A 280269-nucleotide genomic window follows, 5' to 3' on the forward strand; every position below is an offset into this window, starting at 1 on the left:
ATACAGAAACTGCTCACTGATTATGCTGAGTAATGGCTGCTGCACAGTTCACATTAAACATTGTTATAACTTTGATAAGCTTTAATACAAATACACTTTTTCAATAAGAGAAAACTGCATTAGAGTTCTGTAGGTTATCACATGACATACAGCAAATCTCATTTTTTCTTTCAGGTTCTTCCAAAAATTTTGGTAGGTTGGTGGGCTCACCAGGGCTGTACATTTTGTATCTCCTCTTACATTAATGTATAGCAGAATTTTATTATAGGACATGCACATGAACCCAAAACTGAAACTAAGAGGCACCATTGCAAACTGCAATTCTTCCTATTCTTGGGCATTCTTTAATTTTTGACCCAGGATCAAGGTTTGAGTCTGTATTATCAAAGATAATATTTCATAAACTAATAAACAAAAAAGAAGCTGAAATCAAAATTGTGTATCTGAAAGCATATGTTGCATATGTTAAGAGACCTTAGGGAACCTCCCCTCTATTAATAGACATATTTGCTGATAAGTGTGGGGTAAGTAGCATGCTGGTAATTTCAGAATTGCTGTTCACTAAATATGTGCTGCATGCTATTAGTTTCAAAATGAAAGTCTACTAGTAACCATTCCCAATCTGGGACAGTCAGTACATTAATAACAACACACATTTGGAAAGACTGATGGGAACACAGGCTTCACACCTGCTTCTTGTTTTATTTTAAGAGAGACACACCATCCCACCCCATATTTAATTTTAGCTTCAATAGCTTGCTTTTGTATCAGGCTCACCAGTGGGGAATTTCTGCTTCCCATTCTCTATGTGGAGACTTTAAAGTTTGCTCTTCCTGAAAATGAATTATTTCTGGTAACACAGATTTGATTTTGCTACATCTACAGACTCCTCTCTTTCTGAACCTGATTTTTCAAATAGCTCCTGCCTTGGCTGCCCTGCCGTGTGTTGCTCTGCTCTCCAGCAGGAGAGAACATTTGTTAACTTGCAGGTGTCTGTTTTTGTACACTGCATTTCCACTGGCATACCCTCAAATCCTGTGTGCCCAGGTGTGCATATTCCTACATGATGGGCACACTGGAAGCATATAAAACAGACTGCACATTGCATTTCCTATATTTATGTAAATTTAGTATTTATTTCCTGAACAATGGCTCTTCCAAGTCTAATCAAAATAGATTTTCCTAGGAAAAAATGCTTTTTTCTTGGGAATTTGCAAATCTTTTTCTAAACAGCTGGAGCTTGAGCTATACAGCCTGTCCAGGTAAGCATTGAATCAGACAGCATGTAGCTACGAACTTAATTTCATTTCCCATAGATTCTATCAGTCTTCCCTTCTTTCTCTTTTCCTCCTCCAGGCTAGCTGGCTCTCGCCGCGTCCGTGTTTTCACTGCTGGTTTCTGTAACTTCTCTTGTCGGAGCGGTTACCTGGGGGCGCCGCTCCGCTCCGCTCCGCTCCCCGGCACTGACCGCGCTTCTGCAGCCCCGCCCTGCTCGGGCCCGCGATCCCAGCCTGGTGTGCGTTATTTGTGCCATCTCAAATATTTCACTCCAGTGTGCTTGTTAATTTTAGATTATTCTATTCAATTTTTGTCTTTTTTTCACTTCTAGCAGTTACGCGTTCGCCTTTTCCCCCAATTAGCTTCTAAGGGGGTTTTGTTTGTTTGTTTTTGGGCTTTTGCTTGTTTTTAAGTTTTAACTTTAAAGACCACGCGACAATTCGAGCTGCTTTTCCAGTTCCTCGTCGGGTTTTCCACCTTTTTTTAAATTCCTTTTGTTTTTCCCCGTTTACTTTTCCTCTTTTCCTCTCTTCCTGCCCGCCTTTTCCCCTCGTCCCCCCTCTCCCGTCTCGGCCCCTCCGGGCCGGCCCCGCCTCGCCCCAACCTCGGGGGCCGCTTTCCTCCTGGCAACAAGTGACGCGCGCGGGGCGGCCAATGGGGCGGCGCGGGAGCGGCGGGCGCGGCGCTGGGCACGGCGGGCGGGCGGGCAGCGCGGCCGCTCCGCGCAGCCTGCGCGCCGCGGGACGGGCACCATGGCGGGCGCCGGGCGCTGCCTGCGCGCCTGCGGCCTCGCCTGGCTCCTGCTGTGCTGCGCGGCCCGCCGGGACCCCGCAGGTGAGCCCGGCCGAAGGGGGAGGCGGAGCGCGGGCGCGCTGCGGGAGCGGAGGGTCCTGGAGCGGGCGGGGTGACGGGCCTTCCCCACGGCCGCTCCTTCGGGCGCTGCGCTCGGTGCTAAAGTCCAGCTGGGAAACTTAGAAGGTTTCCAACCTGGGGAACTTCGAAGGAGAAGCGAAAAAGGCAGGAAAAAGCCCCGGAGCTCCCTCCCGGACCGGGGCCGAGGCGAAAGCCGCGGCTGCCACGTTCCGGTGCCCGCGGGCCGGGGCCGCCCGGGCCGGGCCTTGGCCTTTGCCCCGGGAGCTCGGGCACAGGAACCGGCCGAGCCCGGGCAGCTCCGGGCGGCGCGCCCCGCCGCCGCTGTGCTCGCTGTGAGACACGGCAGGCTCGCTTTCCCGGCAGGAAACAGGTGGAAAAGTTTCACGGTGAGCAATTTCTTGTAAACCAGAGCCGCTAGGCTGGCCCGGGATTCCGGGAAACAAGTTGAGCTCTTCGCTAAGTTGCACCTCCTGTTTTTTATATCCTATGATAGTAAAGGCTCAGGTTGGTAGCTGAACATGTCACTAAAACTTCATGGCCGGAGCATTGAACTAGAGTAATTATTAATAAATGACTGCACTGAGAGATTTGGTGAGACAGCATCAGCAGTTTTTCCAGGGAAGTTTTAAAAAGTGGTTTTCCATTTTGTATCAGCATGAGGGTTGTGGAGGTAGAAGTGAAAGAAGATGTGAGAAGAGGCTAAAATCTTGTAACAAGAAATGAAAAAGAGGAAGACAGTCATGAGGGAAGAATAAAAGGCAAAAGCAGATACAGCGCTGAAAAAGCGCAGGGTTAAAGAATACCACAAAAGCAGGGGTGGTTGTTAAAATGTCTTCTTTAATAGGAGGAAAGGGACTGTTGGTGAATTGTGCTACTTAAAAAAATTCACTGTCGTCAGTGGGTGACTTAGAGATTCTTCTTTATGGTGTGATCAGCTAGGTGCTATTTAAATACTGTTTTGGCACTTACACAGTGGAAAATTCATGGATATACTGGGAAGTAGTGGTAAAATACACTGCATAACATCAGTGAATAGTTTCCTTCCTGTTCATCCAAACCTATTAGTAAGTCATAACAGAAAAACACAGTAGGAATGTGATTGACAGTGCATTACTATTAAATACAAAATGCTACTCAGCAGATTCCTTATTTAAGCAGCAGAATAATAGCCTTGTGGGTCTGGGACAGCCAAGGTCCATTTCAGCCTGATTAGTGAAGGTTCTATACTGTGGAGCCATCTTTATTGTGGCATAGAAATAGTTTCAGGGATTTTTTCATGGTTCTCTTAAACCCATTGCTCCTTGTCAGAGGTGTTCTTACACTGACAGAGGTGTTAACTTGTGTTAGTTGGGTGATTCATATCATTTTTAAACGGTATACTATGCTTTATCAACTTTAATCTTTCTCTTTAATCACAAATTGCGTCAGAACTGAAAATGAAACTCATCAAAACCGAAAATGAAACTAGGGTCGCTACGTAATTTTAAAAATTATACTCCTAATCTGTTGTGGGCTTTCTTTGGTGGGATACTTATTCTAAAACTTTCTCCTAACAGCAGTGCCAGTTAACTTAGTAGTACTGCAGTTGCACCCACAAACTGGTTCAAATGTAAACATCTCATGCTGGGTATCGTACATGATAAACAGTTTTTTAAAAAGTGCTTTGTAAGTGACGATTATGATTAATTCTATTTTATGGTGTCTGTTGTGTTTGTTACTGTGTTTGCATGTAGGCATGAAGACAAGATTCTTTACCCAGTAAGCCTACAAATTAATCAGGGGCTGGTGCAATCATCTTATGTTAAGTATCGGGGAAGAATTCTTATCACTAGAATTGGACTTAGAAGTCTCATTTTGTCTCTTCTTATTTTATAAAGACTTGGAAAGAGCTCTTTTCACCCAGAAGTTAAGACTCACTAAAGAGCAGGAAAATGCACTGAATGTGGCTTCTACAAAAGAGGTGGTTTAACATACGAGCAGCAGTTATGGTACTTTTCTGGAAACATTTCTCAGAATGTGATTGCCCTTTTAAAAATGAGCTTCCTGTTAAAGTGATACTGATTCATAGCCATATGTTTGTTCTTATACAGGCAATGATGCTTTCACCATTCGCCATGACAAACAGAACAAGTGCATACAAGTTAAAAACTCACGGATAGTCATAGATGACTGCAGGGACACAAGGGAAGCGTTATGGAAATGGGTATCCCAGAATCGCCTCTTTCACTTGGGGTCCAAGCAGTGCCTGGGACTTGATATATTCACCAAATCGCTGTCTCGCCTGAAAATGGTCGATTGTAACTCAGAATTAATGCTGTGGTGGCGATGTGCTGATGCTGCCATCATTGGTGCATCTCAGTACAAAGTGACTGTCAAGAATAACTATGTGACTGCAAGCATAAACGCAACAGACCAGTGGAAGAGCAACAATTCCTCCAGTGATATATGTCGGTATCCCTACCATGGTAAGTAAGTTTGCACTTTGGAGAAGTTTTATTTGTTAAGGGCTTTTTGAATATGTCTGTGCCAATAAGTTCTTAAAATCAGATATGTGAAAAGGCTGATCAGTAAAGTGATAGAATGTTGTGCTGTAGAGAGAGAAACCTTAAAGTTTTTAAATAAAAAGTAACAGAGCAACTGCAGAAGCTGTGTTACTGAGTGGCTTTCTTAGCCGGTTTAAATCCCTCCTGCCCCATATTTCAGTGCAAACCGTTTTAATTATGAAATACCAACCACCTTCTCTCAAAAATGACATGTCTTCCTCACCATGATGGGAATTTTTCCTGTTAGCAGGGTTGGAGGATGTTTTCTTTGCTGGTAGGTTATACAGTTAAATTCAGAGCAAGCTGCCAACTCACAGCCTGCTGGACTGTGAGCTTTGCTATGGTAGTGTGTGCACTTGCCATGGAAGCCAGTCGTGTCTGAAATCTCATGCTTGTTGCAAGAAGTAGTGAAAATGTGCTTTACCTTTTCCCAGTTCTGTTTGTGTTGATTGTTAAGAGTCCTTGTTCTGTAGGACTCTGCAAAGCACCTGGATTTCAATAGGATGATGAGTTTATCCATAACTTGCCAGCGAAACGCAAGTTTCTGCTGTTTCTCAGAAGAAAAAGTACAGAAAAATATTTCTCAATGTATATTGTTTTCAGTTCTGGCATTGCTGTATGTTATCTGTAACAAGAAAATAGGGTATTTTAAGACCACAAGTTTTGCATGCATTTAGGTTAACTGTGTCTGTACAAGCAGTAACACTGATTTGCTCTACTTTTCCATGTCTAAGCAAGGGGGATGTATTTACTTTTTTATTTTACTTTTTTCCTGCAGAAGTTTATACCAAAGATGGCAACTCTTATGGTAAACCCTGTGAGTTCCCCTTTCTGTATAACAAGGAGTGGCATCATGACTGCATTCAGGATGAAACGCACACAGGAGGGAAATGGTGTGCCACTTCTGAAGATTATTCTCGTGACGGAAAGTGGGGAATCTGCTTACAGCCAGGCACGTCGGGTTTCTAAATAGACATCCTGAAAGCATTCTGTCACTTCTCTGGTGTACAACTCCACCTTTGTGTGGCTGTTCAGCTGTGTAAAAGCTTTTCCATTGCAGCGTTGGCTTACACTGCAAGTGTTTGTGATGACCAATATAAAAATCTGTAGACCCTCAATGTATTATATTCAAAAGCTTTTCTTTTGAAACTTTCATAATGTTTCTGTATAATTGTAGTTACAAGTACCTTCTGCTTCCTTTAAACAGAGGATGGTTGTCATGATATCTGGGAACATGATCCAGGATCTGAAAATTGCTACCAATTCAATACACAGTCTGCTCTTTCTTGGAAGGAAGCTTATATTTCATGTCAAAGGCAAGGAGGAGATTTACTTAGCATCCAAAATGCATCTGAATTAAGTTACATACAAGGTAGGTGTAATTATTCACATAGGAATATTGGGAAATCTTTATAAAGTGGAGGCAGCACTTTAATTTCTGTCCCAAATCTCAGGGTTAAGAGTTGATTGTACTTTTAAATATTTTGGCTTTCATTTGTGTCACAAAACTAAGCTACTAATCTCATTTTAAAGAGTTATTTAAATTTATATGTATGATTTCATTATAGCAGTTAGGTGTTGTTCATATTGTTATTGAGGAATGTCCCCAAAATCTTAAATACAGGCCAGAGTGACAGTTGGTGTTTTAGCAGCGTGTTACTCTCCTGGTATGAAATTGTCCTCCCTGATGTTCAGTCTTGACCTGGAGAAATTATCCAAGGGACTTTGGGACCATAAAACCAAAGGAGAAACATCTGAGGACATTGGGAGGGAATCCACATTGTGTGGATTAATTCCTCCTCAGTTCAAGAAAGTTTCCATGTCCAATTATAGTAGCAATCTTTCTTTCCTGAAATGCATGCCATTTCCAAATGCATTTTTAATTTAAAGAGACCAATAAAGGATGAGGATTTTATACTAATTTTTTTCTTAAAAAAAAAAAAAATCTCTAGGCAAGGATGACATTGCCGAGATCTTCTGGATTGGCTTAAATCAACTGGATGTTTCTGGAGGTTGGCAGTGGTCAGATCACAAGCCTTTGAATTTTCTCAACTGGCATCCAGGTACTGATATTTCTGGTGGTATGGAAAATATTCTCAACAGTAGTTAGTATTACTTTTTTTCCCAACTCATTCCATTTTCAGAAGCATCTTTTCTTCCTTGCCAGTGAATCTTTCTGTTCTCATTTTATTACAGCTGATTAGGTTAATAAATTTCTAAAAAGGTAAAACTTAAATAGTATTTTTAGTAAAGTATCCACAGCTTTCTTAGTTGCTAAATTTCTCCTCCCACTGACAGAATGACACAGATTTCCCTCAAATATTGTGATTGTTTGTGTTCACACACAACTGATGTTACCTAGAAGTTTAACTTGGGTTTTTAAACTTCAAGGTCACCTACATTTATTTCAAGGTGAAGATGAAAAGAAGTATAAAACCTTTGAGAAACCTTTTTTAATTACTCTAAGGATGCTAGTAAGATTAGTGAGCCTATTTGGAATTTTCAGAATGAATTTGTAATGTTCTCACAAATATTTCATGAATCTATGTGTATGTGAAAACCCAGAGTAATAGTCATCAGGAATACTGAAGCTAAGGTTGTTCTGTCATGCAAGCTGAATTTGATCTTTTTTAAGTGGAATTCCTTTTTTCTTTTGGTTTCTAGAATAGTGCTGCAACTGAAATTCTGTGAAAAGTTGAGAAGTGGTTTCTGTTACTTGTTTGATAGCTTCACTAAGAAATTTTTGTGGGGTTTTCCAAATGTACTCTGTCTTTTGGAAAGGTTAAGAACTTTGCTGCTTGTACTATTAACTGCAGCTTCTGGAACTGTGACTGTTCTGTAGGACTGTATTGCAGAGCTAGAGGCCAGACTATCCTAAGATATAATGGCATAATGCAGTCATGGCAGACATGTTCATGTCTACCCCCTTGTGAAAGTACTTGCTGGTGCCTTACAGGAACTTTGATACCTGCAAGTTGAGCCTGTTACTTTTCCTTTCACTTTACCCCTCTGAAAGGATGCTGGTCCTGTCCCACTGTTCTCTTTCATGGAGAACTGAGATTTACCCTGAGCCTTTTTTCTGTGAGCCTGAACAAACCCAGTACAGGGGGAGCTGAGGTGCTCTGTGTAGGTCGCAGCTTGGGTTTGCACTGAGGCTCAAAGAAAAAGAAAGTAAAAAAGTTTCATTAGAAAGGAACTCCAAGGGAAGCTGAAGACTGCAAAAAAGAGTTATTCTCTGTGCTGTTTCAAATCTGGGGCCTTGTCTAAGGTTTTTGTTAAGGTAAAGGTTATGGTTATCATTGAGAGAAAGTGCAGAACTGTTTGGAGTGAGGGTGGAATGGGACTGCCAAAGGAAACGGAGGGCTGCAAAAATGGCTCTCCCCTGAGATATTTCTAGTCTGGGAAAGTGCTCAGCCAAGGGTTTCTTGTATTGTAAATAGAACATTCCTCCTGGTTCTATGATTAAACATTGGAAAAGAAGTCAAGATTCCTTGGTTCTGAAACTTTCTGTCTTACAAAAAATATTTTATGGGACCTGTGTTTGGACAGCTGCCCTCAGCTGATGCAGATTATGTTCTTCAAATGCAAGGTGCTGTACTATCCAAAGAGTTTTGTTCTTGTATTGAAAACCAGTAGTAAAAAGAAGCAATCACTGCCTTGCTGCTTGGTAACTTGTACTGTTATGTTTTTATTTGTTCCTGCCTATAGATATGCAGAGTTTATCACCACTGGATGGGACGAGTTGTGTGGTGATGAATGCTGCTTCAGGTCAGTGGCAGAGTTACCACTGTGGGACTCAGCTTCCATATGCTTGCAAGAAGTCACTCAATGAAGTTTCAAGCATTCCAGGTAGGACAGTGTGCATTTTTGAGTTTTTTATGTTAATAGGAGTATAATGTTCACTTATGGAGTCTTTCTTTTCCCTCCCAAGCCTTTTCAGGCATCTCTGCCAAAACATTTTCACAACAGCTTTGTGTTTCTTAGCAGAGCAGAAGCAAACTCTGTTGCTTCAGTGTCAAGATGATGCATCATAAACAGTTTTCATTTTTTGCAGCTTGCTCATTCACACATAATGCATTTTGCAGCAGTCCTGCCCTTTTCATCACATTTTCCTCCATGGCTTGTGCCTTATTTCATGTATTACTGGAAGTCTGGAACTGGCAGTTGCATCCCAAACCTTTCCATCTTTGCTTTAAGCCTGTTTCTCTCGCTCTTGGTGTGTATTGACATAAAATGGGACTTACCTGGGTCTTGCATCAAACTCTGTTGAATTCAAATATAAGTAGTCAAATAACCTTACTGTCCTCTGAAACCAGGCCAAGCAATGAAAATCAGAGTGCAAGAGTTGGTAGTTTGCTCAGTGTGCAATCTTTACTGGACATATAGCAGCTCTTACAAGATAACAATTCCTTTTTCCCAACCTACACACACAGAGGCCTTCAGTGTTTTAGTGTCCAGCCCTGACATGTAACTGTTTCTATGCTTTTGGCCATTTAACTACCCCTGAATGTCCAACCTGTCCCATGTCCACGATTTCTTCTTCTGAGTGTGCTTTGGTCTTACCCAGTTCCCAGGGCTCCAGTTTGCAGGGCTCTCCTGCAAAAACTTTTACTAAAAGGTAATTGTCCTTGAATGGCAGGGAAGATTAGAGGGTAAGAGGTGTGCAGTGTCTCTGGCTAAGGCATGTTCTCTCCAGTTCCCCCTGGAGAGGTTTGAACATTTGAAGAAGAAATGGTAATCAGTTTAAATTTAACTGAACCGGTTCAAATTTTGCAGTGATGCTCTGAAAGGTAGTTGTCAGTTAACAATTCTTGTCTGTTCTGTGGCTCCTCAGTGGGGTATGTAGAGTTACTACCGGTGTGTTTATATAGTGTTTTATTCATTAAAAACCAAAATACCTGTGGTTGGAATATTTTATAGTGTGTTCTGAACCAGAAAGGCTATTAGTATATTACCTTTTCAGCATCCATTAAAACTAGTTAGAATTCTTGAATATCTTGAGAAGAAAAAATATTTAAATAATATTTTAAAATTTAATATTTAAAAATATTTTAAAAATATTTAAAACCAAGCATTTGCTGAGTTGTGTGCTTCTTTCCTGCAATAAATCAACTTGATTTGTCTTCAGTAGCTTTTGAAGTCTTGATTACATTTACTTTTGAACCTTTCACTTACACTAAAACCAGTTTAATGTAATGCAGTCCTGCTTTTTGCTTTCACTCCCACTAACTTCTTTCTCCTTCTACCTACTTCATGGCTCCAAAATACTGAGTTCTCCTAATGCTGCATTGAAGTGTATTTGTTTGACTGAGTTGTAACCCTTTCTTACATGAGCCCTGAAGAGATGTGAACACATTCTGATTGCTGCCTTCTGGCTATTTTCAAGGTGCTGCTGACATTAAAGCCAACCCCTTGCACTAGGCAATGTAAAACTAAAGCCTCTAATTCAATTTCTTCTCTTCATTATTAGAGTTTTGGAGACACTTGGATACTCGCTGTGATCCCGGCTGGCTCCCCCACGATGGCTTTTGCTACATGCTGATAAACAACGAGGCACCTTGGAGTACAGCAGATGAGTTGTGCAAAGCAAATAAGAGTAACCTCATCAGCATTCACTCTTTAGCAGATGTTGAACTGGTTGTTACAAAACTTCATAATGGTAAGCTGGGGTAGTTGCAAAGGTCAAGCCCAAGTGCTGCATAGCGTATGGTTGTCATAACAGCTGGCTTTTAAGTGTGGGTGTTAATGCTGAGCTTGTACTCAGGCTAGTTTTGAATGTTGCTGTGCAGATCCATGCCCACTGTGTTAGGACTTGTTCTGGTTCAGTCTATTAATTTATTTACTGGGCTAACCTACTTCTAGTTTTTTTAATACTTTGTGTTTAATTTGCTCTTTCAAAGAGAGTAGTAGATAGTTGGGTCAATATTTTGACTGCTGAGTCACTGAACTAATAGAGAGTATCCGTAGTGTTTGCTGTTATATCTTTGCCTACACTCTAAATTTGGTTGAGGGGTTTTTCGCTTGTGTGTTTGTTATTTCTATTTGTTTGTGGTTGTGTTTTTTCCTGTTTGTTCCTGCTCTGTGAAACTTACTGATAGTCATGAATATAAGTTAAGAAACAAGATGACAAACATACCTTATGGTTGTGTCAAATACCTTTTCTCACTGTAAGAAAAATAATATCACTATGCTGCTTATAACACATTGCTTTCCTATTAGTTTGAATATTATATTGAAATGACAATGTTGTCCTAATTTTAAATTACAGATACTGAAGAGGAGATGTGGATGGGTCTCAAGAATGATGATGTGCCAACCTTGTTCAAATGGTCAGATCGCTCACCTGTGGTGTTTACCTACTGGGATCAGAATGAACCAAAAGTTCCCTTTAATAGCACTCCTAACTGTGTGTCATATTCAGGCAAGGTAGGAATACCTTGAGTGTTGAGTTGGGTTGTTGGTTTGTATTTTTTCATCATAGTAGAGGCAACATTGCTGTGTGTGAAAGTCAAGGAGGGGGATAAAGCAGAAAGCTGATCTATTTCTGGAATAATCTTTAAAATATGTTTTTCTACAAGCAAATTTCTTAAAATTATTTAACTAGAACTTTGTAACTGTGTACTGCAAAGAATGGAAGAAGTGACTCTCAGAGACAGCCACATTGTTGGCCAGACAGTTGACCTTGTCACTCTATATTTTGGGTTATTCTTGCATGTCTGTGGCAGAAAGGTAGGAAGAAAGGGAAATCTGGGTTCAGTCATCTCCCAGACCAATTTGAGTTACCCAGTCTGAGGATGGAATATTCTAAAAAGGGTGTTGGTGAAGGAAGGAGGTCACTAAGAGTGAGAAGCAGGCTGTATCCCATCCTGCAGATCCATTGGAAAAGTGGAGCATGCATTTACCTGCTGTGTCATCAGCCTGGCACTGGAGCTGCACTCAGCTTCTCTGAGCTGAGCACACCTCCTGCACCCATGCCCTTCCTGGTTTAAGAGAGCTGGCACCACCCTGGCTTTTTCTTTCCTTTTTGGATGTGATCGAGAATCCTCCCATCTCCTTGTGTGTCAGCTTTCTCTCTCCCTTCCAAACATGTACCTGTGCATATAATCCAGGACATCCCACCCAATATCTATACTAGAAGCATTTTGTCTTTCTAGCCAATGGAAACAGCCCCTGCAAACATAGAAATTGAAAGGTTGTTAGAATTTAAAATACTTTTTTTCCTTTCACTCTCACAGCTGGGACAGTGGAGGGTCAAATCCTGTGAAGAAAAATTGAAATATGTTTGCAAGAAAAAAGGAGAGATTTTGAATGAAACAAAATCAGATGAAAATTGTTCTTTGGAAGAGGTAATAGGAAGCCTCTATGTCTTTTATTGTCATTTGGCTCAGATACCTGCTTGAAATCACTTGCTTCCTCTACTTCCATTTCTTTCCTGTCTGTTCAGTAAAGTCTGTGAAACATTTTATCTGAAAAAGGATGTTTATATAGCATAAACCAAATTTTACATTCTCCTAAGCAGGCTCTGCTTGTATTATCAATCTCTTTTTTTGTTGATGCAAGTATTATGAGCTTGGACCCAGGAGAGGTTATTTATTTAAAATAAATTGATTTTATTGGAAATGTTATTGATAACACCATTTGTTCTGTTGCTTTTGCTCAAATTATGTTTTAAAATTTAGGATAAACACTTTGCAACATAAAGATATGCAGAGATTGTTGACTGAGATTAGGTTTGTTATACTTCACTGGCTCATTTTTGTTCTATGACTCGAATACAGGTGGAGGCTTTTTGGTTTTTTGTTTGTTTTTTATTACATTATTACATCTTATGGCTTAAATAAAGCTTTTGTCTTTTAAATAGCCTGGGATGGTATTCCCAGCTACTTCAGAGTTATTTGGTTCAGTTTTGTGTGGCATATTGCTTGCAACAGGAAAGATGTTTACCTCTTATCTTTCTTTCTACATGACCTTTTTACTCTGTCTTCAGAGACTTACAGCACATAGAGTTCTGGCTTTCTGTGCTGTTCAGACATTGCTAGGTTAGAAAAGACTTAACACATTAATATTTCTTGAAATTTCAATGTAAATACGGGGAGAAATTTTGTAAGTTCACGCATTTTCAGTATCAAGTATTTTTCTCAGAAGTAAAGGAACAGTGGTGTATGCCTTCCTGTATTCTTGTGTTTGAACCCTGGCGTTGGTGGAACAGCATGAAAACTCCTATTGTCTTGAATAGGACTGGGCTGTTTCCCTTGTGTTTCTTTCTGTAAATGCACATAGTGGTCAGAAGACTTTGCCCAGGCAAGCTAAAACAGTGGTGTATTTTATTCCTGTGGCTGCATTATTTTTTACAACTGTGAATCTGAGAGTTGATGATAGTGGACTTTGTGTGTGACACAGTGCATTTCTTTCTTCTATGTACTGTGCCAGCTTGTGGGCACCAGCCAGTGCTGGCAATGATTTATTTTCTTCTGTAGGTACTGCCTAAATTAGGTTGTTTTGTATAAATGTGTTTTTTGTTCACTAACCAGGGATGGGAGAGACATGGAAACTACTGTTACAGGATTGATAAAATGGAAGTTTCATTTGGAGCCCAGTGCAATCTTACAGTGATGAACAGGTAAAGCACATTTGTAATTTATGAGCAGGTTTAACATCATAATCCTGGAGATAAAATCAGAGATTAAAACTGCTGTATGATAACTAATGGTTTATAAAGAAAAAGTAGAGGGAGAATTGCTTTTGCCAAGACCTAGAAAGCCGCGTTTTCCATGGTGTGACAATGGTTAACCTAGAATGTGAAACCTGCTTGGAAGTACGAGAATCCCTAGGCTGCTGACCCCATGTTGAGTATGGGACTGCCTGGATGAGTGCTTGAACTGACTCATGTAATAGTCCTGGTTTTTTAATTGTGTCAGTAGTTTGGTATCATTAAAATGCTGACTCCGATTAATCTCTGAATTTTCAGATTTGAACAAGAATTTATTAACAGCCTAATTAGAAAGCACACCAAAGTTGAAGAAAAGTACTTCTGGACCGGTTTGCAGGATATTAGCCAGTCAGGAATATATTCCTGGGGTACAGTGAATGGGAAAACACCTGAAGCTGTGACATACACTAACTGGAATTCCATGCAACCAGGTAAATTTGAAAGCTAAAAAATACATAAAAATACTGTCCTTTTACATTGAGCAAGCACTGGAGTACCATGTTACAGAACTCCAGGCATGCAGTTAATGCAGTAATTCACAATTATGTCAGGGTTTCTTTTGAAAACCAGCCAATGATTTTAAATGTGGTTTTGGTGGCTTTAATTTTAGAGTTTTCGGGAGGATGTGTGGCCATGTCCAGTGGAAATTCTCTTGGAAAGTGGGAAACTAAGGATTGTAAAACCACTAAAGCGTTTTCTGTGTGCAAAAAATATATTGGGAAGCCCAGGGAGCCAGAAGTGCTCCCAAAACCAACTGATCCCTGTCCCCCTGGGTGGCACAATGGATCCGGCCTTGCCTGCTACAAGGTAAAATGTTATTCCTGTTTGATATTAGTTGCTCATTACTGTCTTGGAGGAAGTGAGTGATCAGTTGCCATTTTGTGGGCATAACTGCTCTGGAGGGCATTTTAGAGGTGCTCCTCACGAGGAGAGGGAATTGGTGTTGATTCAGATTGACTGCAGTAGTGAGAACAAGCAGCTGTGCTGTTTAGCTAAACAAATTTGTATTTAGAAATGCAGATTTTTCCCCTCCTATTAAGAATTAAGTTAAAACTGAGGCTGTTCAGTGGATTATTTATTCATTGTTTTTCAACTCAGCGTCTGCAATGACCTGTTTCTTGTAAACAGCTCATGTAACAAAGTGGGGAAAACCAGCTTGAATAACAAGGGTGTGGGCAAGCATCCCGAAGGGATCGGTGTGTGCTGCTGTGCAGCGTGGCTGTCCCATGGCTGATGGACATCACAGCTGGTCCTGGCAGAGTCTCCACAACTGTTGTTGCCCAAATGCAGCATGTCTGTGCAGAGAGATCCAGCTGATGGGAATTGTCTTGGACTGAAACCAAGGGGATCAAGTGGATGCGTTAGCTGAGGTGTATGGGCCAAACTTGTACCTCAGATGCGTTTAGGTAGCCAAGGGTGTGCCAAAGAGCTTTCTTCACAGGCAGCACTGGAACTTGGTTTCAGTGAACATTAGGCTTTGTAGTTCACCATAAATTTGAAAGGACAACATCCCTTGAAACTTATAGCTTGACTTGCAGTCATGGAATGAGCAGGCTGGTGGTTTCTAAAATCTTTCTGGTAAAGAAAAACAGAGAAAGTGTGTCATGTGGAATATGTTGTGTTTGAAACAAATTTTGTCAGCTAAAGTTCAGAGTCTGGCTGTTGTCAAACAAACTGAAAGAAAAATTGTTACGAAGTCAAGTTCTTTCCCTGTGGAAATACCAGTTATTAAATCTTAGGTGTCCATATTTTAGTAGAACAGGATTGTTTTAAAAATACTGCCTGGTGTCATTTTCTGCTCTGACATTTGGCTGTTGTGAAGTTCTTCCACAGTGAAAGAGTGCTGCGAACCAGGACCTGGGAAGAGGCAGAAAGGTTCTGTGAAGCCCTTGGAGGCCATCTGCCTAGTTTTAGCAACTCAGAAGAAATCAAGGCACTTCATTCTATCTTGAGAAAAATGATCAGGTAACAAACAAGTCATGTTCTAAAATCTTGATTCTGCAGTGGATCACAAATGCTGCTTCTGACCCCAAATGGCAATATTAGATAGTGTGTGACAGCTGTGTTTCCCACAGAACAGCTAGATGTGGCATTTGAACTGCCTTGCTGGGAAATGTCAAGGGAGTACAGCTTGGGCAAATACTTCACATTGCTAGGGGCAGCACAGGAAGAGAAATTTATGTAATGGAAGATGCTCAAAGCAACTCTTAAGTCTGTTGTTATAATGTATTTTTCCTTCTGTGTGTTGAATTTTGGCACAGCTAGATGGTAAATGTACCATTCTTTACTAGTACATTCTTTAGAGATGAGTTATTATTTCAGTTTTTCAGATACGTCTCATTTTTATTCATGAAATGTGTCCTGACTAAACTGGGTGCTAACTTTTGAAAATGTGAATAATGTTGTGTCCAGCAATCTGGTTGGCACAGATCCTGTTTGGCATAGCTGCACTAACACTATATGGGCATTAGATGGGTGTGCTGAGTGTTCTGGTATCAACAGATTAAATGCTAAATAATTTATGAGTTTGAAGCTTTAGTTTTAATCAAATGAACTGTCACTGCAAAGCTTTATTAGGCATGGGTGTGATGTCAAATCCTTGTGTAATATGTTTTTTTTGATTGACAGTCTGTTTTTTCAGAACTTTTGCCTGCTTAAACTCAAATGCTGCCAGTTATGTGATGCAAATTTTTTCATCAACAAACTAAATCAGGATTATTGCAGAAGCTGTCAGCATACAACACTGTGATTAAATTTTTAAATCTGATGACTGAAGAGATGCCTTCTTGAGAAACCAGTGAACTTTTTTTAGAAGTGCACGAGTCATGAAAATTACTCAGTGTTTATGTTAATAAGAGACAAAGGCAAACTTGTATGCTCTATATATAGATAGTTTAGCTTGTGTAAAAGCCACTTGTGATTCCTTTGCTAAACTGGCTGAAGTCCCACAATAAAAATCAGTGCACAAAATATTTCTAGATGTAGACCTTATTAGATGGTTATGCAACTAGGAATTCTGTTTTAGTGCACCTAATCTACTATGAAATGTGACTAGAGAAGTAACATTTTATTTTCCTACAAGTACTTGGAACTACTATTCAGCTTGCAGAACTGTCTGAGGTATTAATTATATTTTCTGTTAGAAGTTTAAAGGTGGAGACTTCTATCTTTCGAGGTAGTCAGTTGACACACAATGCTTCTGCATTTCCCATAATTCAGAAATTTTGAACTTAGTCTGAAAGATAAGTCCCAGTATTTCAATATTATTTCAGCAGAACTTAAAATGAAGGGCAATATATGGAGCCTGGTAGAAATTGACTCTGCAGTCAGTGTTGCAGTAACTGCTTATATAAAATACAACTGAAAACAGTATTTTCATCTGGGCTAACCCCTTTTTCAGCACTTCAGAACATTCTGAACTGAAATACTACATAGTAGATATTGCCTGAGGTATTTTGAATAATGTTTGTTTAGATAGCATGATGAATTGTTGAAGATAGTTATGCTTTTAAATTACTCAGAGGTGTTGATTACATAAAATATTTTGGAGGTCAAATGTCAAAGGTAGTTAATCTAAAAATCAAGCTCCTTTGAGGTAGGAAACCATGTGAATTATTTCACCAAGGACAAATACTTTAGCTAACTGGAAGAAATCATGCTAAGGTGATATTAGATGTGACTTAGCAGCTGGAGTGTGCTGGCATGCAGTTTTTTGTATTTTCTGTATTTACTCAGTGCAAACTCCAACCTGAAGCATTCATTCAGTGCATTCATTTCAGCTTGGGGAAGGAGCCACACCTCAACTCTCTTGGTTTCAGGTTTTTTCCCCCTTGCACAGTTCTCTGGTGACTCACTGAGAATTGTTTGTTTTTAAATGTTAGCAAGAGTCATTTTGGTTCACCAGGAAAAGGGCAGCTTGCCTAGTCCATTCTGTTCTTTACTCAGATTCCACCTTAGAGTCAAGTAAGAGCCAAGATTGCTCCAGCCAAGTCAGGCTATTGCCATTAGAAAGGAAAATAAAATTTGCCTGGCAGCCTTCCTCTGTCTAGAAGAAATAGGAGATAACCCCTTTTGGCTTCAAGTGACATGATACAGGTAGACTAGATTTGGTTCAGTTATTTCCATTGCTTTTGGACTGTGTTTGTGAGCATTCTTCATCTTACAGCTGGCAGCAATGCTGGACACAGGAGGAAAAATAACTTGGACTGGTTAGAAGTAACATTTCAGTGAGGATGCCTTACTGGAAAAAAATCCAGGTTGCCATTTCTATGAAAAGCTCTGCAGCTATAATTGGTTTTAATCTAGAAAACCTCACAAACACTTGAGTTGAAAGAAAAAAATCACCGTAACAGAATGGCCAAAACAGCAATAAAGCTAAGATGCAAGTTGTAGTAATTGCATTAATTCAGCTTCTCTCTTCTTCCACTCAAAAGCAGGTAATTAGCAGGATGTGATTTAGCTAGTGCAGTAGCCTGTTGCAGCAGGGAAAACAGGCTGGCCAGATGGGCTTCATGCAAAGTTTTAGGTCAGCACCACCTAAGATTAAATAGTGCCTTAAATTGCACCATTAAGGAATTGGCCCAGATATATACCTTACCTCTTGTCAAGAACTAGGTGGACCTACAAGCCCCAAAAACTTCATTTAGGCTCTTAATCTTGTGTTGGAGCTGTCATAAAGGACAGATAAAATAATTTTCTATTCTGGCAATTAGAATATGGTCAGAAAAATTACAGGTTTATAGTCTCTTCCCAATGTGCTGTACTTCTTTCCTACTGTAGTAGTGTGACTTTTATGGATGTTTAGCTCTGTGTAAAAGAAAAACTACCAGTATCCTGCAGTTATTGCTAGAGTTTTAGGGTCTTTCAGTGTCAATCATTGTGGAGTCCATTGTAAAGCATGAATTGTATGTATGTTTTAGTTTAAAACTCAGAATACTTTAGGTTTTTAGAGACAGTTCCAGGCGTGCAGCTCAAAGAATACCCTGTCACTGATAAATCCATTTGGATATCAGTCGACAGAATGAATTTTAAATGCTTTGCAATGAGGAGACAGATACTTGAAACACAAGCAAATTCCTTGCTGCAAGCTTGATTGCAATAGAGGGTCTTAATTCATCTTTGTCTTAAATAGTTGGTAGAATTATTTCCTGTGATGAGATGACAGTATAATTTCAGAAGGTTATCAGAAGATTTTACTGAAGCTTAAAAGTACTGTCAAGTATAGTGTAGCGGTTAATAAATTACTCATAGTCATGTCTGAACAATTCCAAAAGAGGTACATTAATGTGTAAGAGCCCAGTCAGCTGAAAATATTGTTCTGTTTGCAGGCTAGTAATTGTAAATTGGGAGATAAGCTGAGAAATTCTTGACCTGGCACACTTTGTGTTTTTAATTTATTTATTATATGATAACCAAATACAAATTGAAGAAGTTTGAAAAAATGCTCTAGAGCCTCAGGTAATTACTGCAAATCATTTTGAAATGAGTGTCTCAGATTTTCTTTCTAGTATATATTCCTGTGTGGTGATCAACTGCTTAAACTTCACTAAGTCTATGGGTGACAATTAGGAAGGGAGGTTTGCTTCTTAATTGGAAGAACAACTACAGAAATATAAAGTCCTAAAGGCAAATAGCCAAAAGTCACTTAGGTTCTTGTCAGCTGTGAATGTTTGGCTCACAGTTTTTCCTCTGCAGTCAGATGGGGCATTTAGGCTCTTTAAAGGCTCCTTAGTTGTATCATTGAAAGACTAAAGATTGATCAGTATGATAAAATCACCCTAGAGTGATCACACTGTCTCACCAATGTCAGAAAACTATTCCTGGAGTTGAGAACAAAGAACAAAAAAAATAGATGTGTTGACAGCTGATAGTTTTCTTCCTAAAGGAAACTTTACCAAGTAAAGTACTTTGCCCTTCTTGGATTTCTCATATTTAGCTCACATGTCCTTGGTTAAGCTGGTTTTTGGTGCTGTACCATCAGTATTTTCAGATGGTTCAGAGTCTTTGTAGTAATACATGTGGAAAGCTAGTGGCAAAGCCTGTTTCTGAGTCCACCCCTCCAGGTAATAGAGTAATTTTCATAAATTTTCCAAGTTGTATCTTCAAATCACTGAGTTTGTCAGCACTACCCTCTGGGGAGCCTTTTACAAACTCTGACCTCTGCTGGTCAGATGTCTCTGTCCAGTTTTGAACTTAAATTTATTTTTGAGTCGTGGTTCCCTCAGATGTAATGTTCTTTTTGTTCAAATCGCTCATCTTCTTGCAGGTTTAGTCTCCTAAAATATTATAAATAATAATTTTATCCTTTCCCAGTCTTTCCTTGGGAAGACTAGACAAGAAAATCCTTAAACCTTGTTAATAGCCTGAAGTCTTAATTTCCTCAAGTGTCCTGTGTTCCTTCTCTGTGTTTGGTGCATCCTGATGGGACAGTACTCCTGATACAGCCCTGCAGGAGCCCTGTAATGTGGTATCAGTGCTTTACTGTTGCTGCCAGACCACCTTGATGAGAGTGCCTTTCCCACAGCTCTTCTGCAGTAGGCTTCATGTAGTCTGTGATTTCATAGAAAACTCATGGTCTTTCTCCCCTCTGCTGCTTCCAACTGATACTGTCATTTAGAGAAGTGTCTGTTGACTTTCTTGGGCTATGCATTGAATTGCAGTGAGTTGTAAAGTTCAGTACCCTGCACAAAATTGAATCATTGAGAATTTGCAGTTGGACTAACACCTTTAACTTTGTTAGAGCCTCTTCAGATTCATAAGCAAAAGAGTATAGTGAAGAATCTTACTGCAGATTTGAGTATTTACATTGCAAACCTGTTTATTTCAGGTAATTTTGTATCTTGGAAATACTAAATTTTAGATTTAAGTATCTGTTGCTTTTGAAAAATTAGGAGGGAAAATATAGGAAAAAAACAGTTCTGGATGGACTAAAATTTCTACTGCCACTTGTTCATGCAACCATTGCAGTCAGTGGTGTTAGGTGCTGATTTATGTCTACACCTCATTTATGCATAATTGAAATATGTTTAGTGTGTTTATACCACTTACACAGTTAAGGGAAATATTCCAGTTCTTTGAATAGAAGCTTTTGTGTTGTTTGAGGAAGAGTGTATTTATGCTGATAGTATTTGAGAGATAGCCCAAGGTGGACAAGAGAAAGGGGAACAGACCATGTGATTCTGGAAGAAAAGTGTAGAAAAGAGACCATTATGTCAAATGACAACTGATGAGGTGGTGATGCAGCCCACAGAGAAATTACCTGATTTAGTTAGTTTTCTTTTGGACAGAACAGGTCCTAGTCCTTGTGTCTACTTTCTTTTTGAACTCCTACAGCTTGCAATAGTAAAACGTTGATGTTGCTGCTTGGTCGTAAATGCCATGCTGTAGGTCAGTCTTCCTGTTAAATGAGCTGAACCATATGCTTAGCATAAGATTGTATCCTGTTTATTTACAGCAATGACAGATGGGTGTGGATTGGAATGAATAAGAGGAGTCCTGATTCTTTGGGAACCTGGCAATGGAGTGATAACAAACCTGTAAGTTTTAATCACGGAGTGTCATATACTGATTTGTTTCAACTAGGACTGAAATGAAAGTAAATTGATAAATATTTTAATTAAAATATTTCAGGTCTTTCAACTGATTAATAATTCAGAAGTAGATTGTGTACCTAAGAGCTGCCATCCAAGCAGATTTCCAATTAAAAACATATCTTTGACAAGGTTAACCAGATTTCTATCTCCATTATATAAAAATAATTTCAGATATAATAACAGAAAAAAAAATAACAGAAATATAGTTGTAAACATCCAAGAGCTAGCGGAGAGAACGAGGTGTCTTCATGCCACAATAGAAGGGAGGGTTTATCAGTTCATTTGGTTGTTATGTCAGACTTTTCCAAAAATGTCTTCCTTAGTGTAATTGTTTTAATTGTCTGAAATTGTGAATTCTTCCCCTACCCCCCAAAAAAGCAGACTCAAAACTGAAGGAGTAACTGCCAGTCAACACATATTTTCATAGTAATAAACATAATGGGACCCCAGGTTTGAATGGTTATTTCTTGGGATTGCCACAGCCAAGTGTCAAATGCTGATTCTTTCACCCTCTGTCCATCATCCTGTAGGTAACCAGTGTTGTTATGCCACTCGACTATCTGGAAGATGAGTATGACACAAGAGACTGTGCTGCATTAAAGGTTAGTTTCAGGGTTTTTAATAATCTGTGTTTTTACTTGGAAATACTTGGAAAAAATGCTTTTTCCAGTTGTATACTGAATTTAGGTTTAGATGTTTTCTTAGTATAGTGAAGAAGTTGTATCAATCCTTTATCAATCTACACCTATTATAAACTTTCCCTTAATCAAATATTTTTTAATGAGCCAAGTACTATGCTAATGATAACCTTTCATAGGACTTCTTTTGAACCTTTTTAATTACAAATTATTTCAGTGACATTATTATTTCAGATGCTATTCTGTATTGCATAATGCCATACTATGGATCTCCTGTATATTACATATAATTCTTAAGGATATGTCATGGAGTATAAAACAAAAAAACCCTACCAGAGAGCCCTACCAGTCAATTTTAAAAATCTGTAGTAGCTTTTCTTAACTACAGATTAAGAAAAAGTTTGAAACCTGAAGAAGGGGAAGGCAATAGCCAGGGCAGAGCATGTGTTTGTGTTTACTGTGTGTATTTCCTTGTTTACTTGTGAAATAGACTGTATGTGCTCTGTTGGTTTCTAATTTCAAATGTCAGACCTCAGCTTGATTCCTGATTAAGCTCTTCAATACTTAATTTAGTCTTGATGGCATGAGTTTTAAAATAGCCTTTAATTTTAATGAAGTATCATCTGACTTTTGCAGTACCTATCATCACTTTTAACCTAAATAGAATCACCTCTGCTTTTAGGATTTACTGGGGGAAAGGATAATTGCATCCCTTTCCTTCTCTTCACAGCCATTTCCCTCATTTGCTTCTCCTGTGTTCATGATCCCAGATAGAGAAGCTGGTCAGCATCGGGCTCCTAGAATTTTAGACAAAGGAGAGCACTTTGAAGGGAATACTGTGAACATAGTAACTTTCCTCTCCTCCCTGCTAGTTATAGACATGTTATTTCAATAAATGATAAAAAATTCTCCTTACTGGAGAGACCAGCAAGAGTGAAGTCTGTTCTTCAGGTTTCATTGTAAGAAATAACGTTAAATAAGAATGATTATTTCTGTGCCAGTTCAGATGATTTCTTCTTTTCAGAGGAATGAGAATCATTTCAGGGCAACAAGTTGTAACAGATAGTTTAATAATAAGCATCAACGAGAAACTGGGCACTACAAAACCCCTAAGAAACATTGTTTTTAGAAAAGGTTTTTAAGACATTTGTACGTAGACTGACTTTAAGCCCTTTACATAATTGCTTCACAGCATTAGTTAACATGGAGAGTTATAGCTGAAGTTATAGCTGTATCTGCTCTTTTATTTGCAAAATAAATTGTGTGACTAACAACACAATTAAATACACCAACTTTGCCAAAGGACCTTTTCAATACAGTTTAATTTTACATTTCAAAGACCTATGCTGTCCTGACTCAGTTCTCTGTTTCTACTTGTGTGCAGACCTCACAGTTTTCACGGAGATCATTTTGGAGAATTTACTTCTATGAAGGCAGGGACCTGGAATTTTACTTCAGGCCTTTTGATTGTGAGGCTAAGCTTGAATGGGTCTGCCAGATAACAAAAGGTAAACTGCAGTTACACCCATTCATTCATATAAAGAGTTTAATACAATGAGTTGTAATTACTGCCCTGTAATAGAAACTTTGCAGACAATATTTTGTTTCCTCTCTGAACTGCTAAGAAATGTCTCACTGATGTCACATACAAGCAGATGTATACTTGGGTCAGAAACTGACCCTGAGGAGGACGCAGTATCACTGCTCTCATGATCTTTCTAGTCTCGTGAAGTAAGAAGTAGTTTCTTGTGTGGTGATATAAGGCACTGAATTGCAGCATTTGTGGACTTGACTTAATCTTTCTGATATTTTTAACTAAATCACCACAAGTATTTTGGGTGTACAGTTGGCTTCAACCTTAGGCAGATTAGCCTCCTCCTGGTAAAACTGGTATACTAGCTCCTCATTGTCAGGAAACAAAGGAGTGGGAATACAAAAGAATAGCATGGCATATCTACACAGATCCAGGTTTTTTTCATGCAGTATGAAATGTAATCCAGTAGGCTTTTACATTTGGGTTGTTGAGTAAAAGATATCTTGGGATGAAACTTTCTTGTTGGGGTGAGATACTGGTAGAAATACTGGTTTGATGCTTCAGAGAGAAAGAGAAAAAAAGAATGATGCATAAGTTGGAGGTATGCAGTACTCCTACTAATTTTTTATCAGCTCATTTTAAACTCTTAAACCTGTGTATAATTTCATTCTCCTTTTTTTTCATCGTGAATACTGAGAAGTATGAGTACAGTAAATTCACGAATACAAGCCGCACGGAATATAAGCCGCACTGCTGGTGTGTTGGCAACATTGTTGCCTTTGTTAATAGATAAGCCGCACCCGGAATATTAGCCGCACTTTAGTTCGCAGTGAACTTTCACAAAATCGTCATTTAGTAACACAATCGCGGGATTGCTGGGGCTTACTGGCTTACTGCCGACCTCGGAAACATTGTTTCCAAGTGAAAAAAGACACACCCTTTATTTACAAGCCGAAAAAGACAGGAACAATAGTGTGGTCATTTTGCGAGCATTCCCAATGGATCCGCGTTGCCTTTAAACAGCCGCTCAGCCGCGCGGGCAGGCAGCTGAGCTCCGAGCAGAGCCACATCTCCGTGCTCCGTGCTGGCACAGGAGCAGCCGTTGTAGCCCTTGCGGCCCGCGGGGGGAGCGGCCCTGTTTTAGCCCTCGCGGCCCGCGGGGGGAGCGCCGCTCTGGCCCTCGCAGCCCGCGGGGGGAGCGCCGCTCTGGCCCTCGCAGCCCGCGGGGGGAGCGGCCCCGTTTTAGCCCTTGCGGCCCGCGGGGGGAGCGGCCCCGTTTTAGCCCTCGCGGCCCGCGGGGGGAGCGCCGCTCTGGCCCTCGCAGCCCGCGGGGGGAGCGGCCCCGTTTTAGCCGTTGCGACTGCGGGGGGAGCGGCCGTTGTAGCCCTCTCCCTGCGGGCTGAGCAGCTCCCCCAGCCCTCTCCCTGCGAGCCGATTGCCCGCTTCATCCCTCTCCCTGCGGGGAGAGAGGCTCCCCCAGCCCTCTCCCTGCGAGCCCAGCCAGCCCCGTAGCCGCACAAGACTGAAAACACTTTAAAAAGTACAGAGAAATATCACACACTTTTATCGAACTGCCGAGGTAACTCACCCCGATAACAACCCCTGCCCCTCAGTAACGCCGCCATCCACAGGCAGGCAATAAGCTGTTCTCTGATTGGTTCATCGTCGGAACAACGGGAAACCATGGATTTCAGACTGTTTTGGCTCGGGACTGGACCAGCATGATACTAGGTAAGGGCAGACATCACATTTTTGTCCATAGATTAGCCGCACCGGAATATTGGCCGCATTTTCGGGTTTCCACCAAAATTTTAGTCTTCTTGCTGCGGCTTGTATTCGTGAAATTACTGTACTAACCATCACTTCTGTTATTGGTGACCACAGTCTTGTTGGAAGGTGACTTTTCCTTTTTTCCTCTGGACAGGTAGCACTCCAAAGACACCAGAGTGGTATATACCAGGTAATTGGATTTCTTTTGTATTTTTTCACTATGTGTGTAGGGTTGTTTATACTCACTATCTTTTCTTAGTTTTTTTGCATTGCTACTGCAATGCTTGTTTCATACAGAAAATGTTATGACTTACAGAATTTGATTTTGAGAGTTCAAAATGCAAAACATTGACTCTTCTTCATGTCAAATTGAGGTCTCTTCATACATTCAGAAAAAGAAAAGATTTGTTTTTCAGAATCAGTTTCTTACTTATGTGGTATTTCTTCTATGTAGATGAAATTGGAATTCATGGAGCCCCGCTTGTGGTTGATGGAGCAGAGCTGTGGTTTGTACCAGATAAAAACCTGAGCTACCAGGAAGCTATTTTCTACTGTCAAAAAAATGATAGTGATTTAGCCTCTATAGAGTCTTACCCCAAACTCAGGACAATACTATCTCAAATAGAAAAGGTAAGGGGGTGTAATTTGTTTTTGCAGTTATTTTCCATTTCAGGGAAATTTACATGCCAAGTTTTCCAATACAAGAAAATGCTAATCCTAATTTCTTTCTTTTTCCTGTTGGCCTCAGTTTTCAATTGTACTTAAAAGGAAAAGATGGGATAAAAGAGAATTATTTTAATGGCAGTCTGGTAAAAGAATTTTTAAATTTAAAAGTAGGTTTAACAACATTTAAAAACCACAAAACTCTGTGAATGGTGAAAAAGTGTCATAGCAGGACCACCATACCAGCATCCCATTGTCTGCAAATATTTCATTAACAATTGTGCTGGTTCTTAATTTTGTGCACAGGACAACATATAGTTTTTCACCTGGTGAGAGGATTTAGTTAGAAATGCATGATGGTCTGATAGGCTTTATTGAAAGGGGTTTGTGTTGTTCATGGCATGAAAGTATGTTCTTGTAAGGCATCTGAGAAAACATGTCAGGTTTCAGTACCTCTGTGACTAGTTTTGTCACATTGCTCTATCTTTGGTAGAGCCAGAAGCTCTTTCTGTGTGGGTTGTAAAATGTTGGGTTTTGTTCTTTTCTTCCACAGTTGTCAAACAGCGAACAGAAGTGGTGGCTGAAGTTTATTGATTATGGCTACAACTATCATTCACCGTATGTAGAAGAATTATGAAATGCTTTATTTTAAGCTTTATTTTGTGCTTTTTAGGAATTGTTAACTAGAGCAGTTAATCCATAGTAATTTTATTGTAACTGAGTTTAGTAATCCATTTCTTGTGTGTGTTACCAAAGCCTCTAGATTTTGGGCTGTTGAGTTTAGGCATCTTAGTCTTGTGTGAGTCCTTGAAATGTGTGATCCTAGTATGTAACGTCTTCCCTTGATCTTTGAAAGGCTTTTACTGGGGTCTTGAGCCGACTTCTGTGTTCTGTTAACATTTGGAGAACTTACCAAAAAAGTCTTGGTCTATTGACTCTGAGGATTGAGGAATACCAAAGAACGGGGAATGGGAAATTGGCTTATGACATCACTCTTCTAGTTAGGTAATGCCAAAGTCTTGGAGGGCTTTTAGTATAGCCTTGTAGAGTTGGGATGACTCACAGAAATCTTGCATCATTCCCTTCTTGGCTACAGAGAGAAGATTGACTGACTTCTTACAAGGAAAGTTCCTCACTTTCCAAAATGCTATAACAATGTACTATTGTGAAAAGAAAACCAAGGCTATTTGCTATTCCCTTCCCTATTGTCCTGACAAAGTGCTGTGATTGCAGCATGGTGATAAATAACCTCATTCTGTACATCTCAACGCAGTTTAATTTGGGCATGGTACATAACTGCTGAACCTACCATGTATTTATTTCTAGCCTAGTTTGTGTGGGGCATCTAGAAACAATAACCCAAATTTTTGTTTGCACTGACACTGTTGCTATCAGGGTTTCTCCATAAAGGTCACATTGAATTGGAGATTAACTCTGAAATATTTATATCCAGTTTACAGTTATTTCCACGCTTCTATGATAGATTACTGAGAGATTGCTGGTATATTTCCAGAAAGAACTGGTATAGAGGTAAGGCTGTTTTTATTTTTTCACCCCCTTTGCTATTGTTGTGTTTATTTGGAAAGAAGAAAAGTAGTAATCACTGTTCAACCCAAACTCTTCTATTAAATGCAAATTGATACCAAATTAGGAGTGAATGGCTTCTTCATGATAATATGATTGACTGTTGAATCATTGTTACTTCCTCATGGGAGAAGCCATAGTAATATTTCTTAATGACCAGAGGCAAGCTTGAATTCAAATGACAATTTTTTGTGATAGATTGTCACTCTTTTTGCAGCAGAAATTAATTAGGTGAAATCTGGTTTTGGTGGCTACCTTTTTGTGTTTGTTACTTATTCTGGCCTCTGAAGTTTGTCTGAGAGCTGTTAGTTAGAGAGGTTGACTCTATACTTGCAAATGTGTACATATCTGGAGACACAAATTCCATTAACTACTGGAGTCATACTGTTAGAGATAGACAAAGTAGTGAAAAAGCCACCTGGCACTTGAACTTATTGCTTCCTTTTTTCAAAACCTTTATCTCGAGGAAAATGTATAATATGTGGAGAACAAAAAGCTCCTCCTGTCTCCTACCATTTCCATTTAAAGCAGGTTTTCCCCATTATTCAGTCGTTTCCTACTGAACTGTTTTTATCTTTGTAAGCCAAAAATTGCTCTAGACTAGGAAGTCAGACCATTTATGGCTGCAGGAGTCATGCAAAGCAGTCCAGGTCAGATGCTATTCATGTAGATGTTAAAGGGTTCCTTTTGGCTTTCTTTGGCATTCAGACATACCCTCTTTGCCAGAATGCAAGTTTAGTCCTTGTATAAAAAATATTTTTTCAGTATTCTATGTTTTCAAGTTCTCTCTGCCTATGTGAAGTGTTAATACTGGAAGTAAGAATGAGACTCTGGATCTTTAGGAATATTGTACTACTGTCAGATATAAATGATTTATACTTGCCTTTTGCTCTGCTGCTGCTTTTAATGCTTTTAGTTGCATGGTAGTTCACTGTGATTGCACCAAAAAGGATTTCCCTTCAGATTGGTCTTTGTCATGCCATAAAGTATGGAGAGCAGATGGAGTGTGATGGGCATTACTATAACTGTTTTTTAAAACTTCTGTTTCTGCAGACTACCCAGTTAACTGTAATGTGAAACTGCCCTTCATTTGTGAAAAAAATAATGCTTCTTTACTAGAGAAACCTGATCCCAGTTACCGCCCAGTCAGAGGAGGTTGCCCTAAAGGCTGGCAGCAGTTCCGGAATAAGGTACAGCAGTAACACAGATTCATCATCCTTGCCTATTCTTCATAGACCAGTACCCTGGAATGCCTTTCTAAGAGAAAGGAGTTAGCCCTTCTCTTGAGAAATAGACTAGAAATGGGCTTTTGAAAACAAAGTGTAGTGATTAAAATAATCTCCTTCCCTTTTGCCCCTTATTCAAGATTGATGGTTTCTTCAATTCAAAGCATTCATCTTTAGGTTGTTTTGCTTTCCCATTGACACACATTTAGGTCCAAGAACATTGATTGTATTGTCTAATCTTGGGCTTCTACTTTGAATGAAGAGAAGGGTTAGAAAGGGAGAGGATGAGGTTTCTGTGACAGAACCATGTTATGTTTCTTCTGGTGTAATCATAGGCACGCATCAAGTTGGCAGACACTGTTTCCTGAGTTGCCTTAATGACTAAACTTAAGAATTAGTGAGCAGCTTTTAAGACTTAACCAACAAGTCAGAAGCCATAGTACTATTAATTATTTCAGTATTACATTTTAAGGCAGTCCACTGAAGTCTTAGTGAGATTCATTCCTGTCATTTGCTCCATTATTCTGCACATGTGCATCAAATCTGCACATTATGTTGTGCCAAGGTTTGCAAAGTTACTTCACATCATTGCAGAATAGACCTTGGAGTTCCATGTCATTTTTCCCCAAAGGTAACATGTTACAAGTTCCTGACCAACACTGCAGAATTCATGTGCGAGTTCTTGTTCCTAAGACAGTACTTGATTCTGATGTAGCAAATAAGAATTACTGAATATGAGTGAGGAGTTAGTTGGGGGATCATTTATTTAGCTACTCTGCTGAACCAAATAAGTGCTTGCAGCTAGTATCAGGTCCCTTGCTTTCTGCAGAAAATAGTTATATGTTATTGCAGGAAATTAGTCATTAGGGTTGGTTTTAGAACCTTTACATATTGATTTATGTCTTAGGTAGAATGGTATGGTAAAAATAATTTTCATTATATTTCTTTTGCAGTGTTTTCTAAAGATGAAACCTGAACATTTAACTTTTAATGCAGCTAATGAAAAGTGTGTAACTTTTGGAGGCTCTCTTCCGTCTGTCTCAGATCAAGCTGACCAAGGTATGGTGGTGAACTGGGGGCACTTTAATATGCAGCTTCTCTTCCAGATTCAGAATAGTTCTGCTTAAGAACTTGAGCATAAATCACAGGAGATCCACAGGCATACTAGGAGCATTCTAAAAATCCAGGACAGGTTAAAAATGTGTTGCCTGTTGTTTGCATCACTGGAAACATAACATAGAAATGCAGTTAGCAGACATTTGAACCAGTTTGAAGAGCAGCTTCTCTGTATGATCTTAACCTGTTACAAAAAGAAAAAGGTTGCAAAACCTTGTACTGAGCGTTGAGTATGAAAGGGTCGTCACTGAATGAAGGTTTGTTTGGCTTTGCAAGCTAAAACATAGCTGAGACTGTAGACTTTGTACTGTGAAAAACCATGGCAGGAGCTGCTTCCAAGAGAAACTCATCTGTGTGTGTGGCAATGAGGTGGCAAATACAATGCCAACTGGAGCACAGGACTCTTTGTTTCTGCTTGTGCCAAGCAGCTTAATGTGTCCAAACTGACCTCCTGTGAACTCTTCAGGATACTGATGAGATAAAAAGCAGGAGGACTGGAAAACAGAACTGTTTCACCTAAATCAATGTCAGTTGGAGAAATGCAGTGAGGAAGAAATGGGTTCACATTGGCTGCAACGATGTTCAGCCATAAACTGCTGAATGATATGGCCGAATTTGAAACTATATTCTTGTGGATAATTAAGAGTTCTCTGAGGGTGTACTTGAAGTAGCTCAGTTGAATTCTACAGTGCCCACAGTGCATATTTTCTTTATAAGCAAATAACCTCTTGCCAAACAAAATACAGTAAGTAGACTAGAGAAGTCAAGCATGTACCTGCAGGCAGCAACTTAATGTTTGGGTTTTTTTACTGCTGTTATTGGGGAGGAATAGGGTTATATACAGGAATATACATGTCTCAGGTCTGCATTTTTTTGTATGCATTTATGTTTGTATGTAGCAGGATCCCTTGTGTGATTTGGTGCATTTGGCATTGTTTGTTTGTTATTGTGTCTTGTTTATTTTATCTTTTGTTTGTGGAGACCACCTATATGGAGAGAAGACACAGTCCTCTTGAAATGCGCTTCTTTCTGTAGTCTGCCTCTGCTCCCCCTGACATGTAAATCTACAACACTACAACAGCTTTGTCTCGTTCAGAAAATAGGCTGTGGCTAGTCTGGCATGTGAGCAATAGCAGAAACATGTCAGCAGTAGCTAATTACATGGCTTCGATTTGTCTTCCTCAACTAATCAAGTTTTGATGCCTGGGGGGTTGCCAAAGCCCAGTGTTTCTTGTCAGAATGCTCACTAAGAGAGGTCTGATTTAAGGTTTACCTGGCTGAATTTTTTTTCAGCTAAATCTGACTTCCTTTGACCTGGCCTGCTTTCTCTGATGGTGGAGTGAACAAACTCTGCCAGAATCCAAAAAATGTTCTCATTTATGGTATGTAAAAAAGAGAGATGGGAGATAAGATTTCCTCCATTAATTCAGAAAGGGAAGCGAGACAATAGAAGGTCTTGCAGGCTTGTGGAAAAGCATCTTCTTAAATTTGTGTGTAATTAGTGGGTAAAGGAGCAGATTAAATCCTCTACCTTTTCCACAGCTCAGAATTTGAAGGACAAATACCAATAGCCTGCTCCTTTCGGATAAAATCAGTATGAAAGGTGTTACCATATGCAAGAAAGGGATGATAAGCATTTGGTAGTCATGAAGGGCTGGAAAAATCAAATTAACACAAACAGGGATTCCATTGTTGTACTTAGGTGAAGTATTCTTTCAGATGTTTACTGCTGTTTTCCAAACCACAATATGTACATTTACTCTTCTGTCCAACAGATTATATAACATCCTTGCTTCCTGGTCTGCCAAAAGATATCTGGATTGGTTTACAGTTCCTGTTCAGTACAAGGGAAAACAAATGGATAGATGAGAGTAGACTGTTGTATAGTAACTTTCACCCACTCCTGACGGGAAGATTGAGGAAAATTCCACTGGATGTAAGTTCTGACTTTTGACTTCTCTTGCCTATTTAGTAATAAAATATGGAATGTTGTGTCAAAAAAACCCCCCATGTAACAGACCAAATTCCCCAGTTAGTCATTTTAATTGGCCAACAGGGTGGCTGACAGTACTGGAGTTCTGTTTACCTTTACTTGGATGACAGCTCCTGAAATGTATTTAGCTTAGGAAAACTTTTTGAGTCCAAGCACCTGGCAGTGTTTGTAAAACAGGTAAGCTGTATTGCAGCACTCCTTTGAAACTTCTTAAACAAGTTCAGACAGCTGGGGTTCTCCCAGACTCATGTTACTTCACCTCTACACAAGTATGTTCATATCTTATTTGAGTCTGATAAGGATATTTCTGTTTCTCAGCTTTTTGATGAAGAATTTAACAATCAATGTGGTGTAATCCTCAATGATCCCAAGTCTCAATATGTTGGAACATGGAATTTCACTGCTTGTGCTGACAGGCACTTCCTGGGTATATGCCAGCGGTCTGTAGGTAAGTCTGAAGAGTCAAAATAAATTGCAGCCATATTTTCAACTTAAGATGCATGTGCCAGGAGACTTTTATGTATGTAAATGACTTCACTTGAAAGGCAAGATTCTTGCAGAGACTGAGTAGGTAAAGTGTAGAGGAGGATCTGGGGCCTGTTTTGTCAGCCGTTCAGAATATTCCCTATTGTTTTTCATAGCCCAGTTCAGGGACAGTCTGTTTTCCTGAGAGACTTTGTGCGGTTTCAGTGGAATCATACTTCAACAGATGGGTCTTTAATGTTCTGTGGGTATAGAGGTCATGTACACTGAGGGATGGAACAAATGAAACCTTTTTCCTTTTCAGAACTGTGGAAGTCAGAAGCCTAGGAAGGAACCTCACAATATTTATATCCTCCTTAAATACATCCGCTGTCTTCTAGTTCTGTGAGAATATAAAGTATCATAGACTCTTAATGTTGAAGTTGGTCTCTCCCCAGAGCAAACTTGAGAGTTGGTGTGAGTGGGATTTTTTAATCTAAGCTAAAAATAATATTCTGATGTACCCATGTGGGTTGGCCTATACCAATTACTGGAATAAGATCAAACACATATAGTTATTATGTGCATTTAATTACTGTTACAAGCTAATGTTCAGCATACCCGCTTCTGAGTAGGTTCCTTTTATATAAATAATCCTTTTAAGTGATGAACATGCTGTCTTCTAAAAAAAATCAAACGCAAAGAAACCTAGGTGTACAGAACGCCCAAGACTACGCCCACCTCCTTCATTCTCAAGTAGGCAGAGATTTCCACCTCCCACCTCCATTTAACATACAAAATCTTTACTCAGTGCCAAATATTCCAGAAATTCTAAGTGTTAAGATTAGAAGTCTGGATTGAAGAGATGTCATAAAAATGTGAAAATTAGACTTTTATGAATTGGAGGTTGACAATGTATCTGTTTATATTAATGTCTTATTAATCAGGAATGACTAAATGGTCAACGTTTCTTTGCCACAGCTGTAGAAGATTTAATGGGAGGTTTTTGGACTGACAGACAATGTGTCCTTCTATGTTCTGGTTTTATACAGGGTTAGGGATCTAAGAATAGTTTGGGTTGAGAGCGACCTCAGCAGGTTGTAGGGACAGTTGTGAGAGAGTCCACATTGTCTAGGGGTTTATCCCCAGGAAAAGGTAATTCAGGTTCATTGGAAATCTTGGCATGATTGTGATTTGCAGAATTTCTTGAGATGATAATCATCAGCAATTTTTTTTTGAACATTTGAACATTTTACTTCTTGCCTTGTTTCCAATTTGGTACCCCTTGATGTGTGATGGCACCCTGGGTTCCATGGTTCTCTTTTGTAGCTGTTTACTAAGTGATAGTATTTGACAGCAGACAGAAACCACTTGAAACAATCTGTTTAAGCCTTGTCAGTTTTCTGATCTATTGAAAGTTGTAAATATCAAATTAATATTGTGTTTCTGTCATCTTGTGTTTTGGAAAATGGCCCTGTCAGCCTATCAATCAGCCATTCATATACTGTTATTTATGGAGCAACGCCTCCCTTCACCACTTGCAAGCCTTTTTCTACTTCAAATATTTTAAATATCAGAAGGGTTCTGCTTTTTGCAGGATGAATTTATTTTTGGTTATGTATAAAGCTTTTGGGATTACCATTTGTGTGCTTAACCTTACCACCCACAGGAGTATTTGCATCGTCTATTAACTGCAGTAGCCATGCATCACTGAGCTGTGTGCCTTCAGGCGTGGTGCTGGTAGCTGCGATAACACTCTGCTCAGAGCACAAACAGTGAATTATATCCCTCCCTATGCAAGCTGAATTTTCTGCAATTAGTTAAGTGGAGGCAAAAACAGTTCTCACTATATTCATGGATGGCAGTAAGGAATTCTGGGTCTGTGCTGTACCAAGATCTGCATAGACAGGTTTTGTGGCTCATTAGATTTGCATAAGCATCAATCCACAGGCTCCACAGAGATAAATGAGTCAGGTTTAGCTGTTGCTATATTACAGCAGAGAGCACTTGCTCTCTTGCATTTGCTCTATAATTGAAGTTATAGAATATGTTTTTAATTCAATAAATTATTTAGCAGTTAGTTAAAAAGATGTGAACTGAAGCTGAGAAGATATTTAATAATACATTGGCTGAAAAGAATTATTTTCTAATATATGTTTTTCTATCTAAGATATCAAAGATGTTTACTTCTAACTATAATTATCAGCATAATCTACTATCCAAGATTTTTTTTCCAAGTGTAACCAAACAGGTTTTTCTGATTGTTACAGAGACATTGGGAGTTTAAAATATATTGCACTATTTAACTACCTAATTACTGGATTTCTCTCTTATGTATAGGAACTACTGATAACCAGACAGAGCAAGTCATTAATGAAACATTGAGCTATCAAGATGTTCAGTACATGTTAATTTTGAAGAATTTGTCCTGGAATGATGCAATGGCTGCTTGCATAAATAACAAGATGCAGCTGGTTAGCATCACAGATCAGTTCCAGCAGGCTTTTCTTGCTGTTCAGGCTGCTCTTCATAATTACCCACTCTGGACTGGACTCTTCAGCAGAGATGTAAGTTTTGTTTTTTCCTCAGACTGTGGCTTAAGGTAATTTTTACAGTTGTGTGGAACAAAACCCAAGTTAGAGAAATGCAATGGCGAATTACTTTTTGGGCTGACTTTTCATTTAGGGATAACCATCTCTGAAATGTATCAGAATAAATGTTTTAAACTTTCAGTTCTCCAAGTTACATATTCTTGAACTTCCCTGGATGAATTGATGATGATGATAAAATTAATTTAAAAGACTGATAATGAAAGGATATATTGTAGGGTGGCAACAACATAGCTTACTGAGTCATCTCTTTTGTTAACAATGAGTGTTGCCATTTAATATCACCACTGTTTACAGTACCACTCTAGAAAGATGACCCAAAAATCTGTTTTGGAAGGGAGAAACTAGAAGAGGCAAAAAGAATTTCAAAATTATTCATTGAATACTTTTGGAGATACATATCTGAAGTTTAGCTTAGATTCTGTTGTTACTTCTTGTTATTTGTGCCTATGTTTTGAGTTTGAGGGAGGCATCTCTGAGACAGGTTAGTGGATTTTTCTTTCTCCCTAAATTTTTTGGTCAAAAAAGTTTTGAAATAGTGCAGGAAGTGATACTTTTTTATCTTTATTAAGTTGGAGGACCTCTTGAAAATCTTTATTGAGGACTGAGAGCTGTTAATGGGATGGCTTGGGTTGCTGACAGGGTTTGGTTTTTTTTGTCGCATAAATCTGGAGATAATTGCAAGAAGAAAGTTAAAATTTTTTTAGAAGTTCCTTAACTACAAAGTATGGTGGCACTCACTCAGCACTGTGGTGTTACGTTCTATTGTCAGTTCTGGGCTACTGAATATTTTAGCAAAGTAGGGGAAAACAGAAATTGGAGTATATACTTTATGGAGAATATTTAAAAATTTTTTAAAGGTTTAATGTTAATGAAAATGGGGAAATCAGACAACCTGTTCTCCCATCTCTTTTGATTTTTTTATCTGTAAGTGAGGATCAAATGATTTGTTTTGGGGCATATAGCTCAGGCATGCACTGGCTCTTCACTATTGCAACACTTCATTATTTGAGCACAATTAAAATGTCACATGAAAGAAAATTATAATGCAACTGGTCAACAGAACTTGTTACTCCAGGCCTGAAATCAGATACAAAAGAAAAATACAAGGTAAATTACACAACAGTAGGGGGATTTCCCAAGGACTTCCAAATGTAAGATTTTTAAAGGATAGCTTGCTGCTTGTATGTGGGTTTTTTCTTCATGCATCCTCCAGGGCAGGAACATGTCTGATATATTAAATTAATTAAGTATTTCATAAAATACTTTCAACTCAGTATGGAGTAACTGAGACTGGACTTTATTCTCAGTTATTACCAGTTTTCCAAGACTGGGAGATTATATCCACCGTTTCTTTTCGGATGCAAATGCTGCAATTTGGACATCCCATTGCTAGGCCTTCCTCCCTAAGTGCAGTAGTGAAACATCCCCTTTGGATAATTTTCCATTCAGCTGATTTGTATTTTTGCAACCGCAGAACTTAAATGCGATATTACCATGGTATAATTTTCTGCACCTTATATTTTTTTTACTATGTAAGCTCATCCCTTTTGTTTAAATAATCCTAGGGTGGAAAACATTATGGCTGGCTGGATGGGAAACATGTGAGTTTTAGTCGCTGGTCTGAAGATGATGAAGACACAAATGAAGAATGTGTGTTTTTGGATACTGATGGCTTCTGGAGAACTTCTGACTGCTCCTCTGAAAATCGAGGTGCTATTTGCTATGCATCAGAAAGTATGTATTCTACCATAGTTTTTATAAAATTTGACTTTTATTATGAAATGTATTCAATTATTCCAGCTTGTAACTTTAAAATTACAGCTTTTTAAAACTTACATTACTTCTCTGAGATTGTTGCATAATAATCTCTCCCACTTGCCTGTGTTAGAAGATTAAAATACCTCTGTACTATTTACATCTTGATATTGAGACCTCCTGAAATCTGTTCAGACATGGAAGCCTTCCACAGGGAGAAGGTACATGACTATATGGAGAATAAAGGTAGAAGTTAGACACTGAATTAACATCATCTGAAGTTCACAAAACCCTTCTAAATATTTACTAATTATAACAAGACAGGGATATAGTAGGATGTGTTTTTTTATTTCCAGGAAAGAGCTATGCTAGTTGTGTATCCGTCAGAAAAGGACTTTTCTGAAACATCATCACAGACTTCTTCCCTATGAGACCATTATGTTTTGTTTGGTTTTATTCTGTGAGGGGACACAAGCTATTGTACATTGTACATCCTGAGTCATAGTAAAGTGTGGTGTTATGACATCATTAACTATTTTGTGCTTTCAAGCCAGGGAACTGCAAGAAGAGTCCTCACTCCTCAAGTATTAGATAAAGCCATAGAACTAAGATCTGTTGCTAGCTGTGAAGCAGCTTATTTGTTACAGTGATCTAGTACTTGCACCAGAAACAATGAGAGCTTTTAGTTAATGACCTACACTTAGCACTTTTATGTAGGGATTTTATTTTTAAACCTGTTTAAAGTAACTGTGAACACTTGCAAGTATCTGCATTCTTTAGTAGAGCTTACTGCTGGTTTTGTTACTTAAGAAACTCACCATTGTGAGGAAACTGAAAACAACACGTTTAAAGGATGACAACTTAATTTGTCTTACATGTTTTTAAGCGGTACCTGAAAGTAGTTTGTGGGGTGCCAGGTCAGGTGGTGTTGTTAGTAATTCACGTACCAATGTTGTCTTTCCTTTTTTTAGAGAAGACTGAAAAAGAACAAGTTACGCAGGTGAAGTGCCCACATAAAATTAAAAATACACCCTGGATATCATTTAGAAACAATTGCTACACTTTCATGATAACAAAAAATAGATGGAGAGAACTGAAGCCTCAAGAAGCTCATCATTTATGCAGGAGCATGAGTAAGTACTTTGTCATACTGCAGGTATTTGTGGACTCAGATCAGCTTGGGGGAGATGAGTGTTAGATCTGAGTCACTGTCTTACAATGACAGACAGGAAAGTGAATGCTGAGAAAGTAATGCAGTGATGTAGCACTGCCTGATGCTGTTTGCCCTTGCACTACCCTGATAAAAAGTGCCAGAGCATGGATGGGAGAGTTTGTGAAGAAAGAGGTGGCTTGAAACTACTGAACTCTGAGATCTCTGAAATAAGGCAAGGTTTTTGTGTTTGGTTGAGGTTTTTGTTACAATATGCCAGTTTTAAATAGTTTGGGTAGTTGTTATACCCTTGACAACATTCTGGCTTTACAGTTACTTTTACTTTGTGGTTCCCTGCTGCCTCCAGCTTTGCTGTGTGGAACAGTTAGGTGAACAAAGTAAATAGACTGAAAAGCACAAAGATGTTTTCTGTCCATCCTGAGTAACATAGAACCTTAGGAACAGCTTTCCTCTTGTATTAAACCTTCAGACATCAATCTTTCCAAAAAACAGTTTTACTTTTTTGTGACTTGATTCAGTCTTTTTCTTAATACTGTTTCTCTACTAGAGCAGTTCAAGCAAATCATGAAAGTTTGCTGGTATTTTTGTGTTCTATGCAGGGAATTTTTACTACATACAACTTGAAGCAACAGTAGGGCCCACAAGATTTCTGGAGCTGAAATCTTTCACTTATCCACAAAACCAGAGATAGTACCGTTGATAATACATTTAAAAATTGGTTTTGCACTGTTCAATTAGTTACGTTATAAAGATCTGGCCTTTACAGATGTTAATCTATTTGTAATAATTGTTAACAGTAATAAAAAAAATATTTATTTTTTAACTTAAAGGTGAATTTGTAAGAATGTAATGTAAAAAAATTTTCAACAGACTCCGAAGCATTTGTTCTGAGTGTTCGAGATGAAGAGGAGAATAACTTTGTTACTGAGCAGCTTCATTCATTCAGCGGCCTGGCTCTGTGGGTCTGGCTGGGTGTGATTTATGATGACAGTGGTAAGATTTAAGGTTTTGGGGTTTATCTTATTAACTGCATCAGAAACAAAATTTGCAGCATTAAGTGCATGTTTCTTGCATATTTCAGTTTATAACTAAAGTCAAAGTGAATGCAAATCTGCAACGATGATTTATATTTGTACTTATCTTCTAGAAGAAAATAATCTGACATGCTCTTTGTTTGAGTGATAATTAGATCCAATACGTTCTGTTTAGTCCAAATTTGATTTCCCTGGAAAGCAGGAATTAAAGTGGCCAGGATGAGTAATGCTGACATATTTAGCATTGCATATGGAACTGATTTAGAGTAACTTGCAGTATCCCAGCATTTTTTCCAAAGTGAATATCTGTTAATATCATCAATATATTCAAAGTTCAATGGTATTTGTAGATATAATGCCAGTGGTTTAATAAATGTGCAATGTTTTCCACAGATAAAATTCTCAAGTGGTATGATGAAACTCATCTGACTTACAATAACTGGAGGCTGGGAAGACCTGTCATTAAGAAGAACAGCTTTTTTGCTGGTGTAAATCTTGATGGGTTTTGGGATATTTATAATTATTCTCAAAGTTGGCATGCTAATCACTACAACATGTACAGTATTCTCGCCTGTAAAATCGAAAGGGGTGAGTAGTATTGGAGTGTTGGATGAGGGTCATAATTTAAATCATGCTGAATAAGGCTTTGGTTTTGCTCCTAGTGGAACACATAGCACAGCTGTCATGAGCATCTGGGGTTATCTGGCCAGTCTGCATCACTGCTGTAATTCTGTGTTGAGAAGTGTTTGCTGTGCTCATCCAGCAGCTGCTGAACTCAGTGTTCCAAGTAGCAAAAGTAAACTTAACTTGATAGATGTGGCTTGTACAAAGCACTTTAATGCCTGAGTTACACTGATATAGGTGGATTTTAGTGCTTTCTGTATTTTCCTAGTAACAGCAAAGCAATGCACAGAGCTTATCTTCTTATTCTTTGAAACAGGGCACCAACAGCACAAACCTCCATTGCCTGACACTATTCCACATGGAAACAGAACATACAGGATCCTTCAGAAAAAATTAACGTGGTATGAGGCATTGAGATTGTGCCAACAAAATAACAGTGATTTAGCAAGCGTACACAGTGAATCAGAACAGTTATTTCTAGAAGATCTTGTCAAACAGGATGGTTATCCTCTGTGGCTTGGGTTGTCAATTCATGATGTAAGTATATACTGTTGGGGACATCAGTAATAGATCTGTAAGTAACATTTTGGACAGGATGCAAAATATTTTCTGATTTTTTTTTCCTGTTCCTTAGTATCTCTTTTCCATGTAGTATATTTTCAACCCTGTGTAATGTGTTGATACTGAATTTTGGTGAATGTAGGCACAATAAGATATTTCTTCCTATTACCTGACAGTTTAAAATAATAGAGCATTCCTTGCAGAACAAGGAAGTGTAATTTGCAGTGCTACCCATAGAGAGTTCAGACTTTATTGCTCTCTGTCCAGTCAAATTTCATTAGCAAATTGAGACAGACAAGGCTTTGTGGAACCTGCTTAGTTGAGGTCAGGACTGGCTCTCAGTAAATTCAGTGTCCATTCTCCCAGGAAGCACAATAGCAGGAGGCAGCTGCAATCATCTTCCTCCTCCGTCTGCTGTTCCCTGGAGCCAAAAGACTGTGACCCTGACCCTGCTCCCCTCCCTAATTGCCAGACCTGGTCATAGTAGTTCATTGGCAGGAGTACTCCTCTGCAGACGTGTGTCATTTCTGTGCATACCTGTGAATGGGTCCCTCACAACTGACTCCTCACTGTCATGGGTTTCCAGGAATGTATCTGAAGTAGGAGCTAGCACTGAAAACCATCCCTGAGCTCCCCAGTTCTACTCACTGAGGCTGTCTAAACGATTTCCAGTTTGCAGGGTATCCACTGATGTTCGTAGCAGGGAAGGCTTAAATGAAACAGCAGGGTGGAACTAAGTAAAATGTTCCACATGGGATGAAACAGGCTCATTGAAGGTTTAAACTTGCGAACATGCTGTCCTTTCTCAGTTCCCACAAATAATGAAAATTTCTATGCTAAGAAAATGCAAACTATGTTGTACGTTTATTTGCTGTGAATTTAGATGAGACCACCTGCTCTTTAATTTATCACTCTACAAGTGACAAATATTGCTACGTGACTTAATTCATGATGGATGACATTTAAAGCACAGTCATATGTGATTTAAAAGTTGTGGGTTTTTTCTTCACTTAGGGAAGTAAAACTAATTTTGAATGGTCGGATGGAAGTGACTTTGACTACTATCCCTGGGAATTGGAAAACTCCAATACTACTGAGAACTGTGTTCTGTTGGATACTAAAGGATTTTGGAACCGTACAAAATGTACAAATGTTGCTGAAGGTGCCATTTGCTATAGCCCTCCAAACAGTAAGTTTTATATTTAAGGTTTTCTACTTTAGAAGTAGAAATGAAGGTTGAAATACTGCACATGGTTCCCTTTTTAAGAAGAGTTTTCTATCAGGAATGATAAAACACTTTTTAATACTTCAGGGAGATAAATCCTCATCATTCCAGTGGTGAAATCAAATCTGGTTGCTTCTTGATCACCTGGGATAAGAATATCAAATGTATGTATCTTTTCTAAATCAAAGTACTTATCAAATTTATATAACAAATGCCAAATTCCACAAAAAAAGCAATAAAAAATTGTTCCTAAGCCTTTAGGATTTGTCTTATGCTCATTTTAAATAAATTTGTACATGACACAAGAAAGAATGTAAGCTAACTGAGTAGTGGTTGTTGGTAGGAGTACTGGCCTGTGTTAATACTTATTAACAGTGTTAATACTTATTAACTCTGTTATTCCAGAGACTGTGCACAAACTGATGCAGCAGAAATAACATCAATTTCTTTGTCTTTGCAGAGAGAAAATTAGAGCCAAAGCAAGCAAGCAGAGCCTCTGGATGCCCACAGAGCCGTGGCTCCCTGCAGTGGGAACAGTACAGGGATCACTGTTATGCCTTTGACATGGCATTCTACAACTTTTCCGTGTATAACGTGGAAGAGGCTAAGAGAATCTGCCAGAAGCTGAGTAGGTTTAGGCTCTTTATCACCTTACAACTTGCAATAAGTCCACTATTTATTAGAAGAAATAAAACCTAACAGCCTAAAATCTTAATGCTGGTTATACTTCAGCTTTGCCATTTTTATGCTCCTTTAGTTTAGGAAAGGCAATAGCAGGCTTTATTTTTGAACACCTGATGAAGATTCTTAATAAAATACTGCAACATGCTACAGATCATTTGGTACACAGGTATCAACAGATAAAATACAGGCAGCCAGTTATAGAAGATTCAGAAATGTAATGCTTACAGTTTGGAGGAAAGCATTTTATCTGCATTGCAGTTAGTGCTGTTGGCAGGGCTTTCTTATTATATCCTTGCCATAGCTGCTTGCTAACCTATCAAATGGTTCAAAGAGCATGTATGTTATAGATAATAAAGCATGTAAAAAACTTAATTTTATGTCAGATTAATGATTTTCTCCCATTGCTGAGCTACTTGGGAAATTGTATGGCAGAGACAGTGTTAATCAATTTCAGGGACAGAAGTTTTAATCACCCTAAGGTAGAAGTCAATGACTGTCATAACTTTCTTTTATGAAATTATGGTGTGATGTAGGACTCACTGTTTAGGATCTTAAAAACCCAACCCTGGATGCAGTTTTCTGTTGAGTCCAGTTTGGTCTGCTAGTTGAAAGAGAAAGCATTTGGCTTATATTTATAATTTATAATTGTAGAGGATGGGTACATTCTGAGCATGCCTCTCTAGCATGCTCTTTCCTCCCTCCTATTCCTTAATTACTGTGCATAAAAAACCTGAGCCACAGCGGGAGGATTGATTTAGAAATTGACTCAGCAAAATGCTGAGCTTTTGTTTAACTGTATTTTTGAAAACCTATTAACTTGGGCAAGACTAGTAATTCTTAACAGGTATATCTCTTGATGTCTTCCATGTGTGTCATCTGCAGCTACAGTAGGTTTACTCACATTTTGTTCTGTATAACCTGTGTAACCTCTGTACATGCTGTATTTTAGGGGATGGGAGGTTCTTGTCTTTATTCTGAAGGTTAGTCTAAGCTAATTTTACAAGCCCAGATCAGCAAATCCTTTCCTGTAGTAATTGTTCCCACAGAAAAAACTCACTGTACCAGCACCGTGAAAAATCATGGAAGTTGCAATTCTGACTGGTTTCCTCTGCCCCTTAGGTCCTTCAGCAACCCTTCTGACTATAGTGGATGCTGAAGAAAATGCATTTGTGAGCACACACATAAAGGAACATGATCTCATCACCAAGAATGTATGGCTTGGCCTGGATCCGAGCTTTAAGGGTAAGAAGTAGCAAGAATGTATGAGCATGAATGTTTCATATTATAAATATAAATGCATAAATCCTCAAATACGAAAGTTCTGTAGTGTTGGTAACCTACAGGAGCTCCTACTTGAGGTTAGACTCAGTAATTTAACATTTTAAAGCGCTTTGGATTTCATTGTAGTTAAGTCTCTTCCTGTTGCACAGTTAGGGTAATCAGGAGTCCCTGAAATTAATTTTTCCCACCTCTGTTATTGCTGTCTAATGTTTGATGCAAGTGCATCAATTGCTAAAGATCTAGAGAAGAGGGGTGACTAAAAGTTGTGTGTTCATATTTAGTCCTTCTAATATATAGGATAGTCAGCCCTTTTCTATTTAGCAATGTAAAGAAATCAATAGATTGTGAATGACGTTGTGTAGCATTATAGAATATTTTGGTTGTCTAGACTAAGTAGTGGTTTTTTTCAACAGGAAAAAAACAGTCTCTCACCTGGCTGGATGGCTCATCAGTTAATTATGTCAACTGGGAGAATAAAACTGCAGAAGCCAATGAAAAATGCAGTGTTATCCTGTCCACAACTGGCATGTGGTCCAAAGTTGACTGTGCACGAAGTCGAAGCAGAGTGGTTTGTAAAGCTCCTCTAGGTAGGGAAACATTATTTTAGCAGAGACTTAATTTTGTAGAGACTGTTTTCAGGCATTTCTGGTTTATTGGATAAAGTCTGTGTTGAAATAATAGAAGTGTAATTCATGAAAGAATCCATCAAGTACCTATGCCTAAGCAAGAGTCTTCTGTTGTTTAGCCATAAAATTTAGAGACAAATTGTCTAGGAATTTATGTCTCCTGGCTCTCACTATCTACTTGATGGGTTAGGAAGAGAACTGAAATGTCCAGAAAGCGTAGAGTAGTTGCTGTTGCTTCTTCCCTCAGGGTATCTGTCATGGGTGAGGTTGTGTAGGTGGAATCAGAAAGAATTCTGCTTGTAAGAGATGCTGAGTAAGCAGGTACTGCACATTGTGTTTTCAGTCTTGGGAAGAGTTTTGGAAATGTCACCCCATAACTCCAAAAAAAGACTCAAGCCTTTACTCCCTCATCCTTGGCTTTGTACACAAAAGCAAGCAGTTAACTGAACATTAAGCAAGCAAGTTCCTGAGAAGCACTGGAATCTTTTGATTTTCTATACATTTTCACTGAAGTCAAAATGCAGGAATAGATTAAACTTTGTGCTGCTAAGGAAGATTTCAAAAAGATCTTTTCAGTCTGATGGGAATATAATTACCTTCCCTTCCAAGAGCCCAGGATCTCATTAGATTTATGACAAACATCTAAATGAGTGCAGTCTTTGGAAGTAGGTTTTTTTGAACTCCAGAGGTCCCTTCCAACCTAAATAGTAGTAAATTAACAACAGAATGATCAAAATTAAGCTAACACATTCCTACATGAATCAACATCTAACTTCCCATGTGATGAAGTCAAGACTATTAATAGGAAGCAGTTTTCCGTGGCTTGAGCTAACTGTACAGTATTAAAGTGTAGCTACCTGAGCATCAACTCTAGGACAAAATATTCCTGCCAAAACTCTTAAATAATAACTCTTCATCTTTTGTTCTGTTTCAGGTTCTAACCATACTGGTGTGGCTGTAGCATTTGCCCTGCTAATTATCTTGGTTTTCATTGCTGGACTGGTATGGTACCTGTACAAAAAGAAGCGTCTTCACTGGAGTGCCTTCTCTTCCGTACGCTATCAAAGAGGGATGAATGATGATGAAACTGATGATATGTTCACAAAAGACAGCTATTGAAAAACTTTCTTCTGATCAATTTAAGCATGAACTTCACTGTGTGAAGCCATAAGAAATGAGCTACTTGATGTTTTATTACTTCTTTTTGGAAAAGTAACAAGGTTAATGAGGGCTAAAATTTGTTTATATACAAGTGCAATTTTTATTCAATTTTATGGTAATTCTTTACATTTGGCCTCAACCTTTTAAGGTGCAAGGTGTTTAGAGTTCTGTTGTATTTTTTAATTTATAGTATTATCTCTCTTTACTGGAATTTTTGATGGAACAAATTAATGCCAGCAGCACTTCATGCAACATCACTTTCATGAATACACTTAAAATTTACTTCTCCCAATGCTCTTATTTATACTAGGATTAAATGCATAATTTTATAGTTACCAATCTATAACTTTATAGGTTAAATATGTCATCTGTCCAAGAAACAAGATAAAATATATGTCTAAGGAAAGACTGAGAATATATGGTAAACAAACTTGTGTACATAAATGCTAAAAATACTTGAGTATTTTTCATAAAACTTGATTTTTGTATGTGATGTGTCACTGTAGCCTTTCCTATGCACTCCAAAGAATGCTATAAAGGGAAAAAGGGAAGACAGAGTTGTATATATTAATTACTCAATGATTTGATGAATTACTGTTCTGAAAAAGTCTTTTGACTTTTTTTAATGCACAGTACAAAGAACAGGTGCATTTATTTTTATGAAGGAGGATATGCCAAAGACCAAATCTGTTCTGCATGTGGTGGCATGAGGTGGTAAATAGGAATACACTGGCCTGGTGTGCTGAGAAGAGTACTACTGATTTCTCTGAAGCAGCATAGCAAGGTCACAGTGTTCAACTGCCTTCTTTTCCTGCATTTTACTTATGTTGATGGCACTTTTCTTTGTTCCTGTTTGCACTATTTTGATAAGGAAGTGTTTATCATTTGTGTTGAGAAGTAGAGAACTCCTTGTAGATACCACTTTGAGCCTGTTAAAAGAGCAGCCGGAAGGGGCGTGGTAAAGGAGCCATTGTGGTAGTTGGCTTATCAAAGAAGTTAGCACTTTTGTTGTTTATTTGGTACTTTGGGCACAATTGTGAACATTTGCTTTTCCTGAGGTAACTTGTAGAAAATGTAGTTACGATGAAAACTCTCGTTCTTTAACTTACCCTGGTATGAGAAGTGTTTGAAGCATTGCAAAGTCTGGTTCCTGGTATCTTCTGGTTTAGCTTATATGCTTAAGTGCTTTGCCAAATGACTTCTAACTTAAAAAAAATGTTGGTTATTGTCATTTTCTAACTACAGTAATAAGTGGGAAAAATTATTTGCAAGTTCCCATGTTTTGAGATTTACTAGTTTTATAACTGTTTATACTCTGAGCATTTTTAGGTGTGAATCTGAAATGGAAAGTGGAAATTAGTAGTAAGATCCTAATTCAACACAAAAGGATATATACTTTTTATTTTAAAATGTATATTTTATTCTTATAAATGATGTAAATAATCTTTTCAGGCCCCATTTCTCATGTTTGTTTCATCACACCCTAGTTGTCTAATCACTGGCAATTCCTTTTTGCATAAGCAGTATGGCATTAGTGCAGGTAATTAACCCACTTCATTTGAAATACACAGGAAGATTAATTCGCAGTATTGTTATTGAAAGAATAAAGTTAAATGAAACACTGAACTGCTTACAGTGGTTTTATTTCCATGGAAGCAGTTATCAGAGTTAAGGTATGGGTCATTAATCACCGGGTAAAAAAGCACAGCACAGGGGCTGTGCCAGTAAGTGTGTGTTACCACTGTAAGAAAACTTTAGAGGTAATACATATCTTTGATGTGTTTAAAAAGAATGCCAGTAATTTTGGTTTTGCAGTGTTATACCCAGCTTTTATCAAGCTGCTTCAGGCTTACACAGGGAACATTCCTCTGTGCCTTTTTTGTTCTAATCAGGGTGTAGTTCGTTAGTACCTTGAGGCCCAAATTAAGGCAGTGTATAAAGGCTCCCTCCATAATGCCTCTTAAAATGTAGCCAAAGTTAAACTACTTCCAGCTAAGTAACACTTGCAGTTAAAGCATGAGATGTATTCTTCTTAAGTGACGTCTGAGCTCTGAATTCCAGACATCCAAAATCTCTGCTGGTCAAAGGGCAGTGTTATTTTTATCTCCCAGTGATGGCTTTGTGTGAGAAACATCCTGTTGTGCAAGATGACTAACAAGGTCATCTGTTTCATAAACATTAATCTTAAAACTGAAGATGATGCACAGGGAAATGGCAACTGAGAAAGCTTTCCCAGGTCCCAGGGCAATGGAGTTGAGAAAGCATCCTAAAATTCCTTCATCCCAGGGCTATCTGCCAGGTGTGGTAGCTTTAGGCAAAAAGTATACAACTTCAGTTCCTCTTCCTGAATTTTGCCCAGACCTTGGAGACTATAGATCTTGGAAAGGTTAATCCACATCTGCCATTACACCAGATAGTGTTTTTATTTTAAAAGTGTTTCGGCATCAGTAACTTAATTGACATAGAAATCAACAAGTCTTTGTGCATGAGCACCCTTTGGGCTTGATGCTTTTGTTGTATTTCTCAGCATTTTCCCTTAAACCAAATGCACCATCTGCTTGTTGCTTTGGACATATGTTATACATGTAAACATTTTTTAAAGGAGTAAGTAAATTTCATGGCCTGCTAGTGTTGTTTTTGGGTTTTTTTTTCAGTGTGGCTGCAAATAAATGAAGATCAAACATTGCAGTTTTTGTTGCTCCAAGTTGGAACTACTATTTGGGCCCTTCATGCATCTGCTGCTGTTGTGTGTATGGAGCACAGTGGGATATATAACACCCAAGTTTCTAAAAGTTAGTCAAGTTCATTCTGTTGTCAAGAAGTACATAAAGTTCTTATTGACCAAATTAAACAGACACTGTACAGTTTTAAAGCAAGACCAATATTAAAGAACTGAGCTTAGGAAAAACAGATTCCTCACTGGAGAGTAAAATTCAGTTGCTACTCTAATGGACCTTTCCCATTTAGTTGTGGAGTTTTATGATGAGAGTTGACAAAGTACTAGAGAGGGAATATTCTGTTAATAGCAAATTAACTTGCAAATGGTGCATAGCATAAATGCCCTTATAAAATACTGTTATCTTGGGTGTATTCTTTATGGCTAAACTACAGCAGTGGTATTTGCACACTGCAAACTTCTGTCCACTCTATTGTAATATCTGTCAGTAACTAAGATCTTTAACAGATTTTTGGGGATAGAGGAGGATACCACATGAGGTTTTTATTGTGATGACACAGTGCTACAACACAGACTCTAAGTCCTTATGGATTTCTCTTTATCAATGCAGAAGGGACTATAATTACAAACAGTACCACAGTTCTTTGTTTGTTTTAGTACTTTTCAGCATAAATAATTTTCTTCAAGGTAATTTTTTAAAAAGTGGGTTCCAGCAATGTAATTATTTCAAAATGTTGCTGAAGTATGGTGGTCTCTTACGCATTTTTTGCTAGAACAAATGAGAACGGAAATCTTTTTCTGCATGCTGTGTCTTAGGACACTCATATGGATAGTAAGAGTACTGCTCCTGCTTTCTATAAAACTTCTCTTTTCAAATGCCATGTGTAATGTTCCCTTTTAGGAGGTTGTTCAGAGCAGGTAATTGTACAAAACCATGGTGCTTACACTCTGTTAAAGCTAACAAGCCTTATATGCATATTTGAATTAAGCTTAAGAAGTAGTGGGTTGAGATGGTTTTGCAAATATGCATGATTGAATGTCATCGCCATTAGCAACTGAACTTTCATTGAAATGTCTTTTTTTTCATAAATATGATCTGGGTGTTTGAAGAGCATCATGTGTTAAGTGAGAGTGTGATTTATAAATACGTGTGGATAATGGGAAGTGACATTTGCCCAAGGCTTGTATCATGAGCTGCTTTGAGGAAAAAGACTGTGTTTTTTGAAATTCCATCTTTTGTTGTCTCCTGCAGACACCGTTCTTCTTTGTACCTCTTCTCTCTCATGCCTGCTTTGCAGCACTGACTATTAAGCCACCAGATGGAGAACGTGCCACCACAGACACAAGATCCAACCAGGCAGCCTCACATCACCACAAGCTGCCAGGAAAGGGGACCAGAAAGCACCACTTGCTCTAGAAAAGCAGCAGCCACAAGGCTGAAACATGTGGGATGAGCACTGCCAGCAGCCCCACAACACTTGCTATGGGCTGCAGGGAAATGGCTGCAACAGCCACTGGGGAGAGCTGGAATATCCTGTAGCAGCAGGACACCACAACCTTGGCAGAGTCGATCTGTCCCTCTCCTGTGCAAGCAAGAAAGCCAAGAACAGCTTTCTGGATCCTGGCCCAAGTACTAATGACACAACAATGGGGAGTTTGCAGTGGGCAACAGCCACTTCTCCCCTCTTCCAGCCCCAAGGGATTCCCTCCACACCTTCTTTAACCCCATTCTCTCTTCCCATGCAGATTCAGTGCATTTGTACCCCACATCAGGCACCTGAATTGCCTTCAACCTCACACTGCAACAGGAGAAAGGAACAAGACAGGTATGTTGCTCTTATTAATGTATGTATTCATGTAGTGACCCTGCAAAAACCATGCCCAGTGTTTAACCCAGTGCAGAGCCATGTGAGTTTGTCTTTTTAGGCTGTCACTGTGATAGTCACTCAGGATTTTTAAGTGTTTGCTTTTACAGGAAGAACATGTTTGTATTGGTAATTCTGAGCCCTCACAGCATTTTGGGGAAGGCCTGAGGGCTGTAAGGGGCCCCAGACAAGTCCCTGGGTGCAGTGTGGGCAGGAGGTAGAGCTGGGCTCTGGAACACCAGAGCTCTGTTCTGTGCCTGGCTGGGCTGCCCAAGCCACTGCTGGATAGCAAATGTCTGGCAGGAACCACCTGCATGCATTTGCTCTGGGTTGCATTCAGACCTAAACAGGGTTGTGGAGTGTGGGTGCTCCATGTGATGGGTTCCTCCCAGCTGGGTGTCACAGCTGTGCTGAGCTGGCACTGGGGTGTCACTGGAAATCCAGCTACCAGCCTCCACCTCCCTGCTGACCCTGGAATGGGACCAAGGTATGTATCAGCTGTGCATTAGGAATCTCTGGTCAAAAATGTAGCCAAAAGCCTGGCAAATTTGCATCCCACTGATTTAGGAGTTCATATTTTGCAGAGGGAACTGGAATTCATGTGTGAGATTTGCTTAAAGGCCCAAGTAGAGCATGTTACTTTGAAGCAAATGCAGAGGGTTATAATAGAACACACAGCCTACATAGCAGAGGCTGTGTGTTTTAAAACCTGGTGCAATAAATGTTTCAAGTTTACAGCCAATAATACTAGACACATGAATTTGTGAAACAACTTACCTGAGGCAATGTCTATGTGTATAAACCATTTTGTGTTTATGGTGTAGGTGCCAATTATAAATTGTCACAAAACTAGTTCATATAAAACAAACTTGAATTAGTTATTACAGAAATACTTGGGTGGGGTCCGAGAGGGACTGCATGTCACACTGACAGGGTCATCAAGCATTTAAAAAGGGAGTCAGAGAAGGCTTTTAGTTGGCCGCCACTTTGGGTTGTTATTCGTGGCTACTACTCAATAAATGCATTTGTCTGTATTGTTCCAGGCATACTGGACCTGCAGCAGTGCATGTTTATTGTCTTTATAGAGATGTATTAATGAAGCAAGTGCAGTCTGAAATTCAACAGCTACCCAGAAAGGAGACTGGCTTGCTGGCAGGAAGCAGAGGCAGTTGCAGCCTCAAATAAAGACCTGGAAAGTCTATGCAAGGGGATAAAGAGGGAGAAAAAGATTATCTGAACAATTGGAAATGATATTGCATAGATAATCTCCAGGGTCCTGAGGCTCTCAGAGCATCTGCCCAAGGTGTACAGGGGAGCATAATGATGGGGATTATGCATCACTGCTTGGACTCCAGACCTGTGTGTGGATTGAGGGAACTTTTGCCTTCTAGTCTGTCTGTGTTGCTGACAGCTCAGCTGCTCCCAGTCCCACTTTACTTCAGTGACACAAGCTCTTAGGTGAGCACCATGGCCAGGCTATACACTTGTGTGGGAAGTGCAAACTGGCAGCTTGTTTGAGCCAGAAGTAATTTTCTGTTATTATTATATCTATATATATATATATATATATATGTATATATATAATAAAAATATTCTGTTATTCTTATTTGGAAGTGCTGAAGAGAAGGTATGGAGCTGATCCTGCAGACTGGGCTTTGGGAGATGATTAATTCCTTGCTCTGCTGTCTCAGAACCAGTGGGACATCTCCCACTGAGCAAAGGTGTAACCCAGCCCCAGAGAGAAAAGCAGAAGTTGGGAAAAAAACTTCCCCCACTGTAGCAGCAAACTATTTTCTACTGACCCCAAAATTTGCTTCTGGGAGGAAGGGCTGTTGTGTCCTCATGCTGATGACGCCTGCTTTTCACTTACAAGTTCCGAGTGTTAAGCTCCGAGTGAACACCTTAAAATGGGCACACAATGCCTGTTAGTGAATACAGCCTGTGCAATCCAATAATTTATTAAATTTTCATCTTGTAAAGCCAGTTACAAATTAAAAAAGACAGAAGAAGGAATTCTGTAATAGAAATGAGCAAAATTACAACAAAGAGTAGTGGAAGTTATTTTTCAAGTGGGTTCAAGCTGCCTGCAGCAAACCCAAGAGCCAGAACACAGAGCTAGTGCAGAGTTAGGACAGGGATAATCAAGCCTAGTCTGATACGTTAGAGGTCGAGCCAGTGTATGCAAAGTGTTGCTTCTCAGGTGGCCTCTGCATTCCTGTTCTCTCTCACCTGTGACCTGGTCATCTCTTCATTCCTTGTGACAAGGGGGTGTTTGTAGGATCCATCAGTGACACTATTTAAGGCAAAACTCCAGTTGAAGGGATGATGCACAGCAGTGGCCACCCTCTTCAGCTGATTGTGTAGCAAGTGCACAGCATGTTTGCACAGGCTGCAGTGCAGTGGAAATGACAGAGGAGCAGGCATTATGTACAGTATTTCTTCTTGTACTGTCACCCTCAAAACTAGTTCTCTGCAACACAGTATTAATGATATGGCACAATTTGATGATGGCTTGGAATGGAACCTGTTGCATACTGACTCATACTTTTCTGTGCAATTTCTGTTTCATAGCTAACAGGCCTTAGCTGCTGCTACTTCAGAAACTGGGGACAGCCAATTTTATATGTGGAAGAAGGCCCACATTACATACAACTCTGCAGTTTCAGTAAGAAACAAAATTGGGTCTTTGCATTTGGGGATCCCAAGTCTTGACAAGGGTCATGGAAAATGGCTCACCACCAGGTCTCTTGTTTGCTAATACAACTAATTTATGATGGGACTAATGCCAAATATTTTTTAAAGAATTAAATAAACTTTTTGATGGCAAGAGACTGAAGATGACTGCCATCTTTCATGAGGAAAAAAAAATCTGCTTCTTCACATTGAAGGTAGCTATAAAAACCTCCAAGCAGCAATTGTTTTGACAAAAAAGCATTGTTTTCAAGTTCTGCCAAGGACTAAGGACCTAGAAGAGACCGGATGGGGATCTGGAGATTTAGTGAGCAGTGTCAACTGAGAGCAGTTCTTGTTAAAAGTTGAGATGGATGAAGGATTTGGCATTTGCTTAATGTAGGACAGAGGAAGTAAAAATCTTGCCTATAACAATTTATCTAGGCACCTATTCACTCAGTAGGAAAGAGGTGGCTTAAAACTAAGTTCAGGGACCCCAGTCATCCTAAAACCCCCCTAAAGAAAGGAGGTTCTTAATGCAAGCAAGCTGCTCACCATAAATCTCCAACCTCCATCTAATACCTGGAGTTTGTGAAGAGCAGCTCTTCTGGAAATGCTACTAAAACCATCTATCTCCCCTCCTGGGCTGTACAGGGGAACAGCAGTCATTATTTTTTATGCAAGAGGCACTGCTTGTAGTGTGCCCAGAATGGCACCTTATGGCCTATTTCAGTGGTGCTAATCCCAGAGGTTTTCTCCAAGACTTAGCAGTTTAACTGAAAGTGCCACTTTTTACAGTCGTGTACCTGTGAACTTTTATTGGAAGGTAAACAACCACCTTGGTGTTTTTATTTGTTTCTTTTTTTAATGCTCTCTCACCTAGGGTTTGACCTCTATGTTGGACCACTTGTCTTCAATTATACAAAAGCTTTTTCTTTTTAAGACCAGGTCAGATTATTAGTACATCCTGAAGAAAAAAAAAAAAAAACCAAACCCACAGTGATTTGTATTTTAGATTTGTTTGCAAAATAAATAAAACAAATATTCTTTTAGCAGACCACGCTGTGAGCACATGATCCCAGATGTTTGCATGTTCAAAATTCTTAAGGAAGCTTAAGTCTGTCTCCTCTCCTGCAGAAATGATCCTTGTAAATTTTTCTGCCAGTATTACAGGTGATAGTGAAAGCAGCAGAGAAGACATGGAGGAGGAGGACGCTTCTGACTTTGCTTCTTTAAGGAACATTGTTCATCAAACAAGCAAGGGGAAAACAAGTTTTGGGTCATTAGTATTTAACAGTTGTAACTGTTTAATGTCTTTGGGCAGAGGTGCAAATCCTATGGTACTGTAGATGTCACTTCAGGTTTTAAATACAGTAGTCAGCTGAATTCTTAAAAAACATCTTTGCTACACGTGTGCTGGCAAGTTGCAAATACACATGACTAAACTAGTGCCAGTTCATCCATATCACCTAGTCCAGATGCTTGCATGACTGTCCACACTGGTGGCTGATTTGACACTGCAGCGTTTCTTCACAATCATGTTGATGTATGCTTTCATGATCTTTATTATCTCGCCCACCTGGGGAGAGAACAGAGCAACACAGCATAAGCACTTTGAAAACCTCACTGCACTGATGCACGCAGGACATTTTGCTGAAAGAGATTCCGGTTCTCCAAAGTCATGACACAATAAATTTTGCATGTTAATACTAAATGTGAACATGACAGTAAGAAGAGAAAGGCTTGACAAGTTTGTGCTCTGCTGCAGCAACATTTTAAATATTTTTAGCTCAAAGAAAAGCAACTTCCTTTCTACAAAATTTTTTTTGAGTTTTTGAAAATCCCCATTCATCTACCAGAAAGGAATGAAAAAAACCAGGCAAACTAAAGAGCACCCAGAACTGGAAACTCTTGATGCACTGGAACACCAATCAACCTCCTTCACTTTCTAACCAGACTATTTTTTTGTTCATCCCTCTATTTTTCCCTTTAGGCTTAAGCTCCCTGTATCTTTTCCCTTGGCTGTATAGTCCATTAGTCAAGAGTTCTTCCAGGGAAACCTGTCTATTCCTTGAAGCTCAACTGAAATGGCTGCGTGCTTTCACGTACCTGTGAGGTTTCAAAAAACATTTCTCTCTCATCCACTGTAATTTTGAAGGTGTTGGGCTGTGGTGCTCCAAAGAAAACAATGTGCTCATACTGGAAAGTTTCTAACGGTTTAGGATCCCCTCGTTTGTAGACAGACACATTCTCTGTGCTGACGCCAAGCCAGAGATCATTGGGGAATCCACCCTCCTTGCACTGCAGAAAGAGAAACATGACCTTTTGCATAAATGCAGTGGAGGATCAAATAATTTTCCATTCAAAAAAAAGTCCTCTGTTTATAGCTCTTATAGGACTCAATGTCCTATAGTTCATACACAAACCAGGGTACTTGCAGAATCTATGCTGGAAGCACTTCTGCTGTGAAGATTCGGAAGTGACATAGCTGTGAATCAAATACTACTTGAGTAATAAATAATTGTAATAGGAGCAGCTCTCATCAGATTTTAAAGTGATGTAGCAAGTCAATATTCCACTTCACATTTTACAGATAATACAGTGAGTGCAAGCAACTTACCACTACAAAATGTATGCATTTTCCAAAATTCCCTTCTGTTACACACAGCTTTATCTGTTCTCCAGACTGATACCTCTCCTCAGCTGTGGTTTTAGAAGTTTATTAATCACTCACCTCAACATCAAAGAGGGTTGACCCATAGCCTGGCCACTCCTTTACAATGGACATGTATTTCACCATGGCCTGATGCTGAGACAGCCCCTGCAGCTTGGTCCATTTCTGTGCTATGCTTGCCCGAGCAGCTGAAAGCTCTTCTTTTACCCACATCTCCATCATCTGCTCCTCTTCCACCTTCTGCTTCTTTACAGACCCTGTCTTGAAGCTCCGCTTCAATGTCCCTTCAAGGAAGCTCGTCCGTCTCCTCTCCAGAGCGTGACTGGTACTGCTGCTGCTCTTGGTTGAGTGCAGGATTTTGGATTTCAGCCTGTTAACTGGGTAGATTCCATCAAGGGTCCAGCTTATTTTGGAATAATCTCCATGAAGATACTGCAGCCGCAGAGCTGCCAGACGCTGCAGAGTGTCCTCTGGCCCAGGAAAATGACCAGCTATGAGGCTTTCATGAGCCTACAAACAAAAAGTTCCCCCAAACTCATTAGAAAGCAAAAGCACACTGTATTCACATCTGGGTCCATGTACAGATTGCTGTTGCACCTGCTGATCCCAGCAGGATACACATAATTCAGGAGGTCAGAGCAGACTTTGTAATAAGTATGTCAAAGTTTGCAAGTGGTTGATATGGGGGGGGAAACATCCCTTCTGCAAGCCTGAACAGGACAGAGATCTTTGAGGGGTTCCTATCCTGTACAGAAGGTCCTACACTGAGGACCTCTTAGGTCTGGAACACATGGGAGAGACCGGAATTGAGGCGATTTGGTTTTGTACTTCACAACAGCTCCTGTGTGAAGATTATATTCAACACCAGTCATACATAATAAATTCAAGATTCTCACCTCAGTTTCATTACATAAAAGCACCTCCCATCCCTTTCTCCTTCACCTGATGTCTCCACCAATCTTCTTGCTTCCCTTTGCCTGTTTTTCTATGAAATCTATTAATGGGGGTTTGCACATCCATCTAATGTCTGGGTAACACCTACTCCCCTGCTGTTACTTCTCTTTGCCAGTTAAAGGTGTGTAGACTGAAAGCCTTGTCAACAGGGAGTCTGGTACAACTGAGGTTCCAAAGAGCGCCATGTGCCCTGACTGTTTTCTAGACATTCTCTAGCTAACAAGGCTTGATGTTCATTTCAAGAAAGGAACCATGGTCTGAGTGATGTACATGCCAAGCATTTGACTATCAGTGAGTTTCAGTCTTCATGAGTGACTGACATTAACACATTCAGTAATTTTCTACAACTATGATTTTCTGAGGCAAGGTCAGTGTTCATTAGAAGTAATACAGATGGGACGAACCACACAGCTCCGGTCAGTTTAGTTTTACATCCCAGCTGCAAGGCTCCTTCATACCAGTGTGATCTCTGATCTTGCCAGCATCACCGTGCTATGGAGTACAGTGACTTAAAAAATAACAGACTATTCAGCAGATAGATATTGTCAACTACATTCTCCTTTCCTTTGCCTGCAGTACTCTTCTAATGCCTCTCTGTTAATCAAAAGAAATTACCCAAAAGATGCTTCATATTTGGTTCTGGTAACACCCCAAGGATGTGCTGTTCTTGCCGGACAGACAGATTTTCCAGTTTTCTTTACATTTATGTTCTGCAAATGTTCTCTTGAATCATTACCCAAATTTCTCTGCCTTCTAAAATTAAAGACCAAGTTAAAAAAATTAATTATCATTAGTGTTTCATTTTTTTTAAGCCTTTGCTAATTTTTCTTGCTTTTGTTCTAATACTCATCTTGCCTAGGAACCTTCAGTCTATCTGTTCAGTAGATTCCAGGCAAAAATCCAACACAGTGAATTCTTCTGCTATAACCAGCATTCCCACTTCTAATGAAAGGTAAACCAGTCTTCTGTATCTTCTTGTGTGCTGTTGCCACACTGGAAACCAAATAATTCTCCCAGAGTTAGCTTACCTGCTCAAACATGAAGGCAAATTCCACACCATCTTTGGGAACATTCTCAATATCCAAGAAGCAATAAAGCTTAAAATAAAGTTGCCACTGCCCTTCCTCCTCATCTTCTTCAGAGCCAGCAAGTCTGTAAAATATATAAGAGAGTAAGAAGGGAAAAAACCATTTAGGAGAAGTACCATGGTACTGGAATATACAAATCACAATCTGAAGGTAACCCTGGATTCTGAAATCCAGTGTTACATCCAACTAGAAATTAAAGGTTTAACGAAACATTCTTTTACCTCTCAAACTTGGCCAAGATATCAGCCACAATCACCCGACTCTCCACAGCACGGTCAACCTGCTGATTATGTTCAAAGAGCGCAAACATGTTCCGGCTGTCCTCCATTGCCAACCCTCGGATCAGCTTTTCAACCACCTGCAAAATCAGACACGTCACACAGTAGGCATCATCCCCCTTTCAGTGAAGAATCAGTACCTCTTCAGGACACCTATTCATACCTCTCCATCACATTTCTCCCTGAATTACCGTGTTTTCAGATTAAAGAATTCTAACCCTAAAAGATCATTCCCTGCAATGAAGTCATTACTTACATTTGATCATCCTTGCTTTTCTTCTCTGAATTTTTCAATTCTCACTATCCTTTTGAGGATGGGGGAATTAGAATTCTACACAAGATACAGGCACGTAATGGATTCAGATGCCATGATGACATTCTCAGTTCCTCTAGTAACAACTCATTTTTTTTTCTATTTAGCATTAATGTTTTCACAGACATGACTACTGCAACCTGGAATCCTGCTTCTGTCCTGCTAATGATTAAATTACTGGTAGACTATGGCTCTCAGAAGGATTCCATTATGAACTGGAAACTCCCCTTGTCCAGAAAACCGTGTTTAGCAAGTTTCAGACAAAAGGCAGAACACCAGAAGTGTTCAAGTGATACTCTATAACCTGGGCACTTGTAGAGTAAGCTGAACTTTGCCCAAAGATATAGCAAAAGAGGTTGCAATTTAAAACAAAAAAGAGAAATTGGAAATAAAGGGGAAAAGGGTGTCCCTTCCACAGACCCACTCTCCAGACACAGGTGTGCCCACATCTGGTTAATCCTACTAAAGCATTACCTCCCCAGCACTGGTGTGGGAGTTGATGGTTATTTTGCAGGAGCCGCCACCATGGCAATACACTGTCGTGGTCATTTCCTCACGGGTGAGAAGAGCCTGTATTTCCTCCTGGGAGGGCACAAACTCCCTTGTCTTTGTTCTCTTCAGGGAATCACTTATGAACTGTGCATACCTGTCTATTTCTGAGTCTGGAAAGAGATCTTTTACCCTAATTGTAAAGAGAAGCAAAAAAAAAACAAAACAAAAAAACAACAACCCATTACACAGTGAACAACACATTACCCTAAAAATTACACTACTGCAAGTAAAGAGTTTGGTAGAGATGCTGATGTCAAATGCAACCACACAAAAACCAAGCTTATTTCCTAAACCATACAATCTGCTTTTACTGGCCATTTGAAAGTCACTTCAGTGGCATTTCTCAGCAATGTATGAAAAAAGCAGTTCAAAGTTTCAGGAGTTTAGTGACAGCTGAAGACAGAAGGATTGACAATCTCAATTTACCAAACTGCGAATAAAAACTATGAAATCAAATGTAAAGTTTTAAAATTTATTCTTAATGGTTTTGTTTTTTGGTTGGTTTTTTTTAATTTGCTGGCTGTGTTTGAGCCACTTTTACAGTATGTTTGAGAATTAAGAAGATAGAAAGCAGATGCCTGTACACTGTTCTCTTCCCTCCAAGACCAGCAGGTCTAAGTATAACATTACTTGCAATTCCGGTGATAAAACAATGAAATGGCTACATGGAGTATCTGCATCTCTTGGACCCAGGCCACGGATGTAGCTATTTGGCATATTGACACAAATATTTTACTCTTTCCTAGCTTGGAAGGAATCAAATAGATTTTACTGATCTCTCTCCTCATTAGGAATGGAGCAAGGTTACACAGCTGCAGATCAGGCCCAGTGCAGACTGCTTTGAAAAGCTGCATTAGATGCTGAAGATGACTTGGGAGGAAATATAAATTATTTAGTTCCCATGAAAATGGGAGATTAACTCAGATTAAAAATACTATTTGCAAGCCTTATGTGGTTAGTTAAACAAATCTTGAAAAATTATAAATTGGATTTACAGTATCTCTCCTTCTTCACAGTATGCTTTTTGCCTGTGCCAGCTGCAATGTAGTACATATTTCCATGAGTATGAAGCCACTGTTCCCACCTTTCCTGCAGATTAATAATGTTTGTATGTACATTAGTAAGCAGCAGGTCATCAGCTGTAAATCCACTGCAACACAATCTCATGGTATTCTATTTGGACAACTTACATTCATTGCACTGCCTTTTGACACAACAGATGGGTGGCAAGGGTCGGGGGGAGTCTGAATACACAGAACAGCTGGTGGTAAGAATTGGGCAAAGGTGGGAGGCTGGAAAACGACAGGAAGATGTTTGCACAGCAAGAGGGTGAGACAGGTAACTACAACAGGCAGTGGAAGATCAGCAGAGTGAAAGGAAACAAGCTGCAAAGGGAAGAGACGTTTACCTTCGGAGGTGGAACTTGAGGTAGCGCAGGATCCCTCTGCTGGGCAGGAAAGTGCAGCTCATACAGGTCATGAGCTGCCAGTGGTGCAGGTTCCCAGTACTGTTGGGATGTGGCATGTGGTTGGTTTGCTTGATGAGCTGACAGTACACTTCATCACGGAGGGGCTTTAAATCATGGCAGGTCTGCAGGATGCCTTGGATAATGGGTATGGGGTCAGACACTGTCTCAATTTCCTGAAGGGAGTTAAAGATCTTCACTGCTTCATCCTGTAAGCTGCTGTAACCCTTCTCTTGTTGCACTGGGGAACAATCACAAAGGTCACAAGAGGTGAGCATCTCCCTCAGTTTCTGGCCCAGCAGCACTACAATCAACTGTACATGGAAAAACAGCAACCTGAGCATTCATGCATATCTTGAACTTAAGTTTATGCTTCCTCTCTCAATGTTTAAATGGAGTTTTAGTTAGAATTTGCCAACATCTGATTTGTCATCACTGCCCAATCCATTTTTGGACACACTGTGCAGAAAAGCAGAGTAATATTTTTAAAGAGAATGAGCATTAAAATCTAGTTCAGGCTTCTTTGTCTGCAACTGAGATACCAGAACGTGGCCACTGAAATCCAGCTTGTATAATTCCAGAATTCTGTGTTGTGCCTGTATTAGCTTTGACTCTGGGCTAACACAGAACCTAAGCGAATTGCTGTACCACAAATGCAATTTATACCTATTGTTCAGATTTAAAATGCTTAGACCAAAACTTCAGGTTTTTGAGCACCTAAATGTCTGGTTTTGAACTGCTCAGACACCTGTGATACCATTCAGATGCAAGCTTGCATTCTCCTTTGCACATCTCTGGGGCTTTGGGTCCTTCTGAATCTCCTGTACAGCCACTGCTTCCCCAGTGGCCATGTATTAACTGTACTGTACAAAGACACAGCTCTAAAAAATAAGTTCCACAGTATAAGTGCTTGCTTTGTATTTTTTTCTGTATTTTAGAATTTATTTTTTCTGTGCTACAATCTGCCACATAATTGGATCCTTGTGTTGTGACAGACCTAATATCCTTTCACTTTCTCCATGACAGTCTCCTGGCCCTAAAAACTTCATTTTGAGGCTGAAGAACCCTGCTCTTTATTTAGTCACTTAATTGTAGCCAAGTTCTTCAGTGCCTTTGATCATCTTTGGGTAGGTTTTTACATCTCCTATATTTTTGATGAGACGTAGAAGGCAAAACTGTATCCTGTACTCAAGATGCAGGTGCACAGCACATATACAGCTGCACAAAGACTTTATTTTTGCTTTTCTAAGCTTTCAAAACCTTCCATTAGCTGTTTTGTTTCTGTACTCACCACTAGAGTTGACATTTTCATAAAGCTACAAATTGATGTTCACTCTCCTAAGCACAGCTACATCACTACCTGTGTGGCAGACTGTTTTTCCCATACACATTGCTTTGATTGAAGTTAATTTCTTAAAAGATTCTGTGGCTCACTCACTCCACATGAGACATTCTTCTATAGTTCCCCACCAGCTTTCAGTTTTAATATGTCAAACAGTCTGTAATCATCAGCAAATCACTTCAGTTTTCTGGTGGTCCATCACTCTAGCTCTTTCATGCTTCTGACACATTTGAAAAAAGTAGTAATTTACTCTGGTTTTACAGCAGTTTCTGTAGAAATACTACCCCACTGCCAGCAGCATGATGTAATCCTGTTGTAGTATTTCCACTGGAGCCACTCACAACCCAGTTGTGGCTAAAGAATGACAGGCTGCATGTCCCCTGGATGGACAATAAAAGTATCTGCCCCCATTTACTTTAAGATTCAGTGTTCCCACACGGTAAGAGGCAGTGGACATGGAACACACTCCACAGAAGAAAGGGAGAGAGAGGAACTGTTCCCTCCCTGAACCCTGTGGGCTACACTGCCCCAAATAGACTGCACCTGACAGAGAGAGCTTACAGGCCCATTTTGTGGTGCTCACTGACCCTCAAAATGTGAGTGGGTTCTGTCTTTTACTTGGGTAAAATACTTACAGTTGACACTGACATCTCCATATGGCAGTGGGAGCAGTGGGGAATGCAAGGGGTGCTGGGTGTAGCGCAAGATGGGATTCCTCCTGTACGTCTGTTCCACTACTTCAAAGTTTGTGCTGTTTTCCTAGAAAAGAAAAAAAAAAAAAAATTATCCTCAAATAGGCACAGTCCTTTGTGGGATGCACTTAAACATTTAGGTTCAAGCTCAATCACCTTTGTCTAAATTTCTGAAGGTGTCTAGGGGGACTAAGTGATCAAAGCATAATCCCTATGTAACAATTACCCTGTAGGTTATTTCTGAAAATTAAACACAAGAATAGCCATCCTGCATCATCCCACAGGTCACCAGGCACACAGTCTTGTCTTCAAGCTTGGCTTGTGTAATATACATATGGCATGATCCCTCTCTCCTGTGCCCTTCAAGCTTTCAACAGTTAATGGTTAATGGACTTTCTGACCACAGATCAGCCATTTTCAGTGTGTAATAATGAACCTGTTCTCAACTTGTCTGGTTGTATTATATATGTTTACAGAATGAACAAGCAAAATGCTCCCTGGTTCAAAATCTGAGCCTGTCTCTACCATACACACTGGATCACATTCTTCTGCATTTTGTCCTATGGTCCTTCCCTAACAATACATAATGTTCCATTTATCCTGGAACCCTAAGCTGAAGTTTTCCAAGATTCTCTACAATCACTCTCAGCTCTTTCTTTCTAAATATGAACTATCTAATTGCATCAAGTTTAGAGTACATCACAAACACATTTCTTCTGAAATTTGCCTTAGTGTGTGTTCTTAAATGATTCTAGGTTTATTTGCCAAAGTTTCTGGCAAGTTCCTTCTCAAAAATTACTCCTGTGGTAAAATTTATGCTATTTTGAAGGACATTAGCTTTCCACCCTTCACTCTGACATTTAACCACACAAACCTAAGGTATGAAGAAAGCTTCAGGGTACATTGAAGTCAGATGGCTGGTAGAAATGGGGTTTTTTTGTGTCCAGAGGATGATTAGGATGGAGCAGAGATTTGCAAATACTCAATAGTGTAATCCTATCTGCAGTTTTTAATTGCATAGAGTTGTAGTCTAGACTTATGTAGATCAGTTAACAAAATAAAATTCATGCCATATTTGATTTTTTTTTTGCTGCACAGTTGTGTAAGTTTCTTTTATTACTCTTTTTAATATTCCCCTTTAGGACAGCAACCCCATTTTTTGCCACATTCTCAGCAATGACTGGGTCAGGCCAGTGGTGGTCTGGCTATTCCCAAGTCATGTGGGAATTAGCAGGATCCACCTACCCTGATGTCCCGAATGAGCTGCTGTGTAGGTGTTTCTATGGGAACTTTGCTGTCAATGACTCCCTGGATGGCAGAGGCCCAGCGCATGGCTTCGTTCAGCAGCTTGGTGTACAGCCTGTAGGAATGCTTCCGCCCATGGACTATGATGTTCCAGTAGCCTGCCGAGAAACAAAGGTGGACACAAAACAGGAAGGTGAAACTGGCTTCTACATTATGTACCTGACTAGAGGTTAGCAAATGTGGCATCCACCTACAAAAAGGGCCAGAAGGAGAATCTGGGGAGCTACAGGTCTGTCAGTCCATCCTCGATACCAGGGAAGGTTATGGAGCAGATCATCTTGGGTGTCAAAGGATAGCAATGGAGCTGGAGCACAAGTCCTGTGAGGAGTGGCTGAGGGAGCTGGGGGTGTTTAGCTTAGAGAAAATAAGGCTCAAGGGGGACCTTATTACTATCTCCAATTACCTGAAAAGAGGATGTAACCAGGTGAGGGTCTGTCCCTTCTCCAAAGTAACAAGCGACAGGACAAGAGGAAAGGGCTGTCAACAGGATGTCCAGGGAAGTGGCTGAATCGCCATCCCCTGAGGCATTTAAAAAATGTGTAGATGTGGCACTTAGGGCTTAGTGGTGGACTTGACAATGTTAGGTTAATGGCTGGACTCGATTATTAAGAGATCATTGATTCTCTTTTTGCCTGTAGCTTGTAGCTGATGAAAAACCCTGGCTGTCCTCATAGCAACATACAGTGTGTCTGGTTAAAATCCACTAAGTAGACATTGACATCCCCATTCCCCAAACAGATTTATCAGTAGGAAAGTCCCAGTTCAGATTTTGGTACAAAGACAGCTTTCTAAGATGCAAATATCATGCAGTGTAACCTGACTACTTGCCTGCCAACCAGGCAGCTCACTTTCACAGACAGCATTTGGACTACACCATCCTGTTTATCACTTGGAAAATGACCACTCTAACACACAGCACCTAGTCAGAATGCCAAATCAACTCTCAGAACTTTTAAAAATGTATGTTTGACAACCTGAGAGAATGTGTCCAGGTGATGGCAATTCTGTCTGCTAAAGGGAGCCCTGGACATCTGTTGATACCAAAAATATGGACACTTCCTTGTGAATGAGCAGAAAACATTTCTTCTCATCTCCTTTACTAAATACTTCCAGTCCTTTTAAAAGGTATCCCAAACAACTCCAGTACAGTAATTTCACGACTATGAGGCGCACCCTTTTGACTAAAATTTTCCCCCGAACCCGGAAGTGCGCCTTATAGTCCGGTGCGCCTTATCTGATGGACAAAGTTCGGAAATTTGCCTACCCGGAAGTGAGAGCTGCGAGCCGTGGGGGGAGCCAGCAGGGCCATGGCTGCCAGGTGGAGGCGGGGCGGAGCCCCAGCAGAAATAGCCCAGCCCCGTGGAGGCGGCATGGAGGGGTGGCAGCCACAGCTCGGCCCCATGGAGGCGACACGGAGGGGCGGTGGGCACAGCCCGGCCCCGGAGAGGCGGCATGGAGTGGTGGCGGGCACGCCCCGGCCCCGCCGGGTGCAGGCGGTCCCGGGGGCCCCAGGCACCCCTCCTGCCGGGTACAGGCGGTCCCAGGGGCCCATGGCTGCCGGGTTGAGGCGGGGCCTCGGCCAGCCACCACACGGGGGAAGCTGGGGGTGGAGCCTCGCTACAAAAAAAACTGCACCTTCTAGTCCGGTGCGCCTTATCTGATCTACAAAGTTGCGAATTTTGCCGAGTCCCGGGGGGTGTGCCCTATAGTCCGGTGTGCCTTATGGTCATGAAATTACTGTACTCAAATAACTAGTTTTCAAGTCTTTTTCTGAGGTTCACAATCTTTGTAGGGGAAATTCGCCTTTTCCTATAACCTGGTTCCCTTCTGAACTCCTCAGGCAAGCAACGGAGGATCATGCCAGATCTCGCCTTCCCAGAACTCTGTCATGTTGCACACAAAGCAAACACAGGCCTTTTTCATCTTTTGTTTCTATTGAGTTGAGTGATGCTGCAACACATGCACTGTACATTCCTTACAGTGTATGGGATGGCTGCTATTTAAGAGGTTACAATGACCCGAGAGACAAATGGAGATCGAGCTACAAGGTGACAGTTCTGGAGATGTACCAATAATTAGTGTCAACTACAGGAAGTCACACCTGTTACCCTGCCTGGGGAACACTGAGATAAGCAGTGACTCTGCTCAGTGAGAAACATCAGCTCTGTGTACCTCTGTCAGGCATGAGGCACTTGTACACTTTGTAAATCTCTCACAGTTTCCATGGGTAGAGATGTTTGCAGCCAGACACAAAGCCTCAAGACTGCTTTCTCAACATGACACACCACTGCAGTCGTGCACCATCCCCTCTTCAGGAGCTGCACACCTGGAGTGCTCTGTACCCCTTTCTCCCTCTCACCTGTATCTTTGAAGACCCTCTCATCAGGCTGCACGACGGAGCAGAGGCTGTTGAGCACGAGCGTGCCGAGCTTGGCAGCCGTGCGCTCCGATGACTTGTAGTAGTCCAGGGCAGTGTTTGTCAGAACAAACCAGCGCTTCTTCATCTTCAGAGAGGACATCTTGTTGCTGCTCTGAACCTCCTTATGAAGCCAGCCTAGCAGAGAATCACAAACACGTCATTACATGCATCTCTTGCTCCCACGTTCAGGACAAATAATTTCACTGCCATTTTATTTGTCGCAAAATAAAGGGAAAAAAAGAGATTAAGAAAATTCAGTACTTCAACATAAAAAAATTACAGCCTGCATTGCTAAGGCTGTCAAAAAGACAATTTTCTACTCAGAGGTGTAAAAAGCAATGTCCACCCACAAGGCAAAATGTTCAAAATATGTGTGACTGAAGCAAGAGGCTCCACATAAAGAGAAGATAGAGATGGACCTTCCTGAATATATATGCGCCTTTGAGACTGCTGTCACACAGACATCTTCTTATGAAGAGCAGAGCATACTCTGCAAAGAATCATTTCTTTTTCTCTTTGACTAATGAACAATAAGAGATAAATGGAACTGCTGCCTTGCATTTAACTATTTTGAAGTTAAGGTACTCAAACTGTTGTCTTATAGTCTCCTTTATATCATTCAATCTCCTTGAACTTTTTATGACTAGGGTTGAAGGCTTTTCCACATTTTGGTGACCCTTTTCTCCTTCTCCTTCTGCCCTGCAACAAGACCTAAGACTCTAAGCTCTTTATTCCTTCACAGACATTTCTGGAAGATATGAGGGCAATTTTCTCATGTACTTGCTTTCTACAGACTGGATCAGGATTGTCTTCATACATGAGCTCAAAATATAGAGGAAATTTAAAAATATTTAAGACAAATGAGTGAATATTTTGCAATATATGTGTGATCCCTACTCATGCTCTGCCATCTTCAACTAGGCTCTGACTAAAGATGTAATTTAAATCTTTTGCTCAACCTCAGAGAATTTTTCTCACCTCACTATGTCTACCATAATCAGGTTAGTTAGTTTAGCTGAGGACAGCAGCAATCCCACAAAGATCTCTCTCCCTCCCTCTCTACATGACAGGTGTCAGAAGGAACTGAGCTGCCAACAAAAGCCACAGTGTCATGTCATAGTCCATCTAAGCCAGCTGCTCCTATCAGCAGCCATGCTCCTTCCTACTCCCTAGTGGCATTTGCTAGACATGTTTAAATAGGCCAGAACTATCATCAGAAAATGAAACATATGAAGCACTATTTTTGCACCTGGCAGGGAATTAGGTAAGAGCCAGGGCTAGCACACATGTGACATGGCAAGCAGCAGGCAGGAAGGTAGAGGGGGGCAGAGAATGATAGTTATTGGGGAGCAGCTAAACCCTGAGTTAGACTGAGTTAGCAACAATCAAATCTCCTTGTCAGATCATAAGCAGAAGATGAGTTTCACATGTAATTGCACGTATTTCCTTTCACCTCTCACAAGGAATTCCTGGCCATCAACCTTGGATTCTCCTTTGGGTTTCTGCAGCAGGGAGATCCAGTGATGCATTTCCTCAGGAGTGTCGCTGTTGCAGTGAATCACACGATTGGCTGTGATGATCACAAAAGAATTTGGTCTGCCAGAGAACAAAAGCATTAAAATTAGTCATAGCCATGCAAATAGCTCACAGTACATCCAAAGTCATGTTTTTTACCTTCCCATAAACAGAAAGACTTTCTGAATACAAAATACAGAGGAGTGCAGAAACACTTAAGATCATCTCTTGTTCAGTTGCTCTGTCAACTGATAAACACAGAGACCAGCTAAATGAAATTAAATATCTTTCAAAAGCTACTTCCAGAGACTAGAAAATATTAATTAGCTAATAAGCAGCTGCAAAATGCCCTTGGTTCGTAAGCAAAGGACTTTGACTGATTGGAATGAGCCAGTGCTTGTACCACTGGGCTGAGCTGGTACAGCCATTCTCCTCGCAGTTATTAAAACCAGTGATAAAACCAGCAAATACAAGTCTCAGTAGGATCAGTTAAAACACGTCGAGTCTGGTTTTAGAAAGGATGAGCTGATCCTGGCAAGACAGAAGAAAAACTGTTGTGTTGCTCCTGGATGACTTTGTCCTTCTTTTGCAACTGTATCTTACCAAAAGAATATTCACAATTGTGTACAGAATCGACGCTTTACAGGAAAATAGAAAAATAGAAGTATGATCAGTTCCAAGAGGACAGACTCATAAAACTTTGAAAGCAAAACCAGATTTTGTGAGAAAACAGAGAAATTGAAAAGTAGAATGCAAGTATGAAGCAAAAGGTTAAAAAATGCATAAACCTGTGGAAGATAAAAATAAGCTGCATAAAAATGTTGAAAATAAGCATTCTCCTCAGAATTTAACATTGCTTCAAACACTGATATTCCAGAAAAGCATACCTCAGCACATAGATAAACAAATCTTGACTGTTCAGCTTACTATTTGCTCCTAGTTTTCACTGGTTCACAGATTAATTATGAGTACAGGCCGCAAACTGCCTAAAATGTTTTCATCAATGAAATCTTAGTTCACTTCTGAAATGCATTTTCTAAACTACAAAAAAGAAAGTCTAGCAACCTGTGTCAGAGCCCAGAGCCCTGTCCCCAAACCACAGAGATAATAACTTAATAGCTAACATTTTACTTCAGCACTGTGGGGAGTATCTTTGCCCTGGTTGAACCTGTTAATACGTGGGGAGTAATTAAATGTTAACATAAAGTGATATGAAATGTCTCATCATCTCTTCTCTGAAACTAACTAAAGGCCTGTGCTCTGCTGCATTGCAAAGATATCAAGAATAATGCAAATTTCTAAATTCATTCATTATTCCACAATGCTGTTTCTTTTCCCTAAATTTACAAGATTACTCAAAACTACTCTGTTGAAAAAATGGAAGTGTTGCTTTTGCTGGATGTATTTGTTCAGTGCTGGTAGTAGATAAAACTATAATTTTCTGGTATTGAGATTATGCTGTTTTCACTTTAAGGAACTGCAGGAGAAATTGACAAAACATATATATGGACTTCATGCCTATGAAGTGACATTGCTTGAAACAAGCTAAAGATTTCAGCTATGCTTATTTGTTTGGAAAAAAGATGTATGAGTTTCAACAAATACAAACCCCAAAAGGAAACCTAGAGCTACCCACAGTTTCTGATTTAAGAGATGGTCAGATTGCTGCACCTACCTATCAGGATTGTCTGAGGCACAAACAGAGTCAATAAGCCCAACATCCAGGGTTCCCTGCAGAGTGAAGAAGACACAGATTGTATTTTAGATTACAGGTGTTCTCCTCTGTGAATGGGATTGGAATTGAAACCATTCCTCTGAATTACAACAGCTTGAGTAGAAATGAACACAGAGAAAGGCTTAAGTGAGTTATCTTTGTTCCCTAAACAGCCAAAGATGTGCAAGGGGCTCCACAGGACTGGAGGAAAAAGTTACAAGTTTCCAGAGAGTATTATGAAATAACCTTATCTATTAGCTCTGTACTGGCAAAACACATAAATACACCGTTCTTCCCAACTGCTATCTTCTGTCTGGAGTAACTGTGACCCAGACTAGTCCCATCCAAAGATACTTTATCTGCATGAGGCAGCCTCCCTGCTCTCCTCCAACAGAAAGAGCTATCTGTGACCAAGCTGAGCAGCCCACAACAAACACCATATTCCCCACTGCCTACCCTCTTCCCTACCAGCTTTGGTGTTTCTTTATAATTACGAATGTCCAACTTTCTTATACTGCTGAAGAAATACAGCACTGCATGTGCTGGAAAAACATGCAGAAACAGTTAAACACAGAGGGCTCCAAGCATGCCCACAGGCTGGTTGCACAGTAACTCACCACAGCATTCTTTGGATTGGCCTGTTCATCCTGCATTTCCCTCAGCTGCTGTGCTGTAGCGCTGTGCACTCGGCTCAGGACATTAAACCAACCGCTGCCAATGAAAACAGAATCAGAGTTAAACTTTCAGTAATGAAACTGCCTCGAGAACATGATCAAGGAACCTGGAATGATGCCACTGGGAAAATTTCTTCATTCACAATTTCCTGAATACTATGTCACAAAATATCTCTTGGGCTGATCATACCAGATTCCAATGTCTTCCTTCCTCCTTATTTATCCATGAAAATTCTGTGCACGTTCTTCAACCCACTGACAGCTGCTCCTGCAAAATCCAGTTTTCCACTTGTTATTCAAGGAACTCTAAGTAGGCAGTGGCTTTACAGGGAGCCCATGTCAGCAGACTGAGAAGAGCATACAGCACTTGTAAAAACCAGAGTTAGTTGGGAATATTCCTGGACTAGAGTCCTAGAGACGCCTGGGAGCCTTCTTGATTAGTCTCTCTCTGATCTGCTAATAAACTTGAAAGTCATATGGCTGGCAATTAATCATGGGTTTGTTTATAAGTGAGTTTGGAGTGAAGTTTTTGTCTGCAAAAGGGTTTCTCTTACAGACATATCTGGAGGCTAATTGCTGCTGCAGAAAAAGCAGATTCTTATCTGCAGCTTCCAGTGAGATCAGCAAACATCCATAATTCATGGAGGATTCTCAAAGTGGATACTCTGCGGAATCTGCTAATCTGCCCTTTGCTACTGCAAGCGTTGGTGCTTTCTTCTTCCTCAGAACACAAACTAATAGGGCATAGACAGAGGCCACATTTGGTTTACACTCAATTTTGCAGTGTTATCTTAGGTCATGTCTACTGCAGTTGTGGAAGTTCTGGGTTAACAAGTTACTGTCCTTCCACTACTGCTCCCTAAACTTGCGCATTTCTTGTCCATGTGGCTGTTCTTCAGTCTATTTCTGTTAAATTGTATCCAAACACCTTCCTCTTTTCTCTTCTTACACCAAAATAATAATAAATCCTAAATAACTTCACAGAATCAGTAGATCACAGAACAGAAGCCTTGGTAAAAGCGGGAAGACAGTAGTGGCTGCGGACAGTAACCTCTTAACTTGACTTTGCATAGCCAGGACAGGTTGTCCAACCTGCCCTTAAACAACTGATTCCCACTGTCTGGCCAGGATGCCAAGGAGGAAGGACATGAGTCACTCATTTGCTTTGCACTGGGAAGATTTTATCAGGTGACACTACAGACTCTGATAAGCTGCAGCCTTTTTTCTGTCTCCTGGATAAAACCCAGCTGCTCTCGCAATCATTTACAGACAACATGAATAGACTTTTTGTTTGATTCAAGATGCCATTAAATAAATAAATCAGCTATTAGATGTTCCAGTTTATATTAAGGTTTGTGTGTCTGCTGAAGTAACCCTTGAATTCAGCATGCTCACAGCCACATGAGAAGCTGGCAGTCCTGTGACTGGCAGACTGAACCACAACTTTGATAGTTGTAACATCAAATCCCCAAAGTAGGTGTGATGCATCCCAGGAAGCACAAAATGACACTCTGGAACAAATCTCCCCTTTTCTCCAGCAAAAGAGAATGATTATGTTTCTTAAACTCTCCCATGAGTAGCTGGGTCAGACCTGCACTGAATGAACAAACCTAACAAAACTCCCTGCTGTACCTGGCATCTTCTGGTGACTCTGCAACAATGTGGTAAACTCTGTCTTCTGTCACAATGTCCAAGGCATTCTCCTTTTCATGAATATCCACAATCTCTCTGGAACACAAGAAAGCACAAGAGCCAAAGCTAAAAATCTTTCACAGGCCTGAATTCCATCTGGTCGATTCTTTCACATCATACCCTTCACCACACAGAAGGGAAATCACTGGTTCAGATGGCTTGTAACTCTAACAGAAACATTAAATTCCGCCAATACACAAGATGTTTAAAAAGATCTGTACAGTTAAAAACCAAAGCTTAAGGCATTACATGGATTTTTCAAGACACCAGCAGACTAAATGGAAGAAGAGATAAAGGGAAGCTGATATGGAGATCTGTTGATGAAGTTGGGTGTGCCATTCTTTTTGGCACTTTACAGGTCTGCATAATGCTAATAGGTGACCAGTCTGTCCTTTCTTACAGCAGGAGCTAAGGAATTGACTATGGCAGCAGAAAGAGCATTCAGGACTCAGGAAAAGGCACAGTACATGCTGCCAAATTCAAATCCCGCTGTGAGCTTCATAATACCTCTGTGAAATGCCTGGAGAAGCCAGAAAACAGATGGAGTCTGGGTAGGAGAGAATGCATGGGGTATGTACTTAATTAGCCCCTCCTGGTCTGGCTCCATCCATGGCTTGGAAACAGCTTCTGCTGGATTATGAAATACAAGACTGGGAAAAGAACTATCAAGTAATTGCAGACTCCCTCCAGAGCAAACCTAGATGCTGTAATTGTCTTTTCCTTCCTTTGTTTCTGATTCTCCAAGCACCATGGGAGACACGCACTCCAGTGAACAGCAGCACTGGACCCTTCATTACTGATTTAGAGTGAATACCAGGGATCAGAGGGATTTATTTTTGCACTCACTTTGCCCTTCTGATATCAATAGTCCCCTTCAGCTTTTCCTCACTATCATTCTCAAAGTACATGAGCTTGGATTCTCGAAGCACAAACCAGCGGCGTTTCCAGTTGCGGCGGGAAAGCGTTGACATTCCTCCGCCTTTTTTGTAGAGCCAGCCTGACTTCAGGGCCTCCTGCTTGGTGCGGAACCACATGAAGGCCTCGTTCTTCAGCACGCACCAGCGCCGCCGCCACGGGTTCATGAGACCTCCTGCAAAAGCGAGGGGGCAACATTTCAGCAGACATGCAACAGGGGCTGTGCCTCCACTCTGATCCTGCTCCTGGGCAGGAGCAGCTGCCACTTCAGTGCTGACATCAAACAAAGGAACTGAAGGAGAGGAACAAAGTTGTGCCTAATTTCAAACAAAAAAACCAGAACAAACTAGTGAAACAAAAGCGAAACAGAGAAATGTATGCACTACTCAAGTAGTTTTGTTCTGAGTTCAGTTTCGTACTGAAAACGAATCGTTTAAGCCCATACCAAGTAGGCACAATTAAGTCTCAGTGGCAAAGACATCTCTGACACCCAGCTCCTATCTCTTTATTTGTCTTTTTAAATAAAAGAAGAAGAAAAAAAGGATAATAAACTGACAACTAAGAGTAAATAAAGATGATGATTCTGGACAAACAGAAGAAGAAAGCAGGTTTCCTGGATCTCATCCATCCATGGTTTTGGCAAAATCCACTTACCTTTCATGTAGAGGTAACTGTGAAAATAGGGTGGCCCTGAGCCATTGAAGATAGTGACTCGTCCATTACAAAACTCTTCATCTGTATCAATGTAAACATCCACCTCCTCTTCACTCTCCAGAAACTAAAGAAAAAGAAGAGATATAGGCTACTTTGGTTCTCCTGGAGGAGTGGAGCAATTAACAGGGTTAGAGAAGTCATACGATCAGAAGGTGCAAAACTACACATAGTCCCTTTGCAAAAAAACACTACGGTAAAAGTAGAGGCTTGACAGCTTATCCATTAATGCCTAAAGCAAGAGCATGGAATTTTCATACCTGAAAGGAGAACAGTGGACATGACTAGAAAGCTCCAGTTCCTTGCAGTAACAAAACTTCCTGTTTCAAGGCAGTGTCCACCTTGCCAAATCTAATTTGATGGGATTAAGAGAGATTTCTTCTTTTTGTAGAAGTTTTCTGATTTTTCTGGCAGAAAGGCCACAATGCCAGACAAGATAGAATGGTGATTTAAGCCCAGCAAGGAAACTACTTGCTTTGGGTTGATTAGGAAATAAAGCACAGTCCAGGAAAAGTGAACTCTAAAAACATCATCAATGTGAATTACTGAAATAATAGTATTGAATTTACTAGTTTCTGTTCTCCAGCTAGATAAAGGCCCTCAGCCATAAGAAAGTACTTCACACACAAAATAATTTCCTTCACCTTAACTACAATTTCCTTTGATTTGCTTTATTAACTTAATACTAATGAAGACAGTTCCTTAGATCTTTTCCTTCCTCAAACACATGTTGATTCTTTTCATTTTCTGTCCTATGACTTTCTTTTATCTCATCCCTGGTCCATTCATTCATTCTCTCCCTTGGCATTAAGTTTCAAAAAGTCTTGGAACAGCAGCTACTGATGGGATCCTGACTCAGCTGTGGTTATCACTTCCTGTGGCTCACACTATGACAAATTATCAGCTGGCTTCTCCATTAGTCTTACTCACTGATGAGCCCAACAAAACCCTCCACTTCTATCTGTGTTTTAAGAAGAATGGCAGAAACCAGCCTAAGCTGTGACAGAATGATTCATGATTTGAAGATTACCTGACTGTGATCTGTAAGTACCTGCTCACAGAGAAGGTATCTTTACTCAAGCAGATCACATAAAAAATTCTGATGGCTGGCAGCTGACATTAGGGAAATGCAAACAAGACAATCATGCAACTTTTCTTAAAAAAGGTCACAATCTGTCATTGGAAAAACATACTGAAGGAAGTAAACTGAGTTCCTAAAAAAAAATTACAGTTAAATTAAATTAATAGTTTTTTAAAAGATATTTTGTAGTTCAAGCATCTCTTCTCAGGGATATCATTTATTGAAGTATTTTTGTGGCTGTCATTGGTCCTCACACATGAACTCCTCACAATCTTGTGTGGGTTTTGACATCCTGTCCTGTAAGGGGATTTATCAGTGCATTATTAAGCAGCTGGCCTGAGAGCACTCAGAAGTCCAGACCCAGTGTGGGATCTAAGCTGAGATGCTGAAGTGCAAGGCCAATAGCCCAGCTTTACCACCCTGTCACTGTCCCTACAGCAGAAATGAAAAGGTCCAGCGATCCTGGCTGTGTGCACTGGGACCCAGCCCAAGCAGCACAGTAATTTCTGCCAGCTTTAGAATAGCTTAACTTGTACATAGCAGCTGAAAAGAAACCCCTTGACTCTGAACAGACCTAGAACAAGAGAAGTTTCAGTGATGGAGACAGATCAAACCCCAGCCTTTCCCATTTCCTCTTGTCATTGCACACTGGAACCTTAGGCCCCTTCTTGTGAAATCTCTCTAAGGCAGAACATACACCTAGAAAACAAAAGTTGTTGCTTTCCTTCCTCCTAAAGGGTGTTCCATTAACATATGGCAATGGAAACAATCTAAAAGAGGTACTAGCTTGTGTGCCAGCAGACACCAGACAATCACAAGCCCTCTGGCCTTCATCCTATCTATGACTCTTCCCTTTTTTTAAAGCTGATTATTGATACAAGAGAGAGTTATATATTACTAACTATACCCAGAGTGAGCAGGCACACAGTAAGAAGGCAAAGATGTTTTAAACACCAACAAAGTCACACTAATGTCCAGAAAGGTGAAGGGAGAGATTCTCACCGAGTCCAGGCTGCCACGGTTGGAGTCCAGGCTGGTACCATGGGAGTGTCTCAGACCCTCCTCATCATTCAGAGGCTCAGCTGAGGCATTACCTGCATCTCCATAGCCATCAAACTCCTCATGGTCATAGTCAGACTCCACATCTGGGGGGGAGGTGTAAATGGGCTCTCCTGCCTCTCCACTGTTACTCCTCTGTGTATCAGAGAAAGTGCTATAAACACTTTCTGCTGGGTCAGATAGGGCTCTCTGCTCCTTGGGGCCAGTGGTTCTTTCCACAGGCAGTCCTGGAGCAGGGGCAACTTCTCCCACTTCCCTCTGGAGATGCAAAAGCTTTGTGTTTGCAACCTCCTTTGAGTAGTTACCACTGTTTCTTGTGCCATGCTGATTTGAGACCACCAGACTGGAAGCTGGCCGTCCTTCATCATCAGCATGGAAACCCTCATCCACTTCTTCTTCAGCCAGTGGTGCCACCAGGCTGCAGTCAATGTTCAGCGTCCCCTCACTAGAAAGCGAGTGTTCTAAGTTCTGCACACTTTCATCCAGATTGCCAAAATCCAGCAGTTCCAAGAATTCCTGGGCAACCCTTGATGCCTCTTTTTCCAACCTCTGTATCTCTTCTTCTCGCTGCCGATAGATTTCACTCCTGGTGTCTTCAGAGATGACAGACATGTGATCCTCTTTCTGTTGCTGCAACTTTTCAATCTCCTTCTCCAGCCTTAAGATCTCCTCCATCTGACGTCTCTCCTCTTCTTGCAGGGGAATATCCACCTCCCCAGTGTTTACTGTTTCCACCTTAAAGAATTTAGAACAGTGTTAAAGCACTTTCTTCAACCGGTCTGTGTTCCTTGCCTAGACCTTTCATTCTTCCTGTCTCCTGTGCTTGCCTTGTACTTACCATCTATAGAAGGATGACTCCAAACATCCTGCAATCATTCATGGTGTAAAAGTTAAAGGTAGAAGTACTGGATCTTCAGGTACCTCCTTTTTCCCAGCAATCTACCTCCATTATAATTCATACAAAGAACTTCACTGCGTTCAGCGAGTTTTTAGAAAAGCCTCTCTATATGCATAGACTACTTCAGAGCTGAAGATTTCTCAGAAATTCATTAACAGGTCTGGAAATTTTATTGTTTCCTGAAATGAGGATCTGACCATCCGAATCTGGGGCTGGAAGGGATATTTGCATGAAGCAGGACTCCAACCACAGTATCCACTCCAACCACAGCCCAACAAAACTCCACCCATAATTTCTTGGCATTCTCTGGCATCACTAAATGGCTGATGCTGCCTGCTGAAGACTCTGTCTTACTCCATTCTCCAGGTTGAAGTAATATGAAATTACTAGCAGATACATGATAACTGGAAGATACTGGTGACTTTCACTGATGTTTAGGATAAAGTCACCCTCCCCTCCATGGAGGATGCTGAAAACATACACGAGAGAACAGATAAACACATGAGAAAAAGTAAAAATAAATTCCAATAGGAGTTCATGCACTTCCTGATAGGACTTATGACAATGCAGTCAATATATTGGCCCATTTAAGCCTTAATCCTTGATTTCTTTAGTTACCCTGTTGCTTTTTCTCTACCTGACTTTTACTTGTGGAGGAATGCATTTCTATGCTTCTAATCTCTCCTGAACAAAGATGGCCTGAAACTGGTATGGGGAAAACCCCAATGAGATACACAGCCATTTCCACACACCTCAGGGTAGGTGGTCTGCTCTTTGGTATGTCAAGTACCAACAATTAGATCAGTTACAAGGGTTTATTTTAGCCATGGCAGCAGTTGGCTGCACTCTCATTTCGGCTGTTATAGGCAACAATCCAGCAAAACAGACTGTGTCACAGTGTAGCACATCACAAGGTTATCTAACAAGCTAAGCAGTAGAGATAAAAATAGGATGCTGCATGTTCAATATAGAAATTTTCAAACAGAACCAATGCAAGCTCATACAAGAGCCTTGAAAAAAGCCCTACCTTGTTACCTCTATGCACCTCTGCCACAGCCCAACACCTGCAGCTTTTGAGTGAACAAAGCCCATTTTTTAAACAGTGTTGCCACAATAACAGTATCGGTAGGCAGGCAAAGTGCAGGCAATGAAGGACTCTTCACAGATATTCACAAGAAAACATGTGAAAAGAACAACTGTTAAACTTACCTGGGCCACCTGCAGTAGTGCATTCAGCTGCTCCTTTTCTCTGTCAAAAAACAAGACATAACAGTCAGAGACAGACCTAGTTCTCTGCGTGAGGTTTTCAGAATTACATGGACACATCATCCCTCCATGGATAAGGTTAAAATGAGGTACTTGCTGTAAGACTGATTTAAAAGCTTTTGCAATTTAGTAAAAATCCAATCCAATGTGGTTGGCATGACCTTTGTGGATGTAACAGATTTTCCACACGCACTTAACTTCCAGATCAATTAGGAAATTGGATTAGTTGGAACATACCAGGAAAGACACTGGAAACAGTGACAGAAAGACAAATCAGACTCATGATAAATGTAAACACAGTCTTTTGAAGAACTGCAAATCTGTGAATATTGAGGTTTTATGTGTGCAATTGACAGATATCAGGAAACTGCATTCATTTTCTAAAAACAGAATTATTGCAATACCAGCATTGAAACTGTGTTTTGCTTTGCTTTTACTGTATTAAAGCCCCAATTCTCATAACTTCTCAGTGGCATGCAAAATCCAGTTTATTAGTGAAGACTGTAAAAGTCAGAGTTTGTTAGTAAACATGAGCAGAGAAAAAAAACTCTCTCACGGTGTTGCAGCTCTACCCAGATCAAAAAGGTTATACTCCAAAGCAAAGCTATCACTATGGCCAGTTTCTCCAGAGCAAGTATGCTACAAGCAACTGAACCAGCAGACAGACAAATGCCAGGGTCACACTTAGGGAGCAGGAATAGGATGCTGCTGGATGGAAGAAAGTTACCACTGCTAGTGGTGACTTTCAAATCTGTAATGCAACCCCTGGGAGAACAGGAGGGCAATGATATTTATTTCCCAGGCCTTGCAGATTTTCTAAACTTCAGCTGCAAGTCACAAAGTCCTTAAAGCTCTCACTCTTGTGCTCACTCTCTCTCTCACAAAAAAAAAAAAATTCCAGGAAATATTTGTAAATGAAAGCAAGATCCAGATGGTTCCAACTCTACTGAAAAATCCCTAGCAGTCATCATGAGTTAAACAGCTACCTTAAATGATAAGAGGGCTCAAAAACACAACCATTTTAAAAAAAAATCACGAATACCACCTATGATCTACATACCAATTCCTGCAACTGTTCCTCCCAGTTTTTAAACCTTTGGTATTTCTTCCTGCTTTCTAGTCATCATCAGCTGATCTACACTCTTCCTGAAAAGTGATACCCAAAACTTGGGACAGCACTCCAACTGAAGGGTACCAAAGCATCACCCCATCTTACAGAAACAATTCTGTTCATAGAGAGCATTTGCTTTCCCCTCTCACACAGCATGACACTGGTGACATACTCAACTCAGCCTCCAGACCTTCCTCCTGCTGTTGAAGTAAGCATTCTCCTCCACTCCCTGAGCATTCGATTATTCCTGACTGTAAATCTGCATTATGTCTGTACCAAAAGTTTTTCAGATCCTTTAACTTGCCAAAATTATCTGAACTGTAATCCTAGGCCAAATGCCTACAGCCTCTCAGCAGATGGTTTTATCTGCAAATTTAAGAAGGATGTTCATATTTCCTCATTCAAATTCTTATGAAAACTGCACAAGTACCACATGCAGCACAGATCATGGAAAAATCCCATTCAAGAGTTCTCTTCTATTTAACAAGAAACTACTATCGTTTATTAATTAAATGCAATAAAATCACAAATCGTAATCTTGCTTCACATACATTTTTCCAAAGCAAATTTCTTTTAGCATCTTAAGAGTATGTCGTAACATATCAAAGGTCTTACCTACCTTATACCTACTCAAAGTCACATTACCTATCCTTTCACGGCTTTTCCCTGTCCACAAGACATGCCATAAGACACCATAGAAGGAAACAGGTAACTCTAATGCTGTTTGTTCTTCAGAAATCTGTATTGGCTGGATTCCTTTATTAAGCATTTACAGCTGTTTGATCATTTGTTTCAGTATCTTCCTGAAACTGAGGTCAGGTTGACTGGTCTACAATTCCCTTATACTTACTTGTCCCACTTTAAAAGGGAGTCATAATTGTTTGGTATTTTCATCCACAATGGAGAAGAAAGAGAATAACTACTGTTTTAAACTGCTTTAGCTAGTTCTTGAAGTACTCAAACATTATTTTCACCATATCCCCATACCCTCTTTATAAATTTGTAATTTGATTTATCTGGGCATTTTCTAACCTTTCATTTCCATGACATGCTCTGAATTCTTGTATATCCTTCCTAATCGTATTTAATATCCAACAGTCAAGCTTTTGAGGAAGATAAAAATAGCATCAAATACCTGATTTTTCTCAATGTTATTATTTTTCTTCCTGTTGAATGTTAGACCAAATTGTTCCATGTCTCCTCTCTGCTAACAGTGTATGCACACTAACTGCATGTCAACTTCTAGTTCATTACAGCTCAAATTGCACCTAGGTCCTTCTGATTTTGTCTCTACGCTTTGGTTGGGGTTTTTTGCTCATTCTCAGTAGATCAGCTGATTTGCAATTTCTATGGACTTTCACCTCATTTTTTACGTCAAATGGATGTTCAGAAGTCAGCCAAGTTGGTCTGCTAGTACTGTCCTGGTTACTCACTCAGATGACATTTAACATTAATTAGAAAATGAAAATAAACTTAGTTTGCTTGATTCCTAGAAACACTGACACTTCCCTGCCGTGATGCTGCGCTGAACACATCTCTCATGGTCTGGGAACTAAAGGGCAAAAACACTCTACAGCCAATAAACTAGACAGGCCCTTCCCTGTATTATAGAATCAAATGCTGAGTTGGAAGGGACCCATCAGGATCATCGAGTCCAGCTCCTGGCCCTGTGCATGGCACCCCAAGAGTCACACATGCACCCAAAAGTATTGTTCAAATGCTTCCTGAACTCAATCAGGCTTGCTGCTGTGGCCACTTCTTTGGGGAGTCTGTTCCAGTGCTGACAACCTTCTTGGTGAGAAACCTTTTCCTGATACTGAATTTAAAGTTTCCCTAACTCAGCTTCCTGCCATTTCCTCGAGTCCTGTCACTGGGCACAAGAGTGAAGAGATCAGAGCCTACTCCTCCTCTTCCCCTTGTGAGAATGCTGAAGACCCCAATGAGGTCTTCCCTCAGTCTCCCCTTCTCAAGGCTGAACTGATCAAGGGACCTCAGTCACTCCTCATATGGCTTCCCCTCCAGACCTTCACCATCCTCACTGCTCTCCTCTGGACACTCTCTAATAGCTTAATGTCTTTTTTATATTCTGATGCCCAAAATTGCATGCAGGACTCAAAGTGAGTGCTTCTAACCTTAGAATTTTCTGATGCTTGCCACACAGTGTAATGAGATCCCCCTTTGGGAAAGTACATAACAAAAGCCTAGAAGAACTACCCCTGGAAAGTGAGACATCACACAATTACATGTTGAAATTTATATAATAATAAACCAGCAGAGACCAGCAGGTGCAGCAAGCAGCAGCACTGACCCCACACCCACCAGCACTTCTCATCTGCCATGAGAACTGCTGGGTAAGCTCCTTCATTCCCATGGGGGTTTCCTGCCATCCTTTTCCCCTTTGTCTCCCGATCACAGGCAACTGCAGAGGCATCAACTTGAGGGGGAGGCCTGATGCCCTTTCCCTTTGACTCCCTATGCACCATCGCCTGTGGCGGGTGCCATCTTGGAAAGGGGCATTTCCACCATTTTGGGTTCGATCGGTTATCAGGGAGCTCGTGAGACTCAGCAGTTTTGTATATAGTGATTACTTACTGTTGTTTTCTGCCTGTTGCAGTTTCACTCGTTAGTAAACTTATTTTTTCACTTATAGCTACTTGTATTCATCCCTTATTGGTGGAAAGGGACTGGTTAAAACAAAGGGGGAGAACTCATTTTAGAATGCTCCCCTATAAATTGCCTAAAACCAAGACCGAACGCAAGATACCATCTTGTACCTTTCCTTCACCTCTTCCTCTTCCTGTTTCCTCCTACGCTCCTCCTCTTCTTGCCATTGTCTTTCCTCTTCCTCTCTTCTGATCTGCTCTTCCTCCTCCTGCCTCCTCCTCTCCTCCGCTTCCTGCTCCCGCCGCCGCTCCTGCAGCAGGTGCTGGTACAGGCCGCGCGCCAGGCGGCCACGCCAGTGCTTCTGCAGCGTCACCGCCGAGGCCTTCAGCCGCAGCAGGCTCTTCTTCCAGAAGTACGCCCGGTAGTTCTTTTGGATTATAACCACACTGGATAGCACCTTCTGGTACTTCTTCCTAAAAAGAGAGCCACACACTTAATGCACCAGGGAGTCATACACACTCTGGATTTCTCATGCCCTTGCATACTGACCACATCCACAGAAAAGTCCTTTTTGGAAAACACAGTCCAGAAGCGACATGATTTTTGTTCCTCTCCTGCCACTCAATACCTATAAATCATATTCATCGCAATCTTCTCCCCCATAAATCTACCACTAGTTTGTTTCAATGGGCACCTACTTCTGTGAAGACTCTCAGATGCTGAGGGAGAGACATTTGGCACATGGAAAGTGAAGGTCCTCTGGCCCAACATCTCCCTGCTTTGCACATGAACACATTCACTGTGCAGTGACTGTAATCATTCAGTATGGATTTATTATGATAGAAACATACAAATGGCCTTACTATATGAGAACAAATATTGCTCCATCTCTTAAGTAGTCAAAAGCAAATTACTCCTGGAAAGTCAAAAAACAGTGCAAAAATAGATTTGGTCACATTAATTTCACATTGTCTGAGAGAAAACACACAGATACTAAAATATTGATGGTTGAATCAAACACTGTAACAGGTTCACATAAACAAATACTTCCACTGCTCAATATTTTGCCTAAACAAGAATCATAGAATATCTTGAGTTGCAAGGGACCCACAAGGATCATCAATGATATCAAGATAAACTTTACAGCACTTCAAGAACATGATAAGACCCCAAAACACAACAGTCATCATTCAGTATTCCTGTAGTCTAGTAAAGTTCCAGAAAGTCAGGTTTTTTTCCTCTGCATTAAAGACTACTTTTATCAAGGACACGAAAAAAAAGTTCCTGGTAGAAGTTTGTACACGATACACAAACTGGGTAAATAACAAGTTACCATTACACAGTAATCTGGATCAATTTGTAAGCTAGTTTCAAACAAACATTAAACAATCCAAAAGAGCCAATCGTAAGGTCTTGTATTGAAGAATCAAAGGCCAAACACAACTGATGTGGGACTATGCTGGGAAGTAGCAAGTCAAAACTGGATTTTTGGGCCCCAGATCATCACACAAAGGCAAACTCCCACTACAATGCTACAGAAAAAATACTACTGGGATTCCTATACTTGTAAGCAGAAATATTGTTTTATTGTTTTACTGTTTTTATCCTGTTCTCTGTGCTAGCACCCCCATTTCAAGAACAGCATTAGACCCTCAAGTGATTTCTGAGGAAGCAAGATTGGAACCAGAAATTTAGGCTTATAGGATGAGAGCAATTGCTCCATGCAGAATCTTATTAAATAGGAAAGCCTAAGGAAAGGCTTTATCTCAGTTAAAGTATCTACATTTCTATTTTTCCAACAGGGGCTGTAAGTTTTAACCAACCTGAAGCTGATATCTATTGAGGTTGAAAATAAGCAGACATTTTTTAAAGTAATTTAATATATTTAGACACCTTAATATCTTGCACTGGGGAAACAATCATTGGTAGTAGTCAAATCAAAATCTTATTTAACCCAAACCACAATGCACAGAGAGAAGTTCTATGGGGTTGTTATACAGGATGTTGGGCCAGCAGGCTACAGTAATCCTCGAGGTCTTACAGTCCTAGAAAGCACACTGAAAACAGCATGATATTCTCACCAACTTCCCAGAGACCTTCTACAACACCCTGAGGAAAAGACACACCTTAAAATCCCTGTCCTGGCAATGAAATTCCCTTCAAATGGCAACAGGGACCCATGCTGACAGCTTGCCACCTCCCTGCACATCAGATACATCTGCCCAGAGATGGATGCTAATAGCAACAGTGTGCTGAGGCCATGCTCTTTTCTGTAAGTATTAAGTCAAAGGGAGGAAGCATAGAGAACAGGAAAGGCAAGAGGTGAAACGAAATAAGTGGTTTTAGGTTAATTACTCCTAGGCTGCAGTCCTCTCATCCCCACTCCTTCTGTCCACCCTGTGTCCTGCACATGGGGTGTGAACAGCTGCACATACACACTCTGCCAAGGCAGACTAAGTGCATCAAAAAGGGTACTCTGACTTTTACAAAATGCATCTGCCAGAAACTCTCTCAAGTGCAACATGTGCCAAGCCCTGCCCAGCTCCAGACCAGCTCTGCCTGCTAATCTGCCAGGCTGAATTGCCCCCTCATTCCTCATGACCACAGCCAAGCTTGCAGATGCCCTTCAGCTGGAATTGCTGCTCACAGGCTGCGAATTTCATTTCCCTTGTTCAAGCTTCCAATCACCCTTCTGCACTGGTCAAAGAAGTTCAACCTGCAGACCAGGTGAAGGGTTGGGAGACCTCCTGACCATGTATCACAGCAGAGAAGGCAGGCAGGCTGCAAGGCTCCAATGATGTATTTGAAATTTATTTAATTATTCTGTCAATGAGCTGTAGTTAGCAGTTATGCCTCCAAGGACTAGAGATCACAGGGTTATGGAGCAATCTGCTACTGTCTTCTTCCGATGAGCAATACAGTCCTGAAGAAAGCAGGGGCACAGCCAGATTCCTACATGGGTCCTGCACTATGTGGTTTTTAGCTGGTGAAGCTGTCACCTGCATCTCAGAGCTCCAGAGATTAGCGACATAAGAATGGGGTCATTTCAATGGGCTTGACTTTCTTGTCTCACATTTTAGTGATCAGAGATACTAGGTTGCATAGGCTGCAGGGAATGAGAGCAAAGAAAATCTGGTTCTCCAGGCTCACAGAACAAGTTCACAAAGGGAGAGAAACCAGTAAAATCCTTCCTTTGCCAGTCTACTTTGCATGAGACCAAATTAATTTAAATACACTTATACTTGTAAAGCTAACAGAAATGGTATCAAGTTTAAGGCAGCACATACTGGTATTCCTGCCTAACTCTGCACAGACCATTCAGCACTTGCCCAGATGAACTGCCTGCTGGACTTTTTTCAGTACAGGTGCAGAGCAACCAGAAACTCTTTTACAGACCCCTTTTCCAGCTCTTCTTTACTCCCTGCTGTCCTCCCCTGTGATGTCCAGTTACCTCCAGCTGCTTGTGAAGACTTACACTCTGGCTGCAGAAGCACAGTTTGTCCTTAAGGATGAGACTCATAACAGCAACATGTGGGATGAGGAATTCAGAAGTGTGGAGGCTGAAGGACCACAAGATTTCTAACCAAGAGAAACATTGCTGCCACACAGTCTCCATCACAGCCCTGCAGGGCAGCAGCTTTCTCACCAGAGACTAAGAAAAGCAGTAATCCGGTATGCCTGCAGTGGTGTTTCCCAGCAAATCAATTTTCCTGTGCTAATCCCAAGCCCTCTCTCCAAATGCTAGGCACAAAGTAAAAGAGCAGAGGCCCTGACACAAAGAACTTGCAATCTCATATACAAACAATAGAGCGAGCTCACTTGTCTTCCTAGAGGGAAATAAATTAATAAAAGCCCCAGAGACCAAATGTGTATTTTGCTGATATTCCACACTGGCAAGGCAGGGTACAATCCTTGCACACATTTCCCAATGCAGAAGGAGCTACCTGGTATAACTGGAGCTCTAAGAAGAGTGCCTGCTGAAAACAGCTCTGCTGGCCAGGGATTTCACCTCCTCACAACCCTGACTGACAGGTGTCTGGAGCAAAGACCAGCCAGGAAAGAGCATCTCACTGGGATTAAGAGTGCATACCACAGCCATTAAGGAGTCAGCTGTCGCACTGACTTCGAGGGGCATAGGAGGGGCAGTTTGTCTGCAGTTGGTTCTCCCAAACCTTCTCTGGTCAGGTGCAAAAGGGAGAGGCAAGAGGAGATTACTGTTGCAGAGCTGGCCAAAAACCAATTCTGAAGATTTAATTAAAAGGAGAGGGAGATCACGAGGCAAACAGGCAGGGCGAGGAAAGAGGGTGAGCAAAGGCAGAACTGCAAGTGAGGAAGAAGCAATTGGCAGGGGGAGCAGAAAACAGAGTTGACAGGCACGAGGAAAAGGAGGGGACCCAAAGCGTAGGTGGGGCCCAGCCAGGAGAGCCCTGAAGGCAAGGAAAAGGTGTCATCAGAGGCAAGCAGAGGGTACAGAAGTCCACAGGAATCCTGCCGAGCAGCGTTGAGGGAGGGTGCAAACGTGCACATAACTGAAAAAGAGGTGCCAGAGGTGCAGGAAGGTTTCATCAGAGCTGATGCTAGCAGGGAGGGCAGATTCTGCAACTCTCCCTTAGAATACAGGAGGGGAAGATGGGACGGATGCTAGGGGACTAGAGAGCAAAGCAGGGTGTCGGGACAACCCAGGCACACGAGCACAGGGAAGGTGGGGCAGCCCCCAGCACTGACCTTGCCATGTAGCCCAAGACGTGGGCCCGGATGACTATTGCTGCTTTCCTCAACTCCTCTTCCCGATCCTTCTCCAGCCTCTGCTCAAGAGCTTCCTTCAGGAAAACCTGACGCCACGGGGAGGAGTTTCAGTAAACACAAAGAGAGGAAAGAAGTCAGTCCCCGGGAGAGCCGGGCGGTCTCATCCCCGGCGAGCGGCGCGGGGAGCGCTCCGTGCCCGGGCTGCGCCGCCGCCCCCGCGCTGCCCCGGGCGCTCCCGCGCTCCGAGCGCCGCCGAAACTTCTGCAGCGCCGCCGCCAAACTCCAGCCCAACCCCCGCCGCCCTCACTCTGTGGTCAAGACTTTAAAGAGAGAGGGAGGGAGCAGAAGAAGGAGGGAAAGAGGAGGGAGGAGGAGAGCCCAAGTTTGCGCCTGTGATTAACTCTTTCCCAGCTGACGGCTTGCCCGGAGCAATCCGGTACCTCCCTGCAGCAGGCACAGGGACCTGCTTGGGTGATTAAATATTTTGCAAAGAAACTCCTCCGCGTTTCAAGGAAAGGGAGGAACTTTTAGATTTCTAGGCTCCAGGAAGTAACCTTAACAGCAATCTTAATGGAAGGCAGGCGGAAAGCCAAAAGCCCGGTCGAGGCACAAAGTTGCTCATACTCTCAGCCCACCGGTGCTGAAGCCCTCCACCGACCTCCCGGAACCCTGGGGCGAGATGCTTCCGTGCTGAAGAGGTTCGAGAGTGGAGCTTGCACCAGGGTCATAAGCTCTCCAATTATTAGTGGCATGTCAGTGTCCAGTATTTTAATTCTCAAACATCTTTCACTACCTGTATTTACAACTTCTGCTCCGTGCTAATGCTTGTGAAGAATGCAGGTGCCATGTAAAAAAAGAACTGAGATACAAGCAAGATAAGGCCATGTTTACAGGAATTGTGCTGATATATCTAAGCAATGTTAAATCAGCTGGCTTGTATTAGGTTAGCTCAGGATTCAGCACAAATTCCTGAAATAAATGCGCTGCTTTTTGAGATGGATTGCAGCCTGCATGGAGGGAGCTCCACGGCTCAGTGGGTACACTGCTAGCAGTACCCAGACTGGCATAAGCTGGTAAGATATGTCCATACAAGCTGCAGTCACAGCAGCAAGTGCCATATGGCCATGCTCGTGTGACCTCCTGCCTGGCATTGGATAAATCCCTGCCAGGGCCAGCAGCAGAACCGGCTGCACTAGGGAAGTGCAGCCCCACTTTTTAAAGCTCTGCCATGTATGCAGGATGTGAACTGATATTCATTAATCTGCAGAACTCAGAACCACATTAATCAGCAGAAACTCCTTACAAATGTACTGGATCCATGAGAGGCCAGAGATTTTGAAGAGTCATTTAGTCCAGTGCTCTGCACAAACTCTCCCCTTTATGTCTCTCTCTACCTTCCCCTCCATCACTGCTTTTGGCCTCATCCCTCAAGGCTCTTCCTTTCCCCTGCAATGACCATTGTGTACTGACACCTCTCCCTGAGTTAGTACCCATTGCCAGTGGCTTTCCTGGACTTGAATTTCTCCTGGGGAGCAGTTTCCATTAAGAAATGAGCTGTTTTGTAATGACTAAGTAACCATGGGTAGCCTGAAAAGAAGCTTCATTATCAAGGTACTGCCAACCATGAAGCTGGCATCCTTCCCTGCAAGTTGTACATCCACTCCCTCTGTCAACTCAACAATCTTTTAAAGATTTCTCTGAGGCAGGGATTGCTCTTTCCATTACATTCCAGAACCAAGCAGCGGTCACCCATTTCAAGAATGCAACCAGCAAAACACTGTCTCGGTCCATTATCTTCATCAAATTGCAAAAATACTCAGGCCATCAGTATTTCCCTAGCAAGCACAGTCTTTGCTGAGCCAGGCCAGTTAAGGCGGGGAAACTTCAGGGCATGCAGAGTTCCATGAGACTCAAGCCTAATCCTATAGGATTATAGGATCTATATATGCTTGAGAGAGGGTTTAATCTCAAAAAGACATAAGAATATCTAGTTATAAACTACTGGCATTTTAAAGCTTTGGAGGTTTTTTAGACGCCACTAGATGACAAAGAAGAATAACATGCATTTCAAGTCCAGAAGTATTTTTGATGCTTTGCGGAAATAAACTGGAAAGTGGCTGTTTCTTTGTCATTACTCATAGTCAATTTCTGAAAACATGAGATCATTTTCATCTGAGAAAAGAATGATTGAACAAAACATACAAGGTTATGTCTATCATTCTGCTCATACTAGACACTGGCCATGTTTCAAACCACAGTGTATCACTACAGTGTTCCTCACACAACCTCAAAGCCTGCATGCACCATCAGTGTGACAGTGAACATGTTAAGGTTTCACAAACATCAGCAGACACAAATGTAACTGCTTGGGCACCCATGTGTTCATAAGTGGGATCATATGATTCTTGGGGACAGCACTGGGAAAAGCAGGAAGTGGGTCACTGTGACCTGGATGCAGGGTACAGCAACCTCCTCCTTCAAACAGGCCCTGCAAACCAGCAGGTTGAAATGTGGAATTTAATGCCTTCAAATAGCAAAGTGTACTGTGTTAAACCACTGTAGGAAATCTGTGTTGTGGGTATGGGCAAGTATGGCAGAAGGCCCAGGTGCACTGAAGAAAGGGTCATGAAAGCTGCTGCTCCATCCCAGCACATCCCCAGTGAAGGCAACAGCACCTTAGCACAATCTCTTTCATCATCATACTGCTTGTTTGCATCCAAGCCCTCAACTCTGCCATACCACCAGATAAAACCTGCATTGCATACATTAATACCTCTTATAAACATTAATTTGACAATTGCCAGCACAGCAGCTGCTCTATTCTTAATGAAAAACACAAAGATCATCCTGCCCTTCCTCCTCCGTTTCCTTTCCCAAGCTTCACAATTCCCTGCACTAATTCACAGAGTCTTTTCCTTCCTCCTCCAAACAATTGCTAGGGATATAATTATCCTTCTATTCATCTTGCAGGAAGTATTCCCCCTTCTATAAGCCTTGCTCTTCACCCACCCCTTATACTTCTTCCTAGGTTACATCCCCATGGGCTTGTCACACCTTTCTCAGTAGCTACTCCTGAGCAAGCTTAGTTCTGGGAACACCAACCTGAGTACCCAGAGCTGCACCTGTAGCAGCAGAAGTGGCAGTAAGGCCATGCAGGGGACTTCCTTTTCAAGACAATGACCTATGCTCTGTTCCCCCTGGCTGGTAGCTTCACTTCATCTTTACCTGAAAGACTCTGGAAAAAATAAGGCTCTTTTCTCCATCCACCCAAGTATTCCAGGCCTGTGTTACCTAGCACCTGCTAGGTGAAACATGAATGCAGACAAAGCAGTGTGTAATCCAAGGCACAACAGCTGGATCCAGACAGCAGGGAGGATACTACCAGGAAGCACCACTGCTCTGCAAGGCCTCGCCTTGGCATCTGCTTTCCTAGGGACAGGCTTTCTGGAGGCACTGTCACAAAGCTGAGTTGCAAAGTGGTCTCCAAGGGAGGAATGAAATGGCTTTGCATGGGAAAGAATGCCAGGCAACTCATTTGAAGAAAGAAATGGCAGGGTAATACACCTTGGAATGATAGCACCTGGGAGCAGCCAGGGGCTGGCCCAGCCATTCAGCATGGCAGCAAGTGTGAAACATGCCAGGACAGCCTTGGAGTGATCCATTCCTTCAACAAATAGAACTGCTCCCCTCCACCAGAACACATATCTCTAATACAAACCATGCCCAATAGAAAGCAACTTCTACAACCAAACAAGATGGCTCAACTGCTTCCCAGCGCCAGTGAATTTCCCTTCTCAGGCATAAAGAATACACAGATTGCCTCTCTTAATAATTTCTTTCTTTCCACAATATTCAGATTCACAGCAACCAGCATCCAAGCAGAGAGATTGCAGTTTACCAAAATGCCACATACAGCTCTTCGGTCAAGTTTTAGTTTACAGGACACAATCATTAAAAAATAAATACATTAGAGTATATCCAGAGTTTTGACAAAATGCACACACATTTTCTTTGCCACAATTACCACCCATATAGGTTTTTTTCCAAATAATTTGTGCAGGTCAAGGAGTGAGTGAAAACAGACAGATGGACTGAGTACTTCATTATGCACAATGGGGACTGAAGAGAAGAGGGACCTGTAGCTTCCAGGGGCTCAAAGTAGCCTGGATTTCCTGCATGTTGTTAGTCTGCTGTAGGCCCTGGACTCCAGCTGTATAGCTTATAAATTTTTGTACTCTAAAAGGTGAGCATGTGCATGTGAGTTTGGTCCTCCATCCTTCCACCCTTGCTGTAGTGCAGCATTCTTCCATCTGTTGTCATGCTAGGAAGAAAGTTCAAACTCTCTGTTTACCAGCTCTAAACACCATTTTCTAAAGCTTTCCAGACAGCTCTGCAACACACACACTCTCCACATAGCCTTTAACACTAAAATGCTGGGAGACTGGCAGTCACCCAAGCAATGTGGATTATCCAGGGACAGGAATGACCAAAATGGTTCCTGGTTCCTGGTGGTTCCTGGTTCCTGGAGACTCCTGATTCCAAAATCAAAGGCAGGGAACACTTTAATCACAGATCAGAAATACAGCTGAATTATAAAATCTTCTTTCTGGAACATCAGTGGAGGCATGGGGAGAAAGAACCCAAAACAACCAAACTCCAGAATAATACATGTCCTTCCCACAGCAATGGCCAGTGGCTTCCTTGATTGCCGCATAGAGCTCATAGCCCAGACTATTAACTGGACTACCACCAGTCCTCAAGGAAGAGGAGAGACAGATCTTGCTCTAATAAATATTTTAGTCTCTCCATTTATTGAGAAATAGTTGTTCAAAGCAACAAATGTCATTATCTGATCTCCTGGACAAATTAAATGTGCATGTTCACTGGAATCACTTCTGGTTTCATTGTGGCACTGGAAATATTCTGAAGTACTTTTCTGAAGGCTTAAGGGCAAAAAATTGCAAGAAGTTCCTTTGATGTACCACCATCTGCTCTAGATACAGACTGCATACCCACTATTGAGAAATGCTGTCTGCATTGGACACCATCCATCTTGGAATATTCTTTGAAGAATTTACTGGAATATGTGGAAAGTTGTGATAGAGACAGCTTCACACTCACAGATTTCTATAGCAATATACCTCAAAATGCTCACATCTATTTCTGCATGAAAATCCAGACTATTCCAGGCAAGAGAGAAGTGTTAAACATTCACTAAAACAGAAGCAAGATCTGAATTACGCAAGTGGGCAGAAGCATTTGGATACCTCTTCACAGAAAACGTATGCTAGCATCTGGGCAAGATGCAAAAGCATCATCTGAGCTTCCCCAATAGAAAGCTGTCATACATCTGGTGATGTAGCTATTCACAGCTTAGATATATACCAAGATTCAGCTCACTGCCTCAGGCAAGAATTTCAGTTAGTCAAGCAGAGTGAAATACCTGGCACAAGAGGCAAGAGTTAATGGCACGCATTACAATTACATAACATGAGACCCATGCTCGTTCCCCTTGAGTCTTTAAATTGGATCAGACACAAAAAAAATCTATCTGGCTTGGTCAATTAGAAGTTTAGATAAAATTTTAAAAAACTGTCTACATAATATGGAAATACTTGAGTTGCTGCAGGTCAGTGGCATAGGCCAGTGTTTGAAAGGATCGTGACTGCAGTGCTTGCAATGTGACCCGATGCAATCACGTCCCCTGCAGCTGAGCAAAGCCACACCCTTCCCCACACTGATGAAGTACCTTGGTTTTACCCAACTGCCATTCTTTCTTGCTGCTGTCATAGGTCTGAAGAAAGCCTGCACATACAGCTTTGCTGTTGTCTGAGAGGCTTGGACCCTTCACAAGCATCTTGTACCTAAGAACAAAACAGAATTTCATCAGATTACAGATGACTGTAACTGCCCACTCCCTCTCTCTTCCCAATCTTTTAATTCCAATTATCTTCCTCCCATTAGTCCTTCTTCCTCTGGGACCTTCCTTCTTCATGTTTGCTTTCCAATTTGGAAATTTCCATCCCCCTGACTTTATCTGTTCCTTTCACAGTGGCAATTATTGTTGCAATCCCACTAAAAGAATACAAACTCAACCGCTTTTTTCAGTAAAGAACAACTGTCTTTTTGAAACATGTGCTTTCATCAGACACAAGTTATTTTGTCCAGTATAGGGGTGGCATTTAGTGCTCCAAGAGACAAAGGAAGCAATGTTTGGTGTCCCTTCTAGCCTTAAACTTCAAAAAATCCTTTTGATGTAGCTCACTCAAAGAAATAATCACTCCTTCCAATATTAATCATCAACTATACTGTCCATTAGAATTTTCTTCAACTGCCTAAAGGTTTTAAGCATGGTATTTTCCTTTTACATATTATGACCAGCTGGGTTTCACAGCATCACACAAGCAAATCTGTGGCAAAGCTACCAAGGAAAAAAAAAGACAAAGAAAAAATGACCATCTGGCTATTTTTCCATTCTGACTTTTAGCCTAAAGGCAAGTCTCCAAAAGGCCTCCCAGATCAATCTATGATATGAGCATTAAGATCATGGTTAGAAAAACATCCCACATATGATCCCCATCAGAAGAAGCAGCTAGAGAGGGAACAGTCATATAGAATTCTATACTTTGGGGCTGTTCAGCATAAAATACAAAGGCAACAATTACCTGCTGAGAAAGTCCTGGAAAAGGCGCCGTACAGGGAAACCTGCTCTCCGAACTTTCACTGTCTCCAGCATCCCCGAGTACCGGAGCTGGTTTAGCACCACATCTGGATTAAAGAGGTTCGGCGCCTAAATAACGATCCAGAATCAAAACCAAATAAGCGAGGTGGTCACAGGCTGTGTATCTGTTTCAATGCATACTTGGGCATGTCAGGTAAAAAGGGGAAAGCAAACTCACAACACTGCATAGTGCAGGATAAGGGACAAAGAGAATTGGGCTGAATCTGGAAGAAAACAAACAATTTCCCGACTGCACTCATAGTCCAACTGTGGTAGGAAAGCAAAGATAAAATGTCTGAACACCTACAGAGTGCAGAACCCTAAGTCAGTTCACCTTGCAGTCTCTCTTTTCAGTTAAACTGGACACAAACTACAGAATTCTTTTCTGGCATAAATCCTAAGCAGCTTGTCCTCTGCCATATCATTCAAAACATGCAAAGAAAGGGATCAGTTCAGAGCTCCCCACCCAATCTAGTCAGCAGCACGTCCTCCTGCCACAGCTCACAGTACAAGCAAGAGCCAGCCTGTCCCTAAGCACTGTGACTTGCTCGTGATGTGTCCACCTCCACTGCTTCAGAGCCAGAGATCTGCAGGAGACAGTGCCTACTGCACAAACCCTTCATAACAGAACTGATTGCTCTACAGGCACTATAAACAGGAGTGATTGCTCCTTCTACCACAGCTCTGGACTCTGCACAAGCCTGGTTAATCCTCCAGGCTTCGTGAGCACTGGAGAGGTGGGAATGGCTCTATAATCTCATATTCAGCATTGCAGCCTTTCCATCTGATTACCAGGAGTAGCATGTGGTTTTTCTCAACTGTAAAATAACTACAATAAAAAGGGAAGGCAGGGAGGAACTGCTCTTATCCTCAGTTTGAGGCACCTGTTAGGCATTTGTGTAAGGGCATGCCTATGCAGGCCTGTGTCACATGCACACGCATGGTTTGGAGACAGACCTACCTTTTCTGTATTTGGTTTGATGCAGCGGATGAAAAATGGGTTGGAAGTACTAAGCGTGGCCATCAGGGAATGGAGAGAATCCTAAGCAAGAGAGATCCAAAGGATCAGTCACTGCAGAAGGGAAAGGGGCTACATTTGATGCAATAAGATCTTCATGCAGCCCTCCCATTCCTAATGTCCTTTGACTCTGCCTACCATAATTTCAATAACCCATGGAATTCCTTCTTGTCCAAGACATACCCACACGGTTTACTCTTAGGATTATTTATATGGCCATCCTTGTTCTTGGAGCTGTATAGCTTTTGTGAGTTAATTTTACAAGTCTCTCAAACTTTACATATAGGAAAACAAAACAGTGAAATGAACAGAAGGTCTGCAGACAATCTAAGTGTGAGATTCACACTTGCAAGGTCCTCCTTGCAATAAGGTTTTATTGGAATTGTCCACTATACCTGTAAAAATGTAGCCTAAAAGGACACGTACACTTAGCTGAAATACCCAACTAAGATGAAAGATCAAAGAAGCTCAAGAACTTCATATACTCAGCAAAGTGGTCTTTTCCTCTGCCACCCTGCTCAGTCTTATCTTCTCGCATTTTATACCAGACAGAAATCCTTGGGGCAGTGGCACTGTCTTTTTTTAGCACTGCAACATTCCTGCACATTTTCAGTGCTGGACACAAAACAAGGATGAATGACTCCTCTTGGCTGCAGGCTTTGCTTTACCCATCTGCTCCTCCCCAGAAGCCTGCTGCTCTCTTGGAAAACATCATACCCTGAACTGGGAACTGACAGTCGGTCTGCGCCTCTGGGTGCCCATCTTCAGTGTCTCTTCACTGCAACGACTGCAGACTCTTTCAAAAAGGTCATAGATGAAGTCCAGCCTAAGGCAGAAGAAAAGAATTAAAGAATACGCAAGACACCTACCACCTGTGAGAAGATGGTTCTTACTGTCAGCTACTGCCCTGTCCCGTTGTGAAACACCTCATTTTTATACCGGCTGTGCCAGAGTGGTTGCAAGAAGCAGTTCAGCAGGGCACTTCAGTGAGGAAATTAATACTTCCCCTGTGGCTGCCCAGATCCCGTGGGCTGCCCTGTATGCCACACTCAGCTGCAAAGCCTGAAGCCCCATCTCACACTTTCAAGCAGGATATTACACAGAGGAAAATCTCCATTCTGCACTGGCTAGGACACCTCCCTTGAGCAAGCAATGTCCCCAGGCAAAACTACCTTGGAGGTATGCCAGCTGGACTGGCATTGTCATGCCTCCCAGACCAGCTCTCATGATTACCCCCCATGACATGATCATGAAATTGGAAGCCCAGCTCTTCTGTGGCCAGAGGAGTTCTAGAGCTGCCCTCTAATGCAGGTCAGTTCTGGTGAATCTTCCACCATTTTGCCACTCCTGAGACATTGGTGTTGGTTCTTAGGAAGCTGCACAAAGCTCTTCAGAGCTGCTTGTGCCAGTTTATTGTCATAGCTGCTTCTGGTTCAGCTTCCCTTCTGGAATGCGGAAAAAGCCCAAGTCCTTCTATTATGCTGGACAATAACAACCACAATTCTGGCCTCAAGCCTCATGTAAAATGTTCCCCAGATGCCACTGTCCAAGTAAGACAACTATGAGCTGCTTATAGTGTTGGCTCCCTCAGGTTATTTCAAAACTTCTCAGTGCACACTCTGCAGCAGCTTCAGAGAAGATGCAGTTCTGAAACACTCTCATCAGGCTGGAGCCCAAAGGCAATACACAGACTGTAGTAAGAGGCACATGGTGGAGTTGCTGCTCAAAGACTCGCAGGATCCTCTGTTATTAAACACCTCCCTCCTACTAGGCCCCACTGCTGTTTCCCAGATCTTGCTCAAGATCAAAATTAGCTCATTTCTCTAAGGCCATGTTGCAGCTCTGGGATATAACATTAGGGCCCATGCCCAGTCCCACAGCAACAGCTCAGCCTGGCTCAAGATAAGATGATTTCCACTAACAAGCAGGCTGGAAAACAAGCAGCCTCTGTACAAAGGCTGGCAACTGACAGCATGGCAAAGAGCATTGACTCATTCAGGGAAAACTTTGCCATTGTTGGTATAGGGAGGTAAGAGGAAAAAGGAAAAGGAAAGGGGGAAGGGAAGGGGGAAAGGGAAAGGAGGAGGGGAAAAAAACAAATTGCCTGGAGGGACATCTGTCATGCTGTTAAAGCTCTTTTTAAAACTAGGTCAACATGAGTCCTGATTAAATCTGTGCCTCATCTGACTTCTCCAGCTCTCCCTTCTTCTATCAGGACACTTCAGCATAAAGAGAAGAATGATTAAGAATGATGCCTGATGCTCTGGCAAAAGCAACTGCTTCCCTTGGTCTGGTTCATTACATGGATGTGGCTCAGTTGTGCCCAACAGATGTGGCCTCCTGACAAGCATACCTGCTGTCTTTCAGCATGTTTAAAATGTCATCACGAAAGGTGTCTCGGTTCTTCTCCAGAAAGCCTCTCACATCATACAGCACCTGCAACACAGTCACAGCCACTAGAGCAGCCGTACAGATCATTAAGCCCTTCCACATTTACATGCCAAGGTACAAGGCCTCCAGCAGAGCTACACACTAACCCTGCCGGCATGTGCCAAGATCTGAATTTCTGGGGTCAAAGAGCTACAGAGTTCTGCAGTTACTGGCAGGAAAGTGGATTTTAGCCATCAGTTAAAAACACAAAAAAACTGTCAAAAACAAGAGCCAAGTGAAACAGCTGCAAAGATCTCCTGGCAGGAGAGGGTGTGTGTGGAAATCCTCTGCAGGTGTGAGGTGCTCTGTTCACTTCAGGAGAGTGAAGAGAATGGCCACCCAGTGCCCCAACTTCCCAGCCACAAGTGCTCAGATTATTTTGGGAGGAGGTTAGCCCTTCTTTAACGTGCAGGTGTCCTCCCTTGACACACCCTCATCTGCTTTGTATCTCTTCACAACAAAGAGCAACATTTAACCTTGAAGGCTCAGGAACCTTTTCCTTTTTGCAACAGGTATTCAGCCTTTCCTCCTCCTCCTCCTCAAAAGTCAAATTTTCCTAGGGACTTTTCCTGAGTTTTGTTGGTTTGTGAATGTCCAAGAAAAGATAACACGAATAACAGAAGGAGTTTATCCCTCAAACAAAAATTACTTGAGAAACTCAAACATCCAAGCTGGAGAATATAGTACTGGTGAGTGACACGCTATTTTAAGTCCATCACACTCACTGTGCTCTGGTACGGGACATTAACTGTGTAGAAACACACAGTTCAGAGACATTCTTGGTGTTTGGAATCCAGAACTGAGGACCTCAAGTCCAGAATATACCAAGCATTTCACAAACACATCATGAACACCTACCTCCCCTGCATAATGTTTTATGCCAAACTGATGGTCTGTCACCCGAGGCTTCACATAATAGGGGTTGCTCTGAAATGAAAGACAAAGAAATTGTCTTATAATGCTGGTATAAAAATAAATAGTCAGTCAGGAAGTCTGCCATGACTATGACAAGGCTGGGATGGGCAAGGACCTTTGCTCTTGCAGAGCCCGACCACATCTGCTGCAGCCACCTGCAGCTCCATTACAAATATGTTACTCAAATTTAAGGTGGAAATATCCAGCCCTTCAAGGCATTTCTCATGTGAGCAAGGCTTGCAGAATCAAGGCTGCGAAGGCATGCCATGGATGAAATGTTAATTCTTGTGTGTCTGACACCTGAGGAGACTGAGCTCCACACAAACCATGTGGTGCAGGACACAGGATCAGGATGCAGGGAAGATGGCAGCTTTGCATAACACCTCCACACCTTTTCTTCATCAAAGGAAATAACATACCAATTTCCTGTCTTCCTCCATATTTTATCTTTCCTTGCACTTCTCTTCCCCTACATTCAGTATTCAGTTTTCCTTTCTCTTTTTCCTCTCTCATTTTCCCCCTCCTTTCTCTGTTCTGTGAAAACCATTTTAACTATTCAAGAGCAGCCACACTGCTCTAGACCAATGATCTATCCAGCTAAATATTCTAACATGGGCTATGTAAGGTAGAGTGCAAACAAAGCAAGTAAATCATACTTTCATCCTAACATTCCCTCAAACTCTAATTATTTCTATGAGGCCTGCCTAACTAGTAACTCCAAATGGATTTCTCTTTGAAATACTTGCTCATTCCACTTGAGCCCATGCAGACTTCTTGCATCTGGAGAGTCCTTTCACAGGGGGCTCTCAACCAACTATCCAGGAAACTAGAGCTATTGGATTTAAGCCTGGCTTTCATTAGTGCCATTAATTTTCTACAGGCCATGTGTGAGTTTTAAACCCATCACACCCACCCAAGCTGTCTTGTCTCCAGCCTGCAGGTCCCTTCAACACAGTTTTCTGTAGCACTGAAGCTGTCCCAGACCTGCTGTTACCAGTTCTGACAGAAGCCCTCCTTGAGTGGAGGGGTCCTGTGGTGTACGTGGTTCAAAGTGAAGGTGATCTCCTGACTGTACAATGCCATAACAATGTTTTCTGCTTTTACTGTTTCCTGGGAGCTTTTACTAACTCTTTTGGGGATTTTTATTACTGCTAAGCCTTGTGCTGGTGTTTCTATGGAACTCCATCACAGCCTCTGTTTGGGTCTCACTCCTCAAGAGCAGCAGCCAGTTTAGGGGCCATCATTTCAAAGGTGAAATGGGACTGTTTTCCTTCAGACACAGCATTTTACATTTATCTACACTGCTTTTAATTTTCATTTTCACTTTACAACACAGTCTCATGAGGCCCCTCTCAGACCAGCCTTGCCCTGTGAGTCAGCAGAAAACCTCAGTGCTTGTAGGAGACAGTGTCTTACAGCCCTCCTGTCATTGAGGTAACTGGGCATTCACATCTGTGAATTCACACAATTGTGAGATCAGAACTACAGGCCTATAGTTGCTACAATATCTTCTAAAAATTAGTATAATTGCCCACCTTCTCAGACAAAAATACTCAGAAAATTTTAAGTAACATGTTGCACGATGCTGTTTGTAATTCAGCTCTTTCATCTTCAAGATATTTTAGCAGTATTTAGCAGGTGGACAGCTTCTGATGCTGATAATTTGTTAGTGCTACTGAAAATTCTTTCATGCTTTTTTTCCTTTTCCCATTGATCCCATTTCATTGTTCTTCCCCTCATACAGTCATCTTTTTCCAACCACAAACTTCCACCCCAAATATGACTGCTACTGGATTTCTCATGTGGATTGGCATCCTGCTTTCCTCTCCCTCTCTTCCAAGCCCTTATATTTCACCCATGCTTACAACACTTTTGGGTCCTTCTTCTATCTTCCCTATTGCTCCTCTCTCCAGTTGTTTCAGAGGTCATATTCTCTTAAATTCCTTAAATTTTCTTAAATTATGCTTTTCCTCCTTAAGACTACAACATTCCACAGAAAATACAGAGAAGAGGGCTTGTTCTCATCAGGCTTCCCAGCAATTCTGGCTGGATGTCTTCCAGTGCTCTTCCAGCCAGCACTAGAGACTTTAACTGCTATAAAAAATGCTTTTGTCTTCAGCAAATGCAAATCCTAGAGCACTCTCCACTGTTCCTCCCTGCACTTATAACTCAGCCTCTTCCATCCCTTGCAAGGGCTCCACATTAACTGCTATTGCCTCAAAGCAGACAGAGGTGACACTATGAACAGCTTAATGAAAAGGCTACTCAATGCACAGAAATCACCAAAATAGCAACCAAAATGTAGTGGGGCATAAAGGAATGCAAAATAATACTGGCAGTCTCATGCTGCTTTACAATAAACCACAGGTACCTTCTTACCAAGGGAACTGCATTCTGGTCTGATTATTTATCTCAGAAAAGAATAGAGAAAAAAATATGTAGACAAATTCAGAAACGAACAGCAGAAAGAGGAGCTTTGGAATGTCTCCATTTGGAGACAAACTGAAGAGTTTGGAACATTTGAGAAAGAAAATTCATAACAAGTGATACATTAAAAATATTCATTAGTTCTATGTTAAGAAATACCAACAACAATTTTAAAAAAAGAATCAGGCATTCTCACATTTCTTGATCTATAAGACCAGGCAAAGCCACAGCAGACTAAACTGAAGGCCGTGATTTAAGCCTAAAGAAAGTAAATATTTCCTTAAACTGTAAGTAGCCAACATAAAGTCATTGCTATTGCTTCTAACTTGAAGTTATGAGTATTACTAGCAGAGTTACAATGCAAATATGAAAAATGAGAATATCGGCATCTATGCCAATTTTTTAAAATTCAGATCAAGGATACAGATTTGTATGTTTTCAGGCTTGGATGAAGCCTGAATTAGAAGACTAGAAATGTATTAGCTGACAATGTTCTTACTAAAGTAGTTAATTATTCTGTAAGTCCATGCTACAGGCTTTAATTTGCTTTGTTTTCAGTCTATTTACTATTTAGAACAAAGTGTTGGCTGTAGCAGAGACAGGGTAAGGGATTGCTACAGTGATCTCGGTGGGGTTTCTGTGTCCCCAGGACAGCTCTCTGACCTGCACGAAAAAGCCGTTCCACTACTGTGTCCAGAGCACAAGAAAGAGGATGAAAGAATTTAATTAATTAGGAACAATAAGAGAGCTTTCATTAAAAGTCATGAGGCAAAAGCTATCCCCAGCCCCAGGAGACAGATTTGACATGCTCTGGAGCAGACTGCTGTGAGTCAGCTGGCAGGACAAACCCACACACACTGTGCAGCCACATCCTGTGCCTGGGGTGCTGCCTCATGTCCCTCGCAGACCAGCAGAACCTGACTCCATCCCATGCTGCAAATTCAAACCTCCTCTGCCTGCAGCCTGTGGAATGCACTCCCCCTCTGCTCTAATGTGCACAGGAGACCATTCTCAGGTTGCTTTACATATTACTGTGGTTCAGTGCTGCCCTATTAAACACTCGCAGGGTCAGGCCTAAGGCATTTTAAATTTCCTGCACAAAGCACATATTTTACATCAACAAAACCTTCACTTTAGGTTTTGAAATGCTGATGGGGCTAACATACTGATCATTTGCCTGCCAGGTTATTTTCTTACTTACCATATGCTGGCTGTGAAGTTTTTCCAGAAGGGTGTTGTCTGTGCCTTTGGGGAATCGACTCTCTTCATTCACCAAAGCCAGTAGACCTAGTTTCTACAGCCAAACAAGAGACAGGCTTTTACAGTCAGCAAAAGCTTTAACTACACAGCACCAAGCCAAGAACTGGAGATCTGAACAGACCATTGAGCAATAACCCTTGAGTTATACCCAGCAAAACTCAAACTGAAAGCAGAATTCTGGACAGTTAATGCATTCAGCAAACAGAACATAAGGGGAGATTATTTATAAAAAACTCACATTAAGGTTTTACTTGAATGCTAATCGCTGGCTAAAACGATGACACCCTTCCTAAGCTTACTCTCAACAATAAGATCTTCTTTCTTGAGCTGAGACTATGGGTAGAAGAGCTCATATTTTTGCTAGGTCACTGTGGGAAGAGGACCTAAACAATTATCTGCTTTTAATACCAGGAAATGCCAGGGAAGATCTCAAGACAATCAGCAGTCCCCTCTGATCCCTAGAAACTGCCACAGGTAACTGCTTACCTTCTCAATAAGGTCCAGGCACTCTGCATTATCCATCCAGTCAATGGCTTCCCAGTTTATCCCTTCCCTGATAATCAAGAACAAATAGAACAAAGTTGTGAAATGAAAGATCTAATGTCCTCAGGTGTAGGAGAGCAGAAGCAACTGAGCCTGGCAGCTGTCCCAGGACTCAAGGTGATTTGCAGGAATTAAGCTTTGCCACGGCTGAGGAAAAAGAATAGAGGACAGCTATTGCACTGCTAACAGAAGGAGATGGAAATAAGAGACAGCCTTTTGTATCCATACCAGTGACTTAGACTGATGCTTTTCTTATAGTCATTGAGCAGGTTTCACATGAATTTTAAGACTGTGCTCTTTTTGTGGGCATCAGCCCACACAGTGGTGATGATGGACAGTTTGCTACACAGCTTCAAGACTCAGCTGCTGACCCACCAATCTGGAAAGCAGGCCTTAATCACATCTGCCAGAAGACGGAACCACAGTTCACAGGTCCACCAGGAGAAGAGACTGGAGAGAGTTTTCAGGGAGAGTTTTGAAGAGGATGACACAGAAAAGCTTTGGCCTGACGTGCAGGGAGGTTGCAGGGTGGCCCTGCGTATTTCAGAACAGGAACTGATGTAGGTGCAGTAGTGCAATAATGTGCTTTGAAAATCACCCATGACGTTCTGTAAATCTGCTGAATGTGTTTTTCCCCCTCACCATCTACTTACACTTCCATAATGCAGGATATGTCTGTTTCCAGAATTCAGAGAAGTCTAGAATTCAGTTAAGAATGCAAGGAAGACTAGAGGTTATGTGTGAAGCCATTTAGTGACATTCTGATACCAACACCTTTCAGGTGGAGATTAACATTTTGAAGATAGTGGAGCTGTTGCCTCCAAATGCTTCAGCCCAGGTTCAAAGCATCAAAATGAGATACATGAATCTACTAACTAAGCCTGAGGAAGCAGAGCTTATATGATGAAAGATGAGTTTTAGGTACATTGCCTTAGAATAATTTGATACGTAGCCAATAAAGAAATCCTCTCATTCCTTCCAAAGTTTAGGCAGAGAACTTAAACTTCTGTGCAACCATCAGGAAAGAATCATTTGTTATGATGGTACCATTTTTAATACAAGATTCCTGCAATGGTGGAACTGGCCTGAGAAGTGAGCACATAAATAGCCTTGCAATTTTGTAATCTTTAGAATTTAATGAATTGCCTATTCAACTGTCTCCCTTTACAAGGCTGCTCTCATTTGCCCTCACTGACCCTACTCAATTCCTTCATTCACAAACATAAAGGCTTCTGTTTCAGAGCAACAACTCAAGTATTTGTCTAGCAGCCTTCTCTAGAAGCAGAAATACTCTAGAACATCACAGGTACTTCACAAAATACAATCCAATATGAAGCCCACAGAAGAGGAAAAAGCTGTGCAGAAAGCCCCAAGCTCAGGAAACAGCCTGATAAAAATTTTGATGAGGAAAAGACTCCTTTTCACAGTACAGGAATCTCTAGGACAGAAAGAGCTGTCAGATATCTCTAATTGTCTATCTTTAGGGAATTTTCTTTTTGCACACCAAGATTCCATCTGCATTACACTACCACTGCCATAGGTAAATCATTACCAAAGTCAGTAATACACCCAGTGACCGTGTACTGTAATGGGTTAAAGCCCAGGAACTTTCCATTCAGCTGAGAGACAGAAGGAAATCTGGAGTTTCTAAACACTAGAATGGAGAATGCTTTTTCCTGGAGACAAGTGACTTATGCTGGCAAAGCACATGGACAATGCTTAACAAGACACAACCATGATCAACGTGGCATTAAGGCCCAGCTGTCACTCCTGGTTCAGTGGTAGGCACTGAGCAGCACAGGAGGAATTATGTCCTTCCTCCTACTACTCATGAAAGCAGTGGGGCCCCACTCCACTGTTTGTCACCTGTTGTACTCCAGCTGCTCCAAGGAGAAGATGTGTTTGTTGAAATATTCCTGGAGTTTCTCATTTGCATAGTTAATGTTAAACTGCTCAAAACGATTCACCTGCAAGAAAAAACATTTATAAAATTTTACATTCTTGTTCCTGAACCCTAAAAGAATCTATACAAGTAACAGGGAAGGTGCCAGGCCTGGAGTAAAGCCAGAGAACATGGTGGTGTCAGGTGGATATGAGGAGGAGTATGGAGAGGTCCAATAGAACAGCTTTTATAGCCCATGCAAGGTTAATTCAGTAAATCTAATTCATAGTAAAGCATGCTAAAGGCAATTATGTTACTGAAAGAAAGAAATAAATCCCCTAACTGATAGATCACTAGACTTTCTCTTCTGTGAAATACCTGAGCAGTCACTCTATGACTGTTAAACATACATCCCACATCAGCTGCAGTGAGAAGCATTACATTCAGGATTCTCCACACAATGCAAAACAGATGTAAACAAACCATCTACATGTAAGACTTGATATTTGTTTCACATACAAATCAAAAATTCAGTATTATCTATCACAGCTGATCTGCTTAGGGCCTGTATCACAAGCAGACCTTGAAAATCAGTCTATATGAATATGGCTGGCAGAAACAGGCAGCTAAATATATCTTTCTGCTTTCAGGGGAAAGGGGCAGGGTAGAAATTCCAAAATGCTCTATGCTATCCTTATCAGGATGCAAACCCACCAAAGTTTCTTCCAATATGCATCAACATCTCCAAAACCAACCCACTCCACAAAAAACAAAATCCTGACCTGAAAGTTCTCGAAGCCAAAGATATCCAGGATGCCCACAGACTTAAAGTTTTCCTTGCCTTTGATCTTTGTATTAATCTTGCTAATGAGCCATGAAAAACACTGGGAATAGAGTGCCATAGAGAGGGAGTCCCTGGAGTCAGCTGCCTGTAAATACAGAGAGGAAAAATGAGTCACAAAGAGATGAGAAGGCATAAGGGCCACACGAATCTCTAGGGGACTTCAGGTTCCTCCACTCCTCTTCAGGTTTCTCAGCTCTGTACTGGCTGTGTAGGGTAGAGTATTTATTTGCAACAAGTTTTCAAACAGCCGGGTCACACATAGATAAACCATAATCTTTGGGTAACTGCGCTTGAGAGGGTGAATGAAGTAACAAAATCAGTGACACTTTTTGGAACAAGTGCTGGGACAGGGAAGGTGGCAAAATACCTCACAACTCAGCCCAGGGCAGTAATTTGTATCATCTGAGCCAAAATCAGCAGTGACAGGCAAGGTATCTCGGTTCAGTACTCCTAGAGGAGCTGTCAAGTGGGTGTCTGCTCAGTTTTCAAAAACTGGTAGGGCAGGATTTAATAGAATGTTCTGTCACCAAGTTACCCTCAAAAATTCCCTGTCCAAAGCACTCCTGCAAACAGCATGATCCTACTGGAATCCAGTTAGGCTGGCCAACAGCCAGGACACATGGCTTGAAACTTTCCTGCAGTTGACCCAACATCCCATGCAGATATCGTAACCAAGTGTCATATGTGGAAAAAATAACTTAAATTTCAATCACTAACAGGCAGTAGATAATTGGGTGTATGTAAGCACATGGATGAACATCCAAAATCAAACTTTTGGTATCTCAAGCAAAAGCCTGCTACCTGATAGCTGCACAAGGAACAGACTGGTTGCATATTTTGATAACACTTGGACAAACAAAAGCGGCACACCTTAAACCTCCAATTAATAAAGAGACATGAGACAGAACCACAGGTTTGGAGTCTGATCATGTGCTGCTCTTCTGCACATACACTACTTAGAATGGGAAACCAGAGGTTAGGGTTCTGGAAAGAAGGTAAAAAATAAGGGTCCCTAACAAGAAGACATGATCTCAGAGGACAGAAAAAGGAGCCAGGAGAGAAGATGGCAAAGACCATGGCTGGAAGAAAGATGCTGGAAGTGGGGAAAGATCCGGGAGATTGGAGACATGGAGATAAATGTCAAGGCATGCCCAAGGACCTTGGCTGGTAGTACCTGAGACTGATAACTGCAGCTGCACAGTATGAACCAGAGAACCTTTTGCCCAACCCTCCTGGACAAGCTCCACTTGTCTAAACTCCCAACTGGGAAAAGAAGTTGACATCTAGAGAATTCCAGAGAACGCAATGCTGAGGGGTGAGCGAGCCAGTACATTAAATAATCAAGCAGGGTGAAAGCTGCAATCTTGTCATTTCATAAATAAACCACAGTAAATAGATGACAGATTATTTTCCCGGTCTTTCCTGTGACACCAGCAGGGCAGTTCCTTCAGCAGCCCAGACCAGCAATGACAGCTTCTAAATGCACCCTTGCCCCCTTTAGTTTTACAACCCTAAATAACATGAGCTCTTTGCTAATGGCACAGGCCAACTTCTTTCTGATCCTTTCCAGTGTCTCACAAACTTCTGAGGCCCAGCCTGCTAGATCCTCCTTTTCACCCAACCATACTGGTCTTTTCCTCCTTTCTCTCCCTAGGTACTATTTCCTCTTCAGCAACTCAGTGTTGACACAGAATAAACTCCCTTCTCCACAGAAAAGAACATTTCAAAGCATGGCCACACATGCCTTTTCTGGATATTTCTTCTCTCCATCAGATGATTTGCCTTATTGGTTGGGACTGATGCCCTCAAGGTCATGCCTCTGTAGTATATCTGGCTACACAGTAAGCTGGACACATATTCCAGGAACAGGATCTCCCCATCCAGCTGTAAGCAAAGACAGTTTCCCCACAATATGGCTCAAATGAGATTCTGAAAGGTGCCTTTCATCCTCCCAGCTTTACCTGCCTTCAGGCCAGTTCATCCATTCAGCCCACTGAAATGTCAAAGCTCAGATGGGTAATGAGCCCATTACATAATGAGAAACCCCCAGCAGTTCTGTCCCCACCACAAGTGGGAATGGGTGGGTGCAGCACTTGGGCTCAGGCAGGAACAGTCTTTACAGGCCCAGGCTCACCTAGTGAAGAAGGCTAAATGGCAGCATCCACTCGCTATCACAATTTTCTTGTGGCATTGGTACTTCACTGGGCTGGAAGCAGTAAGTGTGGGGTTCAATACACACACGTCAGGAATAGCTATACCATCAGGGAAAGCTCTGTTCAGGGAGACTGTAAATCCTGCAGCTGCATACCATTGCTGGGGACTGCATGAAGTGCCTCTGGTATTATCTGTTATCCAACCTTCCACACTGCTAGAGAAAGATGCAGCTTTTTTAGAACAGACAGCTGAGAGGAAAACTGTGGTGCAGAATACTGGGGACATCTACCACAGACTACAGGCTCAAAAATAATTTTCACACAATTTCACTGCAAAGAAAGGTCACAGACTATGCAAAAAAAGGAGACCATTTCTTAAAGGCAAAGCTTAGTTTGTGACATATTAGCAGGTGTGTCCACAGCAAGAAAATAAGCAACTACTCTACCATAATGAGCACTGCTGAGACTTAAGCTTGAACACAGTGCCCAGTTAGGGGCACTCCACTCCTTAAAAGATGTGGGAAAACAGAGACAGAAGACAAAGAGATTTAGAAAATTACTTACAAGGAAGCACTGAAGGAACTGGATTGTTTAGCTTAGAAAAGAGAACACCACATGAAAAACTTCACAGAAGCCAAAGCTTGTAAGGTGGACAGCTGGGATGTCAAAGGTAATCTAAATATGAGGAAAATCTTTTCAACTCCAGACTCCACTGCAGCTAAAGCAGGATACTTAAAGATGCTGTGAAATTCCTTCCATGGGAAATCTGAAGGAAAGTTAGACAGACATCCATCAGAGAGAGTCTAGCAACTCTGGCTTCTCTGCCAATGCAGGCGTTGGATTGATAACCCTCTGCAGTCTGTGCCAGCACATGACTTCCATTACAGATGTTCATTTTGCTACAACATGATGCCTTTTCCATCCTAGTAATAGTACTCCTTGTCTTCCAGTGTCTTGCATTTTATTAATGACAGAGGATTTTCTACAGTTATCTGTGCGTGGACCTAAAACACCAAGAGTGCCCTCAAGTGATCAGCAACACCACAAGAGCTACATATCAGTTTATTCCACTTCCTTTGTGGTTGTATGGATCCAGAAAGAAGCTGCTGTGGGCTAACAGCCTAACATCTGCCAGAAGTGTTGTGGGAACTGTGTGCCAGCTTTTACTTCCCACTAAACACAGCGTAACCTGGGAGTTCTGCAGGTTAAAGCATGCACATGTGCAATCTGATGCACCTTCTGCATGACACAAGTATGACCAGTTCCTGGTGAGTGAAGGTGACTTAAAACCAGTATTGTGCACTGGCATTTGCAAGTGAAATCCCCTGTAAGGCCTGAAAAGCAGAGTCAACACTGGGACCTGAGCTACCAATAAGGGCAAAATAGCTGAGGAAATGGGAGACCCTAGGCTCGAATGGGTGACACAGGAGGAAGACTCAGGGCCTGGAAATGCAGAAGTGGCAAAGTGAAAGCGTACACTAGGACACTTACCTGCTCCACAGTGAGAGGGGAGCTGATCTCTTCCCCACGCAGAATCATGGACCTCTGTGTCAGTACTTCCGAAAGCTGAAAGGTGTCTAAGCCCAGGAGCTCACTGGCAACATTCAGCACTAAAAGGAAGACACACTTTTTTCTCCTGCATGGACATCACTCATAGGGATATTTTTGCAGCTTGGTGAGAAAATCCCAGGGATTTCTACAAAGCAAGTGACTAAATCCCAGCACAAAACACACTCCCCCTTATCTGATTCTCTTGGGCATACCCAAGGCTGCAGGCTCACATACCCATTATGGACCACAGTCAGACACTCATGTCAGTCAGTCTTCCTGCTGACAACAGGAAGGACAAAACCCTATGTAAAACTCAGCACCAGCAAAATACTGCATGAGAAGATATGTTTTTGTAAAAGTACAATGCTGCAGTCTGACCATGGGATTGTCGAACTTGGACTTTAAGAACTGAGGCAATTAAGACTTGATGCACTTGTAATACATATTTATTGCTTCTGTTTTGGGACTCACTTTGCAGACCAGCTCAGATTAGATAAGTGTAATAGAGTGCACACTAGCAACTGCTTCAAATGAAGACGGGGGGAAATCTCTAGCAGGTAGCTTTTGTCTCAAACTCCCTCCTGATCCTATTTCTTCCATTTCTTTCAATGCAAAGGCAAAACTGTGAGGCTGTGGACTCAGTCTGAAAATATCCAGGAGCACAAATGGATTACAGGGCCACAGACCAACTACTGATACCTTGGAGCCATGCATCCTGTGGCAATGCTTTTGTATGGTTGAACTACAGGGAACCTGCCAGTGAAGGTACCACAGACCAGCATAACAGAGGTAAAAAAGAAAAGGGAGAGGGCTTTACTGGGGGCCTCATGAGGTTCTGCATGGTCCACCAAGCTGCTAGGGTCCTACTTACCTGCTTTTGTTGTAACCTGTGCCCCACCAGCTGTCATGAATTCAATGTTTCCCAAATGAAGTGTGCCAGAAAGAAGTTTGAAGATGTCTCTGATTTCTTCAGTGCTGAAGTCAACCACCTTCATGGCAGTCTATGCAAAACCAAACAGCTAATGTTAGCTGTGTGTACAGCCAAATGCAATGCAACCACCACAGCCAGGTCCAGTGTGTGCAAAATGTAAAACTCAGAATTAAAGTCACCATGAGTACAAATGAAACAGGTGCCTCTCTGAGCTATACATTTGTCAATGATCTTTACTGTTTCCCATTCTCTCCTACATTTACTGTATTGCCAGCTAAGGCAGGTGGGCATTTGCCCCATCCTCAGGTTGGACTTTGCTGCCACCATTGACAGTCTGTCACAGGAAGAACATGTTTGTGCCTGTGTGAGGAAATCCTACCCTGGCAGCACAGGTTACAGATGTTACTGGATGGCTTCCACATCCTCGCTTATTTTCTCCCCTGAAGACGGATCCATGTAAGACACTTAATTTACTCTGATCCACATAACCCCCTTAATTCATTCTTAGTGTAGTAGATTTATGCAGCAAGATTTAAAACCAGGCTTTCAGCATTAACTGCTAGATGGTTGGAAAGAGATTATCAGATAATAAGGAAGTATGGCACATTCCCTCTTAGTGCCTGCATGTGAGCCAGAGTTCTTGGGGCATAAATTGGCTTGGAGAGGTAGGACATAGTCTCCATGCATTCACTCTGTCAGTGGGGCACTCTGGGGTTCTAGTTCCCTTCTTTCCTCCAGCATTTCTTCTGCTGAAGAATAAATGCCATATTGCCATTGAAACTTCTGCTGTGCAGGTGTTTCCTTCCCTTAAATCACACCTAACCAGGAGCTACTGAAATCCTAAGCTAACTGCTCATCTTGCCTATCTGGTTTCACCTACATTATTAAAGCCTTCAGGCCAACAAGCATTTATCAAATAAAACATGAATTTGCACATTCATCCTGCTAATCCCTTAAGCTCTGATAAACAGGTGTCTGTTGAATCTCTGCAGTATTTCAGAATAGGTGATTTGCACAGGTGATATAACTTTACTGGAATATTTCTGGAGAACAGTACCTTCAGACCAAACTGTTCCCCTTCTAACGGTCAGTATGAGGTTTCCTGAATCAGGCTATCTAGAAGGCTCCTATGAACCATTATGGGGTGGGGTTCTGCTCCCCCAAATTCTCTATCATTCTGAATCACTATTCATACTGACAGTTTCTCAAATTTCCCCATTTTTTGAGTCTTGTTTTAGCTGAGTTTAGGACTTGTTGAACACCAAATTTTGGCTAAAGGCAAATCAGATCTAGGCCATGCAGCATGTTTAGTCTATGAGACTATGCCCAGAAGTTCAGGAGGAGTTAGTTCATGGACTCACCATGACCTTACTGAACATCTCTACATCATTCAGGTTCTCATCAGTCACACAGCCAGACTGGTTCAAGTAGCGATAGGTCTCTGGCTCACAGAGGGAGAGGCTCTCTGCAACAGAGGAAAAAGAGGCAAGGGAGAGACAACAATTTATTTAGCAACCAGTCTTTTAATCCATAGAAGAGGAGGGTGTGCTGTAACAAAGCTTGCAGATGGTATGCGAAATTATTTAGAACAGTCAAAGCCCAAGCTGCAGAGCCTCAGAAGAATCTCTCAATAGTGAATTGACTCAAGGAAAAAAAAAATAATTCTAGCTCCAAAAGCGTCAGAAAAAGTCTTAACAATATACATATGGTAATGTCCTCTAAATTAGATATCATCACTTGACACAGAGTTCAGAGAGTCACAGTCAGATTTCTGATGACATTAAGTGCTAAGCAGCAGTTAAAAACTGAACATAGGTCACAAAACTAAATGCAAAACCAGAATTAGGTCTCTGTATATCTGTTGTGAAACAGCAACCACATTGTAAACACTATCTGCAGATTTGATCCCCCATTTTGAAAAGAACGTAGGAGAACTAAAAGATCAATGGAGAAAGGAGGCAAGGATGATCAAGAACCAAAACCACATTACAGATGGGGAGGTGAAGCAGCTTGGGACACCAGCTTGGAGAAGTAGATGGGGAGGAATAGCATAGATCTGCTGAAGAAAAGAATCTGTTTTGCATGTTTTCTCTAAGCAATTGATAACAACCATGATCCCCACTATCTTGCTTTGCTTTAGATTGATCTCTAAATCAACCTAAGTAGCCATTCCAGCACCTACCCTCTAAAACTGAAATCTTACTCCCTTCTATTCTGTCAGGCCCAAATCTTCCATCTGATTATCCTAACACACAGAGAACAAAAGCATTAAGAAATTCCCAAGACCCTCAAACCAGAGTACAACTGTAACATGTTCCTGCCTGCGTCCTCCAGAAATGCCATCAGTGTTCAGCAATGCCTGGGACAGATACACACAGATGTTGTTAGGGGGATGCTGCACTACAAAGAGGATTCATCCACAGGCTGCAGCTGCCACTTTCTCTGTGTGCACTCTTCCAGACCCAAGTCTTCCTTCCCCAAGTACAGAGCTATAAACCCTTCGTTCAAACACAAGACATGTTCTGGTTCCAGTACTTCTACTAATCTCTGGTCTTTGTAATTCTTCTCTCTACTATTACCTAGAATGAAGATTTGTTCTAAAAATATGTCTATCAGTCCATCTTTTTAACTCCTTGAAGAGCTCCCACCAGCAACTGAATCAAGACTATTTATCCTTCCTCCAGACAGTTCCATTACCTCATCACTTTGCACAAACTTTTTCCTTCAGCACAGAATGCCTGAAGTCTTTTCTCATAAGGAATTTCTATCATCCTCAGCCTCTTTCTCTGAACTCTCCTTTCTGTTTTCCACATGATCACCATATGGCTGGCCTTCAAGAAGAAGTTACATATCAAGTACCTGAAATATCCATGCTCTAACTGACTTACAGCTGCTTCACGTGTTGGACTGGAAACAGGACAAGAGACACATATCCCAGAAAATGAGATTACCTTTCTGCTCCCCGCTCACACCAGCTAGCAGAGCATAAAAGATGTGGTAATTCCGCTCCCCGGGGTTCTGATGTACCACCCTGTTCTGAAACAAAGAATACAAGAGTAGCCAGCACAAAAAGATCAGACTTGTGGTTGCAAAGGCAAAGAGAGGTCCAGGATATAGGTAAATCTCCAGTGCCAATGCACAAGAGGGGCTTCTTGCTTTTAATGATGGTTTTGTCTAAATAAATTCTACATCAAGATCTTTGTGGCTGTGCAACTGAACACACACGTGAACAAACTGAACTTTGTAAGTTCTGGCCCTGCTCCTCAGTGAATTCCTGACTCCAAAGTAAACTACATCCAATCACAGATGCCTGCATTTGGAATTGTACCCTGTATTCTTCTCTGTGGAGCTGTGTTTCCAGGTGCTTCTCTCTCCCTTTCTCCTCAGTAAACAGTTCTTTCTTGGAGTCTGTCTATAATGCAGAGAGTTTATCAAAAATGGGAGAACAGGCTGTGATAGATACAGAGCAAATATTGCTCCTCTGCCTCTTCCTCAGTTGGGACACATGCAGTAGTAACACCTAAGGAGCTGATGTCTGCACACTGTGGTGGAGACAGCCTCATCCAGGGGGAGATCTGGCACTGCCACACCTCCTATGAGGAGGGAGCTCACCCAGCACTCAGTAGAGGTGATACCTACCTTTTCCAGTAAATCTGAACAACATGTTAAGGAAAAAAAAAGTCCAAGAGACAGAAGCACAGATTTCTTGATGATAGGCAAAAAAGTGTTCTAGACACATTGGGATAAACCCTGCAACAAGCAACAAATCATTAAATAACTTTGGAAAGTAGGTAAAGAGTGATTCTAAACATCAACTTAGATCATCCTCTCTATTCACTGTCCAAGGAGGTATGATTTGCCAAAGAGATATTTAAAAGGGCAGGGTCAGGTAGAGCATAGATAACCTAACAAAAGATGAGTCACATTAGGGACACCTTAGAAAGATTAGAGGCCACTCTTATCTGAAAGTCTGCATTGCACACAGCAAGTGTTGCATCAGTCCTCATTACTCCTGCAAGAGACCACTATCTTAAATCTACTGACAGCACAAAGAGCAGAGGCCAAACAATCCAAGCCTGTCATTTACAACAGTAAATTCATCTGGCTGCTACTGCAATTGGTGTGGTCAGCAGTAGCTTTGAACATACATCAAGAAATGTAACCAGGGCAGCTTTGCCTGCCTCATGGAGACAAAAGATCTGCCAAAGCCTTTGGGAGAGAGGTATCTGGGCATACAGGGAAGGAAGTCATCATGGCACAACACAGACTCTATCCAGTCTTCACTGTCCTTGTCACTGGAACAGACTCCCCACAGAAGTGGTCATGCCACCAAGTTCATCAGGGTACAAGGAGCATCTGGACAACATTCATAACTCATATGATTTCTTTTTAGGTAGTCTTGAGAGGACCAGGGGGTTGGACTTAATGATCCCTAGGGTCCTTCCCAACTTCAGATATTCTGTGATTCTGTGACTCGGGTTCCAAGGTCCACTGAAGATGACAGCCCAGAACAGGGATTCATAATTATCTTCTGCACCCAAATATTGTGCAGAATATATGTCTTCTTAGTTTGGTCTCACTTTTCTCAATCACAAGTTCATTGGCAGAGCTAAGGGAACAATTTTATGTGAGGCAAAAAGGATGCCATCAACCTGGGGGGATCTTCCAAGATAGAAAATTCCAGGGTTTCAAGTATCAAGTGTCAAGATTAACAAAGTCAAAAGTCAAACTATGCCCCTACCTAATACAGTACTGAGACAAAAGGTTCCCAGAGTTAGGTGCTGCAGAGCCACAAAACAAACACTTCTTCTCTCTTTAAGTTGCACATTTGCCCACAGTTGTACATTGACTTTGAAAAACTTTGATGAGCTACAACTACAGTGAGCTCCTCCTCATCTTTGCTGACTCAATCCATTTCTGGTCCATCTTCTGCAAAAAAGGATACAATCAGTTACTCGGCCTCCCTGGATGTGTCCATGTTGGGAGAAGTGCAGCTGGATGAACTTGCCAAAGCGGCTGGAGTTGTTGTTATAAACAGTCTTGGCATTTCCAAAGGCCTCCAGAATGGGGCTGTAGAAACAAGGCAATGAAGATATGATTAGTGATGGGATACCATTAAAACAAAGCGTGTGCCCAGTCTTTTGACATTTGCACACTGTGTCCTGCCATGAGAGATTTATTTGTTACAGCACCAGCCTGGACAAGCGGGAAGAGCTCAAGGGGAAGGAAGGATGGCAAGAGCAATTTAACACGCTGCTAGATAAATTTTAAACCTTTGGGATTGCAGCTAATTAAATCAGTCCCCAGTGTGTATGGGCAGCTGGTGCTCACACTGTCAAGGGCATTCCCCACCAGTGTGACTTCAGGAAATGAAAGGTGGCAAGACCCAGCCAGGTTGTGTCCTCAACACAGCACACCCCAAGAATGCAACTGTGTTTTTTCAAGGATTTTCAGGAGCATCAGATATATACAGCAAACACTCTGTAGCTTTAAGCCACATACTCTATATTCATTCTACCCTTTTTTTCCTTCTGCCTTTGATAAACCATCTCTTAAAATTACAGGCAAACATCTTCAAACTAACAAACAGTAACAAAACAATTTGTTTGGGACTTAAATTTGACACTGGAATGCACAAGCTCTTATTACCTAAATCTTGCTTAGGCTGATATAAGTCACATGGTTTCCAAGTAGAGGGACTATACACACACTGTAGATTTGAAAATTATGTAAGAGAATGACATCATCCACTTCAGGTCAAAAAAAGGTGCAAAAAAAAATCTATCACCAAATGTCAGACCAGCCATAAATTGAAGAATTTTGTCTGCTGGTCACCTTCCCATCTTCAGGGGGGAAAAAAAAGTTAAAATACTTGGTACTTGCTTCACAGAACAGTACACAGGAAAAGCCTAAACCGCTCAAACTGACACATTGAATCCAGGATTAAATATTCATTTCTCAATTAAGCCAATTCTAAAATAATCTGAAGGCTTGACAAGCAAAGAATCACAGGGATGCTACAAGAACAGCCTGTATGTTTTCACATCTAATTTTAAAATACACATAGTTTAAAACAAAAATTATCACTGTTATTACCCTGAGAAATACTGGCTTTTAAACATCTCCACAGATCTACTGTGCAGCCTCACTGAAGACTGGGGCAGATATGGGATTACTCACAAGTTAGTAAATACAGCATAAAAAATAACCCCAACTAACCACAACTAGAGACACTCTGGAGCTTGCGGAAGGCTTCAGGCCCTGTGAGTGTTAGGTAAGGGAGAGCTGTGGTTAAGGAAACACTCAACAACCTTCAAGAAAATCCAGGCAGTATTTTCCTAACATTTCTTGAAACAATTGCTTTGAAGTAACAAGGGCAGAAATTAAAATTCCTCTGTTATAACACACTATAACCATAGAAATGCCAGTTAGAGAAATCTGACTGCACAGATCAGGAAAGTTCCTTGCCCTGGAGAATCTGAATTCCAACACCTACACCTCTGAAACAAGTATGCAAATAAGGACATTGCACAGAAACATCCCACTGAGCACACCACTGCCATGAATCAACAAAATTAATGGGGACAGCCAGAAAAAGGGAGGACAGGGTTATGTTATATGACCACCACAGATGCAGTGAGAGTGCAGGAGCCAGCTAGCCATTTTTTGTGGCTCTAAATCATGTTAAATTATGTAAGGAAAGCACAAGGAAATATCTTTATAGTTCAGTTTGGCAATGGGCTCACACACAAGTGCAAAGTCTATCAGGCTTAGTGGGGGAAATAAGCAGGAGGGTGTCTGAGCAGCTGCAAGGCAGAGGGTGGAGTGAGCTGGTTCAGCTCACAAAGCTGAAGACAAAAAGATTTGAAGACTTGGCGGGGTGAATAGCTGGAAAGGTCTGCTATGCTGTGAGCAGCAGCACCCAACATGGAGAGGAAGCTTCAGAGTGAAGCAAGCAAGAAAAAAAACCTGAAAGTTAGCAGAATTTTTAATGAACTGATGGATATTTTCAAGAAGGAAAAGAGACAAAATTAACAGTGCCAAAGGAGTTTTGAGAGCCTGATTTGTGAGAAATACATCAAGCACAAATGTTCCAACACAAGCAAATGACAGGAAGCTGATGAACGCTTTGTTTGCAATGCTGTCTGAAACTGAGAAAGAATCCAGCATTGTTCCTTGGTATGTGCTGGGAAAGGATGAAAATCCACCATGAGTCAACCTGAGGAGGGCCACAGCCAGAGCAAGTGCAGCTGAACTCCAAACACACAAGGTAGGGTCCATAGGAGTGGCAGCAGCTTCTGGGTCTGTCCAGGCCTTCAGCTTCTTGTCTTCAAAGAGGTGACAAATCAGATTCTCTTGCACTCATATTGCAAGAGTTCATGTAGCACTAAGGATGTCCACAGAACAGGTTGTGATCTCTTACTTCAGCCCAGCTCACAGCTGTGACACCTTGCAGACTCAGGAATCACCCACCCACCATCATAAGCTCTCTGGATCACTGTCAAATTATCACTTAACTGCTAAGAGTGCTTGAGCCTTCTAAGCCGCTTGCCTTAAAGCAGATTTTGCAGATCTTGAGTCATGACTGTACTGCTCTTCAGAGTTTTTTCCAATTTGCCTCCATGCCTGCTAAGATCTGCACACCTGCAAAGAATAAATCGTCTAACAAGTCTCTGGAACACCAGGTCCAAGGGCAGCAGCCCTTCTGCTCAAGGCTGCTCTGCTTATAAGGATCTAAAACCCACAATGCTCTCATAGCTGCCTCCTCTAGAGGTTTCTGCAACTATCATAGGCTCCATCTGGGACTAATCTGCAGCTTCAACCTTGACAGTACCAAACTGCAGAACCCCCAGCAAGGTCCTTCAGTCACAGGCAAGACAGTTTTGTGCTGGGAAATTCTAATGTCATTTATTAAATATGATTCAAAGGACAAAATCCATAAAACAGATGTGTATTTCCTGCCTCTTCCCCAGGCTTACCTAAAGTCAAACACCTACTGTCCTCAATTTCTTAGCTTCAGCTTTTTACCTCAGGTTACACCCCCTCCCTCAAAACTCCCCCAACACAGCAGCACAAGAGCCTGTGGTCACACTCAGGACTGCTTCTCTGTCACTCTTTGTTTCCTCATTTTCTCTGCTTCTTTTCACCTCTTACTGGTTTTCCTCCACCACACTTTGCTTCTTCAGGTTTTCTGGATACTTTTTCCCTTCATCTCCCTGTTCCAGCTTAGGTCACCTGTGGGCCATGGTGCCTCATGGGTTTCCCTGCCCTGGAATGGGTTATGGTCCCTCAGGGGTGTCAGGACCTCTTCTGGCATGAAGCATTTTCCCTGGAGTGTGTCTCCATTTCATCATGCTGCCAGCTTCTCTCTCAAACACATTTGATTCAGGCGCCATGCACTCTACTGCCTGATGCCTCATCAGGGCTTAGGTGGGTGGTGGTTGTTCCCTGGAGCCAACTCCCATGGATGGTTCTCCATGAAACCACTTGCCAGGACAGTAGGAGAGCTGCCAGGGACTCCTGGGGGCAAGACACTGAAATACAGGGAGGCTGGGGGAGAGCAGGAGCTCAGGGAGGAAACCAGGAGTAAGACAGACTCACTGGGAGGACAGCTACAGTCGAGAGCTGGAGCATTAATGCTCCAGGTGCCACACACATCCCACACTGCTGTTGGGAAGAAGCCTAATCCATCCATGGACAGCTGGGAGAGCAGCCAGGGTGAGGCATCCCAGCAGGACCACGACCTTCACATTTCCCTGAAGTGACACCATCCAGCTTGGGATCCTCTCTGCCCAGGTCTGGCTCCATCCATGGCCTGGCTGTGCAGAAGGCAGGGACCCCAAAGGCAGGGACCCCAAAGGCAGGGCCCCCCAAAGGCAGGGCCCCCCAAAGGCAGGGATCCCAAAGGCAGGGACCCCAAAGGCAGGGCCCCCCAAAGGCAGGGACCCCAAAGGCAGGGACCCCCAAAGGCAGGGCCCCCCAAAGGCAGGGACCCCAAAGGCAGGGACCCCCAAAGGCAGGGCCCCCCAAAGGCAGGGATCCCAAAGGCAGGGATCCCAAAGGCAGGGCCCCCCAAAGGCAGGGACCCCAAAGGCAGGGCCCCCCAAAGGCAGGGACCCCAAAGGCAGGGACCCCCAAAGGCAGGGCCCCCCAAAGGCAGGGACCCCAAAGGCAGGGACCCCAAGGGCAGGGACCCCAAACACAGGGCCCCCAAACGCAGGGCCCCCCAAAGGCAGGGCCCCCCAAAGGCAGGGACCCCCAAAGGCAGGGACCCCCAAAGGCAGGGCCCCCAAAGGCAGGGCCCCCCAAAGGCAGGGCCCCCCAAAGGCAGGCAGACTCAGCACTCCAGCTGCCCATGAGGGTGACTGTACCTGCTTTCCAGGATGGCTTCTTCCACGTGAGTGCTCTTCTCACACACAGGGGCCCCGAGGGAGGTCTGGCTCATAGCTGACAGGAATTTCAGGAGCAACTTGGTGCTCTCAGTCTTTCCAGCTCCGCTTTCTCCACTGTTAAGAAAAAATAGACATTTCATTGACAAATCCAGGACAGACAGAGCTGATGACCATCCTACCCGCGGCACAGAAGTGATCTCTAGGAACAAACACGCGACATCCCCACTGTGACAAGCAGGGATCAGGCAAAGGCAGGGAGGATGGTGTGGGTATTCAGGCAGATGTCAGTGCAAATGGAACAGCAGGAGCAAGGCGGGTGACGCAGCCATGGAGTAGCTGGTTCTCCATTTCTAACCTTATCAGAACACACTGGCTGTCATGGCGCTTCCACAAGCAGCAGTAGCACTCGTTAGCGGTGGCGAAGATGTGGGGAGGCAGCTCGCCCAGCCGGTGCTGTCTGTACAGCTCTATGGCATCCACACTGTACAGACCAGGGATGGGCTTGTAGGGATTTACTGATGCCAGGATGGAACCAATGTTTGTCTATGGGGAAAAAACAAAACACAGAAAGGAAATGAAGCAAGCTCCTGGGGGAAAAAAAAATCACAACAAAGCCAGATCCTGAAATAAGTCATGGTGAAGAAGAAAGCCTAAATAAGGACATTGGGCTTCAGCAGAGAGCTCCTCAGTTTGGCAAAGAAGGTCAAACCCCAGAGAAGGAGCTGTACAGCTGGGTATGGATGGGGCACTCTGAATTTTGCTGCTTTACCATATAACATTCTTATCCTGTTGTCTTTGTTAAATTAAGCTTACACAATTTAAAAAGCCATGAAGCCATCTTCATACCCAGCTACTCTGCACTGTGCTTGAAGCTGAATAGCAGAGCCAGCACTGAAAGAGTGTCAGGAGACACCTTCACTGCCCTATCTGCAATCCTAGGTAAAGGAGGCTTGGCAGGGTTCAAGAACCTCCTGAATAGAGCTGGAACACAAACACACACACACACTACACATATGTGCAAAGAACCACTAAAGCATATAATTTTTCTTCTGCTGAAAAAATGCTGTTTGATGCAGCTTAAATCATTTGGTAAACCAAATCAAAATTGACAGCTGAAGATGAAGCTCTGGATTTCAAGTCAAAACATTTTTATGTTTTCTAAACATTTTATTTTGAATTTTTTTTTTTTTAAAACTTCACAGTCCAAAAAAAAAAAAGAGGTAGCAAGATTTAAAATAAAATACCCAGAGCACAGTATTAAATTTCAAATTTATTATTTTATTCAGTCAGAAGGAAATTAATTTTGCTTTTTGGGGCATGACTTTCAGTTCAGCCAACCAGCTCAAATCCAGTTATTCTCAGAGCTGCAGTTCAGAGCAATGGTGCCACCTCTCTCCTAAGGATGGCTCTGTAATATGGTCAACATCCATGCTGCTGCTGTGGTGGCCTCCCTCACAGGGACATCTTGGACTGCTCTACTCAAGGAACACCCATTCTCAGCAGACATGACCCACTAAACACTTAGATTGCTGCAGGAAGTGCCAAACTTTGTGGTCAGGGACAACATCTAACATTACTTTCAAACCAAGAACTAACTACAAGTCACTCAATAGATATAAAAGCATTTGAATGCATCTACTGGGGCAGCTGTAAATTAAACACTTGGTGACAAGGAAGACTTATCAGGTCAAGTGAAATCTGAGGCTATAACAATGCCAAGCTCTGAAGCCAGAAGCCAGACTGATAAGATGCTGTAGTCACCAAAATACTTAAATTTATTTATTAAAGCAACAGTCAGAGATCATTGGGGGGAAAAAAAATCACCTAGGCCAATTTACATTATCAGTATGTACTGATATATCATGGATCAAGTCCTGAGGACCCTCTGGCAGGGACCTTTGTGGGCAGAAGTATAATTCATTGGTAATGAAAGCAATAAGCAAGCACATGATCTTTGGCCAGAGAGAGGAAAGCATTGAGTGAGAAGACATGAACTGGGGAAAAAGCATTGTACAAGCAGCTGAGGAACAGGCATTGCCCAGAGACTACAAGACAGAAATGTTCATTCTAACTCTTCTTCCAGACTTTCACAACATCTTTTCTTCTCAGATGTTTCAGTTTGCATTTTCCACTGTAGTTTCACTAGGAACAGAGCTCCTTTCCAGAGAACTTCTGGAAAGTCCTTTCCAGAACTTCTTCCAGTACACCCATCTCTTTCAAAGGTGTTCCTGGGAAACTTTTCCACCACCCAGTTGCAGTCTCCTCATCACATGCATTCCCTTACAGACAATTTCTATCCATAATTTTTAACAGCAGTAAAACTATGTACATATCAGCTGCTCTATCAGCAAGGTAATTGCCCTCAAAGAACTCTCCAAAGGAGAACAAGCCACATGTGGCAAGCCTACTTTGCAGGACAATAGATCCTACTTGGATGAACAGGCATGGTTTTGTTAAGGACAGCACAAAATGTGCCAGTATGGCCCCTGGCTCATTTCTACCTCACTCACATTATGTTGGGTCTACTTTTATTAAGGAATTTGATTACAGGAATTGTAAGAATGAAGAGGGAAGATGCAGGCTGTTGCTGTGCTCACACAATTTACTTCAACAGTTGGGTAGAGCTTGAATAGTGTCTATCTGGAAAACAAAAGGTGCTGTTGAGCTTGTCAGTATTGCTGTAGTAAATTAATTGTGGGTGACAGACCAGTCTAGATACACTGCTACCTATACTCCCTGATCAGAAAGAATCTTTATGAGCTCATGGTGGGGCTGGTAATTCTACAGTGAGGCATTCTTCCCAGTGCTGAGCACATTACAGAGGTCAGGCCCCTCCATACATCTCCAAAAATTTCAGACCCAAGGTGCACATCTGACATTCGTGCACTGTGCAAAAGCAAAAAAAGGTGTTAAACTTTAACACCTTTATGCATGGATGGAGAAGACACAGAACTAATGCTGAATAAGAGAAGGAATGACACATCAGAGCTAGCTGAAAGGCTTAAGGAGATAGGACTGCTGTGACACTGCTGGTGTTGTGGCATTTCTGGTACAAGGCACAGAATGAAAAGGAAAAGAATCCTGCATCACATTTTAAGGTGTAAGGAAGAAGAAATGGCAGGAATATATCCAAATGTGTCAAAAGCTATACAGACACCTATCATGTGTCAAACATGAAGACAAGAAGAGCAGCAAAGATAAGAGCCACCAAAATAGTGTGTGCACGTGGGTACTGTCACAGGGTCACAAACCTGTGTTGACAGACAAAGGTGTCTACAGCAAAAAAAAAGAAAAAGAGAATTTACAGTCTCCTCTGCATCCAGTGCAGGAGGTGGCTCAGAAACAGGGTCACTTTACTGATAATTTACTGGGATACAGGTGCATATGGTTTGGTTGCCTTGATAACAGTTGCTATGCAACAGATTTACATTTTTTCTGTCATATTCTGAAAAATCTGTGTGCACATAGCATGGACAAGCAAGGTAAGAGTAAAGCAAGGTAAGACAGTCTTAGTAATCTATCTTCCTGGCTCTCTCCAAGTGTCAGCAGAGCACTGCCACCCCAGCAGTTCAGGGATGTCTTGTCCCAGGTGTGCTTCCCTCACAAGTCCCTTTCCTAACACTTGTCTCCTTCCTGAGAGGGAAAACAGGAGATGCTATGAGTATTCATCTGTGCAAGAAGAGCAGAGCAATAAAAAAAAAAAAAAATAACATTTAAAAATAAATTTAAAAATTTAAAAAGTTACAATTGCATGTAAAAGCAGGAGAGTTAGGCAACAGGTTTGCATTCCTAGTTTTGTTAGGCAGTCTCTTGGTCTGTCTGGATCAGGAGGGATACTCAGCAACAACCTGTGTACACTGCACTTTCCAGTCTGCTTGGCCTCATAAAGCATGGAACAGCCATAATGGGGAAGCTGGGGAATGAGAATGGCAGCTCATCAAACATGGATGTCCATGGAGGATACAGAGCTGCACAATTACCACAAAGATCAGAGGTGAACATTCACGTTTTGGAAGTTCCTCCATAGAGGCACCTCTGATAAGGGTAGGATCTCACAGGGATGATGGAGCTGGCAAGGCAGAAAAGCCCCTCCAGTTCCTGTCCTCAAGAGACAAGGATAACATCAGTACTTCACATGCAAAGTGGCAGCCCTGAAGCTAAACAAAAACTGTAAAGCCACAAGGCACGAGCACTTACATAGATGTTACCCTGTTGGTAGCGCTGGTGAAGGTTAAGCAGGATGGCAGCTTCATGCAGATCTCCCAGCATGGACATGTCTTCTACCCCATCAGCGCTGGTCTGGTGCATGGGTAAGACCTTTTCTCTGGAAAGGGTGGCCTTGGGGTACTGGAACACCTGGAAGAATGGGGAGAAGGACAAACTAGCTCATGACACCTGGGCACGTGGTCTGATTTCCTACCAGAAATGTGCACCTTTATACTTTGGCATTGGAAAAGGAAATGAATAAGACACAGAGCTGTTCCCTACTTTTATAATCACCCATTCCTGTTCCCACTTATTTGACCCCTCTGGTCAGAAACTATACAGCATACTCCCTTCTTTTGCTACACGGTCAATCTCTCATTTCCACTACTGATGGGGACAAATCAACACAAGGTTACTTCATTTCCCCTGAACAGGAGCAGGGCACCAGCCTCCAGCTGCTAGGCTAGACAGGTATTACACACAGCACTCATGACTGTGAATAATGATGGCAGCTGCTCCCAAGAGACCAGGAACAGTCTTTCACAAAAAACACAGGTGAGATCATGTCTCTGACCTTGGGGAAGTAGAGGAAAAGTTAATTCACATTCCAGGTTTGGCCTGGCCTTGCACTCTCCACGGAAGCAGCCAGAGAGCATCTGGAAGAGTTTGTCATCTCAAGTGCAAAGAAAAGCAAAGCACATGAGGAGCCAAATAAAGTAGTGACATTCTCTCTGTGTGATGACATGTATGTGTATGATACAGCTTTCAAAATATTTGTACAGTGACACCTATTAACTTCTATCACTGCTCTAGGAAGTACTCATCTTTCTGTGCAGTTGCACTTATCTTGACTCAATTGCTGCATCCTTCTTCCTGCCAGAGCTTTCTTCTCCTCAATAATTCACTCTTCAGTTATCAGGTCATCTCCTTCACCCCCTTTCAACACAGCTGAGATTATCTGACTGTTCCCCCTCCACCACATGCACATCCCAGCCCTCCTTTCCTCCTCCTCAAGCACGATGCTGGCATTTCACAAAAGTTATTTAAGTTGCTTCCCACTCTTGGATTCAGCCATGTGCCATCTCCCACCCAGCATCCAAAGCTGTACTAGATGGTAAGCCCCAAAGAGAGACAGATGGGAGACTTCATATAGGCATCCTGTAGAAGGAAACCGGTCCCACAGTAACCTCTCCAAAGAATCTTGTGCTTTTCCTCCTTTCCTGAGGCTCTGGTCTCTACCTCATTTCCACCCCTGCCTGTCAGCCCTCCTGGGTCCCAGCAAGAAATGGCTGATGGGCTCCACAGAGAACAAACTATAATCTGTAGCCTTGATCTAGCTGGTTTCTCCTGCCCAGTTCCTTGGAGCGCTCAGGCTGCTGTCGCTGCTGGAGAGGCCATCCCTGCAGCAGAGGCTGCAGACAGAATGAGGTCACCCAGCCCCCTCCAGCGAGCCACCCCTGCCAGTCCCCTGCAGTCCCAGCTGCAGCACACTGCAGGTGCTCACCCCTTCAGGCTCTGAGCCTGCACCCTGCCAGGGCAGGGCAGCAACAACCCAGCACAGCATCCCTCACAAGATCACCGTGATGCTCAAGCACAAGAGCAGCTCTGCTCTGGAAGGGAGCTGGGGAGGAGAAGCTGGCCCAGTCCCTCAGGTGTGCTTGCCCCATTTCTGACCAGTCACACCTGTGTGGCAAAGAATACTCAGTCTCTTCCACTGGCAGACTCCTTCACAGCCCACATCTGCAAGCATGAGCCTAAATAAAGAAAAACACTTTCTTTCTTCTTCTTCAGAGCAGAGACCTCAGGCACTTTCACAAGAGAACTGAGGCAGCAGAAAGGGGGAATGGGACAACTAAACTCAGGAGGGAGTACAAGCTGCAAATGCACAACATGAACTGGACTGTCAGGAACAAAATCAGTACAGCATTTTCAAACCAGGAGGCAGCAAATGACCCTGGCTCTCTCTTGTCTGCTGACTTACACAAAGTTTGGAAAAGGACAAGTAAAAAACAGTATGATGTGGTCTTTCCTTATACGTGCCTGGTGCTTACTCATTTACTACTGCTCCGTCAGCACTTGCAGCCATTTGGGCCAGAAGAGAAACATTAAGAAAACATTTAGACAAAAAGCTGAGTGGACAAGTGTACTAAAAGATATCAAGCAGCTGGCAGCATCTGTGCCCAGAGGCTGCTATGCACGAAAAGTGATGGGTCAGAGCTCAGTTCCTTGTTTCTGTAAACAACATGGGAGAAAATGGAACCCTGAGGAAGAACAGGGGTCCTAAACACACAGGTAAATTATTAGTAGGGCTTAGATAGTCATTTGTTATACCTGTCTTGAGTCACTTGATTGGTGTTATTTAGTCATCCCTCTCTAAAAAAAGTCTGGTGCACTATCCATAAGGAGCTAAACAGGAACAGGTGCTCTGGCAGGATAGCAACAAAGGTGGATTTGTATTATTGGTTCTGGAGCCCTTGGGACAGAAACACTGCAGAGGTGAAATTTACTCCCTGGAGGAGAAGCATGATGCCACATTGCCATCCCAGCTGAGGCCAAGTTGTCACCTGCCTGTCCCTAAGCCTCTGGAGGTTCATCTGATGCACATCACTGCCTGCCCAGGCAGCTCTGCCTCCCTCAGGCAGAGGCTGGGGAGGTTTGGGAAGTGATGGCTCTGTGCCTCTGGAAGGCACCTGGGACATGTGGAAGAGTTTTCAGGTCCTCCCTGGCACTGGAAGAAAGCTGACTTTTTCCAGTCTCTGTCTCACCAACAAGCTGCAAGGATCATCCATGCTCCTGGACACAGGCACATGTCCCCCAACTGTCAAAGTGACTTTCTTCAAGGAACTCAAGGTTTGAAAGGCAAACAGGATGATGTTCCACCCGCAGAGTCCCAGTAAGGAAGCCTTTGTTACCCCACTGCTCACTCCTGGATGCTTCTAGCAATCTGCCAGGAGAGCAATTTGAAAGATCCTCCCCCATCATCCTGTTCCAGGAAGGGTATGCCAGGTTGATGATCAGCACTACTGAGCTGAATACGATAGCTGAGTTTTTCTGAAGCAAGTAAGAACTCAGGCAAATTGATCTCTCAGCAAAGTTCCCCATATAATATCCCTTTTTTAGCAAACTAACATATAAACCACTAAGTTTAGGTGTTAATAAGCAGATCTTTATTTTTGGGAATAATCAGATTTCAGTCTAACAGGCACCTCACAGCCAAAGATCTCTACTTTCTCACCAAAGACACACTACATTTGCCTCAGATTTAGCCCCAAGTGAGAGTAAAATGACCATGACTCTCTCCAAGACCCTGCATTGGTCAGGAATAAACCAAAACCTGGCCAGTAAACAAGCCAGGATGAGGCTTGCCAGTGCTGCTCATTGGGCTCAGCAAGGGAGAAATTATTCCTTTTCAAACTCAATTCCATCCATTAGTGCCATCCTGAGCACATAAGCAAAGCTCCCACCTGGCATCCAAGTTACATTTATCATAAAGGATTTGGCTGTTTTGTCCAGATCATGGTTTCCAATCTTGTGTTTCATAAGCAAAGCTCCTCCTTTCCTCCCAGGAAGTCACATTTCTGATGGATTTCTTGCTTGAGGTGTTTTTAAGGAAGTGAAAACAAATAACAAAAGCTTTGAAGCATGACTAGACTTTTTACCTCAGAGCTGGAAGAGCTGCAGGGATGCTGGGCCACAGCAAACATGAGGACACTAGATTTGGGGGTCCTAAAAATCAGAGTGATCAACTGCCCCATCCAACCCAAGATGAAGACATTTATCAGAGTTTTCACCTGAGCTAGGACTGCCAGTCCCTCCTACAGGTATGAAGCAATGAATGTGGCAGGTGAGGGAAGCACACAGCTCTTGTGGGTGGCACTGAGTAAAGAAAGCCCTTTAATGATCACCATGTGCTTTTACTGCATGAGCCATAAAGCACATGCTCCTCCAGCCTAGTGGTCTCTTTAGTGTTCCATGGAAGGAAGAAAACCCAAACCCAGTTTGGGTTTTTTTTTTTACACCTGTAAGCCACCCAGCACTATCCTGAGCATATTTTCCAGCATACAGGGCACAGGCTGGAGGTGGGTGCACCCACACAGGAAGCTCTAAAGTGGGATTTCTGGTGTCCTTTCAGAGGTGCCAGGTGGGTTTGAAAGATTTTACAAGGCCCCAGCAGCATGTCAGAAGAGACAAAACTGGGAAAGTCACAGAAGTACTCACCATTTTTTCTCCCTCTTGAGGATGTTGCATTACCCATGATCCCTTAAAATGTGTTAGTGATATCCAGCACCCCCAAAACAAGTCAACTCCTCAAGAAGGGGCTTGAGAGACTACAGTAACCAGATAAAAAATGTGCTTGCTAGGGGAATTTCCATCTCTAAGAAACAAATCAGGCTTTTTATAAAAGAATGATGACTTCAAAACTAGACCTTTCAAGGCAATACTGAAAAATACAGTCCTATCACTGGCTCCACAAACCAGAGTCCTAAATCCCCTTTCCCTCTGTGCCCTCCTTTGTTTGCCAGGTAAGAGGCTGAAGAAAACCTGTCCATTTTTCTGTAACAAAGCAGCCACCTGCAGGGCTCATTCACCAGAACAGCTGAGCAGGTCTAATTGCTCACTGCTGGAGGGCACAGTCCTGCCCATTTCCCCATCCTCCTCCCAGCCCAGGCACCACTCTGACTCACCAAGAACCTCTGTGAAGGCTGTGGATAGTTTTCCCAGGGTCAGCCAGGCGAGCTGACTCACTGAGGACTTGGATGATCCCCAGAGGTCCTTTCCTACCAATATTATTCCATGAGTACTGCAGTAAATGGAGCAGGGAACCACAAGGAGCTCAGGGCTGGAAATCAGGCAGGAAAGGAGCTTGTTCTTACCAATGTTGAAGATCTCTGATCCCAGGGGAGCTTGGCTGCCTGGCTGAGCTGTGCATCTCTGCTGCCTTTACACACTGAGCAGCACAGGGAGCCCAGTGCCACGTGCCCCTGGCCCAGAGGGCTGACAGCAGAACTGCTGAAGCAGCTGGTGGCGAGCACAAGCACCCCTAGAGTGGCACAGACTGCACATCCCGGCAGGAAGGGCTGCTTGGTTGGTGCAGCTGCCTCCTTCCAGGAGCATTTAGCCAATGTAATGATTTTGCCAGGCTTTTAGTGCAACTCCCTCAAAGATGGTGCAAGGAGAACCAGGAAAAGTGAAGTAGGCAGAGAAATGAAGAGAACAAGAACAATCTTCTCCTTTTAAAATTTGTTAGAGCTTTGGCATGGTTTGTAACAGAGGTCACTTTTCAGAGAGAATTGCAGCATTTCCACTGATAAATTGCAACATGATGCTCATGCAAAACCAAGAAGTCCATCTCACAGCTTGGCATAGGCTACAACCTCATGCAAACTTCACTTACCGTGCCATAATCTGAGGTGAAGAGAACGTTTCCATTGGCACACAAGCCAACAGTGCATGGCTGCAGCTGGTCCTGCTCCCGCAGCCATACTCTGGCACCCTGCAAAAACCAGGAGACATCCCATTAGAAAGAACTGCTGCTTCTGAGATCTGCACACAGGGTGCAAACACCCGAGGAAAGCTGGGGGAAACTGCAGCATTCAGAGGCTATTTCCAAGCTACAGCTGCTTAAAATATTTAAGTAAGTGCTACTTACATTTTCAGAAAAACTGTTGTTTTGGTTTTTTTTCTTAATGTAACATAAGCGGAAGAAAAAGCAGCTTTAATGAGCTTCATGCGGAAACTAAAGTAAGGAAACACCAACTTTTATAGAAACTGTCATGGGAAGATACCAACACATAGAATAGTTGGTTTGACTGTCTAAATATTTTAATACTTGGAATAGCCGGTCACTAAAAGTCAGGCTATAATAATAATAGAAAATACAAATAAAGCACGTTTACAATGTCATACACCCACGCATCATTGTAAGTCAAAAAGCTTCCAGAAATCACCAGCAGACAGCTAAAAGGATTTCACAGAGCTTTGTTTGCAAACTCTGGTAAGAATTTCCTTTGGTAATGACATGAGCTGAGTGTTTCTCTGATGTATATATACACTGATGTATACATGACGCTCCTGATGTCTGATGTATGCACTGGTGTTATATATGTTTATATATGTGATGTTTCACATACACTGCAACATCCTAAACTGCTCCGTGTCTCTCAAGACAAGTCTGAGCACAAACCCAGATTTCAGGTAACACACATGCAGGAATCTGCAGGACAGGTAGATCTCATAGCTGCCTAACAAAATAGGGAAAAGGACTTTTCTGGATTGGCCTCTTCTGCCCTGTGTCCCTGTGGGACCTGGTACAAGGAAAAGAGCAAGAGCACAAAGGCAGATCAGGGCGAGCATGACCTGCAACTACAGAGCTAGGCATAAAGTCACACCACATTTCAGCTATTGCAAGCTAATCACTTCCATGTCCTCCCATAGAAATCACAAACTCTGCTTAGATAAATATTGAGAAAAATCCAAAGTGCTCAGCTGTTGAGTAACATTAGGGCCATTCTGCCTTTTATCGACTGACTTTCTTCCTAATTTTTTTTCTGCCCCTAAATTATTGATCACGAGCTTTAAGCCCTTCCTACCCTCTTAATCCCATCAGCACCATTAGCTCTTTGCTTGTAGGCTTAATATGTTTTAAGAAATTGAATAGTGTTTCTATATTACATTATACAAAATGTGAAACACTAATTCTATTTTTAATGATTTGTTTTTAGTTTAGGTGGTTTTTTTAAACTACTTAAGTTGCTCTAAACTCTTTAGTACCCTGGACTTTCCTTACTGTAGGAGACACATCTATAGGCCAACCTCCTGTCCTCCCAATAAAAGAACTGGGTTTAATGACATTAAAAAGGTGTAGATAATTCTAGCTTTACTGTTGTGCCCTGGTCTAGAATTTCCACATCAAGCAGATTAATTTCCCCTCACCAAGTGAATGAAAAACACCATTGCATCTGATCAGCTCCTAAACTCATGGATGGTCTGCAAAGATCACCCTCATGGCCAGTGAACACTAGTGATAGAAAAAAATGGAATCTTATGTTACAGATTTGAGATCCCAGAAAGCTGGTATGAACACTACATCACACACAGACTTTGAGGAACTATATAGAGGATTTGTTACATCCTCTTAGGTTTTCCAAAACTCTGGATGCTTAAAATAAAGTGTCCTGAGGCATCTGGGCAAGACATTGCTGTTGTGAAATCATCAATTTCCCAAACCACATTCTGACTATTGGGCATAAACATATGAACAGCAACATTTGTTTAAGGATAAGGATTTTTTTGCTACTTTCACCAGACTCCAGCTACCACCATGGTAGAAAGCAAAGAGTCAGAAAACAGGAAGGTTGTGTCTCCAAACAGTGGGATGAAAGAAAGCCTTTTATAAGACACTTAGTGTAAACATCCCCAACAGTGCGTTTCAATGCCTTCAGACACCAGTAACCCAGGATGGCAGAGATGAGAGCCTGAGGCAAGTGCAGTTAATCAGAAGACAAGTCTGCACCCTGCCATGCACACTCTGCCCCAGTGCCACAGCACACACACCCTGTATGTGGGAGTGTGCCACCATCACAGCAGCCCACATGGTCTGTCCCTGAAGACCAGAGGAGACAGACTTCCCACTCCCTGAGCTAAGAAACTAACTTGGAGCCACAGGCATCTGACAATCTGACACAGGAGAGACAATTCACAGGCATGAAGACTGTTATTTAATAGGTACCACTTAGAAGGGAAAGGAGGGGAGATAGGGAATGGGATCACTCAGCTATCTTCAACACATACAAATTAACTGAAAGTCCACACTGATTCAGACCCCTTTCCCAGCAGAAGTCCACTGTTTCCTCCAAGGAAACAGTTCTTTTGTACAACACCACACAAACTTATGGCAGGTCCTTCTGCGCGCTGCTAAGGAATAGGCGGCAACACACTGAAAATCCCAGGCACTGTGGTATTTCAGCTGCCCAGAATGACTTACTTCAGTTTACTCTGATGTTGTAGCTGTTTGTTCAACAGCAATTGTCTCTGCACAGCAGAATAACTGCACCCAGTTACGCTGTTTCCAAAAGGAATATTGTGCTGAGACAGCCAGAAAAGGAACCACAGAGCAAATAATTACTGTAACGTCTGCCCAGCCCATGGCCCCATAGCCCCATTTCCTGAAAGGCAGAGTTTGTTTTGGTGCATCTCCTTCCACCAGCCCCTTTTTCTAAACATGAAATTCCCCAAGGAGTCTTGACTAAATACAGGAGCAGATGGTGACACCAAAGAGACTGCCCTCACTTTAGTCCCCTCTCCCCCAATGCCACACATCTCACTGATCAGTTGAAAGGATTAAATTGAGCAGAAAACTTCCAAAAACTGCCAGGCAGCAAGGCTGAACTTCCATAGGAGAAGCAAGGCCAGTAGGACCAAGCACTGCCCAGCAGTGATGTGCCAGCTCTGAGGGACCCACAAGGCACCACAGAGGATGGGAAATCCCTGCTCTTCCAGGACAAGAGTGAAAACCTTTCAGCTTTCATTCTGGGATATAGAAGGTCCACCCTCACCCACAGACGCAACAGTTTCACAAAATGAAGCAACAAGCAATCACCAATTTGAAGACAGAGGAGGAACAGCAGTGATGATTTTGTGTAACCACTTTCCATCAAATTAAAGCTGGCTGAATACTGATCATGCAGTTAACTCAAGCTCCTTACATAATCAGCTCATCCCCTCCCAATTATTCTCTTACTAGAAGTTTATTTGGGTGGTCTATTGCTTTGGTTTTAAAGGGAACAACAGCAGGAACTGAAAGGAAGAATAAAATAGTAATGCACCAGTTCCTATATCAAGGGCAGGTCACTTAGATGTTAAACAAACTCTGAGACCAACATCCTCATTCCTATGGCCTCAGTAACAATCTGTCCATGAACTTGCCTTGCCACAAAGTGCACAGCAAAGCACAATCCTGAAAAGTGATCCTGTACCATGGGGTTGTAATTTAGAAAATAAAGTTGCTTGCACACAGAGAGCAGTGTTTCATCAGTACTGGCCCATGGTCACACCATCATGCCTTCCACTGTGACAGTAAACTCTAAGATGTCATTTCACAGTTCAAATAACATGTGGCACTTTGGAATCCTAGACTCAGAAATAAATAACATTTCCGGCTATTCAGGATATCAAAAAATCAATTGAAGCCACAGATTCCTTTGGCCTTCTATGCCTATGGTTTTTTTTCAGAGCAACTGAAACCGGAAGTTCTCCCTTGCATTCCCACGCCTGTATCTCATCTCAGGAGATGGAGTATGGTGTGTCAGCAGGGAAGGAATAAGGGAGATCTTGTGTGCTGCACGCAGGGAATGGGCAGACAGGCAGCACACAGCCCTTACTGCAGCAGCAAGGCATCCACACGTTAGCGTGTAGCCAGCAGCTAAACCCTCCTCATCAGTTACCCAGCTGTTGAAAGCAGCAAGGTAAGCTCCAGAGGACAAGACACAAAACTGCACCTGCAGGTGCCTTGGCCTCTCCACAGCCTCCCAGCCCAGCAGGAGACTGACATGAGAAAGCACTCCACAGCTCTATCACTCTTCAGAAACAAGTCTTCATCTTCTCTTCTCCTTACTCACATGCTCTGGTCTACCCTTGAATCTCCACGTTTTCCCAGGATGTCCTCTGTCTTCTGGAAACTGCTTCTTCCCAAGCAAGAATGAGCTGCCCCAGCTGAGCTTCAGGACACAACAGTGCTGCCTCTCTCTGGGTACACTCAGACATCCCATTCCTCCTTGTGCACAAATCTACACAACTGCTCAGGAGGGGCTACACCAGGATGGCTGTATCAGTTCACCAGGGGTTATTCAGAGAGGAAAAGTTTTTTTGCTCAGAAGACACTTTTCAGTATGTGAAAGGAGCACACATATGTCTGCTTTTTCCAGTACTTTGTGATTGAACTTGGCTGTCTCAGCTTCCAGATCTACCTACAAACACAATACTACAAGAGACTTCCTTGATTTAGGTAATTACACCAAATCAGCCATCCTGCAAGGGGCAGGCATGTGTCAGAAATGTACACCCCTGCACAGAGTCTGAGACAAAAACCTCAGTGAGTGCTACAAGTTTTCAACTACAAGTGCTATATAAGTAACTCACCTTTGTCCTCCTAACACACTGAGGCTGTTCAGTGGGTATTGGGCATCCAAGCCTTGTGTTTTTCCTGGTGATGGATCCATATGCTCTCCTAGAAGCACAGTGCTGAGCCAGCTCTTTTCCCAGCCTCAGTGGGCTTTGTGGCTGCAAACCACGAGGCAGACTGGGCTAGAAAGGCCCTCGCAATTCAGACAAAGCCGGAATCAGGTTTCAATAAATGCACTTTTCAAGAGATTGATCTGGATGATCATGAATAAGTGATAGAGCAAATATAAAGAGCCTTAGCTAATGGATGTAAGATTGGTGGGGAGGGGGAGTCCCTGGCAGCCTAGACCCATATGGTAAAGAATGCAACTTTGCTGTTTTTCTGATAGTAGGCTGAAATGAAGCCACGGGTTGTATCTGATCAGCAAAACCAGGACCAGATGCTGGAAGGGAGGGGCAGCCCAGGAGGTGATAGGTAAGAGAGACAGAAGCAACAGCTCAGTTGGCAGCAGCCAACATGGAGTAGCTGGGAAGAGGAACAATACCTGCAACAACACTAGGGACAACAGAAACAAAAGTCTACTTCTTGTAAGGCATGAGGAAGACACACTGCAGAGCAAAAAGGGACTGGATTGTACCTGTCTGGTCCCACAATTCCCACGGAGCAGCTCACTGAGCTCAGGCAGCCCCTGCAAGGCAGCAGGGCTCAGAGCTGGGCACAAACTGCAGCCATGGGTCCTGCTGCTCCAGAGCTGCAGCCTAGGCTGAGCCTATGACTCATGCTGGTTCTGCCAATTAGCAACCCCATTCCTCACTAATTAAGGAGCAGAGCCCTCAGTCTGCCAGCAGCTTTGCAGAACAGCAGTATCAGTAAAAGGTTAGTGCATTTTAAATAATGTGAGAGCAGTTTGTCACTTCTGGTCACTGAGGTATGTGCACTGCTTCCCACTCCCCTTTTGCCACCCCCTCCCATCTGTTCTGTTCCTGTCTCCTCCCCCAGTTTGGCTGCTGCGCAGCTTCTCACTCTCCAGAACATCTCCAACTTCAAATATCTCCCAGGAAATGCCTGGTCCATGGAGGTAATTCTTAATCTGCTCAAAGAAACAACTACACGCTACAGGAACCACACAAACTGCTTCACATGGGAATGGAGGGAATGAGCCCCCATCTTTCACATACTTCAGAGCTGCCCTTTGCCATGAACACAAGGTAAACAGAAAGGAGGCAGTGTGAATCCTTCCAGACTTCACTGTACACTCTCTCCAAGCTCAGTTTAAGATGAGCTGCCCCCTGCAATTCCACCATGGGCAATGGAGCCACTCTTCTTCTCGGGTGAAGTAATAGTCCTGCAGAGTTTGCAACCACCTGAGAAATTCTCACCAGTCTTGAAAATGCACACCGAATTTCATTATGTTCATAAAAGTAAACACCACTTCCATGCCTACATTACAAGCTCTTCCCTGCCTAAAACTTTAATTAGGAACTGAACTAAAATGACTTGTTCCCTAAGCACATTAGTCACATGGGTATCTATACATGTGGATTCCCTGTCACATACAGCCACACTGGCTCTCCTACACCTCTTCTGTAGCCCTGGAAGACAGGAGGTAACATGGCATGTGCAAAAGCCCAGCCTGGCCCTAGCAAAACTTTCCCTGACCAGCTTGCAGCTCCAAACCGAGCAACTAAAAGGTATTCCTGCCCTGCTCCAACTTGGGCAGTGCTTCCCAAAGAAGCCTCTCCCTCTTGCCACCCAATATACAGTGAGGCGGCTTTCTTGCACTTCACTTCCTCTCTCAAATTCAGCCAATGGCTTCAAGGGTGAGGCTGGGCTGATGGACAATTGAGAAGTCTTCCAGAATAGAGCTCAGGGCTTCAGGAAGCCACAAGGATACAGTGGTCTGTCACTGAGCAGCCACAGTGCCACATGCTTTGTAAGAACCTCAGACAAGAGCCCTGAAACAGTATTTCTTCTGCAATGTTTATTATGCACAATTTGGGATTATGTCCAACACCTTTTTGCATCTTGCTACATCCTTCAATAATTCCCTGTCTTGTGGAGTTCCACCATCTACTCACACATTATACAGAAATGTACACTTTTAAACCAGACTCATCACTGTGAAGCTGAAAATCCCTTTTTCTTCAGTCAGAGGTAGAGGCACAGAGGAATTCAATCCACCTTCTCTGTCTCATCCATTATCTTCTGCTCTTTTGCCATGTCTCCTCCTATTTGTCATTTCACTAACAAAGTAATCTCAGGTTTTTTAAACTCTTCATGTGAAACATTTTCCTGGTGTTTGCTCATCCTCAATGTCCTTCCTTCAAACACCACACAGAAAGCCAGTGGAGTGCCTTTGAGCTGGGATGCACTATCTATCAATCTGAAATGAGAGTGGAAGTAGGGAAAAATGGAGCAAACAACCCATGTAAGAAAGAAGCTGGGAGACAGGAAAAACAGAAGAGTCTGTGTTTCATTATTTTCTGAAATCACTGGGTACAAAGCATGTGCTAGTAGCAGCATCCAACTGCTAGATGTGGATGGCAGCACTGTAAGTTATTGTAGAATCACAGAATATGCTGAGTTGGAGGCGACCCACAGAGATTATCAAGTCTAACTCCTGGCTCTGCACAGGACCATCCCCAAGAGTCACACCATGTGTTCAAGAGTATTGTCCAAACACTTCTGAACTCTGGCAGGCTTGGCGCTGTAATGATGGAGACATACAGAAGTTTTTAACAAACATCCCTGGAAAGCACCCATCTTGCATCACATTGTGATGCTGAAGTGCTTTCAGTAAATGGAAAGGATGTAAAACATTTTACAAATCAACAGGTCCAAGAGTTCCCAGAGATCTGTCCAATAAAGTTTCTCAACAGCTGATATTAATTTTTTTATAAGTCTGGTAATTCTGAGGAAATTGAGAGTCAGAATCTAAATAGGAATCAAAGCAGTATTACCCCTAATAACCATGGGTCGCTTATTCTGAGAACCCCAGGGAAAATACAGAGGTTTTGCTCTCAGCTGTTGCATCTTAAGGATACTCTGCTGCCCAGTGCCAGTTAACATGTGGAAAGAAGTCTAACCAAAAAGGGTTCTTCTCCCTTAGCATCCAAGCATACAAGATAAGTAGGACCGTGATTGACTCTCATGGCACTGCCCATGTAGAACACAGTATTTCAGTAAGAGTCAGCTCTTGAGGAGCAAACAGCAGCAAAGGGATCTCAAAACTGTTGATCTGAATGGGGAAAACCACTACTAATTGAGGGAGTTTCCAACAAATGTCTGCAATGACAGAGTCAGCACTATTTTGTATTCTCACCAAGGACCTAAAATCTAGAGTAGTACTGACAGTACTAGCAGATGCCAACATCTGGTAGATAAGTAAGTACCCACAAGGATGTGACCATCAGAGCAGTGTGGATTCCACAGCTCCCTGTTAGAACAAAACAGGATTAAAGTACAGCCAAACTGAAAGGTCATCATCAGGAGAGAAGGAATGCAAGGAGTACTTCAAACAGAGGAATGTCTTCTGGAAAGTCACAGACCCAAAGAGGATTGCAAGCTCCCAGGACATTCGGGTGCAACAAGAGCTGATGCATGTCTGGGATGTATAAACAGGAGTAAGGAAGTTTACTGCTTACTTATGCTTTGAGGTGTGAGAAAGAAGCCTTACAGAGACAACATAAAAGGCTCAGTCATTTTTGCTACTCAGAAAGATCCCTTGTAGTGCAAAAGTGTTTGTGAAGATGCTAATGTCATTATGTAGATTTGCCAGAGCTAGGGCTGACCTATCTAGCCCAGACAGTGATAGTGGGGGGAAGAGCAGCATGTGGCCCAGCATGGGCTGCAAACCTCATCTCTGTCCCTGCATCCTCAACTGACTGAACCCTGCTGACACGACACAGCAGCCAGTAGCACTGAGACCCCTCTCTGTTACCTGCTGGCTCACCTTTGCCAGCAACCCAGAGGCAACCCAGTGCCAGAAAATAATTTTTTGCAGACGGGGAAGTTATTTGGGACAAAGCAACTCTCATGAAGCAGAAGAAAAGTAGGACCCAAAAACGGATGGATCTGCCAGACACTTTAGAAATGAAGCAGGATTTATTTTAAAACAAGGTTGTGTAACCACTTGAAGAAACTGCAAAAAGCAGGGGATCTTCCAGAAATAAGAAGCCCTTCTAGAAAGTGTGATTCAGCCAAATCTTCACCATTGGCTCAAGACACAAGTAACAGGAATAAACAGCACTAATACGCCCCCCTCATCCTAACCCTAATTTCTACCTTCTCATGAAATTCACTGATTAATGGATCTATGAGAGGCCCCACCACCAGTTCAGTTGCTGTGATAATTATTGCACTTGTATGACAGGACCCTGGGTACTGTGCCAAGAGATGCATACAGACCCTCCACAGGTGTTTTTCCTGAGACTTGGCTCTACAGCACTGCTGAACCGTGGGTGATCTCAGACAGAAATGAGGAGGCAGAACTGCAGAGTTTAGGGTAACTGAAAGATAACCAGGAAATCCAGACTCTCACAAGTTTTGGTCTTAATGATCACATTTAGATAGTTCACATATTCTCCTTGAAGCAGAACGGGAAAAAGAAATTGCAAAACATTTGTGATCATTATGTTAAATGTCAGCGTGGCAAGAAGTGAAACCAGAGCACAACAAGGTGGCTTTGGAGGCCACAATGGGGCAGCTACAGGCTGGCCCAGGGCAACCTGGCTTCCCTTCAGTGGGGGCTCTCATTGAGAGCCTGTGCCAGCTTACCCTCTTGCTGCTGATGGGATCTGACAAGGTCGCAGCTCATGCAGCCTGGCTCCAGATGAATGCCCTGAGGAGGGAGCTAGCAGGACTCCCTCTATTCCGCCAGACACTTCTTCATGTCACCTTTGGCACAAGAGCTTTCTTCCTTGCAATTGCTGCTCCAAAACAGGGCAGTCAAACCCTTTTGTCCTATATCTGCATCTTTATCACTCTGAATGGATTAGGGGAGACACAGCTTGGATGGAGGATTCCATGTGTAGGAACATCTATATTACACTAACTGCATGTATAACCTCAAGAACTGTGGTACTTGTCTCTAGCTGCACTTCACAGGCTAAACAGGAAGGGTTGCTCTGTTTGCTACTGACACAGAGAGCATTACATACACAAGATGGGTAACAGTCAGCATTTCTCTGTCTCTTCTTAATCCCTACAGGTCCTCTTTCTGAGAGGTCACAATATTCTCAGTAGACTGAGAGGAGCTTGTCAGGGGAAGCTGGCAAAGCACATGTTCCTGAGAGCTGGAGAGAGGCTTGGCCAGAATACTCCTTCAACGAGCAGCCTCACTGGTTAAGAAGATGATGTCCTAAGTACCTTTTCTTTCCAAGATGGCATTTCCTAACACAATGCTTGTTAACACATGGGCATTCAGCTTACTGTTATTTGTAAAGACAGCACATCACTCATGGTCAGCATCATCCATGTCAGCTGAACCATTTCCCTCATCTCAAACAAGAGTCTCTGGACAGATTCTCCAGGACTTCTGGCCATGTTCCTCTCTCACAGGAACTCCTCCTTCTCCCAACTGCAGGGAGCATGGGAAGGGCAGACCAAGCTATTGAGAAATCTAATGCAGTCATGTACAAGCCCTTCCCAGCAGAACCTAGGCTCCCTGGGGACACAGGTCTCTGGGCAATGCATCCAAGCAGCTTCAACAGAGAGCCCAAAGCTGGTGGGAATTATATGTGCAACCAAAAATCAGACCAGTCCTGTACCTGCTGCACCCATGAATCGGGCAGGCTCCACACTGCAAAGGTGCATTCACAGTCAAGTCCTTTCAGTTGTTCTCCTTACCCATGTTCCCTGCCTGCAAATGTTTACACATATGACTTTACACTGGGATTAAGAAGGCATTAGATGCCCAAAGCACAGCAAATTCAGCTGAGTGTCTTGTGGCCAGTAAAGGGCCACACTCTGTGAACTCCCTGATGGCTTTTGTGAAGTAGTCAGACACTTTCCACCTGCATTGAGGAGTCAGCAGTCAGAGCAAAGCTGCCAGAGCAAAAGAAATCTGGCAGAGGTATTTGCTCCCCACCTCAGTTTGGGGCCAAGAAAGTAGCTCAGGTGCATTCATGGTGGCAACTCCAATAGCCTTAGTACTCCCTCACAGCCTTGACTCTGAGGCTCCTTCCTGATCTGCCTGTATCCCTGGGAGAGATGGATCCTCTCCCTTGTCTCCGTGGCAGATGTCTCAGGCCATAAAGAAGAGAAGGGCTGTGGTCAGGGAAGGATGGGGAACATGGGAAATAGTAAGTGAAGACCATGACAGCTGTAGAGAGGACAATTCCAATCACCACAGCCATGCGGGACATGAATACAGAATTACCCCGCCTTTCTCTCCCCATGTCAGAAAGCTTAAGAACTTCAGGGGATTTATTTTACAACACAGATGAAAAGCTTTGGATTTCACAAGACCAATGAGGAAAAACGCTTAAAATGCCAGCATTTCTAGGCCAGTGGCATATGAGAAGGAGAACAGCATCTGTGATTCCACTGAATGCTGCTGCTCAGGGCAGACTGACTATTGGGACTGTGCTTACTGGTCACTCCAACTGGAGTGCAGGACAGGATGGGAGAAGTGTCTCCTTTAACCCTGTCCATGGCATTCCTACTCCTAAGGGGGGAATCGGAGAGCGAGTCACATCCTCTGTGTCAACCCCACATCCTGCCCACGCTCCAGACACACAGGGAAACCATCATCTGTCACCATGCCACAGCCCTGGCCTCCAGGGCCCCTCCTCCCTGCCTGGGCACAGGACTTGATGCAGCAGCCAAGCAAGGAGATGGTGGAGCACACACACACGCTCCTGCACTCACACCGGGCTGGAGCAAAGGCGTCATCTGTCACATCTCTGAGCCGTGCCACAGAGCAGACCTCTGATGGCAGAGGCGCACACACACATCTTTGTGCTGTACCACCCGCTGAGGATGAAGGTTTTCTAACCTGGCTGGCTTGGGACACTGCAGGAGAAGAGCAGCAGCAGCAGCACACACCCAGCAGCTTGCTGTCCCTGGGCTCTGCAAGCAGAGGAGAGCACAGGACACGGGAAACCTTTCCACAGTGTCAAGCTGGCACAACTATTCCACCCTTGGCAGAACCAGGATGACAAGTAAGTTGTACCCTTCACCAAGACAGTTTGGTCTCCAGCATGCCAAAGAGACAACTAGGGGAGTTGTGAATGGCATCCCCACCTAACCCCAGACACTGATCCCATAGCAGAGTGGGATAATCTAAATGCTGCAAGCACAGCATGGGAGCCTGCTAAGGCAAGCCCAACAGCACAGGGGCTTAAGCTATTCACTGTAAAACATGACATGCATCCCCTGGGACAAGCTCGTCTTCTGCTGCTGCAGAAAGAAGTGAAGCAACTCCCTTCCACTCAGGCTTTCCCTCCCACCAAGAACCCCCCATGGAGAAGGAGGAAGAGTGGCTGGGGTGCAGCAAATGCCAAACATTCCGGCTCTGGGGAAGCCACATTCCCTCTCTCCCACCCCCACTGCCTTTCCTGCAAAGCAAAGTCTGATGCTTTCCTGCACACGCTCACCCCAGTTCTCCAGCCTTGCCGACCTTGCTTCATCAGGATTTAAGTCTGGTTTACAAGAGATGTGTGACTCTTAGAGAGACTCTGGCTCCAGGACTGCCCTTCAGCCCTTCCTTGAAATCCCTGTCTCTTCAGATAATGGCAGAATCATGCCTGGACAGGTGGAGCTGGACAAAGCAGGCAGTTCTCTGATGGGTGCTATTAGCTGAGAGGTGCACCTCTGGGTATCCCCTTTCCAGCCTCCCACTCCCATCGGTTCCTTCAGGCTCCTCAGTGGCTACTCCTGTTGCAAGAGGCCAGGAGGCTCCTCCTGACAGAGGGGTGGGCATAAAAGCTCTGGTGAAATGGCCCTTTGGGAAACCCTGGCCTTCATCTGATTAGATACAGACGGCCCAGACGTCCAGGAGCAGCAGGTTAATCAGTTAATGGCCGAAGGATGCTGGGCGATGCGCTGCCGCATGCTGCGGGGCAGCCCCAGCCGCACAGCCCGGGGGCAGCCACTCCTTCCTCTCTGGGGCCAGATCTGGGAAAACAATCTGTTCTGATAAAGAAAGTGCTTCACCAGGGAGGGGGCAGGCGCAAGCCCAGCAGCTGCTCCAGCCCAGCGAGCACGGGCTGCTCCGGAGCGCTGCTAGCTCCCCCTCCGCACCCAGGACTCGCAGGGCCAGACACTGGGGTTAATGGCCTGGAAACCATCTGGGGGCTGGAGGGGGCAGATGTGTCATGCCCCAAGCAGGAGGCTTTCAGACCTCGAGAAGGCCCTGTGACCCCATAGTGCCTGCCGTGCCCGCTGCCAATGCCACGGGCATGGCCATGGGTCCAGAAAGGGCTGCCCCGGCATTGCGCCCACCTGCCCCTCATAACCAAAGGCATCACCAGGCTGGGCTGGAAACCTGTGTATGCTCAGGCAAGAAAAATAACACAGTGAATTTCGGGGCGTCTGGGCTGTGCCAGGCACCTGGTCCCGCACCTTCAGTCACTCGCTCCCCGTGGCAGCACAGTGCCCGCACGGCCGTGTGCTCACCCCGGGAGGGCACGGCAGGCAGGCGGCTCCAGAGCCCGCGGCGAACAGGTACGGCTCTGGCCCCGGGCACGCTCTGCCCGCCGGCGCGACGGTGACTGGGCAGCGGCGGCGAGGGGCAGGGGACTCCAGCCGCACGCCTGCTCACCGGCCCGGTGCCCCGGAGCCCAGCCGCTCTGTGACACGCACACGCAGGCAGGAGCAGGCTCCGGACCCTGAAGTCGTTCCAGAGGATTAAAGAGCCGGCTCTGGGCAGCCATGACTATCATGCGACAAACCCTCTCCTCCCGCAGCAGCCCTCGGTCGGCATCGCCGGCACCGCACATCGCTCGGGCTCCGGTTCCCGCAGCACCTTCAACCCCTCGCACGGGTTGCGCGGTGCCGCGCCGGGCTGGGGTGCGCTCGGGGACAAAACCCCCCGCATCCCATCGCTCCCGAGAAAGTGAACCGGGACCGCCTCGGCGAGGGGCAGTGGGGGCGCGGCGCGGCCCGCGGGGAGCGCAGGTCCCACGGCCCCGGGGACGCTCCTGGCCCGGGGCACGGCGCCCCGATGCCCGTCTCGACCCTAGACCCAATCCTGCCGCCTCCGCCCGGCCTCGCCTCTCCCAGCCCCGCTGCCGTGCCCGTCCCGCCGCTGCCCACCTGGCGCAGAGAGGCGTCCATCGGCGGAGCCGCCCGCGGAAGCGCTGCCGCCGGCTCTCAGCGCCGCATCGCCGCGGCCGGGCGGGCACGGCTCGCCGGCCCCGCGCCGCGCTGGCTCCGCCTCGCCGGCCGCGGGCAGCGGGGAGCGGCCGGGCCGCCCGCTCCGCCCCGCTCCGCCCGCCCCGGGGCGCGGGGAGTGCGGCTCCTGCGGCAGCGGCGGGGCCGCGCCGTGCCCGAGCGTCGAGGAGCGGGATGAGGCTGGCTGGGAAGAGGCGCGCATCTCGAGAGGAGGGTGCTGAGAAAGGTTGGGGTGGGCCCGAGCGGCCGGTGCCACCCACGGACACGCGGCGGGGACGGGGGACCACTGCCACAGGAGCCAAGTGTGGACCTTTGTAAGGGTAATTGATGTCATCCAGAATAGCAAACATTTCGGGTTTGAGGTTCCTTCAACAGACCGTCATAGCATGATGCAGTGAGAGACATCATTAACAGGAATCCTGATAGAGCTTCGAAATGATGTCTCTGACATCTGGAACAGGTGGCAAAGAGCAATACTCTGGGCAAAGTTTATCCAGATCATAGTTCAAATAATTCAATCACAGATCCCAGTGTGGCTAGATCATAGTTCACAAGTGTTCTGTGAAGGTGTTTCTTTCCATCAGAAATTATTCTGAAATAAAGGAAATCTAATGGAGGGTTGTGGGGGAAAGGCTTTTTAATTTATTAATATTATTTTGGTAAATAATGGGAGAGTTTTTTACTACTTAAAACACAGGATTCTGAGGTAGATGGCGGTATCTTGTTCAACATCTGCAGCTGGACAGAGTCACACCAAAGCCACTGTCTAAGCTGTGATGACCACCCCCACCACTCTTCCACCTTCACTATCTGGGCCTTTTGGTAATTTCCTGATATATGAGTCACTGTCAATGTGTCCTTCCATTTTGATGCCAAGTTACTGAGAGCTATCCTGAGCGTGACTATCCAGGTTCTTTGGTACTTATGCTGGATTAGTTTAATCTACACCACTTTCCCTGTCTTACGAAAACATCATGCAAGACGGTGCCAGAAGCCTAACTGCAGTTCTTATCTCCTATCTAATACTTCTATCCGCAAGGCCAATCAGTGTGTCAGAGAAAGGGATTAAATCTACTCACAGTGTCCTTGACAGCCCTCCTTACAGCCACGTATTTGTTGCCAGGCTGTTTCTGCCACAGCCAGCTTTCTCCTCACAGGAGGAGAGGGGGTTCCTGCTGTTTCTGCAGACAATTTTGGCTGTTAAGCTTCTCAGTTTTGGCTGGTCACCAGGGGGCCATGGAGCTCCTCACAACCACAGGAAAGTTGAGGAGCACACTTCTTTCTCCTCTACCTGCCTGACAGCCAGCAGCCTCCACCACCAGACATCCCAATCTTCTCCAGAGAAACTTTGGCCATGGTTCTTGTCGTCCAGGGTAGAAGGGAAGGATACTACCTTTCAAAAGGGCAAGGTTTCTAGCATTAACATTATTGCTGACTGACAAGAGGGAAGTAGAAGGCGCCTTGACCAAGTCCTTAGAACAAAGTAACTTCCCAACTCTCTGTCAATAAAAATTGGATTCCCCAAATGGAGCATCAGTGACTGATGCTGTAAGCCCTGTACTCTATCAGCCTAGTAGAAAAAGTGACAAGAACCTTGACAAGAAACTTACACGTGAAATTTGTTCCTTTCATTTAATTAAAGCACCAGTCCTGCGTTTGTGCAGCCCACTTGGAAACTGCAGTATCTGAACTGTTTCCTTCCTGGCTTTAGGTGCTGCTCCTGAGAAGAGGTGACTGTGACCACCTACTTCTTCACAGAAAAATGATAAGCAAGTTGTTGCTGGCTCGCTATCACATGAGCCCCACTGTGCAGGAGAAGCCTGAGACCTCTCTCCAACCCATCAGCCCCCACTCCTCCCCCCCAACCTCGGGGCTGCCTCCTTCCCCAAACCTGGCTGTAGTGCTGACTGTGAGTTTGGCAGCAATGTCAGCAGCCCAACAAGCTCCCAGCACTCCTCTCAGCCCAGCTGCAGACAGCACAAGAACCAGGATGCCATGGCTGTTCTCTGCTTGTCAGCAGAGTGCTGGGCTCTGGGAGAGGACAGCCAGGGCAGGTGCTGGTGTGTCTGAGCACTGAGCTATGCCTGCATCCATGAAAGGAGCAACCCTCGGGTGCTGCAGGCAGCAGGGCCCCGCACCCAGCCATGGCAGGAGCAGACAGTGAGTCAGCTTCCTGCTGGGCTTTCCACACCGAGGGAAGGTCGGCAGAGGACTGGCAGGAACAAGCTGAGGCAGGAATTCCTCCTGGACTCCAGACAATATCTTAATTTCCTCTTCTGCCACGGGTCTGGCACATTGCTGGGAGGCAGGCAGCCTGCATGCCCTGCTGTGGGTGGGAAGCATCTGACAGATTTGCTCTCCCATCGCCTGCGAGGGGTCGAGCTGTGCCACCTCGGCTGCAGCTCCCACTTCCTCAATGGCTCATCAGAACTGTGCTCGTAGGGTGGAGGACTGATTTCCTCCACTGTCAGCCCTGGGATGATCTCATTTGGGAGAGTCAGCGGCAGAGGTAGGATACCTTGAACCAGACAAAGGCACAGGGAGGCACAGGTGGAGAAAGAGGGAACCTGCACTCTGCTATGCATTGCCACCACCACAGCCCCCACTGCCAGGCCCTGCTGCTTCCCTGAGGCAACCAAATCCCCCCTTGCCCAAAGCAGGGGACAGCCAGGAATGTGTTTAGCAGATGGAGAACTACTGAGAACAGCAGCCAAAAATCAAGCATCCCACCCATTGCCAGACCCTGGTAGACCACCAGACACCGAGGCGCTCTCCTAACTCAGGCTGCATGCAAGAGGAAGGGGACACACACAACACGCACTAGAGTGCAAACTGATCCCACATTTCTCCTTGTTCTAGTTTAACAATTCCTTGAAATAAGCTTATAAATCAACACTTGAAAAGGGCAGGTCCTCCCTTCTCCCATTCCCAGACTGCGGGTAGCCCAGCCACACCTCAGACTTGGTCAGTCTGGCCAGGCCAGCTCAGGCTTGGGCTGCTTGAACTCAGCTTATGAGTTCCAGCCCCATCCCCTGCAAAGTGATGATGGTGATGATCAAAGCTCTCCCTGCCCGAGGCTGCTCTGAGGCTCTATGACAGGAATTAGCCCAAGCTCCTTGGGGACAGGATCATGTTTGTACCAGATGTGCCTCTGTTCCAGAGGAATGTGATTAAAGATGTCTGGAGAGGTTTTCACAGGGTCACACCAAGCACTGCAGCACCTGCTCCCCCAGAGAGCAGGAGCATGAGGGGCAGTCCTCCTTCTAAGGGAGGATGATGGGAAGGTTTATTTGTCCCGGGCATCCTGCTGGCTCCCGTATCACTTCAGCCACCAGCAGTGAGCCCATCTCACTGCAATGGACAGTGCTGCTCCTGCACACTGCAGAACTCAGGCCAAGGGCAGCTACACCCTCTCTTAGTCTGACTGCAGTGGGAAAAGCTTCTTATCCCATCCAGGCACAGAAATGCCCTCCAGGGCTGCCCTTTCTCTGTAGGTCAGGAAACAGGATGTTGTCTTCGTTTTCAGCCTGAGCACAAAAGCAGATCACTGGAGCAGATGGACCCAGAGGGTGGATGCTGGGCACATCCACCCCACTGTGACCATGTGCCACCCCTGGGCCTCTGAAGCACCCACCTGAGCAGCATCACTGGAGGCAGCACTGTAGCTGGAACTTTCTACCAGCCCCATATGCACTTGGCTGACAAACCAAACCCATAATTAGGTATCTCCAGCTTTCTCTGCAGATAGCGGTCCTTGTTCCTTCAGCCCAACCCTTCCTTCCTTTCCCTTCCACATCCCAGGCCACACATCCAGCTCCTGGAAGTGACAAGCTGAGGTTCCCTGATGCTGCTCCCTTTGTGCTGCTGCTGGTTTTCTTGGGGCCACAACATACCTGTGTGGCTTTTATACCTTGGCCATGAGAAATGCATTCCTGGTGATGAGACTTCTGAATGAGGGAGCTGAACTGCACCAGGCTATAATTACAGAAGGAGCGTGTGGGGAGAGGCCAGCCGAGCGCATCCACCTCATTTCCTCTCCTATTAAGTCTACCCTGCTTTTCTTTGACCCAGACCAAACCTTGCTATAAATGGCACAATGCTGTGGAGGTCACAGATGATTCTGCTACAAGCAGCTTTGTGGATTCTGCTTGACTAAATGCATAAGCAGGGCTTTGCTTGCAGATACCATTACTATGTGATTCATGCTGTAGAAAGTATGTCAGGCAGCTGTGGTGTAGGCAATGCCCAGACTGGGCTGTTTTGCCAGGGGAGCTCTTTGTCTCCTTCACAACCAGCAACTCAAGTGAGCAAGGAGGTTAAATGGTGTCATATCACTACCCCTGGCTGTAGCTGAATTCTGCTGATGGGTGCTGGTAGTGTGAGCCTTGCATGTTCCTGATCTTGCCTGCACAGTTTCAGCTTGCAAAAATCATTCATGTGCTGAAGTAGAGAGCTCTTCTCACTGTGCACCTGCTGCCAAACCGATGCCAATCCCTGCCCTGTTTTGTTGTGCTTGTCCCTTGTCCCCAGAGGCAACCTGAAATGCTGTGCTGCTAGACTAGCAAAGGAAAAAAGCAGACGAGGCTGTGCTAACACCTCCAGGGCTGAAAAGTGAGTGCAGCCCCAGTTCAGAGCACCAGTAGCTGGCCCCAGCATCTGGCCATCTGTCCTTGCTGAGGAAGAGAGCCTGGCACAGGGGGAGGCAGCCACGCCCCAGCCTCTCCCAGACCCAGCGAGGTTGCTGTACTCTGTGTGCTGGAGGGGGGAGCATCCTCCAGGGACACTAGGCTGATGGATGAAGGAAATCATCCAGCTGGGCTCCTGCAGCAGAGATCACAAGGTCCTCCCTTCTCTGCAGAAATCATGTAAGGATTACCCTCCCATCCTGCTCAATGACAAGATCACATCTGGCAGCCCAGAGGGTCACAGAACAAAGTGGGAGGAGAGATGGGGGATGTTGTGCAGCACTTATGCTCAGCACTTCTTCTTGTTCTGACTCCTGCACGGCCCCCTCCGAGCCACACAGGACACTCATGGTGGCCAGCCCACCTCCTTGCTGCTCCCTGCAGGGAAGAAGCTTTGGCAGTCACATTTCAGAGCTCAGGCTGAGCCTTCCCTGTCCACACCTCACAGCAGCATTGCCCCCTCTCTGCATGGGAGCTCGTGAGAGCCATCTCTGCAGAACAAGACAGTGGCTTGTGACCAGGTGCATCCCAGCCAAAGTGTACACCTGACAGAGAAACCTTGCACAGGCACAGAAGAACTGTCCCAGAAGTACCTCAATGACTTCTGCAAAGAGTGCCTTTGGAGACCAGTCCCAGCACACGCACCTCATAGAGCCAGAGGGCTGGAGAGCCTTGAGGGGACCGTGGGAGGGATGGGGCAGGGGCACAGGGCATCAGCCAGGAAGCAAACCTCTCAGGGGAAAGGAGTGAAGGTCAGACAAACTGCCAAAGTACTCACCTGTATTGAAACATGCTGTCCAAGCCTGTGCCCAGGATTCAGACATTCCTACTAGAAAACATCCTTTGCTAAGACATGTGTGAGGGAGAAGAGCTGGATGGAGCTTCATCTCTGCCCTGGAGTTCTGTAGCAATGTCTGTGGGCCCGGCAACTGGGAAAGGCTGGCTGCAGCATAGGGACACGTCCAAACCTGCTGTTCCCATGGGAGCAAGGTTTGCGTCCATGCCTGAGGAGGGCAGGTTCCTCCCCTGGCGGTCAGCAGGGCCCTGCTCAGCCCTTTCCTCTCTCCCTATGTTTCTCCTGGGGCTGGTGAGTCTCTTGTTTTGGGTGACATGAAGGGGAGGTGGCTGGAGGGCGGGAGACAGAGAGCACTGGGCTGGGCCATGGCAGGGATGTGCAAGGTCACCAATGTTCAGCACTTGCTGAGGGTGGTCCTTGGCATCGAACAGGACCCTAGCACCCCTGAGCTGGGGCTGCTCTTGGGGCTTCACATTCAACTGTTGTCCTGCTCAGCGTCAGCTGCACTCTCCCCAAAATGGTGCAATTCACACCTAAACAAACCCCTTGTGTCGGGGATTACAAACTCGAGCCACTCTTGCCAGTGTGATGAATGCACTGTGCTGCCACCTCCTGCCATTACCTGCCCCACACTCCCCCAAACCCCTCCTCATGGAGAAGAGGAAAAAAGGTTTTCACAATTTATTTTAATGAAATTTGAATGATTGAAAAGCAGACACAAAAGCCCCTGCAAGAACTTTCAGACACACAGGGGAAAGGGGAAACTTTGCCACTGGTTCTTGTTCACAGTTTTGTTGTAGAAATTATTTTAACTAGTAGTTTCCTTAACTTCCCAGCCATAGGGCCATTTGAATGAGTGCCAGTGGTGTCAGACAACAGAGGTGTGCCAGCCCCTCCTGCCTGCAGAGAACAAAAATAACTGGAGAAGATAACTTGAGTGTACTTGAACCCAGGTGGCAGAAACAGAAACCCAAACAGTTTGCTTAAACAATATAGTTGTTTAAAATAATAAGGTTGATAATTCTGGGAATGGACCTTCTATTTTTAAGTCTCTGGACAGGCTTACTTTTGTAGAGATAAACCTCTTCTCATACAGCAAAGAGGGAGAAACTTCTGGTAGAAGTGCAGTCCTGGTCTGGCATGAGTCTCCTACCAGGGAGCAAGAGAACCCTTGCCCCATCCCAAAGCACCCCCTGGAGATCTGGGGGCCTGCAGACACACAGTTGGGGGTATTCTCCCCAGCCCCAGCAGAGAAGCATCCCCTGAATCTGCAGGCAACCCCTCAGTTATTCCCCCTCTGCACTGCAGCAGTATTTTGTGATCCAGTAGGGTCCTGGTTTGCCAGCACCCAGCAGCCTCTCCCTCCTCCTTTGGTCTGAATAAAGTGGGGGCACCCCATGGAGCCCCTTGCAGCCCCTTTACTCCTCCTGCTGCAGCCCCTTCCTGTTGCTCTTCTCTCCATCCACCTGCTATCTCTTCTTTGGCAGAGCAGCTAGGACTGACTCCTCCAAGCTGGACAGATGTCCCACTCTTCGAGCAGCACACCAGCCTTTGGTACAACTGATTGCTGAGTCCATATGTGTGACCCAAACCAGAGCCCCAGCAGCAATTCTGCCTACATTGCGTCCTGGTGCAGGTGTTTTCCAGCACATCCAGGGGCCAGGACTATGTAGATGAGCTGTGATCCTGGCTGACTCTTCTCCATCACGGTGGCCATCCATGGAGGCAGTCTACTTTGCCCTCGAAGGGGAGATCAGCACCTTCGTGAAGCACATGCAGCAGTGCCAGGAGGGCTTTGACCTGCACAGCCTGTACCACGTGCTGCTGCTGGTGCTGCCACAGAGCCCCTCGGGGCAGGTGGAGAGCTGGCAGCACCTGCAGAGGCTTGCCCACTGCCAGCCTGGCTCGGGCAGCCCTGATGTGGCCAGCAGCTACATGGACTGGCTGGCCCCCTACCTGCAGCACCTGAGCACACTGAAGGAGAGGTTTGATGCCAGGGTGGTGGTCCCTCTCTGTGAGAACTTGTACATGCACGAGGAGCTGGCTGCCTGCCCTACTCAGCGGTCCCCGCTGGCATCCATCCCCCACCTGGCTGCACAGCTCTTTGCCCACCGGCGTAACTGGGGGCTGCTGCTGCAGGGAGGGACCCTCAGCCAGAGGGTCTTCAGCCCCCAGAGCTTGCATGACCTGTGTGGCTTTGCTGATGTGAAGCCCTTTGTGAAGGTGTTGAGGCTGGTCCCTGATGTCTTTCACCAGAGCTTGGCCACAGCAGATCTTGCCCAGAAGTGGGTCTCTCTTCACCGCAACAGGTACAGCCACTCCCTGCCACCATCAGCATCACTGTCACCATCACTGCCACGGCAGCCAGCAGCATGGAGCAGAGCAGGGATGGCTCCTGGCACTGTACAGCCCCCTCCATGCAGCAGGGCCCCCCAGCAGCCCAACTCTTCCCTGGGCTTGCCGCAGCCCATGATCCCACTGCAGCCTTCAGGCACAGGCAGCAGTGCTGGGGTGCTGCGAGCCCAGCTGCAGGAGAGCCAGGAGGAGCTGCTGGCCCTGCTGCACCGCAGGGAGCGGGCAGCCACCCTTCGTGCTCAGGCCTGTCGCGTTTCCCAGCGCATCCACATCCTGCACCTGCAGCAGCAGGGAGAGGAGCCAGGGCTGGCTCGGTCCTGGCAGAGCTCAGGTAGGGGTACGGGAGCTTGCCGGCGTGAGGCTGCCCTGGCCAAGGAGCGGCAGAGGAGTCTGGAGCTAGAGGAGTACCACCACAGCATCCTGGAGGCTGACTGGCTGCTGGAGCTGGAGGTCAAGCCCATCTTCATCCGGAGGATTGATGCGGTAAGGGGCATGAATCACTCTCCTTGTGCTCCCTGGTCTGCATACCTGGGTGGGTGGGGGCACTGCTGTGATCCAGGGTGCTGCACAGGAAGGGTTGGACATCCAGGTGGAGACGTGAACCTTGTGGGACTGGCTACAGCCATAATCTCTCCAGTCCAAACCAACGGCCTGCTAGTCTGGACATTTAGATGAGGAAGGAGAACTGAGAAGTGGGCAATGGGAGAGGGAGTATTTCCTAATATGGCAGAGCAGGCTGTGGGTCATGGATTCTCCCATCCAGCCCAACTGAATGCTCAGGAGATAGGCACCCACACTGCTTCCTCTCCTGCAGGTTCTGCAGCGCTGCCATGCCCTGGAAAGGCTGCTGCGAGGCCAGGCACTGCCTGTCCCACAGCACACCCGGCTCAGACACAGGATGGCCACCACCTGTGTACCTGGGCAGGCTCAGCCCTCTCCCTCTGCCTCAGCAGCCAGCCCCTGGAGCAGCCAGTGATGGACCATGGGCGGTGGGACTTGCAGCTACTCCCAGCAGCAGCACCCTGGAGAGCAAGACTGGAGGACACTCAACCCACCACCATGGGCTGCAGGCAGTCAGCAGCTCACAGGGACCTGGCTCAGTTCTTGCCTGGGAAGAAAGCATGAAAAGAATGTGTTTAATGAGATGTTTCTTCTGTGCTCAGCACACGGGCCTGACATTCAGCGTGTGGCTGCAGACTGCACAAGGAGATGAGCACTGAGTGCTGCCGAGCACACTGGCACAAGCATGCTCATATATATGGATGCAAGCAGGCAGGAAAGTGTGTTTCTGGTTACATATGGGGCTAAACTTCCTGTTTCCAGCAGCCAGTGTGGAGGTTGAGTCCACAGTAACCAGTCTGCTTGATGATGATGATGATGATGATAGAAAGCCCACCTCCATGCGGGTAGTGGGTAACATGGTGACAGTCCTTGCTCCAGCTGGGGCTGCTACCTTGCTGGCTATGGTGGGCAAAGTTCTGTGCTGGGGAATTTTGATCCATTTAATTTATTGCCATTGGTGATAAAACTGAAAGCAAAGAGCCAGAGGCAAGTTCCTGTGAAGAGTTTATTGGTGTAGCTGTTTCCACTACAGTCAGAGGAGTCACAATGCACAGAAACAACAGGCCTCCTACACTACACAGGGAGGACAGGACACACACGGCCACAGATACACAGAGACACTCGTCTCTCCGCCCCGGGCCCTGTAGTGGGGCCAGGCTGTGGGCAGGACCTGCTGCAAGGGAGGCTTCTTTGTGTGATGGGATATTTCTGCAGTCTCCCAAGGAAGGCATTGGACCCTCCCAGTAATGAAGCACCCACCATCTCTCGCAGGAGCCAGGCTGGTAAGTGAGAATGGGGCAGCGTCATCTCCCAAATCAAATGATGAAGTGAGCATCCCAGCTTCCCTTGGAAGACCAGTCCAGCTCTGACCATTAGGAAGAGGCTGGGCTGCCTTTCTCTTCTGCCACTGGAGTTTCCAGGGGCAGCAAGGACACCATCAAACAGTTTCTGGGCCAACTATGAACAAAGGCTGCAGGCTCAGGGACACCCCAGCAAACAGCTCTGTCAGGTGGAAAGTGTGATGCACAGCAAGTCCCACCAGAACGTGAGGAAGAACTTTACTGAGCAGTGACTGAGCACTGGAACAGGTTGCCCAGAGAGGTTGTGGAGTCTCCCTCAGTGGAGATATTGCAGAACTGTCTGGATACAATCCTGTGCCATGTGCTCTGGGATGACTCTGCTTGGGCAGAGAGGTTGGACCAGATGATCCACTGTGGTCTCTTCCAACCTGACCCATTCTGTGATTCTGTGGAGCTGCCCAGAGGTGATGGAGGCTGAGTGCTGCTCCTTCCCACCTTGAGGGCACAGCTGGGTGTGAAAGGTGATCTCAGTACGGCAGCAAAACTGAGGCTGGGGTTTTGAAGAAAGAAGTGACTTTCTTGTAGGCTTGCAGTGAGCCAGACTCAGTGGGTCACTGCACAGGGAAAGGAAGGGGACCCAAAAGACTGTTTTGTACTCCAGCATTACATTATTTGTATAGATTCTTAAATAAGGTTTGTTCTCAGAGACAGGAATGTGGGGATCAGGAACAGGGATACAGCCCTGTGATGAGTGTTTACTCCTGCAACCTCTGTGGAGGTGCAGAATGGCAGAGGACTCCTCTTAGCTCCTGCAAGAGGGCAAGGTTGAAGGTTTTGGGATACCTGCTTGTCTCTAACCTTCCCTCCCTGTGCAGTTTGCCTTTGGAAACAAGGCTGGGAAAACTGAGAGGGAGAGGAGCCAAACAGGCTCTTCCACGTCAAACAAGAGCTGAGAACAGTCATGTGGGAAGGTGACTGGACAGAAGATGGTCTGGAGGACCTGGTCAGAGTGCCAGTCCCTCTTTGCCTCTCTGGCAGGCTCCATGCAGCCCCCTGGCCCAGTAGCTGTGGCAGAGGCCTTGTGTGAGCACTCCTAGAAGGGGTCAGAGGGAGCAGGAGCAAGGCATCTGCCAGCTGAATAAGGAGATTGCTGGCCTGGGAAAAGAGGCAGCTTCTAGTCCATTCCTGTGAGTGCTCAGTGACATGTGCTGAGCTACCCAAGCGTCATGGTAGTGGAGGGGAATGCAGTGGCACCAGCTGGCATGGTTCCCCTTCACCACCTGGAAACCAGGCACAAGCTGCCTCCAGCAGGAAGGGGACAGACCCCTGACCCATGTGCACTCAGGACCCACACAGCTTTGGGATGTGAGAGACATCTCTCAGCCCACCAGGTCCAAGAGGAGAGAGACTCACAGCCTCTGCTGAGTGAGCGATGGGGCAGCCAGAGCCGGGGCTGCATCCTGCAGGGCTATGGAACAGTCATTCATTGGTCCAGGCAAGAGACAGTGTGACTCACAGCAAGTCTCCAGTTAGCTCTTGGGAGGGGTGAGCAGTCATGAGCCGCCTGTCTCACGAGCAGGGAGGGCAGCTCCCAGCTCACACAGGCATGTGCAACTCGTTGTACTCGTCCCGGCCATCCTCATCAAAATTGGGCTCCGCATCCTCCGAGTCCAGCTGGGAAGAGGCAGAGACCAGGCTATGAAGGCCACAGCTGCCCCCAGTGTGGGGTCAAGTCTGGCACAGAGGGATCAGCACACAGCAACCCAGTCAGCTGGGCTGTGCTGGGAAAAGCAAAGCTTTTTCTCCTTCCCCTCCCCCCAATAGGCTCCTTCTTTAAACCTTCATGCCCATCCATGCGTCCCCAGCCTGATGCCCTTTCTGTTCTAATGCCTGGGGCTTTGGTCCAGCACTGCAGCTCCTTCCTCTCCCCCTGCTGGCAGCACTCAATTCTGGGTGCTGCTCCAGGCTATCCTCCAACAAAAGCTCAGGATGTTGACAGCAGCAGAGGCGCTGCCAGCTCTTGAAGAGCTGCCAGCACCCTGGCACTGTGGTTACACGCTGAAGTGCCAACAGCCATAGGCTCTGATGCGCTGGTGGGCTGTTCTTGCTGCTGGTTCAGTGGGGAATTGGTGATGAATGAGCCACAAGATGGAAGGGGAAATCCTTATTCCAGGCCTCTGCCTGGTAGGAACCTGTTTCCTTGCCCCAGGCTGCCCATCCATCTCACACTGGACACCCAGGGCTACAAGATCCAAGGAAGCCATCCACCCACTTACTGCTGTTGAGCAAGGACACTCAAGGCTTTGCTGGCCCATGATCCCCCAGCCCTTCAGTCTGCCAAACATCCTCAATCTCATTCCAGTGTGCAAGCTAGACTGTGGACAGCTGTCTGCTCACCGCTTTGAGCTCCCTGTCGTGGAAGAAGCGGGGCAGCACGAAGCGTCGCAATGGCACTGTCATGATCAGGACAAAGGGGAAGGCCAGCGATGCCACTGTAGATTTCACCACCCAGAGCAGCACAATGCAGGCCAGTTGAATGCAGGTGAAGAGGTTCATTCTCCAGGTCTTCACCTAGTAGGTAAATCCAGTCTAAGAACACATTATCTTCCCACACAGATTAACAAGGACCCAACTGGCAAAACAAAACTCTTCTGCATAGCATAGTACAGCAGAGTACCTGCTGCTGCAGAATCTACCTGCCTTTACTCTACAGCCAGGCAGATCTCCATAACACACCAGCCTCTGTGCTACCTGGTACTGCAGTGTCCGTCCACCTTCTCCAGCAGTGCATCACTCCTACAAATTGTCTGTCCATCCATACAATATCCTAGCAATACACTCCTGGGAGCAGCCTACCAGCATTGTACCACCTCTGTACATGCCTTGCACTTACTTCTCAGCACAAACTTGCAGCCAAGCGGGGTCATCAAGCCAAGTATCACTCTAGCAAAATACCATCCTCCCCTCACCTGCTTCTTCTTCATCTTCTCCTCATTACCTGGTTCTGTGCAACCAGCCTTTGCTCACCTTGACAACATAGATGTGGTCAGGGTGGTGCTTGGATGGCATGAAGATGAGGAGCAGGCGCTCGTAGAGCTGGATGCCAGTGAGCGATGTAACCCCCATGTAGAGGAAGATGCCGAAGAGCACGGCCAGGGGGATCTGCCGCAGCATGTTCCCCATCACAATGGACAGACCTGCACAGACAGAGCTCAGGACATGTGTGTCCCACCCCAGCCCCTCCACAAGGCACCTCAGCCTCCATCCCTCTCCCACCTCCTCTGTGCCCTGGGGTGCAAGAGAAAGGAAGCTCAAGATGGTCAGGTGTGGGCAGTCCTGCAGTGAGCAGGCAAAGCACAGACAGGCCCACGGAGCAGGGACACTGTCAGGAGATTCCAGTGCGTGGTCCTGCTCTCTCCCTCCCCTTGCTCCCTGAGCAGAGGCTCACCGACAAGGGCAGCAATAAGCACTCCGGTGACACGCTGCTCCTTCACCTCCTCGATCCTGGGCTTCTCCCCGGGTGCGATGGCCTTGCTCATGACAGTCAGGGCGTTGACGTGGGTCACGGAGCGCACAGTCGCTGCCGTCAGCCAGGGCAGCCCGAACAGCGCGCAAAGCCCCCCCATAGTGCCAATGAGCAGAAGGTCCAGGTGGAAGCCAGAGCCTTTCAGCAACTTCCTCTCCTTCTTGCTAACAATCAGCCTGAAAGAAAATAGAACTTGGGTCAGTGCAAGGCCCAGGTCAGTGCGCAGGGACAGCAGTGCAGCTGGGGACAACGCTTGCCCTCTGGAGACAGCACATATGGTGATAACAAGAAGATGGCTGAGGAGGGGGATGCTGGCTGTCAGCCTCAGGTTAGAAGTTTCCTCTTGTGCTTGGCTGAGGCAGGTCTCCACCACACCATATGCCAAGAGGGGAGCCAAAAGATGATGGGAGAAACCAAGGTACAGTCTGAAATGTCCAGGATCCTGCTCTTGCTGTTCCTCTGGGATGTCTGTTGCGTCTCCAAGTGAACCAGCATCTATCCTGGCCTTGCCTGTCTAGGGGTTAGCAGTGGTTGAAGTTGGAGGGGGAGGTACTCACGTAGTAATCTGTGTCTCCATGAAGATAAGAATGAAGACCAGGAGTGCAGGGATGGCAGAGGCAAACATCATCCACAGCGGAAAGGTCCCAGTACTGCCCATGGGATGGATGAACCAGCCACGCTTGTGAGGGGATGTGACCGACAGGCCGGAGGGGACATTCAGCTTCTGGTGGTGTAGTTGCAAAACCCAGCAGTTACTCATTAATACTGACAAGCCCACAGCCTCACACGGCTTTGATCCTCCTGCTCTCCCTGGTCTGAGAACGCCTCAGATGATGGGATAAGCCACCCCAAACTGAGCAGGAATTTCTCATGGATAATCCCCTTCAGTGCAAAAAAACCATGTTCCCTAACATGAGCCTGTGTCATTTCCTTTCAGCTATTTAAATTCCCTTCATTTTTTTCCAAGAGACCAAGGAACTATCTTCCCTCACCCCCATGTCAGTCCCTGAAGATCATGGTTAAAATGCTCCTTGATCTCTGCTTGGATAAATTAAGTGTTCTGAACTGCCTATCATTTTCAGAGGTGGCTTTCTAGACTTTCCAAGGCTTTTCTGAGACATTTTACAGCATTGTTTTTGCAGTGCAAACCCCTGAAGTGGCCACATTCTGTGGAAATGACCTCACCCTGACCATGTTCAGAGGGAATATCATGTTTGTGCTCCCATCAGACCACACAGACTCCTAGCTGTACATCATCCTGACCCTGCGTTCATCAGCATTTGAACCCTTGGCTCTGTGCTGCTCTATAGCAATTTATGCTATCTGCACTGCAGGCAGAGTTTATGATTTGCATTTATGTTAATCAGCATAAGTATGAATAATATTTCTGGAATGTTTGTCCTTGAGTTAAGCTGTGTAACTAAGCACCATTTTCTCAGAAAGCTTTGTACATATGCTGAGTTAATACTAAAATGATAATGCTTTTGATATTAACTGTAGAAGTGTAGAAGGGTATGAAAGGAATGTAATGAAGTGCATGATTTTACTAACGTCTGATGGACTGAAATTTTTCATTGAAATTCAAATGAATAAAAATGCATTTGGATTCCACCAAGCCTTGGGCTGTTTTCATAAAAAGCTTGCATGATGAACAGGAAATACTTTTCACCCTCTTCCCAATCTTAGCCTAAAAATAATAAATAAAACAACAACAACAAGAATAAAATATAGATATATAACTCCATATCTACCAAAAAAATGAGAAAAAATGAAACCTGTGAGATACGTTTGTTCAATAACATGAAGTTACCAAACTTGAGTTTGTGCATAAACTGGGGAAAAAAATGTGTTTGAGATAAAGTGATCAAAATATCAGTATCCTACAGTTAAGACTAAGTATGTTGAGTACTAAACTCATGATAAATATCCCACTGAAACCATTTTACATGCTACTTTCTATAGCGTGCATAAACAGTTTATGTCTCATTGATTGACTGCAAGTGTTTAGAGAAACAAACAAGGAATGAACTGCACTGAATCTCCCTAAAACCCCTAAGCCCTTCCCTGCTAACAGCTGGAAGACCAGAGGGCACTCCAGTCCCTGTAGCTCTGGCCTCAGCCTCACCAAGACCCCTGGAGCTTCCCTTCAGCGTGGGAGTGAGGATAGGAGAATGTTTCTGTTTGCTTTGTGCTGCTATGACTAAAGAGGCAGGAAATAGAAATTCCTATTGCACAATAGTAGCCCAGTGCCACAGGGATCACTGCTGGGCTGCAGGAGAGGCTCCAAGGGCAGTGCTGGCACCTACCTGTGTGTATGTGTCAGTGATGGTGTAATCCACCAGCACCATGACCAGGATGGAGATGGGGATCCCAAAGTCTCCAATGATCCGCCGTGCCTGCAGAACACAGACCTGTCACTAGGAAAAGGAACAGGCCAGCTCCAAGCAGGCATCTTGCTATGGCAAAGAGAAGCCCCAGATGGGGCCAAGCACCACTCCAAACCTGAGCACTGCTGATGGGCAGGGCAAGGAAACACAGCATTGATCCATGGGGCTGTGCATCCCACTGCCCACATAACATGCTCTTAAATGACTGGCTAATTGCTCTGCTGGCCTATTTAGACAGTGCTCCAGATGTTACACAGATGCTTTGCATGTAGAGAAATGCCCAAAGAGAAAAAGTTGTAAGCTCTTCTTCTTTATTCTAGTTTGACAGACTTGTACCCAGTCTAAGGAGCTTTCCCAATGTCCAGAGGACTTTCCAGCAAGTCTCACTGGAGCAGGACAGTACAGACACCATCATCAACAGTCAGCTCCTGTCTGCACCTAGGGTGGGCTACCATTCCTCCTGCAAGGTATTTCTGGTGTTTCTTTGGAGGATGTGCAGGTGTTCTGGAGAATAAAGGTCTGTAGCCCAGAAGCATTATTTGTTTGGTGTGTCCCTTGTCCTTAACATGTGAATCCCACAGAGGTCTCACCTTTCCTCCTAAGAAGCGGCTGTTCTTGAACTTGCGCATAAAGAAGGCAATGAAGAAAGTGCCTAGCATGAGGATGAGGGAGAGCAGAGCAGTGTTGGGCTGCATCCTGGTTCCCAGTGACACTGCATCCGTAGGGAGCACGCTGGCATTCAGGCTGCTCTGCACATTTGGTGGGTAGAACTTCAGCAAAGGATGTTCTGCAAACACCTGAGCAGGTGAGAGAAGCAGCAGATAAGTTATTGCAAGGAGGGGCAGGGGGCACTGTCACTACCGGAGGCAGGGGGAAGCGGAGGTCCTGCTCTGTGGAGAGGGGAGGGCAGTAGATGGTGGGCACAGACAATCCCAGCATCCGTCACCTTGCCTCGCAACCTACCCAGCTGGAGAGGGTTGGGGAGAGAAAAGTGGCCTCTCTTTAATGTCTCCTGCAGGAAGAGAAGGGGAGAGAGACATTAGGGCTCTTCCTGCCACCCTCTGTGACGGCACAGGAGCCAGCTGGGCTGAGGCACGAGATCAGCAAAGAACTGCTCTGCAGAATGTCTAGGAAAGTTGTGGCTGAGCTGGCCCTGTTCCCTCGCCTCCTGTGTGCTAAAGCAGCAGTTTCCTGAGGGATTAAGAGATGCAGCAGCCCATCTCCCCAGTGAAGGTTCACCTTGTACAGTTTGTAGAAGGTCTCATAGATAAAGATGAGGGAGATGAGGAAAGCAAAGATCTCCTGGGTGAAGGGCGAGATGTAGCGCACCAAGAAGCTTCCTTCTGCTGCCACGATAATGAAGATGAAGACGATGAGCCACAAACCAATCCACACTCTGCCTGTCAGATACTCAATGCCTTGTGTCTGGCAGAACTGAAATGGAAAGGGGAAGGAGTTACTCATGGCTCCTCAGGCTGCCTCCTGCATCCACTCCCCATTAAGATCAAAGACTGCCCTGGAAAAAAGCATCTACATCTGCTCGGGCATCCAGCAAAGAATCAGTGAATTCATGGCTAGAATCACAGGTGAATTTGCAGACTTTGCATTAACACCTGACAGCTCAAACCAAGCAGGTCTTTATTGCTCCAGTCTTTGTAACAGTACCTCCTTCACGCTCTGCTGAAGCCAGCCCATGCATAACACTCCCCATCCTATCCATATGGAGGTGCCGTTGCTCAAACACAGCTCTCCACTGCTCCATGCATTCAACAGCACAAGCCTGTTCCCCACAAAGGAGATCCTGAGCATCCTGCTACATCCCACTGCACAAAGGCCACCATCTCACACAGCACCCCGTGCTGGGACAGTTGTATGTGTGTGGAGAAAAGCTCCCAGGCTGTCACCACAGAGGAGACCATCCCATTGCCTCTGCTCAACCACATACACCAACTATTTCTGGGACAAATCACATCCCTCCCTTTGCAGCCTTCCTTAGTACCACCACAGGCAGAGGTACTCCTCTGTACACAGTGACTGGACAAAGCAAAAGCGGTCAGTGAGAAGTGCAGTCACAGGAGAGCAGAGAAATTGCCACTCTGCAATAACATCACCAGCTCCGAACTCTTGACAAGGTGAAAATCCAGCTGTAGAAAAAAACCATGCTTTTTCAATGATACAGACATGCTGAGAGTCAGAGAAAAGGAGAAGAATTAGATCTACTGCTTGAAGGTACAGTGATAGAGGGATGCTTTCAAGAGCAAAGAGGTCATGCTACTTGAGAAAGAAACATATCTGTCCTGGCTGGCCAGGACACCTCTGCACACACCCTTGGGCCCATCCTTAGAGGTGGGAGTAATGTGACATGTCCCAAACAGGTGGTACACTGAACGTTATTGAGCTCCCTTAACAGGAAACCTGGACACAGGTAGAAGTGCTGAAATGGTTCTCAAAGGACAACAAAGTTTTAATATGCAGCTACAAGTGCTCATTAGGCCAATGAGCTGCAGCACAGGGCTGGGGGACAGTGCTCTCCTCACACTCAGCATGTAGAGGAGTGCTGTTATCATGTCACAGCTAAGGGATAATGGATACAGCAACGGGAGGTAGAAGTCCCTGTAGTGGGACCTGCAAAGGGTCAGTAGAGCCAAGGGCAGCCCTGGCTGAGCTGAGAGCAGCCTGGAAGGATTCAAGGAGTTCACACTAATAAAGACCCTTTGTAGAGCTGAGAAATGCCAGCCGCCCTCTCCAGGGCAAGGACAGAGTGAGCAGCTGCCAAGCACAGACACTGCCTCACATGTACCTTGTAAAAAGCTTCTTCAAACACCAGCAGAGGCCCTGAGAAGCCAATGACCAGGAGTGGCTGGGCTCCAAGCAGGGAGAAGAGGATCCCTAAAACTGAGGTGGAGATTATCAGCTCGGAGACCCCCATGAGACCCTCAGTTTTCTCTCCTGGGAAAGAGAACAATGTATGAGTGTCATAGCCTGGACACAGGCACCATCACCACAGACAGGCAGGCTGCACAGCTCCAGACAGAGGAGGCAGGTCCCCATCCCATCAGTCAGAGGTGCCCTGAGTTAGGCAGGGAGCACGGAGGGAGCCCAGGCAGCCGAGGCTGGAGAGGCCAAATGGCAGGGAGGGAACAAGGCAGCAGCTGAGGCACAGCACTACCACTCTCCCTGAGCAAACAGCACCAAAGCCCACCCCAGAACAGCATCACACAGACACAGCCAGTGTCCCAGAGTGCAAAGAGCAGACCAGAAAACAGGCCCTTTACCTAGGAGTCCCCCGAAGGTGATGGCAGGAGAGAGAGCAGCAAAGTAGATGAAGAGAACGGCTGCGAGACACTGGCTGTGCAAGGCGTCTCTGATGTCACTGAGGTATTTGGGGTACCTGCGCTTTATGTCCCGAACCAGACCTCCAAAAAATATCCCGGTTCGCTTCAAAGGGTCGTCCTCAGCTTCCTCCTCTTCCTCCTCAGCTTTCACTTCACACAGCTCTGGAGATGCATGGAGAGCAGGGCTTCAGCAAGGAACACAGCCGGGCCCTTGGGCAGTACCTCTCCCCAGTACCTCACAGAGCAGGACTAGCCTGGTGGGCCCCCTGTGACAGCACACCCCACTGCCTCCAGCCACCAGAGCTGCCCACAGTCACCGCCCTGCTCCCCTTGCCCCACTCCCCACTCCCCACACAGGCCACTAAGCACAAACTTGCCCAAATGTGAATCGAGAGACCTTTGGCTTCCTGAGCAGTCCCCTCCTTCATAGACTTCTGCTCCCTCTCCTTCCTCTTCTTCAGCAGCAACTTCTGGAAGGTGGCAATGGATTTGAGCAAGTCTTTCCCCTCCACCTCCGATGGGGGGATGACAATGCTACAATCCAAAAATTCGTTGATTGCATTGAGGAGGTCTTGGCGATCGTCTGCCATGTACGCAGCCTCATGGAAGTGCTGGAAAAGGAGCAGGGAAAAAGAGAGAGGGAGAAGGCTCAGACCAAGACTAGACCCAGCTACCTACAGCCTGGAAAGACAATGCTTGCTATGACCTTTAGAGTAACATTCTGCTCCTCCATCCACTACTCGTCTCACTACTGCCACTCTGTGACCCACACTCCTGAATCTCGCCTCCTGTTTTGAGGGAGAAGCTGGTACAGTCCTAAAGCACCACAGTCATAAAGTACAAGAACCATGACCTGAGCAGGGAGCATAAGAGACTCTTGGGAGGGGAGTCTCCATATGGGAGACAGAGAGTGAGAAAATAGGCATCTACAGCATGAGGGAAGCCATGCAAAGGAAACTAGGCTGAAAAGGGGAAATATTTCTGACAGCAAGAGCAGGTTAGCAAGGAAGGACTAAGGAGCCCAGGCAGGGAGGTGCTGGCAAACAGGTGGAAGTGCTGCACTGCCTCTGGAACATGTCTCCAGAGAAAAGGCTGGAGGATGATGAATGAGTAAACAGCCTGTAAAAGAGGTAGGGGACAGCTAAGGTCCCTGCAGCACACAGACTCCCTGGAGCCATAGCTTCAATGTAAATGATACTGTACTCTCTCCACGGCGCCAGGACTGTGTAACCTTGCTGTGGCTGGCCTCGGCTGCAGCAGCTGGCTCTGCTCTTCCAGCAAGAGGAGCAGAGACTCAAATGAATGAGGTCAGCCCACAAACACAGCACAGAAGCTGGAATGGCACTTCACCTATTCTGGGTAAAAACACACTCCCAGCTGAGCCCTGCACAACTTCAGGGAAGGAATCTTTCAATCTTGCTGTCTCTAATGCACTTTTTCTGATTGAGCCTTTTAGTCTCCAGTTCAGTGACAGTTGTGCAATAGTGGCAGTACAGGAAGGTTTGTTACTTGGTTATAGTTACATGGCACCAGCAGAAAGGATCCGTAAACTTCTGATGCTCTTGTGCTGAATGTTTGCAGTAGATGTTCAGATTGTCTTTCCTTTGCATTTAATTTCTTATCAAGATAATCAATTTCACTGCCATCTAGACAGATGAGGGACTTCTAGCAGTGCACTTGCTTGGCAGAAAAACCTTCCTGCCTCCTCATCTCTCCTATATGGATGTCCTCCTCTGCATGGATGCTCCACCCATGGGACTCAGCTAGAAAGCTTCATCCAAACACCTGAAAACAGTCCCCAGGAACTGCTGGGTATTTTTGTCAGTGTGGTCTGGGCCAGGTGCCATGGTCACAGGCACCACTCAGCCTCCCCACCTCTCTGTGAAATGTTGACTGAGCATCACTCCTCTAAACCTGGGTCATCCTTTTCTTCTGCTTTTACACATGGTGCTTTTCCTCACCCAGCCAAGTGTCTGTCCTACTCTTTCCTCTGCACTGGAGCATTCTACCTTGGCCAAGCCAGGCTGATCTTAAAAATCCCAGGTGCTCACACCTGCCTACCCCACCTGAGCCTCTGCACAGCTCTCATCTCAGGACTGTCTTTTAATGAATCAGCAAAGCTCCTTCACAGCATCCCTGCCCATCAGCTCCTCACCTTGTCAGACATGAGGGTGGAGATTGAGCGGCCAATTTCGTGGTAGTCCATGTTGGCCTGGCTAGGTCCCAGCAGCACGAAGATGAATCTGACAGGAATTGGGACTTCCAAGACAGATTCCAGGAAGACAGCCTCATTTAGTCGGACAAAGGCCATAGTTGGCTGCTCCAGAAACTGCACACAACCTACCAGGGGGAAATGTTTGGAGCAGAGTTAATGCTTGGAGTGAGCTGTACTGGGCTGCCTTTAACAGCAGAGACAGGGCTTTTGGAGGTTCCTATAAGCCCTGCAGTCATGTACTTTCTCCAGACCATGGACACAGCACTGGACACCATTCTGAGGACTGCTCTAAGTGATTCACTGATCATTCACAAGCAGTGCTACTTTCTTTAGCCTCTCAGCCCATTCTCAATCCCTTACAGATGGGCTCCACTTATGCTTTAAGGGGCTAAGTTTAAATCATGAGGTTGTTTCCCACTTAGGGAAGGAAATCTCTTATATGTTACTTTCATCAAACAAACTTCTAATCTCATCAAAGAATGAAATCAGGTTTGCTTGACATGACCTATTTCCCATAAACCTTACTGCTTGACAATAATTACATTCATATTCTTTAGCTCTTTATTAATTGAATCCCATATTAGCTCTGCCACTATGCTGGCTGAGAAGGATGTCAGGTTAAACAGCCTATAGGTACTGGCTGACTGTTCTTCCCTCCTTGAGCATTGGTGCTATGAGCTCCTTCTGTTACCTTGTATGTTCCCTGTATTCCTAAACTTTTTTTTTTTCCCAGAGAAAAGTAAGTCAGTGTTTTAAAGACTCATAGGTGCAAAATGCACATTTTGTTTTACAATGTCTGCATCTCATCAGTGCTTGGCAGTTTCCTCAGTTCCTAACAGATTGAGAAGTACTCCCGCATCCTCCAGCACACCAGCTGCTTCCTTCACGTACCGAACACAAATGTTTATTGAATACTGGTATTTCTCTGGCATTATTACTGATCCTTCTGCCATCTGTGTCCAGCAAAGAGATGTGTTCTGTGTCAGGCTGGCAAATCTGGGCCTTCTGAGAGTCAAAGCAAATCCCAAGACATAGCCTTAGCTCAGAAACAAGCCAATGTTTAGTTATTTGAGTCCTCAAAAGGTGCATTTATGAACCTGATTTGGCCTCATTGTGATTAAGCATCAATTTGGTTGAGCTGCCAAGCCTCTTTGCCTGAGCTTTTAATCTACTGGGTAGACAATGGCATTTACTTTGCTTGTAGTATAGCAGGGTTTGCTGAGAAGTTAATGACAGCAAAGTGCCAAGAAGGAATACTCTTGCAGTCAGAAGGTACCAAGCCCACTGATGCTTAAGCCTGCCTGCTCACAGCCCTCCTGTGCAGAGAAATATGTCCTGGTAGTGCTACAGTCAATAGCTGAGACCTTGCCACCAGCCAGGCCCTGCTTCTGTCAACTCAAAGCTTGCTGGCACACACAGCCAGCAGCCAACACTGGTCAGGGATACAGCCAGCTGCTGGCAAGGTGTTAAGAGGCCAGACAGAGAGCAGCAATGGTCAAAGGGCAGGGTGATGGTTTGGCCATCAGTCCCTTAGGCACCACTCACCTACTTCTTAGTTGCAAAACCAGACATTCTGTGAGCCTGGTAGGACTTCCATCACTAAGCTGGGACCAGGTTCTAGCAACAGTGTCTATTAACCTCTTTTTGAATTTAGGAAAAGAACTACCCTGGCAGGCCATATATTTGCTATACACAAACAGAACGTGAACTATCACCAAAGGAGGGAGTGTACCAGGCTCAGTCCACAGTTGAACATGTATGAGATGACCAAATATCCCTCAGGAGTGAGGGACAGCTGGGGCCACACCAGGATCTGCACTAGGCACTGGGGGACTCTACATGCCACCTCTTACCCACAAGGACTACTGTGGCCTCTGCATCTTCAGGGATTTTCTCCATCAGCTTCAAGTATTTACGATGGCCCTCAGAGTTATGAAGATGTGGGTTTTTCTGTCAGGAAAGAATACAAATAAGTAAGGATGAAGTCCCCATGCTTTGGTCTCCTTACATAGCCTTGCACCCCACTGGCACAAATGCAGCTCTGCTTGCCTTGGCTGCACACCCAATGCCTGCTTCACAGCAAGGCACCCCACAGCAAAGGCCACCCTGCAACGGCTGCTGCTGCCATTACATGATCAAGCAGACATCTGCATATAGAGCAAAGCCAAAATCAGGAACCAAAATCATAATGCCACAACTGATTTCCAGCGCTCCAGATGATCCAGGGAGCCCAGTCCTCACATTACAAGGTTTCCCCACAAAGAGGCTGAGGTGGGCACCATGGCCTGCTGCCAGCCAACAGCTGTCCCTAGAGTGTGCAAGAAGACACAGTAACCCCCCCAGGTCAGCCTCACCTCCTTGCACTCAGTCTCATTGGCCTTGGGGTCAGCCATCTCAATGCGTTCCTCCCCCATGAGGGGCACACATGTGTCTGTGGTGTGGTTGTGATGGTGGTTCCCCACGATGGAGTTCATGCTGGAGCTGGAATGGTTCCTTGGGAAGAAGCCCTCTTTCTCATCATTGGGATGGCTGAGGGGGAGAGTGGTGGCCATGAGGGGACCGGTCTCCCTTGCCACCTGGGGCTCACAAATAACCCCCAGGCTCTGGGAGTCCACATCCACATCCACATCCACATCCACATCCACACCCACATCCACATCCACATCCACACCCACACCCACATCCACATCCACATCCGCATCCACACCCACATCCACATCCACATCCACACCCACATCCACATCCACATCCACATCCACATCCACATCCACATCCACATCCACGTCCACCCACCTGTGCTTCAGCAGCAGGGCACGCAGCACGTTGGCTCGATCTTCTGCCCTGATCTGGTCAGAGATGATCATGGTCTCCACCATGAGATGAGCAATGCCAGGCAGAGTGGTCTGCTCCAAGTCAAGGAGGACGGCACCTGCCAGCAATGAGGGAAGAGCCCTGCTCCTAGAGTGCAACACTCCCCATTGCATTCACACTCTGAGGACACAGCTGTTCCACCAGGAGCCAGCCTTTGTCTGGGATACAGATCCAGTTGAGAAATGCCCAAGTCCAAGCGCCCCATGTATTTCTGTAAACCCTTGTCCCAAGAGAGCCCAAAAGCTTCAAGGTGCAGTGCTAGTTCTGGTATCTCCTTTCATTTCAGTTTCCCACTCTGACCAAACTTGCCTTTCCACACCAAAGACAGAACCAAGACCTGCTGGCCAAGGCACAGCTGGGTGTTGAAGCTTCCATGTGCCTGAGCTCAGTGAAGCAGAGTGTGGACCCAAAACAGGCACCCTTGGGCTGAACAGGCAGCGGATGTCTGTCTCCACAGACCCTGCATGAAGCCTGGACACTGTTTCGTGCCTCCAGTGAGGGACCTAACAGTGACAGAAGCTATCCAGAAAAACTTGTCCTAGAGCAAGAGACAAACCTTGGACTGCTCTTCCTCACTCACCGTGGGCAATAGTCTTCCTGAGCTCCAAAAGACTGCGGAAGGACAGTGAAGCCACATGGGGTTTCCCCCACCTTGCTGTATCCTCCTCCACATTCTCCTCAAACTTGATCCAGCGGGCTGTCTCCCTCCAGTGCATCTCCTGGTTCTTATCCACCACCAGCTCATTCAGCTCCACAAACACCTAGTGTGGATTACAGCAAGGACATGAGATGCATACAGAGTGCTACTGGAACAAACCTGCCATGGTTTAACCAGAGGTTTACTGCACAGAAGCAGCCAGGATAAATATCACCGACAGCATGGCAGGAACTTCCAACAGCTCATGGAGCATCAGAAAGCTCCAAGTCACATGGTGTGGGCAGAAAGGAGAGAATGATGCAATGCTGCATTCCTTTCTACCAAACTATAACAAATTTGTCCTCTGCCTTATTCTTGGTTTTCCCCAAAATTTCCCACACTTAACAGAGATAGTGATGTTACTGTGCTGCCAACTTCCACAAGAAGATCACCATTTCTTTGACTTTTAAAGTCCTTCCTAAGGTCAAAGCTTTGTGGTTTCAGGGAAATCTCCACTTATATTGAAAAAGAGTGTATTTCCAGCTCTGCTGATAATGAATAATAGCTTGAAATATAACCCTCAAGGTCATGTAAAGAATTAATTATATTGAAACACACTTATCGCTTTATAAATTGCATGTTTCTAGTCCTGATTTATGGCTTCTGAACAAGTGTGGGAGGACAGCACATGAATACCTCATGGGGCTTTCTATCCAACTTCTTCTTCTTCTTCTTTTTCTTGACAGATGGAGTTGATGCTAATTTTTTGCTGGTCCTGGTGATCTGACTCCGAGACGGTTTTTTCATCAGATGCCTCCTCACACCTGGGTTATCTTCAAAGCGATGGCCTGAAGACATAGGAAAGGAAAAAAGGACACCAATTTGTCTAGTGGATATACACTGTCTGGCAGGGAAACACATCCTTCTCTCAGTAACTTAGGCTACCAAAGCCTGGCAGCTGGAGAACTCACCATCACCCTCCAGAACTCTGAAGATCCTTCCTGCCTCATCTGCCTACTTTCATCTCATCCAGATGTCTGTGAGCTAACTTTTTCACAATGAAAGCTTCCTCCTAGGCTATGCATACACTTGGGGCTTCATCACAAAAGCTTTTACTCATGGTACCCAAACAAGTGGTGTGGGAATCCTCCCCATATTCCCCCAACAAAAAGCAAACTGCAGCCTTGCCTGCACAGTTCTGCACCCACACAGCAAAGGCAGGCACCTGGCTGGGCCTCACCCCTTGCACCAGGCGAAGGCCTGGGGCTCAGCAAGCACAAAGGGCAGTGCAAGGGCAGGATATTTAGCTGCTGGTCTGGGAGACATAAGGAAATATCAATGTCTGTTTTATTTAATTGTGTGATGAGACTGTAGGATAAAACTGCAGCCTGGGGCTGGCTTGGAGGCTGGCAGTGAAGCAGAGCTATTGCTGCTTCTAGACGATCTGCAGTGCTGCTGTAATGCCCTGGGAAAAGTCTGTGTTAGAGACCTCCTGGCTGAGGCAAAGCCTCCCTTAAAGCCCTAACTAAGTCTGTTAAGGCTGCTCTACAGACCCATCACTGTGCTGCTGGCTAGCCAGTGCCCACCAAAATGCAGCCACAAACATGCCAGCCTTTCTGCAATGTCAGAGAAACAGCACCTGGGCAACAGCCTGCCAGGGAGAATTTCCCTGGACACTACCCAGAGATAGCAAGTGTATCTTTCTCAGCACGGACAACTCACAGGAATGTGGAAAACCTCAGAGCCTCAGAAGATGGGCAGGCTCACCCAACCAGATTATGCAGTCAGGGCTTTTGCTCAGCTTTGGTCTACTGAGGTTTGCTGGCCATGCTTGTAAGACAATGCCAAGGTCTCCGCCCTGGCAGAGCAAGGGCAGCTCTCCATTGGCTGGTGTGAATGTTCTGTCTGCACATATCATTCTGCACTTAGCTTCAAGCCCTGCAGCTTTCAGGGTTTGAGAGACAGTAAAAAGCACAGGGTTTTAAGTCTGAGTGGTCTCTTTGATGTTGCAGAAAAATATCTGTACACCTCTGGCATAAAAAGACCCACGCAGCATCAGGCCAAGCATACCATGGCCTTGCACCTTGGAAATCTGGGTCGCTAAATTAAATATAAAATGAATCAATACTGAGCCTCAGGGCATTTTCCCCCATTGGCTGTCCTGCTGATGCACGTCCTGCTGATGGCAGGACTCCTCCCTGCTCCACTTACTGCACTGCAATGTCAATAGGAGCCAATAACTGCCCAATAACCACTACGAACGTTTCTGGGAACCGGGCACGTGTGGGGCTTCCGTGGAGTTTCTCAGTTCCTGCACATACAGTAGCCACTTCAGCACACCCAGTAGGAGCTCATGCATAAAACATGCAGTCCACCAGGCCGATGATCTTGGTATCTGGCACCTTTGCTCCAATCCCTGCAGCTTCTGATTTTCCTATGCACCCTGGGACTCGTTCTCACTGGAAAATCGGGGGCAGAGTTCACTCTGCCCAGCAAGACAGAGCACAGCAAGCTTTCCACACAGCAATGACAACTTAATAAACAGCACTCTTCAATAACAGCCCTAGAAAGCATCCACAGACTTCTAATCTTAGCCAGAAATGGCTGGAGGACAGATAAAAAGGAAGGAGCCACGCATCCTGACAGCACCTCCAGTGACTCCCACACTCACTGACAGGGACAGGAATCAGAGTGCTGCAGGGTCAGACAGCATCAGTGAAGGCACATCTCCAGAGCCCTACCTACAGCAGACTGAGGAGAGATCTTTGCTGCTCTTCTTTGGCAGTGTTTGTGGTGAATGAGATACCAGCTGAGGGATACAACTCATAGGAGCAGGATGGGAACCTGGTCTTAATTTAGAACCACTGGCTTTGGGAGTCCCATGCAGAACCCAGCTGAAGTGCTCCAGGCTGCTCTACAGAGATCCTTTCTGTGTCCTGTCAGATTGGTGCTCTCCCCAGTGAAAGTCAAGCTGAAGAGAGCATCCAAATTTGAGGTCCTTATTCATGACAGGATCTTAGACTAAGACCAAAGGGTGATATGCTCAGGGCATGGGTCTTGTTTGACGCCAAACTCCCCAGGGAGCTCTTGCTGTAGCTCCTCTTCAGTGTTCCCCAGGATCTGAGTGTGAAGACACTGACAACATCAGAGGACAAAGAGCAATTCCTACTGTAGCTCCACTACAATGAATTGGTATGTCACCCTCCCACACAGCATCTCTTAAAGTCTCTTCCAGAAGACTATCTTGTCACGTTAGCTTCCACAGTAGATTTCTTCAGATGAACAAGTTCCTTTCCCACCAGCTTAAACATGAATATGACAAATATGACTGCACTGGTTAAAGTCTTCCGCAAGAATACCTTTGCTAGCAGGCAATTGCCTTCAATTTACACCATAGCTCCTGCTCCTCTCCTTTCATTTCCCTCAATCCACAAGAAGGAACAGAAAGAAGCATCAGAGTATTGTATCAGTACTAGAAAGCAACTTGCTATCCTGGTATCACAGGGATAATGCACACTGCCCATATACCCCAATGGTTAAGTTATAGCAAGAAAAAAGAGATTTAAAACTCAGATTCTTGAAATATTTAAAACTAGACTAAATGAAATGGTAATCAACATCCTGTAAGACACAGCCCTATGCTGGCTTCTGGCAAAAGCAACTGCCCTGTCCTGCACAAAGCCCAAGTCTCTCCCGGCTGATGCTAAGTTCAGTATGATAGGGATGGTTCATCCCTGCTGCCAACCAGGTGTCCAGGTCCAGCACTCCCCACGATCCAAACACTTAAAAGAATGCAAGGAGACCAAGCACTCCACTCTGTTCAAAAGCAAATGGATTCCTCCTGGAGTTGAGTTGGTCCTGGAAGAGGCATTGCCATGGAGTGAATAGCTGGCCAAGTGGCACTGGCTGAAAGGGAACTGGCTCTGCACAAAACAGACTCTGGTGTCTCTGCCATACCTCTCTGCAGGATTAATCCACAATGTGGATTCATTATACAGAAATAATTAAGAGTTGACTGTACAGCACACCTGCAGTATTAGCTGTAGCAATCAATGAATGTGTTAACTACTAGAAAGCCCAATTTCCCCACTTTGTAAGTGATGGATTATCACACCTTGCAGAGTGATCGGCCCCTTCCACCTTCCCAAGAATAGCCATGTTTTCCAAGGTGAACCTGGAACTATTTCTTCACACTTTTAATTTACAGTTCATTCAGCTTGAGACAGCTGATGGGACCAATTTGCTCCAGGTTTCTATTTTGAACTTTGCTACTATTATATGCTCTCAATTTGCAGTACCAAGTAGCAGACTTGTTACTGTAACAGCCAGAAGCCACTTGCTGGTCCCTGCAGAAGCACATAGGCAGACATTTTTTCCCTGAAGGCTTGTAAAGATGGAACAGATGACAAAGAGAACACGATGCTAGGAGGCAGGACAAATTAAGTCTTTTGCCCAAGATCAAACAGTCTGTGGCAGAGGCAGAAGCTGAACCAAGGCATTCTGATCTCCTGTTAAAATCACTCTGCTTTCCCACTCTTCAATGTAAACTGTTTAATTGGCTAATTCTGGGACAGCACCCTCCCATGTGCACTCCTAAAATCCCTTGAAAAATTAACACATGATCCAGATGAGGACATTTGGACACCATGAGCCATGGCTATGAAGGTATCACTCCCAAGGTGGGCCATCTTTAGCATCTCTCCCTGTGAGAGTTGGGAGTGAAGCTCTGCTTTCTGCATGGTCTCCAAGATGGTTCAGAGATCACTCTGCAGGGGATGTTAAGGTATCAAAACAGATGCAGAGAACAGGAAGGTATTCTTGACTCTCATGATTCCTATTCTCTCCTTCTCTGCTTTTCCCACTCTTGCTTCCTTCCTTCCTCTTTTCCCCCCTTCCAGGCATCCCAGTGAGCCTGCTATCAGGTAGTTTCACAGTCGTGCTCAAGCATGCAGATACAAACACTAGGTTATTTTTTTTCTGGGCAATTAGGCTACGGTGCAGAGCTGAGAACCTGATACCCACCTCCACTGTCAGATCCACACCTCAACTCAAATTCCAGCAAATAGAGCAGCAGCACACTGTCACCTTGTGCCAAAAATGAAAGGGGCAATCTCTTTGTCCTTACACACCTCAGAGCAGCTGCTTTTTCTCTGCCCACGGCACGGGCCACATCCTGACACACACAAACTGCAAGATGCAGCTGCCTCTGGAGCTGCTTAAGCGAGAGACACACAGGAAAGCACCTCAGCACTGTAACACACATCGGTACTCAGACCTCACACAGACACACAGGCATCAGGCAGCTCCAGATACACAGTGGGGTAGACTGTACTTCCTTTAAACCAGAAGACCAAACTGACATAGAGAGGTACAGACAACAAACACAGGAGGGGATTATGCATTGTAGCTGGGGGCTCTGATCTACAGCTACAACCATGGGGTCACTGCTCCAGTACTTACAGGTGGGCTCCCCGCCTGGGTAGCCCAGATGGTTTCTGATGGCCTCCCATAAATCATAGTCTTCAAAATTGAAGGCAAATTCATCAAAGTCTTCATAGCTGAGTGAGTTGCGAATACAGGTGCCTATCACTACCTCTGGGCTGCTGCCCCCTTCTGATTCCTTCGCTGGCTCCTCTCTCTCTTGAAGGGTTGTCATTTTGTCCTTGTGAAGGTCAGGGGTCAGGTGTCATGAGCGACACACCTTCAGGTGAGTAGCCAAGATAGCAAGGCTGATGAGTGGAAAGCAAGCTGCTCCCCTGGGGGGCTTCACCACAGCCCTGGGGCCAGCCCTGATGCCTCGCTCCGCTGCTCACGGGGCATGAAGGTGCCGGCTGCAGCAGCCCCGAGGACTGATGAGGTTCCAGGAAGACTGGCTCCACCCAGGGATGCTTCTGTTGGGGGCTGCCCCACCAGCTCCTCCAGACCAGAGTCCTCACTTTTCCAAGGGGTCTTGTGCCAGATGCCTGGGGATGCAGCAGCCGTGGCCCGAGGACAGCCAGGCTGAGTGTGCAGCACCGTTTCTCTCCCTCACTCCCCTCTGGTGTCTCCCTCCCTCTCCAGCCTGCAGAGCAACCTATTGAATTCTCCATGTCCTCAGGCCCGGAGCGTGCATTTCCATGACGTCTCTTCTCCCTGTCCTCGTGCCACGCACAGGGGCAGTCCCCCTCTGAGGCGCTCCAGAGGAGGCGGCTGCCTCTGCCAGGAGAGCAGAGGAGAGGGGAGGCTCCTCACCTCACCAGAGCTGGCGGCGTGTCACACAGAGGGCTGTTCGCTAGGAAAGTGTGTCAGGAGAGGAGAGAGCTGGGTCTCAGGGAAATTCTGGGAACCCTGACTTGGAGAGGACAGGGAGGTGGGTGGAGGAGCAGGCATCTATGGGGTAGGAGGGAGTAGAGATGCTGAAAACATGAGGATCAGTGCTGTGGACAATGCAAAGCTGACAGAGATGAGATACTGTTGGAAAGAAGGATCTGGGGAACAGGAAGGTGAGGACCAGGTCCTGGGGCTGTTAGGGCAGAGCAAGAGAAGCACGGGACAAAGGGACACATGCACTGGTAATGCAGGTAGTATTGCAAAGTCTCACTTTTCATGCCATCTAAGTCAGCAGATGCCAGCATCTGGGCCTCGGCCTCGTCTGTGGGGACGCGCTGGTACGCCGCACTCTCCAGGGTGGTCATGCTGCCGATGCACATCCTCTCCTTCAAGTCATAGGTGACCCGCTGGCCACTCGCCACCTGGCCCCAGGCCTTGCGCTTCTCCCACCCACGTGACAGACGCTCTCGAGTCCCGGGGGGGCTGTGGAACCAAAGAGACTGACAGTAGTAAGCAGGGTGAATGAGAATGGGGAGTGGCCTTCAGGGGTTGGGGTCCCATGGCCCAGCCCTGACCAGCAAATGCCTGAGAAGGAGCAGGGTCAGGAGTCATCTCCTGCAAAACCTGAAGGATGTTCCTTCTGCTCCTCCTCTTCCCTACCACAGAGTGGGATCAGCTCAGGGACCTAGCCCTGAGCTGATGGCCTCATGGTGCCCTCCTGGGGCTTCCCAGCTTGCGGCTCAGCATGACAGCACAAGTTAGCTGGGAGGAAGGGTAATCCAGGTGGCAGCCCAGTGCTTCTAACCCTGCACAGTGGGGATCCCATGCACCCAGGGAGGCTTCAGGAGTCCCATGGAATCACCGTCCCACCAGAGAGCAGCCCTCTTGCTCACAGATGCTCTCCCTCTGGGCCATGTCCCTTCTGACTCATCAGGCAAGTTCAGGTTAAGCACAGCCACCACCCCTGGGGACAGACTCTGTGCAGTGACCTTGAGGTGAGGAGAGCAGCAGGCAGCTCAGCACTCTCACCTACCTGTGGAGAGAGGGGGGGCCCTTGTCCTGCAGCAGGTCAGCAAAGCGAGGCATGGGGGACAGGATGCCACACTCCTCCTCCACGTGGAACTGCGCGGGAGCCAGAGCGCTGCTGGACTCCTCCTCATCGCTGCCAACGGTGAACTGCAGAGACAACAGTCCTGACAGCAAGAGCTGGGCAGACAGCCTTCACCCCAGTCCTTGGCACACAGATCCTCCCCACAATGGGCCACAATGACTTCCCCCATATGCCCCATACCCTGGGACTGGTCATATTGAGCCCTCCATTGTACTATAAACATTAAGAACAGACACACTGATCTTGCCCCATGGGTCTTACAGCCCCAAAACACCCATGCACACCTGCCCCTGCATCCACACCAAGCAATGACTTACCTACCTTTGGTGGCCATCTCTGCTAGGCAAGGACAAAAACACTCTTCCCACAATATTGCACAGCTACAACTTCTCATCCCTGAGCAGCACACTTGCTGGCACCCTCCTACAACCTCCCTCCAGACTCCAAGCCCCACCCAGATAGGCATGCCCTGGCCTTGCCTTTGGTTTGCTTGGGGACTCCAGCTTAGGGGATGTGTCCTTCCCACGAGCTTCGGCCTCAGACTCTGCAGAGATTTCTTTCTCCTGGACCTCCTCTGCCTCAGATTCTCCTTCTTCCTCTTCTTCTTCCTCTTCTTCCTCCTCTTCTTCTCCCTCCTCGTCCTCTTCCTGGATGGTGGGGGTGACCTCTGAGGGAGGTATTGAGGTTTTCTTCTTTTTCCTCCTCCTTTTTTTCCTCCTGCTGGCACGGGGTGGCCTCTTTTGGAACTTGAGGGCAGAAGGGAGGTGAGTGGAAAGGGGATGATGGATGTGGTGCGAGGTTTGGCGGTGGACTGAGAGAGAAAAAGAGAGTCAGGGGCAGGAAGAGGCTGGGAGGAACCTGCCAGGCGCCCCTCCAGGAAACAGCATGGTCTGAAGATCAAGGGCCAGGAAGGGCAAGGAGAGCCACCAGCCCACAGGGACATAGCAAAGCTCTTTCAGTGATGCAGCAGGCTGTGTCCAGCTTGGGTTGGTGGGGACAGAGCCCCTGTGCGGTGCCAAACCACCCCAACACAGCTCCACTGCCCTGGGGAAGGCAGCACTCCTTTCCTTGTGTTGCCAAAAGCCATTTGCATGGCTGTGCAGAGCTGCAGGCCACAGGCAACATCCCCTTCCTAAACATGGGGAAATGTTTCTTGCATCCTCAAACAAGCATGATTTGGGCCTTCTACAAACTTTCTAGGAACGTTACTTAGTGGTTAGGCCATGTGTTAGGCTTACAGCTGGACTTGATGATGTTAAAGGTCTTTTCCATCCCAAATGATAGTGATTTATTTTCTGCATAATATTTCTTTGAGCTTAATATATGTAGCTTATTTATCCCACAGGACTGGACAGAAAGTTCCTTGTACATAGCCACGGGAACAACAATGCAGATGCAACCTAAGTCCATATCCCAGGTACTTTGAGGGCACGTGTCTACCAGCCCCTGAAATTCAGGTTCAGTTAGGAGGCTGTCTTTTAAAAACCAGGGTAAAGAAACAGGGCAGAAGGACTTCTCTTTAAACTAATCTACAAAGAGAAATTCATACAGGCTTGACCTGGGTGTCATGGGAATTACAGCATGAGAAGAAATTAAGGGCATTTCTGAGCCTTCACTCCAAAACAAAGGCAATGCTCCAGGCAGGGAACAGGGTAAGCTCAGCATCCTACTGTGAGAGAAAGAGAAGCCATTGCTGCCAGGGCTAGCTGCAGGCACAAAGCCTCCCACGGACAGTCTGCAGGATGCACAGGTCCTGGGGCTGCACCCGGAGCGGCTGAAATCAGAGGGGCACCAGCCACTTGGCAAGGGGGTGTTGCTCGGCAGCTCTTCCTGAGGAATTGTTTCCAGTCTGTTTTGATTTGGTTGCTTCCCAGCTTTCCTGTGACATGGCAGCAAAATCTGTTTATAGTGAAAACTACCTTCAAAGGACATTTTCAATGTAGGCTTTAACCTTCTCCCTGGGAGAGCCAGGCAGGTTCATTGTTCTGCTGTCATGTTTCCTTTCCTTTGGTTTCTCAAGTCTTTTCTCCCTTGTTTCCCCCCTTGGGAACAGCAGGGATATTTCACACATCCCCCTGGTTCAGAAGCAGCTTGTGGCAAGATTAGAGGAGATTTAGAATGGTCAGATGTCTGCAAATTGGAAAGAGTTTGGGGTCTTTATAAACACTTTTCTCTCAAAAATGTTTTTTTCTTTGACTTAACTGTGTGTACACTACTTCATTCACAAGATGTGGCAGAAAGACCCTCTTGTCCTGCTGCTGTATTTGTATAGCATGCCACAGATAGGTCAGGCATAAATGTCTAATATAAGAAGCAAGGAAGACCCCAACTATACACACGTTGCTCTTTCAACAGCACAAAGCTGCTGGTGCAGACACAGCCCATCTTTCCCTTCTGGCTTGTTCACTTCAGCCCAAGACAGAAACATTTATGTTTTGGAAGGAAACTTCGCTTGGGCTGCAAGGAAGGGCAGTGATAGGTGTGATCTGGTACAGAAGAGGGGAGCACTGCTCTTCTCTTCACCCCTACACTCAGCCCTCCTCGTGTCAATTGATCACATCTCCTCAGAGGTGGTCTGGAAGTGGGAAGAAGACACCTCTCCCAAACACAAAAGGATTCATATCTTCCTCTTCTTCCTCCTTGTCCTCCTGTGCATCCAGTCCCTGCCCTCCCTCCTTGCTCCCTTCCTTGCACTGCCTGCCTGTATGGAAAGCTACTGCCAAACTAGTGTCCCAGATGTTTGATTACGTTTCTTGGTGAACTTGATACAAGAGATATGAAAAAGTAATTTGGATAGGGGGCCCAGAAGGAAGAGCCTACATATTAGGAATTCCTGGCTTTGACTAGAGCAGGAAACATTTCTAAGCCTAGAGAGCATTCACCTCCATGGGCTGGTATGTTATCTTTAAAAGTCTAATGACCTAACTAGATCTTCCAGCTTTATGAATATGAACCATATAAAACTTTTGATAACCAGGGTTGATGTAGTCCTAGACAACAGAAATAAATCAGGAGTTCAGAGGAAAACAAGCTTGATTCTGACAAAAGAAAAATTATTCTCCTATTAATAAGGAAAAAATCCCAACCCCAAACAGTACATATCTCTAGTCAAATTTTCAAAAAGCTTCTGCCATGCATGCTCAAGCAGATCATCCATGTCCTCCAAGCCAACCCGCACACCTGTGCACATAGGCAGAGCTTCTGAGCAGGTAATTCCTACGGCACAGGACAGGAATTTAACTCACAGCAAAGCTATCAGCACCTTGCAGCCACGTGCACGAGTGACTGTGAGCCCAGACGGGAAGTGTTATTTGAATGGAGCCTCTGTAGAGAAATGACACAGGCAAAAAACCACAGCTGAGGTGCACTACAGTAATAGACTTTTACCAGCAAGCTTTTATAACAGCCATTGGAAATGAGTGGCCAAGCAGAAAACAGCCTGGTGATGTACTTGGGACATAATGTTCCCAAGGTTGTATCCCATCAAAGTCAAGCTGGGAAAGAAGCACTATGTGACCGTGGAGAGCCACAGACTGGGAAAATCTCCCAACCATCCCTACACGTCTGCCATACAAACAGGCTGCTGGACAGGGGGCCTCTTCCTGCCCTCCACTGATGTTACTACAAAGTAACATAACCCACCTACACCAGCTTATGGTCACTCTTGTAGGTACATTTTCATTTAACACCCAAAGTGGCTTGGGCAGACCAGTTGCCTTCATCATGAAAGAGCAGTTAGAGGAACAGATATGCTGCTCAGATGAATTCAGGTGAGATAACTACAGCACTTTAAATTCACACTCCATTTTTATTTTGCAATTCCTTTCTTTGATCAGATAAACCCAATGGATTCTTGAGTGCTATTTAGAAATACACAGGCATGTCTGACTGGAGCCATCTGCTTTCAGACTGGGGAGGACAGCCTGGCTTCTGGTCATATTTGGATGTCTCTTTGCAGCCACATGGAAGAAAAATTGTTTTAAACTGGAAATTTCAGCTTGAGGAAGTAGCTGCAGAGGTCTCAGACTGGTCTAGGAGGTGCGCGAACACCCCGGGCTGAGCGATGCTGCTGGGTGGGCTGTGCAGTAGCTATGCCTATGGAGACAGAGGAAACAGGAACAGACTGGAAACAGGCCGTGGGCACTGGTGCTAAACTGTGTGTACATAGCACCTTGGGAACACTCTGGGGGAAGGAAGTGAAAAGCAGACTAATACAATCTGCAGTCCCGGCACAAGGCGGCAGAGCAGGTGGGGCTCTGAGTAAGGGTTGCTGGTAAGGGTGGAAGGGGGTACAATGTTTCAAAACCTACATACATTCAAAATCTCTCTCACTGTAGCTGCGACTTTGCTTCTCCAGATTGCTTGATGCTGACTTGCTTATCAGGTCCCCAAATCTCTCGATTGACAAAGTCTTATCCAAGTCCTCATCGTCCTCGGCACCAGGAGAGGCTTTGTCTGCGTCATCTCTGCCCTGCACAGAAACCGCCAGGTAAGAATCAAACACGGCAGACCCCTAAAGCCCTCCGGATCCTCCTGTCCTTCCAACAGTGTCAGCTTGCTAAGGAGCAGCAGGCTTCATACAACAGGCCTGGGACATAATTTCTCACATAGAGGCACACCTCTGCTCAAAACCAAGGGCCAGAACAGAACAGCAAGCTCCAAGGCACACTCTGCAGGGATACCTTAGGGGTCCTCCACACCTCTCTTGAGTGGCAGCTATCAAGGGATTTTGCCAGTTCCTGTTTTTCCCATCAGAGGAAATGCACAGCTTTTGTTTGGCTGGAATTTCTCTCTCCTCACATTTATCTGCTGCCCTCTGGTCTTCTCTTTGCCCAGTCTGCCATCTCTCTCATTCTTACACGTCCTCTGTATTTCCCCTTGGGAAACAGCATCCCTGTTCTGGTGAGCTGTCCTTGGGTCAGTGTGCCTTCCCTCCTCCCCTCCACACACCTAGGCACTCCCCGTTCCTCTTGGATGCCTTCTTCAGGCTTTTCTGCCCATTTTCCTCCTGTTTCAGGCAATGGGAACTTCTCTGCATTCTGCTGGTAGAAGTGCCCTGAGACGAGCATCACCAGGTGTCCCTTGGCCTTTCTTTCCTTCTTTCTTTCTTTCTTTCTTTCATTCTCCTGAGCAGCTGCAGCTGGTAAAATTTTCCATCAATATAGCCGAAATGCAAGCACAGAGCTGTTGTGGACTCCCGTGTTTCCATGGAAACAGGAGGAGGCCCAACTGTGACAAATCTGCTAGGCAGAAAGAGGGAGCAAGGCAGCTTTAGCCGAGAGATCCCTCTCCTCACGTCCCTGTTCTTAGCTGTGGCCTAGGAGCAGCTTTGTATCTGTGGCTGAGACTGCTTCTCCTCCCACCTTAGCACAGGTGTCCCAAGCCGAGACAAAACGGGGATAGTCTATTTTCAAGCTGCTCAGCTCCTCCTAGCACTTGAGTACCCTACCCAACGGCATGTGAAGGCACAGGGAGCTCACAGAGCAATCTCTGGCCTTTTCTGGGCCACAGTTTGCTGTCTGTGTGGAGAGGACAGGGGGTCATGGGCAGCCTCGGGGCACGCTTGGTGCAGACCTGTCCCCGGTAAAGGCGGCTGGCTCCTGCAGCACGCTGCCAGGACAGCAGTCCCGCTCTCAGCCGGCAGGAGCACGGCCCCCGGGGAAGAGACGGCCCCGCTGCTGCTGGATTCCCACCTCACCTGCTGCAAGTCGATGAAGACATCTCCTACGGGAGGGGACTCTCCAGCTGCCATTTTGGTTCAGGACCTAAGGGCCTGGGCAAAATATCAACCCTTCTCTTTCACCGGCAGGCACCCAGCAAACCTGGAGAGTGGCATAACCTGTGGAGAGAGGGCAGGACAAGGGAATGTCGTGGGAGACTGCCGGCCAGTGCCCTCAAGCCCCTGGCTCCTGATCCAGAGGTCACCTCACCAGCCCTTGAAGAACCTCCCTGGCATCACTAGGACAGGCCTGTCCCCAGCAGTGTGCAGGGGCAAGTGGCCCAGCCCATGCTGCTTTGTCCACCAGCTCCAGCTGATCAGGGATAGATGGGATCCTGTCCTTCTCTGAAAGGTCAGAGGGGCCAATGGAGACAGCAGCTATACATAGCTCCTGCATGGGCTGTGCAAAAGAAAGAAAAGCTTCCTGCTCAGTCACCTCTACAGCAGCACACTTGTGCAAAGCTGGGGTGTGATTGACCACTAGGGAAAGAAAAAGCTGGAGAGATCAGGTGCTGGGAGTACATGCCAGGAGCAGGCAGCAGAGTGGTCCTGTGGCACCTAGCTTCAACTGGACAGATCCCAAAAATGACCAGAAAGAACCACAGAGAAAGCTGTGCAGACCACAGAGATAGCACAAGGACAATCAGTTCATCATTCAAATGCCACACACAAAACAACACGTGTTACAGGCAAAGGGAACGACCTTCAGGCTGCAGATCTGTGCCCTGTCAGCACCAGCAGGGCTAAAGGACACACAAGTCCCTGAGGACAGCACAAAGGATCAATCTGCTCAATATCCAGCTACAGGTGAGGAAGGCAAAGAGGTGCCATGCTTGACAAGGACTGGGATACTGGGATACAGACTAACACAGAAACATCTCTGGTCAAAGCACCTACAGCAGCAGCACAGCCTAAGCAGCATGGGCTGCACCCCTGGAAGAACTGGAGATGGTACTGAGACTGGCACTGGGAAGACAGTGATCTCCAAAAACTCATCTGAAACACAGAAGATGTAAGCACATACACAGTGATTTCAGCATAGGGAGAAGCAAAGTGTCCTCAGCCCCCAACACAAGAAAAGAGACATTTGTTAAAACTACAATGATAGAATATAAATTAATTCAAATTTGGCAAAACAATTTTTTTCAGTGATGTCATCAAGAAGCAAAAAACTGCAAAGTCAGAGGACAGCTTGGCCATGTCTCTGGTAACGAGTTGTATCTATGACAAAGAAAATAAAGAGACGTTAAACTCATCCTTCAGAACAAGCCATTCTCCAGCTATGAAAGCTTTGGAGCAAGTACGTGTCCTGGCTATCTGCTGAGGGGTTTCTTACTATCTCATCTGAAATACCCAGCATGAAACACTGTTCAAGACAACTGACTAAAACGCTGAAGATTGTCTAAGGGTGAAACCAGTAAGGCTACCTCATCATCCCTTAGATCTCTGAAGATCTCCAGGTCTACAGTCTTCTTACTCTGCCTACATGAAGAGCCTATTCAAAAAAAAAATCCCAGGGCCATCTGTAAGGGAAGTTTTTGAGGAGCTAATCTGACCACTGATGAAGGATGCTCCTTCTCTTCACCTTCCTAATTATCAGGAGCAAGGCAAAACATAATCAAGAAACCCCTGAAACACATCTCATTGGACTAATCACTAATTTCATCCTCAGTAAGACCTCAACAACTCAAGAGAAATAGGCTGCCAAGACAAATGACAAATGCAGCATCCAGGCCATCCTTTTAGTAGGAGACATGATAGAGAAAAGGTTAATACATGGCACGTTTTTTCCTTTTATTTTTTTAAATTTCATTTAATTCAAGAAGAGGGTATAATTCCATGAAAGCAAACAGCAGTACATTTGAAACTGAAGGCAGGGAACATTTTATTCCAGTGGGAAGAGCTGGCAGGGGAACCTCATTTTGCAGGGCCATGGCATCACCACTGTTAAAGAAAGGATTGGACATTTTTAAGGAACAGAACATTCATAACTAAGAGTGACTGCAAAAACGTGTTGCGAGCACTATAACTTAGGGAGTAAAAAGATAATGGGTTTTGGGCAGCAGGTCCTGTAGAGGCAGAATCATAAGACCTAGTAAAATGGTCTAATTTACCAAAAGAAATGCTGATGCTCAGCTTCACCTCTGTGCCACTAACATGCCTTGTGGGGCCTTTAAAGTAAACTAAAAATTATCAGTGGGGCTGTGAAGCAATGTGGTTTGTTTCAGGTCAACCTTAGGTATGTCTGAAGCAAGGCAGAGGCTTCAGGGGCATTTTCTGCTCTGGGAGGAAAGAACCCACATCCTGGAAAACTGCTGGGTGCAACATATTCTGTTGACACCAGCTTTGTAAGATTTTACACTGAGTTTAAAACTACAGCTCGACTGCCTAAAGTTAAACGGGAGAGAAAATCCAGCACTTAAGTCTTTCTTTACCCATCGAAGCAGCGCATTCAGAATTACACTGAAGACATCACTCTAATGAGGCTGAACAGCTAAAAGCCAGACAGTTATAGTAGCAGTAAGAGAGCCCTGGGGACTTGCTTTTAAAATTTCAGAGGGACTGGGAGATACCCACAGGGTTTCCATCAGTGGCCCACTCAGCACCCAGTGAAAGCATGATGCGATGTGTGGGCATCCCAAACAGGCAGGACTTGGGCCCAGCTGTTGGAAGGCTCTGACGCTTTGGAGAGGAGAGAGAGGTGAGGATGAGAGGTGTGCTCTTGGATTCTAACCCTACCAGCTCTCCTGTTTCTGAAGAACGAAGAGCCCACAGCCCACAGCTTTCAGCACTGGTGCTCCCCTTCGGCACAGTCACGGCTGGCCACGGCCACTAGAGGCCACTTGCCCCTTACTCCGTGCCACCTCTGGAGGAAGGCAGGATGGACACCTACCGGGATCCTGCCTGGCGTTTCTACCACCCTCAACAGATGGAGTTTAGAGAACAGCAAAATTCTGCCAGTGGGCCAGAGGGATTGATTTATAAGGAAAGGTTAGGAGCTAATTTTGTCTAGCACAATATGGGATGACTAAGATGGGGAGGGGACAAGCCAGCAGTCTAGAAAGATCTCAAGAGTGTAAAACACAACTAAAGATTTTTTTTTGTCAGTCACCCCTTCATAAAGAGACTTAAGAATGGGTTAAAATTTAGAAGAGAAACTTAAAAGGAGTATCAGGGAGAATTCTCATAATGAGCATGATGCTGAAGCGCTCAGCCTGCTGGCATCACTGCCTTGGTTGCCATAAGAAGAGCACAAGACAAAATGGGAAACTAAAAAAACAAACCTCTAAATAAAAGCAAATGACTGATACCTCCATCCTACTGTATCTCCTGGTTATGGGGAGTACGTGATTCAGCATTCCCGCTAGACGTAATTTTCAGTAATAGAAGCATCATGCCAGCAGGCCAGATTCGAAGGGAGGCCAGAAAAATCCACAGCCTGCCAACCTGTGCGCACTCACACATCCCCGCTCTCTCCACAAGCACATCAGTAAACAGAACTAGCTCACATGAATCACCATGCCTTGTACTGACCATCGTACTCACCATCTAAGCTTAAACAGGTTCTGAAGGAAAGTGAGCAGGCATGTCCCTGCAATGCTGGCAACTACAGCATCTCCCACATGTTGCACACAGGGACTCCAGTGGGGCTCCCCCTCATCCCCAAAAGCTGCTTCACAGTGCCAGTGCTTCCCTGTTTTGCTGAGAAAAACACAATCTGGCACACCTTTGAGGGCTGAGATGAGAAGTTCACGCTGTCCCTTTGCAATAAAGATGAGTTGGTAACACTACAGGCAGGCTGCCCCAGCTCCGTGGGCAAGGATAGCCATCAGGTCCCACATCCATTTCCACAGCTCTTCCTTAATCCCTTGGCCATCGGCTGAGAATAATTTAGCTGAGGAGTGTCTAGACTAGGAGTGGATGTTAAGATAGGGATAAAGCTACAGGGGCAAAGCTGGTTTGAGGATAGGGGAGGAGAAGGGACTCTGGCTGATAGACACAGACAGGAAGAGCTCACAAAGGAGAAGGATTAGAGGCCTTGGAAGATTTTCCTGGGAAGAAATACTGATGTGCATGTCCGCGGAGGGAAGGAGCAGGAGGGGGGCTGTTGCATACATCAAAGCATTTGGATGCTACTGTAACACAGCCTCAAAGACAAACAAAACAGGAGTGGGCTGCGTAGCCCCTGCCTCTCCTCTGTCATGGCCGAGGAACAGACACACATACCAGAATGAAAAGGCAACACATCAGATGGTAAACACACAAAGTTTTCCAGCACAAAGGTTTTAACCTGTGGATCTCCCTGCCACACGGCTATGTTGAAATTTGTATTATTACACAAGCACTTTAGAAGGCTTAAATATTTCAATGAATCCTATACTCCACTGAACTAGCCCGGACAAACCATCACAGCCATTCAATCCTGAAGCCCCGTCTGCTCCGTGACTCTCCCTCACAACAGGCCCTTCATAGGGTACCAGACGGGACGGAGCCCGCACGGTCCACAGACACATAAACGAACACACGGAACAAAATTCACTCCAGAGCGAAGTGCCAACACCAGACAGTAACAATGAGCCACCCTCCACTGGACGTACGGACGGCTCTGACAGACACACGTACAGCCGGGGAAGGAAAGGGACACAGACAGGCACGGGGGTCACTGCACCACGTCCGTGCCGTGCCGTGCCGTGCCTTGCAAGCCCGTGCGGTGCGGAGCGCGGGACTGCTCCGCGCCGCGCCGCATCCAGCCCGAGCACCGCGCTGCGTGCCGTGCCGTGCCGTGCCGTGCCCCGCGCCGTGCCCCGTGCCATGCCCTGCCATGCACCCCTCCGCTCCGTGCCATGCCATGCACCGTGTCCCGCTCCGGCAGCCACCCGCACCGCGCCACGCACCGTGCAGCACCGGAGCGCCCCGCAGACGGGCCGGGGCAGGGCAGCCAGGCGGAGCTGCTGCAGCCGCGGCAGCGCAGGGGACAACCCACCCCCCCCTCTCCGGGCCGTACCTCGCACCGCCGGAGCAGGAGAGCCGCCCGCCGCCGCGCCGCGCCCCGGCCCCGCCGCCGCGCTCCGCCCGACACGTGCCGCGCCGCGCTGGCGGCGGGCGGCGCTGCTCCCCGGCCTCCCGCCGGCCCGGCCCGCTCCGCTCCGCGCCGCCTGCCGCCGCCGGGCCGCCGCCGCTTACCGGGGGGGCTGCGGGGCGGCGGCGCGGGGCGGCGGCGGGGCGGGGGCCGGGGGGCGCGGGCCCCGCCGAGCGGGAGGGGGACGCTGGGGCGGGCTCCATGGCAACCGGATGTGAGCGGCGGCCGCCTCGCTGGTGCGGCGGAAGGGCGCGCCTCGGCGGTAACGCGGAAGAGCGGCGGAGCGGCGGCGGGACCGGCCGTGCCGGGCCGTGCCGAACCGGGCCGGGCCGGGGTCGCCTCGGCCTGCCCGCTGCAGATGGCTGCGGCGGAGACGCTGGTGCGCGGCCTGGCGCGGCTGCTGCAGGACGCCGGTGAGTGGCGGCCGCCGCGGGCCGCCCTGGGCCGGGTGGTGTCAGTGCCCCCGGCGTGTGGACACTCACGGCCCGGCCCGTCCTTCCCCTTTCCTGCAGGGGACCTCGTCCTGGACGGCTCCAGCACGCTGACGCTGCTCACCTCCACCCTGCAGCACCTCACGCAGGTCTTTGAGCAGCATCTGGGCTCCCGCAACCAGAACCGGGGCTTCGTGGCGCTGCCCTCGCACCCCGCCGAGACAGCCGCCATCCTCCAGGCGCAGTTCCTCTTCGACGTGCTGCAGAAGACTCACTCTCTGAAGGTCCGTGCATACCGGGGCCGGGGTGCTGCAGGGCCGGCCTCTGGAGGCGGCAGGCACATCTTCAGAGGAGCCTCCTCTGCCCATTTCCCCTGTCCGACGGGCAGGCTCCGTGGGTCCGATGGCTGTCACAGGGCTCTTGCGTGGAGTCGTCGCTCAGCACGATAATCTATAGCTGCTTATCTAGGATCAGCCGTGCGGCTCAGCGGAAAGTTTCTCGGAGTTAAAAACAGGGGTAGCAGGAGTTGATTATGTTCTGACCTTGGTAAGGTGTTGTCATTGTTGGGCAGATGATTATTTTCTGAAGTGCTTGAGCAATTCAGGCAGTATCTGGCACCTGAGCACAGCTGAGTGCTCCCGGAGTGATGATTGATCTGCCCAAGGCAGCAGAGCCGGGGAACTTGAGCAGAGGGGTCAGATGTTGTGCACACTCTGAGGCTGCTGCTTACTTCAGCAGCCTGGGCAATGGTTCTGGTTGATCAGTTTCACAGCACGGGTTATTTCTAGTTATGTATCCTCATTAATTTTAACAATAAAGGTTGTAGTAAAGAGGCTGTAATAAAGATAAAACTATAGATCAAGGAATACTTCAGAGAGGTTTTTGAAAGGTGGCACGTTCTACAATGCTGCACATTATTCTACTCAGCACTAGGACACGCTGGGAGGGTAGTAGTGGTGAAAGGAGCCTGAGAGGGGAAGAAGCATTAGCAGCTGTTTTGGCTTCCACAGCAGGGCTCAAAAGGTATTGCGGCTGAGCACTAAAATCTGTGATGTCTTTGAAAAGTGTTTCCCCTGTGAGAGTGGAGTGGTATCATAATGTTGTTGGGAGGATTTTGTAGTGGTGTAGTGAGTGGGGCCCAGAATCTGTGGAGAAAGATGGGTCTCCTGGCAGGAGGAGGCAGGGAGGGACACTGCAGTCAGGAGGATGTCGTGGTGAGGGCTCCTGTTCACTAGAAAATGTGCTCTCTCTGCAACAAGCCTATAAAGAAGGCAAAGCTGCCCATTGATGTCTGGTAACTGGTTTGCTTGGAGAAGCTAATAATTTATATCAGCCTGGCAGGTTTTTAAGACAGTGGAGGGAGAAGAGATAATCAAGATGCACAGCAAGAATGACATCTGAAATAAACTTTGCTAAAACTGATCATTAGAGCTTGCCAGTGCAAGCTTCCCTTACAAATGTTCTTGTTCAACATGCAGCATTAGTGCTGGCAGGCAGTGGGCAGTGGGCAGTGATTCATTCCTGGCAGGGCTGTAGCTCTGGAAGCAGTGGTGGTGATGAGGTCTTGGGATGTCTGTTCTGCACCTGATGAGTCACTTCTGTGTGAATGTAAATGTAACTGGCAGAGGTGACCTTTCTGGTTTTACTTTGCTGTCTGCAGTGGAAGTGGTAACTACTTCATTACTCACTTTCAGTAGCAGCCAGAAATACTGTTTATTTATGCACTGTCCATAGAAAGCATAAGAAGGTGGTTTTAATAAGCTGCTTTATGGTTCAGGAACACAGCCTAACTGCCCTGTGCTGAAAGGGCCTGTGGCTGTGCTGCAGAATACAAAGAGGAGGTTTGCAAGCACCTCAGTCTAACACTAACAGGGTCTTATTTGGCCTCTTGTAGTCAAATGCACATGCACACCTCCCACCAGCATGCTAGTTCCACTCAGTTGCTTGATAAACACACCTCCAGCAGTTAGTTTTGTCTTGTCGATTTACTGGTTGTGGCTGATGAGGAATCCAGCTGTCAGGTCTCGCAGTGGTGCTGAAAGTGGTGAAGCCATGCAAGCAGGGGAGATGAAGAGGAGCTCCCTGGGCTGGCAGACACTTGCTAACATGTTATTCTCTGTGCTCTCTATTGTACTATGGATGTGGGGAGACAGTGCCACTACCGGCACTGGAGAGAGCTTTTAAGGGATCACCCAAGTTGGAGGGACAGCACGTTCAAGGTGCTGCAGTTGGTGCATCAGGAAGATGGTAATGCAGCACAAATCAAGCTTGACATGAGACTTCTTTTCTCATTTCTCTAGCTTGTTCATGTTCCAAACTGTGTTTTGCAATCTGCTGTGAAGATCTTCCCTTTCAAGTCCCTCCGGCATCTGGAAGTAAGTATAGATGGCAAGAGTGGTTTTGAGTCTTGCTGTTTGGGTTTTCTTGACTAGTTTTGTGGTTGCAGAATGTCTCTACTCCTAAAAACTGGGCAGGCTTTTGTGGCTTCCCTAGAAGGCTAAGACTACACTGCAGCACTTGCTTGGGGTAAAACTTGGATCTGTTCCTCCACTGTAATATTTTGATGTATGTTGTTCTTACTTTCTCATCACTGCTGCAGTTGAGGTCTGTCCCTCCACACTGCCTCCGGGGACTGCGATTTGTTTATTCTCAGCTGGAATCTCTCACCTGTTGCAAATGTATCAGTACACTGGAGGTAAGTGTCTCTACACAGCTCATGGGGTAAATTGCAAGAGAAAGGCTGTCTTGATCTCGTAGCTCTTCACACAGGGAAGATGTAGGAGACAGTGTTAGCCCTTTTATTCATTCATGTTGCGTATGGCTTCATCTCCCTTCCCTTTTGTGGGCTCCTATTCCTGTCTCAAGCACTGTTGAAGAATTCCCTGCTTGCAAGCACATGTGCTCTGTAGTCTTCCCTTTAGCTTCTTGAGAATTTTTGGCTCTAGACAACATTTGTGTCAACTAGGACGACTCTGTATCTGGCTGTTTCCACATTCAAGGCCTACAGCTGGTCAAGGTTTATATCGCTGTACCTCAGCAGCATTTTTAGAGTGTATCGTCAGAGGAAATGCTGTGCTCTGGTGTCTTACCTGCACTGGTGCCCAGCACATTTCTGAGACATGAAGGCAAGCTCCAGTCATGGAGAACTGAGTAGCAAGGGCTGTGCTGGCCCTGGGCCTCTGGGCTTCTCTCTGGGACATAGAAGCAGATGCCTGCTAGAGAACAGGGGCTGATAGTAGGGTGCTTTGAGAGCCTTTTTTTATCTGTCAGGAGACAAGTGTGTTTCTTGATTTTGTTTGAGGGAGGTCTGAAAATTATTTTGTTGTTGTGAATCTTTGTACTCAGTGTTCTGAGCCTAAGAAATCTTAACAGATTAGGGTAACTATTGCCACTTCAGTGTAGGAAACAAAAGCATCTCCCCTTCTTTCTAAATATCTGGCCATGGGGCTCCCACCACCTCCAAATACTTGAGTTAGGGACATGAAAGCCACTGCCTCTCTAAGCAAGACAAGGTCTGTAAAGCACAATATGTCAGCCACCTTCTAGAGTGTTCTCCTATGTTCATCTGCTTTTGCTCTAACAGCTAGTACTCACAAAGGAATGTCTCCTCTCTTCTTCCTAGGAAATAATTTCAGCATGTGGTGGAGATCTGAGCTGTGCTCTCCCGTGGTTGGAACTGCAGACTATGAACTTCAGCTATAATTCAATTACTACCTTGGATGACTCACTGGTGAGTGGTGCATCGTTCCTGCATGGCTGAGAAGAGAGGAGATGATCACAGCCAAGAGCCAGGCCCTCTGTTACTGATGCTGCTAGGTCTGGGTGGGAGGAAACGGGCAGTGTTAATTTTGCTCTCCCAGCAGGAGAGGCTTTTCACGCTATAACAGAGACAGTTGTAGGATCTGATCTAATATCTTTTTGTCCCTCAGCAATTACTGAATGCTCTGAAGGTCTTGGATTTGAGTCACAACAAGATCCAGGATTGTGAGCACTATTTAACGGTGAGTATTTTGGGCTGACCAGCAGTTTCCTCCTGTGCAGAGGATACTGCTAAAATTCTGTCATTGTTGACATCACGTTCCTACTAGGTGAGGTTTAGTAAGATAAATCACAGATCTGGTGTGCCTTAGAGCTATTGCTTGCAGCCTGAAAACTCTTGTCCTGTATGTGCAGTCTGAGTGCCACTGAGGCAGAGAAGGCAGTGTTCCTCACCTCTAAGGAGCTCTGGTTGTCACTTGGCAGTCCAGCATGGCCGAGTGGTAAATGCACTGAAACACACAGGGTACTGTGTGTGTACAGCCCCTCACAGGGTGGGCACTCCACTGTGGCCAAGACTGCTGTAATCTGTGCAACATGTGAGAGTTATGTAGCCAGTCATGGAGCTGTAGAAGCTTACTGTTCAGTTTGTTCAAACTCCCAGTAGCATTTATTTCCTGCTCTCAGAAACCAGTCAGTCACTCTAGAAAAGGGGCAGTCCATCACAAAGGCACTTGTGTTTCTGGGGAATGTCAATGAAGTCCATGCTTTGCTGGGCTAGATCTGCTTTTTTGAAGCAAAGCAATGAAACAGCTTTTCATGAAGTTGGTGAGGCTCCCAAGGTATCATTTCCCATCATCTTTACAAAGGTAAGAAAGGGTTTCTTTTGGTAGTTCACTCCTTTTGCTGAGTGAGGCAGGATGTCCAGTCCTTTCCTGTACCCCATTGAAATTGGCGAGGAAAGAGAAAGGTGCTCCTGGCCAGTTGTGTAAAGCAGTTAGATGATGCTGATTACCCCTAAACAAATCACTCCCAATGTGAACATTGAACTCTTCCTGCAGAAACAGTCTTAAGAAACTCACTTGTTGGTTGACCTTGTTGGGATGAAAAAAATGGTAGAAGCTAGTGCCCTGTTTTGAGTTCAGGGCCAGAATTTGAGATAAGATACCAATTGATCCAATGTTGCTCTTCTCAGACCCTTACAGAGCTAGAATACCTCAATCTGGCATACAACTTCCTGTCCAAGGTGCCAAACCTTGGCATCTTCAGCCGATCCAAGCTGGTGACTCTGATCCTGCGCAACAATGAGCTCGACAACATTAATGGTGAGCCCACAAGAGAGGAGCATTTCTGAGTTTGAAGCCTTCCTGCCATCCTCGAGAACAAACAGAACTTGAAATCTTGTGCATAACTATTTTTACTAGGGTTCAGTTTTGGGGGAAGTTCCTAAGTTATGTCTTCTAGCATGCTGATGGCTTCTTGCTTTATTCACAGGGGTGGAACAGCTTGTGAATCTGCAGCACCTGGATGTGGCCTATAACCTGCTGCTGGAGCATGCCCAGCTGGCACCATTGTCCACTCTGCACTATTTAAAAAAAGTAAGCATAAAGCCTGATGGGTGTGTAAATGAGGGATTTCATGGTCAGGATGTGCAAGATGGAGACTTTGTGGTAACCAGAGATTTTTGACCAATAAGTTCAACTCTTGAGCATTTAATTTTATTGCAGGAAACTGATGGGAGAGCCTTAGACAGACACCTGTGTTTCAGCCTTCTTTTTTAGTGACCCTTCCTCAAGCTAACCTTTGCTCATCCTTTCTGATTTTAACACTGTCAAGTTCAGTAAAGATCCTCCCATAATCCTGTTGTGGATTTGTGTGTTCAGAGAAGTCTGAAGGAGCATGGTAGTCACTATAGTGCTTATGAAAGAAGATCATAGAATCAGAGAGTGATTGCACTTGCTAGGGACCTTAGAGATCTAGTTCCAACCCTTCTGCCATGAGCAGGGACACACCTCCCACTAGACCAGCTTGCTCAAAGCCTCATCAAGTCTGGCTTTGAACACCTCCAGGGATGGGGCATCCACAGTTTCTCTGGGCCTGCAAAGGACTGTTCTTTCAACACTTCTCAGTCAGTACTGAAAAGTCTTGTAATGATTTAGGTCATGAGTAGGAGGTACTTTATTTGCTGAACGAATTTCAGGAAGCATTGTAAAATCCTAATCCTCTCCTGGCTTGATAACTGTTCCACTGCAAGGATATTTCTTGAAGCAGAGAATAAAGACTGGAGCCTGCAGTCAGGATAGACTGGGGTAGAAAATACTGCTTCTAGTAACAACTTGTCTGTTTCCCTCACCCAGCTGCATTTGGAGGGAAACCCAATATGGTTCCATCAAAATCACCGATCTGCAGCCCTTGTCCATGTGTCTCCCAGGGCAGCCTTCTCCAATGTGAGTATTAGCCACCTACCTTCTGCACCTTCTGTTGAAGGCATAGGATGTTCTAACACTCAGGAGCAAATGAAGGAAAAGGAAGTTGAAGATTTATCCCAGCTGTGTTACAGTGATGATTGTTTTGTGGTTACTTTTTTTTTTCTCTTTTACCTGTGGTAGAGTAGTTTAACCTTACATTTTTATGTGATATACTGGCCAGCACAGATTTGAATACTCATCTCAGGTTTACACCACCTCAGATCTTAATATGTCTTCAGTGTCTACTTCTTCACTTTTGCTCACTGATGGAACTTAACTCTGTTCCTGCTAGATAGTAATGATGTAGCTGGACTGTGCAAAGAAGGAGCTCACAGTCTTGGCCCACCTTACCTAAGCATGAACTACTTTGGCAGCCATGGCCACTTCTCTGTCTCCTTCACTCTGCTCTCAGCCAGGTGTCATCACTGTTCCCTTACACTTCAGTGCTTAGCTCAGTTCCTGGTAATCTGATTTCAAATAAAGAAGCCAGCAAAGCAGTGTTTTGGCAATTTAGCAAAATAAACTTACTTGATAAGGGTCAAAGGTGTTCCAGAGCTGCTCTGCCCTTCATATTAGTGGCAATTGTCTGGATTCATTGTCTTCAAACTGCATCTTGGAAAAAGCTTTCACTAAGCTCAAGTTACTGGAAGCTATGTGGAATCAGGCTAGAAGTAGGATACAGGCTTTGAGGTGAAAGTGAGTACCTTTCAAAACAATTTGAGTTGTTGTAGAATAATCTATTGTACCTCTTCCGCGAACTGTCTTGGAAACATTTCTGGAAGTTATAAAATCTGTAAACAGGAAAACCACAACAGTCCCTTCTGGCCTTATATGCTCTTAGGTCGGGTGGCTACAACTAGATAGGCAGGAACAGGGTTGTTTCTTTGCAGTTTTTTTGCCAGGGATCCCAGCCCTAGGGTGGCCTGAAGGGAAGTAGGAGTCAGCAGAAGTTGTCCTGAGTATGTGCCAGCCAAATGGAATCTGACTGCAAATGGGTCTCTAATTACAGTTCTTCTTGGACGGGGAGCCACTCTCTTCCTCAGACCTAATGGTAAGTATAATTGTTAAAAACTCATCTTACTGGCTTTGGGACTGGGAACTCTGACAGGTTTTTGCATTGTCTTGTGTCCTATTAAATCTTTATGGGCTACCTTGACTTTGATACAAATCGTTTTTGTCTTAGTTCATGCTGATTCCTTATAATTGTTGGAACTGGCCAGTGTAATTTATTCTGGCTTATGTAGCCCTGCAGGACTTGGAGCCTTGCCTGTTTCCCCTTCAGGTACTGCATGGTACTTGAGACTTGAACTACATGTCAGCAAAATAGTTAGCAGTTTCCCATTTGCTATCTTTAAGAAAGGCAGAGATTGAGTTAAATCAGGGTGGTTGTGATAAACAGTATAATCAACCAGGCAGGATCTGCTGTCAGTACTTGGAGGTGGTGGAAGCTTGAGGTGAGGAGCAGGAAAGCTGTCAGCCTAAATTGTGGCTTGGTTACTTTGTCTACCCTTTGCACTCAGCTGGCAATACTCTCTTGTTCTTTCTTTAGCACCTCCCAAGACTTGTGCAAAGTGTGTCCCAGTCCATCCACACCTCTACCTCAGAGAAGACTGCACTGGACCGCAGTGCACTGGAGAGCTCCTGTGCTGCAGACTTCAGCGACAGTCAGTCCCCATCAGAGAATGTGGCCATCAGGGTCCCTCGAAAGAAAAGCAAGGTCTGGGACTGGCATAGCTTCTTAGCCATGTAGCTGGCATCTTGGGTGAAGGGAATGCCTTGATGTGAAAGCCTCCTGCAGTGAGATGTGCTCTGGTACTGACTGTGTGGTTAGTGAGCCTCTACTCTGCTGTGTGTCAGGAAGGGGCTTTCATATCAATCTTCATATACCCTGACAAATGTTTCATGGTGTGTCTCTACACTGTGACAGCTATAAACCCTTCAGCTTGGCAGAGCCCCTCATCAGGTGCTCTTTCCATTGTTCTAGTTCCTTACAACTACTTTTATCCTTTTTTTTTTCCAGGGAAAAGTCAAAGTGCGCAGGGCAAGTATTTCGGAGCCAAGTGACACAGAACATGAGCCCCAGGCATTACCCTTCTCTGCTGGTGAGGCTTGTCATCTTCCTTGATAACATAGAAACTAAACTGCCCACAGTAAGAGTAGTGCTCTGGCCTGGTGATGACTTTCATACTTCCCAAGTTTTCTCTCTGCAGGTCTGGTCCTGGAGCATCAGAAGGAGATGAAGCGCTTGGCCAGCTTCAGAGATCGCTTTGGTGCTGACTGGCTGCAGTACAAGAGACACCTGGAGGAGCATGACCAAGTACCCGTCATGTCCCGCAGCCGTTCTGCAGAGGAGATCGCAGACAGACCTGCTGTAATGGACTTGCAGAATGAGAGCTCTGACCCAGAGCAAGAAAAGCCCCAGATATCCCAGGAAGGATCCTCTCCCGCTTTGGATGGCACTGTAAAGGAGGAGGAACCTGAAGTACAGCTGGATGAGCCTGTGGAAGGAGAACACAGAGAAGAAGAGGAGGCAGATGAGCTAATGCTTGGAGAGGAGGAAGAGGAAAAGGTAGAAGGTAAACAGGTCCTTTCACTGCTGTATTTAAGGGCTTGGATGACAATAAAATAGATTAATCAAATGTGATTTATCTCTGAAGCTGTATCATGATGCCCAGTATGGTGGGAATGCTAAGGAACTGGGTCCAGCAGGACTGAAGGCCTGCATGTACTGACCTGGGTTGTGTCTTGTTTGGCAGTGGACCTGTGCCAACCAGTCCTGGTGAGCCAAATAGAAGGTGAAGGGGACCCAGAGCCAGACTGGATCTTCCTGCGAATCACAGCTAAGCATGTGATTGAGGTGGAACTGAAGGCTGCCAGAGTCCTCCACAAGCTGGAGCTGAAATGCCTGAAGAATGTGGAGACCTCTGAGTTGACCTGGAAGAGGATGGTGAGTAACACTTCTCTGTGAGCCTTTGTCATCTTACTTCCTGTGTATGGCAGCATTCTGGATTTGGGCTCCTGTTGAGAATACTGCAGGTCTTTTCCTAACTCCTGCAAAGCCTTATTGAGCATCTCTTCAACTCAATGCATGTGTGTCTAATGGCATCTGTATTGCTTAGACTACCTGCAATAATGCAGCAGAAGCCAGCATCAAATCTATTCCAGAGCTGGAATTTGAAGACAATGGCTGGACTTGTTCCAGTGTGGAGGAATGAGAGACTTCTCAAGGGGAACTTAAATGAAATGGAGATCTCCTTCCCATCCATTCCTGGCCTTGGAGGACTCTTTGTAATTGCATTGTTTCTAAAGCAGCACAGAGCCTAGTGTGATGTTTAAAAAGCTCCTGGCAGCTCAGTGGGCAGTTTGCCATCTGCTCTAGGTGCCCACTTGAGCATTACCAGCCCGTTTTGGCTTTTGTGGTTCTTTAGAAAGGGAGTTTGGAAATCTGTTTTTTCGTGTGGTAGGATTTTAACATTCAGTCTGTATACAGACATGTTCACGGGTTTCTCTAATACTGTTTTCAGTAAAAGCTCCAACTCATTTTTAAACCCTGCCTTTATGCCTTTTTGAATGTTTGTGGCTTGATACTCTTCTGAAATACCTTCATGAAAAGGTGTTTTGATTGAAATGCTTTGTTTTGGGCCTTGAAAGTTACTGTTGTAAGTTTAAATCCCTCATGCAATTTTTCAAGCACTTAGTGCAAGTGTTGTCAGCACTCATTAGCTTTATATTTGTTTATTTATTTCTGCTCATTTTACCAGACTCCCAAATGCTATCAGCTGTGGAGGGATGCTTAGGACGCACTAAATTAAGTACTTGTATGGCCATGTTTCAACTGTTTGCAAGCAAATTTATTCTGTGAAAGCTTCTCCCTCATCCTAGAACGGGTGTTTTCTGTCTCCTGCAGGACCTGGAGCGAGTTTTCCCTGTCCTCACGTTGCACTTCAGCTACATTCGCAAGGACCGGCAGAAACGCAAATATGTGGTGCTTGACGACTGCCCGGAGCAGTGTCTGCAGGTGCGGGAGGCTTGGGGAGGGGGCAGTGCTGCTGCAAGACACTGAATTCTTTCAGCCAGTGTAGGGCTACTGTTCTCAGAGCACATGAGCCCCTGCTGCCCATGTCTGGCTTGTTGGCGTTTCTTCTTCTGCACAGATGACCTGTGGAGGGCCCTGTGGGCATGGCCATGGGCAGTGGAGCTCCTTTAGCATAAACGGTGCTCTCAAGGAGAGACTCTTGCAGTTTTCTCCCTCTTGGGATGAAAAGTTGTCAAGCCAGTGATCATTACTTGTGCATGTGCAATGTAATGTTTTGTGGGTGCTGAGTGATGTGCTGGCCTGTGTTTCGTCTTCTGGACAGTGAATGTCAGTGCTGTGTCCACACAGCTGCTGTGGGGACTCTGGTCTGTAATAATTTTTCTCAAGATATTATTTAGTAACTTTAAACAAGTTGTTAGAGGGAAGACACAAATACATGTGACCTTTGAGATGAGAGTTCCAGAGGGAGCCTGTCAGTATGTATCAGGTTGTCTTGGTCTTCTCCAGTGAAGCTCCATGCCCTTAGCAAGTGTTGCACAGCTGGGAAATGTTCTTCCACCCCTTACTCTCTGAAATGCTATAGTGAGGCATGTGAAAAGACTTGCTGGTGTCAGAAGCTTGATTTTATTAGGACAATCATAGCTACCTGATAGCATCCTTTTCTCTGTGCTGCTACTTTTAGAGTATCCTTGAAGTGTTATCCCCAGCTGTTGAGGAGAATCGGCGAAATCAGGACCAAGAGAAGGGATCCATGAAACTCCAGTGCCTGAAATGCAAGCGGGAGTTTTCACAGTCCCTGGCCCCCTGGCATCAAGGTTCTTATCCTTCAGAGCTTGGAGACACCAAAATCCTGGAGACTCTAGTTGCCTCAGATCAAGGTAGGCTGTGGTGCCCAGGAGAAGGATGTTTGCTAATTAATACCCAGGCAGATTTCCAGAGTGGCAGCTGTGGTGCAGAACATGGAATGTATAGGAGATGCATTGGCTGTATTGGAATTTAAAACCTATTGTGGGATGAGCTCTCACTTGGCCTGCTTGGACTGGGAAGAGCCTGCTTTGTTTCCTAGCAGGAATAAGGCACTGGTTTAAGGTTAAGCAAACAGCACTCCTGTTCTGGGTGGCCTGGGGCAACACAGGGGTGCTGGAAACTGAAGTCTGGGAGAGGATTTAAAGGTCATGTAGTCAGTTCTGCCACAGAGACTTTATTTGTTCTAAAGAGCTTTTGCTAATGGAAGCTTCCAGGGAATCTGCATCAGTATTTCAGGTAAAACTTTGGCTGTTAGATATCAGAAAACAACCAGAGCCCTAATCTAAGTCTCCCTGTCTGTGGTCTTAAGCCCACTCTTGCTGCCATTTTGGAAGAGCAATTTATTCCTTTCTTTGTATTTGAGGACCATTGCTCTACCCTGGCAACTTTTCCTGGTTTCTGACCTCTAGACTAAATAAGCTCAAGTCTCTAGATAATTTCCTTGTCAGTCATATCTCATACATTCAGTTTTCTGCTGGTATTTGTATTTTTTCCCATTTGTCCATGTTTTTCTTTGGCTGTTTAAAACTAGATGTGGTATTTCAGCTGAGATGTGGCTGGTCCTGAGTAGGCATCTTCTGATTGCTGGGTTTTTCAAAGCTCAGTTTATATTTTAAGCGGGGAGTGCCTTAGTTGAGAAGATGCTGTTTGACAAAGTGTCCTGGGACTGAAGTACTGCAGGGAACACAGAAGTGCTGTCCTGGCTGCAGCACTTTTCTCCACCCCAGGACACTTTCTTCTTCCTGCCAGAGTAATGGGAGTTCCATGACCCTGCTGGAGTCTGTTCTGGTGTGGGTGAAGGGAGCAACAGGACTCAGGGTCAGAAGGGATGAGGACAGCTGGGGAAGGGACACAGCATGCTGGGGATGGAGGTGGCTGAGGAAGATAGGATTGACTGGTCGTGAGCTTGGACTTCAGAGGTTGTGTGAGCACTTGCAGATGAGAAGTAGAGGAAAGTCATGAGCCAAGCCCTGATACAGTTTCATTTGCAACCCCAGTACACACTGGGCATCCTAAATCTGACCAGTACTATTTCATGTGGCACTGACCCAGAATTTCTGGTTGATTTGTGAGGGAAGGTATGTAGGATATGCTTCTGAACAAGTTGCTCAACAAGCTGCTCAGGTCAGACTGTAACTATTCTCTACCTTGAAAAGGGAGGGTTCGTGGTTTGAGAGGAGGTGGGGGGAAGTAAAATCTTGCTGGGGAGAGCTGTTGTGGCTTTTCTTTATACCTGACAAAATCTTCCACAGGTCCTGCGGCATCTGGTGAGCCCATAGCCTGTCCCAGTTGTTCCAGTGACCTTGTGGTCATTCTGCCTTCAGAGGAGTGCTCCAGCACACCTCTGCCGCCTGGTGCCGACAGCACGAGTGAGGACCTGTCAGACTCTGTGCTGGAGGGAGGCAGCCAGCAGGAGGGCCCAGAGGAGACATCTGTCCTGGCCAGTGAGAGCGGGAAGTTCTACATCGGTGGGGAGGACAGCTCGGACATAGATACCAGCAACAGCACCAGGACCCCAGAGCTGAGCACTGAGCCTGGCACCACTCTTCATCCCAGCTCCCACGGATCAGATGGTGGCTGTGGGAAGGAGCAGGGTGTGAAGAGCCAGTACTTGTCCCTCAGCCACACGGACACCAACGGGGGCAGCCTGATGGGAAGCTACCATTACAGTGTTTCTCGGGGGCCCACCCCTTCCTCGCTGTCTTTGAACTCTGAGTCCGAGGAAACGTGGAATCTCAGTCCTTGTGAGTATGAGGAAGCTATGCAGGGTTTAGGGGTGTTGAGAGCTTGTTGTTGGTTTTATCACTGGTGCTTGGAGGGTACACTTACTCCTGTTTAATGGGGAAGGGGGGCATGAAGTAATAACAGCCATAAACATATGGTTCTTATGAGCAGAGATTTTCATTCCCCTCTCTGTTAAAAAATCCTCATGCCTGAAGGTAGGAAAAGTGAGTCAGCTCCTAATATCTATTATTGCTTAGACTCTGAGTAATAGGGTCTTGTTCTGGAAGCTTTATTGCTCAGTTACAGACACTCTGGGTTCCTGTGGCATCCATGAGCTGCCAGCTGGAGCATTACCTTTGGACAATAGTATGCACAATTTCTCTGTATTTTTTCTTTGGCTTAAGTGCAGTGTGAGGCTGGTGTGCTAGTAGGAGGTTCTGGTTTCTGGATCTACAGTTGCTTGTGCTTTCCTCACTTTTTTTGTGAGCTTCAGGTGACAAAACCTGTCCAAGAGACTGCATGGCTTGTGAGGGCTGTCATGGAAGACAGGAGGTCCACAAATGATTTTTCTGAAGGGAGTTAGACTTCTGATGTAGCAGACTGCCTTTGCCTGGGTATCAGCTGGTGATTTACAGAATAACAAGCTGGAAAGGAGCTGCTCGTTACCTGATCTAGCCCAGCAAGTGACTCTACTGCAGCTGAGTGTGGTTCTGATTTGTAAACCTATTGGTTTCTTGATCTATAGAGGTCTCCCCCAGTCCTTCAGGACTGCCATGCCTCAGAAGGGGAGTCAATGTAGAATCACTGTTTTAAGGTTGCTATGTTCAGTCTTGTACAGTTGAAGTATGAGAAATAAAGCAGCCTCTTTTCTGGGGTCAAATTGCAAGGTCCCAATTTAAAATTGAGCCTATGGAAAGTTCCTGCTGAGGAGATTAGTGTAGTGTTTCTGGTGGAGAACAGGCTCTGCTGGGAAGTGCAAACTCTTGGGTGGTACTGTGGCTGTTGTATAAATTATTTGGTTATACAATTTCATGACAAACCTAATTATACTCTTTAGCAGTTTTATTGGTGTCTTCCTCTAGCCCCTTTAACCTTGCCACGATCAAAGTCAGAGTTAAAAAGTTGACCTAAGCTGACACCAGCTGAAATAAAAAATATCTTTCTGGCTTTGTGATAAAGAATTGCCCTCCGGCCAAATCCAGCAGCAAAGCAGTGTCCTTCTGTGATAAAAAGCCAAGCATAGTTTGAAGCTGGCTTAGACCAAAGCTTTCTGTATCTGAAAAAAAAGCAAGTATTGGCGCAATGACGTCCTCTTTTATCTCCACATGGAGACCTGTGGCCTGTAAAGCCCTGTGTTTGGCCCTTTGTCTTGAGGAGAGACTTGATGGAAGCAAGTGTGCAGAGGGGGTGACACTGGTGCCCTGGTGCCTGTCTGCATGCCTGGTCAGTGGACAGAGTGTCATTGCTGTCCTTTGCTCTTCTCAGCTGTAAACAGTGTCCTGAACGCAAGGGACTTCCGGGCAGTGGATCATCGCCTGAAGCTCTACCTGGACATGGAAGTTTTTGAGGAGAATGCTGAGGAGTTCCAGTGCTTCCTCAAGGTGAGCTCCCACAGCACCACTCCTACAACTCTTTGGCTGTCCCTCTTGCCCCCGTGAAAGATCTGCACTGAGGTGGCATCTCAGAGGCTGTGGATGTGAAGGGAGCTGAAGTGTCTTTGAGGCTGGCTTTTCTGTGGATGAGCTGTCAAGGGGCACGCCAGGCTATGACCCATCCTCTGTGTGCTCTAGGTGGCCATGGTGAAGTTTGGCCGGCAAGGAGAGTTCCTCTCAATCCTGGTTGCTTCTGATGTCAAGATTTATGTGCTGGAAGTCACCAGAGCTATCAGGTGAGGACCCTGCAGCAAGTCTGTGAGTGCTGGGTGGTGCCAGCCTGTGCTAGCCTTGCTGCCCTTACCCTGGAGGGTGGTGACATGCACAGGCTCTTCTGGCAAACCCCTTGCTGCAGTCTGACATGGGAGAAGAGATGGGGCAGCCTGCTGCAGCTGAGGGTTGTGCTCTGTGATTAGGGGACAACCTGCAGACTGGCTGAAGAAGAATGACTCTCACTACCTGTCTGATATTTCTCATCTGGAAGTGGGACTCTGCCACCAGAGCTTGCGAATGGAGTTTGAGAACCCAAAAACTTCCTATAATCTGCTGATCCGGAACCAAAGCTGCTGTGACCAATTCCTGCAGACCCTGACAGGTAAGAGTAGAGCTGTAGGGGGGTGGGGTAGAGGATTTGAAAGATTTGTTCTTGGGGAACTATCAGGACAGTTATTGTTGGATATATGTTGGAAATTACCTTCTTGACAGTTCAGAAAAAAAGCTGGGAGAGAATCTCACTGGCATCATTGCAATACCTCTCTGAATAGTAGGGAAGTGTCCTGAACTGTTATGTCCTGCCCTTGGGTTTGCAATAAAAGACACCTGCCTTCTCCCCCTCTTTAGATCTCATGCAAGAACTGCCTGCTAAGCACAGGAGCAAAGTGAAGGAAATCCCCACTGTGGAAATGAATCCCCAGCACTGGCTATGGTAAGAGCCTGTGAGAGGTTGGGATGTTAGGTAAAAAGGGATGTCTGCTTATCCAGCAGACCCTGGGAGGCAGGGTGCTGGAAACATTGCCTGCTGCACAGAGGGTGAACAGGCAAAGGGGTGTCATGGGCTGAGCCAGATGGGGCAACTTCAGCTCTTCTGGAAGCGCCTGAGCAGGGTAAAATGGAGGGAGAAAAAGCAGGAGGCAAAGGGCAGCTTTCCTACTTGCAAGAAGTGTTTGGCTCCTGGCTGACCAGTGGTAGTCAGAGGACCAGGAGAGGGAAGACTGCATTATCTGGAAGAGATGTGGGTCCTTCCCTTCCCCAAGAGGACCGGGAACAGTAGTTTAGTACATGGCAAACCTAGACTGGAAACAGAGTGCTTCCTTATCAGCCCGCTGTTGTGTCTCCTGCAGGCCTCTGCTGGACTCCAAGACCACAGATTCTGCAGCTGCAGGTGACACCAGTTTCTTCTACCTACTGGCCTACCTGATCCAAGGTACAGGAGATCTCAGTAGCCAGATGTCCCACACGTGCTGACTGCATACGTTTGTGATTGTAGTGTACAACCTGGGGGAAAAGAGCTGCATCCTTTGTCCAGCAGTGAAATGGGGTGGGGGCATGGGTGAGGGCTCTTTTCTAGTGCTGGGTTGTGTAGGATAGCAGCATACTTCTGTACATCCAACAAATCTCCCAGTTCTTTTCTACAAGGAAATCTAGGCTCTAGGGAGCAGCTGGTCTTGCACACCAGTTTTGGTGACAACTTGAGAAGCTAGAGATTATCTGAGGGCTGGATCATTGCCCTGATATGAGGGAAAGATGAGGAATCATAAAACCAGCTGCTTTGTGTGAGTTGCTGAAAGGCTTCTTCATTTAGGAAAACAGTAGTAGGTGTCCAGAACCTGAGATGATAGTGCAGGAGGAGCCTGCTGGAGCCCTTCCAAGTTTTGTTCCAGTTATTGCTGAGGGACAAATGAGGTTTTGCATCTTCAGTGAACAATTCCATTGTTGTCATAGTTTGGGGCACTGAAAAAAGCAACCTAACTCTTAATCACATTCTGACCAATTTGCTAAGCTTTTGCACCCCTGGTCACCATTGACCATTGGGGAAGTATGAGAGTGAGGATCAGAAAGAATCTGTGGGAAGTATGTCTTTTGGTATCCTCAAGCTGAATAACTAGTATGTTGGAGAGAGAAGTTACAGTGCATTTTTCTTACTCTACAGTTTTCTCTTCTTTTAGAGTAGGATGCCCAAAACTGGACACAGTTCCAGCTGAGATACCATTACCAAGTAGACAGGATTAATTAAACATCCCCTTTCTGATAGTCTGCTAATTCCCAAGAGTGAGATGTGATGAGAAAAGCAACATACTGCTGCATCAGTTTGTGATACCCTTGTGACCTCAGCCAGTTTTGCTAATGGTTCCCTATTACTGTGCATCTAACTTACTCCCAGGTTCTAATGCTTTTAATTTGCATCCACTGAAATATATTTATGGATTATATTTATGTTCCCTAATGATTATCAAAACTACTTTCCTTCTCGTCATATTTATGACGCATCCCAGCTTGGTATTAAACTTTATGTGCATACTCTCTGTTCCACCCATCAGATATCTGCAGCCAGACAAACTCAGGCCAAAAAAGGCAGCCTTTGAGCTGCAGCTGCCAAATTTTAACTAAGGAGTAGTAAAATGTTGTTTAAGAGGTCAAAAGACTGAAGTGACTCACTTGAGGGCATGGGCTGGACAAGCCTTGCTGGGCAGTGGTCTTTCATATGCATGCTCCTGCAACAAGCTTGGATAAGCTGGTGAAGCCCAGCCACATTTCAGTAGCCTGGTCACCTCTTCAGTCAGGAAGATGGATAAGGTTGTTCACCCAAGTTACTGCTACCATACAGGATTTCCCTAGGGGAGGAATGGAAAGCAAAGCTGGTTCTGTGGTGACTCAGGCTCTCAGCAAAGCCTTTCTTATTCCCTCATATCCTTTTAGGGGCATCTGCTTTCCCTGTGACCCTGCTGAGTACTCGAAGCATGCTATTTCTGCTGGAGGAGAATCACCAGTGGCAGGTGCAGCCCTCCTTGGATGAAGACCATGAGGCAGAAATGCTTCCTAGGAGCAACATCCAGTTGAAGGAGAAGCAGCCAATCACCAGTATTAGCAGTATCATAACCTACCGCCTCTGTCCTTGTGACATCAAGCTGATGCTTTATGATGAGGTAACCGGGAGCTGGTCATGGGGTCAAGATGCTGGGGGCTGACTGTGCTCAGATCTTGTTCCTGCAAGAGTGTCTTGGGGCTGTCATCTCCCATCCTAACCTAGGGCCTTGTACCACAGAGCCAAGGGAGCACAGTGGGAAGTCATGCAAGGGACACTCGACTGCTGGCAGCAGAGAGGGAGGAGGAGGTCATGAAGGAATTAGAAGGAGCTGGCAGCTGTGCTGGGGGATGGTGGCTCAGGGCTGATCAGTGCCTGTCAGCCCAGTCTGCTCATTTGCCTCCCTCCCTTTCCTCCCTGCCAGGTACAGAAGCTGGAGAGCACTTGGCACATCCACACAGAGTGCCCTGAGCTCCTGGTAGAGCTGGTGGAGTGGATCCGTGGGCCCTGGGAGGAGATGTTCTCCATCGAGCTTCGGAAGGCTGTGTATGAGGCACTGGAGTGAGCCTGGTGACTGGAGCAGGCAGGACTTGGAGTCGAGTGCTGTTGTGCCAGCAATGGTGCACAAGTGTTTCCCACTCCCATCTGACCTTGCTGTTCTGTGACCTCTGCTTTCCACTCTACTCTTGCCCCTGGGCCCTTTCTGGTGAGTGAGAGGGGAGCACATGATGGTTCAGACTGCACAGTCATTTATTTGCACTGGACTGGCCACTGAAGGAGAAGGTGGAGAGTGTTCCTTGGAATAGTATGTAAGCTACCCAAAGGAAGTCAGGTGCCATTTCTGGCAGATGCATTTGCTGCTTTCTTAGCTGTCTCAGGACAGCTATCATTATATGCTGTTGATTTTTTTTTTCCTCTCCCTCCTTGTCCGTTGTTTCCCTCAAGCTACCTGTTTCAAACAGGAGCCTGATTGCACAAGGGGATGAAGCATGTTATACACAACCCCACAGAGAGCCCTTACCTGTCTGCCTGATGGGGCATGGCTCAGTCTGCTGCTGTAGTCTTTCACTGTCACTGGGAGGAAGGAGCCTCGAGGTTCTCAGCACTGAAATGTGTTGCTCATTACTTAGGGGTCAGGCCTTATGGGCACCAGCAGGTATAAGCAAGGCTTAGGCTTTTTGTGAGCAGTCCAAAAGCAAGAGTCTATTTTAACATGAGTTTTACTATTTTCTATTGTAATAAAAGCTTATATTTATTGAATTGTCATGTTTTCCTTGTTCCATCCTTTTGCAGTGCCAGAATGTCTAAGGACTTCTGTGCTAGCTTTGCTGCTGTCCCAGGGGTTCCCTAACATCTCACCGGGTTCAGGCCATTCTCCCCTTCCTGCTCAGGGTGGGTGTGAATGGGCTGCTAGGTTAATCTCCACCTTCCTGGCTTCCAAGCAGCAGCAGAGGAATAAGGTTCAAACAATACTAGATTGACACCAGGTACAGGTTGGGGTGTTCTTTGACAGTTGCGCTTTGGTGGGCATCCTGTGGCCTTCCAGCCCCAGCACACTGCTCACTGCTCACTGGCTGCACAGACCCTAAGAGGCTTGGCTCTCTCAGGAGCTGTTGTGGGTGTGGCTGTGGAGGTGAGAGTGCCTGCCTCTAGGCTTTCCCTGTATGAAGCTTTACCTTGTCTCAACCGCTCCTGCACAGAGTTAAATGCAGCTCAAAAAATGCTGCTGCCTGGCAGGGGCTTTGCTATGTCATAGTTTCTGCCCCTGCCCAGTGAAGAGCAAAGATAGATACTGTGTGTGGTGTTTTGATGCAGTTAGAGCTCCCTGTGGGGGTGGGCAGAAATGGACCTGTTACATTAAGGTACTGATAGGTGGGACCTGATATCCTAAGTAGGGACCTTTACTGATGGTGCCTTTTCCCAGTTCAGCATCTCTGTTTTCCTATGAATGTTCAGTCTACAGCTTCAGGGCAAGCTGACTGTTCAATCCTTAGTGACAAAACTGTATTTTATATCAATGTGATCTTGATTTTTATAAAGATGTGCATTTGACATTCACTGACCTGATGCCTGCTTTCTTTGGATATTGAATATGGCAGCTATTCACAGTAGTCTCTATGACATTGAAACTTTCTACATGCCCAAAGTTGGTGTCTGTGGCTTCAGTTTCTGTTATCGAGAAAACAACAAGGACTTGGCCCCACTGCATCCTGCTGCTTCCCTGAAAAGATGCAATAAAGCTTCCCTTCCAGCTCAAACCCATCTGTGCCATCCTTATAAGCTTAGGAGAGCAGGAAGTTCAGTTTCCATCCTGGGTCGGAAGGCCACTCTGTCTTGGGGTCACTGTACTGTTGGATGTTCTGTCACTTTCAGAGGCAGTTGAGTTGCTCAAGGCCCACAGTGGCCGATATTTTTATCTAGCCTTCCATAGACTCAACTGACAAGATCTGTACTGTCTGAATGCAGATGTCACAATCCATCCCACTTTCTCCCCTCTTCCTCGATCTTAAGTGGGAGTGAGCTCAGTCGCCAGCTTTGTCTCGGGGAAGGACTCTGAGAGAGCTGAGGCAGTAAACACCAGTAGGGTTTTTTATGTCTTCATCTTGCCATTTAAAGAGTTGTGTAAATTCTGTCTTCACCTTCTCTAGTTGCATTTTTCACAAAGGGCAAGAGTCAAATTTTGAGTTACTGGGCCAGCTCGTTGATGTCTCTTCTGCTCAAGCTGATTCCCTGAGAAAACTCATCCCTGGAGCTTGCTTTTCTGATCCTAGCCAAGCTGCACCTTTGCGACTCCAGTGTCTGGGTATGTGTTGAGGGGCCACAAAGTGCGGACTGCCAGAACCAAAGGTTTTGTTTGTGTGTCTGTCCACAGCTCTTCTCTAGCTCTTCTCACTTTTTATTTCAGATATGACTACTCATTTGCTTCTCTTCTTCCTGTGTCTGTCCTGATCTGTGCTCCCAGCTCAGCACCAGCCTCTTGGTCCTGTTAACAGCTCCCTGCTTTTCTGCATTCCTTTGGCTGCTGCACTGACAGGAAAGCTCACATGCACCGCCACAACCTGTCCCCTGCCTCTTCATGAAATACTTGCTTTGTTTTTGCTTAGCATTTTCTCCTGGTTATTACAGATTAACCCCTTTTTGGTTACTCCATGATCACAAATGCTTTGCTGTAGGGCCTCTTGCACCTGGTGCAGTGATTACATTAACTGGTCTCCTTGCATCAGCTCGGCGTGTGCAAGAGCTCCCCTGACACACTCCACCATCCAGCACTGCAGGCATCCCACTGATGGCTGTGTGGGAACTGGGGCCGCACAGGACAGCTGGGGTTTGCAGAAAGGTGGAATGTATATGGAACCAGCTTCAGATATCTTCTGCCTGTCTCAGTTTTGATTATGTAGTCCCCCAGCTGTGCTCTTAAACAATCTGGATTTTGCCCCTTCTCCTTTTCTGGGTGCACTTGGCTCCAGCACTCAGCTGCTAACACAGAGCAAGACTGTTCTGAACCTCTGTTTCCTTACCTGTAGCAGTCTCTTCTGAAGGTCTGTGTAGCTGAAAGGATTCCCAGGCTGGGGTGGCTGTAGGGCTCTAGAGACAGGCTGCAGGCAGCCATGGGCACAGGCAGGCCATTGCCATGAGCCTGAAGCTACCACCACTTTTCCATGGGCATGTACCAGCCCTGCTTTACTCTACTGTTATCAAAGAAAATGATGTCTTCAGTCATGGGGTTTGGCTATTTCTGCTGCATCTCTCTGCCCTCTAAAGCAGTACTGCCTTGAGCCTACATAGCCTGTGGATTGTCAGCCCCCTTGCACTGTGTTTAACTAGTGAGGCCTAGTGACTGGGTGACTGGTCATTTACTTCTAGCAGAATATCCCTGCTGGCCTCATCTCCAAGGGATGTGAGATGTAGCAGCAAAGGACACATTTTCCTCATGGGTCATGGACCTATCCGGCCAGCTTCATCCCTCCATGGTGCCAGTGATCCTCACCCAGCATACAGAGCAGTATCCAGGGCCTGTGTAAAGCCTTTCCCTGTGGGCTGCCCTCCAATTTGGCAGGCAGGGGATGAGCAGCCAACACAGGCTGGGCTCAAGTGCCATGTGTGGTGCTGGCAGAAGTCAGCACCCAGGAACTGTGAAGGACACCTAGCATGAGAGACATGAGCGGGGGCTGTGTAACCCCTCATAACTCCACTGTGCTGCATAATCAAGTGGGGGATAAAAGGGAAGGGAACTTTATTTTAAAGCCATCTTAGCCTTTGCTCAGCCGTTGTTGGAGGGCATGGTCATTGTCCTTTCTGCTCTTGTGATGGAGTGTGCCTCTGCCTGTTATCAGAATAAGGGTATTAATCTAGTTATGGAGCTGTCCTGTATCAGGACAAACAGTCCCTAATAGAGTTGTCTGCTCCCTGTGCCAGTGCCAGACAAGTTGTTTAATCTGGGAAGAGCATGTTTGCTGGTGGGGATATGTGCTGCCTACCTGCAGTGCTGCCTGCTCGCCCCTGCTGGAGAGGGTGGAGCTGGCTTCCCTGCCTCCCTGCCAAGCACCAGCCAGGCATTGTCCATGTCACCCTGCAGCAGACACACTAGGGTACCCAGCCCCACCATCTGCCTTAGTGTCCCTGGAAGCAGAGGCACTCACAGCAGGACCCAGCCCATCCTGCTGTATTGATCAGAGCAGAAACTGAGGCTGCTATCAAGAGCCAGACTGGGCCCTGCACCATGTAGCCAAGGCAGGGTCTGGCACTGGTGCCTCAGTGCCTCTTGCAGTACTCTGCCTGAACAGGGAGGAAGGAGTGCTTGCACAAGCTCTTGCCACGTCCCTCCTGAGCTGCAGCACTTGTCCAAGAAGTGGATGTTCTTCTTATCCCTCTGCTTACACTCCCCCTCAGCCACTATCTCCTCTTTTACCAGCTCCCCTTGCTGTTGCTGGGCTGTGCAGCTGCCCTTCCGTGGCTCTGCCCCACAGACTCAGTGGTTTGGGGCCGATCCTGGTTTTTGTGGTTGGTGACGGTGCCCCTGTTTCCTCTGAAAAAGCTGATCTTAGAGCCAGACCCCACAAGATTGCTGTCTGTACATCCTTCCTGCCCACTATGCTCTGTCAGCCTCAGCTGATGTGGAAAGGGATGAGGGTGGGCAACACCCTTTGCCCACTGTTTTCCTTTCCCAGATGATGTGGGTTTTCCCTCTGCCCCATGCTGAAAGGATGATGCCTCTGCAAGCACTTGGGTTTTGCAAGCTTAAGAAAAGGGCAGCGTGCAGGAACACCCAGGACAGCATCACAGGGGAAGCTGGAGGGCTCTGACGCCAATGGCCGGATGCTGACAAGAACAGTAATGCCTGTCCATGGGGTGTGTGACACCAGCCCCAGGCCTGGCCTTCCAAGTCAATCCCTGCCCTGCAGCCCAGGCGTGGGCTGAGCTGTGCTGTGCAAAAATGCTGCAGCAGTGGTGCCTGACCCCAGCCCAACAAGCACCTTCATTCTGGGCTCAAGGACTTCAGTTTGCAGTGCCTCAGAGGTCACACTCCCCAGTTTAGTGTGAGGCTGGTGAAATAGGGGCTTGTTCTTAATGCCCTGAGCACCAGAGTCAAAGGGTCACATAGGTCCCTTACCCCTGGCAAACGGCTCGGCTGCCTGGGGTTGAAGCCAGGCTGGCAGCAAGCTTTCCAGCCTGGAAATACTTGAAAACAAGTGGTTATTGTGGGGAAAGCCACAAGTCACTTTAACAGCCAGGCAAGGGCTGGAGGTTGAACATGTGCTGCTTGACCTCCCCAGCATGCTGGCAGCTCACTGCCCTGTTCCCACCTCTCCATTCTGCTCTGCAGGTGCCACCTCCCTGCAGCTCTGGATTTCATTTCTGGAGCTGAAAGCTTCCCTACATTCTTCCAAAAGCTTGAGTTTCTATGCTTGGCTTGCTGTCTCCTTGCATCCACCTCTTCCTGTTTCTCCTGGCATGGGATGGAGATTGTGACCAGAGTGTCTGTGCTGGATCTGGAATGCACTTTTCCCTTGCAGAAACGTTAATGCCACAGTTGCATGCATGAGAAGGGGATTCAGTGGAAACCATTTATTTGTGTCCTGGTCAAATTCCCCTCCATTTGCTGAAGCTCTCCTTCCATAGAGGTTAATGTGTCACCTCGGACAGACCCATCTAGGAGCTGGGGGAAGAAAGGAGCGAGCAAGAGCCCAAAGCACGGCCCTTTTCCCCAGCCTGTTGTGCACACACATGCATCTCTGTCAGGGTATGGAATGCTGCTCTGGGGGGTTCCAGTTGCCCCCCCAGGTAAGAGCACCAGGCTTGTGTCCAGGCTGTGCAGGTGCTGGTACAATGCCATGGTGGAATTGCCGATCTAGAGAAGCAGCAGGGCTGCTGCAGAATAACCAAAGCCCCACACTGGATGTGATGGCCACAGTTCCCATAGCACTCCTTGCCCCAGCCTCATGGCCTCAGCCTCCCCCAGCCAGCCCTGGTCTGCACCAGAGTGCCAGTTCACAGAAAGTCTTCTGCAGAAGGGGAACGTGTTGCAGTAAGGAGAAGCAGTGCTTTATGAGCTTACACAGACACCAGCTCCAGCATGACTACTCGGATTGTGCAAGACTGCTCAGTGTCCCTCCTCATCCCCGCACAACAGGGCCCAGGACATCAAGGGTGTGGTCAGCCCAGTGTGGAGACTCAGCCCCAGCAAAATTCCCACAGAGCCAATTTTAGCAACGCAGAAAAGTGAGTGTCCAGGGTCCTTGGTTGAAGGGACAGGGCACGGCTCCAGGGTAGTGACTCAAAGCCGCTGCTGCCATTCTGCTGGCCTTGGTGGCTCTAAGGACACATCTCGAGGTCCTGCATGGTCCGCCCGGTCCTGCTGCAGGAACTTGGCCTGGGACACGAGAAGCAGCACGGCCTTCGAAAGGCTTGAGGCACATTACCACCACACAGGCACGTCTTGTTCTGCGTTCCCACCATATGCCGGGCCACCTCTCCTCTGTGCCACCAGATCTCTCCTTTCTTCCATCCTCGCCCTCCACTGGGCGGGGAAGAACGCTGTGAGGAACAGGAGGTTATTGTGCAGAAGGCTCTCAGGCCGGGGCGGGGGTTCGCTCCTCTAACCCTGCCGGGGTCACCCCCGAAGCCCCGCGGGCTGAGCCGCACCCGCGGCTCGGAGCGTCCTCCCAGCGGGCAGGGAGCCGCGGCGGGAGCGGCCTCCCGGGAGCCATCGGAGGCGCGGGGCGGAGAGACAGGGCCGGTCAGCGGCGGCTGGATGGAGCTGCTGGGGCGGGAGTCGCCTCTGGGCGAGTTTTGGCCCCGCCGGCCCCAGCCCGTAGCCCTGCGGGGCCTCCCCAGGCGCGGGCGGGAGCACCGAGGGCGGCAGCGCCCGACGGCTCAGGACGTGCCCGAGCGGGGCGGGCCGGGGCCGCAGCTCTCGCCGCGTGGCACGGCCGTGCTCGGTGCGGAGCGGGGCTGGCGGAGCGGGGCTGGCGGGGCCGGTGGGGCGGAGATGCGGAGCGGGGCGGTCGGTGCGCACCGGCGGGCGGGAGCGGGGCGGGGCGGCCCCGGGCCCCTTTGTTCGGCGGGAGGCGGCGGCGCGCCGCCCCACCGCTTTGTCCGCCCTGCCGGCGGGAGCCGCTCGAACCGGAGTGCCGTGAGTGGGGCGGGGGTGCGGCGGGAGGAAGCGGGGCGGTGGGGCAGGGGGAGGCGGGTGGGCAAGGATCGGTACCCCGGGCGGTGGGAGCCCCAGGCGTGGGCTGGGGCCGCGGGCAGAAGGGATCAGAGGCTGGAAGTCTCGGACATGCGGGGGCAACTGGGCTGGAGGCCCTCGGGGCGCTGGAGTCGGTTCCCCTGGGGGTCCTGAGGAGGCTGGGGTTCAGGGCTGGGTCCCCAGGGTGGCAGGGGTCAGTGGGACGGCGGTCCCGAAGGGGCAGGGGCCCGTGAGCCCCGGGGTGGGATGCCTGCTGCTGTGCCCCTGGGCAGGGGAAACTGGGCGTCTCCGGCAGGGCACAGGGGACTGGGAGCCCCACGCAGGGGGACTGGGGTCGGTAGGAATGAGCGGCAGGTGTAGGGCCTAGCCAAGGTGTATCGTGCTAGTCCTGATGCCCAGCGTGGCTCGAGGCCCTGGGTGGCTGTGCTGCTTCGAAAACTGGCCTCTGGTCACCTGCCCCAGCTAGGGGACAGGTGCTGTCCTGGCATGGCCATGCCCACTGCTGCTGCCATCCCACGTGTTCATCCATTCCCATGCCACGCTTCATGGCTGCCACGGCAATGCCAACCTATGTTTTTGCTTTTTTTGGGCTTGGTATGTGGCGTGGTTTAACATAGCTTGGGCTTTAGTTCCTGGAACTGCCCTCCTGCCTGATCCTCTCACCTTTTTCTTCAGCCAGGGTGGTGTGCTGCTAGAGACTAGGATAAAGTCAGACACAAAGCATCCACCTTCCAGACAGGTGGTGGGGGAGCAGGGCTCACGCCTGGGAGACAGGGCAGCAGTGAAACCTTGCAGGGTGTATGACCACAGGCAGATGGTGGCCCTGATGGGCTGAATTTGGGTCCGTAGTGCCAGTCTGTGTCACTTCCTGCAGCAAGAGCATGTCCCCAGCATGGATGCTTGTGCTGGAGGGACTCTTAGGTGAGGTTGGTCAGGAAACTGGGTGAGCTTAGTGTAAAAGATCTCTTTTTCTGGACAATAGTGGAATCAGTGCAGCATCAATCGTCATCTGCAGGGAAGTGCCCTGGCCAGAGGTGATGGGATGGGGCTGGCAGGGGCTGCTGGGGGCTCTGCATAGACACATACCCTCTGCTCGCCCTGGGCAATCCCTGCCACCTGCTGCCCTGGCTTGCATCATCTCATGCACAAACTGCTGAAACCAGAGGTGGCAGTGGGTGGTGTGGGTGTCTTGTATCTTCTTTGGCCGGGAGATGTGACATGGTCCTTGTAATTTCCTCCCCAGTCTCTGGTGTCAGCTGTTTTGCCCGGGCTTTGTGCAATTCTTTGGCTGCCCCACTCTGCCCCCTTGTTATCACTGTCCTGCCCCCTGTTCCATCCCCCCACCAGCCCTTGCCGTGGAGCTGCAGGGTGTGAGCACAAGCCACTGCAGGCTTTGGAGGCTGGGGTCCTGCAGGAGAGAGCGCAGCACTGAGGTTTGGTGAGAGAGTGATGCGGCATCTCTACTAGCCCTCAGAGGAGAGCTCTGTGGAGTGAACAGCACATTGCTGATTAGCACGTGGTGGGGGGAATGCTGCTCTGGGGACCTGCACCCCCCGCAGCCAGCGCTCAGGGCTGGAAACTGTGGTGAGCCAGTGGAGCTGCCATGTGTTGCCTTTCTCTAGTGACCTGTGGACCCCCATGGGAGAGTGTGAGTGCTTTCGCAGGTGCGATGCTGGTTAGAGTCCTGTCCAGTGCCAGGTGATAAATGGGTGCTGTGGCACCAGGGGAGAAGGAAGTGATTCTGCTCCTGCCGGTCCTCTCACAGTCCCCACCTGGTGCTGCCCTTCACTGGCATGTTTGCTCTGGTTGTGACTGTGCTCACTTTTCCCCTAGATGTGTCCCTGCAGGCAACCAGAATGTCCCAGCCTTTCCCCATCGCCTCCACCCACGTGGCTGGCAGCAGGGCGGGAGCAGGATACAGGCAGGAGCAGAGGGAGGTGGTGCTGAGCAGAGGGTAAAGTTTTGGAGAGGCAGCTTCCTGGGCAGGGCTGTGTTTATGGATCTGTGTGTAAAGGAATGTACACTGGTGCTGGAAGAGGGAGTGGGACACAGTTTGCAGACTTCAGGGTTGGTCCTCGTGAGATGCATGCTTGTTTGCTCATTGCCTCTTTGCCTGCCCCTTTCGTGCAGGATTTGAGTCAGCTCCCTGGTCAGGATGAGCTGGAGTTTCCTGACACGGCTCCTGGAGGAGATCAACAACCACTCGACCTTCGTGGGCAAGATCTGGCTGACTGTCCTCATTGTGTTCCGCATCGTGCTGACAGCCGTGGGGGGAGAGTCCATCTACTACGACGAGCAGAGCAAGTTTGTCTGCAACACGCAGCAGCCGGGCTGTGAGAACGTCTGCTACGACGCCTTTGCCCCCCTGTCCCACGTCCGCTTCTGGATCTTCCAGATCATCATGGTGGCGACGCCATCGGTGCTCTACCTGGGCTTTGCCATGCACCGCATCGCTCGCATGCCTGAGTCCTCACGGCGCCGGTCACCGGCAGCCCGGCGGGCACGCATGCCGGTGGTGCGCCGGGGAGCCGGGCGAGACTACGAGGAGGCAGAAGATGACAACGAAGAAGACCCCATGATCTTTGAGGAGATCGAGGTGGAGAAGGAGAAGAGCCCAGAGGGTGGAGAGAAGCATGATGGCCGGCGCCGCATCAAGCAGGACGGGCTGATGCGTGCCTATGTCCTGCACTTGCTGTGCCGCTCAGTGCTGGAGATGGTTTTCCTCTTCGGGCAGTACCTGCTGTACCGCTTCGAGGTGAGCCCCTCTTACGTCTGCAGCCGCAGCCCCTGCCCACACACTGTCGACTGCTTTGTGTCCCGCCCCACTGAGAAGACCATCTTCCTCCTCATCATGTATGCCGTCAGCGGGCTCTGCCTCTTCCTCAACCTCTGCGAGCTCTTGCACCTTGGTGTGGGGCGCATCCGTGATGCCCTGAGCCAGGCTGATGGCCCCCCACTCCCAACAGGCGACAGCCCTGCACCACAATACCCCAAGAAAGCCCCCAGCGCCCCCCCCACCTATCACTCGCTGAAGAAGGAGCTGCCCCAAGCCCCGCTGACCAACGGCAAGCTGGACTACCGGGAGAGCCTGGCCCAGGGGCGCTTCGCCCTGGCTGGAGCTCCCCCGGTGCACGAGCTGGACCGGCTGCGTGAGCACCTGCGTCTGGCCCAGGAGCACCTGGAGGTGGCCTTCCACCTCCAGCCCCCGCCGCGGCCCCCCAGTCCTGCCCGCAGCAGCAGTCCCGAGGCCAACGGCATCGCCGCCGAGCAGAACCGCCTCAACCTCGCCCATGAGAAGGGAACCGCTGCCTGCGACAGGACCACGGGTGAGCCGGGAATGGGAATGGATCTGGCCCACTGGGGTGGAGACATGGGGGGGTGCCCCGAGGCTCCCCTGGAGAGAGGATGCCATTCCCTCTGGGATGGGTGCTAACCTGCTTTTTGCTCTCCACAGGGCTGTGAGTGCTGCCAGGGACAACAGCGGTGTCTGCTGGAGTGGCTGCCACTGCCACCGTGGGATAGGCGTCCTGCCAGGAGCACAGGGGAAAGGATGCCACACACCTGCCCAGCGGGGCAGTCTGGGCAGCACTGTCTCAGTGGGCAGTGGAGGGATCAGGGGCTGTTGGGTTCATTCCTACTTAATTTTCAAAAAAGGGAATATCTTATTTTTGTACGTTTTTATACTCATCAACATGTGCACCCTGGCATTTTTATACTCCATCCCAATCTCCACTCTGGGCCTGTCCCACCCCCCCATCTCCTGTTTCACCCACTTTTCCTGTTCCCACACCCATTTTCCCTAGCATGTTGTCCTCACCCTTCCTTGTGCCCCTCATGCCCTCTGCCACCACGGCAGCACCAGTGGGTGCTGTGCATGTGCTGGTGATTTTGGTACTGCCCCCTGAGGTGTGACAGATGTAGGGGAGCAGGCTGGGAGTCTGGCTGGCCAGGCCAAGCTGTGGGACTCAGTGCTGGGCTGGCATTACTCTTGGAGGGGGTGGGAGGGGTCCTGGTGGTGATGTGCTGCCAGAAAGTAACTTTGTGGGCTGGGGGGCCATGCTGCGCAGAGTCCTGGCACGGGGCTATGAGTTGCGGGACTGGAAATGTCTGTGCAGAGGTCAGGGGCTGTCGTTCCCACTGCCTCCGCCCTGTCCTGGCAGGCCGCCCTTGGACCAAAACTTGTCTCCTCCCACTCTGGCCGCAGGCTGGGACCCCTGCACGGAGCCAGACCCTGGCCTCACAGTGTGGGGACGTGGTGCCCCGAGCTGGGCTCGGCCGGGAGCCAGTGGAGCATTCCTCATCATCTCAGCCTGGGTCACATGGGGACTTTTGTAGCGTTGTTTTTTACTCGGAAATGATTGTCACTCTGTTTCATTCTTTTTTTTTTTTTTTTAATATCTATATTAGTAAAGGCTGAAGACGTTTTGTACTGAACTGCTGCATCCGCTCATTTGGGAGGAAGGGGTGGGAAGGGAATCCTGTGCGTCTGGGCTGACGCTGCCGTGCGTGCCTTGGGACCTCCCTGCTGCCCAGGGTGACTCAGTTCTGCCGTGCGGAGGCGGCTGTGACCGGGGCAGCCTTCATCATCCTGCTGGAGAGGGATTGCACTGGCCACATTCCTATTTGGCCCTATCACCGTCAAGGGGCCAGGTGAGGGGTTTTCTTCTGCCTCCCCATCCTCCCACCATCCCCATGTCTCCCCAGCCCTTTGCTGCCCCTGTTCCTGCACAGCCTGTTGCCCAGAGCAGAAGGGATGTTCTGCTCTGCACTCCCCTGTCTGGGGCAGGATCAAACCCAGCCGCATCATGCCCATTTTGGCCAGCATACTCCAGTCCCCTCTCTGGTACCCTAAATCACAGCTGGATGCCTCTAACAGTATTCACCCACCCCCTCATTTCTCCATCTAGAAGCCCCCAGGGAGGTCATATCTCATTGCACCACTGCATGCCACCTCCGTGGCTGCCTCGGATGGAAATTGTCATTTCCAGGCTGCTTTAGTAAAGGGAACAGGTTTATTTCACTCATCCCATTAAGCTTTCCAACAAGGTGTGCTGCTGGGAGAGGGCTCACTTGTGGTGCCACGTGTGCTGCCAGCCCAACCACCAGTGTGAGGTCCCAGCATGGGCTCACCCAGGCACATCCTGATCCTGTTGCAGCGGCCTGGCTCTGCCTGGGCGCAGGGGGAGCTGTTGAACTCTGCAGCAAGAGCAAGACACCAATCTTTGTGGGGGTGCAGAACTGCAAGAGGGAAGCAGGTGGGGAGAGATGAGGGCTAATCTGGTTGCAGACAGCAGCCTGACTTTGGCAGGGCAGTGATGCTTTTGCCATAGCCTGTGCTTGTCCCTGCCCTGCCCTGCTCTGAGCTGTGCAAATCAGGCAAGTCTGGCAGTGTGATGGTACCTGGGCCAGCCCAAAACACTGGCTTATGCAGGGTAGGGTGGTACAGCCAAACTGCCCCATCCCAGTGGCCAGGGTTCCACTGGGAAAGCAACTCCTCCTGGGTGGGATCACGGTCTGGGGCTGGGCTGCAGGATGCCCTAGACACAGGTGCAGTCCTGGGCCAGGATGTTGGGCACTGTCTCGTACTTGAAGGAGTACCCGCCGTCGGAGGTGGTGCGGACGCGCAGGGAGCGCATGGTGCCGGGCAGGGCAGCGCAGCAGAGCTGCACACCCAGCCGGTGGCTCAGCCCGTGGCCTGCAGCACAGCTGCCGTGGCAGTAGTGGAAAACAAAGCTGCTGGGATGCACGATCCACTTGTCCCAGCCCAGCTCCTCGAAGGAGATGTTGAGGGAAGCCCGGCGGCAGTTGGTGTGGGCAGCCAGCTCCTCGGATGGACGCTGCAGCAGGCTCAGCGCGGCTGGGGACCAGGGCATGGCAGAGCGACGAGCCCTCTCACTGCCCTTGGCCCGGGTGGTGGCCACCAGGAAGGGCATCTTGTCCCCCTCAGCCAGGCAGGGGCAGCCAGGGCAGCGCACCAGGAGCACGAAGAGTGGCTGTGAGAGCTGGGGCAGCAGCACCGGGGCCAAGTGAAACACTGTCCAGTGCTCGGGTGTCCGCTCCGCCATGGCGGTCACCGGCACCCGGCCCTGAGGTGACAGGGTCAGCACGTCAGGGGTTGAGTGGTTGGGGGCAGCTGAGGGGCCAGTGTAAAACCAGAGCTGGGCAGAAGTCACCACACGGTTCAGGGTGTGTGCTGAGGGCTGGAAGAGGTAGGTGAAAATCCCTTCTTCCTCCAGCAGCTTGTCTGGCTGTGTAGGCTCACAGGGAACATCTGTGGGGAGGAAAAGATGATCAGGGTCTGCGCCCAAACATGAAGACCCCAAACATCCCCAATGCCAGATGGCAAGTGGGATGTTGCAGAGGTCCCTGGAGGGCTGGCAGGGCACCTGGCTGCTGGCATAGGCTGTGGCAGGGTCCAGGGGAGCTGTCTAGTGCTGTGCAGCAGCTTTTGTGCTGTGCCCCACAGCTGATCCCTGCTATGCCTGAGGCTGGTCCATTACTGTCACCCCTGTTCCCCAGCATCCTGCCCCACAGCTGGCTATCTTGCCCCTTTCCCCCAGAGTCCATATCATGCCCTGTCCCCCAGCATTTAGCCTCATAGCTGGTCATCCTGCCCCTTTCCTCCAGCATGCACATCCTATCCCATGCCCCGGTATTCTGCCCCCATCTCCTGCTGTCATGATTTATAGCTGGTCATCCTGCCCCATCCTTCAGCATCCTGCCCTGTCTCTTAGCATCCCAGCCCACCTTCCAGTATCCTGCCCCCTTCCCTAGCTTCCCACCCTATTCCACCCTGCTCCTCAGCCCTCCCCATGTCTCTGCATCCTGCCTGGCCAGCTGTCTCCCAGATTCTCAGCACTCTCTTGTGCTGCCCGCCCCCCTGCTATCTGTCCTGAGCTGTTCTGCCTCTCCCTGCCTGCCATACCTTTCCATCTCTTGGCTCTCCACCAAATCTCACCCGTGCCCATGTCCCAGCCTGGCATACCTTCTTCCCCTTCTCCCACAGACCGCCACATCTGCCTCTCCATCCTTCAGCATCTGCATTGCTCCAAACCCCACCCTGCTTCACCCTTCTGCCCTCTCCATTTCATCAGGATGTTCTCACCTGTGGTAGGGAATAAGATCACCTGGGAGGTGTCCTCCAGCTCCTCTGGCTCCACTTCGGTGTTTTCAAGGACGTCTCTCCGGTGTACCCTCCTTGCTTCCATCTGTGGCTCCTCCTGGAGCAGGGGGGGACTCAGATGTTCCAGCACCCGAGCCCGCACCTTGGCCAGGATGAGCTGCCGGTCGGCGCCCGCCCCGGTGCAGCTGGCCAGGGCAGCGGTGGGCAGCATGGCAGGCAGCAGGTGCAGGAGCAGCAGCATGACCGTGGGGCACACAGCAGGGTGGTGGCTCGGGGGGCTCTGCCGCGGGCTTCTGCCTGCCTGCCCAGCCCGTCTGCCCACTGCGCTCCCCCCGGGGCAGGGTGGCATTGAGATCTATCTGACACTGACGCAAACGTCTGCTCGCCGTGAATATTATCTCTGAGCTGTGAAAGCGCTGAGACGTCTGGAATGCGAGGACTGCAAGGACAGTGTGGTCTGGGGGGGGCCGGCGCCCGGGCAAGGGGGTGTGTGTGGGGGATGCTGCCGGGAGCAGCCGGTGCGTGGGGCTGGGTGGGCAGGGTGGTGCACGAACCTGGGCTGGCAGGGATGGAGGGGGTGCCTTGGGTGAGCTTTGCAGCTGCTGATGGTGGAGGAGTTGAAGGTCTAGGGCTTCTGGGGAGCTTGTGGGAAGTGCACAGCAGGGAAATCTAGGCAAGGACCTGGTGGAGATCAGAACTCTGTGACGCTCTGGCATGGGGGAGGCACTTCGCAGGTGGCAGTCCCCTGGGCAGTCAAAATATGAGGATGGGGCCTTGGAAAGGGCGAGCTGAGGGATGGGGTTGGTTGTGTCATCTCCATGACAGTCTGGTGATTTGCAAGGTCCTGGGGACAAGAAGCAGGAGGGATAGCAAAAGGTCCCTGCTCTACCTGGGGCTGGAGAAGGCTGGCCCAGCTTCAGAGGGAGAAGAACAGATGAGACAGAGCCAGGCCAGCTGGAGACCCTGCAGCAGGTCCAGGGGAAGGATCCTGGGGTGCTGTTTGGGTTGTCCAGGCATGGGCTGACTCACAGGCTGCGAGTTGCAGAAGAGGCATAGGCTGTAAGGAGACCCAGTGCCCTTCCTCTCACCACTTCCTGAGAGGACAGTGCCAGGTGTTCCCTATCCATTAAACCCTGCCTGCCCTGTGGATGGTGGGCAGCCTGTGCATTCCCTTTGTGCCTCTGGCAGCTCAGTGTCCTGCACATCCCATCCAATACAGCCTGGCATCTCGTGCAGCACCCAGGGCAGCACACGCCCCGCTATGCAGCGTGTTCTGTGTGACACGTCCTGTCTCACTGCAGTCTGGTGTCCAGCTCAGTGTACCACACACCCTGCACCCTGCACCCTGCACCCCATGCTCTCTACAGGCACGTTGTGTCTCGCTGCTGCTGAGCCAGCACAGAGGCACAGCCAGCCTGCAGCACCCCAGCTCTCCGGGTGGCTCCTGCTGGGCTGCTATACATAGGTGGGCCAGCCCAGCCTCGGCGAGGCGCTCAATGGAGCAGGCTCACTCTTATCAACCTCGCGTGTCATCAGAGGGTATTTTTGGGGACAGCAGCTGCAGGCATTTGTAACATTTGGTCCCTGCGCACTGACACCCAGGAGGAGAGCTGGGGGAAGCAGCAGGAGCTGGGTGCCGGCACCGAGAGACACAGGGCAGAGGTGGCAGAGCGAGGTACGTGAGTGGGGCCGGGACTGCGCTGGGGGCTGCCTGGGGCACGGTGGTTGGGGAAGGGAGTGGCTGAAGGGTGCGATGGTGCAGCTGAGCCATCAGAGCCGTCCGTTTGTGTCCAAAGGAGCTGCTGTGGGGTGGCCCAGGGGTCAGGGGTGTGTGTGGATGGGGACGTGGCTCTGAATGGGTGCACTGTACCTGGGGATAGGGCTCTGAGAGGAGAAGCTCCCAAGGACCCGCAGTCCCTGTCTCTCCTTGGGGACCAGCCCTCTCCTACCCTCTGGCTCTTTCAAGAAGTATTTTTGTTTCCCCTCCCCCTCCCTGAGCAAGTCAGAGACGCCCCTGCCCCACTCTCAGCCATGGTGCGGGCAGAGGCTGGGGTGCACTCAATGGGGGGAGGCACAGAGCACCCTGCCCCACTCCTGCCCCTGATGGTAGGCACGGTTACCCACAAAGCCGGGGATGGAGGCAGTGCCCTCCAAAAGCGGGACCCACCTCCCCGGCTTTCATTTTGCCCCTGAGGCTGATGATTTCCAGCTGTGGTTTTGAGTGCACGAGGGCAGGATCCTGGCTGTGGAACTGCTCTCTAGAAAGGGGGACCCCTTCCCCAGAGCCCCACTTTGCCCCAGGGCAGGGGGTCCCCTGCCCACCCAAGTCTTGGAGGAAGTCCCAGCCCGGTCCAGCCGGAGCCTCGCGCCCCTGACAGCCCCGTGTCAGCACCTGCCCGCTGAGCCGGCCCAGATGCTGCAGGAATGCGGCTCTGCCACCACCCGATACCGCAGGAATGTGAATGCCCGGCGGGTGGGGAAGGGGCGGGCGGGGGCCCTTTTGCCTCCGCTATCCCCCAGCCCCCAGCAAGCAGCTTCCCATGCTCTATGTCTAGGCAGGGGTCCCCCACCTCTGGAACTGGAGTCCCCTCTGCAACCTGGGATAGGCTGCAAGTGTCTCAGCCCCCCGGGGTGCAAAGAGTCATCTTTTGTCACTGCTCCTAATGCTTTGGGCTGGGAAATGGATGATTTGAGTGACACAGGAGCAAATCCAGTGGGACTGTGCTCCATATGAGAGTGATGCTTCTGAAGCAGCGGGTCCATGCTGAAGATTTTGCTCCAGGTGTGGGTCCCTCCTGGTTGAGGTCTCCACACTGGTCCACCTTGATGAAGCCTGAGCCCCCACTCTAGTCTGTCTGTACATCCCCCCCAGGCTGATGGTCCCTACTGCTGCTCCAGCCAGCTGCCTGCCGTGACCCTGGGGAATTGGTGATGGAGGGGTTTGGGGGAGCCCCCAGGTTCCTGGCCTATCCACGTGCCTTCACAGTCCAAAGTGGCACCAATGTGGTCCTGAGCTGCCAGATCGTGGGTGATCCCCAGCCAAGCATCCTCTGGGAAAAGGACAAGAATACCATCGAGCCCTCAGGCCGTTTCCATATGGAGTCCAAAGGCGACCTGTACAGCCTGCTGGTGTCCTGTGCCACCCCCAAGGACAGTGGACTCTATGTCTGCAGGGCCAAGAATAGTGTTGGCGAGACTTATGCTGCCACTGCGCTCAGGGTAGAGCCAGCAGAGCCCCGAGAGGAGGAAGGATGCTCAGGCAGCGTGGCACCTGCCTTCCTCATTGCCCCCTCGTCCATGCGGGTGTGCCGGGGGGAGGATGTGATGTTCACCTGCAGGGTGTCTGGGCAGCCCTGCCCAGTGTTGGAGTGGGAGAAGGACGGGCACAAGCTCTCCGACCTCTTTGAGAGCAGCCACTTTTCAGTGGGGCAGAAACCAGAGGACTGGCACTTCCTGAAGCTGTTCAGTGCCCGGCCCCAGGATGGGGGAGTGTATGTCTGCCGGGCTCGCAGTGGCTCCCAGGAGGCCCTGGCTGCTGCCGTGCTCCTGGTCGAACCCCAGGCGCTGCTGGACGCGCTCCCCAATGGCTCTCCCGCTGATGGTGCCGAGGTACTGGCGGAGCGGCAGCGGTGGCGGCGGCACGCAGCGGGACGGCGAGTGGGACCAGAGACCTGGGTGCCCAACGGCGTAGTGCCTGCCAGGGTGCCGGGGGCCAAGGCATTTGCCGTGAGCGCAGGGAAGCACGCCAAGTTTCGCTGTTACGTTACTGGCAAGCCCAAGCCAGAGATTATCTGGCAGAAAGATGGTGAGCCCCTCGCCCCTGGCCGCAGGCATCTCATCTACGAGGACCGGGAGGGCTACTTCATCCTCAAGGTGCTGTACTGCAAGCCTCAGGACCAGGGGCTGTACGTGTGCACCGCTTCCAACACTGCTGGCCAGACCCTCAGCGCAGTGCAACTCCAGGTGAAAGGTAGGAACATATCCAAGGAGTGTCAGAGGTGGCCGGGCTCTGGGGAGCTCAAGGAATTTTGTCTGTCAGGGGTGTGTCTGTGTGGGAGCCCAGCATCTCCGGGCTCCTTCCTGCCCTGTGCAGCGAAGGTCAGCCCAGGCTCCTCAGAGCTGTTGGCTGGAAGCAGGGGATGCTGGGCTCCTCCAGGAGCCGCGTTCTGCTCCATGTCTCTCTCTCTTTGCAAACAGAGGGGTGGCTTCTCGGGATAGCTGCGGATGTCCAGCCACAAAGGGGGAAAGGGGACAGTGCCTCGGTGACAAATTCCCCTGGAAGTGCTGAGTGATTTTGGCAGGCAGCCCTGCAGGGCATGGCTCCAACAGTCTGCACTGGCAGCAGCCCAATTCCCCCCGAGCCGTCCAGCCAGCTGGGGACAGCCCGTGCTGGGGTTGCCCAGTAATTGGTGCAACCCCTGCCTACACCCCACTGCTCCCTTCCACTGAGATGTCTGCTGCAGCATGCTGGCTTCCATGCGCCTGCATCCCCCAAAATTCTCTGCTGAGATAGTGGGGGCATCCCTCTGTCTCCCCAGGCTGTGCCCTGGTTCTCCCTGCTCTGGGGGATGTGCTTGTTAAGGCAGTGTCCGTCTCACACAGGCCAAGGGAGAGAGCAAAGGAGGCCCAAGGGTTTGGTGCTCTTTGTGAGCTGGGAACCCCTTGAGCGAAGGGCTGACAGTAGGTGCTGGACCCCACACGCCCTAAGCTCCTGTCTCTTCCTGTGGCAGAGCACCGGCTGCGGTTCCAGGTGCAGCTGGCAGACGTGGAAGTAGTAGAACGGGAGGATGCAGTGTTGGAGTGCCAGGTGCCATTGGAAACCATCCCCACCTCCTGGTACCTGGAGGACAGGGAGCTGCAGCCCAGTCACAAGTATGTGATGGAGGAGCAAGGCGTGCTGCGGCGCCTGACCATCCGCGATGCCCGCATCGACGACGATGGCATCTACCTCTGCCAAATGAAGGACAAAGGGCGCAGCATCGCCGAGGTCTCTGTTCGAGGTGGGGTCAGGTCTCTGGTAGCACAGATTTGCCTTCCTATTCCCCTCCTTGCCAGGATCCCCACTGCCTCCTGCATCTGCCTTCCCCCCATTTGGCTGGTGCCTGCTACTGCCTCTCCTCAGCCTCTTCCTCCTCTCCCACCTCAAAGAGTCCATCCTATTCCCCAGCATCCCTCCCTACCCCTCATACATCTCTTCCCGTAGGAGTGATTGTGAAGCGGCTGCCACGGAAGCTGGATGTGATGGAGGGGGAGAATGCAGTTTTCTGTGTGGAGACACGGGATGTGATAGAGGGGAGCTGCTGGAGCCGGGATGGGATACAGCTGCGGGAGTCACCCCGTACCGTGCTCAAGAGCTTCGGCAGGACACACCTCCTGGTGCTGGTGCACGTCACCCGCCAGGACGCGGGCATCATCTCCTTCACTGTCGGGGAGTCGCAGACATCCTCCCAGCTCCGAGTCAAGTGTAAGCTCCAGGCTTGAAGGGGTCCTGTGTCCTCTCTCCTGCCTGTTCATGGGGGTGATACAGAAGGGGAGATGGAACCCAGTATACTGGGGGTGTGATGCTGCAATGTGTTTTCTGGGAAGAGGGGTTTGAGCAGGGCTCCAGGATCCCAGCCTCACAGGCACTCACAAGCCCCTGTAGCCAGGAGCAAGACCATCCTCTCTATCAGAGAGAGAATCCCTAAAGAAATGGGCTGTGTATCCCTACTCAGCCCTTCTGCCACCTCCCCTATAGTCTTACTGCCGTCCCCAAGCAGGCGACCTGGGCTGTGACTTGCAGGTGTGAAGCACGACCCTCCGAGTGCACCAGTGGCAGCTGAGATGAGCGTGGTGGAGAGCAACACGGCTCTGCTGACTTGGTGTCCTGCTCCTGACTCCCACCTCCGCCCCGCCAGCCACTACCTGCTGGAGCGTCGGGAGGCGGCGGGAGGGGAGTGGGTGCAGTGCCTTGCCACCGACCTGCCCAGCTGCGTGCGGGTGCTGGGTGACAGTGTGCCTCGTGAGGCCGACTACTGCTTCCGCATCTCTGCTGCCAACAAGCACGGCAGGAGCAGCCCTGTGGAGTTCCCTGGATCCGTGCATCTTGGTGAGGAGACAGGCAAAAGCTGGGATGTTGTGTGTGCTGGTAGTCAGTGCTACTGGGGCTCAGTCCGACTGTGCTACAGCCCCAGCAGCTCGTCTGGAAAGGGGTCTGCAGGACACATGGGTGAGGGATGGTGAGGATGCACAGTTCTCCCTGGAGCTGTCAGCCGTGGTGCATGGATCCTGGTTCCTCAACGGTGCCAGGCTGAGTGAGCAGGAGGATGCAGGCGGCCGGTGCAGCGTACAGCGCCATGGGATGGAGCACTCGCTGCTGATCCGGGGAGCACGACTGGTTGACAGTGGGGCCCAGGTCACCTTCATGTCTGGTGGTGTGCGGGACTCAGCTATCCTACATGTGCAAGGTGAACAGGGCACTCATCCTGGTGCCCTCCCAGGACCCCAGCAGCACGGGCTGTCATGCTGGAGGATGCTTCTCACTGCTCCTCAATGTCTCTCAGCCCCACAGGTCCACATTGCCCCAGTGTCTGAGGCCGAACGGCTCCGGAAAGTGCCAGCAGGGATGCCTGTGCTGCTGGAATGCCAGGTGTCCACGCCGGATGCCCCTGTCTGCTGGCTGAAGGATGGCAAGGCCGTGCCCCTGGATGACATTATCGCAATGCAGGCAGAAGGCTGCGTGCGGAGGCTGCTCCTCCGCTCGGCGTGTCCCTCGGACACTGGTGTGTACACCTGTGACGCTGGGGATGATGCCGTGAGCTTTGTGGTGACCGTGACCGGTGAGCTGGGGACTGTGTGTGGGAGCCTGGCCCCTACCTCCTGACAGTACTCCTGCCCTGCTTCTTGTCCCCATCGTGTGGCTGAAAGCTGCAGCCAGTCATGCTGAGGCCCACATTATCCCTGGCAGCGGAACCGGTGAGGATCATCAGCTCCAACGAGGAAGCCTCCCACACCTACATGGCCAGGCAGCGTGTGGAGCTCTGGTGCCAGCTATCCCGCCCAGCAGCCCCAGTGCGCTGGTACAAGGATGGAGAGGAGGTGGAGGTGAGCGAGAGCCTGGTGCTCGAGCAGGAGGGGTCACGGTGCAAGCTGGTACTACCCTGCGCTCAGACACAGGACACAGGGGAGTTCGTCTGTGATGCTGGTGGGGACTCTGCCTTCTACACCATCACTGTGGCAGGTGAGTGTGATGCAGGAGGGCTGGTAGGGTCTCAGGGGTTCTCTTGCTGGTGCAGGATGCCACAATGCATGTGCTGCTGTCAGCATTGCTGTCACTTGCTGTGGTGGGATACTTGTCAGACGTGCTCTTGCCAGGCGCTCACCAGCAGGTTGGTTGGTTGGTTGGTTGGGATCCTTGTGGCACCCAGACCAGCTGCCAGAGGGAACAGCTCACTCTGCCTGTCCAAAACACTAGAGTAGACGAGAGCACCCAGCACCTGCACACTAGGGTGTTTGCTGGACCTCTGACACAGCTAGTAACCAAGCCCTCGTCCAAGGTCCTAAAAGCAGTGGGCCTGGCACCTAGCATGGAGTGCCTCATGGTTGGTCATTGCTCTGATGGACAGTGTTAATTACTGACCTGAAAATTAGCAGTTGCCTGGAGACTGATGGCTGGGTGGTGTTTGCTGGGTGAGAGCAGGGCTCGGCATCCTGTAGTGCCTGCCCCAGCTGTGGAGCGGTTGTAGGCGTTGCAGGCTGGCAGAGGATAATGAGAGTTGAAAGCAAGTGAAAGACTTCCCCTTGCTGGCCCCAAAATCCACATCCCACAACCACAGGAAGGCAACCAGGGGCAGAGCTAAAGCCCTTGAAAGGTGGTGTGACCACAGTGGTAAAGCCTCACTGTGGTGTTAACACATGGCGGAGGGCCAAAGTCAATGGCTAAGGATGTAGTAGTGAAGATAGGATAAGTGATAAGAGATGCTGAAGAGTCAGTGGAGTGGTGACTGCTGGGAGGATGAGGAAGGGAGGGGTTTTAGTGAGATAAAGGACAGGCAGCATGGGCTTTGTGCAGAAGTAGGAGTCGGGTGCTGTGTGGGAGTGTAGGGCATGGAGAGTTCTGCTTCCCTAGGATGGGAGAGGGAGCACCATCTGCTGAAGCTCAGCCTTTTGGCTGAGCAGCTTTGCAGCACTTTGACAGAAGGGTCTTAGGAAGGCTGTCTTGGTTCAATCTGGATTTGGACATCAATGTCACCAGCAGGACTGGGGGCGGGTGCCTGGAGGCACAGGCTGACACCTCTCTGGCACAAGTGTCAGGCTGGCTGCTGCAGTCAAGCGCTGCTGTGGCACGCTTGGGTTTCCCTGAGGTATCTCAGCTATCCCCCATAGGGCTGTTGTGGCATGGAGCCTGCCTGCCTGAAGCTTGGCCGTCCCCACACATCTCTCAGTTTTCCAGCAGCTGTTGAGCACTGGAGCTCCCTCAGAACTAGTGAGAGGCTGAGGCCAGAGCGATGCTGCCCGTTGAGGGCTGGCACATTATCCCCTCACTTCAGTGCTGCTCAACATCCCCAGCTGCACTTCAGCTATGTGATTGCTTTTAGCAGGTCCAGGGAGGGAGGCAGCCGCCTGTCGTTTGATCAGGGAGCTGGGCGGATGCAGGCTCAGCGTGCGGCAGGTTAATCGCTGCGAACTGGCGCCGCACCGCTGCCGCACGCTGCGGGGCAGCGGTGTGCTGCTGGGCCTGGCATCACAGCTGGGAACTGTCTGGGAAGCTTCCACCCGGACGCCCAGCATGGAGCAGCTGCGGGCTGTGAGAAGGGCAGGTTGCTGCTCGGCTACCAGAGCTGGCTGTGCCTTGTGCCCGCATTGATGAGCCCCCATGGCAGAGTCCAAGCCAGCTATAGCTGGTTGCAATGTGCAGGGCAAGGCAGTCAGTGTTGGTTGTGGATGGCATCTGAACTTCTCCCAGGAGTGAGCTGGTCACCTAAAATTTGCACTGGGAGCCCCTCTGTCTTTAGAGTTCTGACTCAATTAAGAGGGGTAATGTGAGCAGTGGCACACATTTTATGTAGCAAATTAATGGTGATTTTAGTGGTGACTGCAATCTGGATTTGGGTCCTGGGTCCTGGTGAGCTGGAGGGAAGGGGCTGCTGGCTGCAAACAAATCACATGCCTGTGCTGCGGTACAAGCAAATGCCAAGGCTGAGCCGTGACAGAAGCACTGGCTGGCACCTGGCGGCCTCTGAAATGGGCAGATAGGCAGAGGGGAGGGCACCCCCTGGAAGAAGCTGCAGCGGATAGTGCTGACACCACAGACAAGTGGTGGGACTTGCCTATATGCATCCTCCCTCCTCAGCCTTTAACTCTAGCACAGGGCAAAGCAGGGCAGGTACCATGGGAGCAAGGGCAGCAATGTACAGCCAGTTCAAAGCCTGGTGCTCCTCCTGGTTGTAATGTGTGAGGATAAGAGGGAGAGCCAGACACGATGGTCCAGAAGCTTGTGCTATGTAGCACATGGATGATGTGGTGCCTTCCAGCCTTAAAGCCAACAAGCAGTGAAGCCATCACTCCACACAGGGCTGTGACTGCCACCATGTCTGGCTCTGTTCTTTATGTTCTGGCTGAGTCCCATGTCTCTCCATGACAGAGGAGCCGGTGAGGATTGTCAGCTCCAACGAGGGGGCCTCCCACGCCTATGTGGCCGGACAGCGTGTGGAGCTGTGGTGCCAGCTGTCCCGCCCGGCGCCTCCAGTGCACTGGTACAAGGACGGGGAGGAGGTGGAGGCAGGTGAGAGCCTGGTGCTGGAGCAGGAGGGGCTACAGTGCCGGCTGGTGCTGCCCTGTGCCCGGCCACAGGACGCAGGGGAATTCGTCTGCGACACTGGTGGGGACTCTGTCTTCTACACAGTCACTGTGGCAGGTGGGTGCAACAGACACCAATAGCCCTCTCCCCCTTTCTCCCTCTACCCTAGCTCCTTGCTCACACTATGGCTTCAGCACCTTGGCTGCCTCTCACCTCCTTGTGAGCAGTTCCTTGCCCATGTCCCTGGGTTGGAAGGGGATGTGGGTAGGTGCATACAAGATGGTCTGTCTCCCCCCAGAGCCCTGTGTCACACTTCCCCCTACACCCCAGAGCACAACCTGCTGCCTGCCTCTGGGTGATGCTACCTTATACCCCAGTCCTGCTGTTGCCTCAGCTTGCAGCTAGCAGCACTGCAGGGCTGGAATGTCCACAGCCACTGCCCCCAGAGCAGGTAGGATGGGAGGCCAAGTGACACAAGGTCTTGGTCCTCTCAGCCCTGAAGGTCTGCTTCACCCCAGTGCTGGAGGCACAGCAGCTCTGGAGGTGCTAGCAGGGCTGCCCTTGGTGTTGGAGTGCCAGCTGTCCCCTGCAGATGCTCCTGTCCACTGACTGAAGGATGGCAAGGCCGTGGTCCCAATGCAAGTCTTGGCCATCTGCTCAGAGGGATGCTCACAGAGGCTGCACATTGCTGCAGCCACACTAACTCAGGGCTGTACACGTGCCATGCTGGGGACAATGCTGCCAGCTTCAGGGTGACCGTGAGCAGCGAGCTGCCCAGGGGATTCCTGTCCTCACATGGGACTCACCCAGCACCACTCCTGAGCCCCAGCATGTTCCCAGCAGAGGTACCAGTGAGGATTGTCAGTTCCAACAAGGAAGGTCCTCATTCCTACGTGGTTGGGCAGCGCGTGGAGCTGTGGTGCCAGCTGTCCTGCCCAGTGTCCCCAGTGTGCTGGTACAAGGACGGTGAAGAAGTGGAAGTGGGCGAGACCCTGGTGCTGGAGCAGGAAGGCCTGCAGTATCGGCTGGTGCTGCCCTGTGCCCGGATGCAGGACACAGGGGAGTTCATCTGCAATGCCAGAGATGCATCTGTCTCCTACTCCGTCTTGGTGGCAGGTTGGTGGCACTGCAGGGACATCCTGGAAAGGGCAGCACTGCCCCAACCCTGTGCTCTGGGGTCCCCAGCCCTGCTCCCTGCCCTCAGCATTGTGCACGAGGGTGTGCAGTTGTGTCTCTGTGCCTGCTGCTCCTGCCCCTGAGCAGCTGTGACCTCTTTGCGTTGGGGTGAGAGGATGTAGCTTCCATACAGCCCCATGGGGACAGGGACACAGGCAACAGTAAATAGAAACAGTAATGCTGCAAGCAGGTCTCACACCCTTCCTCAACATCCCCAACAGAGCCACCAGTGAGGATCCTGCAGCCTCCACAGCGTTCACTGGAGCTGCTGGTTCAGGCACCAGGGTGTGTGGAACTGCGGTGCGAGCTCTCTGTGCAGGATGCTCCAGTGCACTGGTTCAAGGATGGGTTGGAGGTGGATGAGACTGACAACCTGCTGCTGCTGGTGGAGGGGGCCTGGCGCTGTCTCTTCATCCCCAAGAGCAGTGCAGAGGATGCAGGCGAGTACATCTGCGAGACCAAGGATGAGGCCGTCTCCTTCGATGTCAAGGTGTCAGGTCAGTGGAGGTGCTGATGTAGTTCTGGCCACCAGTGGATGCCCACCCCCTGGGCCACCCAGCACAGGTGCTCACCTGGGGCTGGCAGCAGAGGAGTGCCCAGGGCTGTGTTGTCCCTGCGCTGCTTTGTATCACAGATATGCCATACCTGCAGAACCTCCGGTGAGGATCCTGCAGCCCTGCAGACCTGTCCCTGTCATAACGGTGTCTCCTGGGGAGACAGTGACACTATGCTGTGAGCTGTCCCGTGAGGATGCACCCGTGTGCTGGGCAAAGGAGGGTGTCAGGCTCGAGGCTGGGGGCAGCCTGGTCCTGGAGGAGGAGGGTGCCCATCGCCGGCTGCTCATCCCTGCTGCCCAAGCTGAGCACTCTGGAAAATACACCTGTGACACGGCCAATGACACAGTGACTTTCACCATCCAAGTGTTGGGTGAGCATGAGGCTGGGGAAGAGCCTGGTGTGGAGTGCTGGGTGCACAAATCACAGGGAACTCAGCTGTATCCTGCAGATCCGCTGGTCAGGATCCTGGAGAAGGATGTCCTGCCAACCCACCGGCATTGCCAGACCATGGAAGACCTGGTGTTGGAGGTGCACCTCTCGCACAGCCAGGGGGAGGTGAAGTGGTACAAGGATGGGGAGAAACTGCAGGACACGGGCCGTGTGCGGCTGGAGGAGGATGGGGTGCGCCGATCCCTCGTGATCCTGGGTGCCACGGGCAAGGATGCTGGAGAGTATCTTTGTGACACCGGTGATGACAGTATCGTCTTCTTCATCACTGTAGAAGGTGAGCAAGAGGTCCTGGTGGGGGTGGCCCGGGGCAGAAGACTGATATGAGTTTGTGGCTGCTGCCAGGGTGGAGTGATGTTAGACTGGGTGGCATTGAGCACAGGGAGGCTCATGGGGGCACATGGGGAGTGGGCTGCACCTGTGTGGTGTCCCTGTGGAAACCCCTGTGGTGCTCAGCTGCAGCAAGAGGAGTCTGGACAGTGTCTGGCCATTGAGATACCCAGCACAGGCTGCTTTTGTGGTGACAGCCCATCTCTCCAGTCCCAGAGCCACCGGTGACCATCGTGGGCAGCACAGGCACTGTGGTACATCGCTGCCTGGTGGCTGGGGAAGACCTGGTGCTGGCTTGTGAGCTCTCCCGGCCCGACGCCATTGTGCGCTGGCTCCGGAATGGCCAGGAGGTGCAGCCGGGTGAACGGGTGCAGGTTGAGGCCCGTGGGGTGCTGCGACAGCTCACCATCAATGGGGCACAGCCCAGCGATGCAGGGTGTTACATCTGTGATGCTGCCAGCGACCGCATGGTGACAAACGTGGAGGTGTCAGGTGAGCTGGCTCAGAATCCCAGGGACCCCCAGAATGATGGGATCATGCCACAGACCTGGGCAAGGGGAGGGGAAGCCTCTGTGACCCTGTGGCAGCATGGCAGGGAAGGGTGGGAGCCCTGTCCCCAACCCTACAGGAGCCATTGGTTAGAAAGAGACATGTCAGGGCTGTGGTGAGACGTCCCTGCTGTGTCCCCCAGCCAGGGGCTGTTTAAATTTAGCCTTGGCTGGCTCCCAGGCGCCGCTCCTCCTGCTTTGGCTGCCAAAGGCTGAGCTCAGCCTGGACCCTTATCAGCTGGAGATGGAGGGCTGTGCAGGGTGGGAGGGGGCCTGTTGTGGGCGGGTGACCTGGCTCCCCAGCAAGGTGTTCTGGATGGGGGGGCACAATGAAATTAATGGTCTCAAGATGGCAGCCGTGCTGCCTGTACAGGGAGTGATGCAGGACTGATGGGCTCTGCTGCCATCCCTTCCCTGTGTGATCCCTGAGCTGCAGACCCCTCCAGCCTGCACGCCTGCCCATCTGGGACCCCTGTCTGGTCCCACAATGACCCCCAGCCAGCCCCACAGTCCTTCTGCCCCACGGTGATTCATTGAAGGATCACCTCTCCACTTGCAACCATCCTATCCCTGCACTGTCCCACACCGTAGGGACATCCCTGAACTCTGCCTTGTCCCCTCAGCCCGGCCTGTGTGCATTGTGAACAAGGAGGAGGCGCAGAGCCCGCTGGAGGTGCAGGAAGGGGACAGTGTGACACTGGTGGCTCGGCTGTCCCCGGAGACAGCGGCAGTGCAGTGGCAGAAGGATGGACAGACACTGTGTTCAGGTGGGCGGCTGCTGGTGTGCAGCGAGGGTCCCACACGCAGCCTCACCATCAAGCAAGCAGAGCTGGGTGATGGTGGCATCTTCCTCTGCGACGCCGGTGATGATGAGGTGCATTTCACACTACACGTGAAAGGTGAGCCTGGAGATGTCCCTTGCCCACGTCAGGGGCAGGAGTCTCATCCTGTGTCATGCCGGGATGCTTTGCACTCCCATCCCGTGCTGGTGCCACTAGGAGGGCCACAGCTGAGCCCAGTGCTCCTCTGGCAGAGGCACCCGTGCTGTTCGTGAACAAACGAGAGGAGCAGGAGAAGCTGCTGGTGCTGGAGGGCGGCAGTGCCGTGCTCTCTGCCATCACCTCCACGGAGCGCTCGGATGTCACCTGGCTGGGCCCGCAGCAGGCGGCGGTGGCCGGCGAGCGCTGCGAGGTGCGCCGGGATGGCCGCGTGCACAGCCTCATCATCCACAACGTGGCCATGGAGGACGCCGGCACCTACACCTGCCTCTCACCCCACGACCAGATGCAGTTCGACGTCAACGTCCGAGGTGGGCGGCAGGGGGGCAGAGGGGGTGCCGGGGATCCCCCTGCAGTGGCAGCTGATAATGGGGGATATGTGATACGGGGGATATCTGGTATGTGCAGAGCTGCGGGTGAAGTTCCTGCGCGGGCTGTCGGACGTGCGAGCGCGGCAGGGGGAGCGGGTGGTGCTGTGGTGCGAGCTTTGCAAGGCACGGGGCGACGTGGTGTGGCGGAAGGACGGGCGGGTGCTGGCACCCGGCCCCCGCCGGCAGATGACGGCAGAGGGACGGGAGCGCTCGCTGGTGCTGAGCCGCGTGGAGCCCGGGGATGCCGGCGAGTACTGCTGCGAGTCCAACGACGACCAGACCCTGGCAACGCTGACGGTGCAGGGTGAGCACAAGGCTTCCCCACCACCTCGGGGACTCCTATTTCATGGGGGTGATGGGGATGCTGGCACAGTGATGTCAGGATTGTAGGAATGCTCAGCGTCTCTACAAGACAGGGGGTCTCTTATGCTGTGCCCTGACAACCTGGCTGTAGTCCCCAGGGTGGTGGAGATCATCATGGAGCTGCAGAGCCTGACAGTACTGGAGGGGGAGGATGCCACCTTCAAGTGCCTGGTGTCCCCCGAAGATGTGGCTGTGACATGGCAGCTGAATGGCCAGCCCGTGGTGCCCAGTGAGCGTGTGCTGGTGACAAGGAGTGGGCTGTGCCACAGCCTCACCCTCCGGCAGTGCCAGACAGGTGATGCAGGCACTGTGACAGCCAATGCCGAGGGGCTGGTGAGCACAGCTCGGCTGAGTGTACAAGGTGAGGGGGAAGGAGAAAGCTGGGGCTCAGTCCAAGGCACGGTCCTGGGGCCAGCTGCTGACCCAGCACACGGGCCATGCAGAGGCACAGGTGCTGTTCGTGCGGAAGCTGCAGGACGTGGTGGCAGAGGAGCAGGGGGATGTGTGCCTGGAGGTGGAGGTGAGCCACGAGGCTGCCGAGGTGCAGTGGCTGAAGCAGGGCGTCCTCCTTCAGCCGAGCAGCAAGTACCTGCTGCGGGAGTCGGGGTGCCGGCGCACCCTCACCATCTGCTGCCTCGGCCCTGCTGACCGCGGCACCTACCGCTGCGAGAGCCTGCACGACCGCACGCAGGCCAAGCTCCACGTGGAACGTGAGTACCAGGCTGGGGATGGGGATGGAAGGCAACGGGGATGGGGACAGCTGCTGCAATGGGAGCATGTGGGCAGAGCTGGTATTTGGCTGAAAGGTGTGGTCAGAGAGGTGAGTGCATGGGCAGGGGTGGATGTCTGGTGCAAAAAGCTGGATTTAAACAATCACTCCAGCAAGCACAGACTGGGAAGCCAGGGGCTCTGTGGTGGAGCAGACAACTACTCACAGTCATGGGTCCCTCACAGCCCGGAAGGTGTCGATCCGGACACCACTGGCGGATGTGGAGACCTTTGAGAAGGAGACAGCCACCTTTTACCTGGAACTGTCTCACCCTGGCGTGACTGGGGTCTGGACACGGGACGGCATCCGGGTGAAGCCCAGCAGTACGTGCCGGATCAGCGCCACAGGCTGCGGGCACAGCCTGACCCTGGAGAGGCTTGCACTGGAAGACTCGGGCACCGTCACCTTCACTGCTGACACTCTGCGCTGCAGTGCCCACCTGCGTGTGCGGGGTATGGTCCCTGGGGCAGGCTGGGGAGGCGTGTGGCACTGGTGCTGTCTGACCTGTAGCTGTTCTGTACTGAGAGACACCAAGGCTGAGTTGGGCCACCCTGGGCACATGTGTCCCCCTGTCCTGGACAGGGGTGACAGTGTACTGGCAAGTGTCCCCCTGTCTTCAGGGAGGAGATGTGAGCTGAGTAGCGGGGACACTCATCCAGGGCCTGGGTCCAGAGGCAGCTGGACCACCACTGATGAGTGCTTGTCCATGCGTAGTGCCCCTCTCACCCCATGCTGAAATGCCCCAGCCACAGCTACTCTTCCCTGCAAGCCCCAAGTGCATGCTTTTGTTCTACCAAGCCTTCCTGTCCTGTGTCCTGACTCTTCAGAACCTCCTGTCACTATGGTGAGGGTCCCACGAGACCTGGGGGTCCCAGAGACAGGAGTCGCCAGCTTCGAGTGTGAGCTGTCTCGCCCCAACGCTGAGGTGAAATGGTTCAAGGTGAGGTTCACCCTAATCCCCTCCAGCAGCACCTGGCCATGTCCTCCTTGCTTTGTCCCCTGGCCACTGCCCTCCCTGCCAGAGCTGCAGACAGAGCAGAGGAGCCAAAGCAGGGGGGTGCTGCCTGCTTGCCTCCATGCAGGATGGACAGGAGCTGCGGCCAGGGCCCAACTGCCGCATCTACTCAGCGGGACGGCGCCGCATCCTGCAGCTGAGCCGCTGCGAGCTGACCGACAGTGGCAGCTACACCTGTGATGCAGGTGACTGCCAGGCCTCTGCCATGCTGCACGTCCAGGGTACGGTCACCCAGCTCCCAGCAGTGTGCACACCCCCAAACCCTACGCTGCCTGCTCCCCTCATCCTTGGCTGCCCTGACACCCTGTCCATTATCTGCAGAGCGCCAGGTCCACATTGTGCAGGAGCTGCAGGACGTCCAGGTGCGGGAGGGTGACAACGCAGTCTTCACCTGCGAGGTGTCACACGGGGACGTGAAAGGCGAGTGGTTCCGGGATGGAGAGAAAATCAAGGTGTCCAGCACAGTGAAGATACGGCAAGAAGGTGGGGGTGCAGGTGGTTCCACACCTGGTTTGGGGCTGGGAAAGGGCAAATTCAAGACAGGGGAGTTTGTGTAAACAAAGGGGGGTCCCGGCCCCCTGCTTACTCTGGGTGTGCATTGCTGTCACCCTGAGCCAGCCTCTCCCTCCCCAGGGACCCGGCACTTCCTGCTGTTCTGTGGTGTGCGCCCTGAGGACAAGGGACTCATCCGCTTCACAGCCAGGACAGTCACCTCGGAGGCCAGTCTGCAGGTGGAAGGTACCAGTGCGGGCTGCACGGTCTGGCTGGGTTCCAGCAGCAGGGATGGGGTGTACCAGGTGAGCTTGTGGCGCCCCGCTTACCCCACGATGCTGACACCTTGCCCCCACCTACCAGCACTGCCAATCCGGATTGTGAAGCCACTGCGGGACAAGACGGTGCTGGCGAGGCACAAGGCAACCCTGGAGTGCACCGTGTCCCATGCCAGGGGCCGGGTGCGCTGGCTCCGTGGGGACACTGAGATCTTTGCTGGTGACAAATATGAGATCTGCAATCTGGACTGCTACCGCACACTCATCATTCACCGCGTGGGCCCTGAGGATGAGGACTCTTACACTTGTGATGCCTTCGACGACCGCTCCACTGCCCGGCTCCTTGTGGAGGGTGAGTGGGCACCTAGAGGGGCACCACTGGCGGCTGTGCTGCTGTGCCTTGCAGTGAAGGGACACCAGAACCTGTGTCCCCGTCCCCTACTGCTTGCAAGAGCTGAGTGCTGGGCTGGAGGGAACAGGTTGGATACAGGGCCAGGGGTCTGTTCCTCCTTGTCTGGGATATACCTTTTGGGTGCCTCACCAGCTCTGGCAATACTCCAGCTCACTCTGACTCCCGTTGTTCCCACAGGGAGCTAGAAGCCAGGATGCAGTGCTCAGGGCATGCATGCAGACTGATGGATGCCACTGCTGAGAGATGTGGCCATGGTGGCCCTGGCTTGGACAGACACATGGACACCATCCCCAGCCTGCTCCAGCCGCAGGGCTCTGCATTAAACAGCATTTTTTTCTGACATGGCTTCTTCCACACAGGCGAGCCGGGGTCCCATTAAGAGAAAAGGTGGTGGCGCCACTCTACATCCTGCTCAGCATCCCTGGAAGCTTGGCCCTCTGGGCCCCCTTTCACCCCCACCCCCTGCGCAGCCCTTGGCTTTGCACGCCAGACTCCGAAAGGCTCTTTACTGTGTGGCCGAGGCCTCAGCAGCGTTTGGCACATTTACAAAAGAGACTGAAAAGGGGGATGGCAGCACAATGCTGCGGGAAGGGGGTGCCTGGCAGAAACATGCAGTTCCTGGGGCAGCGGGGCCAGCTGGGCTGGGCTGGGGGGGCTCCCAAAGCAGAGGGCCCCTGGTCCAGTCTCTCCACCATCCTGCCTGCCTGGCCATGGGGAAATCCTGGCTCACTCCGTAATAAGTTAATACAAATCACAGCAAGAGAAATATATACAAGGCGTGAGCCTCTGCCCGCAGCAGTGCTCTGGGCAGGGGCTCCTGCCCTGCCCTGCCCCAGGGTCCCCCGGCCACTATAAAAATCCAGTCGCCAGCAAAATAGCGACGGTCTCTGATGCTGCAGGGGTCCCCGCATCCCTGAGGCAGCCCAGCCTTTGCCCAAAGGCTGGAGCCAGTGTCCTGTCTCCCATCAAAACATTTTGTGGGGGATGCACCCTGCCAGCGCAGCTCCTGCTGGACAGGCACCAATTGCCGGCATCACCTTGGGAACCACCTGGCCATGGCAGTCTCTGCCCCAGGACCACCCCGGTCCAGCTTGGGAAAAAGGAGTGGCGAGCTGCTCTGGGGTGTAGGGAGGGTGGCAAGGGCAGGAGGATCTTCTGAGGAGGCAGGTTTTGGGAAGCACTGCCTGGGAGCTGCTCTTGGGGACAGGATGGGACAGGGCACACATGCTCAGGAGATTCCCTGCTGGGAAAAGGGCCGTGGGACCTGCTCTTTAAGGAAGGGACATTGGGGACAGGCACTTGGGGAGTTGCTGGGGGTGCAATGGGGTGGGGGCAGGCGTGGGGAGCTGCTCTTGGGAAAAGGGAGACTCAAACATGGGGAAATGTTAAGATGCAGGATGAGCGTGCCCGGGAGATAGGGTAACGCACAGCAGTGGGGGCTTGGGGACCCACCACCCCAGCAGAGCCACTCGCACTGCATGTCCATGGGTTCTGGTCCTTGGGCTGAGTCCCTGCCAAAGGGCTTCCCCAGCACCTTTGGGCCCCACAGGCAGCTGGGGCTTCCCCAGACAAGTCCCATGTGTCTCCAAGAAGGGTCTCTCCGTCTGCAGCCCCAAGCTGCATGTGGCCACTTGGGGCCGAGGACAAAGTCCTGCCTGTCTCAGGGGTTCTGTCAGAGCAGGCTGGGGTGCTGGTGTTGCTCGAGGTCACTGGGTTGGCTTATACCCTCACAGCAGGGCCAGAGCCTGTGGTGAGGGGCACGGTGGAGCTGCAGTCATAGTCCAGGTCCACCACAGCATGGGAGCTGGCAATGAGGCTGTTCAGCGACGGTCCTGTCTGCCGCTCTCGGAAACTCTGGATGTAGCTCTGTGAGAGAGGGGGAACAGAAAGTGAGGGGGGCTCTGCTCCTTGAACACTCCACCCCACCCTGAATACTGCCACAGCCCCTTCCTGGTTCCCCTCAAAAACAGCCCAGTGGAATCCCCAGCACTCAGGGTCTCCATTGGCTGGCCACAGCAGGGAGCAGAGTCTTATCCCTCCCCCGGGCATTCTGCACCTTGCCTACTGCTCATTTCTACTATGCCCACAGTGCCCTTGACCAGCAGCTTTCATTTGCTTGCAAAGGCTGAAGTGCTCCATGGTAGTAACACGGTAGTAACCGTGTTGCTCAGTCCCTGGGACACCCCAATCTCATCCCCCAAGGAGCTCAGATGTTAGCTGGTGCCTGGGCACCTCTGCATGCCCCAGCCCACCCACGTGGAGAAGGAATGGCTGTGGAGACTGGGGGAGATCTCTACCCTGGCTGAGGGACTCACGGGGGAAAGCACGTCCCCATCAAAGCGGCGCACAGGGTTGGGCTTGCGGCGGTAAGCAGGCTCGGGGGGGTGGGCTTTGTGCTGGTGGGGTGGTGGGTGGTGGGGTCTCCGCTTCTTCTTCTTCTCCTTTCGGTCTTCCCGCTGCTTGATGCGCATCAGTTGTACGCGGCGCTGCTGCCGGCTGATGATCACTGTGGAGCAAAGGAGCCTGTGAGCACTAGAGAGCTGTTGTGGGACAAGAGCACATTCAAATGATCCCCACAGCCAAACCAGTGCCAGCTTTGTGCAACCAGGCCTCCCCTGGGTGGTGTGCCCACACAGAGTCCTGAACCCTGTATCTGTCCTTGTGAACCCGGTGCTGGAAACATCTACCCCAGTCCCCAGGTTCCCAGCTCCTACACTCACCCTGTGCCATGCCCATCTGCCCCACTCCCCACACACCTTCTGTATGGGAGTAGCCCTCGGCTGTGACCTTCCACTGGACCAGGACACCCAGTGTAGTGAGGAGTGGCCAGATGCCCAGGATGACCCAGCTGTACCAGCACACAGGGCGAGCAGGGGCCACCTTGATGCGCTCATAGATGTACTGCACCAGGAGGAAGAGCTCGATGAAGTAGTCGACAGTGACGGTCATGATGGCGCTGCCAAAGACGGCGGTGGAGAGGGTGGTGAAGAAGCGCTGCCACTGCAGGGTGAGGACAGCAAACAGCATGCCCACACCCAAGAGCAGCGCGATGGGGATCCACACCGTTGGTGGGTGGTAGAATTGCTCCATCACTACCAGCGTGGCCACCGCCAGCAGCAGCCCCAGGAGCAGCCCCACCATGAAGAGGCCAACGCTGCGCACCAGCATGGTGACCAGCCCACACAAGACTCCAATGCCCAACCCAATGCCCACTGAGGCCTCCACGCTCAGCTGTGTGTCTAGCACCCTCTCCTTGTAGCACAGCATGAAGATGATGATAGAGCCGAACATCAGCCCCGTCAGGAACATGACAGCCTTGAAGCAGCGGTAGCCTGTGGAGAGACCACCACAGTCAGGGAGTGGATGGCCAGCACCTCCCAGCTCCCCTCTGCCCTCCTTCCCACTTGCCCCACCAGCAGTTGGGCTGGCCTGGCTCACCGAAGAAGCAGTAGATGATGCCAAAAAGGCAGCACATAGCACACACCACTGAGGGCACCACCTGGTAGCGACGCTCAATTTCCTGCTGGCAGCTGTGCCCCCACTCCTGGCCTGGCTCGTGCGGCAGCAGCTTGAACCGCAGCGTCTGCACAGTTGCAGTCATGGCTCTGGGGATTCCTGGGAGAGGCATCAAAATCTCCACTCCTGCCTCATAGCTCGCCGGCAGAACTGTGTCCCGGCACCCGCCCCACCTGGGGAGAGAGAGACAAGAACGGAGGAACTGGTGGCATGTGCCTGGTAGTGATCCCACCACTCAGCACCCAGCCACCAGAAACCCTGCTCTGTCCTTCCACTACGTCGGTAGGAAGGGAGGGAATGGGGGAACAGCCTCATCAGTGGGGGTGCAAACTGTCACCCAACGTGTGGCTGAAGGGTTGTGCTGTCCCCAGAGAGCCTGCCTGTACCCCTGGGAGCTTTGTGTCACTTAATAATTTGTCTATGGCTTCAATTTTTCTGCCCATGCCTCTCTTGCACCATTTCCCTGTTAGATTAACAGGAGACTTCCACAACTTGGTATTTTCCGCCTGTGAAGTAATTATGCTCAGTAATTAAGTCACCCCTCAGTCTTCTATTTTTATAGGCTAAACAGATTGAGCTCTTTAAGCTTGTACTCCAAGGCATTTTCTCCAATCCTCTAATCATATTTCTGGCTATTTTTCATCTCTGCTCCAGCTCCCACTGTCCTTGTAAAAACAAATTGGGCCTTCACACTAGATGCAGCCCTCCCATGTGAATCCATGGGGCTGGAAGGGCACCAGCTGTAGCTGGCACTGCCCTTAACCCAAGGGCTCACCCGTAATGCGGCGGCTGTGCTGGGATGCTGAGCAAACAGTTACCGGGCCCCCTGCAGCGCCTACACAGACGGAGGGGTCATAATCCCCTGCAAAGACTGATCCAGCTTCAGTTTAAACCTAATTACAGCATCCGTCTGCCTGCTCCCACCTGGAGCCAGTTCTATCCCCCTTCACTCCCCTAGTCCCTTTACAGGCTCAGTTGGTTTAGAATGAGTTTATTGTCACAAATTGTCCCCAGGCCAGCATCACTCTTTCCAAGTGCCAAGTTTATGCGGCCAGTTCAGGACAGCTCACAAAAACAGCGCTCTGGGAAGGAGCTGGGAAGAGGGCAAAGGCTGCAGTCATGGCTTTCTGTTGCCCAGCATCATGCTGCTGCCCAGACGGGCTCCGCTGGCATTTCATCCCTTGCCGACAACCTCCTTCCTCCCTTTGACTGGAGAAGGCAACACTAGCCAGGGCAAATCCCCGTGGGGAAGCCGAGCAAAGAGCCTAATCCCAAGGAAGCGGGCGGGTAGGGAGCAGGCAGCCAAGCGCTGGGCCCCTGCTCGAGCCCCCGGGGGGACGCTAAGCAGGATTGGACTTTACCCGCAGAGCCCAGGAGCGAAGCTCCGGCCCTGGTGGGGAGAGGCGATGGTGTGTGGACCGAGAGCAGGGCTCTGCCGGCCCGGGGAACCGGGGATGCGGCATGGCACGGCAGGCCGACCGGTGCGGGGATGGCACGGGATAGCACGGGATGGCACGGGATGCCGGGCAGGGCTGCGGGCAGCGGCGCGGGCGGCTCGCGGCGCCCATTGGCGCGGGCACTGTTGCTAGGGGAGCCCAGCGCCTGCTCATTGGCGCCGGGACTTACCCACCTGCTGCCGCCCGCCCCGGGCCCCCCGAGCCCCCTCCCCTCCCCGCAGGCCGCGGCGCGGCGGGGGCCGGGCGGGGGCAGCGCCCGGGGCAGAGCCTCGCCGCGGCGCCCGCATCGCCGACCCCCGGCCGGGCCCCGCTGCCCCCGCCGAGCAGCCGGGCCCCGGACCGCCGGGGCGGGCGCGGCGTTGCCGAGCGACGGCCGCAAAGGCCGCCGGGGCGCGGGGCCGCTCCGCCCCTCTCTTTGTTCGGGGCGGGGGTCCCGGGGGCGCTACGCCGGGCCTCCCGCACGCCCATCCTCGGCTCCGCGCTCGCTCCGCCGGACGACGGAAGGATCGGGAGCCAGGTGCCCCTGCCCTTCCCCCGAGGGGTCGGGCGCGTCACCCGCTTGCCGGATGCCCTCGTGCTGCCCACCCCCGCCGCTCCGCCCGCTCCCACCTGCGCTCCCGGCGCGGCAGCGGCGGCGGCCCCGCGGCGCCCGGCGCTCCCGGCGCTCCCGGCGCTCCCGGCCGCGGACCCCGCGCATGGTGGCGGCGCGGCCGCCGCGCGGTGCTGAGCGGACAGCTCCGCTGACGTCACCGCGCCGTCACCGCGCGCCGGGGTGGGGCCTGGGCGGCCGGGGCGGGGCCTCTGCAGGGGGCGGGGCTGAGATGGGGCCAATTGGGGGTGCACTGGGGTGTAAAGCGGAGTGTAAATGATGGGGTGCATTGCGGTGTGCATTGGGGTGTAAAGTTGATGGGGTGCATTGGGGTGTGCATTGGGATGTGCATTGGGGTGTAAAGCGGAGTGTAAATGATGGGGTGCATTGGGGTGTGCATTGGGGTGTGCATTGAGGTGTAAAGCGGAGTGTAAATGATGGGGTGCATTGGGGTGTGCATTGGGGTGTTAAGTGGAGTGTAAATGATGGGGTGCATTGGGGTGTGCATTGGGGTGTTAAGTGAGGTGTAAATTGGGGGTGTACATTGGGGGGTACATTGGGGTGTAAAGTGAGGTGTATATCAGAGGTGCACTCGGGTGCACACTGGAGTGTAAAGTGAGATGTAAAGTGGGGGTGCACTTGGTTGCACACTGAGGTGTAAAGCAGGGTGTAAATTGGGGGATGCACTTGAGCGTACATTGGGGTGCGCATCGGGGTGTGCGCTGGGGTGCCACGTCCTGTGCCATGGCATGTGCCAGGGACTCAGCCCAAGGCTGTGTGTGCAGTGTGGCGCAGCACACCCCGGGCTGGCCCATGTGTGCCATGTGCTCGGCGTGCAGCGGCTGTGAGGGCTGCAAGCTCCTCAGCACGGTGTGCAGGGACAGAGCAGTACAGGATGCAGGGGTGTGGATGTGGGAGCTGCAGGGTAATCTTGTGTCAGGTGGGACCTGACAGTGCAGAGTGCAAGGAGCTGTGCCAGGGCCATGGGGGCTGGACTGCCTGCATTCTAGAGGGGGTAAATGCACTTGTCAGGGGCACCTAGAGCAGCTGCCAACCCCTCCCCCATGAGCAGATGGGAGATACAGCCAGGGCAAGCAGGTGGGGGGACATGGTGCTCTGCAGAGGCAGAGCTCTCTGGAGCTGGCACCTCCTGGCTGTAGCGCCGAGGGACCCCAGGAAATCCTGGCACACAGAGACTCTTGGCAGCAGCTGCCGTTCCCCCTGGCAGCCCCTTCCCAGCCCCATGCCAACACTGGGGAGACAAAGGCGGGAGCTGCAGCTGGCGGGGGGCTGAGAAGGGGCTGCTGGAGGAACGGCACTGCTGCCTTCCCGCTGCTTCCCTACAGAATCTTCCAGGGCTGCCAGGCATGGGGGCCCTGGGCTCAGCCACTGCCAGCAAGCTCTGGGGAGGTGTGTGCTCTCTGCCCTCAGCTTCCCATGCAAGTTTCCTGAGCTCAGAGTGTGGAAACTTCATTACTTTCTCTGATCTGCACCTCTATCTGAATATAAGGTCAGATCAACAGGGACATTTCAGAATAAAACCTTTGATCACTCACATAAAATCATCGGGATTTGTATAAGGTGGGTAAAGTTAAATATTCCAACGCATAAAGGAAATCAAATACATCTATTTCTAATGCAGAATAGGTACAGGTACAGAAAACAGAATACTTTGTGTTTTTTATCATCATGGCTGGTTTTTTACCTCTGTGCATGGAAGATTTCCTTTCTTAACTCTGCATCTTTTTTTCCTTCTTGTATCTCCTCATCCTATCACATTCTCTCTGATTCTAGTTTTTATATCTTCTTCATTAAACTGCCATCCATGTGACCGCTTTTGCCTATTGCTTGTTTTGGTCTATTCAAGAGTAAAAAGGCCTATGAAAAGCAGCCAGGCTTGGATGATGGTTTAGTATCTCAGGGAGGTGGGCTGCTGCCAAACCGCTTTCTGACGAAAACAGGCTGCTTTGTTTTAGAAAATGAAAGAGATCCTGGAGCTGAGTGGGCCCCCATGTGCCCTCAGTGACCTGCAGTGTTCTGCGGCTGCTGGTGCTCCCTAGGGCAAGTGGACTGTGTTTCATGGGGAGGGTGGAATGGACTCCCCACCCAGAGTAAATCCAGAGGTACTTGAGAGTCCCAACGGCTGCAAGGCTGTGGAGGAGAAGCCGTGAGCTGCGAATGGGCGGAAAGGCCCGGTCCTCCTTCTTGTCCTTATTCAGCAATGCCTGGCACTGAGCGGACACGTAGGGCTGCTTGCCTTGCAGCTTCTGGGTTGGATCATTCCTGTGCTGGAAGCGCTGTGTGTGCAGCAAACTCTGCCCTGATACGGTTCCTTCAGTTTTGTCTGCCCCAGGGGCTCTTTCTGGCAGCCGGTGCCATGGTGGATCTATATTGCAAGACAGTTCAGAGTGGGATGGTGACCCGACCCCAGCTGGAGGAGCTCCCTTTGCTCCCGTTTGAAGTACATGACATAGGTCGCTGCTGCTGGTATCTCCCGATGTCTGCCTGCTCTCCTCCTGTCCCGGGATGGTTTGCTTCTGTGCATCCAAAAGTCTTCCAGCCGCCGTTTGCTCTGCTGGTACGCCTGCTCCCCAGGCACCCGGCGTGCCCAGCTGCCTCCTGCAGACAGCAGCCCGCACTGTGCTGCTCTGACCTCAAACGCTCAGTCCCCACTCTCCCCCCACGACTCAGTCACCACCACCCACATCGAGAAGACGACCCTCGGGCAGCGGTTTGGAGAACCTGGCGGTTCGAGCCCACCAAGAATTCACCAGCGCCGCGGTTTGGGTTGTCCCGGGGAGGGAATACACAGCCCCGCAGGGGTCCCCGTGTCCCGGGCACAAAAGGCAGGGGAAATGCGCCCTAAAGTCCTCTCAGGTGCAGGTTCCCGTCGGATGCGCTTTCCGCTCTGTGAGCCGGCAGCCGGGGCCCGAGGCGCTGCCCAGCCGGGGGCACTCACGGCGGCGGGGTGAGGGTCGCGGGGCGCGGGGAGCGGGGCGCGGGGCGCGGGGCACGGGGAGCGGGGAGCGGGGCACGGGGCGCGGGGAACGGAGCACGGGGAGCGGGGCACGGGGCACGGGGAGCGGGGAGCGGGGCACGGGGCACGGGGCACGGGCCAGCCCCGCCGCGCCACCCCCGGCCCGGCCGCTGCCCCGTGGTTTCCCGGCAACCTCCCCCGCCGCCACGCCTGCCCGCCCCGATTGGCCGCCCCGCCCCGTGACGCGCCGGTCGCGGCGCGGGCCATTGGCCGGGGCGGGTGACGGCGGCAGGGCGGGGCTCGCGGGTGACACGTCGGACAGCGGCGCCGCCAGCGGCAGCGGCAGCCGGCCCCGGTCGCGGTCCCGTCCCGGCCATGCGGCTGTCGCTGGTGTTGTCGGTGCTGCGGCCCGCCGGGCCCGTCGCCATCGGCGTCTCGCTGGGCTTCACCCTCAGCCTGCTCAGCGTCACTTGGGTGGAGGAGCCCTGCGGGCCGCCGCCGCGCCCCGCCACCCGCCCGCACCCCGACGGCGGCCCCGCGCCGCCCCCCGGCCCCGCCAACGGCAACGCGGCGCGCAGGCCCAACGCCGTGCCCGCCGCGCTGGGCGCTGACAACTGGGAGCCCCGCGTCGTGCCCTACCGCCCGCCCAGCCCCGGCAGGGCCGCCAAGAAGGCCGTCAGGTGCGGGGGGGCCGGGCCGCGCTGGGGGACTTGGGCCGCCGCTCACCGGGGTTTATCTGGGGGTAGCAGAGGCGAGCTTCAGGTGCCTGCCTTGCTGGGGCTGGGGGGCTTTGCACAAGGCTCAGCGGTATGCTTTGCCCTCCTCTCAGCCACCTAGGGATGCAGATGGGTTTTTCTCACTAAGAGTGCCTTTTCCAGCTGCTTGCTTTCCTCCCCTGTGCCCGACTTCACCTTACCCCCAGCCCGCAGCGAGGACTCTCCTGCCCATGCTGGTGCCCGCCGTGGGAGATTGCCTGCTGCAGCACGTGCTGCCCGGCGCCCTGCGACGGTCCCCTCCTGTCTGAGCAGGGACCCCTCCCGTGGTGGCACGTCCCCTTCCAGTGCTGCAAACGCCAGCCTGCTCCGGAGTCGGCTGCAGCCCCATCCCAGCGTCCCCTGGATGACAGGGAGCAGGCAGTGAAAGGGCCTCCTTGTCCTGGCGAGGTGGTGGGCGGATGAAGGGGGCTGAATGGGGCCACTGTGTACCAGGCAGCGGTTGGGGGACGTGATGGGGGGGTCGCTTCCTGCTACTGCGCCAGACTGGGAAAATTAAACCTGAAACTCATTGTGAGTGCGACAGCTGGGGGCCGTGGTGGGGAGGGGGACACAACCAGCCCCCTTGCAGTCTTCAGCAACCTGTGTGGGGCCTGGCTTCCCTAGGGCTCTCCTGCCTGCCTGCCTGCTTTAGAACAGTATGACTGGCAGGGCTGGCAGGAAGGTGCTTCCCAGTTCACACCTGGTTGGGGTATCTGGTGGGTCATGTCTCTGCTAGAGCTGGATTGTGCAGTCCTGTGTCCTGTGTTTAGCTGTGCTCAGCCTTTTAAGAACATCTGTTTTGAGCTGGACTGGCCAGCTTATGGGAAGGTAGTGTCCCTTTTAGTCTCTGCAGGGGACCTCAGCAAAGTGTTCTGCAGTACCTCTGACACAGGTGTAGTGACAGCTGGTGACACTGGGGTGATGTCTTGTGTGCATGGCTGAAGCCTGGGAGCAGTTCCCGCAGAGGAACCGAGATTGGTGCCATTGGTTACAACAGGGAGGGTGCAGGCTAGGGTGGGCTTCAGTGCCCTAGGGGCCATACATTGTTTTCTTCTTGCAGGACCCGGTACATTAGCACAGAGCTGGGGATGCGGCAGCGGCTCTTCGTGGGTGTGCTGACCTCCAAGAGCACGCTGAACACGCTGGGGGTGGCTGTCAACCGCACGCTGGCCCACCGCCTGGAGCGCCTGGTGTACTTCACGGGCACACGGGGCCGCAAGGTGCCCCATGGCATGACGGTGGTGACGCACAGTGACGAGCGGCCCATCTGGAACATGTACCAGACCGTCAGGTACCTTCTGGACCACTACGTGAACGATTTCGACTGGTTCTTCCTGGTGCAGGATGATACCTACACGGAGGCACACCGCATCAGCCGCCTGGTTGCCCACCTCAGCATTGACACCCACCTCTACCTGGGTCGTCCTGAGGAGTTCATCGGTGGGGACACTGAGGGACGTTATTGCTATGGAGGATTTGGCTACTTGCTGTCCCGCAGCCTCCTCCTGCTGCTGCAGCAGCACCTGGAGAGCTGCCGCAATGACATCCTCAGTGCCCGGCCTGATGAGTGGCTGGGCCGCTGCATCATTGACTACACAGGTGTCAGCTGTGCTGAGGAACATGAGGTAGGTCCTGCAGAAGAGATGGCTGGATCCTGTCCCAGTGTTTTCCCTCCTCCCTGTGGGCTCTCTCAACCCTGAGAGGACTAGCTGTTGCACCCTGACATCCTTTGAGGTTGCTGTGCTGGCATCTGGTGGTGTGGGAGTACAGGTTGGGGCTGGCTGTGACCTATCTCTCCTGGCTGGCACAGGGTCTGCATTACCACTATTTTGAGCTGGGGAAGAACGCAGACCCTGAACGGGAGACCGACCTCCGCTTCCAGAGCGCCTTCACTGTCCACCCTGTGCTGGATCCCCTCCAGATGTACCGGCTGCACAAGTACTTTGCACAGGTGGAGCTTGAGAGAACCTATCAAGAGATCCAGCAGCTCCAGGTGAGGCCTGGCTTGTCTGGGAGGGTCTTGGTTCTGTTTGTCATCTCTGTGTGGTTTCTGGTTTCTCTGGGCTTCTCCCCTGATCCTGCTGTTGGACAGGATCAGCTGAGCTCGTGTGGCTACAGAGGTAGTGGTGCTGTCTCTGGAAAGCTTTGGACCTAGATGGGTCCTGAAGATGCAGTGGTGGTTCAGGATGATGAAGCTGGAAGGGTGCAGAGGTCTGTCACAAAGGCTGAATAGGGGTGGGGAAGAATACCTGAGGTGCTGGACAGGAGTCTGATTGAGGGCAGAGTTTTTCTGGCACTGCTTTTTGAGCCAGCTCTGGCTAATCTCTGAGTATCAGAAATCAGCTTGAGTGCTGCCAGAGCTGGAAGATCTGCTTATGCCTGCCTTGGCTCTCACTCCTCCATCTCTTGTCTTGCAGATGGAGATCCAGAATGCCAGCAGCCTGTCTGCAGACGGGGACCACGTCGCCACATGGCCCATTGGCATCCCGCCCCCATTCCAGCCTAAAACTCGCTTTGAGGTGCTGCGCTGGGACTACTTCACAGAGGAGCAGGTCTATGCCTGTGTGGATGGCTCCCCCAAGTGTGAGCTGCATGGTGCGGATCTGGCAGACGTGGCCGATGTGGTGGCCACGGCCATGGAGGAGCTGAACCGCAAGTACCAGCCAGTGCTGCATGTCCGCAAGCAGCAGCTGGTGAACGGGTACCGGCGCTTCGACCCCACGCGTGGCATGGAGTACACGCTGGACCTTCAGGTGGAGGTGGTCACCCAGAAGGGGCACAGTCGCTCCGTCACTAAGCGAGTGCACCTGGTGCGGCCCCTCAGCGAGGTGGAGATCATCCCCATGCCCTATGTGACAGAGGCCAGTCGCATCAATGTCATCCTGCCGCTGACTGCCCATGACCGGGACTACGCTGCCCGCTTTCTGGAGGCTTACGCGGCTGCGGCTTTTGAGAGCAGTGAGAATGCAGTGCTCACCTTCCTCTTCATCTATGACCCCTTTGAGGCCCAGCAGGTCACCCAGAATGACATCTTTGCCTCTGTGAAGTCCCAGATCACCGAGTATGAGCGCAAGTACGCAGAGGTAAAGATCCCCTGGATCAGTGTTAAGACAGATGCACCCTCCCAAATCAAGGTCATGGACATTATCTCCAAGAAGCATCCTGTGGACACACTTTTCTTCGTGGCTGGCGTGGGGACAGAGGTCACCATTGACTTCCTTAACCGCTGCCGGATGAACACCATAAACAACTGGCAGGTTTTCTTCCCCATCCACTTCCAGGGCTACAACCCAGCAATTGCTTACCACAACCAGGTGCCACCCACCACGCTGGACCTGCTGAGGGACATGGGGCGCTTTGACCGTGAAGTCTTCCATGAAGCCTGCTTCTACAACGCCGACTACATGGCAGCACGCACCCGCATGGCAGGGGATGTGCAGGAGAATGAGGACATCCTGGAGACCCTGGACATCTATGACATGTTCATCAAGTACTCCAACCTCCATGTCTTCCGGGCTGTGGAGCCTGCCCTGCTGCAGCGCTACCGGCACCAGGCCTGCAATCCCCGGCTCAGCGAGGACATCTACCACCGCTGTGTGCAGAGCAGCCTGGAGGGTGTAGGCTCTCGCTCCCAGCTGGCCATGGTCCTTTTTGAGCAGGAACAGGGGAACAGCACCTGAACCCTGGATGGTGGAGGGGCTGGCCCTGCCATGTTATGCCTGCCTGCCCACTCCACTTCTTCTGCCCAAATCTGTCTTCCTTCTGCAGCAGCTGCAGAGATTGCTGGTGTCCAAGCTCGTGATTTGCCCCACTGGGGCTCCCCAGGCCGGGGTCTGCCAGCCCAGGGTGCCTGGGTGTTTCTCAAGCAGCCATGGCTGTGCAGACCCCTGGGCAAGATGGGGTCAGAGTCACTGAGCTGTAAGCTGGAACACCTGTCTCCTCATTCAGAGCTGGTGGCTGCTGGCCCCATCCCTCTGTCTTAGCCCTGCTGCTGAGCACTGGGGAAATGGGCTGCCCTGTCTCTTGCTCTCCCTGCTTAACTGGGGGAATATGGGGCCCAAAGTTCCCCTTCTGCAGAGCCATGACTACCACAGGGCTTGGAGTGATCCCTTGTAGTTCCCTCAGTGTCCTGGGACAGGACTGTGCCCCTTGCTCTTTTGGAGCATTGGCCTGGTTGTGCAGGGAGGAACACATCCCTGTGCCTGCCACAGGCTTGGACAGTGGAGTGGGGCACATCGCATCCCAAAAGAGCAATAAGGATGTTGGTTTTGGGGTTTTGCCACTTGGCAGTGAGCTGGAGTGCTCCTGGCTGGTTGTGGTGTGAGGAACCTGGGGCCCTGGGGCTGGTGGGTATAGGGGGTGCCAGATGGGATCCTGCTGATTTCATGTACCATGAGCTGCTCCCCATGGGAACCATGACCCAGGCCGCTTCGGCCTTCGCAGTATTGCTAGGACGTCGGAGGTCACAGCCCTCAGACGAGAGCCTCCTAACAGAGGTGGGATCCCTCCCCACTGTGGGGCTGCCCTCAGGGTTGAGGGACATTGTGCCTGACACTGATGGGCATAGCAGAGGGTTTGGCTGTGCATCTCCTAAGGAGAAAGCGACTGAGGAGCCGCTCTCTGCTCCTGGTTTGTATTTAATAGGGGGGAAAGGAGGAGGGATGGGGTGCATTTACACTAATAAAATTGAGAGATGTACTGGTGGGTCTGGCTGATTTTCTCATGAGGCAACTATGGGTGTTCTGCTGGGGGTCTTTGTGGTGGTAGGTGCTGGCTGCTGGTAAAAGTTCTGTCTGCAGCTGGCTGGACAAATTCCTTACAGAGATGCTGCTTTCCCCGAGCACCTGCAACATCCTTTACCTGAGCAGGGAGATGCCTGCTTCTTCTTAAGCAGGCTGTGGAGACCACTGCTTTATGGACAGGCTGGCAGATGTTGTGCCAAGCAGACACTTGGAAATACCTGCTTGAACCCCTGCAGGAGTCCTGCGCTTCCTCTGATGCTCACAGTCTCTGGGGCTGTCCTGCTGTAGCTACCTGCTGCCATCACTGGTGGTGTGGCAGGATGCTGAGCCCCCTGATGTGCTGACTGCCTGTCTTCCCTGTTGCCATAAGCTTGTGGGCCCACTGGCCAGTCCTCCTCAGCCCTCTCTATGGGTAGAAAAGCACCAGCAAAGGGCTGGTGCAGCTGTGTGTCTTCCCACGTCGGCTGTCTGTAACAGCCTTTGTGGTCTGTATGTGAGTAATGGGGGACTCTTGGCCAGAGCAGAGGCCGGCTTCTCAAGTGAGGTGAACTCTGCCTTCCAGGATCTGGGATCAGCTCTGAAGGAAACTCCCAGAGACTGGATCTGAGCGCTGTATTGGATCACTGGTGCTGGATCTGCGCTCTCTGCATGGCTCTCACTCTTATTTGGGCTGTTTTACATCTCAGGGCTTCTCAGCACTTGCGTTTTCCAGTTCTTAGTTGCGTAGAACACTGTGGTCCTGTCCTGCACTGTTTCACCACCTACAGTTCCTATTTGCATTATGAGTTGTGGGGACTGTGTCCCCTGCCCATGCTGCCTGTTCTAGGCATGTTTTTAATGACTCCACGTGCCCTTCCCACCAGCCCTTTACTCGTGTTTTACTGCTTCATGAAACACATGTATCAAAGGGACACCCCCAAGAAAATTAACTGAACCTACTCACTATTACTTATCAAGGGCTGCTAGTGCTCAGCAAAACTCATGGAGAGCCCTTGGGCTGTGTGGTATGCCTTTTCCAAGGATACCTCATTCATCTCTTCCTGCTCCAGTCTCTGTATCCATGGTGTAGGAGTGTATATGTTTAAATATAATTTTATTATATTTCAGACAGTAACTGTTGGCTTGTTCTGAGTATTTCTATTTTTGATCTTCCCTGAGCACATCCTTAATTCCCTTCAAGTGGAAATCTGGGGCAGAGGGAGCGAAGCAGATGCAGGTGTGTTACAGATACATTTATCCTCTGAAAAGCAGACCAAGTAGTAAGATGTGATTAGGTATTAGAAGAGTATCCAAATGGTAATAAAGCGGCTTCAAATCAAGTTGGCTGTTAAAAGAAACTCAGAATTGTCATTTAATTATCATGAGACTGTCTAGATAAAGTTGCTCTTGCCTCACTGCTGTTTACCCAGACTGAGTTAGAGATATTTGCATACCTAACGCTCTGCACTCTCAATACCAGCAGAGGCTCCCTGCTCTGACATATGTATGAGCAAATGACAGTGCTTGTGGCACTCCCAGCACCGTTACTGCTCCCTTTTCAAGGGAGCTGGCAGGGTTTGAAGCTGTTTTCGTGTTTGCCAGGCTATTTGCAGCATCAAAACATGATGAAACCTCAAAGAAGGATGTGCAAAACTTTGGAAGGGGGTTGGTGACGCGAGCAAGGTGAGCATTGACTGTGAAGTGAGCACTGTCTGTGCTTACTGAGATGTGACAGAGACCTGTGACAATAGGGACATGGGCACAGGTGCACTCTGCCCCTCTCCTGCCCTCATAGGGCTGGCAGGTGCAGGCAGGGACAGTGACACCTTTGAAAGGGGCAGGAGGAGCGATCCTGGGTGCTGATGTGGGCAGCTGTGAAAACAAGACATTCTGTGATCCCTCTTCAGGCTTAACCAGTACTTTCATACAATGTGTGGATTTTTGCATTTACCAGTTGCAGAAGCAGGGCAGTGAAAGGTCAATTTTACAAATGAGGCAGGAGAAAACTTGTCTCCTGCGTTGTAGACTTCTGCTTCCCTTGAGGAAATTTTTTAAGTGTTACTGGCTCACCACAGCAATCAAGAGAGACATAGCAATTTCCTTTTGGAAAGTTCTTCCAAAGAGACAGTGAAGGAGTGGTTCAGAGTGCTCTGAAGCACAAGAGGGAATGTCTGAATACACTGGGCCTGGGTGGGCACCTGCCTTTCCTCCTGCCTCCTCTCTCATTTCTGCACTGTGGCAAGAAAAGAGACTCAAACTGGGGAAAACCCAAGCTACGGCTGTTCTTACCCCCCACTGTGGTTTGCTTCTCTGTGTGTGCAAACAACAGTGAGCCTGTGAGCAGGAAAGGCAAAACCTGCTTCTCTAGCCCTGCTTAGGTCACTTCAGGCTGGGCTAAACTCTGTGGCAAAGCTACTTCAGCCCCAGCAATATTAATCAGTTTGACGGCTGACCTTTGGGAGGATATGGGAATTGTGGCTGTGCCAGGACTGGAGGGCAAGGAGAAATACAATGTCCTTTCTTCCTGTGCTTTGCTTGGGAAGGGGCCAGGGGTGCCTGTCCTGCAGAGCAGCTCTGCTGACCACAGGCCAGGACCCAACTCCAGCAAACATTTCCTCCTGTCTCTAAGTGAAGGCAGAAGAGGCTGGTCTGCTTGAGGAGGAGCAGACAGGGAGCTGCCAAGCTGTGCCTGCATCCAATGCCTTGGATGTCCAACATACTGCTTAGCCCCTCTGGAGGGTGTGAGGGGCTTTGTTTAGGGCTTTTTTCTGGCCAAGCTCAGGGAAATCAGAACATTTCAGTGAAGAAGGAAAGCTGTAAGTGCAGGCAGAGCTGCTGTCAGTGTGTGCCTGCCTGCAGGGCTTTCCTTCCAAAAGGGGTCATATCTGGCTATGCCCAGGGATGTCCCCTCTGGGCCCACACCACCTCAGCATTGGCAGAATACAAGACCTTGAAGCTCTGGCAGTGGGGGGAAGAGGCAGGCAGCTTGCTTGGACTTTTGATTGCCTCCTTGGTTTTTCCAGCCTCCTTGCCCACTGTCAGGGGCTGAGTGCTTCAAAAGTGGGTGCTGTGTGTCCCTTGCTTGGCCTGACTGATTGGCACCAGCAAGGGGGTCATGGGCAAATCATCAAAGAGCAAATCAGTAAGCCTAGCATTTGCATGTCATACAGACACGCTTAGAGTCACTCCTTTCTCTGGGTGTTGCCTGTCACCATCAGCATCTCCAGGCAGGAAATGCTTGGGGAGGAGATGACAGCAGTTAGGCCACATGTCCCATGGCATTTTGGGTCTTACTTCCAAACACTCTGCTCCCAAGCTGGATGGTTTTTTTTTCATTAAAATGCAGCTTTTCTATAAGAACAGCTGAAATTACTGTTCATGGCAGTAGAGGCATGTTGGAAAGTGCCATGGGGAGATGCCTGCCCCATAGACAGATTCTTGCTGGCTGCTCCGTCCTGTTGCCTACTCCCTTCTGCCACTCCTGCTGTGTCTTCTGGGGTTGTCACCTCTACCGTGACAGAAGCTGTCACCAGCACAGCCGGTCCTGCTGTGATCAGGTACTTGGCATTTGTCCAGAGCACTGTGCTCATTAAAATTAAGGGCCTGTTTCAGTGTAGTGGATCCCCTTGTAATTATGCCCAGCTATTTCATGTGGTTCATTACAGGTGTTTCCCACAGCACTGTGCTGGGTGAGCCCCAGGTGGCAGCATCTCCATCTCTTGGGAGCACCAGGCCCCTGGTGGCCCTTGAACAGGCACAGCATGGGAGGGGGCACCCAGGAGCCACAGCACTGGTGTTTGTGGTTGACCCTGGGGTACTAAACCTGGGTTGTCCCACTGGCCCTCCTCAGCCCAGTGCCATCTGTGCTGGGACATGAGGCATGTCACAGGTGGGGGGTGGTGCTTGGATTCACGGCATCTGCCTGTCCTGTTTGGAGGAGTGGGAGACCCTACAGAAGCTGTGACTTCAGACAGCACCTGGAAGTTGTCAAATTAAAGAACAGAGGTGTGGAGAGCAACAGAGAAAAATATGTGTCAAATCTTCATTAAGGCTCCTGGGAATGATCCTGAGGTCACTTTGTTGGCACAGAGGCCAGGATGAGCCTTGCAGGAAGCTCAGCCTTTCCTTCTGCCGTGCCTCACTCCTGTGCATGGTGCTGGAGGAGCTGGAGGACATCCTGAGGAAGGACCTAATGGGCTCACCAGACAATCCTGCTCTTCTTGCTCAGCTCCTGTGACACATCTTCACTGTAGAGCAGGAGGCACCATGAGTTCTCAGTTACTGTCTTGGTGTGGGTGAAATGATGGGGCATCCTGGAGGGGCAGATGAGTCAGAGTCTGGTGGTAGTGACAAGGGATCTAATCCTCTTACTTGATGATAACAAGATGTGGAGGATGTAGCTACTTCCCTGCTTTTCCCTTTAGCACCCAAGCTCAGTGCTCTTCTCACAGGGCATGGTGTGAGCTGCGGGATGTGGCCCTGTGTCCCAGCTGTACCCAGTTAACTCAGGCTTCTTCAGCCCTCACTGTTTTAGGGGGAAACCTGTGGTGTCTGGTGCTGGCAGCCTTCATCAAGAGGTCAGCTTATATTTCCTACTGTTGTCTCCTTTGTGCTGCAGGGTAGCTGGGGCAGATGCCTTCTCCTTCCTGGAGAAGGCAGGAACTGGACAAGCACCTGTGCCAGGGAAAGCCCCAGCAGGGCCCCCTTCCCCTCCACCCATCCTCTGTCTCGCCTGTTTCAGTTTCACACTGCACCCCTCATACATGAGTGCAGGGCTGTAAAGTGTTCCCTGGGTCCCACCACCACCTCTCCTCTAGGGTGGTGTCTCACCCATCTCTCTGCCCCATCACCCCTCGCAGGCATCTCTGAACCTACTTGTGCCTCTTTATTAAGGGAGCATTTGTACATTTATAAAACAGTGACGCACATCTCTCACGTTCACCAGCACGAGGGCAGTTCGTGCTGGCTCTCCCACCATCGTGCCCATGCCCACCCTGCTCAGGGCCTGCTGCTCTGGCTGGCCAGAAGGGGACACATCCTGCACCCCCCACTTGCTGCAGGAGACCTTGGTGTAAGGCTGGCTGGCATGGCCGTGGCACGTTCCTGGGATAACATGTGGCACCCCTCTGGGGACCCTCCTGCTTGCAGGTTGGCCTATGGGAACCCCATGGGGACATGGCATGGGGTGCCCTGGAGGACTCCCTGGGGAGCACCACTGTGGCTGGCCTGCTGGGAGGCTCGCTGTGTATCCCCCCACGCAGGGGACATGGAACACCACGCAGCTGGGTGCTTGCACCCACGGGGAACATGCTTACACGTGGGTGCATACTTCAGGGGAGCTGTTAGACCATGCATACCCAGAGCCAGGGCTGATGGTGCCCTGGTCCCTGCCCTCTGCCTCCCATGTATGGGGCCTTGAGGGCTGCAAGGATGATGGCTCCTCCTGCATCTATGGCTTTGGGCACAGCACAGCATGGCCATGTTTCATCTGTGGGCACCAGGGATGGGGACCAAACCAGCAGGGCCAGAGGCTGCCTGGCTCAACCCCAGACTTCCCTAGAAGTCCCAAATTCCTGCCCTGGGGTCCCCCTCTGCCAAGTGTGTGTGTTGAGGGGAGCTTTGCCAGCTCGCCCCCCCTCCTGAGATATTTTGGGGCAGTTTGCCCTGCGCTGGTGTCTGCTGCTACAGTGGAGGGGGTGGAGGCAATGTACAACAGGACAGGGGGAGTGCTGCGGGTCCTGCCATGTGTCCTGCTGTGGGTCCCACCATCTCAGGGCAGGCAGGAGGTCTGTGGGTGCCAGTTTTGGCCAAGGCTCCGGCCAGCAGGTTGGACTGTGGCTGGCTGGGTGGTGCTGGGCACGGAGCACCCTCCTAACCATGTACAGTCTGGGGAGGCACAGTGGGTGCTCAGCACCTGGGGCTGGGAGCATGGCAAGGGGTACGTGCACGGTGCAAAAGAGCAGCGACAGGCAGGGGAGTGAGGGCAGGACCCGCCATGCTGCCTGGGCTGTGCTGGGCAGCTACACCAAAGGATGAGCCACTCTGGGCAAGGAAAGGATGGGTTCACAACAGATTGGGGCAGGAGACGGGGGAGGCAGTAGGTTTGCAGTGCTGAAATGATTGGGGGTTATTGGGAGCCAACACTGGAGTGGCAGGGGGAGTCACAGTGCAGGGGTCTGGCTGGGAACAGTGATGGAAGGCCTGCAGCCCTGAGAGACTGCATGAGGTTGGCCAAGGGTAGGCAGATGTTTAGGGGCCTGTCACAGTGGTGGTGGTGGTGGTGGTGCTGGGGGTCAGGGTGGTGCCATGCAGGTGTGGCTGCAGTTGAGGTGTCTCTGGGCTGGCCACAGGAGCCATGCTGCTCAGAGGGGTGCCCTGCAACGCTGCCCGGCCCTGCAGCAGGAAGGGAGGGAGGTGGTTCCTGGACAGAAGGAAGCTGTTCTAGGCATGTCTCTTTCCTGGGGAAAACCATGCAGGGCAGAGACCACCACCCAGGAGGGGTCAGCAGGGGAAGGCTTGGAGGGGCTCACAGGAACCTCGGCTTACCCTCTTCACGCTCTCTGCAGCACCAGAGCCTCTCTGGCCCACACCTGCTGCTCCCCCAAATCCCCCTGGCATGCCCATCCCCCTCCACGCTGTGTGCTTGAAACTGGGCTAAGCCCACGTGCTAGGGGCAAGCAGAGGGGATAGGCAAAAGGGCCGGGGGGCTGCTCCAGTGCCGGTGCTGAGGCAGCTCCAGTGGCATCACTGGGGGCGAACGGCGTGGCTGGTCCTGGCAGTGGGGTGGGGGAGGCAGGCGCCTGTGCCCACCGCACCCAGTGCCGCGGTCCCTCTCCATGAGAATGCTGGGGAGGGGGGTGGCATGGGGCTGCCCCCAGTCCCAATCTTGCCTAGCAGGCGAAGTCCTCGAAGACTCCCTGGTGAGGGTAGTGGTGGCGGTGGTGGTGGTTGGGCAGGATGCCCGCGTTGTAGGCGCCCTCCACGTGCCGACCCAGTGTCTCACAGGGGCTCTGTGGGGATGGCAGTCAACAGGGTGGGCACACCTCTATGCACCCTTCCCCCTCCCTAGTCCCCCCACTCATCACAGCCTGCTCACAGGAGCTCCCCTGCCTCCCTGGGACTGCCCTGACTCTGCAGCCTGAAGGCACCAAATGCAGAGCCACACAGACCCTCGATCTTGGGATGATGTCCCATCCTCCTGGAGTCAGGGCAGGCCCTGTCGTCACAGCCCCCAGGCAGCCCAGCCCTGCAGGGGTACCTGGTCCTTCATCTCCTCCAATCCCAGTGTGGCGATGCTGCCCGAGGGCTTCTTCAGAGGTGGCTTGGAGCGGCGCAGGACCCGGCTCACCTTATCTCGGATCACCTGGGAGCACATAGGGGGTCAAACCCAGACCTGCACACAGGTAGCACCCTGTGTGGGGACACCCCAGTCTACATTGAACTACATGGAACTGCTGCCTACCCCCCTTCTCACCTAGGGACAGTGCCCACCACCCTTCCTGTCCTCAGGTCACTGAGGAATGCTGAGGGACCCATTCTCCTCCTACTGCCCTCCTCTGAGTGTTCCCTAATTTGGCGGCTGTTATAACTCTCTGGAGTGGCCACACATTTTATGCCCTCCCCAGGTAGCCTGTCTCTGCACCCACTGCCAAGACACCTCCCTGAAGGCTAAGCACACCTCATAGATGTAGTCCAGGATCTCCAGGATGGTGAGGATGCTGGCACCGATGAACAGGCCCATCTGCCCCCCGATGTCCCCTGGGGAGGAGGAGGGGAAGATGGTCACCAGGAGATGCTGTGCAGCCCACTGGAAGCCTGGGGTGGGCCAGTAGGGCAGTGGGTAGTGCCAGGACTGCTGGATGGTGGAGGACAGAGCAGTCATGGGGGCAGGGTTAGCAGGACAGAGGGAATGGGGGACATGCAGGATAGGGGACAGTCAGCAGCATTCCACCCTTCAGCCTGTGGCTGGCCGCTGCTCTGTGTGATTCCTCCCCCACCAGAACCTAGTCTTCCCAGGGCTGGGACCCAGAGCTCCGCGCCTTAGGGCCCCACAGGAAGGCAAGGGGAGTCACCGAGAAGCCCAGCAAGGTCATAGGCTTTCTTCTGCTCAATGGCTTCATAGTTGAGCGCCTCAAAGAAGATGTCCAGCACCAGGAAGTTCTCCCTGTGGGGACACCATTGTGCTCAGCAAAGAGGGCTGGTCATCAACCCTCTCGCACCACTTCCCACAAGCCTTCTGTGTCCCCCAGCCCTCCAGCTTCCAGATGTGCTCCCAGGTAGTCCCATGGCCCTCATGAATTATTCAGGCTGGTGCAGTGGGGACATGGATAAGGCGTGTCCCAGGCCAGGAGAGAGAGTGGGGTGGGTAGGTGCTGACAGGAGGGCTAGGCAGATTGGACTAGTTGGAAAGAAGCTCTAGTGAAAACACCCCTGCACAGGGGATGCTGCAGAGATCAAGTATGCCAGGGCCCTCTCTTTGTGTGCTGCCAGGAGTGGAGTGGAAGTTCCCCAGGTCCCCAGCCCCCTGCCCACCCCCTGGAATACCCAGAGTTGGCAACTCACCGAATGTAGGTCTCATTCTTGTTGTACTTGCGGGCGAGGTAGCGCGCTGAGCCCTTGTTGGGGATGCGGACCATGGAGATCTCCTTGCCGTAGCGTGTCAGGTTGCACGGTGTGGGGCAGCTGCAGCGCTCCTGGCTGTCCTCCACAGCTGCATCTGGGGGCAGACACCCATTGGCACAGCCACAATCTCCAGCTCCCTCCCTGGGGCACTCAGCCAGCCCCTAGATGCCCACCCACTGCCATACCTACCCAGCGTGTGGTCAGCACACTCGATGTACACATTAGGGGAGCAGATGGACTCATTGCCTGTGGAGAAGCAGAAGGTTGGGAGGGGGGAGTCTGGCCAGATTCTGTCCCCCAGTCTTGACTCACTCCCTTGGAGGTAGTGGGGCAGGGTACAGAGGGAATGGGGATGAGTGACCCTTGGATGCAGGTTGGTTGAGGCAGATGTGGCCCTGGTACGAGGCAAGCAGGGAAGGGGCTGACCTGTGGTGTAAGGAGGGTAGGACAGGATCCGACCCAGCATATGGAGAGGATGGGGTGGTTGCTGGGTGGAGAGGGATGGGGCCGAGGGAATCTTTGGGTGCAGAGTGTTGGGGCAGGGGTGATCTTTGGGTGCAGACTGCAGGGAGTTGGGGCAACCTCAGCAGGACTGTTGGAGCAGTGGGATGCCCCTCACACCATCATGCACAGCCCTCACCTGGCATATGGACCATGCGGCAGTGGCAGCTCTGCACCACAGCCTCTTTCTCACACTGGAGGCGGCAGGCAGCAATGCTGTAGGTGTCATAGCCGGGCAGCAGCTGCTCCCCCTGCATGCTGGCCCGGCAGTTCCCCCACGGCTGTGGCAGGTAGGTGAGCTGTTGGGGTGAGAAGGGCATTGCTGCAGGGCTGTGCTGGGCTGAGTGCCTACAGGCACCTGCCTGGGGCTGTGGGGCATCCTGCCTTACCCGCTGCTCCTGGCAGGACACAAAGGTCTGGAAGCCGGGTGAGACACCAAAGCCTAACTGATGGATATAGGGTGGCTCGTCCTGGCTGTGGATCTGGACCCGGATACCAGCTTCAAATGACGTCTCGTCTGTGGGAGAAGGACAGAGGTGCTGCATGCCTGCACTGACCCAGCCCCTGCACCCCTCTGATGCCCTGCTTTATCCACAGTCCCCTCACAGGACGCTCTGCTTGCCCAGCAACCCTGCGTCCTAGCACCCCTCACCTGTGCCCTGTCTGAGCCATAGCCCCACTTACTGGTCTCTCTCCAGATGGGCAGGTACTCTTCCTGCTGGATGTCCAGCATGATCTCCAGCCCGTTGCCCATGCCACCTTGGCGGGTCACACGTGGATTCCTCCGATCCCCATTGAAGGTGTAACACTTACCATAGCGTGTATAGACCTGGGGATAGAAAGAGCAGTAGTAAGAGAGCAGGCAGGGATCTGGTCGAGTATTCTGCAAGCAGGATGAGGTCCAGAAACTCCTTTCCAGTTCCATGGAGGTGATGGAAAGAAGGTACAGTCTTGCATGACCTTTGGAAAGGCTCATCTCAGCCTGACTCCCTACTCTGCCACCCCTCCACCCTTGCTGGGGTGGGGGTGAAGCATCATTCCCAGTACCCACGGGGTAGCCCAGCTATCCTGCGCCTTCCAGGAAGGAACTCACAGGAGTGAAGTGCTGGGGGCCACAGCGCTCTCCCTGAAAGCGACACTCCACCAGCATGTCCTCAATCTGGTGGCCCAGGCGGTGAAAGAAGCTCTGCATGGTGCGCTCGGAGCGGCGGGGCGGCAAGAAGCGCGAGTAGTTGGCCAGACGTATCAGCCAGGTACGCTGGTCCTCCCCCAGCACGGCCAGCATCTCGGGCACCAGTGAGTGGTTCTCCTGGGCCAGTCCCAGCCACTCGCCCACCGAGTAGAGGTCGGGTTTGGTGAGGTGCAGGAAGCGCGCCCGGTTGGGGTTGCAGAGGGTGACAGCCGGGAAGCGGAGCTGGGGTGCCCAGGCGAGGCGGGCGCGGGTGTGCACGGGCCGCGAGAGCAGGTGCTGCAGGCGGTCGGCGGTGCTGGTGGCCAGCAGCCCGGCGGAAGCCAGGAAGGCCAGGCTCCAGAGCAGCCGGCGCAGGCGGGACTGTGGCCGGGTACACATGTAGTGCAGCCCAGGGATCCGGGTGGCTCGCAGGATGCCAACAACGAGCTGGGGCGCGCTGCTGTCCTGGGGTGGTGTCAGAACTTCCCCGTCCTGGCAGCAGGCAAGGGGCAGCGGCATGGTTGCATTCAGGGTGGCTCCTCTGGAAAGCGGGCTGCAGGCTGCCCCTGGGGCTGCCCAGGGTCCCTGGTCCCCTCCAGGGATCTCTCCTTCCTGGGAGGCTTTTGCTCTGCACCTTCCTGGAGACGAGCAAGGCAGGCGCCTTCCTGAGCTGCTTTGGTGATGGGTGAGGGGGGGAAGAGGAGGGGGTTGCTACAAACACGCCTTTCCCCAACCTGCATTCGGGAATGGAAAATTCCTTCTCGAGCTAGGTTGGGACAGGGGTGTGTGTTGTTTTACCCCAGGCAAGCTGAACTGGCAGCTCCCAGCGTCCTGGCATGGTGGACGTCTGTGTCTGGATAGTGATGACCTGTCTCAGGCACACTGTGTGAACCTTGTGCCTAGGAATGTTGCACCCCAGCTCTTCCTCCTTGTCCCTTGCCATGCATTTCACTGCAGTCACCACAAAACACTGCCTGGACCTCCAGGGACACCAACTGTGTCTGCTCTGCAGCTGGGGACTCTGCCCCACAGAGCAGGGACAGTGACAGCACTGGGGGGCCAACACCTACTGCCAGTGCTGCTTGGGATCTTGTCTAATTTGTACCTTGGTATACCTGGAGCTGGGGACCTCTGTGCATGTGGGCCAGGTGGGGCAGGAGAAGCAAGACTGTGGGTCAGGTTGTAATAAGGGTAATACAAGGTGGAGTGGAACCATGGGGTGGGAGGCAGCATGAGAACCCACCTGAGCCTAGCGGGCGCTTTGAAGTGACGGCGAGGCTGTGATCAGAGAGCAGCAGGGGCGGGGGGTGTCTGTACCCGGCTGTCAGCGTGGCTGGCAGCGCCCCGACAGCCTGTCAGGTGCCTTCAAAGCTCAGCACTGCACTCTCCTCAGCCTCTCATCTCCTGCTGCTGCTGCTTCCAGGCACCCACCTTCGGCACTCACCCAGGTGGGCTGGCGTGGAGAGGGGAGTCCCTCATCCTCCACAGCCCCAGGGCAAGTCAGGGCTACTGGGCCCCGTGAAAAGCAGAATCCTTGAACCCCATTGCATCAGGACAGGAAAAGGCCAGTGGTGGCAGGAAGGACTGGAACACAGGGAACTCCCGATCACTTCGGCAGTGACTCCCCAGCAGCATCCCAGCCGCAGGCCTTGAAACCTGAGCAGCACCTAACTATAGCCACGATGGGGGCGCGGCCAGGATCCCATCTGGCAGCTTGGTTGCAGGTGCAGGAGGACTTCAGGCAGGTCATATACAGGCAGGCACCGAGTGGTGCGAGCGGGGGCGGCGACAGCACCCAAGGGCGGCCGGGCCGCGCCGCCCGTCCCCGGCAGGCCCTGCCCCGGCCTCGGGTGCGCGGCGGGCGCTGCCCGGCAGGGGGCAGCAGGGCCCCGCGCTCGGCTTCCCGCGCGCCCACCGCCCCCGGCCCCGCGCCCGGCCCGGCCCCGCCCGGCCCACAGCCCCGGGGCCTGCCCCGGGCCGGACCGGGCCGCCGCTGAGCTCTCCGGCTCCTGCCGCAGCCCCGCCGCCGAGTGCAGCGCTGGCGCCATCCCCGCCGCGGGCTCCCCGCTCCCCGTATCCTCGGGACGCTGTGGGTCACCCCGCCACAGCCGCCCTGAGCTGTCCCCCCCGCCGCTGCGCCCCCGCAGCAGCGCCAGGACACGGCTCAGCCCCTCTCTGTGGGGCGGCTGCAGCCGGCTCGGCTCCTTTCTGAGATTTATCGCGGCTGCGAGCGCCGGCGGCTGCCAGCCTGATACCATCAGCCCCGGCACACCAGGGCAGCTTCTATATTAGTTTTCTTTAAACGGAGGATAAGCTCCCCAGGCTGGAGAAAATGTCATTTCTGTGAACGCTTCCATCTCGTGTCAGTTCAGACATCTCCGGCGGCATGGCAATCACCCTGGAGCGGATGAGGGATGGGATGCAGAGGCTGGAGCACGTGGGGACAGGGCTTGGTGACAGGGACCGGTGTTGGGCAGGACTGTAGGAGAAGGTCCAGCTGTGGTGGTGGGCAGGTGGACATGGCTGTGGGGGAGCCTGGGGAGCAGGGGTGCCCATGGCGTCCAGCTGAGTTACTCACTTATCGGCTACTGGGGTGCTGAGGCCAGCTGTGAAATCACACTGGTGAGAGCACAGCACAGTCCTGAAGGGCTTTGCCTTTCCAGCATGACAAATCCAATTAGATAACAGGGAGCGAATGAGGAGGAGGAGGAAGAAGAGCAGAAGAGAGCCTGCCTACAGCAGGAACATGATTTTCTCCCCGCAGCTGACCCAGAAAAATACCTTGCAGGACTGTAGCACACATGTCCAGCCAAGGATAGCAACTGAGGCATGAGCCCTTGGGCACCCTGCTCTGCCTGCTGGGTGGCCATGAGTGTTGCAGTCTTAGGGCCAGAGGCAGTATTTCCGTGCCGGTCTCCTTGCTCAGCCAGTGCATACCGGCATCCCCACGCCATGCTCACATCCAGGGGAGACCCCATTAGAGAGGTAATTTCTTTACACGATTCATCATTTTCCTCTCTCTCCCATGGAGACACGCTGACCTTGACAGAAATAGCTGCCTGCGCCTCGGCAGGCAGATCCCAGTCAGATATTGCTGAGGACCCTGCCATCTTCTTCCCGACCCCACACAGTTCTGGGGCCCACCAGGTGCTGCCCATGCTCCCGAGACTTGCCTCCCAGCCCCCCTCCTGTGGGGAACCTTTTGGAAGCAAGATGCTGACCCCCAGCATTCTCACCCTGGCTCACACCAGCCCACCTGTGAGCGCTGGGGGCATGAGGACCAACATCATGGATTCCCAGTCCCCCATCCCCAGCACTGCCAGCCCATTGTGCCAGCCTCAGGCTGATCCCAGCTCACACAGGTATTTCCACGGCTTACACAGCTCCCCACGGTATTTAGCCTCTGGAAGACAACGTTAAACATTGCAGGCAGTGACAAATCCTGATTGCTCTGAGGAGACAAGAGGCCTCACTAAGCTTCCAGCCAAATGTTTTCATGTGAGGGGAATGAGCTGCAACATGTGTGGTGCTAGCGGGTCCTGCTGCTGCATGCCTGGGCCTCCCAGCCCTGCTCCCGCTGGGACAGCCAGCCCTGCTCCCACATTCCCACTGGGACATGCAACTGACGGGCAGGCCCTGGGCATGGGCACACCACACAGGAGCGATCACCTCAGCATAGAAGCACCCCTGAGAACAGTCATCATTTGGGCATAATGGGAATGGGGACACGAATGTGAGGACACTGGAGTGCTGCCCACCTGGATTTGGTGGGGATGCCAGCCCAGGGGTAACCTTGAGGGTCATCTCCAGGTGCCTGAGCCCAGAGAGAAAATTAGCATGGGAAAGGCTGTGGCATAAAGGAAAGCAGCCTCCAAAAATGGAAATGCTGCTTCCTGAGTGAATATGGGCAGCTAGAGCACAGGGATGTTCCTGGACAGGAGACATGGCACAGGAGCTGGGACCAAACTGGGATGAGACTGGTAGGGTTGGGGCAATGGCACACCCATGTACCCTGTCTCCTGCTCTGCTCCTGCCCCCCACTCTGGAATCCCAGCCCAGATTCCAGCTCTGCTGGATCCCCTCACCATGCCAGAGGCCCCCGGGGCAGCCCCCATCCCCAACAGCCTGCTCCCCCCGCACAGCACAGCCAGCCCTGCCTGGGTGCCCCGGGAGGGAAGCTGCAGCGCTGACGCCAGCATTACAACTGCCCGGGATATGAGATCCGCTTGGATTCAGCAATTTCAACTCATTTCAAGCCCGATTCTGCAGCAATTTTCTGAGCCAGTGGGATGTTTTTGCCACTGCAAACGTCCCTTCTCATGCATGGTCGCACCATTTCCTTTCCCCGCTCCCAGGAGGATTTGGGGAACGGTGCCAGTTTGGCTTGACCCCAGCTCTGGCAGTAGCACAACCACCTCCCACACAGGCAGCCCCTTCTGTCCCACACGGAGCTCCTGGGATGCCTCCTGCAGGACACAGCCCTGCATATGGGGTCTGGGGCTGCTGCCTCCATGGGGCACCAGACTCTGCATCCTCAGCCCAAACAGAGCAGGACATCTTTGGCACAGCACACACAAGTGATGGTTTAGGCTGTTGTTTCCCCCATCTTGTGAAGGGCTAAGCTCTGGAATATCTCCTGTGGCTCCCTGATCTACCTCCAAAGGAAGAGGGAAAACAGTGTGGGGCAAGGGGGCCTGAGGCTGCTGCAGGCATATCCCAGAAAGGCCAGGACCCCTCCTGCCACTGCAGCTGTGTCTCTCTCTGTGTTACAGGACAGCCCTTGCCAGCTGAGTTCCCTTGGCTAGGCCTGAGCCAGCAGTGGAGAATGTGGGCGTGTGGGGCTGGCAGAGCCCCTTTCATGCCAAGCAGGCTCGCTGCTGGAATACCAATTGCTCAACTGTGCTGCAGGCTGTGCCAGGCAGAGCAGTGGGAGACACCCAAGCCCCAGCACTGGGCAGGGCAAGCAGGTCACAACCAGGGTGCAGCATCAGGGACAATGTGTAACCCATGTCCCCAGGAACAGGCAGGATCTAGACCGGGGCTTCCTGCTCCTGGTGGGTCAGGAGCATAGGGATGCAATGCAAGGCAGAGGGATGTACCGTGCACATGGGCAAGGACACTCTCCTAGCAAATTTGCCCCAGTGCTGCCAGTGACTGTTAAAGCTTGGGGACATTGGTACCATCCAGCTTTCAGGATCAGCATCTGTGACAGCATGCCCAAACTCATGTGCCATAGAAGGACCTTTCCCTGCAAACCATTGCCCCAGAAGTCCTGCACTGGCCAAGAGAGAAGCTGGAGAGAGCTGTGCTGCCCATGCCACATGGAACCTGAGTGTCTGTGACACAGAGGAGAGTAGCTGGGGACCCCAGCTCCTCACCTCTCGACTTCACTGCACAGGCATGGCAGCACACTGCACACACGTGAGAACCTGTGGTAGCAGAGAAAGTGCCATCACATGGTAGTGCTTTCTACTCCTGCTGCTCCTGGGGGAAATTTGTCCCAGAATCTCACTCATTTCCAACCTAAATTTATTCATGGCCAGTTTTTACCATTTGTTCTACTGCCAGCATTGTCCCTTAGCTTAAATAGCTCTCTTTCCTCCCTTGTGTTTACTCCCTTGATGTATTTATAAACAGCAATCCTATCCCCTCGCAGCCTCCAGCGTGCCAGCCTTCACGTGCCAATCACTTCTGGTTTCCTTTCCCCTTTCCCGATTCAGCCTCTGCCTGCCTGCGCAGCCCGGCTGCCCGCCACAGCATCAGCTCCAGCTCCTCAGCAGCTCGCACACAGCTCTCCCCCTCATTCCGCAGCAGCCGTCGGGCAGCATCCCAAGACAGTAGGGACTGCTTCCCCAGCCGGGGCTAACCTGCTCCCTGCAGATCTCCCGGCAGCTTTCATACAGTTTGTTCTCGTTTTCAAGCGTCCACCAAAAGTGACACCTGAGCAGGTGAAGGAGCCAACAGCAAGGGAATTGCAGAAGATGCAGTGCCAGTGGCAAAGGCATGCTGCAGTGCAGGGCAGGGATGCGAGGGGGAGAGCAGGCAGGAGCAGAGAGATGAGAGGCAGGGGCTGGGGAAGTCCTCTTCATCCTGTTGGCAGCTGGAAAACCCCTCTGAGTTGTTAAGCATGCTGCCTACCTACCCTGGTCTCTCCCTTAGTACGAGCGGAGTGGTGGAGCTGCGGAAGGTTTCTGCCCCATGTTTCTGACTCCTGCTTCAGGAGGTGCTCAAGGTCCCCACGGGAAAGACTGCACTAAAGCTGCGCCCCCAAAAATGCCAGAACTCCCTAGCTTGGGTTTGGACTGTGCTGAGCAGCAATCCTGCTGTCACTCTGTGCACCCTCCGGCGCTCTCCAGCCGGCTTCCCACCCTCAGACACCCCCGCGCCGGGCACGCTGCTCCTGGGCACACAGCACAGCGCTCTACGGATAAGCACTGGGATGGGCTGCAGCTCAGCCTCGCTGCTGCAAACCCAACAAAACACTCACATACACAGAGAGCAATAACGATGGGTTTGGGTAGCAGGCTCCCCTTGGCAGTTGGAGGAGATCCAGCACCATGCGCGGTACTGTGCAGACACAGCTGGCCCGTGCCACTTGTCCTCGGGACAGGAGAAGGATCCCCAGCCCTGTGGTTTCACTGAGATGTAGCACTGAGCCTGCACATCTTGCAGGCTGGAGGAAGCAGAGAACATCAAGGATACCGGAAAACGGGGTATGCTATGTCCCCGGGGCTCCTTTGTGGAGCTTAGGCAGCCTCCGTTCTTCGACTGTTGTCACCCCGCAGGAACCCCACTACATCAGTGCCTCTGCATGGTGCTCGTTGGGCGTTGGTGGCTTTTGGCTGCAGATCCTGGGCACTCCCGGCCCTGTCTTGCTCTCCCTCGCATGCGGGGCCCTGCGGGATGTGTCCCCGCATCCCTCCTTGGCTCCGCGGGCAGCGCATCCCCCGGGGACCGCTTCTCTTTGAAAGCAACCGTACAGGGAGCTCTGCCGCCCGTCCCCAAAGGGTTAACAAGCAATTTCCTTTGCTGACAGCTCGGAGACCGTTCTCTATCGACTGCGGGAGAATAAGAGGGGAGAAGCAGCGAGATAAAAAGGCAGCAGAGCTGGCACCGCCTGCTTAATCCCAGCGTTTAATCTGCTGGGGCAGCGCAGGCAGCCTTATCTCGCCGTCCTTCTGCTGCTCCATCTCATTACTGCTCCCACGGCTGCCGGGAGATGGGGGAGCTGAGCCGAGGAGCGGGGCCCGGGGCAGGGATGCCTCCTGCCGCCCCGCTCAGCAGCCCCCGCTCCTGGCACCACCGCGCCGCTCGCTGCCCGGCCGGAGCGGGGGGGCACACACGGGGATGGGCACACAGGCTGCATCCACGAAGCATGCTGGCTCGCGTCAGGTGCTGTCACACGACCTCGGGGACACACTGCCAGTGTCACACACTCATTCACACGTTTCCCGATCACTGAGCACCGATGGTCCGGCTCGCGTGATGCCCAGACCTCCATGGGTTTATGAAGGATGCAGGGCTCCATCGGACAGTGCGTGTAGAAGATAATAGGGTCAGGACAGCAGGCAATGCCACTTTGTCCTGCATGTGACCTTCTTTCCATCCTCACCTATCCAGGTATCCTCCTGCTGAGTCCCAGCCCAGACCTGCTCTTCCCATGGCCATTGTCCCTGGGACACACCGGCCTGGACCTGGCAGCTCCCGTAGCCTCAGGGCAGAGTTAGGCGGGAGGGGAGGGGGGAGGTCCCTCCAGCCGTGGCATTTATCTGTAAATCCACAGCAGCGACACGGTGAAGATGAAGCTCCGCTTTTGCCGGGTTGTCACAGGGGTTATCCTCCTGCCTACGGATGGGTTTGCACTGATAAGATTTATTGTCACCCTGGCTGAGGTGCCAGCACCTCACTGCCTGCTGCTCTTGCAAGGCTGTGCTGCCTGCCGGGGGCTGTTGTGAGAGGCATGAGCAGCACCTCAATGAGCAGCTGCCAGTAGAGAGGGTCCCCAGACAAAAGGACAGCCAGACGGGACCCTCTGCTCCCCGCTGCCCACCTGTTGCAGGGTGGCTCACACACTCTCTGACCATTTCAGCAGGATGTGGGGGGATACTGGTCCCTGAGCTGGACCATGCTGAGCAGAGCACACATCTGTGCTGCTGCAGATTTGCTGACAGTGCTGGCATTGCAGCTCCTGTCACAGCTCGGCAGCTTCGCGGCGCTCCTGCATAGTATGGGGTGACTGGGACTCGCGGGGCTGCTGGGGCAGCCATGTGTGGAGTCACCACAGGCTCCTGGGCGAGGAGCAGGGGGCAGACTGCATCCTGAGCTCAGCACCATGCAGAAGCTGGCAGGGCGGCTATGGGAACCAGGGCTTTGTGCACCCACGTGCTCCAGGGTGGCATGGGGCGAGCAGGAATCCCCTCAAAAGGGAACTTGCCTCCAAAACACTCTGCCATGCCATGATCCCTCGCTTGCTCTCTGCTGCCTGCCCCCATGCCATGCTCCCCACTGATTTCCCTGGGGCCAGCAGGGATTGCCCTGAGCCACCTGGTGCAACCAGGCAGGGGCTGAACCAGGCTAAATCCCTGAGCTGCAGGAGGGGTAGCCACCTGCCAGCATCTTCTCTGTCTCCAAAGGCACCACATAAACCCTGCACAGCTCTCCCACCACCCTGCCCCATCCAAACTCCCACCTCTTCCCTTTCTCCTCCCCTCCAGCCACTGACCCCCAACACTGCTCTGGACTCCGCTCTCTCTGGCAACATGAATTTGAGTCCAGCGTGTCAGAACTGAAGGAAACAACACACAAGTAAACAGCCTGAGCCCTGGATACACCCTTCTCCCCAGGGCTGGCTCAGGGGACCTGGGGGCCAGGAGGCCAGTCAGGATGGTGGTGTAACCCGACAGCACATAGGGAGTCCTACTGAAGTGGGGTGATCACAGCTCAGTGGGAAAGGGCTCCTTAATAGCTGAGTCCTTTTAGCAGAGATTAGGGAACTGCACGGCTTTGATCTTTGATTGCCAATTTGCATCTTGAAGGCGCTGGGACCTCATCCAGCCTCAGCACAACCCTTTGTGGTTATCTCGTGGCTAATGGATTTGTTCTTAATGCTGGAGTGTGCAGGCTAAAGGCTGATTAAACCCTCTCCGCGGCGCTAAATCAATGGAACAAACATGATAGGGGTTGGCTTTCCCCAGCCTGGGTGCTCCCGGGAGGAGAGGCTGATCAAGAGAGCCCCCGCACCCAGGCACTGACAGGGGCTCCCTCCTTGAGGCTGCCAGGAAGGGGAAGAGGTGCGGGTACTGGCAGGCAGGGACACCCCTGCAGCTCATATCCTTCTATCCCTATATCCCCATTATCTGCTCTCCATGTAGGTGATGGGCTGGGTGTCTCAGGACTCCCAAGGCATCTGCTTCTCCTGCGTCTTTGGGCCACATTACCCATGTGCTGGTCCTTGGCACCTGCAGGAGCTCCTCAGTTGCCGTCTTCAGCTCCTTCCAGCTCCTGAGGCTTGCTGCAGGAGCAGGGATACGTCTTGGCAGGAATGGGCATCTGAGGACCTCCTTCTCCCCTCCTCATACACCTTTGCCTCCCATACAAAGGGGAGCAGCACTGGCAGCTCCCACCTTCTCTCTTCAAACCATTTCCCCTTGCCCCTGCTTGGATCCAGTGCCTCATTCCCAGGACTGTATGCTGCTCCCAGCATTCCATACATCACAGGCTGTGAGCAGGTGTATCTGTACACACTTTCCATAATGCCTGAGGTGCCCATTGCACAGCCAGCTTCAGGAAAATACAATTCCCATTGTGTCTGCAGGCAGCATGAGCAGAGGGGTCAAATGCAACCTGCCCACTCATGCCCCAGGAACAGCTGGTCCTTCATCCCATCTGCTGCCTGGGCTGTGGGCCTGAGGATGGGAGCTGAGCACCTGAGACAGGCAGGTCTAAAGTTTTGGGGAATAGGAGTGAAGATGAGGTTTGTGTGGCCGCAAGCTGGGAGGAAATTGCCTGAGAGCATTTTGCAGCTTTTGCTTTTTACAGGGCTCTTGGCATTGGCTTGGCTGCTGACAGGTCAAAGCTACCTGCAGGTGACAGGAGCCCTGAGCAGGGACCTTGCTCCAGAGCCCTGCTCTGTGCTGGAGGATGATACATGACCTGCAACACAGGTAAGCTCAGAACAGCACCCTGCTGGGAACCGGTCTGTGGGGAAAAGGTGCTGGAAGCAGCCCCATGGGCCCCAGACTGTGCCCATGCCAGGCTCAGTCCTGGTGAGCAGCTGCCTCAGAGGCAGCTGGGCTGCTGCACGGGATGGAGCTGGTGGGATTACACACAGATTCCTATCAGCGAACCTCACTATTGAAACATCTCCTCTTTGCCAATATTTGCGAAGCACGGGAGATAAAGTGGCTACAAGTCATCAGTGCCGGCATTTCAATCCACTAGGGCTGGCAGTGGAGGGGCAGCCAGGTAGTCAGGCAGTTCCCAGTGGTGGGGGGTCCTGTCAGCTCAGCCCCCCAAGCTCCTCTGCAGCAGTGCAAGGAGGGCCAGGATCCCTCCACAGTGGTGCACAGCACTTCTGGAACTTGGGATGGGTGCTGCTGCTGTGGGCACCACTGCCTCTGCCACCCTGCCCTGGCCATCAGCACAGCCCCCCTCCTGTCAGAACCCCCACCTTTGCACCATGACAGCTATCTCCACCGGACAGCATCTCCCTGAAATCCTCAATGCAGCACCAATCCCCTGGCTCCAGCAGGGGATGTACCATCCACTCCATGTCATCCCAGCAACCCCAGTATCACTGTCCTTCCCTGCCTGCACCACACATCCCTTTCTCCCCTTTGCTCCATGCTGCCTGTGCAGCCTCTGCAGTGGTCCATAAGAGGATGAGGCAGGACACAATGCTGAGATACAGCTCCTGGAGGAGAAGCCCAGAGCATTATCAGCACAGGGAGTTAATTAAGGTCATGTCAGGCGATAAGGAAACAGGATGTCAGAGCAGCAGCAGCAGCATAGGGGGGGTCAAAGCCTGAAAAACTCCATCTGAAAAGCAGCTCCACTGAGATGTGATCAGCCAGGTGCTCGGGGACAGAGCAGCTGTCATGGCCACACAGGCAGGGCTCCATGTATGGCACTGTACATGCTGTACCATGTTCAGTACAGAATAGACTGGGATGGGGTGAAATGCGATGGGGATGAGGATGGGGTGGAGTGGAGTGGAGTGGAGTGGAGTGGAGTGGGGTGGAATGGGGTGAGGTGGGATGGGAATGGCATGGCATGGCATGGCATGGCATGGCATGGCATGGCATGGCATGGCATGGCATGGGAAGTGGCTGAGCAGGAAGCCTGGTGATACACCATTTCCTGGGCCAGGACAGCCTGCTGAACAGTGCTGGTTGTTTACTCCTGTCCTCATGAAGAAGCAATGCACCTAGGTGTGACCAGTGTCATGCTAGCAGGGCAGGAATTACTGTGAACCCCTGCCCATAATTAGCACATGTAATTGCAGACACTCTCCGATTAGCAGGACCTCAGAGCTGGGTATGCCAGACTGCTTGACAGTGTTTGCATTGCTCCTGCCTCAGACTGTTCACCTCCCTGCTCAGTGATGACTTCACTCCTGAGCCAGGCAGTGCCATGGGGCTGGGAGAGCCAGGCTGACCTGGCACGGCACACCACAGTCACAGCAGGGTGGTGGGAGCAGCCTGTGAACAGGGGGACAGGCATAGGGGACACATTGCCAGTGCAAATCCATCTTTCCTGCACAAACTGCGGCACGACCTGGTGCCTTGCCTTGCTGGGAAAGAGCTGAGCTGATGGGACATAATTAATACTTGCATCAATCTCAGCTGGATTTGCATAGTGCCCTCAGTCCTATGCTGCTCAGGAAAGCAGGCTGCTTCAAGCCTTTCCCAGGGGCAGCAGCACCAGATGCTGGGCTGGCCCTGCCCCCTCTGCAGGAGTCACAGCCCCAGCATGGCCCCTGACTTGCTCCCAAGTGCCCTCCTTGCCCCACCACAGTGGGGACACCTGCAGGCCCCTACGCTGCCCTGCTCCAGCCACTGGAGCATTGAAGACAGATGGAGGTGTTTCTCTCTTCTGTCTCTCCCTCCCTCCTTGCGCTGTGAAGAAATTGTGGAGACGGCAGCTTGGGAGTGAAGGACACAGCAAGTTTTGGAGGGCAAAGGGGTAAGGCTGAGCTGCAAACACCCCCAGGCATCTGGGAGGCACAGTGATGCCCACCTCTGCATGCCCAGATGGAGTTTAAGGTCCATGAGAGAAAGGCAGCATCAGAGGCACGGACAGTGTCTCCTTCCTGGGACACTCAGTGCCTCCTGCCCCTGTCCTGTTCCCATGGCCCAGTGAATTCCCCCATCCCATTAATGAAGGGGTCTGAAAGGAAGAAGAGCCAGAGGAGAAAACCTGGCACGGTGTCAGAACACCAGGATGCAGGCAGAGACCACAGCCCTCACCTTGCTACCCTGTGGGTGCACATGCAGGTGGTAGAGGGACGGGGCAGTACAGGGATGGGCAGGGTGTCACTGACCCCAGAGATGACAGGCTGGTGACATATCCTCGTGCAGCCGAGCACAGTGCCTCTCCACGGCTGCTGACACCACTGACAGCTGCTCCCAGCCCCGTGACACCGCAGGGACTGCCACACTCCAGGCACAGCCCGACTGTCGATGGATACAGAGGGAGACATGGGCACATCTCCAGCTTCTGGCCCTGCTCACAACCTCTCTGTAGCCACTGCCACCGATGTGTTTCACCCCTGCCTGACCAGAGCTCCCACAGCATCTGCATCACCTGTAGTACCTGCAGCACCTACTATTCAGCCCACCCCAGACACGGGGGACGTGGACACTGATTGTGACTGTGACCAGACTGGGGGGGCCACCACCTGATTGCAGCTGCCCAGATGAGTGCATCCAGCTCAATCAGAGCTGCACAGCCCTCCTGCATGCCGGGCACTGGGAATTAAACTGCTAATGAGCTGCTGGCTGGAGGGCCGGCAGTTAGTGATTAATAAGAGGCCCTACTCTGATGAGGCTGTGCCTCCTCTCCCTTCCTGCCCAGCCATCATTGAGCAGGGGACAGCCTGGCTCAGCTCTCCAACACAAAGAGGGATCCCCAACCCCCATGCCACTGGGACACAGTGCCCACATAACCTTCCAGCCCTGCAGCTTCTCCTGCACTCCCCTTCCCCAAGTTGCCATCAGGTGAGAACCTTTTGTTCTCCTGGAAGAAAACCTGTTGATCCCAGTTGAGCTCATGTGCAGAGTGTGCTTGGGCTTCTGTCTGAGACAAGATGGGCCAAGTGATCTGGAGGGCATCTGCAGAGGGGCTTCATGAGGGTGGCAGGGGAGGAGCAGCCATGCAGCCAGTGACATCTCCTGGGGACAGAGCAGGCACATGCAGAAGCCCTGAGTCCCAGTGCATCCGGGCGCAGGTCGTCCCCCTGACCTAAGCCCAGCAGCACAGTGCCGTATGCCACCCACACCTCCTGCCAGCTGCTGGCACAAGGGTGGCATGGTGGGAGATGGGGCAGGCAGAGCTCTGCCTGTGCCTGGCACAACACACTGGGGCATGGGGGAAGGCACTGCAGTATGAGCAGGGGACAGCCATCCACAGAACAGTGCAGGGAGCTGCAGGGAAGCTGCTTGACCTTGAGCCTGACTGCTCCCTGCTGGGACCCTTCAAGGTCATGGCAGAGTCAGGACAGGGCAGGACATGGCAGAGGTGTCAGCACCCTCCTGTCCTCACACCCTCCCTTGGCTGCATGTTGGGGCAGTGCCTGGGAGGAAAGGCCAGGGACTGGCAAGGAGCAGGTTAGAGATGCATGTTTTCCCCTATTGCACAATTAATCATGAGAAGTTTTTCCTCCTTTCGTGCATGAAACAGAATTTGGCAGGGCGCTCTGGCCACAGGGACTGGCTGCATGCTCTCCAGTAAAAACCCAGACACATCTGGATAAAAAATAACCTCAGAACATCCCTGCGTGTGCAGGTGAAGAGAGACGATGCTGGGCCAGGCAGGAAAATCCAGCGAGGTTTGGTCCACAGCCCCTCATATAGTGAGCATCTTCAGCTCCTGGTGTTTGTCCCCCCTCCTCATCCCCCAGCACACACATGGCCGTGTTGAGCTGTTCTTGCCTTCATCTCTGCCTGCAGGCCCTATTATTCCAGTCGTGGACGTAAAAATGCCTGGGCAGGGACATCCACCCTGTGGCAGCCCTGTCTGGGCTCTCATCCCACCCTGCCTACCTCCCCCTGCCCACTCCACCCACTAGCCTGGCTGGAGCCTCAGCCCATCCCTTCCCAGAGCAAAAGCAAGCTGAAGCCTCCCCAACAGCGTTCCAGTTATTTGTTATTGGAAAAAGGGGGAAATACGTTTTTCGACAATTATTGTTTTTTCCACCTGACTGGCTGCAAACTTGTTAATTTTTTTCTTTAATGTGTGAACAGTGTCGACGGCAGCTGCATGTCAAATGACTCTACGCCCTATCTGCGGGTCCCTGGCTGGCTTTCAGCACTCACACCGCAAACATTGCCTTCTATAAATAAAGGCCTATATCTCATCAATGGCAGAACAGCAGAGCTTTATATAGTCGTCTTACATAAAACCGTCTCTCTTTATGGGCTTCAAACCATTTGCGTCACTTAGTGCAGCTCCGTAAACCTCCTTCTCCAGACACTCCCTCATGGAGGGAGACCCGGCACGGCTGCCCCATGCCCCAGTGGGGAGCTGGGATCCCCGCTCTGCCTGGGGTTGTCCCCCAGTGCCTCTGCAGGGCCAGGTGGCAGCTGTGTCCTTGCTCCCCTGCCCCACAACCTTGGCACGTGCCTCCCTCCGGCCCGCCCAGCCTTGGCACCAAGTGCCAGGATGGCAGCCGGCACTGCCAGGCGCTCCAGAGCTTGGGGATGGCTGGCCAAGGGCCAACATCACTCACCCTGCTCTTGTGACCCTGTCCCTGACACCTGTCCTGGAGCAGCACAGTCATGGATGCTGGGAGGTGCTGCTCTGTCCTCTGTCACTAGGGAATCAGGCACCGAGGGCGCAGGGTGACTGAGGACATGGTGCCAGGCTGGGGGGACAGACCAGCTCACAGTAGCTCTAACTGTGACGTGCAGAGAACACAAGCCTGGCCAGTGGCTTTCCACCCCACTGCCCAGTGAGTGTCTGGAGTGGAGGATTCTGGGGGTTGCCCCCATGGCCACAGGACCCAGCCCCAGGCTTCTGCAGTCCCCAGGGCCCCTGGCTCCATACGGCAGAGCCTTCCCTCCAGCTCGCCGCAGGCGCCCGCCTGCACGCAGTGATGGGTTGTGGGGGAGTGGCAAGGGGGAGCGGGGGCGCCGAGTCCTACTGGGGCTACAGCAATGCTGGCCTGCAGGAGGCAGCCCACACCCCTTCTGGGACTCCAGGAGCTGGGGAGGTGGCGGGGGGAAAAGGGCAGAGCTGCAGAGACCATGGTGACAAGCCTTCATTTACCTCCATGACATCCCAGCTGACTACCCCAGGTGGCTGGAGCCAGAATGAGACAGGGATCTAACATCATCATGGCACTGGAACCTGTGGTGCACTCTGACCCATGGCTTTCCCCAGTGCTGTCCATGGGACCCCTACCACAACTGGCATAAAGGACAGGGCCACACAATGCCCTTCAGCAATGGGGCCACGAGGCATCTGACCATGCTGCTGGCACAGGGCACCTGCACCCCAGCCACCCCGCCCCATGCCCAGCCAGCCATGTGGCACCCCATGGACCCCCCTGCCCCATCTGTCACCCTGCACCCTGCCAGCCCCACTGCCCTGTTTCCCACTGCCCCATGGCCCCAGGCACCAGCAAGCACCAGTTCCTGGAGCCAACCCCCTCTGCATATCTTGTCCCCATTCCTCCCACATCCACCCGAGGTGCCCAGCCCCCTCTGCAGCCAGCAGTGCTGGAGGGGCACTGCCCCACAGTCACCCCACGGGTGCCCTGGCCCCAGGGGGCAGCAGCATCCCCCTCCAGTCAGCCTGGCACGTGGGCCCAGCCTCATGGCACGTCCCACATCCCTGGGGAGACACACCAGGCGCGGGCATCCTGGCCGCTGGCTCCCCCCGTATCGGAGACAGGCTTATTAAGTGTGTGATATTAAATTACCCAGATAAGAGCATAAGAGCTTTTAAAGTCAATTCATTAAATATAATTATGAAGAGAGCTTTTTTATGCTCACGGTGATCCGATCTCAATCAGGGAGACGGTGGGAAAGCCGTCGGCTCCTCCAGCATCTCTGCTCCCCCGCTGCGTCGCCTCCGCACCCCCCTGCTCCCCCACCTCGCCCCCCTCCTGCAGGGAGCTGGCACCCACCACCATGGCCCTTGATGCCACTACCCTGGCACTCTCTCCGCAGTGTTGCTGCTGGTGTCAGTGGCACCCCACTTGGCATGGGGGTCAGCTCAGCAAGGGGGTAGGGAAGGGGAGGCAATGGGTGTGAGATGGCTGGGGCAGTGGCATTGGGGTGGAGGGCAGCAGGGTATGGAGGTGCTCAAGGGGAAGAGGCAGGAGTCTGGGACCCCAGTATAGGTTCTTCCCAGCCATGGATCCCCTTGTCTCCATTGATCCAGCCCCCTCAGAGACTTAATGATGCATCCCCACTCCCAAGGCAGGAGGGGTGCATGTTTCCCTCCCATCCCACATTCATTAATGGTACTTTGTGACCAATTAATACCTGCCAACCAATACTGCCCTGACCTATGGCTGGGCCCCTCATGTGCAGGCCATTGCACTGGGCACCCCTCTTGCTCCATGCACCCCAGCCACAGCTCAAGGTGCATTGTACATCGGCCCAGATCTAATCCATGAGGAAGCAGTAGTCCCAAAGACACCCTCACACCAATAACGCCTCCCCAACAATCTGAGAGTCAGATTGCCAAGACGCCTGCTTGTCCCCTTGTCACCCTGCCCCACTGTCACGAGGTACTTTTCAGTGACACCCTAGGTGCAGCCAACCCCTTGTTCTCCCACCACAGTGTCCCAAAATCCCATTATCGCCCAATCCAGACACTTGCTGCCAAAGCCTGAGCACCTGGGACAGGGACTAACAGCATGGCTGGCAGGGAGCAAGGTGGGCTCCAGGCTGGGGTCCCTGCAGAAGGCTTTGGTGGGGGCTGGTGGGAGCAGCTACCCACTGCTGGGAGCTGCTGGACTGACATTTATTTTTAGACGTGAATTGTATAAATTAGCATTTCTCAGCGGATTAAGCAGCAGGAATTGTGTAAAATTAAATGGCAACGAATTGCATTAAAGTCCCCCGTTTCTGGCACAAACAGCGCCTCGAGCCGTGCCCAGGCGGCTCATGTGTAACAGCGCCGGAGATGCTGCTGCCGCTGCTCTGGACAGGAGCACAGCCAACCTGCGACATGCCTGCACTACCCGGGACATAGGCCTGGAAATGCACGAGCACAGTGGCCAGACTGTGAGGATGGAGGATTCCAGATGGGCTGTGAGCCCCTGGGTAGCTGGCTCAGGTGCTGGGCTGGGACTGCAGGATGTGGGTGCAGTGAGTGGAGTGCTGCGACCCAGATGGGCACAGATGGGCTCAGCTGAGCAGCTCATGGGACTGGTAAGGGATGCTCCAGCCTCTCCTGGGCACTGACGCCACTAGCCCCAGCCCAGCCAGTCCCTGCCAGGCATGGCAGGACACCCATCACAGTCACAGCCATGCCACCCTCCAAAGGACATGATGCTGTGCTGGGACCCGTATGGCATTGCCTGGCCCAAGAGCCACTCTGTACTCCAGCCAGGGCAGGTTCTGCAGTAACTGGAGCCCACTGAGCAGCTGGGGGGACCCCAGCCCTGCACAAGAGTACAGGGAAAATGGAGTGGTTGAATGCCAGGAGCTGAGCAGGCACCAGGCAGAGCAGGGCAGGTGAAAAACAATCAGTCCATCTCTTTTACCCAGTAAAAATAGGCTGAAAATGTGACATTTATTAAGTATGATTCTGGTGGAAAGGTCAGAGAGTCCCCATGTCAGGAACAGTGGGAGCCTTGCTGGGAGGAAGCAGAGGCAACAGCCTGCTGCCCCTGCCCACCCCCTGAACCAGGATCTCTTGTGTGCAAGTGCAATGCAGCTGAGGATGTTGCCCATCTCAGCATAGGACTTTCCCCTCTGGGGTCTGCATGGGGTGCTAGGGAGACCCCTCACACTTCCCACATCCCAGGCAGGCAGGAGGCCTAGCATGGAGAGCTGGGGCCGGTGCCAGCTCCGAGAGGCACTGCCAGCTCTCAGCAACCTCCCTGCTCCCCCCCAGCTTCCAGCCCCGGCACAACTGGCTTCGGCAGCCACACATCACAAACAAAAGGCTTTTGACAACGAATGAGGTTTTGAGAAAGGCACTGGGCTCCTGCCCGGCCGTGAGCTGAGGCTCCTGCTGCAGCCACTGCCGGCAAACAGGCGGGATGCTGCTGCCAACTGAGGGGGCCCCTCCATGCACTTCTTCCCACAGCCCCCGAACTCCTGCACACCCCATCTATCTGTACCCCTATTTCCAATGCACTGTCAGGGAGGCTCCCTCTTCCCTCAGAGCCACCTGACATGGCCAGAAGTGGCCCTGGGTTGTGGCTGTACCGGGGTGCCAGGCAGGGAGGTTTGGGTGAGTGCAAACCACCCGCAGCAGCTCAGCCCCAGCCCCGTGGGGACACTTCCCAACCTCCTGCTTAATGGCATGTAAAGAGCGCCATTGATTCCTGTTCCGGCACCCTCAGCTCTGCAGCTGCACTGGCCCAGCCAGGAGTGCTCTGTGCCCGACACCCTCCCCAAGGCACCCATCGGACACTGTGCCAGTGGGCATTGGGCAGTGGCCCCGGGCACAGTGGAGCTGGGGGCTGCTGAGCACGGCACAGCTCAGTGGGGTCAGAAGAGGCTCTACCAGGGCTCCTCTTGCAGCCAGCACTGGGGGCACATTTGTCAGTGGGGCTGCAGGGAGCCTCGCTGCAGCTCAGGGTTGTCCCTTGCCGCTGGGGAGATTTACAGCCCTGCCGGGCTTTATTACATGGAAGATGCTTACGCTGGGGATTTTTTTTTCCCGATAGTTTCTTAATTTGCTGTCCCATAAAGAACGTGGATTTGTGACGTTGAATAGGGGAAGATCATTTACCACTCACGGCTCTTACTTAAAGGATCCGCACGAGTTATTTATTGTGTGAGCACAGGCTGCAAGCAGCAGTGCGAGGGGACATGCTCCAGCCCTGGCGCTGCTCCTGCTCCTGGGCAGGCAGTCAGTGGCAGCCCCACAGCTTGGCCACTCTCGTGATGAAAAACTTCCAGCTTCTGGACAAAGTCCACCTCATACCTAGAGGGAAGGAAAGACTCCAGCACTCCTGCAAGCATGGCTGCAGGGAAGCTCCTTCCCTTCTCCAGTTTCACTGGAGGACAGCCTCTGCTGTAGAGGGTGCTCACTGTGCGGGGCACCCGAGCCATTCGCCCTACTGGGATGTGCTGCAGTCTGGGAGCCCTCCATCACTGCGAGGACATGCTGTGACTCACACACTCACCCACAGCAGAGCGGGTACAAAAGCTTTCTGAACACGAAGGCTCATATGGGGACCCAGAAATGGGACCAGCAAAGCTTGGAGCTTCCCACCACATGAGCAGCCTTGGGTGCCCCTTCATTGGGACCACAACTACAAGGCACAGGAGTGCCCAAGCCCACACAGCACAGCTGGGACTGAACCCGCCTGCCAAGAAGCCTGTGCTGTGTTTTAGTCATTCCCAGGAGGTACAAGGGACTGATTTGGCTTAGAGTAGAAGGCTCCAGCTGCAAATGGTGTGATGCCTTGACAGGTCCCACTGCTACCTGGCAAAGCTTTGGGAGATGTTACGTGGCTGAGAGGTGTATCACATCTTCACCTATCCCTCCCCACACCCATCTCTGCAGCCTCTCCTGCCCCAGGTTCACCCCTTTGCTCCAGGCAAGTGAGAGGTGACACCCCTTTCTGCTGACAGCCCCTGATGCCTCAAAGGCCAGAAATGAGCTGTGGACAGGGTGGGTGGAAGCTTTAGGAGCCCTATACTCCCCTTCTTTGGCCATGAACCCAGGGGTCAGCTGGCACTAGCCATTTTCATTCCTGAAACCTGCTCCAGTGCAGGGTGCTGCTGCACCAGAGTCCATCTCCCTGGGCATCCCTGGGCCATACTTGTGAGCAGATGAAGTAGGGAGGCCAGCTGGTCCTGCAAGGCCACAGGCTGAGAAACTGGGTCCCAGTGAGGGTTCTGGTAGTCACCCTTCACTGCCATGCAGCACAGTGCATGTCACACACTGTCCATGCTGTGGGAAGCCTGTGCTGCCCCATACACCTGAGCTCTGCCCTGTTAACATCACAGTGCGGCTCAGCACACATCAAATCCCACTGCCACGCTGTGCCACTGCCCAGCACAAGGCTGGGCTCGCTGCCTCCCCCACAAACCAAAGCTGTGCAGGATCCTCCAGGAGGATCGCAGGGCTGAAGTCAGCATGGCCAAGCCACGTGCAGGACTGTCCAGCACCAGAGCTTCCTGCTCCAAACCCTGCTGAACCACACTGCTCCCCGGCAAACTCCAGCAGCTGGCATAGAGCAGGCACAGAGCCCAGCAAATCCCCAGGAGGAGTGGGGCTGCCCGCCCGCTGTCACCCGCTCCTTCCCACTCCACTGCAGTGCCCCATGCCACCACCACCCCCCCGCACAAGGCAGCCCCCCCTCCCCCCAAGTCTCTTCCCAGGGACAGCATCACTCTGCACATTGAGCAGGCGTTTTACCGATGGGCACGAAGTGAAACGGAACGTGCTGCATCAGCCATTTCCAGCCCCACGGAGCCTCCTCTCTTCCCCAGTACCCTGCAGAGCCCATGGCATCACACCCCATACCCCGGCACGGAGCGGGGTCCGGCTGGCAGCACAGCTCCCGAGAACGCGGGAGCCAGCTGAGCAGTAGCCCCTGGCAGCCGTAGGAGAGAGGCGGCTCATTTCCAGAGTCATTAAGGTCTGAAAAGGGTCCCATCAGGTATTCCGCCCGTTCAGCACATTTATTTTCCCAAACCACAGCGGGGATTTGTGATTTCCAGGCTCAATATTGGTGAGAGCTGTACACTGGCGGCGGTCGGCCAGGGGCTCTCTGCCTGGGCAGACCGGGCGCTGCCTGCAAGAGGCCCTGCTGCCAGTCCCGGACGGTGAGTGGGCAGCCCGGGGCAGCCCCCTGCTCGCCCGGCTGGAGCCGTGCCTCCCGAAGGAGCGGCTCGGCTTTTGTGCTCGGCATGTGCACACGTGCGTGTGCAATGCCGGCAGTCTCCACATTTACACACATCCCAGTGCTAATCCCGCAAATGCAGGAAGGTTCCCCTCTGTGCAAAGGGGTCTCTGCCTGCCCCCCTGCTCCAGCCCCTCTCCCTGAGTAAAGCACCCTGCGTCAGGGCACTTTGATCCGGGGGAAGAGCAGGCTGGAGCAGGACTCTATGCCATAGCTTTCCCCCTGGCCGCTGCACACCCACTCTGGGGACCACTGAACCCTGCTGCTCACCCACCGCGGCTCCTGCCCCTGAGCCCCTCAGGCACAGACCTGCCGGCATCCCAGTCCTGTGGCGCAGAGCCCTGCTGAGAGCTCCCACGGAGGATCCTCTCCCTCTCTCCATGTGAAACTTGGAGGGAAACTCAAACAGAGAGAGATGCAAACTTCAGCAGCCGGAGTGAGCCAGGGAGCCCTGCTCCGGTGCGACGCGGACAGGTGGGTACCCCCCGTGGCGGTAGGGGCCCCTGGGGAAGCTGAGCCAGGTGTGCACTCACCACAGTGAAATCACGGGACGAGCAGTTCTCGCCGCTGAAGTTGCAGCTCTTGAGCATGTCGTCGAGCTGGTGGCCGGTGCGGTTGACAA

At 48.9% G+C, this 280269-nt stretch overlaps 12 protein-coding genes and 1 long non-coding RNA gene across 18 annotated transcripts in view; 6 read left to right on the plus strand and 7 right to left on the minus strand.

Annotated features, from left to right (window-relative positions):
- The first annotated feature begins 2029 nt into the window (after window positions 1-2029).
- LY75 (lymphocyte antigen 75) lies at window positions 2030-46342 on the plus strand. The gene is made up of 35 exons (XM_033064761.1): window positions 2030-2112; window positions 4242-4616; window positions 5473-5646; window positions 5902-6066; window positions 6647-6757; window positions 8403-8543; window positions 10165-10353; window positions 10963-11120; window positions 11930-12040; window positions 13226-13314; window positions 13663-13835; window positions 14015-14211; window positions 15227-15369; window positions 20858-20939; window positions 21527-21598; window positions 23019-23142; window positions 25093-25128; window positions 25393-25568; window positions 26155-26219; window positions 27055-27131; window positions 28239-28375; window positions 29365-29470; window positions 31303-31463; window positions 31839-31968; window positions 34323-34549; window positions 36160-36328; window positions 37321-37482; window positions 38391-38513; window positions 38948-39142; window positions 39495-39715; window positions 40754-40928; window positions 41425-41592; window positions 42768-42890; window positions 43343-43516; window positions 44490-46342. The coding sequence occupies exons 1-35, from the start codon at window positions 2031-2033 to the stop codon at window positions 44672-44674; spliced, it is 5196 nt and encodes a 1731-aa protein (XP_032920652.1). The 5' UTR covers window position 2030; the 3' UTR covers window positions 44675-46342.
- Window positions 46343-51200: 4858 nt separating this feature from the next.
- On the minus strand, window positions 51201-140731 carry LOC116998503 (unconventional myosin-X-like). 3 transcript variants are annotated; one of them, XM_033064199.1, is made up of 41 exons: window positions 140648-140731; window positions 126665-126763; window positions 121261-121419; window positions 117419-117606; window positions 117043-117177; window positions 112617-112741; window positions 111311-111324; window positions 110623-110707; window positions 109033-109136; window positions 107612-107741; window positions 106681-106799; window positions 102975-103121; window positions 102177-102277; window positions 100254-100320; window positions 99709-99801; window positions 96024-96092; window positions 95089-95171; window positions 93453-93561; window positions 92679-92759; window positions 91662-91786; window positions 90746-90860; window positions 84976-85082; window positions 80421-80723; window positions 76479-76518; window positions 74315-75106; window positions 72175-72298; window positions 71452-71695; window positions 70546-70641; window positions 68857-68950; window positions 68201-68256; window positions 66464-66606; window positions 64951-65145; window positions 62532-62689; window positions 61230-61353; window positions 59196-59493; window positions 57710-57917; window positions 56866-57002; window positions 56585-56708; window positions 54663-55112; window positions 54038-54229; window positions 51201-53507 (listed from the first exon to the last, which is right to left on the minus strand). In XM_033064199.1, the coding sequence occupies exons 1-41, from the start codon at window positions 140666-140668 to the stop codon at window positions 53394-53396; spliced, it is 6168 nt and encodes a 2055-aa protein (XP_032920090.1). In that variant the 5' UTR covers window positions 140669-140731; the 3' UTR covers window positions 51201-53393. The 3 variants fall into 3 exon arrangements, with proteins under 3 accessions (XP_032920090.1, XP_032920091.1, XP_032920092.1); XM_033064200.2 differs by lacking the exons at window positions 117419-117606; window positions 126665-126763; window positions 140648-140731 and having other exon boundaries at window positions 121261-121407; XM_033064201.1 differs by lacking the exons at window positions 106681-106799; window positions 107612-107741; window positions 109033-109136; ... (6 more) ...; window positions 126665-126763; window positions 140648-140731 and adding an exon at window positions 105754-105854.
- A 7390-nt stretch (window positions 140732-148121) lies between these two features.
- LOC116998496 lies at window positions 148122-150967 on the plus strand. Its single transcript, XM_033064178.1, has 2 exons — window positions 148122-149044; window positions 149376-150967. Exons 1-2 carry the CDS (start codon window positions 148142-148144, stop codon window positions 149535-149537), a joined length of 1065 nt encoding a protein of 354 aa, XP_032920069.1. The 5' UTR covers window positions 148122-148141; the 3' UTR covers window positions 149538-150967.
- A 963-nt stretch (window positions 150968-151930) lies between these two features.
- SLC4A3 (solute carrier family 4 member 3) lies at window positions 151931-183494 on the minus strand. The gene is made up of 23 exons (XM_042779434.1): window positions 183429-183494; window positions 178513-178653; window positions 177129-177285; window positions 173294-173625; window positions 172737-172879; window positions 171975-172186; window positions 166091-166242; window positions 165338-165518; window positions 164680-164815; window positions 164241-164415; window positions 163740-163836; window positions 161827-162011; window positions 160069-160282; window positions 159612-159833; window positions 159137-159285; window positions 157576-157770; window positions 156927-157133; window positions 156256-156345; window positions 154507-154673; window positions 153872-154125; window positions 153451-153620; window positions 152821-152994; window positions 151931-152097 (listed from the first exon to the last, which is right to left on the minus strand). Exons 2-23 carry the CDS (start codon window positions 178564-178566, stop codon window positions 152020-152022), a joined length of 3744 nt encoding a protein of 1247 aa, XP_042635368.1. The 5' UTR covers window positions 178567-178653; window positions 183429-183494; the 3' UTR covers window positions 151931-152019.
- Window positions 183495-183947: 453 nt separating this feature from the next.
- LOC116998879 (serine/threonine kinase 11 interacting protein) lies at window positions 183948-202989 on the plus strand. The gene is made up of 24 exons (XM_033065037.1): window positions 183948-184026; window positions 184126-184328; window positions 186345-186419; window positions 186644-186739; window positions 187667-187774; window positions 187974-188045; window positions 188996-189125; window positions 189295-189398; window positions 190158-190247; window positions 191278-191319; window positions 191818-191985; window positions 192289-192370; window positions 192479-192844; window positions 193025-193215; window positions 194176-194286; window positions 194987-195182; window positions 196584-197075; window positions 198541-198656; window positions 198846-198943; window positions 199124-199302; window positions 199548-199632; window positions 200048-200130; window positions 201624-201850; window positions 202154-202989. The coding sequence occupies exons 1-24, from the start codon at window positions 183972-183974 to the stop codon at window positions 202292-202294; spliced, it is 3510 nt and encodes a 1169-aa protein (XP_032920928.1). The 5' UTR covers window positions 183948-183971; the 3' UTR covers window positions 202295-202989.
- A 6129-nt stretch (window positions 202990-209118) lies between these two features.
- LOC116999098 (gap junction gamma-1 protein-like) lies at window positions 209119-213802 on the plus strand. 3 transcript variants are annotated; one of them, XM_033065440.1, is made up of 3 exons: window positions 209119-209168; window positions 211550-212745; window positions 212874-213802. In XM_033065440.1, exons 2-3 carry the CDS (start codon window positions 211575-211577, stop codon window positions 212879-212881), a joined length of 1179 nt encoding a protein of 392 aa, XP_032921331.1. In that variant the 5' UTR covers window positions 209119-209168; window positions 211550-211574; the 3' UTR covers window positions 212882-213802. The 3 variants fall into 3 exon arrangements, with proteins under 3 accessions (XP_032921331.1, XP_032921330.1, XP_032921328.1); XM_033065439.1 differs by lacking the exon at window positions 209119-209168 and adding an exon at window positions 209279-209362; XM_033065437.1 differs by lacking the exon at window positions 209119-209168 and having other exon boundaries at window positions 209454-212745.
- A 526-nt stretch (window positions 213803-214328) lies between these two features.
- On the minus strand, window positions 214329-216891 carry INHA (inhibin subunit alpha). Its single transcript, XM_033065086.1, has 2 exons — window positions 216525-216891; window positions 214329-215690 (listed from the first exon to the last, which is right to left on the minus strand). The coding sequence occupies exons 1-2, from the start codon at window positions 216889-216891 to the stop codon at window positions 214957-214959; spliced, it is 1101 nt and encodes a 366-aa protein (XP_032920977.1). The 3' UTR covers window positions 214329-214956.
- Window positions 216892-219473: 2582 nt separating this feature from the next.
- OBSL1 (obscurin like cytoskeletal adaptor 1) lies at window positions 219474-234473 on the plus strand. Its single transcript, XM_033065228.2, has 25 exons — window positions 219474-220512; window positions 221273-221542; window positions 221746-222006; window positions 222325-222630; window positions 222710-222988; window positions 223085-223360; window positions 223489-223761; window positions 226165-226437; window positions 227164-227436; window positions 227718-227993; window positions 228148-228423; window positions 228502-228777; window positions 229041-229322; window positions 230002-230277; window positions 230412-230687; window positions 230785-231051; window positions 231202-231471; window positions 231554-231820; window positions 232065-232331; window positions 232707-232819; window positions 232962-233115; window positions 233216-233377; window positions 233528-233632; window positions 233750-234016; window positions 234254-234473. Exons 1-25 carry the CDS (start codon window positions 219474-219476, stop codon window positions 234259-234261), a joined length of 6792 nt encoding a protein of 2263 aa, XP_032921119.1. The 3' UTR covers window positions 234262-234473.
- Window positions 234474-234568: 95 nt separating this feature from the next.
- Window positions 234569-239691, minus strand: TMEM198 (transmembrane protein 198). Its single transcript, XM_033065230.2, has 5 exons — window positions 239659-239691; window positions 237515-237765; window positions 236833-237408; window positions 236392-236582; window positions 234569-235942 (listed from the first exon to the last, which is right to left on the minus strand). The coding sequence occupies exons 2-5, from the start codon at window positions 237702-237704 to the stop codon at window positions 235796-235798; spliced, it is 1104 nt and encodes a 367-aa protein (XP_032921121.1). The 5' UTR covers window positions 237705-237765; window positions 239659-239691; the 3' UTR covers window positions 234569-235795.
- A 1555-nt stretch (window positions 239692-241246) lies between these two features.
- Window positions 241247-244423, minus strand: LOC116998469. 2 transcript variants are annotated; one of them, XM_033064102.1, is made up of 2 exons: window positions 243532-244423; window positions 241247-242257 (listed from the first exon to the last, which is right to left on the minus strand). In XM_033064102.1, the coding sequence occupies exons 1-2, from the start codon at window positions 243717-243719 to the stop codon at window positions 241501-241503; spliced, it is 945 nt and encodes a 314-aa protein (XP_032919993.1). In that variant the 5' UTR covers window positions 243720-244423; the 3' UTR covers window positions 241247-241500. The 2 variants fall into 2 exon arrangements, 1 of the variants encoding a protein (XP_032919993.1); XR_004418408.1 differs by lacking the exon at window positions 241247-242257 and adding an exon at window positions 243347-243448.
- Window positions 242962-248068, plus strand: CHPF (chondroitin polymerizing factor). The gene is made up of 4 exons (XM_033064099.1): window positions 242962-243295; window positions 244431-244995; window positions 245181-245363; window positions 245788-248068. Exons 1-4 carry the CDS (start codon window positions 242991-242993, stop codon window positions 247048-247050), a joined length of 2316 nt encoding a protein of 771 aa, XP_032919990.1. The 5' UTR covers window positions 242962-242990; the 3' UTR covers window positions 247051-248068.
- A 4889-nt stretch (window positions 248069-252957) lies between these two features.
- Window positions 252958-280269, minus strand: part of ASIC4 (acid sensing ion channel subunit family member 4) — a 28402-nt gene continuing 1090 nt past the window's right edge. Inside the window, exons 1-10 of the mRNA XM_033064101.2 lie at window positions 280181-280269; window positions 257899-258043; window positions 257604-257731; window positions 257354-257513; window positions 256903-256959; window positions 256654-256807; window positions 256164-256255; window positions 255770-255849; window positions 255350-255454; window positions 252958-255101 (exon numbers count right to left, since the gene is read on the minus strand). The exon at window positions 280181-280269 is cut by the window's right edge and continues 1090 nt beyond it. Of these exons, the coding sequence (XP_032919992.1) occupies window positions 254982-255101; window positions 255350-255454; window positions 255770-255849; window positions 256164-256255; window positions 256654-256807; window positions 256903-256959; window positions 257354-257513; window positions 257604-257731; window positions 257899-258043; window positions 280181-280269 (1130 nt within the window). The 3' untranslated portion in view covers window positions 252958-254981. The remainder of the gene's footprint in view (window positions 255102-255349; window positions 255455-255769; window positions 255850-256163; window positions 256256-256653; window positions 256808-256902; window positions 256960-257353; window positions 257514-257603; window positions 257732-257898; window positions 258044-280180) is intronic.
- Window positions 277535-280170, minus strand: LOC116998470. The gene is made up of 2 exons (XR_004418409.1): window positions 279957-280170; window positions 277535-277717 (listed from the first exon to the last, which is right to left on the minus strand). It is a non-coding gene; the product is annotated as an uncharacterized LOC116998470 (long non-coding RNA).

Source organism: Catharus ustulatus, chromosome 7 (genome assembly GCF_009819885.2).
Source record: "Catharus ustulatus isolate bCatUst1 chromosome 7, bCatUst1.pri.v2, whole genome shotgun sequence".
NCBI lineage: Eukaryota > Metazoa > Chordata > Aves > Passeriformes > Turdidae > Catharus > Catharus ustulatus.

Bases quoted from the DNA above. Each gene is read 5' to 3' on its own strand.
- LY75 (XM_033064761.1), top strand. From the start codon at position 2,031: ATGGCGGGCGCCGGGCGCTGCCTGCGCGCCTGCGGCCTCGCCTGGCTC. The intron at 13,836-14,014 runs GTAAATTTGAAA...CTTTAATTTTAG, and splicing joins CTGGAATTCCATGCAACCAG to AGTTTTCGGGAGGATGTGTG. The intron at 25,129-25,392 runs GTAATTGGATTT...TCTTCTATGTAG, and splicing joins ACCAGAGTGGTATATACCAG to ATGAAATTGGAATTCATGGA.
- LOC116998503 (XM_033064199.1), bottom strand. From the start codon at position 140,668: ATGGACGCCTCTCTGCGCCAG. The intron at 106,800-107,611 runs GTAAGTAGGACC...TCTTCCTTTTAG, and splicing joins ACAGGTTACAACAAAAGCAG to TGCTGAATGTTGCCAGTGAG. The intron at 66,607-68,200 runs GTAGGTGCAGCA...GTTCTCTGGCAG, and splicing joins GCCTCAGACAATCCTGATAG to ACCAAATTCTTTTGTGATCA.
- LOC116998496 (XM_033064178.1), top strand. From the start codon at position 148,142: ATGGACTGGCTGGCCCCCTACCTGCAGCACCTGAGCACACTGAAGGAG. The intron at 149,045-149,375 runs GTAAGGGGCATG...CCTCTCCTGCAG, and splicing joins TCATCCGGAGGATTGATGCG to GTTCTGCAGCGCTGCCATGC.
- SLC4A3 (XM_042779434.1), bottom strand. From the start codon at position 178,566: ATGGCAGCTGGAGAGTCCCCTCCCGTAGGAGATGTCTTCATCGACTTG. The intron at 166,243-171,974 runs GTGAGACTTTGC...CTATGTCTTCAG, and splicing joins TGACTTAGATGGCATGAAAA to GCCATCGCTTTGAAGATAAC. The intron at 157,771-159,136 runs GTACATGTGAGG...TTTCCATTTCAG, and splicing joins TTGAAGAAGCTTTTTACAAG to TTCTGCCAGACACAAGGCAT.
- LOC116998879 (XM_033065037.1), top strand. From the start codon at position 183,972: ATGGCTGCGGCGGAGACGCTGGTGCGCGGCCTGGCGCGGCTGCTGCAG. The intron at 184,027-184,125 runs GTGAGTGGCGGC...CCTTTCCTGCAG, and splicing joins GCGGCTGCTGCAGGACGCCG to GGGACCTCGTCCTGGACGGC. The intron at 189,399-190,157 runs GTAAGCATAAAG...TCCCTCACCCAG, and splicing joins CTCTGCACTATTTAAAAAAA to CTGCATTTGGAGGGAAACCC.
- LOC116999098 (XM_033065440.1), top strand. From the start codon at position 211,575: ATGAGCTGGAGTTTCCTGACACGGCTCCTGGAGGAGATCAACAACCAC.
- INHA (XM_033065086.1), bottom strand. From the start codon at position 216,891: ATGCCACCCTGCCCCGGGGGGAGCGCAGTGGGCAGACGGGCTGGGCAG. The intron at 215,691-216,524 runs GTGAGAACATCC...TCCTCCCCACAG, and splicing joins GATCTTATTCCCTACCACAG to ATGTTCCCTGTGAGCCTACA.
- OBSL1 (XM_033065228.2), top strand. From the start codon at position 219,474: ATGGAGGGGTTTGGGGGAGCCCCCAGGTTCCTGGCCTATCCACGTGCC. The intron at 222,007-222,324 runs GTAAGCTCCAGG...TGTGACTTGCAG, and splicing joins CTCCCAGCTCCGAGTCAAGT to GTGTGAAGCACGACCCTCCG. The intron at 222,631-222,709 runs GTGAGGAGACAG...ACTGTGCTACAG, and splicing joins CCCTGGATCCGTGCATCTTG to CCCCAGCAGCTCGTCTGGAA.
- TMEM198 (XM_033065230.2), bottom strand. From the start codon at position 237,704: ATGCCTCTCCCAGGAATCCCCAGAGCCATGACTGCAACTGTGCAGACG. The intron at 237,409-237,514 runs GTGAGCCAGGCC...GTCTCTCCACAG, and splicing joins CATCATCTACTGCTTCTTCG to GCTACCGCTGCTTCAAGGCT. The intron at 236,583-236,832 runs GTGTGTGGGGAG...TTTGCTCCACAG, and splicing joins GGGCTACTCCCATACAGAAG to TGATCATCAGCCGGCAGCAG.
- CHPF (XM_033064099.1), top strand. From the start codon at position 242,991: ATGCGGCTGTCGCTGGTGTTGTCGGTGCTGCGGCCCGCCGGGCCCGTC. The intron at 243,296-244,430 runs GTGCGGGGGGGC...TTCTTCTTGCAG, and splicing joins GCCGCCAAGAAGGCCGTCAG to GACCCGGTACATTAGCACAG. The intron at 244,996-245,180 runs GTAGGTCCTGCA...TGGCTGGCACAG, and splicing joins GCTGTGCTGAGGAACATGAG to GGTCTGCATTACCACTATTT.
- LOC116998469 (XM_033064102.1), bottom strand. From the start codon at position 243,719: ATGGGGCTGCAGCCGACTCCGGAGCAGGCTGGCGTTTGCAGCACTGGA. The intron at 242,258-243,531 runs GTAAGGTGAAGT...TGCTGTCTGCAG, and splicing joins GTCCTCGCTGCGGGCTGGGG to GAGGCAGCTGGGCACGCCGG.